We start from the raw sequence: 219,763 nt of genomic DNA on the forward strand, positions 1-219,763 counted from the left end.
CGACTTCAGCCAGGTCACGATCTCGCGGTCCGTGAGTTCGAGCCCCGCGTCAGGCTCTGGGCTGATGGCTCAGAGCCTGGAGCCTGTTTCCGATTCTGTGTCTCCCTCTCTCTCTGCCCCTCCCCCGTTCATGCTCTGTCTCTCTCTGTCCCAAAAATAAATAAACGTTGAAAAAAAAATTAAAAAAAAAATTTTAGCTCAAATGAAAAAAAATTGTAAACAAATATCAAACCGAATTGAGTATCGGTAATGATCTGCACGCTGAAGTGTCTGAGAGTAAAGGGCAGCGATGTTTGTGACTTACTTTGAAATGCCTAGAAAATAAGATGGATGGATAGATGAGCAGAGGGATGGATACGTGGAAAGGTATTTAATAAAGGAAATATAATGTTAATTGTAGAATCTTAAGTGACAGATCTATGGGCGTTCAGTATAAAACTCTTCCAATTTTTCTGTACTTTCAATTTCTTTTCATAATGTTGGGATAAAAGAAAATAATGAGATATTACTGTCAATATTTTGGAAGAAAATTATAAACCTAGAATTTTACGTACAGCTGCCAATCAAGCTATTGATAAAGCTATTTTCAGTTTTGCAAGGGATAATGTGATTTTTTGCCTACTTAGAATCTCTTAGGACACCATCCCTTCCTCATCCCTGGGGTAGGGTCATCCGACCTCCCAACATTCAGGGCGGGCATGCGACTCAAATTTGGCCAAATAAGCGTACTTCATGCCCTGGGCCACAGTGATTGTTCAGAGATGAGCCAAGCAAAGTCCTTCAGAGGTATTTGACTGGAACCATCAGTAAAGTAGTTTTCATTTTTGCTAGGATCACAATCTGTGAAGAAGACTTGAGCCTGGAGAGATGTTGGAAACTACTTTGTCAGCACATGAGGTAAGCTTGCAGGAGAATGAAGCTGACACAGAAGGAAACAAAGGCAGAGCACAGAGAGAAAGAAACAAGGCAGTGATGACAATGTTTGAGTTCCTGGATTCATTTTGGACCATAACTTCCTCTCACCGTAGATCGTGGTGGAGAAAATACATATATATATATTTTTTGATAGGCTCCATGCCCAGCATGGAGCCCAACATGGAGCTTGAACTCATGACCCCTGAGATCAAGATCTGACCTGAGATCAAGAGTCCAACATTTAACTGACTGAGTCACCAGGTGCCCCACAGTAGAGAAAATATTAATAATATAGTGAGAAAATCATGTTTTCCCCTTGTACTGTGTTGAATAGTAGCCCCCTAAAATTCATGCCCACATGGAATCTCAAAATGTAACATTATTTGGGCATGGGGTCTTTGCAGACATAATTAGTGAAGGTTCTGGAGATGAAAGCAGCCTGCATTTAGCGGGGCCCTTATAGGAAGAGGAGAGGACACACACAGAGTCACAGGGAAGGAGAGAGAGGCAGCGATTGGAGTATTGAGGCTGCAAGGCAAGAAATGCCAGGATTACTGGAGCCACCAGAAGCTAGAAAGAAGGAAGGCTCTTCCCTAGGGCCCAGAGAGAGCATGATCCGGCCGACGTGGACTTCCAGCCTCCAGAATGGTAGGACAGCAGCCCTAGGAAACTAACATACTTCTCAATAAGGAAAAAATAAATTACAAACTCTAAGAGCAAAATGTCCAAATGTGCAGGAAACTAAAATGTGGCAAGATTTTTGAGCAACAGGTAGAATGAAAGAAAAGAGGATGTATTTGTACAGATGTTCAGAGCATATTATTTTGAACAGTCCAGGGATGGTTAACAATGGATGTTACAGGCAAAATTTCCTCTGGCACAATATTTACATAGTCATAATAACGTAAGCCCTGTGTATTGACATCACACTTTTAGAATAAACCTATACGCATATAGCTCTTGGATACTGTCATGCACAGATTATAAATGCAATCACCCTTAACAATGTGAGATTAAAGATCTACCTGACAGAAGCCGTTGGTAGAGCGTGCGACTCTTGATCTCGGGGTTGTGAGTTCGAGCCCCACAATGGGTTTAGAGTTTACATACAAAATAACAATAAAAGTAATAATAGAATTATCCTCAATAAAAAAATTCTTAAAAAAGAAGTTGAAAAGTGAAAAGAGAGGGAGAAATGGAAGAGCAAGGGCACTAGTAACCTCATTTTACTTTGTGAGGAATTAAGAAATACTCTCAAATGTTGACGGCAAGAAAAAAGTTCAGGACCAAAAATAATTTATAACTATCAAAAATTGGGCGGTGGGATGAGGCAAGGTGGTATGGGGTAGTGCCTCTGAGCCTAATTCTTATCCTTCATAAACAGTAGCATGTCTAGGGGCACCTGGACAGTTCAGTCAGTTGAGCATCTGACTTTGGCTCAGGTCATGATCTCACAGTTGATGGGTTCGAGCCCCGCATCAGGCTCTGTGCTGACAGCTCGGAGCCCGGAGCCTGCTTTGGATTGTGTGTCTCCTCTCTCTACCCCTCCTCCACTCACACTCTGTTTTTCTCAAAAATTAATAAAAACGTAGAAAACATTGTTTAAAAAAGGTAGAATGTCTAAACTGGTAGATACAATTCAATATTGCACAGTATTATTATTGCATAATATTAAATAATATTGTATAATATTATTATTTAGGATTATGGAATACCAGCATGGCAAGAAAAAAGAGATATGGTGGAAAGTAATTTTCTCAAGCATATTCTAGATCAAAGAAACTACATGAAGCCTACATCTGGGCATTGGGCCTGCGTTTAGGGCTGAGGGCTGTTTGTTTGTTTGTTTTTTTTAATATTATCATTTCTATTTTTTTATGTACGATTGGCTTTGGTAAAAATGCCAACAGATGAGGTGGATCAGATTATAGAGGGCCTTATAAAGATGAGGCAGGAAAATTTTTTACTAGATTAAGGCCTGACAACGGCACTTGGGAATGGTGGTAAAGAGATCGATTTAGTATTTAATAGGAAAAGTCCAGAAGACTAAATGTCTGGGTAGAAGATAGAAGTCAGTCAAGAAGACAGTAAAGTTTTTGGCCTGGGTGACAGTAACGGATTGAATTACCCTCCTCCCCATTTTTATGTGAAAGCCCTAACTCCAGTACTTCAGAAGGTGTCTGCGTTTGGAGATCAGGCCCTCAGAGGCACAACTGAGGTTAAATGAGGTCATTGGGGTGGGCTCTAATCCAGTATGACTGGTGTCCCTCTAAGAGGAGAGAGAGGACATCAGGGATGCATGTGGACAGAAAAGGCCATGTGAGGGAGGACACAGCAAGAAGGTGGCCATCTGCAAGCCAACTGGAGGCCTCAGGAGAAACCGGACCTGCCAGCACCTTAATCTTGGACTTCTAGTTTCTTCCAGAACTGTAAGAAAGTAAATTTCTGTTGTTTAAGACACCTTAAATGTCGTTTCTGTGGGTTCTTTTTTTTTTTTATTGTTGCTGTTGTTGTTGTGGTTATGACAGTCCTACTAAGGAGGTTTAGGGGTCATGGTGGGGTTCATGGGGTTCAGAGCTGATGGCCAAGAAAGAATTGTTGAAGACGTCTTTGGTACAAAAAGGTGATTTTATTGAAGCATGGGGACAGGACCCATGGGCAGGAAGAGCTGCACTGTAAATGTGGGGGTGACCAGTTTATGGAATTGGAGGAGACAAAGTCAAGAAAGAGTTTCCAAAGACACGTTGACATTCTAAAGACTTACTGGAGGCCCAGCTATGGTCAAGCTAAGGTTGTTTTTTCCTCTAGCAAAGCATTAACATAAGACAGTAGGGAATTCAGGCTGTTGATGGGATCACCTTTTTCTAGTAAACTGGTGGAGACACTTATCAGTTTAACCATTTGTTTTTTTTTGTGCTTTCCTGTTTTGGGGTAGCTGGGAGTGTCCAAGGAGTAACATACATGTCCCACCTTGGTGGGGGGGGGGTGCCGTGAGCTTGCACTTTGCCCTCAGCTAGTCCCACGCTCCTTCATCGCTATCAAACTAACACAGGGACAAAATGACCATGCCATGACCAAAGGCAGGGCAATGGGGAGGAGGAGCCAGTTTGGGAAAGGAGATAGGTCCAAATTACAGTAGCAGTGAAATACCAAGAGTAGATGAACAGTGAACACTGAGGGGCTAACGTGTAAGTGAGAAAGCAGCACAGGCCTTTCTGGCACCGATGGAATAGCTGTAGGAAAGATGCTGTGTGTTAGAGTGAAAGAGGAAAGACCGCCTAGAGTGCCAAGGGTTGAAAAAGGGAGTACCCAGTAAAGGGGTGGCAAGAGGGATAGAAGTAATAAAGACAGGAGGAATTGCTAGCAAACAGAATGGAAGCCAAGGAAGAGAGAGAGCATTTGAGGTAGGAGAAATCATTCGTGTGTGTGTATGTGTGCGTGTACGTGTGTGTGTGTGTTTAATGTACCAGAGAGGTCAAGAGATTGAGAAACCAGAAAAGAATAATGGATTTAGCTAAAAAGAGGTCATTGTTGACCTTATGAGAGAACAGCGTCAGTGTAGCTGTGGGGAAGGAAACCGACTGCCAAATATGCAGCAGGAGAGACTATGGACGGAGGGAGGCTCAGGAGATGCGGGAAGAAACAGCACTGTGGGGGGTGGGTGTGTGGGGTGACTACCCAGAGCCCCGCTGCAGTAAACAGGGAAGAAAGTGGTGAGGTGGCTCCCAGAAGAGCTGGGAGCACGAAGAATGAATCTGTTTTAGAAAGGAGGGACAGAGAGCCAGTCGGGAAGAGGCCCTGGAGATCTTTGGAACCAGGAGTTAAGACAGTCGTAGAAGCTTGAGCCTGATTAGGAAGTCAATGAATGCGAGGGAAAGCGAGGGAGGAGGGGCCTCGGGGGAAGGGAAGAAAGTCTACTGGAGAGATTGTGGGTTTGACAGAAGTCACTAAAAAAATCAGCAAGAGGTGGGGGTGCCTGGGTGGCTCAGTCAGTTAAGCGGCCGGCTTCGGCTCAGGTCACGATCTCAGGGTTCATGGGTTCAAGCCCCGCATCGGGCTCTGTGCTGACAGCGTGGAGCCTGGAGGCCTGTTCGGATTCTGTGTCTCCCTCTCTCTCTCTGCCCCTCCCCCACTCGCGCTCGCTCTCAAAAATAAATAAATAAGTATTAAAAAAAAAAAAAAAAGAAATCATTGAGAGATACCAAGCGGGAGGAACACTCAATGTGTTCCTATAGGAGCTTAAAGCATTCATACAAGCAAGGAATTAAGGGCTGTCTGGAGCAGTTTACACCCTCAGTGTGACCTCAAGAAGCTCCTCCCTGAACCACCTTCTGTTACTGCACGGCTATTTCCAGTGTTCCGGGATTCCATCCCACAAGCCCAAGGCCATTTATATATACTCCAGGGCCAGGAAGATTCTCTGCTGGGAAGATTTTTTAGTACAAAATCAACTATTCTCTGCTCCAAGTGAAATACCTAAGCGGTCTACGAAGACAACTGGCCAAAAGCTTCTAAGGAATGTTTTGCTAAGCAAGATGAACTGAGACCTCTTTCCATGCTAGGCCTGAAGAAATGAACGATGGAGGTAAAGATAGGAATCACTCTGCAACTTTGGTGGTTGGCGTTCGTTCAACAGCTCAGTAGTGCCCTCAGTTCACAGGCTCCCTCCTTCTGCCGGGACACTCCTTGTTCTTGTCGACTCAGGAACTCAAACTGGCTCCTGCGGTTCCCAACCTCTCAGGTGCATTCAAAGGCAGAAGAGAGGGTCAAAGCCTTTGTCTTTTTCAACGTTTATTTATTTTTGGGACAGAGAGAGACAGAGCATGAACGGGGGAGGGGCAGAGAGAGAGGGAGACACAGAATCGGAAACAGGCTCCAGGCTCCGAGCCGTCAGCTCAGAGCCCGACGCGGGGCTCGAACTCACGGACCGCGAGATCGTGACCTGGCTGAAGTCGGACGCTTAACCGACTGCGCCACCCAGGCGCCCCATTCTGGGGCTACTCTTAACAGGGGAAAAGATTTATTTTCCAGTAGCCCTACAGATGTCCCCTCAAATCTCATTGGCCACGCAAACGGATCACATGCCTGGCTACTCTTAGGTGTCAGGGAGGCTGACAGGAGGCCTGACCGATAGTGAGTCATGCCAAGGGGCTGGGTATATCTCCCAAACAACAGCAAGGGGAGAGCTGTAGGGTAGGCAACAGTGCCTGTCACAGCGAATCCAACCCACATATGTAAACATTTGGTCTTAAATATGCATCACGTTGTGTATAATGTTTTCTGGGTTTTTGTTTTGTTTTTCTAACATTTTAAATCTTTCACTACATGGACTATTTTCTTGTATGGATGTGACTATAGTGTCTCTGGGTGTTTTTCCTAATAAGTTACAAGAAAATATCTATTTGTATTTTAACTTTATAAATATAAGTTTCTATATTACACCTTAATCCTGTTTCTTTAGGTAAGACTGACTGCTTACTCTGAGTACTTGTGAAACTAGTATATTCACACTTCCTCCCTCTTTCTGCTCTATTTAGTATTTATTTTTATATCTTAAAATATACTTCTTCTATACTTGATTTATTAGTTGTGGTTTTTTTGAACTTTTTTTAAATGCTTATTTATCTGTGAAAGAGACAGAGTATGAGTGGGGGAGGAGCAGAGAGAGAGGAAGACACAGAATCCAAAGCAGGCTCCAGGCTCTGAGCTGTCAGCACAGAGCCTGACGTGGGATTCAAATTCATGAACCATGAGATCATGACCTGAGCTGAAGTCTGACGTTTAACTAACTGAGTGACCCAAGTGCCTCTATCAGTTGTGGTTTCTTTTTTATTAAAAAAAAAAAAATTATTTTTAGAGAGCAAGAGTGAGCAGGGTAGAGAGACAGAGAGACAGAGACAGAGAGAGAGACAGAGGGGGCTGGTGGGAGAATCTCAAGCAGGTGCCATGTTCAGCACAGAGCCCAACATGGGGCTCGATCCCACAACCCTGGGATCATGACCTGAGCTGATGTCGAGCTGGACACTCAGACAACCGAGCCACCCAGGTGCCCGGATTTACCAGTTTTAAGGAATCTATTTTTATCACTGACTATTAAGAATGACTGAATGAGCACAACTTAAATGACTTCCCTCTTTCTGTCACTTTTCTTCTGCCAACTGTTGTTCACTATGGACTTTGTCCAAATGGGAATTGAGATATAGGCACTTGAGACTTCCAGTGATGTACAAGGAGATTTTCTTGCTGGGGAGATTGGTAAGAAGATGGCTTTTCACTGTGATATGGAACCAGATATAGGGCCCCGTCACGAAGGAGGGACCAGCTTCCGGGCCAAGGTTATCCTGCTGAGATATACAAGTAATAATGGCATCTTGTAATCAAGATGTGTGTAGAACTAGACATTAAGGAAAGTCTAGTAGCAGAGTCATTAGCTTTTCTTCGGCAACCTTCAGAGGCGTTAATCTGTGAGAATGTGCAGTTCCCCTCAGGTCTGCATTTTTATTTAAAACAAATTTTTTTTTTTAACATTTATTTAGTTTTTAGAGGCAGAGACAAAGCACAAGTGGAGGAGGGGCAGAGAGAGAGGGAGACAGAATCTGAAGCAGGCTTCAGACTCTGGGCTGTCAGCACAGAGCCTGACGCAGGGCTCTAACTCATGAACCGTGAGATCATGACCTGAGCCGAAGTCGGATGCTTAACTGAGCCACCCAGGCGCCTCAGGTCTGTGTTTTTAAACTTGGACTTTCTTCCGGACGGCGCTGGTAGTTTTGGACCTAAGGCTATCCAACCGAGAGAGCAGTGTTAAAATGGGGCAATCCCCTTCGCCCCAAGATTAGATCTTGGGTTGGGTATCACCTTGTTTTTCATGCAGCCCCTGCTGCAAACTTTGACCTTCTAGACTCTGCCTAGACCACTCGTACCTCAAGTCTCCCGTTCCTCAGCTGACTTCTTAAGATGCGACCTCCTTTCTGTTAGATCACCAGGACCTGCCTGGCCTCTTCAGCCATATATTAGCTCCTCTGGTACTTGACATCTTACCTTCCTGAGTGTTAGTGTTTGCCAGATCTCTCCTGGTTAGCTACGCTTTTAGTCCTTTCCTCGTGACACCAGCCCTGCCCACGGCTGCTTAAATCCCACAGCGGCACTTGGTCGGAAAGCCAAGAAACGAGAACACTGTTCTGAAAACAAACAGGGAGTGTGTGTATGGGGGAAGTTGTCTACAACAGATCGACAAACTTTTTCTCGAAAGGCTCAGATAGTAAACATTTTTAGACTTTGCAAGCCATACAGTCTCTGTCACAACTACTCAGCTCTGCCTTTGTAGGAGGAAAGCAGCCACAATTTTATGGTGTATTCCAGTAAGACTTTAATTACAGATGCTGAAGTCTGAATTTAATTTCACGTGCCACAAAAGATTCTCCTTTTGGTATTTTTTACTTCAATTATTTAAAAATGTATGGGGCGCCTGGGTGGTGCAGTCGGTTAAGCGTCCGACTTCAGCCAGGTCACCATCTCGCGGTCCGTGAGTTCGAGCCCCGCGTCGGGCTCTGGGCTGATGGCTCAGAGCCTGGAGCCTGTTTCCGATTCTGTGTCTCCCTCTCTCTCTGCCCCTCCCCCGTTCATGCTCTGTCTCTCTCTGTCCCAAAAATAAATAAAAACGTGGGAAAAAAAATTTAAAATGTAAAAACCGGGGCGCGTGGGTGGCGCAGTTGGTTAAGCGTCCAACTCTTGATTTCGGCTCAGGTCACGATCTCACGGTTCGTGAGCTGGAGCCCTGCGTTGGGCTCTGCGCTGATAGCTATGAGCCTGCTTGGTATTCTCTCTCTCTCCTCACTCTGCTCCTCCTATGCTCTCTCTCAAAATAAATAAATAAACTTAAAATAAAATTGAAAAACCATTCTTAATTCATGGGCTATTAAAAAAACAAAAAAGACAACAGGCCAAATGTGGCCCATGAACTACTGTTTGCACTTGTCTGGTCTATAAGACTGAATGTCAAACACTGAGGTGGGACCGACGAGAAGCCTAATGGACACAGGGTCTTTCTTTCTGTTTATTTAATGAGAAGGCATGTGATATCCTTAATGAAGTCTGCACAATTATTTATTGAAAGAACGCTATACCTCAGTGGGATCTTACCATTGCTGTAACTTCAGGAATATACAAATACCAGAAAACGGAGAAAGAAGGAACACATAGACATCTGATCCCCGCAGTTCTTTGTTTTTCTTTCCAAATGAACCAGAAATGCAGGAGAAACTGGCAGATAACAGCTTTCTTTTGTTCAAATGGCCTCATCTAATTTATTTTAGCCTCAAGAAAGAGTATTTCTAGGTGTCCTAAGTACCCAACACATTAAAGAACTGTTCTTAGTCTGATTGTGCTTTATTGATTGTTAATTTAGAATTGGTAACCTGAGCTGAATATTTTCACATGGAACTTTCTTGAAAAATGTCACATTTTTAATTTACAAGATTTATTCATGTGTAATTTTCATGATATAGTCGTCATTGGGGTAATACTGAGCAGATCGTTATCCATACATCCATTGCTATACTCAACATCGTATGTTAGGCTTTGTTTTTTCTTCATAAACTTATTTTAGAATACTTTTATATTTACAAAATGTAACAAAGATAATACAGAGAGTTCCCACATAATTGTCATCCAGGTTCCCCAGCATTAACATCGCACATTACTGTGGTATGGCTGCCAAACTAAGGAACCGACGTTGGTACGATACATCAGCTAAACTCTAGGCTTCTTTCAGACTGCGCCCGTGCTAGACTTTTGATAATGAAATCAGAGTAAATTATTACAACTCCGCTACCATTTTATAATAAGAGATTAATAATTAGTCTTTTGTTAAAATAAAAGTATGTTATATAATCACAGGATATATATCTTTTTAACTATTCTTTCCTCTTAATCATTTTAATTCATAAGAAGCCCCGTCAATACTATTTTCTTATTAAAGAGTTCCACATGGGATCCTTTAGCTAGATATTTGACACTGTTCAATATGTAACATGGAATAGAAAATAAAAAGGGCAACCGTTTTGTTTTAAAAAGCCAACCAAGACCAAAACCAATCTGTGACTTCTATTAACATCAGCTGTTTTACTTCTATTAAATCAGTAGCCGCCACAGGGCAACCATATTTGGGAAATAACAAAATTAAAAAGGAAACTATCTTGCTTTAAGCTAGTTCCTTTTCTTTAAACTTACCTTTTCCAATAATAAACACATACTGCTTATTAAGGATCCTCTTATATGCTAGTTAATTTTTTGCATTGTGTTGATTTAAGCAATAAAAAAGCCCCACCACGCACTCAAGGACTCCGGGAGCTTCCTTCCCTGTTCCTTATCCGACCCGTCAGCACCAGATACTGCTCTTTTTCTCTCCCAGTCTCAAGGTCCACTTCACCTCAGCTCCGGCTTCCTTCTCAGCATAACTGAGACTGTACCTCAACAGCAAGGAACTTCTGAAGGCAACACTCACCTCTCATTCAAGCAATACAGGCAGTTAGAGTTAGTTGAACAAACTTTTCCCTTTGCCCTTTCGACACGAAAAGGGTTAGATGCAGTCTTTTCCAGGCTCTGTGAAGACTTGAGACCAGAAATCAATGTGTACTGTGTGTATTTAACCTGTTAATGGGGTGTGTAATCGTCAACTTTTAAATTATCTGTGGGGATGGGGGAGGGGGGGATAGTGACATCCCACAATTTTATAACTGAGAAAGATGACATATTTTTTAAATGTTTATTTATTTTTGAGAGATAAGAGCGCAAGCAGGGGAGGGGCAGAGAGAGGGGAACAGAGGATCCGAACCTGGCTCAGCGCTGTCAGCGCAAAGCCCAATGAGGGGCTTGAACTCGCTATCTGAGCCAAAGCCGGATGGTCAGCCGACTGAGCCACCCAGGCGCCCCAGAAAGACGATCTTTAGTCTGCGTTAATCTCCACCAAATCTGTCCCCTGCATGCCTTCCTGGGAATAGCTTCAGGGTATAGTTTACAGTAAACATGCAAAGGCCAGAAGATCTGCAACTGGGAAGATCAAAAGGAAGGAGCAGGAAGTAGTTCAGGAAGCAGACATTCTCATGGGCTCTCCTACACCAAGCAATTTCTCTCCATCTTCTGATGACTGACAGGCCTTTAACGAGGGACACAACGTTCTAGTTCTTAATTCAAGATAAAGGACAGAGCTGGAGCCGTTTTAGAACAACCACATTCAAGGGCCAAGCAGAAAGGGGAGCTGTTGGGGGGTTCTGAGCAGGGACACTGAAAAACTCAGGAGGAGGAGGGAGCAACAGAAGGAGCAAAAGGGTCATGAATACTTTCAACTTGTTGAATCTAGATAGTGGGCACACAGACTTTCATAGTATTGTTCTGTCGATCTGCACAGATATCCGAAATTTTTCAAAATAAAAAGGATGTGAGAAATCTGCATATATGTTTGAAGTTTTTCTTTTAAAAATATTGGGGGTGGGGCGCCTGGGTGGCTCAGTGGATTAAGCTTCCGACTTCGGCTCAGGTCATGATCTTGCGGTTTGTGAGTTCGAGCCCCACGTCGGGCTCTGTGCTGACAACTTGGAGCCTGGATCCTGCTTCAGATTCTGTGTCTCCCTCTCTCTCTCTGCCCCTCCCCTGCTTGTGCTCTGTCTCTGAAAAATGAATAAATGTAAAAAAAAATATATATATCGGGGGATATCCAAATATGATGTGAACATAAAATCACAATGGAAAAGTTATGGTTAAGAGCACCTGCCTGGCTCAGTGAGTGTGCGACTCTTGATCTTGGGGTCGTGAGTTCAAGCCCTACATTGGGTGCAGAGCCTACTTAAATAAATAAATGAAATTGAAAAGTTATGCTTAAATGTTCGTTGTCATACCTAAGGGAATGTAGATCATAGAGAGGTACGGCCCAACTGAAACTGTTCCACTTGAATTTTTTTTCCCCCCAGTTACTTTGGTGCTTATTTAAGCCAAGAGAAAAAGGTCATACTGTTTTCATGCAACATATACTTGGTTCTTTAAATAACAACCATGACAAACAGTAGAAGGAATTAGAGAATGCTGCGCTTGTAATCCATTCAAAACACCAACATTTGGGTTGTACGTAATTAAAGAATATGTAAGATGTTTTTTGAATACCGTAGCAGCCGGTATGTAGAGACAGGCCTTCAGCGACGCAGGAATGCAGATTAGGAAAGACAAAAAAATCACGCAGGAACTTGTCAATGTTATACAACTTCTAGACAGTACTTTGACTTAAATCCAAGACTCTCCCCTATTTGTGGTGAGCAACTGCATGTAACATTAAATGCCGTTTCCCCCTGGATTTTACCCGGGAAGAGCCCAATTTTTTTTTTTAGCCTTGCGAATCATTTACCGAAAAGAAGGCAGCTTTGCCACTTTTACGTGTATGCTACCAATGTCAGTATTTCTTGGGATTGCAGGAAGATTCACGTTCTTTACAGCTGATACAGTACAGGTTGGAGCTCCAGCGAAGCCCGCCTCGTCAGGGTTGTCTTCGGGTGTTTTTGTGCATCAACGAAGGGAACAATCTCATTCATGTTGGTCTCCAATACCGTTCCCCGCATCCCTGTTTCTGCAAGCATACCATCGACCTTGTTTACAGGGAGAATGAAATCCGGTTCAGACACTTTCAAAAATACTTGTCTAATGTCTCCAAGAATACCAAATTACATTTCAAATGCCAACTTCACTCTCCGAAGAATCCACATGGAAGACAAAACAGAAGGCTGTGTGTCACGTCCATACGTCAGTTTGTAATGATCCTCCTTCTAGGAAACTGCAAACATTTTCATCTTCCTTGCGTGGCAACCGGAAAATCTCCCTGATGGTTTGCTGTTGTGGGTCTTCACGGCAGGGCAGGCCGAGCGTGCACAGCCACTGCTTCCTGTGCTTGAGGACGAGGAGCGCCTGCTCGTGGCTGGGCTGGGCAGGAGTGACCTGGCGGGTGCTGGGGGCCAGGCTGGGGCAGGCGAGAGGGCCTCGCCGGTGCATCTTGCTAGTCACCCTCTCCCTACTTGTATTTTTTAGTTGTCTTTTTGTTCGTTGTTGCCATTGTTTTTTTTGTTTTGTTTTTTTTTATCTTGAACTTTTCAAGTAAACACAACAGTGGAGGTAATGAACGGGCACAGAAAAGAATATGTGTGTGGTGAAATACCACCTACTCATCATCCACTTTCAACAATTACCAACATCTCCCAGGCTTGTTCCATGTATTCCCCTCACTCTGTTTTTTCTTCTTCTGAAGTATTTCATTTTATTTTATGTTTATTTTTTATTTTTGAGAGAGAGAGCCCGCACGCACACACAAGTGGGTAAGGGCAGACAGAGAAGGAGACAGAGGATCCGAAGCAGGCTCTGTGCTGATAGGAGAGAACATTCTTCCGGAACATTTTAAAGTAAATCTAGAGAGACATTTTTGTAACGTGCCAACAGTCATCATCACACCTAACAAAATTTATGGTGGTTCCTTAATAGCCTGTATTTTGGAGTATGAAGTTTCCAATAATTCTTAATATAATTTTGGTTGAATTTTCTTATTTTATTTATTTTAGAGGGAAAATGCACATGCTCGTGGGGGAGGGGCAGTGAGAGAGAGAGTCCCAAGCGGGCTTATGTGGGGCTTGATCCCATAAACCGTGAGATCATGACCTGAGCCAAAATTAAGAGTTGGATGCTTGGGGCGCCTGGGTGGCTCAGTCAGTTAAGCTTCTGACTTTGGCTCAGGTCATGATCTCACAGCTCATGGGCTAGAGCCCCATGTCGGGCTCTGTGCTGACAGCTCAGAGCCTGGAGCCTGCTTTGGATTCTGTCTCCCTCTCTCTCTGCCACTCCACTGCTTGCTCACTCTCTCTCTCTCTCAAATATAAATAAACGTTAAAAAAAAATTTTTTTTAACGTTTAATTTTTGAGACAGAGAGAGACAGAGCATGAACGGGGGAGGGTCAGAGAGAGAGGGAGACACAGAATCTGAAACAGGCTCCAGGCTCTGAGCTGTCAGCACAGAGCCTGACGTGGGGCTCAAACTCACGGACCGCGAGATCATGACCTAAGCCGAAGTTGGACGCTTAACCAACTGAGCCACCCAGGCGCCCCAACATTAAAAAAAATTTTATTAAAAAAAAAAAAGAGTCGGATGCTTCACCGACTGAGCCATCCAGGTGCCCCTAAATTTTTTTTTAATTTTTTAACATTTATTCATTTTTGAGAGTGAGAGAGACAGAGCATGAGCAAGGGAGGGGCAGAGAGAGAGGGAGACACAGAATTGGAAACAGGCTCCAGGCTCTGAGCTGTCTGCACAGAGCCGGACTCGGGGCTCAAACTCCTGGAGTGTGAGATCATGACCTGAGCCGAAGTCGGACGCTCAATCGACTGAGCCACCTAGGCGCCCCTCCCCTAAATTTTTTTATACTCTTAATTGGCCTTGTAAAGATTGAACTAATACAATACTGAAGAAATAAATATCTACATTTGCTATGGACTGAATGTTTGCATCCTGCCCCCCCCCATTCATATGTTGACACATACCCCCAAAGTGATGTTATGTGGAGGTGAGACCTTTGGGAGGTGACTAGGTTATGAGGTAGAGCCCTTATGAATGGCATTAGCGCCCTTATAAAAAAAAGGACCCCAGACAACCTGGCTGGCTCAGCTGGTAGAGCATGTGACTCTCAGGGTCATGAGTTGGAGCCCTGCATTGGGCGTAGAACTTACTTTTGAAAAATATATGTGTACTTTTTTTGGTAAAGTTTATTTAAGTAATCTCTACACCCAACATGGGACCTGAACTCATGACCCTGAGATCAAGAGTCACATGATCTTCTGACTGAGCCAACCAGGCACCCCAGCTTATTGAAAAACAAAACAAAACAAAAAGCCACAGGTGGTTCAGTCCGTCAAGCATCAGACTCTTGATCTCGGCTCAGGTCATCTTGAGGTTTGTGAGTTCAAGCCCCACACTGGGCTCTGTGTGCTGACAGTGTGGAGCCTGCTTGGGATTCTCTCTCCCTTCTCTCTCTCTCTCTCTCTCTCTCTCTCTCTCTCTCTGCCTCTATCCCACTCGTGCTGTCAAAATAAGTGAATAAACTTGAAAAAAAAAAAAAGCCACAAAGGGCCCCAGAGAGCTCCCTTGCCCCTTCCAATCATGAGAGGACGCGCATGAATTAAGAAGCAGATTCTCACCAGAGGCCGACTCTGCCTGCCCCTCGATCTTGGGCTTCCCACACAGCAGTCTCTGAGAAATCCATTTCTACTCTTTATAAGCTCCCCACCCTATTTTGCTACAGCAGTCTGAAGTATAGTAAGACAACACTTATGCAAAGGCCTTTAAGAAATTGAAATTCAGGGGTGCCTGGCTGGCTCGGTTGGTGGAGCGTGTGACTCCTGATCTCAGGTCCTGAGTTCAAGCCCCACGTTGGGTGTAGACATTACTTAAAAAAATAAAATCTTAAAAAAAAAAAAAAAAAAAAAAAACAAAGAAAGAAAAGAAAAGAAAGAAGGGCACTTGCGTGGCTCCGTCAGTTAAGCATCTGACTTTGGCTCAGGTCATGATCTCAGGGTTCATGAGTTCAAGCCCTGTGTCGGGCTCTGTGCTGACAGCTCAGAGCCTGGAGCCTGCTTTGGATTCTGTGTCTCCCTCTCTCTCTCTCTGCCCCTCCCCTGCTCATGCTCTGTCTCTGTCTCTCAAAAATGAATAAATGATAAAAAAATTTTTAAAAAAAGAAAGAAATTGAAGTTCAACAGTAAACATTGTCTGTAATAAAAGATGAATGACAGCACTGGTGCTCAGAAAAAATAAACAAGTTAGGGGACAATTTTAGGGAAAATCCCAAAAAATATTTGACACGAGAGTATTGCCAAAACAAGTATTGTCAAACAAGTATTCTCCTAGCTTATCGGCAGGCATGTAAATTGGTTGGTGTGCCAGCCAGATGGCATGCTAACAGGGTTTACTGAAGGAAGTCTGATAAGAGGATTATTTATAGACGTGCCCAGGGCTGAGGAGGCCTACAAGGGTTGGTGAAGCGTCCAGGGACAAGCCGCCACAGGAAGTGGCAACCACCAGGCACAGCCAGCAGGGGGAGGGGGCTCTCACTGAACCGTGGAGGGAGTGGATACGGAGGAGGGTGGAGCCACCCAAGTGGCTTCTGGAAAAGGGGTGTAGCCACAGCCACCCAGAGGCCCAGGGCTCCTACCTCCCACCCCGTCTTGCTGCCTGTATTTCTCACAGGGAAGCTGACTGGGAGTTGGTGGGTAGAGATGTGATCTGATACGGTTTTACAGAGGCCAGCCCCCAAGGGCACAAGGGTGCAGGAAGGTAGTGTCTGGTCACCCAGGGGGCAAACATGACTACCCGATGCGGAGACAAGTTAACACTGGCTACCCGCTTTAGATGTACACCTTAGGATCTTGCAATCTGACCCCTAAGAATTCACCCTACAGAAAAACTCAAATGTAAATAAAGTTGGAAAATAAAAAATAGGAGTATTTTGTATTTGTTGAGAGCTTACTTGTTAGGTATGAGGGACCAAGCAAGGCATTTTACATTTAATCCTCACAAGAACCCCTCTGAGTTCTGCACGATTAGTACTGACATTTTACACTTTAGGAAATTAAAGCGGAGTAATGCTAAGCCGGGACCACAGAGTTAGCAAGTGACAATACTGGGGCCCAAACACAGTCACTTTGACTCCAGTGTTGGAGTTCTAAGGAAATCCATGGCAGCATCGTCCGTAAAAACAAAAGACCGAATACAACCTAAATGACAGACAAGGCAAATACATTATGGTACGTCTAGACAATGAAATACTACACAGCTTAAAAAAGAATGGAGTAGGGCGCCTGGGTGGCTCAGTGGGGTAAGCGTCCGACTTCAGCTCAGGTCATGATCTTATGGTTTGTGAGTTCGAGCCCCCACATCGGGCTCTGCACTGACAGTGCAGAGCCTGCTTGGGATTCTCTAATTGCCTCTCTCTCTCTGTCCCTCCCCCAAACCAGTCAAAAATAAATAAATATTTTTTAAAAATGTGTTTCTTTACTAAAAAAAATTTTTTTAAATGTTTTTATTATTTATTTTTGAGACAGAGAGAGACAGAGCATGAGCAGGGAAGGGGCAGAGTGAGAGGGAGACACAGAATCTGAAGCAGGCTCCAGGCTCTGAGCTGTCAGCACAGAGCCCGACGCGGGGCTTGAACTCACGGACTGTGAGATCATGACCTGACCTGAAGTTGCACGCTTAACCAACTGAGCCACCCAGGTGCCCCAAAAAATGTGTTTCTTTAAAAAAAAAAAAAAAAAAAGAATGGAGTAGATCTACATGTGCTTATATGGAAAGATCTCCAAGATACACAGTCTGTGGCGGGGAAAAAACCAAAGTACAGAACATTGTGCCCATTTGTACAGAAAAATGAAAGGTCCTGTTTTAATATTTTAATACATGTATACTTTTCAATAAACATATGTGATAAAAAGTCATACATATACATATGCCAACATACACAAAATGCCCAGAACTGAACAAGAACAGGTAACATTTATAGAGCACTGATCTAAATGTTTTATAAGTACGATCTCTGGATGTTCAAAAGAACTCTATTAAGTGAGTAGTACTAACACTCTCATTTTTTAATATAATTCTTTTTTAAGATCTTATTTTTAAGTAATCTTTGGATCCAATGTGGAACTTGAAATCACAATCCTGAGCTCAAGAGTTGCGTGCACCACTGACTCAGCCAGCCAAGCGCCCCAACAAAAATCCTTTTTTTTTTTTTTAACTTATTGAGAGAGAGCATGTGAGCATGGGGGGGGGGGGGGCGGGCGGTGCAGAGGGAGAGAGAGGGACAGAATCCCAAGCAGGCTCCATGCTCAGTACCGAACCCGACGGGGGGCTTGATCTTGTGACCCGGGATCACGACCTAAGCCAAAATCAAGGCTAATGCTTAACCAACTGAGCCACCCAGGCGCCCCCAAAAATCTTGGGTTTTTTTTTGTTTTTTTTTAAAGCTAAAAATTCTCTTCACGTGTATTCTAGTTAAAAATGTCAACCTGCCGGTTTGGAATTGAGATTCCAGCCTACATAGACATGAACCTGTAGCGAAGGCACTATGTCTCCCTTCTAGTTTTCGGATAATCTTTAAACCTGGTAAGTACACCTTCTGTGCCAACATGTAGGTTACTGACAAAGCTCCTCAACGGGGCAGCGACGGACAGACCCTATGAGACACCCCCTGGACAAGCGGACTCTGACACATTAATTCATCCGCACGGCATGTACGGTTTAGGCTGTGGATTCACCTGTCACCATTTCTTCCTCTTGTCCCCAAGGACAACACGCTAGGTCTTGTTCATCATCTTGCTGGAATTACTGCTTTTATTCCATTGATTTACTGTTATAACTGTACTCCCATCCCCACCCCCTTTTGTTAAGAGAGTCTGGATTGAAAGGACTTGTTTATTAAAAAAAAAAAAAATTTTTTTTTTTTTTAATTTTTTTTTTCAACGTTTATTTATTTTTGGGACAGAGAGAGAGACAGAGCATGAACGGGGGAGGGCCAGAGAGAGAGGGAGACACAGAATGGGAAACAGGCTCCAGGCTCTGAGCCATCAGCCCAGAGCCCGACGCGGGGCTCGAACTCACGGACCGCGAGATCGTGACCTGGCTGAAGTCGGACGCTTAACCGACTGCGCCACCCAGGCGCCCCAAAAAAAATTTTTTTTAACATTTATTTATTTTTGAGACAGAGACAGAGCATGAACGGGGGAGGGCCAGAGAGAGAGGGAAACACCGAATCCGAAGCAGGCTCCAGGCTCCGAGCTGTCAGCACAGAGCCCGATGCGGGGCTCGAACTCACCGACCACAAGATCACGACCTGAGCCGAAGTTGGACGCTTAACCGACTGAGCCACCCAGGCGCCCCTGAAAGGACTTGTTTAGACAACACGTGTGGGCTTCTATTGCTATCTCATTCTTACACTCGACTCTCTAGTGCTGTTTGCTCACAATTTTACCAACAATTTAAATTTCAAATTTACTAGTCCCGATTTTGAGGATTAAACTTTCTTTTTATTTTTTCCCCCCAAAATTTGATTTTTTTTTCTTTGCCCAGTTGTTTGGTTTCTCCTGTGTCCTATGATTACTCAAAGACTAATTACAAAGACTCAGAGCACATGTGCAATTTCCTACATTATCCTATTTTGTACATTTCTAGACACTTGGATTCATTTTAAACACCTGCATTATTACCTGACTCTCTCAGACACTCTTCTTCCCTTTGTTAAAACTTCTCGGATGACCATAACCATCGCTTTACGAAGGAGGTGAAGAAAAATAATCGGCTGTTTTCCTTGCTTTTTGGGATCTCTTGGCATTTATGCCATCAAATTCCATCAAAGCAGCAGAGAATACTGCTCTCCTGTTTCTTTTTAAATCCAAATATACTTTTAAAAGCCCCTTTCCTCTCATCGGTGAGGGGTGCCGGGGGAGCTGGAGAAAGTCTGCCTTTAGTCCCCTCCATCCAGTTGCCTTCTTAGAAGAACATCTGGGACAGGGACTGGGGTGTCTGCTTGTGGGAGAGGTCACTACAGGGCACTCTTCTACTTCTCCTGGCTTATCTGCTGCCCTCTAGGCAGGCCAGACATTTGCTGTTTTTCTCTTCTCCATTCACACTTTAAACCCTCCGGCATTCTCAGTTCCTGCTTGGCAGAAAGATCTGGGTGCTGGGCCTCAGTTGTGTCCTACAGCCCAGTGCACCAGACAGCCACAAAGGAACCCACCGCAAAATGAAGGGGAACCTGCTAGCGCGTCCCATACACTGTATTTGACGTCTCCCTTTGAGAACCTTAAAGGAAGCAGGTTAGACAGGGAGGGTTCAACAGTCCTGCGTCCTCCGGCAAGAACTGTCTCATGAGTGTGCACCTACCTGAATGGTTTGCTCAGAGCAGCCCTGAGCTTGGTTTTTATCCTGCTCTTAGCATCTTGAAATTATTAGCAACTTTTGTCGTTATTGTTGTTTTTAGCACCGAGACTCTCACATTTCATCCTGCACTGGAGCCCCCAAGTTACGCAGCCAGTGCTGACCCAGCCCTGATAGTTGAGTGCACCCAATCCCAGCGCCTCTTCTCACCAAGCCTTCGGCTTCTAAGGGGGAGGATGTAACTCTGCTTGTTCTAGGTTTCCGAACACCGTGTGTCGGTTTTGGCTGATATTGCGTTCGTTCCGAGGGAGGTACTCCCCCTTTTATCTTTTGTATCTACCTTTTAAAGTCCTGAGCTCCTGAGAATGTCCCCTTCCCTTTCCCACTATCACAGATATGGACAGTTTTGTCTGGAGCTGGGTTTTCCCGTTTTCTTACACACTTTGGAGACTTACATCCAAAATAAACATAGCTGGGGATAGACTGTGCTTCTTTTCATTGAAGTCCTTTTTCAGTCCATTTCCCACAAATCTATTTCACATCTACCCCATAAATCCCCCACATGGAAAAAAGTTGCATTAGCAAATCTGTAACTCGGGGGAGACCCTGTAACTTCCCCTACTTCTGCTTTCTGCTGAGGGCAGTGGCCACCCATCAGTCGTACCCTAGCTCTCTCACCACAACACTCTTCTCTTTTCACTCCAGTAGGAACAAAGTGACTCTTACATGCACCCAGTTCCAAATTATTTATCAAGTCTTTTGCAAGAAAGTCTCCTTTCTTGGGATGGTAGAGTCACTTCGCTCTCTCTCTGATAGACTGGCTCCCTGTGATTTCTCTTCAGTTTAAGAATGGGTCAACTATCTAGAGTAAAGTCAGCAAAACATGGTCTTCAGGCCAAATCCGGCCCATGGCCAGTTTTTCTCCTGCTTGAGAACTGAGAATGGTTTGCATTGTTTGTTTATTTATTTTTTAATGTTTTTATTTTTGAGACCATGTGAGAGACACAGTGCAAGCAGCGGAGGGGCAGACAGAGGGAGAAACAGAGTCTGAAGCGGGTTCCAGGCTCTGAGCTGTCAGCCCAGAGTCTGACGTGGGGCTTGAACTCACAAACCGTGAGATCATGACCTGAGCCGAAGTTGGATGCTTAACCAGCTGAGCCACTCAGGCGCCCCATGGTTTGCATTGTTTTAAGAGGGGGGTAAAAACAGTATGCAGTAAAGAAAGACTAAAATACTTATTACCTGGCCCCTTCCAGAAGAAAGTTTCCCAGCCCTGGATATAGACAACAGTTAACAATCTGCCTTCCTGCCCCCACTGAAGTCAACAGAAGTTACTCTAAGCTTCGGTCAAAGTGGTCTCCAGCCACCAGTGGGTCCTGAGTCCTCTGTTTCCTTTCTGTTCTTTCCGCACAGCAGCTGTTTCTTCTGTTTCTACTGAGCCTAAGAGCATTCCACTGGGCGATTAGATCTTGGCCCACAGGACCTTCTGAGGAGAGTAATCCCCAATAGAAGCTTTCTATGTAAAACATTTGGGGTTTGTGCTATCTGCCAGACACCAACCCTGCTACCTGGGGAATGGCTGCAAGGCGGCCAGGGCAGGGGAGAGCCTCCCCTCAAAGAGGAGGGTACGGTGGCTCTCTTCCCAGTGGGGATGCCTGTTCTGGGGAAGACAGGCAGACCCACCCATCAGGCACTGTCTTCCAGTGCCTGCAAATGCTTGGGTGTGCTCAGAAGAACCTCAAAAACTCAGGTTGTTGGGGACGCCTGGCTGTTTCAGTCAGTGGGACATGTGACTCTTGATCTCAGGGTTGTGAGTTCGAGCCCCACGTTGGCGGGTAGAGAGAACTTAAAATAAAAACTCACGTTCTCCACTCAGTTCTCAGAGGCCTGTGGCCTATTAATACATTACTTGCCTCCTTTTTTGCACCAGAGTGACTGGTCAGCCGCAGGGGGGCGGGGGGGGGGGCTCCTACACCATTCCCGGGCCCCGCACCTCCCTGCAATGTAATTCCATGTGTGTCTTTCTTGCAACGTATGGGAGCCTTAATAAATGCACCGCCCACCACAGCTGCGGCCCTGCCTCGGTTTGCCTATCTCTAAGGGGGTCTTGCCCCTACCATCCCTGCCTCAGCAGCAAACCTGCCCTTGCTAAGCTTCATTTTGGCCTTTCCTTCTGCCACCGGGAAGCACATCTTTGCGGCTGACCTAGGGGGACACGGTGGGGCAGTCAACCCAGGCACAGGCACCAGGGCTGTGTGCGTAGTGATTTAAAAACAAACTGTGTAGGCGCACCTGGGTGGATCAGTTGGGTGAGCCTCTGACTCTAGATTTCAACTCAGGTTGTGACTGCAGGGTGGTGACATTGAGATCTGGCTCTGTGCTGGGCGTGGAGACTACTCGGGATGCTTTCTCTCTCTCTCTCTCTCACCCCTCTTCCCTGCTCTCTCTCTCTCTAAAATAAAAAACAGTAATAACAAACAAAAAATAAATGAAAACAAACTGCATTGCTGCTCTTCTAACCATCACCATGGGCTGAAAATTCCAAACAATGTCAGATAAAATACACCTTCCTGAAAACAATCTTTTGCTGGCCAGTTCTAAACAACTTAGCAGTTATCGTTGGGCTCTCTTAACATATGTGTAAACTTGAAATGCGCACTTTGTATTGTTCCTTTAATAAACATTGTGCTCTACATGCAGGTGGTTCACAGACCTCCCAGGTGTAGGGCTGGCATCCAGCAAACACAGCCTCAGCCACACACAGTGGCTTGGAGAGTACGGATCCCATGGAATCACTATAGTTCATTTTGGATACGACTCCTGTCTCCAGTTCCTGGGGGTACTATATCTTTGCTTTTAAACACTAGATTGAGGGGTGCCTGCGTGGCTTAGTTGGTTGGTTGAACATCCAACTTCAGCTCAGGTCACGATCTCCCGCTTCTTGAGTTACAGCCCCGCGTTCGGCTCTGTGCTGACAACTCAGAGCCTGGAGCCTGCTTCAGATCCTGTGTGTGTGTGTCTCTCTCTCTCTGCCCCTCCCCTACTCGTTCTCTCTCTCTCTCTCAAAATAAACAAACATTAAAACTAGATTGAAAAAAAAATGACAGCACAGTGATTATAGATGGAGAAATAGAACTCGAGTTACTTCCATTCTGTCATTATATTTTGTGACCCTGGACCCATTATATTTTGTGACCTCATCCCTGGAATGTTTATGTGTTTAAAGTTCAAAACTGTCAAACACAGCAAATGGAGAAGTGGGATATGTTTGTGGAACAAACCTCAGTCAGTTAAGCATCAGCTCTTGATTTCGGCTCAGGTCATGATCTCACCCCTCTGGGTGTTTAATGAGCTCAGAACACCCCTGGGTACCCCTCCTCCAGATCACTGCGTTAGTCCCCAGGCTCTCCAGCCTTCCCAGCAGCCACACTGGCTTCGAAGGCTGTTTTTCCCGAGCCCCCTCCTGGCTCCTTCTAGCAGCATTTAAATGTGCTCAAGCACTTTCCCACCTTGTCTTCCATCCCCTGCCAGATCCCTTTAGTTTCCTGTACTTGCTGGTTTGACGGGTTCACCTGCTAGACTCTATCATCAACCCACAGCGGTGTGACCACTGCACCCACCTGGTCACAGAACCTTCTCTTACCCAGTCTAAAAGCAACTTATCAATCAATTAATGCTCACTTTTGAGTATTTATTATTTAAAAAAAATTTTGTTTGAATTATTTTTGAGAGACAGAGCATGAGTGGGGGAGGGGCAGACAGAGGGAGATAGAGAATCTGAAGCAGACTCCAGGCCCTGAGCTGTCAGCACAGAGCCCGACGTGGGGCTCGAACTCATGAACCGTGAGATCATGACCTGAGCCGAAGTCGGACACTTATCCGACTGAGCCACCAGGCGCCCCTCTTATTATTTTTTAAATATTTTATTTCACTTATTTTTTTTAAGTAGTATCTACACCCAAAGTGGGCCTCGAACCCACAACCCTGAGATCAAGAGTTGCACACTCCACAGACTGAGCCAGCCAGGTGCCCCAGCTGTTTCTTAAATCACTTGACTTTTGACAATTAATCAATGCTTAGCTCTTAAACTGCTCGCCTCCAAGATGCCACGCTCGCCTGGTCCCTTCTGCCGCTTGGGCTGCTGCTTCCCAGCCTTCCTTGCTAACTCTCTTTTCTCTGCCTGTCTCTTTCCTATCAGAGGTCCTCAGCCTTAGATCCTGAGCCCTCTTATCTCCAGCTCCACAGTGTCCCCGAGTGATCTCACTCACCGTCAGAGTGAGGACACCTAGATCAAAGAAGTGGAGAAGTCTAAGGTCACACTGTGTGACAGCATTTAGAGTGAGGGTGGTGTTTAATCTAAGTCGACTATGAGCTAGACACTGTGTTGGGGACACAGGTGAGAATAAGATGCTATTTCTCCCCCTCCAACTTTTGAACCTACATAGTCTTTCCCTTCTCCCTGCCCTGCCTGTCTAGCTTCAACTCATCTTTAGGTCTTAGTTTAAAATGCCACTTCACCTGGGACGTCTTCCCTGACTACTCTTTTTTTTTTTTTTTTAATTTTTTTTTATGTTTATTTATTTTTGGGACAGAGAGAGACAGAGCATGAACGGGGGAGGGGCAGAGAGAGAGGGAGACACAGAATCGGAAGCAGGCTCCGGGCTCCGAGCCGTCAGCCCAGAGCCCGACGCGGGGCTCGAACTCACGGACCGCGAGATCGTGACCTGGGCTGAAGTCGGACGCTCGACCGCCTGAGCCACCCAGGCGCCCCATTCCCTGACTACTCTTAAGACTGGCTGGGCTCGTGCTGTCCTGTGTGCCTCACAGCACCCTCCACCTACTCCTAACGATTACTTGTCTATTCTTCGTCACTGGTGCCTCCCTTTCTTTCGGTTGTAAGATCTTTCCTCTGCTTGAGCTGCGAAGAGCAGAACCAGGAGCCTGCCAACTCTCCCATCTTGCCAGGGAAATAGACACTAAGCTCATCGAGAGCAGCGGGGCTGTGCCTGCATGCACCGTCACATCCACAACACCCAGTGCAATGCCTGGTGGATGGTAATTGCCCAGAAACTGTTTGCTCTTCCAAGAATGAATGGAAAAATGAATGAATGAACCACTTGACTTTATGCTAATCGTTGGAACAGAACTTTGAGAAATGTCCTATTTCTTGGGCAGAGGAAAGATGATAGAGTAGGAGGGCTATTCTGGAGGTCCCTACCAATCCAGTGATTCTGAATTTGGAAATAGGATCTATTTTTCTTTGTCACTAAAATTCTGAAGAACACTACTTCGCAGAGATATTACTGAAAGTACAGTTTGCTCAAAAGGTGAGAAAACCAATATAGTATACAGCTTGTCAGATGCAGGAGTCTTTCAAATTCAAGTTCTGCTTTTAGTTAGAATAGTATTGCCACCTAGTGGATAATAAAACATTCTTCCTGGAACTGTATGCCATGAATACTTGGTAAATTATTGTGAATAACGTTATTAACATTCTGAAACTGAATCTAAACAGGCTATTTGAGGAAGAATTCTGTTGGCCTGGTATTTATTGTAACCTAGGGGATTTGACTGACTGCTTATCATGAAGTTAATGGAAATTTCTAATAAGGAAAGGTTTTCAAGATTTCTTTGAAGCTTTTTGTCCTTAAAATACCTTCCACTAAGAGTGTACAAGATACTCTGTTCAAAATGTATTTGACTTAGTTCTTTTCTCTGTGTGGTTACATTACCAACTTAATACACAGGATTGCTTTAGGGTTTGCTTTTGTTCATGTATTTTCATTTAATTTTTTCCAACGTTATCATAAAATTTTCAAACAGTTAAGGCTGAAAAAGTTTTACAGTGAACATCTATACACCCACTACCTGGATTCTACCATTAGCCTTTTACTATATTTGCTTTACCACATCCATCTAAATATCCCCATATCCATGCATGTATTTTGTTTTTGAAGCATTTCAGAATAAACTCTAAATACTTCAAAATCTGTATCATTAATACAGTTTTTCTTTACTGCATTTGTGAAACATTCACAGTTCAAAAGTAAAAAAGTATTCACTCAAAAGCCTCACTCCTATCCCATTCCCCACTCCCATGAAGTAACCATTTTCCATTTTCAGTACTTTCTGTTTCAGCCTGTTTCTTTTTTATGAAAATATAGGTACAGACATAGATTCTCATTGCTTTCTTCACTAAAGACAGAATGCTATATATACTCTCTCATTCTACTCTTTGAATTTAATGATATATCCTGGGAATTCTCTATTTCAAATCTTCTTTTTTTTAAAGTTTTTAAATTTGTTTTGAGAGAGAGAGAGAGAGAGAGAGAGAACACAAGCAGGGGAGGGCAGTGAGAGGGACGGGAGAGACAAGAATCCTAAGTAGGCTCTACGCTGTCAGCACAGAGCCTGATGTGGGGCTCGAACTCATTAACTGTGACATCATGACCTGAGCCGAAACCAAGAGTTGGATGCTTAACTGATTGAGCCATCCAGGCACCCAGGCACCCTGGAATTCTCCATTTCAGAGATCTCCCTAATTCTTTCTGGGCTTCATAGTACTACACTGTATATAGATAAACCATAATTTATTCTACCTACCTCCTATGGATATGCAATTTAGCTTGTTTCTGACACCTTGGCATTATAAATAATGATGTAGTAAAAAAGGGCTAAACACAAGCTATTTTTTTTTTTTAATTTTTTTTTTCAATGTTTATTTATTTTTGGGACAGAGAGAGACAGAGCATGAACGGGGGAGGGGCAGAGAGAGAGGGAGACACAGCATCGGAAACAGGCTCCAGGCTCTGAGCCATCAGCCCAGAGCCCGACGCGGGGCTCGAACTCACGGACCGCGAGATCGTGACCTGGCTGAAGTCGGACGCTTAACCGACTGCGCCACCCAGGCGCCCCAAACACAAGCTATTTTAAATTTATAGTGGCATACCTTCAGAGTAAATCCCCAAAAGTAGAATTACTAGGTCCAAAGTCAGCATGCATATAGACACTGTAGAAATGCACCAGCACGTAGAGCCAACTTCCACAGGGCTTTGACCTTCTGCACTCGCATTAGCCATGTATGAGAGAGCTTGTTTCTTCCAGTCTCACCTAGAATGTTCTATTAGTATTGTGTCGTCATGCTCGTAATAGCTTAAGATCAAACACATTCATCGTCTCATAGTTTCTGTGTGTCAGCAGTCTGCGAGCTGGGCCCTGTGCCCAGGGTCTGTTTACAAGGCTGTAAATGAGGTGTTGGTCAGGCTGTGCTCTCATCTGGAGGCTCCACTGGGGAAGACTCTTACTATGAGCCCATTCAGGTTGTTGGCAGAATTCACTTCTCTGGGGCTGTAAAACTCATGGTGGCTCACTTCTTCAAGGCCAGGAGGAGAAGGTCTCTGCTGTCAGGAAGGTCTAAGTCCTCTGTTGAAGGGCACCCTACTGGTAAGTCAGGGCCACCAGGATAATATCCCCTTTGATTAATTTAAAACCAACTCACTGGGACCTTAATTACATTCATAAAATCCAACTGCCTTTTTTTCATTTACTATAACTTATTCCAGGGAATAACTCCAGAGATCAGATATTAGTGGGGGGAGTGTTTTAGAATTCTGCTTACCAGAAGTACACTTGTCAAGCTTTTGGATATTTGCTAATCTGCAAGGTAAGAACAGTTTCTCAGTGCTCTAATTTGCGTATCTCTGATTATAAGTGAAGTTGAGTGTTGTTTCATACATAGAAGAACCATTTGTATATCTTCTTCCTTGAGCTCTCTGTTCCTGTCTTTTGCCCATTTTCCCATTGAGCTGGTGGCTTTTTCCCCTTCAATGTTTTTACAGCTCTTTATAAAATAGGGAAATGAGGCCTTTATCTGTGAAATACACTGCATACATTTTCTCTTAGCTTGTCATTTGTCCTCTGTCTCTGCTTATGGAAATCATCTGATTTTTAAGATGTTGACAATAAATTCAGTTTTTTAAGACAATGTGTAGACCACTACTATGTAGGCTAAACAAAACATGCCTAAAGGCCCCCATACAGCCCACAGGCCACCATCCATATCATCCTCTGTCTTTTGATTCTGCACCAAGAGTGGACCTAGGCAGCTAACTATATAGAAGCATATATATTATACTTATAATTTTTGGCTCAGAGCCTGGAGCCTGTTTCCGATTCTGTGTCTCCCTCTCTCTCTGCCCCTCCCCCATTCATGCTCTGTCTCTCTCTGTCCCAAAAATAAATAAACATTGAAAAAAAAAAATTAAAAAAAAAAAATGGGGCGCCTGGGTGGCGCAGTCGGTTAAGCGTCCGACTTCAGCCAGGTCACGATCTCGCGGTCCGGGAGTTCGAGCCCCGCGTCAGGCTCTGGGCTGATGGCTCAGAGCCTGGAGCCTGTTTCCGATTCTGTGTCTCCCTCTCTCTCTGCCCCTCCCCCATTCATGCTCTGTCTCTCTCTGTCCCAAAAATAAATAAACATTGAAAAAAAAAAATTTAATTTTTAACATCACTGGAGTAATAAATTGTGGACCTCCATTGGTAATATATTTCACTAGCTCACATCTCTTAGCTGTGCTTACACTTTTACTACATAGAATGGTTTGTCAAAAAATGGTGTAAAAGTTCGTGGTTGCCAAGGTTTTTATGGCCAAATATTTTCCAATATTTCCACCTCCTCACTCCTCATTTAATCACTTTTAAGTTACTATTTTTAAAAAATTTATTATTTAAAGTTTCAAACACATATAAAAACGGAGGGGACTAGGGCTCCTAGGCGGTTCAGTCAGTTAAGCATCTGACTTCAGCTCAGGTCATGATCTTGCAGCTCATGAGTTCAAGCTCCACACTGGGCTCTGTGCTAACAAGCTCAGAGCCTGGAGCCTGCTTCGGATTCTGTGTCTCCCTCTCTCCGCCTCTTCCCCACTCACACTGTCTCTGTCTCTCAAAATATGAATAAATTAAAAAAAAAAAAAACAGAGGTGACAGAAGAATAAATTCTCATGTATTCATATATGCTAACCTTGGCAGTTACCAACACAAGGCCAATATTGTTTTATTTATACCAATGGCTCTCAACTATGGGTGATTTTCCCCAGAGGGATATTTGTCAATGTCTGCATTTTTTTTGTAAGATTTTTTAAGTAATCTCTGCACCCATTGTGGGGCTTGAACTCACAACCGCAAGACTAAGAGTCACATGCTCCACCCACCGAGCCAGCGAGGTGCCCCTCAATGTCTGCACTTTTGTTCCTCACAACTGAGGAGAGCTCCTGGCGGCTAGAGGGTAGAGACCAGAGATGCTACACAGGACAGCCCCCACGACAAAGAGTTATCTGGCCCCAAATGTCAGTAGCATCCATGTGAAGAAAGCCTGATTTAAGGGGCACCTGGGTTGCTCAGCAGGTTAAGCGTGTGACTTCGGCTCAGCTCGTGGTCTTGCAGTTCTTGCATTTGAGCCCCGCATGGGGCTCTGTGCTGACAGCTCAGAGCCTGGAGCCTGCTTAGGGTTCTCTGTCTCCTTTGCTCCACCCTTCCCCTGCTCGTGCTCTGTCTCTCTCTCTCAGAAATAAATGTAAAAAAAAAAAAAAAAGCCTGATTTATATCTTTACCTCTCCTTCCTACATTGATTATGTCAAAGCAAATATCAGACATACCATTAATCTATAAATACCATTTACAAATAAAAACCATTATGATAAAAACCACAATACTATTATACCTAATATCTTAACATTAGGTATATCTTATATATATTAAGGTATACCTTAATATCTTAACATCGTAAAATATATAGTGTTCAGATTTCTTAGTTCTTAAAAAAAGTTTTTTTAAGTTTATTTATTTATATGAGGGAGAGAGAGAGTGAGCACACACACACACAAGCTGGGGAGGAACAGACAGAAGGAGAGACAGAATCCCAAGCAGGCTCCACACCATCAGCGCAGGGCTAGAACTCATAAACTGTGAGACCATGACCTGAGCTGAGATCAAGAGTTGGACACTTAACCGACAGCCCCCCAGGAGCCCCAGGATAAGGACCTCTAACTTCCTGGCAGCCTCTGAGCAATTGGTCTCTTGGGTATGAAAATACTGTGATAAACTCCACTCTAGGGACACTGGAAGCACAATCTGATTTAAAACAAGTTATTCGGGGGCACCTGGGCAGCTCAGTTGGTTGAGCATCCGGCTTCAGCTCAGGTCATGATCTCGAAGTTCTTGCGTTTGAGCCCCACATCGGGCTGAAGTGAAGACACAACGTTTTATAAAATATTTTATAGACACAAATATTAAGATAGGATTAAAATTATATGCCTTTTTTTAAAAAATTTTTTTTTTCAACGTTTATTTATTTTTGGGACAGAGAGAGACAGAGCATGAACGGGGGAGGGGCAGAGAGAGAGGGAGACACAGAATCGGAAACAGGCTCCAGGCTCCGAGCCATCAGCCCAGAGCCTGACGCGGGGCTCGAACTCACGGACCGTGAGATCGTGACCTGGCTGAAGTCGGACGCTTAACCGACTGCGCCACCCAGGCGCCCCAAAATTATATGCCTTTAAAAATAACATAAGAAAATAAAATAAAATAAAATAAAATAAAATAAAATAAAATAAAATAAAATAAAATAAAATAGCTTTAAGGATGCCTTTCATTCGCTTCAAGAGCTCTGATGCTATCTTTGTTGACTTTTCTCAGGCTCTGGGCCACCTGAGGTTTTCCTTAGCTAAGCTCTGTTTCCTCTGGTTTGTCACTTGCTGTAGCACAGACATAGGGTGGCTAACAAGGGGCTCTAACCTTCTAGGAAGGAGGGGGTTCTATCTGTAATCTCAGCACCCCGGCGGTCTCTCCTGGGGTCCTGCCTGTATTACCTTAGTTTTTTTTTTTTCTAGCTTTATTGCAATATAATTTACATTCAGAATTCACCTATTTTAAGTGTACAGTTTATGAGTTTTGGTTAATTATATACAGTCTTGTAACCACCACCACAGTCAAGAACATTTTCTTGACCCTTGAAAAGCCTCCTTGGCCTCAACTACTCTTTAGAGCTTGCGTTTTCCAATACTCTGGAATCACTCAATACTCTGTCTCATTTTCTGTGCTGGTCACCTAGTCTCATTTTCCTGAGAAGCATCTCTGTTTTCATCCTACTTCGCAGACAAGAAGTAACGGACAGGCTTAGTGCTCAGTGACTAAAGAACATTTCCCTGGCTCAATTAGAAGGTCCATTCTAAGCTCTTTTGTGGCCATTTCACCTCCAACCTTTAAGTGTGGTGATCTTTAGTGATCTTGTTATATTTGTGAATACCGGAAGGAGCCCTCACAGGGACACAGAGACAGTCACTGAAGCTGCATCACATGAACAGCAGGATCCTGGAGAGACAGTCTCCCCAGAGTTGTCCCCATGGTTTCTTCCCTTCCCATCCCAGGGACATCCCCCTTTTTCCTAAGCTAACCACTTTTATGAGATATATAACCTGAGATATTCTGCTAAACTGAAACTTATAATAAGAGATATAATTTCTCCCAAGAGGTGGATTAGAATTGTTCTCTTACTGGCTGCTGGAAACCTATTCCCAAGACTACTGAGACCGGAAAATGTAACATGGTTAATTGACCAAGCTTCCTCCTGGACTGGGAAGCCATGTACACAGAAGGCCTCCTTCCCTTTCCTGAACCCAAGTCTGACCACTTTCCTTTCAGCTAATCTTTTTTATTTTTTAATTAATTAATTAATTAATTAATTAATTTTTAGAGAGAGGAGAGAGCACACGCATGTAGCTGAGAGAGAGTGGGAGAAAGAGAACCCAGGATCCACGCCCAGCACAGAGCCAACGCGGGGGGTGATCCCACAATCCTGGGATCATGACCTGAGCAGAATCAGAAGTCAGACACTCAACCAACTGAGCTACCCAGGCACCCCCCTTTCAGCTAGTCTTAAACTTTTCCTCTATCTCAAGATTTTTATTGTTTTTTTTATATATGCTAATATTTTCATTCATCTTTCATGATCCTCCCGCTGTTTCCTAATGTCCACGAATACAATCCTGTATCTCCTGTATTATTTCTACATTTACCAAAAATTTTCTAACGAATTTGTTACTGGAACACATGTTGTGTGTTCATAAACATATTACCATAGAGGACAGAACTTCCTGAGATTGGTGATGTATAATATCAAAATCTTAAATTCTGGGCTTCATATATCAGAAATCACTCAAAAATTATTCTTTTTGGGGCCCCTGACTGGCTCAGTTGGAAGGGCATGGGACTTGTGATCTCAGGATCATGAGTTTGAGCTCCACATTGGGTACAGAGATCGTTAAAAAATAAACTTAAGGGGCACCTGGGTGGCGCAGTCGGTTGGGCGTCCGACTTCAGCCAGGTCACGATCTCGCGGTCCGTGAGTTCGAGCCCCGCGTCGGGCTCTGGGCTGATGGCTCAGAGCCTGGAGCCTGTTTCCGATTCTGTGTCTCCCTCTCTCTCTGCCCCTCCCCCGTTCATGCTCTGTCTCTCTCTGTCCCGAAAATGAATAAACGTTGAAAAAAAAAATTAAAAAAAAAAAAAAAACAAAACTTAAAAATGTATTATTTTCATTAGGAACAAGATGAACAGATTTTCTTTTTTTTTTCTTTTTTTTTAAGATGAACAGATTTCCAAAGAAAAGGTTTTTTCCTGGGAATGCAAGCTTGTGCAGCCACTCTGGAAAGCAGCATGGAGGTTCCTCAAAAAACTAAAAACAGAACTACTCTACAACCCAGCAATTGCACTACTAGGCATTTATTCAAGGGATACAGGTGTGCTGTTTGGAAGGGACACATGCACCCCCATGTTTATAGCAGCACTAGCAACAATAGCCAAAATATGGAAAGAGCCCAAATGTCCATCGATGGATGAATGGATAAAGATGTGGTATATATACATATACGTGTATATGTATATATACGTATATGTATATATACGTGTATATATATGTATATATACGTATATGTATATATACGTGTATATATATGTATATATACGTATATATATGTATATATATATATATACACACACACGTATATGTATATATACAATGGAGTCTTACTCGGCAATCAAAAAGAATGAAATCTTGCCATTTGCAACTAGGTGGATGGAACTGGAGGGTATTATGCTAAGTGAAATTAGAGAAAGACAAAAAATCATATGACTTCACTCATATGAGGACTTTAAGAAACAAAACAGATGAACATAAGGGAAGGGAAACAAAAATAATATAAAAACTGGGAGGGGGACAAAACAGAAGAGACTCATAAATATGGAGAATAAACTGAGGGTTACTGGAGGGGTTTTGGGAGGGGGGATGGGCTAAATGGGTCAGGGGCACTAAGGAATCTACTCCTGAAATCATTGTTGCACTATAAACTAACGAATTTGGATGTAAATTAAAAAAAAATTAAAAATAAAACAAGTTAAAAAAGAAAAAAATAAAGTAGGAAAAAAAAAAGGTTTTTCTCCTTGAGTGCCCTTTTAAACTTTTTTTTTTTTTTTTAAGTAATTCTATTCCCAACATGGGGCTCAAACTCAGGATCCTGAGATCAAGAGTCACACGGGGGCCCTTTTAAAATGCAGGAACTGCCTAGCTCTGCTCTTAATACAAAAAAGTTGAAAGGCAAGGTCACACAAATGGCAGGATGGCTTAGGTACCTGTCTGATCAGCCCAGGAGTGTGTGCCAGCTGCTCCCACTCTGAGCTGAGGTGCAAGCAGCTGAGGGGGACAGAACGGGAAAGCCGAAAAGCTTTGAGTTATGCTTTGAATTGTGTCCCCTTCCTTCCTCCCCAAATCCACAGGCTGAAGTCCTAACTCCCCGTACCTCACAATGTGACCTTATTTAAAGACAGGGTCTTTACAGAGGTAATCAAGTTAAAATGAGAGGGTGGGGGCACCTGGGTGGCTCAGTGGGTTGGGTGTCCAGCTTCGGCTCAGGTCATGATCTCGTGGTCTGTGGGTTCAAGACGCACGTCAGGCTCTGTGCTGACAGCTCGGAGCCTGGAGCCTGCTTTGGATTCTGTGTCTCCCTCTCTCTCTGCCCCTCCCCTGCTCACACTCTGTCTGTCTGTCTCTCTCAAATAAATAAACATTAAAAAAAAATTGTAAACATTTCTTTAAAATACAAATACACTGGGGCGCCTGGCTGGCTCAGTAGGAACAGATTCAACCCTTGATCTCAGGGTCTGTGTTTGAGCCTCGCACTGGGTGCGGCGATTACTGAAATAAAATGAACTTTATAAAATACACTTTAAGAAAAATAAAAAAGTAAAAATAAATAAAATACAAATACAATGAAAACAAAAAATTACATATAATGGCTTAACTACAAGGTTTATGGATTGTATTCACTATGTGTTTTATTTTTCATTTACTTGGTACCTTCTAACCACCTGTTTACTGCCTTTTACCTTAAAGCTGATGTATCATCATTAACATTAGTATATGTCTCATATCATCGATTATTAAAATGTTACCTTAAAAATAAAAACCCCAGGGCGCATGGCTGGCTCAGTTGGTAGAACGTGCTACTCTTGATGTCAAGGTCAGGAATTCAAGCCCCACACTGGGCGTAGAGCCTATTTAGAAAAATAAAAAATAATAAAACCCCTAATTCTGATACATTGTTTGAATCTGGACTTTTTTCCTGCTTTGTTTTTCACCTTTGTGCATGTCTCAGGTAACCTAAAATGTAAATTCAACTACTATTTGAATATGATTCAGCGCTTTTTGAAGAGAATGCAATGAATTGCTATTTGTTACCCCAGGGCAGTTTTCAGAAAAATAAAAATTATCATATAGTAGACAACGTCTGAACTCTGGCTAAAAACCTTGGGTGCCCGGGTGGCTTAGTCCGTAAAGCATGTGACTCTTGGTTTCCGCTAGAGTTGTGATCTCACTTGTCGTGAGTTCCAGCCCGGCATCAGGCTCTGCGGGCTCTACAGGTTCTGGGCTGGCAGCATGGAGCCTGCTTGGGATGCTGTGTCTCTCCTCTCTCTCTCTCTGCCCCTCCACCACTTGTGCTATCTCTGTCCCTCTCAAAACAAAAGTAAACGTTAAAAAAACAACTTGGGAATTTAGCTTAGCCTTAATAAATGATAAACTGTAAAAAGGTACATGCCATCTCAGTTGGTCCTCTTGATTTTCATTAGCATTTTAATCTGTCATTATTCCCTGTTAAATGACTTGGTTTTGTTTTTCTATTACAGTACATTACTGTGTTTCTTTCTTCTCTTTTCACAATCTGATTATAAATGTTCTTGGGCAAGATACAAACAAACAGCTCTATAATGCACAGCAATGGAGTTTGTGCTTAGCTAGAAGTGGCTAAGAGAAAGACCACAGAAAAATATCTATGATTTTGTTTAAAGTTGTATAATGTAACACTGCAATAAACTGAAGGATTTTACAGGAGCCATTATTACTGCATAAAATTAATCCTATCAATACCCAAGGTTTCCTTGCTGCAGATAAAACTACAGTATATTTGGATGCCTATAGAAAAATTCTGATTAAACTGCAACCACTTGTAACTTTTTTCCAGATCTCTACAAATTCGTCTTCTCTGAGTGCGTCCTCAGAAACAGTACGAAAGCATACATTTTGAAGACATTCTCAGTAGCTTAGGGGCTGGAGGATCTTCTGTCTCTGGAGAGAGGAGTATTTTCAGAACCTTTCTTTCTACATGTGGACTTTCAGTCAGAAGGTCTGAAGTCTCAGTCTGTCACTGCCTACAGGTCTGAGAGGTTGGCATGTAACTTAGCCTCTCCGTCTTGTGAAGAAGGGAGTGGAAAGCATCTATGTGACAGGGCTACTAAGAGGATTCAGCGGGATGGCATATGTTATTTTAGAGCAGCCACATCTCACTGAAATATAACGTGAGCCACATCCGTAATTACATCGTTTTCAGGTAGCCATATTCTAATAAGTGAAAAAGGGGGGTGCCAGGAGGCTCAGTCGATTCAGTGTCCGACTTCGGCTCAGGTCATGATCTCACGGTTCATGAGTTCGAGCCCCACACTGGGCTCTCTGCTGTCAGTGCAGAGCCCGCTCTGGATCCTCTGTTCCCACCCCACCCCCACCCCTCCTCTGCATATGGGCATGCTCTTTTTTTTCTCTTCCTTTCTCAAGAAGAAACATTTTTTTTAAATTTAAAAAGTAAAAAAGAAACCAGTGAAATGAATTTTAACAATATATGCATTTAACTTAATATGTCCAAAGTATCATTTCCACAGGTAATCAATACAAAAAAATATGGAAATGGCTTACATTCTTTAGTACTAAATCTTTGGCATCCAGCATATATTTTATATTATAACATTTCGATGAAGACTAGATAAATTTCAAATGCATGACTAGTGGCCACCCAACTGGATAGCACAGGTACAGATGTGAGTTAGTCACATAAACTAGTTTTCATTTAGCAGGCAAAGCAGAAAGGATCTAATCTAAGCTGGTAAAATGGTTGCTTCAGATTCTGGGAACTTCACGATTTTTTCCTAAAATAGGCATCATCTCCTTTGGTATGTTGAATTAAAAAAAAGCAATACTGAACGTATACAGTAAAAGTCTCCCTACACCATTTCAAAACTAAACAATACTATTAGCAACTACAGATTACATTTGGGGAAATGAGCTTCATGATACTATTGGAAAATCACCAATTCTCTTACTGCTCCCTAGGTTTTTAACTTTGGTGACCTCTAGATTCTGCCTCTCTGGTTTGCTTACCATTTTCATGTGGAAGAGATTTCTTTTCCAGCTTTTTAAGTCTGTTAAGGAACAGCACGAACTTTGCTTTACACCCTACGTAATACAGGCTACCTGAACATTACTTTTTATATACTTTTGAATATATACTTACCCATTTTGGGTCTTTCCAGTGACCCCTTTTCATCACGTGGCTGAGTCAAGAAACTGGTAGCCAGAACTACTATTTTGACTGGCTGGTGTTTCAGTCAAATGATGCCATGCTGGGTCGCCTGGGTGGCTCAGTCGGTTGAGCATCTATCTGCCTCTTGATTTCAGCTCAGGTCATAGTTTCATGGTTTGTGGGTTCGAGTCCTGCATCAGGCTCTGGAAGCCTGGTTGGGATTCTCTTTCTCTCTACATAAATAAACAAAAAAATGACACCATGCTTGTACTTGGTACTGGTCATCAGAATTCTCACTTTGGAAACCCAGTCTGTTTTCCAATCAATGGACCGTTTCCTTTATGAATTTAGCCTTATTTCTAACCAACAAAGCCAGGACCACATAACTGCTTTGTACCTTGTGAGCTCGGTCAAAAAGACATTGGTGAGATAGGCAGGGGGGCACGTGGGCACGCAGGTGAGAAAGCGCTTCCCGAAGGCGGCGCTGTGTGTGGCTGGTGATATTCCCTGAGGATGCTAATCCCCTGGAAAATTAAATGGGAAAACAGACTCGTAGTACCGTAGACGTAAACAAAAGACAGAACTTGGCGAACCCAAATGTGTCCACAAGCAGGCTGAGAGTTTTGCAGAGTAATGAGAAAACAAAGCTAGAGGTGTTGCTAAGGTGTCCCTGCCCCTTAAAACTGCAGTGACGTGTTCCCCCGCCTGGACCGACCCCGGGAGGGTGAGGGGCTGCAGGTCCGCGGCCCCCACCGCACCACAACACGGGAGCCCTCCACACCATTAGGAGTGCAGGAACCAGGGCTGTGCCGACAGGTGAGTCGTGCACTACCTATAGGAGAGCTTGTTCTCCCGGTGTTTTCCGTCTACCGGGGAGAGCTTCTTCCTCCCGCGCACAGGGCACAAAGAAGACCGCATTCCACGCCGAGCGGAGGTCGGAAGGCAGCCACCTCGCGGGAGCAAAGACCTCCGAGCGTCCCCACCCCACGCCGCGCTACTCCCACCGCGCAGGCGCGGGAAGGGGTGGGGCCACCCGGGCGGAGGCGGGAGGCGATTCGCTGGATTCGTCCCGCGTCAACGGGTCACGTGACCATCGCGCCAGCCGAGCGGAGTTCGCAAGCTTTGCCGGGGGCGGGCGCTAGCCACTCCAGCGGCTGGGAGCTCTGTGCGAGGTGTTCCTGCCACGGCCTCCCGCGTCCGCCACGGGGATTGGGCGCTCCCATCCGGTAAGTGTGAGGGAAGTGGGTACGCGGGGGCCGCTCCCCGACGGCTGCCGGGCGGCGGCTGGGGGTCAGGGTGGCTGCGACCGGGGCGTTGCGGGGGCCTTGGCGGGGGAGGTAGGGCCGGCGGGCGAGGGGCTGCCCCATTGGCTGGGTCGGTTTTGGCGCGCTCCGCCGTCCGCGCTCCCTATTGGTTGGCGGGCGCGTCCCGGACGCGTGCGCCGCGGCGGGAGCTCCGGGTCAGGCCGCCGAGTTGCGGGTCCCCGGCTTCCAGTAGGGCTCCTGGTTGCGGCGCCGTTGGGCAGCCGGTGCCGTAAGAGATCCGACTTGCGCGTGCCCGGCTGTCGGGACAGGCGGAACCCCCACCCTCTGCGGCTTCCTGGCCGGGATCCGAGGGGTCCGCAGCCTGGGCTCCCGGGGGGAGGCCTCTGGAGCCTGCGATCCCGGTTTGGTAACCCTGGTGTCGGGTCGGTCAGCGTTTCCCACGCCGGAGAGGTAAGGGTGCAGGGTGCTGACCACAGTTTGATAAACACGCGAAAGATTGCACTTGGTCAGTGACCCTCACCTGTTTTAACCCTGACTCTTACTGAAGCACATTTTACATCGCAGTTTAGGAGCCAAACAAGGACACTAGACGTTTCACGAGGCAGTACTTAGGACCTTACACGCTGTGCACTCTGATACCTTCTCGTCTCTTCTGTCCTGTTCTAAACAATGTTCATGACCTAGTGAATGATTCAGGGATCCCAGGCTGCGACCCGCACTTTGAAAATAAACATTGCTCAGGGTAGTGGGTCCCCTCCCGCATTGGCTCAACCTGAAATAGGATAGAAAATAGCATCATACAGTTGGGGACTGTGTGTGTGCTGGGGCACAGGTGGTGTGTCATAGTCAAAGTTTGAAAGCCACTGCACTGAGTAAAGGCATACAGCACAGAAGTCAGGGAGATCTATTTGGCTGGTATAGACATGTATCGGGGAGATTTGGCAGGTATAGACCTATCCAGGACCTTCGAAGGTTGGATTTGGAGTGAGTTCTGGCCCTGTGGTCTGGTTAACCACATTGCGTAATCCCTTTATCTTCTCCGTCTTTCTTCCCTCAATGTCTCACTCAGTTCACGGTGGTGGTTAAACATTCCCTACAGATGTAATTATATAATCTCATTTGATTGGATATTAAATCACTACTAACTGCTGGTTACCAGAGCCAATTTTATTACAGCTTAAAGCTGCCTTTGAAACAGCAAAGTTAGAATGCTATTCTTTTTTTTTTTTTTTAAAGTTTATTTCTTTTGAGAGAGACCCGAGACAGAGCGAGTTATGGGAGGGGGAGAGAGAGAATCCCAAACAGGCTCTGCGGTGGTGGCACAAAACCATAAGATCCTGACCTGAGCCAAAACCAAGAGTTTGGATGCTTAACCCACTGAGCCACCCGGGGGCCCCTAGAATGCTCTTCTTAAGGATGGACCTGAGCATACCCAAGTACCTGGTGACCGTATTTGCTTCTCTTGGTGACCATTTCTCAGATCTTTTCTGTATTTAATCCAGGACAGAATAGTGTTTTGTAAAACTGTTTAGAATACATAATTTTCCTTTTGTAACAAGATGTTTCCAACCAGAATTATTTGTGTGTATAATACAGATACTAAGAGTCACTAACTTTAGACACTTTTGTCATCGATAGGGCTGAGTTTGGGTACCGTGAGATGAGATAGTTCCACCATACAGTGGTAGGATTTCTATGGTCGTTAAGTATTTTCAACAACAACAAAAATCTGCACTCCACCTTCAGGTGCAAACCATTTTCTGCTTATGAATTACTAATCTTTTTTGCTTCACCAGGTGTATCATGAATCCCAATATGAAGCAGAAACATGAAGAAATCAAAGAGAACATAAAGGTATGTGATAGGATCACTTTTGTTGTAGAAAGCATGTGGTTAGAAGTAGTTTGACATAAGTTTAAAAAAATTTTTTTAAGTTTGTTTATCTTGAGAGAGACAGAGAGCACCAGCAGGGGAAGGGCAGAGACAGAGAGAGAGAATCCCAAGCACAGTCAGTGCAGAGCCTGACATGTGACTCGGACTCAAAAACCATGAGATCATGACCGAGCCGAAATCAAAAGTTGGGGACGCTTAACAGGCACCACCCAGGCACTCCTAGTTTGACATAATTTAACAAAATTTAACCTGGCTCTAATTTCTATAAACTTTGAAGTATCGAACTTTTAGCCAGAGGGCAGGTAACAACAGAGAACCTTGAAAAAATTAATTATGGTGAAAAGTAAGTTTTATGATCCATGAATGTGCTATGTTTTTTCCATTTATTGAGGTTATCTTTAAATTTCTTTCAATACTGTTTTGTAATTTTCAGAGTATTGAGTTTTATGCTCCTTTTGTTTAATTTTTTGCCTAAGTATTTTATTAATGCTATTGTAGATAGAATTGTTTCTTGCATTAAATTTTCTGTGTGCTCATTGTTAGTGTACAGAAAACAGGTGATTTTTATATTTTGAATTTGATGTGTCCTGCAGCCTTGCTGAAATTGTTTATTAGATTTAATAGTTTTTTAGTAGCTTCTTTAGGATTTTCCGTAAGATTGTGTTGCTTTCTTTCCACTCCTACGTTTTCTGAAATGATTTTTATTAAAATCCTTTGTATCTTTGGAATTCGTGTCTTTGAGCACAGAGACACATCTTGCATTATATCGTACGTGTTTTCAGAGTACATTATACTCCTTACCATCTAACCTGCTTGTTTTGCTACACTTTTTGAATCCCCATATAATAGTGTCACTGGAAATCTTATCCCAAATATTTATTCTTACAACAATAAGAACAGAGTTTAATTTTGAATTTGTAATTTTGACGGACTTTGCTTTTAAGGTTCGAAATGAATTTACAACTTCACTAGGTTCTGCTGCACAACTTAGCTGCTGAGGATTCCTGAGAATGAGACATCTTCGGGAAATCTATCAGTTTGCAGATTCAAATTAAATAGAGTAAATAAAAGCGTTTCATAAGGGATAGCAGATGCTTGCTAATAGGTGGTTGACTTTGCCTTAGTGTCCTTACATTATTTTTCTTAATACCGTGCATTGATAATTTGTATAAAGATTTTTAAATACTCAGAGTCAATAGTATAATACTCTCAATTAACAGTTACCAGGATATTGCCAGTCTTGTTTCATCTACATCCTCATTCACTCCTTGAGTCACCTAATTATTTTGAGGCAAATCCCAGATTTCAGCAGATCCTTTTATTTAAAGAGGAATCTAATGTTTACTAGCTAGAGTAAAACTATCTCGGATATAAAAGGATTAGAGTTCTGGTTGGTTCTGATTCAGCCTCCAAAACTGTGACCTTGGGTGAATTATTATTTTTATTTATTTATTTAGTTTTTTAATGTTTATTTTTGAGACAGTGCGAGAGACAGAGTGCAAGTGGCCGAGGGGCAGACAGAGGGAGACGCAATCTGAAACGGGCTCCAGGCTCTGAGCTGTCAGCACAGAGCTCGACTTGGGGCTTGAACTCATGAACCATGAGATCATGACCTGAGCGGAAGTCGTTTGCTTAACCGACTGAGCCACTCAGGCACCCCTTGGGTAAATTATTTAGCATTGCAGCCTCTGTTTACATCTATGTAAAACAAGAAAATTGGACTAAAACTAGATCTGTAAGGGGCACCAGGGTGGCTCAGTGGTTGAGCGTCCGACTTTGGCTTAGGTCATGACCTCATGAGTTTGGGGTTTGAGCCCCTCATGACCTCATGAGTTTGGGGTTCATGGGTTTGAGCCCCACATCTGGCTCTGTGCTGAAAGCTCAGAGCCTGGAGCCTGCTTTGGATTCTGTGTCTCCCTCTCTCTCTGTTCCTCCTCTGCTCACGCTCTGTCCCTGTCTCTTAAAAAAAATAAAATGTTAAAAAAAATTTTTTTTAAATAAAAATAGATCTGTAAGAGTGAATTATGGTTGCTCATGGCTTTCTTACCAATTGTATGCAAAATTCCCTGTGAGTAGTGCTTTTGTGTGTGTGTTTTTTTCTTTTTGAGGGAGAGAGAGAGAAGGGTTCACAGAGTCTTAAATTGTTTTATAAAAACATTATGGCCCATTAATGTAGAAGAACATTTTGGCTCTAAAGAATCTGTTATTCCAGTGTATAATCTGTATAACGAAAATGACAATAGCAATATTACATCTTTGGGGCTGGATGCTTAAAGCTTACATGTATAAAAGTTAATCTTGAAAACTCGTTTTTTTTCTGACAGTGATTTATCTGGCTTCTTTGGCCATTATAAGTAGCAAGCATTTAAATAAATTAACACCTCCCATTCTTAAGGATCCCAAGTTAGGTTTTCTTCTGTTTGTCTGGGGGCTGGTGACTAATCTATAAAATGACATCTGCAATGTTGGTGTAATATTTGTTCTCAGAGTGGTTGGCATTTGTTCTTCGGTTAAACAGTGAGATAATGATCAGCGGTAGAAAGTTTACCGTGGGAAAGGCGAGCTCTTGCCATGTGAACTGCAGTATGGAATCGGTAACTTTCTCACGCTGCTTTGGTGTCATGTTCTTGCAGCCCTTGTTCGAGTGTGCACCTTTGTTTGCTAACCCATGGTGGCAGTATAACTAATGATTTTTTGCAAAAACAGGGCTTTCAGGTCAGGAAATCTATGGGAATCTGTTTCCATATTTTAAGGAAGGGTATATTTTTTTCAAAACTGGAGCATGGGCGTTTTACAGTACCCTGGCGCCTCCAGCACTGCCATTTTGGCCGTCTCCGGATGAACAGGCTTGAAGCAAAACTGCTTCTGCAGTCAGGTCCTCTTACGGGTGTATTTGGTTTTGTGTAAAGTACGTTCTTGAAAATTATATTCCTGGCGTGCGTGGGTGGCTCAGTCGGTTGAGCCTCTGACTTTGGCTCAGGTCGTGATCTCATGGTGCGGGAGTTTCAGTTTCAGCCCGCTCCCCATCCTGTGTCTCCCTCGCTCTCTGCCCCTCCCCCCCCCCACTCTTTCAAAAAAATGAACATTTAAAAAAAAATTAAATTCCTTTGGTAAATACATACAAGTGTGTTAGGAAATGTTCACTATTTAACGGAAGTCTGAGATGAATCCTTTTGTTTAGGGAAAGAAGTATTTTGCGGTGTAAATAATTAATCTTTTTCCTCAATTTCCCTCTTCTGTGGGTTTCTACCATAAATGCTAAGACGTCTGTGTGGCAGATGTTTTTAAGAGGGAATACAAGTACTCCTGTTCTGGAATTCATCACATATGGTTTGAAGTATTAGAGCTTAGAAATTTTGTTACATTTTTGTTCTAACTAGATGTGATTAGTTGACAAAATGACTGTAATAACAGCATATATCGAAATGGAAGGAGGAAGGCTACTCATGTAGCAAACTCCTCGTGTAGCAAACTCGTGTTTGGGTAATATGAGCCATTCTTAGGATTTTTTCAAACTTTATTATAATTTTCGGGAGATAACACGTTTGCTAGTTGAATAAACCAATGTGTTGCTCATATGCAACATTATAAAATTATATAGAAGAACAGGGGTGCCTGGGTGACTCAGTCGGTTAAGCATCTGACTTCACTTCAGCTCGGTCATGATCTCACTGTTGGTGAGTTCGAGCCCCACGTCGGGCTCTGTGCTGACAGCTCAGAGCCTGGAGCCTACTTTGGGTTCTGTGTCTCTGCCCCCTCCCCCTGCTCACACTCTGTCTTTCTCTCAAAAATAAATAAGCATTAGAAAGAAAAAACAGTAAAATTATATAGCAGAACAAATACTAGTGTTCTTAGTGTTTCTTTTTTCCTGAATCATAGCAGGAATAAAAGAGCAACAACCCATATAGCAACTCAGTAACCAGATAATAAATTATGTTGACTTCTAGAATAGTCCTGTCCCAAGAAGGACTCTGAAGATGATTCAGCCTTCTGCAGCTGGAGCTCTCGTTGGAAGAGAAAATGAGGTATGTGTTACTGGGCTGGAATGGGGTTCTGATGAGGCTGCCTTTACAGAGATGTCTAAATCATTGAAACCAGAGTAACAATTGCATGTTTCTCACAGCAGTGGTTTGTGTAGTGATGGTTGAGTTTAGGAAGTTCAGAATTGGTATGAATAATTAGTAGGACTGGGATGGTGTAGTAAGTTCTGAGTAGCCAACAGGAGTAATGTTTGATGTTTTGGGAATAAAATGTTAGATTTTATCTATCAGGATAGAATCACTGATGAGGGCTTCTAGACTTTTGCAAGGTTGAAAATAACCTTTCTGTGGCACTCCGTTATTTAAACAATAAACATGATTTCAGCTAAGCCTTAGACCCAAGCCTAATCTAGTTGCTGCAAATAAGGTTTCTAAAATAACTATACATTTTCGTAGAGTTTTAAAATGTGATTTTTTAAAAGATCCAAAGATATAAAAAAGACAGACGAGCACTCTATTTTTAATACATACTGACAAAACCGCCCAACTTTCATTCATTAAATTAAAATAAATGAGATTGATGTATGTATTTTCATTATAGTTGGTTAAAGACTTGTCCAAAAGGAAACATCGGAACGACCAGTTAACATCTAAGAATTCCAGCGCTGGAGTTGTCATTGTCCCAGAACATAGTGAAAATAAAGATTTTAGTGGAGTTACTCAGGAAGCATTTGATCTTATGATTGCAGGTATGAAAATATGTATAACTTTTATCTTAAATTTCTTAATAAAGGTAAATATTTGTTGTACAGTTATGAATTCTGCACACAACCTCTTAACCTGGAGACACAATTAGATATTTTACTCAAATGCTTTGGTAATTTAAAATTTCTTATGGTTGTAAATACACATACACTGTAAGTTTGGGCCGGCCTTACTGTTTGGTAAGATCCAGATGGGGATGGTAGTGATTAATTAAGGGTTATAAAACTTGGAAATCGTCTTTTCAGAAGAAAAGTGTGTAGAGAATGGATTTGAAGAAAGGGATTTGAGTATGTCAGAAAATGAGGGGAGCCAGCAGAAACACGGCGAAGAGAAGGAGCCGGTTGGATCTACTAATTGTTGAATGGCAGTGGAGATCAAAAGGAACCGAGCGATGCTTTATAAATCTTGTGGAAGGATTTGTTTAGTAGAAAAAAGTAGTGTTTTTTTTTGTAGCAGCATGTAACCTTGTCTTCAAGGTCTATATGTAAAACATTCATTTATTTTAGAAAACCCATCCTCTCAATATTGGAAAGAAGTGGCAGAGAAACGGAGGAAGGCTCTCTATGAAGCACTTAAGGAAAATGAGAAAGTATGTACCAAATAGAATTTGTGGCAGTTTTTAACATTCCAGGAGGATTTTCCTTCTATTGCTTCAAATGTTTGGTTAGAGCGATATAAATTAGCTTTGATGTTGGCCTAAGAAAGGTTTAATTAGAAAGGATTTATGCGTCAGAATTGTGATACAAAAGCAGCTTCCTGTACCGAGAGCTGAAGGCGGTGGTGGTGTTAGCAGCCTTCATGCTGCATGTGTCTATCGGCTATATACTTGGAGGCGTATGGTCTGGGTTTGTAGCATGGCAGATGTATGGAATACTGAACTCTACTTATATCGTATAGCTTCATAAAGAGATTGAAGAGAAGGACAATGAAATTGCCCGCCTGAAAAAGGAAAATAAAGAATTGGCGGAAGTAGCAGAACACGTGCAGTATATGGCAGAGGTAATAGAGGTAGGTATTTCAATGTTCTCCTGATGCAGAATCATCTGTTACAGTGGGAGGCAGTAGTGTAATCAGTAAGGGTTTGGGCTCTGGAACCCGATTTCCTGGATGTGAGTCTTAGCTCCCTGCCTCGCACAATAAAGTTTGTTAAATCAGGTAAGTTATTTATCTTGTCAGGCCTTCATTTTCCTCATTTGTAAAATGGGACAATAGTGGGTGCTATATGCTTGGTATGAAAATCATGAGTTAACAATGATGAAAGTTCAGAGAAGTCCTTGCCCGTAATAAGAGCCCAGTGATTGCAGATAATTCTCATGAAGCAACAGAACGGCTATTTTCTTGTAGAAATATAAAGAGATTTATTTACATGTGAAAAGTTTATGGAAAATTTTTCTATTTTACAGTTCAAAGTTTTAAACTGGTTTTAATTTAACTTTAATGCCAGTGTGACATTACAGTCACATATAAAACTGTTAGTTGGTGCACTAAATGAGTTTGGTGGTCGTATCTGACTTTTCAATTTGGAAGAAACTAATGTGTTTATAAGAATTAGCCTGCAGGGCACCTGGCTGGCTGTCGGTAGAGCATACATGACTCTTGATCTTGGGGTCATGAGTTCAAGCCCTACATTGGGTGTAGAGGTTACTTAAAAAAAAAAAAAAAAAAAAAAAAGACTTAGGTTGATAATTGTTATTTTACAGTCTTAAGCTAAAAAAAGGTCTTGGGGAGCCTGGGTGGCTCAGTCGGTTAAGCATTCGACTTTGCCTCAGGTCACGATCTCACGGCTTGTGGGCTGACGCCGCGCGTCAGGCTCTGTGCTGACAGCTCAGAGCCAGAGCCGGGAGCCTGTTTCTGATTCTGTGTCTCCCTCTCTCTGCCCCTCCCCTGCTCATGCTCGCTCGTGCTCCCTCGCTTGCTCTAGCGCTCTCTCTCTCTCTCTCTCTCTCTCAAAAATAAACATTAAAAAAAAAATAGGTCTCAAACTTGTGTTTGCAAAAAATCATCTTGCTGGTAGGAAGAAAGTTTTTGAAATAAAAGCTTTTCTTGTACCGAATTGCTTACATTTTAAAGCCATGACAGAATTAATGTTTTAAGTTTTCATTTGGAAGTACTGAAATAGCTCACTCTTTTTTTGTAATAGCTTTCTTAACTGCCATTGGTTCACAGCAGACTGGAAATTTAAAAACCTGGTCCTTCACCATAAGTAGCTTGAGAAGTGATTGGAGTTACACTGTGAAAGCATGCCAGTGCTTTAAAAAAAAAAAAAAAATGGGCCAATTCGGGGCACCTGGGGTGGCTCAGTCAAACATCTGACTTGATTTTGGCTCAGGTCATGATCTTCTGGTTTGTGAATTTGAACCCCTTGTTGGGCTCTGTGCTGACAGTGTGGAGCCTGCTTGGGATTCTCTCTCCCTGTCTCTCTGCCTCTACTTGCTCGCTCACTCAGGCTCTCTCTCTCTCTCTCTCTCTCAAAAAAAATAAACTTGAAAAAAAATGAGCAAATGTTAAGTGCTGCGACTTTACTGAAATATGGTTTAGCATAGTAGAGGTTTTGATACAACATTCGATTGATTGTAGGGGACTTTAATGGGGAAGCATTATGAAAAGGACCTCATTAGAACATTGAGGGTAAATTATATCAGCATACTGCTAGTGGACTTGGGCTTTTAAGTATTTACAATAAATTGTTCGTTTATCCTTTTAAAAGAGACTGCATGATGGACCTCTGGATAACTTCGAATCACCAAATAGTCAGGAATTTGATTCTGAAGAGGAAACTGGTGAGGACTCTGAAGTGGAAGATTCAGAAATCGGTACATGTGCTGAAGAAGTTGTATCTTCCTCTACAGATGCAAAACCACATGTGTGAAATTCTCTAATATTTGACTCTCGAGAAATATACTGCCAAAGTTTGCCTCCACTATAGTTCTTTGTAGCAGAACCGACAAATGTATAATGCAAAGTTGGAATCAAAGTTCCTTGTTTGAATCCTGGGACCCTGTTGTATTAAAATACAAATACTATGTATTTTTAATCTATGATGTTTTATGTAAATAGCATTTTCTCAGATGTCAGACACCACTTGTGTATATGATAAATAAACTTCAGTCTCGTGTTGAGTGTCGTGTGTACCTTGGAAGAATGAAGTATAAGCCGTCTGTATAGAAAATGTGTCCATTTCTGTGGTTTTTATGTTTTCTGTTCCTCTGCTATCTTGGAGGAAACAAGGAGAAAATGAATTTGTCCCTCTTAATACTGAGATAGTTGAAGTTTTTACTCCCAAATTTGGTTGTACCTCAAGCTCATTGTAGGGACTATTGGTTTCCAGATATTCTTACTGGGTACTTTAGATCATTGAGTAGGAGACTTTAGTATCAAAAGCTCCCCACATAGATCAGGTCAGCCAGGTAAAGGCTCAACTGCCTGGTATAATCAGACTCTTCTCAGAAGCTTAAAATGGTGATGATCGTGACCATCTTTTGGGGGTTGGAAGGCAGGTGAAATTGCACTTAAGAGATGCAGGGGGACAAAAGGTAAAAGTTCTGAAACTTTCTCTTCACACATTTCACATATGGGATAGTATGGAGTATATATTGAGGAATAAAGTAAGAGATTAAGTTAGAAATTTCCCATAGGTGTTTTGAATGAAGAAAAGGACAAAGGAAATTGTTTATAAAGTATATAGCACTGGGATAGAATGTGTTCTGTGAGAAGCATACACATACCTTCGTGTAGACTGGCAATAAAGAGCACGGTCAAGCCTTAAAGGACTATTTGCGGTAAGTTATTTATCCATATAAAACGATTTTTTTTTTTTAATTTTTAATGTTTATTTTTGAGAGAGAAACAGCATGAGCAGGGGAGGGGCAGAGAGAGAGGGAGACACAGAATCTGAAGCAGGTTCCAGGCTCTGAGCCGTCAGCACAGGGCCTGATGCGGGGCTCGAGCTCACAAACTGACATCACCACCTGAGCCAAAGTTGGACGCTCAACTGACAGCCACCCAGGCTCACCTAATGTTCTTATCTCTATGTTGAGATAAGCCTGCCTCAGTGTTATTTGAGGATTAAAACCTTTACTACAGTGTCTGAACTAAATGCTTTAAGAATGGAAGTGATTATTGGGGCTCCTGGGTGGCTCAGTTGGTTCAGCATCCGACTTTGGCTCAGGTTATTATCTCCCGGTTTGTGAGTTTGAGCCCCGCATCTGGCTCTGTGCTGTCAACTCAGAGCCTGGAGCCCGCTTCGGATTCTATGCCTCTCTCTCTCTCTGCCCCTTCCCTGTTTGCACCCTATTTTTGAGAGTGATAAACTTAAAAAAAAAAAAAGTGATTAATCTACAGCAACACTGTCCAGGAAACTTTCTGAGATGCTAGAAATATCTTTGCTGTCCAGTGTGATGACCAGTTAGCCATCTGTGGCTGTTGGGGACTTGAGATGGGGCTAGTGGGAGTGAGGAACTGCATTTGTTTTTAAATGGCTGCATGAGGCCGATGGCTACTGTGTTAGTGCAGCTCTGTTTTAGGGATGGGCCACTAGCCCAAAGGTGGAATTAAAGGCTAGAGGGGTGCCTGGGTGGTTCACTCAGTTAAGCATCCGACTCTTGATTTTCAGCGCAGGTCATGATCTCAGTTTGTGGATTTGAGCCCCACATAGGGCTTCACGCTGACAGTGTGGAGCCTGCTTGGGATTCTCCTCTCTGCCCCTCCCCAACTCATGCAATCATGCTTTGTCTCAAAACAAAAAGTCACAGTAGGCATAAACAACATGGACAGATCTCCATGACGTCGAGTGAAAGGAACAAGGTAAGAGTACCTGCTGTATGCTTCCATTTAAATACAACCAGAATCTTGATAGAAAGCAAATCAGTTGCCTAAGGACCTTGAGGTGCTTTTGAGGATGGATTTCAAGAGGAAACTTGGGGTGATAGATTTTTAAGCCTAGCAGTTGGGAACTAGTTGACAGAGAATTTGGAAGAATTACCTTTAGATGATGAGTCTGATTTTCCTTTTCTTTTTTTCTTTTTTTTTTTTTTTTTTAATTTTTTTTTTTCAACGTTTATTTATTTTTGGGACAGAGAGAGACAGAGCATGAACGGGGGAGGGGCAGAGAGAGAGGGAGACACAGAATCGGAAACAGGCTCCAGGCTCCGAGCCATCCGCCCAGAGCCTGACGCGGGGCTCGAACTCACGGACCGCGAGATCGTGACCTGGCTGAAGTCGGACGCTTAACCGACTGCGCCACCCAGGCGCCCCCCTTTTCTTTTTTTCTTAATGTTTATTTTTGAGAGCGAGAGAGAGTGTGAGTGGGGGAGGGACAGAGAGAGAGAGGGAGACACAGGATCTGAAGCAGGCTCCAGGCTGTCAGCACAGCACGGGGCTTGAACTCACAAACTGAGATCGATCTGAGCTGAAGTTGGACACTTAACTGAGCCACTCAGGCGCCCCAGGTCTGATTTTCGATTAGGTATCTAAAGTCAGAACACCTCAGTGAAATGGCTTGAAGATAGAGTCAGAGGTCCATCACATCTGGCAAGTTAGAGTAACTTCTTTGACGTTGGCTAAAAAAATTCAGGAGAGCTTCTATAAGGATATCAATAGGTTAAGAATCTGTTGGAAAACCGTTAACGTGGGAAGCCTGGATTAGACTGAACTAATTTGTCAATATATTCTATACAGTTAGTATTACATACGAAAACTAACCAGGATGGCCCATAAAGGGTTGGGGGGGGGAATACAGATGGAAAAATCCTAAATAAAATGGTAAAGCTAATCCAGTTGTATCCTGGAAGATAAAACACGATGACCAACTTGGGGTTTATCCCAGGAATGCAAGACTGTTCTAGTTTTAGTGCACGCTTGAAATTCTGAACATTGAAGGGGGGGGGAAAGCCCATAATCCTAATAAATAACAGCATGGATACGATTAAGCTTGGGAAAGAAGAAATTGCAACTTGATAAAACTATCTTCCTATGCCTAGCATCACGTGAATGGTTAAAGGCAAAGCTTTAGAAACTTAAAAGGTCATGAACCAGAGAAGAATGGACCACAATTATTACAAATTCTTTTCGCGGTCTCAGTCTGGTGCAATCAAACCAAATAAAGCTAATTATGGGAAGGAAAAAGAACTCATTTACATAGGAAAATCCCAAGAGCAACCAGAAACAAATTAAGTGGCCAGGGATATTTTAAAATATCCCTACATTAATTGCTTTTCTATACACTGCTACAAGTTTAAAAACTGGGTATGGTCGCGGGGGTGGCGTGGTGAGAAGGTCTGTGAAGAAAGTGAAATGTTACTAAGATGTATGTAGAAAAACTATTCTAAAAAAGTTCTTGAACGCGTCTCTTCTTGCCTTTCTTAGAGTTCTTTGTAAAACAGAGAAACTAATCGTGTCTGCCATGAACAAAAATGGGATTCATCAGGAGACTACAATGGTCCTGAGGAAGCAGAAGTGAGAGCGGCACTGGGGACCCCGCAGCAGGTGCTAATCGACGTTGTCTTGTTGCTGTTTGATTTTCTCCCCTTTCCTGAGATGGCAAGATTGGCATAGCCCGGCCTATGTCACTGCTCCTCGGAAGGGCAAGATGGCTGGGTTGGCAGTCTCTTAAGACTACACCGTGGACGAGATATCCCCTCAAAAGAAATTGAAATGTCATCAGAAGAAAAATTGATTCTAATGAGCCAGAGCACCACACATGTCACTACGCAGCCTTAGGGCCCTTGAGACTTTGTTTAGAAAAACCACCCTGTACCCACCCTGCCTCTTCCAAGATACCTCAGTCGAATTTTAGGTTTTAGCTAATGAGGTCATTATCTTTCGCCCAAGAAGGATAGGAGATGGTGTGTCTGAGCTCCTGGGGCCTCTGGGCAGGATAACTGAGGTGTGTGCTGTGTATTTACTAGAGCAGTCCCTCAGTAGGATCACAAGTTCCCTTTTACCCAGATAGTAACTTCTTGATAACACACCTTCTATCGGCTTTCTCCCCCACCCTGTTCTTAGTTCCTGAGGTCAATCTTGCAAATACGGTCCCTGTATTCAAATTCTTAACTGGAGTTCGCTTCTAGGAGAACTCAAATGTTGGGGAGAGATGCAGTTGTAAGGAGCAACCAAGGAAAGTAAAGTAACTGAGTGTTAACACTTTGGTAAACCAGTTTTAAATTCCAAGCTTAGCATACGAATGTCTCAAGGCCCACTTCAGCCTTTTATTTTACCACCTTCAACTTCCACGTGTGCTAGAGTCCAAAGAGGAATCTGAATACAACAACGGAGCTAGGCTGCCTCATAAGCTACATTTCCATAGATAAAATGTTAACCAAAAGTTCTTTAAGCATTGTCAGAAGAGGGGCCTTAGCAGTTTCCGGTTAAGCATGTGAGTCAAACCCAGCCATTTAGCTACTCTGTCTCCCTAGACCCCATTAAAAATGACAGTAATCTAGGGGCGCCTGGGTGGCGCAGTCGGTTAAGCGTCCGACTTCAGCCAGGTCACGATCTCACGGTCTGTGAGTTCGAGCCCCGCGTCGGGCTCTGGGCGGATGGCTTGGAGCCTGGAGCCTGTTTCCAATTCTGTGTCTCCCTCTCTCTCTGCCCCTCCCCCGTTCATGCTCTGTCTCTCTCTGTCCCAAAAATAAATAAAAACGTTGAAAAAAAAATTTTTTTTAAATGACAGTAATCTATAAAAGACATAATCTCACACTGATGAGTCAGTTAATAGCCAGGGAGGATGAAGGAAAAGTGACAAAACAGGGCACAGAAGGAAACTTAAACAAAAATATGAGTATTGCTAAGCAATCCCATTTCTAGAAATCTATTCCACAGATATGTTCCCACACGTGTGAAATGATCTATATTTAAGATCATTTAATGATCTCTTTATCTATTCTATTTATTCTATTTGTTCTATCTTATCTATTTAATAGATCTACTGAATGATCTATTCTTTAAGGTATAGAACCTAGACCAAGATAAAGTATTGGTAGATACAACACCATCTTTCACAGAACTAGAACTAATCCTAAAATTTGTATGGAAGCACAAAAGACCACATATCGCCAAAACTATCTTGAGAAAGAAGAACAAAACTGGAAGTATCACCATCCCAGATTACAAGATACACAACAAAGGTGTAGTAATCAAGACAGTATGCTACTGGCACAAAGATGGACATGTAGGTGAGTAGAACAGGATAGAGAGCTCAGAAATAAACCCACGCTTTTATGGTCAATTTATGATGAAGCAAGAACGTACAAGGGGAAAATACCATCTCTTCTATAAATGGTGCTGGGAAAAGTGGACAGCAGCATGGAAAAGAATGAAACGGGACCACTTTCTTCCACCATACACAAAAATAAACTCAAAATGGATTATAGACTTAAATGTGAGACCTGAAGCCATAAAACTTGTCAAAGAAATTGCTGGCTATGTGTTCTTCTACATCAGCCATAAAAACACTTCTCTAGATAGGTCTCCTGAGGTAAAGGAAACAAAAACAAAATTACTTTGTTGGGACTAAACCAAACTAAAAAGCTTCTGCACAGTGAGGGAAACCAGCAAAACAAAAAGGCAACCTACTGAATGGGAGAAGATGTTTGCAAACGACATATCCAATAAAGGGTTAATATTTAAAATATATAAAGAACTTCTATAACTCAACACACACACACATAATCCAACTAAAAAATGGGCAGGGGACCTGAATAGACATTTATCCAAAGAAGACCTACAAATGACCAACAGACACATGAAAAGATGCTCAACATCAATCATCACCAGAGAAATGCAAATTAAAACCACAATGAGACATCACTTTACACTTGTCAGAATGACTTAAATAAAAAAACACAATAACAAGTGTTGGCAAGGATGTGGAGAAAAAGGAACCTTTGTGCACTGTCGGTAGAAATGTATATTGGTACAGATACCATGGGAAACCAGTATGGAGGCTCCTCAAAAAGTTAAAAATTGAAATTAACCCTATGATGCAGTAATTCCATGGCTAGATAATTACCCAAAGGAAATGAAAACACTAAGTTGAAAAGATAAATACACCCTCTCTTTATTGCAGCATTATTTACAATAGCCAAGATACGGAAGCAGCCCAAGTGTCCATAGATAGATGAATGGATAAAGAAAGTGTGGGACAGATGTATATAGATTATAGATAAACAGAATAGATGGGTGGATAAAGACGTGAGATATAGATGATATAGGTATATAGACAATGGAATATTACTCAGCCATACAAAAGCAGGAACTCTTGACATGGGCAACAAACAGCACGGATGGACCTAGAGGGTATTACGCTAAGTGAAATAAGTCAGAGAAGGACAAATACCAGATGATTTCACTCATGTGGAATTCAGGAAACAAAAAAAAGAGACAAACTCAAAACAGACTCTGAAATACAGAGAACAAGCTGGTGGTTGCCAGAGGAAAGATGGCGTGTGGGGGGTGATAAGTGAAATAGATAAAGGGGATTAAGAGTACACTTATCATGGGACACCGGGGTGGCTCAGTTGGTTAAGTGTCTGACTCCTGATTTCAGCTCAGGTCATGATCTCATGGTTAGTGATTTGAGCCCCGCATCAGGCTCTGTGCTGACAGTGTGGAGCCTGCTTGGGATTCTTTCTTTCCCTCTCTCTCTGCCCCTCCCCCGCTCATGCTCATTCACACTCTGTCTCAAAATAAACAACAAAAAAAATACACTTGTCGCGATGAGCACTGAGTAATGTATAGGATTGTTGAATCATTACATTGTACACCTGAAGTTAATATAATATTGTATGTTAATTATACTTCAATTTTTAAAAAGGTGAATACCAGAAAAAAATTGCTGCAAATAAAATGCTACTATATGTTAAAACAAGACTAAGAAAAGGGACGTATGTACATTTCCTTGTATACAGATAGAATACCTCTGGAAAGTATTCTTTCCAGCAGGGAACCTGCTACTTTTCTAAATCTGGTGTTTTCGGGGCGCCCGCGTGGCTCAGTCAGTCAAACGTCCAACTTCAGCTCAGGGCCTGATTTTGTGGTTTGTGAGTTTGAGCCCCGCGTTGGTCTCTGTGCTGATAGCTCAGAGCCTGGAGCCTGCTTCAGATTCTGTGTCTCCCTCTCTCTCTGCCCCTCCCCTGCTTGTACTCGGTCTCTCAAAAAATGAATAAACATTAAAAAGAAAATCTAAATCTGAGGTTTTCTTCCAGGAGTGGGAAACTCCAGTCCTGTAACAGTCCTGGTTTCAGCAGAGGTGAGTGACCTCACTGACTGTAGGCTTTGGGAAAAACAGAGCCTGGCTCTTCTCTTCTGAGGAGTGAGGACTTTGACGTCCTCTGCTGCTCCTCCAGGGTCAGAGGCTGGCTGAAGTCAGATGATCCCTCCAGAAAAATAAACGTATCGTCGGAAATGGCAGATCTCCAAAAACTAACCTCCTCTTCATTCTTTCTGAGGAAACTAGTGGAAAACTCGCTCCAAATTCAGATGTGGGAGTGAACCAGAAAAAGGAAAGCAAAAGTATGTGGGATCCCTCAATAGTATGTGGGATCCCCCAACATGGGAGGGATAGAGGGGATCCCTGGTGGTGAAGGGAAATCCTAAAATCTTTGCTAGCCAGGTGGGAGGCCCAAATGGGAACAATAGCACCGTGGCATCCAGGATGGGGGTGGGGGTCTGTCTTCAAGAGGAAACAATTACTCAGCGTGTAAGTATTGGGTGACTGAACAGTTATGGAGAATGGAAATCCATGAATGAAACTAAGCAACACAACAAAGGAACCAGACTCCAGGCAAAACAGAGTTGTATGAGGAAGGAAATGATACTACACATACTACTTAGCCATGAAAAACGCTGAAGTACTCCTCTTGTTTTAATGGACAATTGTGGCACAATTATATTGAGAGACGAAGGGGAAACCCCAGCAAGGAACAGGGTTAGAACCTTAAGACCTTGTCAGTCATAGTAAGAAGTAAAAAGAAAATTACCTAAAATTGGGGGGAAAAAAAGAATTAGCAATGTATGTGAACTACTTATTTTTTAATGTTTATTTATTTTTGAGACAGAGAGAGACAGAGCATGAACAGGGGAGGGTCAGAGAGAGAGGGAGACACAGAATCTGAAACAGGCTCCAGGCTCTGAGCTGTCAGCACAGAGCCCGATGCGGGGCTTGAACCCACGGACCGCGAGATCATGACCTGGGCCGAAGTTGGACGCTCAACCGACTAAGCCACCCAGGTGCCCTTATGTGAACTATTTAGAACTAGGATAGTCATAATAATAAAACAATAATAATAAAAAAAACCAGAAGAAACAGCCAAAAAGCCTCAAATGGTCGTCTCTGGGAGTGCGAATCAGGAAGGGGTTAAGGGAATGCTATTTCTCAGTCTGAGTCATTGTATTATTTGACTTAAATTTTTTTTTAAATGTTTATATTTGAGAGAGAGCGCACAAGCTGAGGAGGGGCAGAGAGAGAGGGAGACACAGAATCCTAAGCAAACTCCAGGCTCTTAGCTGTCAGCACAGAGCCGGATGCAGGGCTCGAACTCATGAACCGTGAGATCATGACCTGAGCCAAAGTCAGGCACTCAACTGAGTGAGCCACCCAGGCACCCCGCATTATTTGACTTTTTAAATTATGTTTGTGTATTACTTGGACATTACTATTAAAATTTAATTTAAAGAGCATTAGGGGCACCTGGGTGGCTCAGTCAGTTAAGCGTCTGACTTCAGCTCAGGTCACGATCTCACAGTTTGGGAGTTTGAGCCCCGTGCTGTCAGCACAGAGCCCACTTCGGATCCTCTGTCTCCCTTTTTGCCCCTTCCCTGCTGGTTCTCTTTCTCGCTCTCTCTCTTAAAATAAACTTCAAAAAAATAATAAAATAAAATAAAAAGCATTAACAAAAAGTAATTTCTGACCATGACCCAGTCTCTAAATGGGACTTCCAATTTTCAACCCTTAATCTACCACCATAAATGGGATTCTGGTTTGAGAAAGTCTGCATTCACAAAATTCACAGAGGATGAGAATACACAGTTGCTCAGCAGAACACAGCTTTCTCTGGTTTAACCCCTGAGAACACTTGTGCCAAGATCCCTATGAATCCGCGTGATGTGACCAGCCCTCCTATAAGAAATACAAGCAGGGATCACAGAACTGCATTACCATTTTACCGTCACATTGAAGCACAGCTCAGTCAAAGCCAGTTTGTGAAAAAGGTGAAAAATTCAACATCCACTGGCTGCAACTTAAGGCAACTGTCAGTGTGCCTTTAGGCACTTGCGATAAATACTACTTTTTGCACTAAAGCTTTTAATGAGACTGGGTAGCACAGAAGTCAGGTGCAGGCTTTCTGCTACTTATTCTCTAACCGATAATACAGGGATTGTGCACATCGTTGTAGGAAAACCCAAGAGCCTACCTTCAGGCTGCCTCTAGACGTCTGAACACGCGGCACCCCGTCTCCATCCAGAGCTCTACCGGTGGAGTTGAGTTGAGGTTTTATTGAGTGTTAATTGCCCTGAACTTTCAGCTGGCCTCACGCGCGAAGGGATCATGCTTTGGTGGCCAGAAAACCCTCTCAGATAAAGTCATGGCAGCTGGATGATGAGAAGATCAGCACTGAGATAGGGCTAAAAGGGCGCAGGTGGGGTGGTGTCCATTACAAGAGGTGGCTGTGGCCGAGGTTAGGGTTTGGCATTTCTAGGTGCCTTGGCTTAATGTCATCTGATGACCCCCCCCCCCCCGCAAACACACCATTGCTCTTAACAGTTGTATAGGTGATGCACCGTTCGCTGAATCCCCATTTTATGAACCTACATTTTATGAGGTCATTTTATTTTTATTTTATTTAATTTTTTTAAGTTTATTTATTTTGAGAGAGACAGAGATAGCACAAGTGGGGGAGGGACAGAGAGACAGGGAGAGAGAGAGAATCCCAAGCAGGCTCTGTGCTGTCAGCTTAGAGCTCGATGTGCGGCTCAAACTCACGAAATGTGAGATGGTGACCTGAGCTGAAACCAAGAGTGGGACACTCAACTGACTGAGCCAACCAGGTGTCCCTTTATGAGGTCATTTTAAACAGCGGTGCTTTTCATACGTTTGATTATTTCGGTCACCGTGATGGTTGATAGAGAATTTTTCAACTGCCTAAAAGAAAACACTTTAGAGTACTATCTCGACTTGTTATTGTTTATTTCAGTTTTCCGGGTTAATGCAACAGTAGCTGCCCTTAGAGAAATTAATTCCTGTGGAAACCGATGAGGAAATATAGCACCTCTGCAAAATTCTCAGGCCACCCAGACCAATTCTCAGCCGCCAGTATTTGCAAATGATATTTCAGATTACCTAAGTCTCTAAGCTCCTTTATGCAGGACACATTATTGCAGGTCATGACAGAGAGAACGTAGCAAGCCCAAAATTTAACAAGGAGGTGTTTGTTGATTTCAGTTTTGATGACAGAATCGACTCTGTAGTCAAAAATCCTCACGAGGATAGGGATAAACTTGAAATTCTTGGCTTTCCTCTGGCTGGTAGGATTTAAGTAACACCAGCAGGCTATACTTTGGAGCAGCAGAATCTTTACTTTTGGCGCCAGCTGGTGATTTTGTAACAAACTGGCCACTTCTTTTATGTGCTCAGTGGCGTATTTCCCAGCGGTGGGTCCTCCTGGAAAATAAGTATTTGCATTTCAGAAGTATTTGGTGTATCTAGGAGCTGGTGACATTTGAGTGCTGATGTGTCCATATTCCTTTTGCTGTATACTGACACTTTGGATGCTCTGAATTTTCCTTTTCCTTCCCCCCCACCCCCTCCTGGTGTGCTGCTGTGAACAGGAAAAAGTATGTTGATAAGCACAAAACACGAAAGGGACTGGAAGTTCCCTGCCTGTCAAAGTCTCCTCCCTGGCTCCTTTATTCAAGCACCTACTTGAGTAGGTGTCAGGAGTCAGTACTTCAAGATGAACAGAGCAAACAAAATGGAAAACCAAAACACTGCCCTGCAAAGCCAGGGTGTAATTCGTAAGAGAGGTTTTTCATGAGCCGTCCCTTGCTGTCCTGTTCTCTCTGATGTCTCATTTCTCAGCCCGACTCTCGCAGATCTGGAACCAACGTGACCTTATAAGATTGCTCTTGCTTGGGAACCCAACCTGGCTCCCAGACTGACCCCACCTGAACCCAGGCTCTACTTTCCTCGTATACTGGAACCCTAGATTGCCCGAGTTCAAATCTCAAACCCTAAGAAGGTACTGGCCAAGAAAACACTGGACGAAGACTACTCAGGCGGTGAGGAGTAGCTGGCATACTTGGCCAGATTCTAGCCACTGGGGTTTTGACCTGGCTTGGATTTCTCTTAGTGGCACTACCACAGTCCCGTGGACCCAAGGATGTTCTAGCCAATGTTAAAGCTTTAGCTGAAGCCTGGGCACAGGCTCTTTCCCTGCCTTCTAGAAGTATAACTAAGACTGAGGTTACATACCATCAAGTTAAAGAATTCTGACTCTTTTATAACCAGCCAGCTCTTCCCCCAAATGGTGAACAGAGCTCTACAGGGAACTTTCTCAAGTGGTGGGCGCCATTTACCCTTCCTTCACATGGGAATCCTCCAGCTTCTTTCTAGCTCTGTGCCACTGGTTCTCACCCATCCTGGCACCTAGGACCCCTTGGTTCTTGAAAACGGTAAATGTTTTCTCTCACGGACGCCATTCTTTGAAAAATTTAGTCTATCAAATTACATCTAGGCAACCCATTAAAAAAGAGATCAGTCATCTATGATACTTATAGCTACCAGAGCTTCTAATCAAGAGACGTGTTGTTGAAGATTATGTATAAAATTTCACTGCATATCCTGAAATTTATTGGAACAAAAAAAGTGGAGTGAGTTTAAACCTGATAATCATTAGAGTGGTGTGTGTTTGAGCAGTTTACCATGTAATTTTCTGGCCAAATATACATTCACGGTTGCTTTTCACTGATGCCCCAAGTGCCTTCCTGACAGGTGTTTTAACAACCTTATTAGGCTTTTAATGATTTTTCTAAGGTAGTTTCTGTGTAATGCATTTTTGCAAGATAAAAAATAGGGGCGCCTGGGTGGCTCAGTCGGTTAAGCGTCCGACTTCGGCTCAGGTCGTGATCTCACAGTTTGTGGGTTCGAGCCCTATGTCAGCTCTGTGCTGACAGCTCAGAGCCTGGAGCCTGCTTCGGATTCTGTGTCTCCGCCCCCCCCACCCCCCAACCTCTCTCCTGCTTTCTCTCTCTAATACAAATAAACATTAATAAAATAAAAATAAAATATCAACTGGTATTACTCTGTGTTGGAATTATATCACTAAGTTGGAATTATACCAAGTCGGTTTAGATATTTTATTTTTTAAATCATAATGAGAACTTTGGTAGGGAATTTCAGTACAGTTGTTTTTAGTAAAAGCGGGAAAGTTCTTACTGAGTAATTTATTTGATGGACATTCTTTTCTAAATTAAAATTAAAATTAATTACTTTTTAAATTTACATCTAAGTTAGCATATAGTGCAATAATGATTTCAGGAGTAGAATCTAGTGGATGGACACACTATTTTAAAACATGAGATCCTTGAGGAGAAAATGATTAGTAAGTATCTTTGGTGGTACAAAGACAAAAAACTAAAAATTTAGGCAAAGGGAATGTTATTGGAATTTTAAGATCAGAGCTATGAAAATCCCTAACTTATAGCATTATAACAAGCAGAAGATTTTGAAAGACCTACATTAGCACAGCTGGTTAAATCAGTACCAGCATGGGGCTCCTGGGTGGCTCAGTGCCTCAGGTCATGATCTCGAGGCTCGTGAGTTCGAGCCCCTTGTGCTGACGGCTCAGAGCCTGGAGCCTGCTTCAGATTCTGTGTCTCCCTCTCTCTCTGCCCCTCCCCTGCTCACGCTCTGTCTCTCTCTCAAAAATGAATACACATTAAAAATAAGTAAAATAAATAAAAATTAAGTCCGTACCTGTGAAGGCCAACAGTCCGATTCTATATGCAGCCTGAGCCCTCTTCTCAATGGCTAGAGATTGATTGTTCAATACACGGCCAAGCACCACGAATTTTTCTTTGTGAAAAATACTCTCAACCGAAGGGATACCTTCTTCCTTCTTCTTAACGAAAAAGCGCCTAACAGTGACATTCCAGAACTTCTGGAGGCGCTGATACAGCCCCACAAAATACTGGTAGATCTGAGCTGAAAATTGCACATAATAAGTATGTGCCTTAGACATCGTATGAAAAAGGCCAGTGGTGCTTCAGTTACCCGTGTGCTGTGGCAGCTGAAGTCAACAGTCTAGAACTCTGGAATGCATCTCTTAGCGACACTGGAGAATGAAATACACACATCAGGGGCAAGCAATGGAGGCCTAAATTCTTCAGGCCGCCATCGAAGGCCTTCTACAATTTCAGTCAAATCAAGTTCACTTACACGCCTCTGGTGCACGGAATCTCAGCGTCGACCACACTGGCTTCTCCTCACATACGCCAGGAGTGTTCCCGCCCTTGTCCCTTTGCTGGCACAGGATCTACGGGAACTTGCCTGTTCTACTTGGCTTATTCCAACACATCCTGAATTTCCTTTCATAGCATTGTGGCTATTCTGCTTATTTGTCATGGAATCAGAGTTTTCCTCCACATCATGGATTTCCTATGTTGGTCCTATTTTGCTGAGAAAATAGAAGCAGTCAGTGGAAGGCATGGTTGCCTTCATTGCGTCCACCTATCTCCATCTGTGCACATATACTCCAACTGTCCTGTCGTTATGGACCCCTCTCCATTCCTGCAGTACATTTCGTGACTTGTTCCACTCAAGGAGATTGCCCTACAGTTCTTCTCTTGCCTTAACTAAGTTTTCCATGTTGACTGGATCCTTTTCACATCAACAAGCAGGCTGTACTTGTTCTCATTAAAAAAATAAAACACTCTCTTGACCTCATAGAACCCCTCCACCAAGTTATTGCTCTGTTCCTGTTTATACAAAAACTTTTCTTTTTTAAATGTTTATTTTTGAGAGAGAGACAGAGCGTGACCAGGGGAGGGACAGAGAGAGAGAGGGAGACACAGAATCTGAAGCAGGCTCCAGGCTCTGAGCCATCAGCACAGGGCCTGACACAGGGCTCGAACCCATGAACTGTGAGATCATGACCTGAGCTGAAGTCAGATGCTCAACCGACTGAGCCACCCAGGCGCCAAAAACTTTTCAAAGAGTTGCCATTCTTAGTGTTTCAAATATTCTTCCACTGTCTCTTGGATGTACTCCAAAGGTGGATTTCAAACCCATGAATCTTCAGGCTCACTGATGACCTCCATTCTGCTGAGTCCAAGTCTCAGTCCTCAGCATTGGATACTCCTTTTTCCTTGAAACACTCAATTCACCTAGCGAATAGCTTCTAAGATGTCACACTTGATTTTTCTCTTGCTTGCCACCCTCCATTTTCCTTTGCTGTTCCTCTTCTCTCTATGACCTCCAAATACTGGGGTGTTCCAAGACTGTTCCGTCACACACACACACAAATATATTTTAATATTTTATTTAAAAAATTTTTATTTATTTATTTTGAGAGAGAGAGAGAGAGAGAGAAAGAGAGAGAGAATGAATAGGGTAGGGGCAGTGAGAGAGGGAGAGTGAATTCCAAGCAGGCTCAAATTCATGAACATTAGATCATGACCTAAGCCGAGATCGAGAGTCAGATGCTCAACCGACTGAGTCACCCAGGCGTCTCATATTTAACATTTTATTTTTTGAGTAATCTCTACACCCAACATGGGGCTTGAACTCACAGCCCTGAGATTAAGAGTCACACGCTCCCACCAACTGAGGCAGCCAGGTGCCCCCCTCCCCAGTTTTGTATTCTTAACTAGATTTCTCACCTGGACTCCAAACACATTCAGTCACCAACTTGACAGCCATCCATTTGGATGTCTACGTGGCTTCTCAAATATAACATGTCCAAATCAGAATTCGTGCATTTCCTCTCTAAGCCAGCTGCTGCTCAGGTTCTCTGTCTCGGAAGAGGGCACCCCGATCCTTCCAGCAGTTCAGGTTGAAATTTTTGGATTTATCCTTGGCTTTTATTGGTCTCGCATCTCATTTCCAACTTATCGACAACGCTCTACTGTCAACGTAGAAATTTGGACGGCGGGTCCCTCTCCATTCCTACAGTACATTTCATGACTTGTCCCACTCAAGGAGACTGCCCTACAGTTCTTCTCTTGCCTTCTACAAAGTGTACCTGCCTGTACTCTTCAAACATGTCAAGATACGGAAGCTCAAGGAAAGGGGGAGTGGCTACTGTTGTAAGTGAGAAGAGCCTTAAAGAGACATGACAACTAAACATGTAATCCATGGTTGGAACCCTGTATCCATACGCGTGTGCATGCGTGTATGTGAGCACCTGTGCATGTGGGTATGCGAGCACGTGCATATGCATGTGAAGGCTATAAAGGATTATTAGCGGGACAACTGGGAATCACGGACATGTGTTGGCCAGCACGGCAGCCACATGTAGCTTTGGAGCACGTGAATGTGACTAATCTGAATTGAGCTGTGCCGTAAGTATAAACTACATACTGGATTTCGAAGACTTAGTATGAGAGAAAAAAAAAAAAAAGAATGAAGGTGCCTGGGTGGCTCAGTCAGTTAAGTGTCCAACTCTTGATTTTGGCTCAGGTCATGATGTCATAGGGGAAGGGGCAGAGAGAAAGGGAGAGAGAGAGAGAATCTCAAGCAGACTGCATCATCGGTGTGGAGCCCAGTGCAGGGGCTCAAACTCACCAACCGTAAGATCCTGACCTGAGCCGAAATCAAGAGTTGGTTGCTTAACCGACGGAGTCACCTAGACGCCCCCCAAAATGTATTATTAAAGTTAACTTCCCCTATTATTTTTACTTTTTAAAATCTATTAGAAAAAAAATTAAAAATAAACTGTGCCTGCTAGTAAAATCTAAAACCCCAAGCATGGCTCCTCTTCAAGGCCATTGTACTTATTGTTACCTCTTCTTCCCGGGGATATTCACGTGGTTCACCCCTCAGTTCCTCAGGTCGTTGCTCAAATGTAATTTTCTTTTTTTTTTTTTTTTAAATTTTTTTTTTCAACGTTTATTTATTTTTGGGACAGAGAGAGACAGAGCATGAACGGGCGAGGGGCAGAGAGAGAGGGAGACACAGAATCGGAAACAGGCTCCAGGCTCTGAGCCATCAGCCCAGAGCCCGACGCGGGGCTCGAACTCACGGACCGCGAGATCGTGACCTGGCTGAAGTCGGACGCTTAACCGACTGCGCCACCCAGGCGCCCCTCAAATGTAATTTTCTATTAGGCCTTCCTCGAACACCCTCTTCAAACTTGTGACCTTTGCCATGTCACTTCTCCCTTCCCCAACCTTGTGCAATTATGATCGCCTTCCCTGTCTTTCCCTCACCAGAATATGAGCCCTGTGAGGGCAGAGATTTTTGTTGTTTTCTCTTCACTGCTGTATCTGCAGTGTCAAGAACAGTCCCCAGGGGGCGCCTGGGTGGCTCAGTCGGTTAAAGGGCTGAGTTCGGCTCAGGTCATGGTCTCACCATTCACGGGTTCAAGCCCCGCGTTGGGCTCTGTGCTGACAGGTCAGAGCCTGGACCCTGATTCAAATTCTGTGTCTCCCTCTCTCTCTACCCCTCCCCGACTCGTGCTCTGTCTCTCTCTCTCTCTCTTGCTCAAAAATAAACATTAAAACAATTAAAAAAAAAAAAGAACAGTCCCCAGTATATACCTTATTCATAGTAAGTATGCAAATAAACAAACAAAACTTGTTGAATAAATGAGAAGTTAGAGATCAGGTTTGTAGCAAACAATTTTTTTCTCACACAAAGCATACTTAGAATTTCTCAAAATCAAGAGAATATTAAGAGATATTATCTCCAGGAAAATTTCAGGGATAAAAATATTTCTCTTTCTATTTGACTAATTTGCTTTTCGAATACAGTAAGAAGGGCTGGTGTTTTCTGCCGAGTTGGGGTTTACGGTTTTCCTTTACCATCTTGTAAAGTTAAGGAAGACAATTCAGTTAAACAGTATAGCAATAAACCTTCCTTGTAGGAGAAAATTTTTCCTGCTGACTCGGTTAAAGGAATCACTGGTATTTAATAGCGTCAGTGGGTGAATACTCTCCCAGCTGAATGCCGGGGGCTCCTCCGTGATGACACGGGTGGGGTGTGGGCTGGGAACACACAAATGAAGGCTCTTAGCATCCTCAAGGGGCTCGTGGTCTCTGCTCACGGATACCACAATTCTGAAACACAGCTCTTTTCCTCCAATTAGCTTTACAACAAATTGAGAGGTAAACATTATTATCTTCATTTGCAAGTGAAGGAATTTCAAGATGAGAAATTCAAGTTGCGAAATGAGGCACCCTGTGCTGTAGAAACGCCGGCTTAAGAAGGGCATGTGAAAAACAGAGCAGACTCTGTGCATAAGAGTAATAATTCAAAAATAATTTTTATTTTAACTTACATGATTGAAAGAGTGATGGATACAAATGCCACGAGACTAAAGGCACCCCCTCTGAGTGAAAATAAAATGCAGAAATGAATACAAAAGTACATAGTTAATTACTCATGCAATATTCAAAAAATTAGAAAATGAAAACAAAACTAACAAAAAACTCTGTAACATTTGTGATTTGACTTTCTACAAAAAGAATCAACCATCTAACAGAGACCATAGGCTACAGACTATACATGCTAACCTACAGACTGTACAATGTACCTTTAAAATGAAGGATATATGCATATATATAATATTTATAAATATACAAATATATATACACATTATAACTTCACAGTTGAAAGAACTATTCACCAGGAAGTCTGGCAAACAATTCTTACTTTAAAATGGATTAAGAGTTGTTCTTAAAGGTCTTGCTAAAATGTAAATATTTAAAACGACACCTAAATATTTGATACGAACACATCCAGAATACAGTTGATATTCCACGGTTGAAATCACACTCACACATTTTGTTTTGATATCTTGGCATATCCCACCGTGTATACTCTTAAGAGGAAGGAAAGTTAGTACGAGCTATCTAGTGGTCTTGTACTTTATTTAGTGGAATTGCTCCCCTGATACAGAAACAGTGAGGGGAGCTGTTGTTTTAACTATTTGGCCAAGAGATCCCACCCAGTGACGAGTGATTTCTCTGGGGCAGTAACTGTCCCTCGTCCCTTGTCCCTCGGGACATTCTTCCTCCTAATCTCATGGTAATTCCTGTAGAAGCAAGGACCACTTGTGAATCTCCTTCTGCTCCCGCCCCATTAAGATTCCTCCAAGTGCCCAGTTCTACGACCCCAAAGAGCATCACAGCTTTCTGATTCCATGAGTTTTTGTTTTGATTTGTCTTAGCAGCAAAATACCTCTGTTGTAAAAGTATCATAAAAAAAAAATGGCTCGTGTTCAAAAAAGCTTCAACTTCGAATGTCTTTTTTTAAGGAGTATGGGTATCATCTTAGACATCAACCTGTCTTTTATCCATCATGGAAACATGCTTTGGGAATGGTCAGGATGGAGAAAAGAAACAAAAGAAGTAATGGAGGCTTGAAAAAAATGAAGTTAAAAAAAATTTTAAACTCTTACAATGTGTCATTTTACCGAGTTCCGCGGGCAAACTGTTATTCGAAGAAATTCTTTTTTGTGCTTTGCATTTAAGGTAAAATTAGGTAGCTGGTGGGGCCCCTCAACCCTCAGGACACGACGGGGAGACACCGCAAGGCATGTGATAGTCATCAAAGTATCATGTGACGATTTTAGGCTTAGAGAAGAACTTCCAAAAAAGTACAAAGATGGCTGTTTTAAAATTCCATACATACGAGATAAGATGGACGCTTCTACCAAGTATCGTCAGACGCAATCGACACCGTCATCTACGGAGTCATATTGGCCCTATTCTATCGGCCAAAGGAAAAGTAGATAGGTACTATGATGCTCGACTCTGACTTCTATCTATGACGTGTTAAATTTCCAGACAACCTCAGCAGAACTCTTCCAGGTTTAAACACGCCCGCTAAATCCCAGCACAATCTTGATGAACAGGGCCATTTATTAAGATGGCTGTTGGGCAGAGCTCATTAAAAGGCCGTGGCAACTTCAGCCCCATGACGCCCTCCGGCGTTAACACGGTCTCGAGGAAATTTGTCCAGCTGTTCGTACGCCAGCCGCCCATCTTCTCCTGCGCGCAGAACATCAAAAATAAACACCAGTTTAACCTTCTTATTCATCACTCAGGATAACGAATTGAAACCAGTTGTTTGGGAATGGATTGCTATATCTGCTAATGTTAACTTTAGTAAGGAAAGTCATCTTCTGTAATTCTTAATTATGTTGTTTCCTGGTACTGTTTAGAAGAGCCAAGAACTTTTTTTTTATACTCAAAAAAAAAAAAAAAATTCCAGGGGCGCCTGGGTGGCTCAGTGGGTCGGGCGTCCCACTTCGGCTCAGGTCATGTTCGTGGGTTCGAGCCCCACGTCGGGCTCTGTGCTGACAGCTCGGAGCCTGGAGCCTGCTTCGGATTCTGTGTCTCCCTCTCTCTGCCCCTTCCCCGCTCGTGCTGTCTCTCTCTCAAAAATAAATAAAGATTAAAGAAAAGAATTCCAGTGTAGTGAACATACAGTGTTATATGTTTCAGTTTCGGGTGTACAATACAATGATCCAACAATTCTATACATTACCCAGTGCTCATCAAGAAAAGTGTACTCTTAATCTCCCTCACCTATTTCACCCATCCCCCATCCACCTCCCCTCTGGTAACCATCAGTGTGTTCTCTGTAGTTAAGAGTTGGCTTTTTGGTTTGTCTCTTTTTTCCTTTGTAGAACAACCAAGTACTTTTGAGTTAATGCCAGAGACTAAAATAACGTCAGGGTGTGGAACAGTTGAACTCCTAGGGGCATTTAATGGCAATAATTTCACACATAGATTTCTTCCTGAGAAACCATATGGATTATAAGCGTGTTAGAGATTTCAGAATGACTTCAAGGCATTGAACTTTGATATAGCTTTTACTTTTTTACATTATATATTGACATATCTAAAGGGTCTTTTATAAAAGTCAAATTTAGCTACACTTTAGCTAATACAAGAGAGACAAAGCTGGGAATAATGAGTTGTGCTCAATCAGAAGTTCATTAAGAGGGACACCTGGGTGGCTCAGTCGGTTAAGCTTCCCACTTGGGCTCAGGTCATGATCTCACAGTTCATGGGTTCGAGCCCCGTGTCGGGCTCTGTGCTGACAGCTCAGAGCCTGGAGCCTGCTTTAGATTCTGTGTCTCCCTCTCTCTGCCCCTCCCCAGCTCACATTCTGTCTCTCTCTCAAAAATAATAAACATTAAAAATAAAAAAGAAGTTCATTAACAAAACAAGTAAAAAAAGATTCATGAAACGCTAGAAATACATTGATGTCAGTGAGTTTTTGAAAAGCAGTGTAATGGTGGATTTTATAATATATCGTAGTCTCTGGAAACAGAAGCCTCTCAATCAACTAAAGTTTGTCTTTTAGAGGGGTATATTTAATTTTTTCGGTAATACATTACATATCAAAGGAGGGAGTCACCTGCACTTATAAGAACTTAGCGAACTCCTCTAGACAAAGGCCCCCAAATTTTAGAGATTTCTGTAGATTGTTTTGTCATGCCTTGTTGACTTTTCTGAGGCAAATGCTATTTTTTTCCCCTAATTCAGTAATTTTTGCCTTTTTATTGCTTTGGAGTGGAATCCTTTTTTGAGACAAAATATTTGCACAAAACCCTGACATATAAAACATTAAACACAGCACCTTTCCAGGTGATGACAGCGGGGCGGGGTGGGGGGGCGGTTAGAGAGAGACAGAGTTAGGCACATTCATACCATGGCACACCTAAATGGCTTGGGTAACTAACGCTATTTAGAACCCAGTGAATACCCAGCCCGTTCCTAGCGTGTGCATGGCTATATCCCAATTTAGAGGTGTGCAGTCCTTCCCCAGAGTCCTGCAGAGTGTAGGTGGGTCAGGATTCCATTGCGGTGCCCTACCGGGTCTGGGTGCCCATAAGTGAGTTATGCCTCAATGGGCCCTTCTGCAAAATGGGACTAACTGCCCTTCACCCTCGTGCAGTCCTTCGGAAGATTAAATGCGCTAACTCATGCAGGTCCCTCAAAACAGTGCCCGGCACAGAGCGAATCCTCTACAGGTGTAACCCCGCATCACTGCAGAGACACAACCAGAGCTGGGATGCCAGGGCCTCTTACTCTAATGTTGTTTTCCGTGGGCGTTGATCTGCGTTGGCCCCTCCTCTGGTCTGTCAACAGCCCTGGGAAGCAGGCAGGTGTTGGAGGAGAAAGGGCCTGAGCTTTGGCACTTGGGGCAGTGTGCTTTCAACCGGTCTGAGGCCCAGCCGGACGGGTAGGTGGCCACAGCTACGCAGACGGCAGTGGGGCAGTGGCCTCAGGTGGCGATTTACATGTGAACGGTAACGACTCAAAATTAAATACAGTTAACCTTCAGTTCCTCACTTACAGAAGCCACTAATTCCACAGCAGCTGTCTAGGACAAAGAGACCGGCCCCCAAATCACAGGGGGACCTACCAGACACAATTACCAACTCGGTCATCTGGGTGAGTTAAAAACACACCAGTGTTTGTGTATTGAGGTCAAAGGAGATTCATAACATCGGGTTCAAGCATCGGTTACATCTTAGAATCACCTGGGGGCTTTGAACCGTCCCAGCACCCAGGCACACCCCAGCCCACTGAAATCAGAACCTTCGGGAGTAGAACCCCGGGCATGAGTGTATTTGAGAGCCTCCTTAGTGATTCCAATGTGCAACTAGTGTTGGGAACGTGAGCTGGTGGTGTGAGGGGGGCATGGGGGCCGGGGGGAGCCCCGCAGGTGAAGCGGGTGTGACCATCGCTCCTGGAGATGCTGTTTGTGCTGCTGAAGTGACTCCTGGGGCACATCTGGCGGGGACAGGCTTCTCTGGGTCACACTGGATAAGGAAGCGTCGCTGAGCTGTGCAAACACTTGGCTTGCCTCAGTGTTAGCCCAGAACACGATGGGATAAAAGAGGCTCAACTAATAATACCCTGGGCATGTGTTTAGGGAATTAAAGTTGTATGCCTAAAGCAGCCGTAAGGAATCACTGTTTTTTTAAATTTTTTTTATGTTTTTAATTTTATTTTTGAGAGAGAGAAAAGGGGAGGGGAGGGGCAGAGAGAGAGAGGGAGACACAGACTCCGAAGCAGGCTCCAGGCTCCGAGCTGTCAGCACAGAGCCCCACGTGGGGCTCGAACTCAAGAACCTGAGATCATGACCTGAGCTGAAGTGGGATGCTTAACTGACTGAGCCACCCAGGTGACTCAAGGAATAACTGTTTTATCCTTTAAACAAACATGTGCTGGCTTGGATTTCTGTGGATCAAATGATGTATTCATTAGCAGAAGGAAGTGTCATTAAACCAGTGACTGTAAGAAAGAACACCTACAACAACGAATGTGATTTGCACGGTGATTATAAATGCCACGAGGTTCTGCCTTACGTTATTAAGCGACTATAGCCAAACCAGGGTGGCCTCTTTCCAACTAGTATTATTAGCCGGATTATATTTGAGGACTTTTAGAAGCATAGTTTTTGCACATTAAGAGCGGTGGCAGTAGTAAAATACCAACTGTCTCTATCTTTTTTTTAATTTTTTTTTTAATTTTTTTTTCAACGTTTATTTATTTTTGGGACAGAGAGAGACAGAGCATGAGCGGGGGAGGGGCAGAGAGAGAGGGAGACACAGAATCGGAAACAGGCTCCAGGCTCTGAGCCATCAGCCCAGAGCCTGACGCGGGGCTCGAACTCCCGGACCGCGAGATCGTGACCTGGCTGAAGTCGGACGCTTAACCGACTGCGCCACCCAGGCGCCCCTTAATTTTTTTTTTAACATCTATTTATTTTTGAGACAGAGAGAGACAGAGCATGAATGGTGGAGGGTCAGAGAGAGAGGGAGACACAGAATCCGAAACAGGCTCCAGGCTCTGAGCCGGCAGCACAGAGCCCGATGCGGGGCTCGAACTCACAGACCGTGAGATCGTGACCTGAGCTGAAGTCGGACGCCCAACCGACTGAGCCACCCAGGCGCCCCTGTCTCTATCTTTTATGCAGGTCAGAACAGCCTCTCTCTGCCCCCTGCACTCCCCCGAAAGAACAAAGGCGTGAAACCTGGTAGGCAGGTGCCTTTACAGGGTGAAGTGGGGAGGAGGGTTTATCTGGCTATTCCAGCATTCAAGAACCACACTTCTTTTCTCCGGTGTCAGGACTCAGCTGGGCACGGGTCAGCGGGGCGACCAGAGGCTAACCTGCGCGGCAGGGTGAGGAGGGGACTAGCGTGCCCGCCGTGCCTGCCGCCTCAGCCAACCGCGGCCCCCGGAGTCCCAGCCCAAGCTCGCCAGCCCCCCTGGATCCCTGACCACTGCCTCTGCTTTAGGTTCGAGTCTGCGTCCTGGCCTCCAAACAGCGCAGGCTGATCGGCCTGGCGGGGCTCCCGAGAGCGGCCCTCCCCCAGCTCCAGGCGGTGAGACCCGGGCCTTGGAGGGAGATGGGAAGCCACCAGTTCCTCATAGTGTGTGTGTGTGATTGTGACCTACCTTGTGTGTGTGTGACGTCCCCTGTGCGAGTGTGATGTCCCATGTGTGTGACATCCCATGTGTGAGCAGCGCCCCCGGGGGGAAGGTGCTCCCGCGGCGCCCACGAGCCGTCTGGGCCCAGCTCCCTTGGAGAGCACCAGAAGGAGACAACCGTGTAAGCGAAACTCACCGAGAGACAAGAGGGTCTCCGAGGCCACGTTTCTGATTTCCTCGGTGTCGCACTGACACAAAGTCACCAGCATCTTAATGCTCTCGGTGGCCTGCGAGGAGAGAGCCGTTAGTGCCGCGACACCCACGGCGGGGCCACAGGGGACACCCACGGCGGGGCCACAGGGGCGGTACTGTCTTGCGCAGGGTTCCCCGGGCCCGCTGAGCGTCCGGCTCCTGAGGGGCTCTTTTAAAGGAACACATTCCGCGCGGTCCCTCCAAGATGCACCCGATTCGTCTCCCGGGATGGCGCCTGGGCCGCGCACCTGCAGGAGCTCCAACAACGCGCGTTTGGAAGCGGAGTGGCCAGCCTCTCCTTCCAGAACAGGATCCCCTTCTCCGAGCTCTTTCCCACGCGCCTCACTGGTTCCAACCCAGTGCTCAGCTAAGGACTCTGTGTTTGGCTTGTGTGCCCAACGGGAGGACAGCCAGAGCAGGTGGTCGGAACCCTCGTGTCTGTCCATCCCACACGTATCAGCGCCCCAGGGACCGGGCAGTCGGCCAGGCAGCGAGCGGGGCTCGGTCCTGACCCCCCAGGGTTTCCGGTCCAGTGGAAAGACAGACGGTGGGACAATGACAGGCGGGGACACGGTGCTCGGGCAGAACAGAGCTGGGAAACGTCATCTGGTCTGACCTGGAGAGTCTTCACAGAGGAAGCGGTGTCTTAGGGCAATTAGCCACATTCGGGCAAGTGGTAGGTGTGTGTGTGCGTGTGTGTGTGTGTGTGTGCACGTGTGCATGTGTTGGGCGGTGTGGGGCAGGAAATACATTCCAGGCGAGGGGAGCACCTCCTACCAGGACCCCAATCAAGGAGGGGCCTTACCAGCCACATTAAGTGCTTTGAACTTCATCCTTAGCATCGTGGAGAGCCACATAAGAGCTTTAGAAGCGGGATTTGTGGGGTGTTTTGTTTTGCTTTTATTTATTGATTTTGAGAGAGCTAGAGAGCGAGCAGGGGAGGGGCAGAGAGAGAGGGAGAGAGCGAGAATCCCAAGCGGGCTCCGCGCCGTCAGCGCGGAGCCCCATGTGGGGCTTGAACTCACGAACCGTGAGATCACGACCGGAGCTGAGATCGCGAGTCTCACCCTTGACCCACGGAGCTACCCGGGGCCCGGGACTCGTGCTGTAGTGAGAGCAGCCTCACCGCAGCAGAAAGCGCGCACGGAAGGCGTGGACTCCGCGGGGGCAGAGGCCGGCGGGAAGGCGGCTCCAATCGGGGTGGGCAGAGCGGGCTGCCGGGCGGTGGGGTCCGCGGGGCGGGGCCGTCGGGGGTGAGGATGAGGTGGGGGAGGGGCACGGACGAGCTGCACCCCCCACTGAGGTGGGCGAGCTGGGTGCCGGTCGGTCGGAGGTGACTTCCCAGCAGGGACGCCCCGCAGCCAGCGGGGCACGCGCCAGCGAGGGAGGACCCGGCCTGGAAACCGGGGCGGGGGGCGTCATTGGCCTGGGGAGGATGACAGACACCCCCGGGAGAGGACGCGTGCAGGCAGAGGAGGGCCTAGCACCGCGTTTCCACGGACACCACCGCGTGGGGCACGCCTGCGGCCAGACCCAAATGCTTCCGCTGAGGTTCTGACGAGCTGAGGGACCAGATTGCGAGATGGCGATTCTCCTTCTGGAAGGAAGCCGGGCGCAGGGAGCCCTGGTGCCGGTGACAGAGGTGTCAATGGCAGTGAGCAGCACGGGCAGACCACAGGCTCTTAGCCCAGAGAAACAGATGAGGGGCCCGAACTTCGAGGGCCTCTTGGTTTGAGGATCTCGATCTCTCATTTGGGTCCAGTTTGGTAACAGAAAAATGTGGCTGTCTGCTTGCTAGCATTAACCAAGTACTACTAATAATAGTAACGATAAAAATAAAATAATGATAATAATGATGATGATGATGATGATGATGTTTTCCCTGACAGGTTAGCTAGAGTTGATTGGTTTGGGTGGATGAAACCCCCGTGTCTACACTGTTTTTCACACCATGCTGCCCAGAGCCCCTTTCAGGAGCTGGGAGGCTGGGGATGGTTTAAAAAGAGGTGTTTTGTCCAGCACCAAGGATCGTATTTTCTGGAAGAAAAGAGAACAGCGGAGGCATCGGGGCTCTCAGACTTGAGATCTGCTAGAGTTAAAACTGTTGCTTTTACTGTCATGTTCACACTGTGCAAATCCACAGACGCGGACACAGTTCACTGTACCCTGGTGACTTTGTTTCCATTAGCTCCGTGTCACAGCCATCGTCTCTGAGATGTCATGGGCACCAGGAGGCCACTCAAATAAACAGCATTCACTGTGGGCTCTCTTGGCCACACAAGGTATTTTTCAGCACGTGACAAGGAAGGCTATATTTCCCAGAGCTGTTTTTCTGCACAGGTCATGAGATCTTCTTTTGAGAGTATTAACCCCTCTCTTCATGCCCATCCGGCTATAGGTCCCGCCCCTTGTCCCATGCGGCCATCCAAGATTTTAGCAAGTTTGAAGGTGTGACTTTATCTTTTTCTCAAAAGTGATTGGTCTTATTTTTGATGATTTAAGGTAGGTTGAACATTAAATCTTTCCTACTGAAAGGCAAACTTTCTTTCCTTTCTTTCTTTCTTTCTTCCTCTCTTCCCCTTTCCTTCTCTTTCCTCCTTCCTTCCTTCCTTCTTCCTTCCTTCCTTCCTTCCTTCCTTCCTTCCTTCCTTCCTTCCTTCCTTCCTTCCTTCCTTCTAATTTCCTTAAGTAATCTCTACGGTCAACCTGGGGCTCAAACTCACGACTCCAAGTTGCACACCCTGCTGACTGAGCCAGCTGGGCACCCTGAAAGGCAAAGTCTCTAATGTTGGGAATTCTCAGCCTTTGTTTCATTTACATTTTAGCCCTGTCACTGCTCGGTGACATGTCCCCCTGACACACTTCAGATGGGTGAGCTGCTGGGGTGCCTGGGTGGCTCAGTCAGTTGGATGTCCAACTTCAGCTTGGGTTGTGGTCTTGGGGTTTGTGGGTTCGAGATCCCCATTGGGCTCTCCACTCTTAACGAGGAGCCTGCTTCAGATCCTCTGTGTCTCTCTCTGCCCCTCCCCCATTTGCTCTCTGTCTCTCAAAAATGAATAAACATTTAAAAAATTAAAAAAAAAAGGAAGGGTGAGCTGCTTGTTAAAGCAGATCATGGGGAAGCATCTGGGAATTTATCGGCACATTGAATTTCAGTATTTCCTTACAAATTTTATTTGTCCCTGTTCTTTCTTGTACACAAGAAAAATTGGTGAAATCATCCTATCAACTCTTTTTTTGGGATAAGCTATCCATTTCTGGGCTGCGGGCTGCTGAAACACATAATTGTTTCATTTGGAAAATTATCAACTCTAACGAAACAAAGTCACATTTAGCTACTATTTAAAGAAAAGACCCCAGAGCGCTTGGGTGGCTCAGTCGATTAAGCATCTGACCTTGGCTCAGGTCATGATCTCGTGGTTGGTTCAGTTCGTAGGTTCGAGCCCCGCATCAGGCTCTGTGGTGACAGCTCAGAGCCTGGAGCCTGCTTCGGATTCTGTCTCTCCCTCTCTCTCTCTCTCTGCCCCTCCCCCACTTACTGTTTCTTTCTCAGAAATAAATAAACATTAAAATAAAGTTTTAGGGGCGCTTGGGTGGCTCAGTTGGTTAAGCGGCCGACTTCGGCTCAGGTCATGATCTCGCGGTCCGTGAGTTCAAGCCCCGCGTCGGGCTCTGTGCTGACAGCTCAGAGCCTGGAGCCTGTTTCAGATTCTGTGTCTCCCTCTCTCTGACCCTCCCCCGTTCATGCTCTCTCTCTGTCTCAAAAATAAATAAACGTTAAAAAAAATATAAAAAAATAAAATAAAATAAAATAAAGTTTTAAGAAAAGACCCCCAAATGAATACACAGTTCCCACCGTGAAAGAGGTAAGACAGGTGTCCCCAAGTAGGGGAAGAAAGCTGTTGGGTGCACTTGGCCTAGACTTGCTCAGAGCTGAACTGCTGGGGCCTCGGAGACTGGATCTTACCTGCAAGCTTTTCAGGGCCAGGCAGGCTGCCCTCTGGAGCTGGGGGTTTGCCTTTGTCAGTGCCTCACAGTAATACAGCAAGGCCTGGAAGAGAGGGAGGGACCCCATGAGGACATTTTGATGTGTTTGCAGTTTTAGAGGCATCACTTTTACTCCCGGACCTAAACTATAGATAAAACGAGACATTTCACATGACCTTCAGAGCACAAAAAAAAAGAAAAAAAATCCATAACAATTCATGTTTACTAAAAGAACTGTCTCTGAATTCAATCCATTACTCTATCAGGTCACGGACTCTGTGGACTATGAAGCTGGAAGGTCCAAAGTTACGTTTCCAGCATTCAAGAGCCCCTGGGGTCTAGCGCAAGTGCTAAGATTGCAGAAGGGTCTGTAGGGAAGGAATGTGTCTCCACAGAAGCTGCGAGACGCTAAGTGAATCGCGTGGAAGAAAGCCACCTTCCAAAGTGCCAGGACACGGTGCACGAAAATGATACTCGACCTGGACCGGGAAGGACGGGTTAGATTTCAGCCAAAATTAGGAGTTGGACGCTTATCAGACTGAGCCACCCAGGCGCTGCCCCCCCCGCCCAATTATCTTTTAAGCTGGTTTAAGACCCAGGCCCTGTGTCACCAACCACTATGTGACCGGCTCTCTACTGTCTTTCTGATTTCCTATGACTCACGTTGACCTAATTATCATTACGTATGTACACATATGTACGCCTGTGTTTATATCTATTTCTACTCTCTCAACTTGCTCACGCGTGCTTCTGGCATTTTACTTAACTTCCTGTGCCTTAGTCTGTCAATCTGCAAAGTGAGTAGAATCAAAAGGCACTCACAGGCCTTTCTGATTCTTCCACATGGTGACACATGTCAAGGACTGAAATCCGGTCTTAGCACGAAGTAAGGCCTCGATAAATAGAGCTGTAGTGTTACTGTTATTCTCATATACATCTGCGTATTCATGTATTTGTTTATAGGAGATACAACAGTGACTCCATGTCTGTTGAAGCTCCCTAAAAGATGAAGATCTTGGATTTTTTGTTTTTTAATCTTATTTGGTTCCTTACAGCACCTAGAATGATACCCTGCGCTTAGTGAGCACCCATCAACTCTGGTGCCACCATCGTGCCTGGATGAAAGAGCTTGAAAGTGTAACCAAACACCTGCTGGTGTGTTTGCTCATGGGATGGCACCTAGCACTGTGGTGGTCCCTCCCAGTTGTGATGAGACACAGCCTAGTTTCTCAGTGCTGGACAACAGCCCCACCCTTAAATTCTTTTTAACGTTTATTTATTTTTGAGACAGAGAGAGACAGAGCATGAACAGGGGAGGGTCAGAGAGAGAGAGGGAGACACAGAATCTGAAACAGGCTCCAGGCTCTGAGCTGTCAGCACAGAGCCCGATGCGGGGCTTGAACTCACGGACCGCGAGATCACGACCTGAGCCGAAGTCGGACGCTTAACCGACTGAGTCACCCAGGCACCCCAAGAACAGCCCCACCCTTAAAAAAATATGGAGATATAATTCACATACCATAATATTCACCCTTGAAAGTGTATGGCCCAGTGGTTTTTCATACACTCACAAAACATCACCACTACCTAATTCCAGATCATTTCCTTTTTCCTTTTTTTTTTTTTAGTAATAAAGTTTATTTTTAGTTGGTACTAAGAGAAAGGGACCAGATCATTTCCATGACTCTAAAAAGAAATCCTGTACCCTTGGGCAGTCATTCCCCTGGTCTCCTCCCTCTAGTTCCTGGCAACCACTGATCCCTCTCTCTCTCTGCATTTCCCTAGTCTGGACATTTTGCGGGAACAGAATCACATAACATGTGGCCTTTTACGTCTTGCACTTTCACTAGCCAGATGTGTTCAAGGTTCCTCCAGCACGAGTCAGAATTCCTTGTGTGTTGCATCATATTCCTCTGTAGGGACAGATCACATTTTGCGCACTCGTCAGCTGATGGACATTTGGACTGTTTCCACTTTTTGGCTGTTGTGAGTAATAATCATATTAAATGTCCCATTTCACTTGGGCTTTTGCATAGTTATCATCAATTGGTTTTTGACCTCCAGGGCCAGCCCTTGTGAAAATTGTAAGGTGGATGAACTTTAGCACATGATGCTTCTCCATTTTCCCCGTCCATTTCCCTCCTGTACCCCTCCTAAGAGCTTCCAAGCTTTAACCACCTAACCAAAGTTTAACCCGTTGTGCAAAGCATACATTCCAAGGCTTAACTGGCCAAAAACAACTTAAATGGTTCTTCCTCTCAGGCATGTTTGCATGACACTGATTCAAGAGGGATGAAGTGCTGCATATGGGCCCGGTCAGTCCACCGCTGGTAATGGGATCTTTGTTTTGTTTTGTTTTAAATTTTTTTTCAATGTTTACTTGTTTTTGAGAGAGTGAGAGAGTGAGAGAGAGAGAGAGAGAGAGAGCACAAGCCACGAGCAGAGGAAGGGCAGAGAGGGAGACACAGAATCTGAAGCAGGCTCCAGGCTCTGAGCTGTCAGCACAGAGCCTGACGCGGGGCTTGAACCCACAAACCGTGAGATCATGACCTGAGCGCAAGCCAAGAGTCGAATGCTTAACCAGCTGAGCCACCCAGGTGCCCCAGGAACAGGATCTGTAGATGGGACTTCTGGACCACACTGTCCCTGTGAGCATGAAGCCCGTAACTCTGCTGGCTTGAGTGGGAACTGGGCGCTGTTCCCTGGCCTGAGAAAGCATGTGGCACTTCTCTGTGCCTTGCAGAGATATACCATCTCACAGGACACGTAAGCAGCATCTTGCTCACTTGGGTTTGAGCAGTGGCCCAAGAAGAGGTGGCTGCTGTGACATTTGGATCGATAAGAGTTACTTTTTTTAATGTTTATTTATTCTTGAGAGAGAGAGAGAGAAAGAGAGAGAAAGAGCACAAGCAGGGGAGGGGCAGAGAGAAAGGGAGACACCGAATCCAAAGCAGGCTCGAGGCTCCGAGCTGTCAGCGCAGAGCCCGACGTGGGGCTCAAACCCACAAACCGTGAGATCGTGACCAGAACTGAAGTCGGACGTTTAACCGACTGAGCCACCCAGGTGCCCCACAATTGGTAGGAGTTCTAAGAAGCCAAGAGAAGGTGTGCTGTTAAGCAAGAAGTCCCTGACACTGAACAGGACAGCGAGCATCTCCTCTGGCAAGTTCCAGATGATTGGAGAAACAACATCCCAACACAACGGTACAACTGGAAAGGATGGACATCTTCTACTTGTTTGGGGTGGGGGAGCAAAAGTGAACCAACCTACAACTTTTAGTTTCAGTAGCTACGGGTTTTCAAAGGTTCAAGATTTATAGAAACACCAGCTCTCACCTAGGTATTTTTATATTTGCTTTAGCCCTTCACATGTGAGTACAGAATTAATGTGCCAACGTTTGCTATTTCATACAAGAAAAAATGGAAAGAACTCAAGGTTTGGGCACGGTGGGTCCAACATTTCTAGGTGGTACCTAAGTTTCTAGCTTCTTAACTAGTGTGTCGTCTAAGCCATCTACAAGGGGACACTCTTTCGTGGAAAACGAATCCAAGGGCATGACAATGAGAGCTGAACTGGAATAAAGACAGAGCATGTGGCCAGTGGCATGTGCCCTAAAAGTAGAAGGCGCATACAGAAGAGCCAAAGAAGGGCTGTGTTGTAACTGCTGTGGTTGCTACTGTTTTCTGTGTTGTTTTTTAATTTTTGATGTTTATCTATTTATTGTAAAACTGAGAGAGCGAGTGGGGGAGGGGCAGAGAGAGGAGGAGAGAATCCCACACAGGGTCCACGCCGTTAGCACAGAGTCTGATGGGGGGCTCCATCCTATGGACCGTGAGATCATGACCTGAGCCGAAATCAAGAGTTGGATGCCCAACCGACTGAGACGCCCAGGTGCCCCAGGCTGCCTTCATCTAAGAAGACGCTAGACCATGGGTCCTTGTCATGACCAAAGGGCACTTGTCATGACCAAAGGGCACCATGATCCCACTCACAGAAGACTGTGTCTGTACAGGCTGCTACCAGCAGCGGTCACACGCCTTTAATTTTCCTCCTCTCTCTTCAGTAGAGTGAGGATGATTGGCCCATAGAACAGCCTGTTGAGCAAATCCCAGTAAAAGACTGGAGCTTTGTAGGAAAGAAGAACATGAAGTCCCTGCTCTTGGGCCCAGATGACCTTAGAATGGAAGGTCTTGTGGAGACACAAACATCCCACCATTCCCCAGCTTAGCTGACACCTCAGAGAAGTTAAGCTCTTCTCAGCTGTCAACATTTGACCTTTCCAAGGACAAGAAGGGGCCAACTTTGATTTTACTGAGCTGATCTGAGGGTGGGCATGAGCTGATTTTTAGAACAACTGTTCAGATTATAAAGGGGACCGAGCCGCTGTCTGTACGGGGCCCCTGCGTGCTTGAATTGCCAATGCCTGTTACACCCGGCTGGTACTGAATTAAAGCCACGGAGGGGTCAACCTCCTCTCCCCTGGCAAAAAGGAGTGATGGCTTTCGCAATTAAAAATATTCTTGTTCTTTGACTCAATGGTTTGATGACCGATGCCAAGTCACAAACGGTGTGTGCCTGTATGCTCATCATGATATTTTTCAGAGTTGGGATCTCCACAAAGGCCCATCAGTATGGAACAAGAAAATAAATTATAGAGTATCCATACCCTGAGATGCACATTAACCCCTCAAATAGAATGAAGTAGATCAACATGTTCTAACAAGGAAAATAACCATGATCTATTACATTTAAAAACTCAGTTATGCAACAGAACAGTGTGATCTCATTTAAGAAAAAAAAATAATTATAGGGGCGCCTGGGTGGCTCAGTCGGTTAAGCGTCCCACTTCGGCTGAGGTCATGATCTTGCACTCCGTGAGTTCGAGCCCCGTGTTGGGCTCTGTGCTGACAGCTCGGAGCCTGGAGCCTGCTTCGGATTCTGTGTCTCCCTCTCTCTCTGCCCCTCCCCTGCTCGCACTCTGTCTCTCTCTCAAAAATAAATAAATGTTAACAAAAAAGAAAAAAATAATTATAGACGTTAGCATATGCATAGAAGAACATTAGAAGGAATGTACACCAAATCCCTAACAGTTTTCTCTGGGGGCTGGACTTACGGGCACTAAAATATTTACAGTATATTTTGTAGTTTAAATTGTGTTACAGGGTATGTATTATTAATAGGCAGAAGAAAATTATTTTTTTATAAGAAACATTTGGCAAAATATTAATAGTAAATGATAGAAAATTAAAGAAGCTTCTGGCTTGATGTCCGTGGTTTGGGGCTTTACCTTTTCCCTGAAGTGCTCGTTTCTGGAGGCTGCGGTCAAGTACAGCATCACAGCCTCACGGGCTTCCTGGTCATCGCCAGTCAGCAGCACAGCCAGGGTCCCGAGTACTTCCTGCTGGGCCGAGAGGCTGCCCGGTGCAAGGTCACTCATGGCCTGGAGCAGTTTCTCGTCTCTCAGCGACTGCAGGGTCTGAATCAAGGAAACTAGCGAGTGAAAAGAAAGCAGAGTTCACTTTCTGATCGTAAGGTAACACACTCACTAAAAATATACGACTCAAGTATACATGTAATAACAGACGCAAGTACGCAAAGTCAGCATACGACGAAGGTGATGTTTTCAGTTAGTGAGAAAAGGGCATGATTCTAGTAACTCTATTATGGCAAATGGCAAACCTTAATAGGGAGTAGCAAAGGCAGATCTCCATCTTGTACGGCCGCTAAAATAACTTCTAGATGAATTAAATAGTCAAATGTAAAAATATACAGCGAAGGAACTACAAGTAAACTTGTAGTTTACTACAAGTAAAATCTTCCCGATGAGAGCCAACTCTGTTGCCGATCTTTTAGCCATACCCGTCTGGCAATCCCCTCGCCCTGAGTGACCCCAGCTTGATGTTCTGTCTGCACTCGGGCACCTGGGCCCGGATGGAGAAATCCAGCTGGTTGGCTGGAATATGGAGATGATATGATAAAAAATAAAATTCTGAGTCCCACTGGGACAAACTGACGATGTTCCATGACCAAGGACTATATTCTGATCCCTCATAAAGTACCCGGTGCAGGCATCTATTAGTCACCGAAACATTAGCATAAGAGTGTATCTGGTCAGTACAGATGGGAAACGATAACCTAAAATTCACGATCCATCAGTAGACAGCATCCACTATTCAATGGGCACGTTAGTGAATTTTTGAGATTTTTTTTTTTGGCTTTAATTTCCTATTTCTGCTGCTGGGGATGTTGTGGTCATTTCACTGCTTTTTAAATAAATGCCACAGCATAAGGTCTCGAGACAGTATTATGTATAAAAATGGAACAAACAAATCATGGAAAACAACCTAACTGTTCAACAATAATCAACTGTATTCGCATGCACCCAAATGTAGGGATACTACAAAACTAAAAAAACTTTCAAAGGATAACATGGGATATAGTATCAAATAAAAGCTAGGACTGAATGCTTTATAATAGGTCATCACAGCTTTGAAATGTCAAATCCATGCATATCCAACTAAAAATACATTAAATTTTAAAAGTAAGATAGTAGGTGATTTGAATATTTTTAGGTGTACTTTTTTTGTTTTCTAGTCTTTTTTTTTTTTTTAAATAATGAGGGCCTTTTTCTTATTTAAAGGAAGAAGAAAACAAAAAAGACATGTACAGGGTTAGGGTTTCTCCACGGTCCTTCTCCACTCCTACTGGTAAGTAGGTACGCCTTCCCCGGGACCGTCGGGGGGAGGCTCAGGGATGTCAGCTGCTACTGATGTCATTTGAACAGTAGAGAAATTTACTCAGAAAACTGCTTTAGAGACAGTGACAAACTTAGAGAAGATAGGAAGACTATCCTCAAGTGAGATCCTGTGGTCTCCCGCCTCAGTTCTCCTTCTAGAACTCTGGACCAGCATTTACTCATCATGAGGGCTACACAGACTCTCCTGTGTTCGGGCTGGCTTAGGCACCGGGTCGGGGGGAGAAAGCGCGTCTTCTCACTGGGATGTGAGCTCTGTGACGGACCTGTCAGTGCAGGGTTCAGCGCTCTGGAGGGAAGGGCTAAGTCTGGTGCTGAGCCAACCCGTCTACTCCTAAAGAACACACTGCAATCCCACCCCCTTTCACCGGCAGTGGTGAAGTCTGGGTGGATTTACAGAGCACAGACTGGGGAGCCAGAACCCAGCCCCTCGCTGCCTGGCTCTGCCCCCAAAGAGGTTTCCTCTCATTGCAGCTGCTTATTTTATTTTCAGCATGTGACACCGCGCGAGAAGCAAGGCAATCATGAACTTCAGGCCCCCCCGCGGTGCTGGTGCCCGTTCTGCAACCTCCCCGGAGACACAGCCCGAGACGTGGTTTTCCATCTCCTTTCCTGACCGACATGTCGCCCCATCTGCCTTCTCGTGAATCCCATTGCGGACTGTTATGAAAGTGCCTCCAAAAAGGGCAACGTAACACGGTACTGCCTGTAGGCTCGATCCCACAAGCGGCAAATACATTCGTGCAGAAATATCATCATTAAATCAGCTTCCGGTCAATGTCGTATCCTTGCTGGGTGATCAGTATGCTCTCGGTACACCCCTGGTTCATTGACAAGAGGCTCACTACTGTCAGGGGTCCAGAAGTCGTTGAAAAGGCTGATCTCATCCCAGCTGTTGACTTGGGGGAAGAAATGGTTACCAGCCCTAAAACCTATGACTGAAAAGACCAGAGCTCACTCCAAATGGAGCCACCACACGGTGCAACGAAAGAACACGTCCCACCTTGCTTGGCCAGCTGGTTCAAGTAGCTCTCTAGGTCGCTCACACCGTGGCTGGTGAAGTAACCGTAATATTGGAAAACGGTGATGACCTCCGAAGAGAGGCTGGAGGGGAGCAGAGGCTCAGCCTGGTCCAGGATTTGGGACACCAGGGTTCGAAACACTGTTTGGAAGGAGAAACACAAAGAGGCTTTGAAGTGCCACGAGCACTCATTCGTTCACCTGTCTGTCTTTGTACCGTGGGGTACGGCAGAGCACAGTACGTGAGACGAGCTAGTCCTCAGTGAATAGCCGGATGATTTCTGGACGTACGTATACATACCTGTGTAACTGCGTTGGGTCAAGAACAGAACACTGCTGGCACCCCACCTGGTTGACTCATGCCCCCATCTCAGTCCCCCCCTCAGATCCCCCCCACCCCCACCACAGGTAATTAATAATCTGACTTCTGTCACTAGGACTCAGCTTTACCTGTCGTTGAACATCATATAAATGGGATTATACAGTATATACTGTTTGTATTTGGTTCCTTTTACTCAATAAAATATTTGTGGGATTCACCTACATTGTTGCTTACGGTTTATTCTTCTTAAAAATTGCTGTGTAATAGCCTATTGTAGGACTGATGCTATAAATACACAATATATACATATATACAATATTATATACACACGCATTATACACACACGCATACACAACACATTTATTTTCTTGTTGGTGGGCATTTGAGTTGTTTCTGATTTTCAGTTCTTGTGAAGAAAGTGCTATGAACCTTTTTTGAGAGTCTAAGCATCTATCTCCCTTGACATATTTAGGAGCGGAATGGCTGGATCATAGGGTAGGTGTATTTAGCTTTAGTAGAAATTGCCCAACTGTTTCCCAAGTGGTTCCACCATGGGACACGCTCCTGTGGGTAACATTTTAAGGAAAAACATATACCGCCACCTAAACAGCAACACGGACGCACAGTGCCTTTAAGTCACCGCTGAGATTCTGAGTTGGAACGCGTTCGTGCTCTTTCTTTTCTTAGAGTAGATGATGGACAGACGACGTCTTCTCCGGAGAGTCAGCCTTTTCTCCAGGGCTAGCTGCTGGGGAAGTGGTGAGGGGCAGCCCGCCAGTGCTCGCTCTCAAGCCAAACGGCGGACCCCTTCCTCCCCGCCCCTGCCCTGTACCTGGGTCTGCGAGTCCTGGATATTCTCTGTTGACGGTTCTGGCAAAGCTGGCTTCCAGCTGCTTCATCACTCTGTCGGCCGAGCTGTGGTAGACGCCCACCGGGCTGCAGCACCTCGTCCAGAAGGACAGCAAAGACAGCTTTTTGTGAAATTCTGGGATGGCTGGAAAAGAAGAGCAGCCCCGACCCCCAACACACGGTGGGAACGAAGCAGATGAAGAGAATGCGCCTGTGTGGGGGTGGGGCAGGCATCACTGGCCCCTCCCCCCTTTTAAAGACGGTGGTTTTTAAAAGTTTTTTTAATTTTTTTTTTTTTTTAATTTGAGAGAAAGAGAGAGAGAGCGGCGGAGGGGCAGAGAGAGAGGTGGGGACAGAGGATCCCAAGCAGGCTCTGCAATGTCAGCACAGAGCCTGACGCGGGGCTCGAACCCATGAACTGTGAGATCATGACCTGAGCCGAAGTCAGATGCTTAACCAACTGAGCCACCCAGGCGCCCCAAGACTATGGTTTTTACATAAAAAAATATTTACTGGGGGCGCCTGGGTGGCGCAGTCGGTTAAGCGTCCGACTTCAGCCAGGTCACGATCTCGCGGTCCGTGAGTTCGAGCCCCGCGTCAGGCTCTGGGCTGATGGCTCGGAGCCTGGAGCCTGTTTCCGATTCTGTGTCTCCCTCTCTCTCTGCCCCTCGCCCGTTCATGCTCTGTCTCTCTCTGTCCCAAAAATAAATAAAAAATTAAAAAAAAAAATATTTACTGATTTTGAGAGACAGTGGGGGGGGAGGGGCAGAGAGAGAGAGGATCCCAAGCGGGCTCTGCACTGTCAGCACAGAGCCTGACATGGGGCTCAGTCCCATGAACTGTGAGATCAAGAGTTGGATGGTTAACGGACTGAGCCACCCAGGCGCCTCTAAATTTTTTTTTAAGTAGGTTCCACACCCAACGTGGGGCTTGAACTCATGACCCGGAGAACCACAGTCTCCTTGTTCTACCGAACGAGCCAGCCAGGCATCCCCTAAAGACTGTGGTTTAAAATTATTTTTTTAATGTTTATTTATTTTTGAGAAAGAGAGAGAGACAGAGCATGAGTGGGGGAGGGTCAGAGAGAGAGAGGGAGACACAGAATCCGAAGCAGGCTCCAGGCTCCGAGCTGTCAGCCCGGAGACCGACGCGGGGCTCGAACCCACGAACTGTGAGATCGTGACTTGAGCTGAAGTCGGCTGCTCGAGTAACTGCGCCACCCAGGCGCCCCTAAAGACTGTTTTTTAACTGGAACTACGAGATTCCTCTGTAGTTGGCAGATTTTCTAAAGGGCAAGGAACTTATGACCGGGAGCTCATCTAGCCCGGGCGGCAAAGAAAACACAGCAAAGGCAAAGCTGTTTGCTTTCGGTGAGAGAAAACCCAGGAGCCCTCCTCTCGGAAGATGCTCTCACCATCTCCCCCCCGCTGTAACTTTCCTGCAAACCCGGCTACAGGATCAGATAATCACCCCTCAGGAGATGTTTCTGAAGGGGCCGTAACACATCAGGAGGTGGGCTGGGGGAGTGTGACACCTGCCTGGGGGGGCCTCTCTGGCTGAAATGGCGAAGAGCACCGTGTAGGCAGCACACGGTCAGTGACCGTGAGGTCGTGACCTCATGTGGTTGGGACCATGAGGAGGTGCCTGGGAGCCGGGAGGACGCGAGTCACTGGCGTCCTCGGCTTCCTGTCCCCTTTTACGCCTCTCAGACACCTGCCGAGGTCACCGGTTCCCAGGAGGACTGGATGCGGGAGGCACAAATCTAAAACGGGAACCCACAGGGAGGTCTCTTCTAGGCTGGATCTGAGCGACCCAGAGAAGAGTCTGGCGCCCCGCTACCTCCACGGGATGTGTGCTGTGAACAAAGACGAAAACTCCCGTCTTTATAAAGAGCTCCGTGGCCAGACCACGCGAGTTCAAAGGCAGCTTCCCCACGTCAAGTTCTCCACCTAACCCGCTTGGAACCGGGGACTTTCCTGAGAGCCTGCCAGCGTATTTCTACCTTTTCCAAGGCCAGCTGGGGAGTGTCCTGCCTTTGCCAGTCAGCTGCTGTGGGAGCTGTGTCTTCACCAGCAACACGGCACAAGCACAGTCCCGGTCGCCTGCCCCCCCAATGGAACCGCGCTGGCAGAAAAAGTCCGTGAGACCGCCTGCGAGGCGCACGCTGGTTCTGCTTAGACACGGGTGTCTGACTTCTGGAGGTGGGGGGCTGGCCCCATGGACAAAACCGTGTTCTGCTGGTTTGACTCCGAAGGCTGAGGCGCAGTGTCAACGAGATGGCACCAGTCCACGCTGCCGGGCACTGGCCACTGGCCGTTCCTCCACTGTCATGCCTTCCTGCCGGCCCCACGGAGCAAGGGAGAGGCTGGGGGTGCGGCACACACGTGCTTACCTTCAATGACAGAACTGATGTTCCCTATGTTCTCATCGCTGACGGCTGACAGCTTCTCCATCACCTGGACTTGCCGAGAAAGCTTCTCCAAGAGGTTGCTCGCCACAAACGGGGTTTTGCTTGAGAAAACAATTTGCTGACAAAACAAACGAAGCCGCCGTGTCAATCACGCCCACTGTCGTCAGCGGAGGTTTCCCGACCCAACCCCGTCCTTCCTCCCACGGCCGTCACGCTAAATACGCCTGCACGGTGTTCTGTTCCGGCGGGAGAACGTTCCTCGTTCTGTGCCAGTTACAACACCCGACGAAATCACACGTGTTTTTGTTGCCTCTCAACTTTTTCCGTGCCTGTATGGATTCTGGGATTTTTTCACTAATAGAGCCACAAGGTTATTATCAAGTTGAGGCTCTGTAAATCCTCTTTGAAACTTCGAAGGCATATTCAGGCTGCTTATCTGTGTGCTAACACAGATTAAAAAAAGATTGCCTTCCCAAGTAGTCATTTTTCCCAGCACGGATTTCTTCCTTGTTTTCAAGCTGGAAATGAAGAATGTGTGGTATAATAATCATGATTATAATCAAGGCTTTCTCATTCTAATTAACGAGTGCTGATTATGTACCAGGCACTGGTCTGAGCCCATGTATTAGCTCATGCCATTGCTCACCACCACCCTAGGAGGTGGGTACTGTTGATGTTCCATTTTACTGCTGGGGAAACTGAGGCACAGAGCGGTCCAGTAGCATGCCCAAGGCCACATAAATAGTAACTGATTTCATTTGAGTGCAGGTCACAAGAGTAAAGGGCATGAGAGAGGACAGAAGTCACTTGTTGCCTGAAGGTTCTAGACCTTTCTGTGTGCCTCAGAGACCTGTCCAGTAACCTGGTGGGTATGGATACAGGGAGCTGACCTGTACTGCCATCCTCCCCTGTCTAAACCATGTAGATTCTATGCACATATGATTTCCAATCTCCGAGCCTAGTGTAGCAATTATGTGCTGATGCCTTTCACATATGTAGATACAGCAGAAGTGAACTGACTTCAGGCATAACATATGGTCCACATGGAATGCCTGTTTTTTTCTCTTTGCAATTACATTCCGAATGAAGATATAAACTCACCGATGCGGCACTGGGTATGAGTTAGAAATTACGTTTCTAATCCTTAATCCTTTACATCTCTGTACGTGTGCCTCTTCTGTTTTTTTGATGCTGATTTTCCCCACAGTGGGGCTGACTTGTTATGACCATGGTCTGGTCTGAGTATCGGGAAGAACACTGCACTGAATATTTAAAATTTTTTTTTAGTTTATTTATTTTTTGAGAGACAGTGCACAGGGGAGGGACAGAGAGAGAGAGAGAGAGAGAGAGAGAGAGAGAGAATCCCAAACAGGATCCGTGCACTGTCAGCACAGAGCCTGATGTAGGGCTCGAACTCACGAACTGCACTGCACTGAATATTGCTTGTCAATTAGTCTTTGAGAGAAAACATTCATTCCTTCATGGAGGAGAATTCTCTTATGTCTCACAAGATAATGACTTTACCTCTACAGTGCCAACAGGTAGTGTGCTCAGCACAGAATCAGGCTCAGCAAGGACGAAGAGTTGTGAAAATCATCTTATTCAAGTGGTTGGATAGAGAATAGTTATAAGCAAACAACAACCCTTTCCCATTTTGGTCAGAAAAAAACCACTGCGCCTTCTGCCAGATTGGTTGTCAGTAAATGGCTGGCAAATTCAACAGTCAACAGAAGAGATCAACTGGGATGTTGGCCAACCTAGCGGTAAGAGTCGTAATTGCCAACCAGTTTCCCACAGTGTCTGAGGTGACTCTGGGGTTGTTTGTTCACGGAGGAAAAGTATATTCTCCATATCATCACAAGTGCATTATGGAAAAAGCACACTAACCCACTTCTGGCCTCTCTGGGACCCCCCTCCTCCTTACCCTGCCTCTTGTCTGCCACTTGGTCCCATGCTCTTAGAAGCATGATTGATTGATTGACTATTTATTTATTTATTTATTTATTTAAGTTTTGCACCCTTCCTGTCTGTCCAATCCCCCTGAAGACCATTACCCATTTGCTTTCACATTCTCATCCTGTTCCCCACACATGCAAACAGGCTGGAGAAGACAAGCAACCAGGCGAGGAGTAAGTATTTAAGGAGATGCTTGGGGCAGGAGGTGGGGAGCACTTTGTTCAAGGGAGCTAACGCACTTCCTGCAACCAAAGAATTTCAAAATATCCGCTTCACTGTTGCAAAATCTTAACAGGTAAGTAGCCTGAAATGAGAAGACAAACAAGTCCCATGGCGTCCCAGAATGAGGGCCTACCTGGCCAGATAATGGCCTCTGGAACTATTCTTTCTCGCTGCTAATATGTACTTATTCAAGATCTGGGAAACCGTGCTTATATCCTGCACCATTTCGCCTTTAGCCGTCCAGGTGGAGTGACAATATTCACACTACCGTGTGCCCTGTAACACTGGCTTTCGAAGTCCACCCGTTTGTAGATGGCACAATGCAATTTTTTTTCCCTTAGTCACGTTACTCTTCTCTTTTGGCAAATGATTTGAAATCAAGAGCTAACCTACTGCATGTTCGAGTGCGGAGAGCTAGGTTTAAAGATAGAAAACCCAGGGTTCAGGGAGGATGGCCAGGGCCATCAGAACTTTTGAGTCGGCCCAAAGCGAAGCAGGCTTGTTCTCATATTCCTGAATGTTCATTTCTCTGGCAAAACTGAAAAAAGGCAGCACACATTCTTGGTGCATAAAGAGCCTGGGGTCTAAAACAAACACAGTCGCCGAGCCCACCTGAACGAGTTGGGTGCAATACTGAAGGTGCCTGACAATGGTGATGTCCAGGCTCTCATTTCCTGTGGTCAGGGGGAGGGGGCTTCCGGCCACACTGGTCCCGACTCCTGTGTCTTCTGTCAGCGCCTCGCTCAGGTGCCCCCTGGCCTCTGGGTGTACCGACCTGTAAGGGCTGAAGCAGGAAGGTGAGCGCAACGTTAGCGGTTTCTTTCAGCGGGGAAACCCCAGGTCAACCCTACGAACCTCCCAGAAGGCCCCAAGTAGCACCTACCGCAAAGAGGCTGTCTCTAGCCTACCTTGGAAAACCGAGAGACCTTTCAAAAGCTACTTCTTGATTCAGCCCAGTCACCAATGTGCCGTATTAAAAGATCACACAAACAAACTGCTTCCAGAATTTGCTTCTCAAGCACGGTGAATCAGTGTTTAAAAAATTTTAATGTGTATTTATTTTTGAGAGAGAGAGAGCGAGAGTGAGAGTGAGAGAGAGCACAAGTGGGGAAGGGCCAGAGAGAGAGGGAGACACAGAATCCGAAGCAGGCTCCAGGCTCCGAGCTGTCAGCACAGAGCCTGACGTGGGTCTTGAACCCATGAACTGTGAGATCATGACCTGTGCTGAAGTCGGACGCTTAACAGACTGAGCCACCCAGCTGCCCCCAGCAGTGAACCATTTGTAAAGCAGGCTCACCAAGGAATCTGCTCTCATGGTGCACCTGTTACACTTTCTTGCTCTGGGGATGGGGCGCTTTGCCAAATATCCTGGGATTAAATTGTCCTCTATAGTTGTGGTTTCCCAAGAGCAATTCCATTAAGAAATAATGTCAAGGTTTTTGTTTTTGTTTTTGTTTTTGGCCTCAGATCAATTGCTACTAGAAGAGAAGGAAAAAGGAAAACTGCCAACAGGAGGCATGATGTTCTACCCCAGACAAAGGCTAAAAGGCGTTTATTGGACTCTTCCCAGGCAGAGCTTGGTTCTGCCTCTCACACCTTGTTTACTCCCCGCTGGTGAACTGTCTAAACCTGGGATCGTGACGGGCACTTACGTTTACAAATAAATATGTTGCCTCTACGATCCAATTTTGTTCTTAAAATTAATCTGTGTGGGAAAGAGGGAAGAGCTGTCTCATTTCACACTGGGAGGACTGACGGGCAGAGGGGTTCCCCGTGGGGTCCTGTTCACACGGCTAGACAGCGACAGGGCAGCTGCTGGCTTCTGGGCTCTTGGCCTCCAGCCTCCATGATTTAAAGAGATCGTGAACCTGAGCTAAGAGGCACTGAATGCTTTACTCCACTGCACACCTGCCTCCAGGGGAAAGCACTGTGCCTGCATCCTGGCCATCAACACATATTTAATACTCACACATGGGGGTGCCTGGGGGGCTCAGTTGGTTAAGCGTCCGACTCTTGGTTTTGGCTCAGGTCATGATCTCAGTTTCGTGAGTTCAAGCCCCGCATGGGGCTCTGTGCTGGCAACATGGAACCTGCTTGGGATTCTCTCTCTCTCTCTCTCTCTCTCTCTCTCTCTGCCCTTCCCCAACTTGTGCTATCTCTGTCTCTCTCAAAATAAATAAACTCAAAAAAATAACATAAAAAAACACAATTTTCACAATTTTCCCTAATACCACTGAGGACATATACTAAAGTTGATCGATTCAGTCAATTTAATATCAATGTTCTATAAAACGTACAAAATCTACGAGGTTTTTGTTGTTAAAATGCTTCTGAGAGCCAGAAGAACGAAGCTTAGACTGATGTCTGACTCTGACATATTATGTAATGAGGAGACAGATTTTTGGTTTTGCAGCATTTCACAAATTCGATCAAGTTGGAGAAATCTCAGCATAGAATGCAGGGGCATCGCTTAAACATTGCATTCGTTTAGTAACTTTTGTTTGCCGTGTCCTCAGTTTGCTCAAAGCATAAATTCTAGTTCTCACTTTTCCTCTTCCTGGTTTTGGAAGAAGAAAGCCTCCAGGAACAAGAAAACCCCAAAACACTGACACAACATCACCCACAGAGAGGTTCGTGACGGCGTAACTTGAAAACCTGTTTACATAACACGGCAAAAGTAAAGAAGGTGGAAATCTGCCCTTTCCTTTGGGAAAGTGTGTGAGTGTGTGTGTGTAGTGAAGGTGAGCAAATTCCACCGTGCTTGGTTTGCTTCGTTCAAGTTACAAAACGGACCCCAGACGCTAGTGCCAAAGACAAGGTGTGGCCGCACACGGGAGGCTGATGGAGAAGGTGACGGCAATCCCCCTTCCCCTTCCCTTCCCTTCGCTCCCCAGAGAAGGCCTCGTTCTCCACCTGCTGGGCTGCAGAAGCAGAAGAAATCGTTACCAGTCGCTGGTCATCCCTGTTACATTCTGGGGCAATTACGTGCCCTGGACTTAAACCTGGCATTGACGCGTGCACGGATGAGGTTAACGTATAGCAACTTTGCCAAAGGGAGCAAGAGATACAGGGGTGGAAAAGGCAGAGCGCAACAAAATGAAGAGACGAGAAATAAGACACGCAAAGAGAGGAGAACCAGGTGCAGGTGGATACGGTAAGAGGTCTCCAGACACACAGCACGCTTCGTTAACTTGGAATTCATCGCACCGGGGGCAAGTTGTCGACCCCCCGGAGCCTCCAAGATATCGGTGTGCACAAAACACAGGCCCATGCAAAAGTTTCCCCTTTATTTACAGCGAAGAAAGGTGATTCATTTTCCCTCCGACAACACAAGAGAGGTGAACAACATTTAAAAATGGCCCTTGCCAATAAGAGGGAATCGAAAGCCAGTTGGTCATTCGTGCAGGGAGTTTTCTCTTCCTGGAGATGTGCACGGGTCCCGTCTGAGAGTAACAAAGAACCACTGTTCAGAAGAGAGGTAAGCGGACGCTGACTTCACACTTACCTATTTTTCTCCGTCTCAGTGTCTGAAAATACCGAGTCCGTGCCTCCTCCAACAGTACAAACCTCATCACCATCCTCCTCCTCGTCAAAATCAGAGGTGTTCAGGAAATCAAAGCTTTCTAAAGCACTTTCGACTGTAAGACTTAAACTGGAAGACCGGCTGCGGTTTCCGGCTGGCTTACACTGCAAAGGCAGAAGGCATCGGGGAGAAGGTCAACACATCCAGAAGCAGAAACAGAACAGGCAACACTCGATCTGAGATGCGACACTTTCTTTTTTTCCAAGCTTTTATTTTTTGTTGTTGTTGGCATTTAAAAAAAAATGCATTTAAAATCTTCGCATTAAAAAAAAAAAAACAAACTACAACGATGGATTAAATGACACAGGATCTGGGATTCGTTCCAAAATGATCTGGAGGGAAATAAGCGGGGAGGAGAACAGACGGAACAAGACTGGCCGTGAGCTGACATCGTGGAAGCTGGGGGATGGGCGCACTGGGAGCCGTTACAGGATTCTCTCTACTTCTGCTTGAAAGTTTTTTAAAAAGTTTTTTATTTAAAATTTTTTTTAATGTTTTTATTTATTTTTGAGACAGAGAGAGACAGAGCATGAGCAGGGAAGGGGCAGAGAGAGAGGGAGACCCAGAATCTGAAGCAGGCTCCAGGCTCTGAGCCGTCAGCACAGAGCCCGACGCGGGGCTCGAACTCACAGACTGCGAGATCATGACCTGAGCTGAAGTCGGACGCTCAACCGACTGAGCCACCCAGGCACCCCTACTTCTGCTTGAAAGTTTAGAATAAAAAGTTGAGAAAACATTACAGCCCGGAAAGCCTTGGGAAACGGAACTGCCATACCCCTCTGCCTAGAGCTCAACTCCAAAGAAAATACAACCAGCAGACAAATCTAGAGAGTCACGGAGTCCGTGCCAAATAGTAACCAATCTGTAACGTGTGCAGTGTCCCGAGACAGGAGCTGACTGCCCAAGGAACCTGTTCTAAAGGATTAAAAAAAAAAACCAACCCCAGGAAGAGAAAACTACTCAAACTCAGACTTAACTCATACTCCCTAGGCAAGTGGACTTCAATATTAATTTTACATTCACGGCATATCATTTTCTTTGAGCGCTGAGGAGAAAAGGAAGGGTACAGGCCCAGCAAGAAGGGTCCCTGCTTCCTCTCCGGAACAAATCCCGTCACTTCCGTGACTGGGCCCTGGGATACTGTGGGGAAACCCATCCTAGGGCCTGGGGAATTGCTAGACACAGACAGAAGCAAGACAAACAGTGTAACGCCAGTTGCTACGGGCACAGAGATGGAAAGAAGTCCTTCCAAATATTCAAGAGGAGGACGCTGGGGCGGACTGAACGGGACAAGTCTTGTGAGTCAGAAGAACTACATGTCCACCCTCTCAGGCTCTCCTCGCTGACTTCGCAACACAAGGCAGGCAGCGCCTCGCAGAGAGCTGTCTCTGATACTCAAGATGGCACAAAAGCACGGGGGGAACCGTCTTTCGGTCTTTTAAATCAGAGTTGTTTCCTTCACCCTCAGTGATCTCCGTCCCAGGGGCAGCATCATTTAGTTTCTGATCCTCAAGAGGCTTTAGCATCCTAGGAATGTGAAGGGGGGGGGGGGGGGAGAAAAGAGAAAGCTTTGTCCAGCTGATGCTTTAATTCTGGCTGGATCTAAAGCCATTTGCCCCAGCCCTCAACTCGAATGCTGTTTTCAGTCTCAGACAGATAGAAGCAGCCGGTCCAGGCTCAACCCACCTCTAGGGTCTTCGTTCTTAAGTAGCTATCTGCTGAACTTGACCTGGCACGGTATGGATGCGTTTACATATCGATCATAACGAAGGGAGGGACAGTAAAGGATTTTAGAGGCAGGACCGTTCTGGAACAACAGCAGGTTGAAATAACACTCTGGAAAGAAATCTGTGACCCCCAGGTTTTTATAAGACTAACAGATGGGGTGCTTAGTGTTTCCTGGTGGGCCGAGATACTTCTCAGCAATCCAGATGTCCGGAAATGGGAACTGGTATCTCCACTTGCTTTCTCGAAGGCATCTGCGAGAGGTGGGGTCAGTTGTCTTTAAATTGAACACCTTTCGCCCACTAAGCAAAGCTGGTCACCTATGCAGATGAGAGCTTGTTGGGGGCTTAGAAGATGTTTTCACTGGAGTACTAGGGCAAGCAGCATGAACACACGGGTCCTGAACTGGCACTTTTATGTTTTACAGAAGGCAGATTCAGAGTGTCCTCTCCGAGGCTATGCCAACAACTGAATTAGTCCGTCATGGGCACTAGAGGATCTGCGGAGTTGGGATTGAAGTCTCATCTGCCCTGGGGACAAATCCCCCTCCAAGCTAGGGGAGCATGACCGAGAAGGCTAAGAGAGTCAGAGAAGCCTTGGAAATGTGTGGAAATGTATTTCCCACGGGCCACTGAGAAGACCACGTCTGAAAAACAGTCATTCCAAGGGACACAACAGCCTTCTGTGGGTGGGATCTCGGCCTGCCACCGGCACCTCATTTTCAAGCCTATTTTATAGCACAGGTCACCAAAGAATTGCTGTTTCCTGGAAAAGGACCCGAGTTCTTTCCTGTGTGGCAACCTTAGAGTAGCAAAGGACACAGAAGTGGCGTGGGATTCGGGACAAAATCAGGTCCTGTCTTCTTGTGCCGTGTTTTCAAAAGTTTAATCTGTATGCCTGGTAGAAACATACATTCCGGTGTAGCAACAATGATCCCATCGTTGGGAACCCCCGCCTGTGCGGAGATCATCCCTCTTGCTCTCTGCTCCCACCACGTCCACACTGAGCTGTCTGGTCAGGAACAGGGTGGAGAAGGACATCTCTGGTGGACTTGGGGGTCCCTGGCTTCTAGAACACAGCAGATGACGATTGGTGCTGGATCTATCTCAGATTCCGACTCGCTGGTTGGGACAAGTCTGGAGAAGGGACTCTTTGGAGGCAGTGCCCGGGGCTGGCGGGGAGGCCTGTGGGGGGGGGGGTGCGGAGGGGAGAGACCCATGGCTCCACCCATGCCTAAGTCTTGATCAGTCAGGAAGGGATCCTATCCAGTAGCATCTCAGTGACATTATGATCATCAAAATGCCTCCGTTTCACATCACATCACATCACATCACATGGGTTTACAGTGACTAACTCTGGCACCGAAGGGGCTCAGCCACTCCTCAGAGCTGTTTAGTTTAACTCCTGATCGTCTGAGGCACGTCGATCTGTTGTGAGGAAAAACGAAACTTAACACGTGCTACCGGGGTGGAAAAGTCAGCGCCCGAGGATGGTTATCGGTCAGGGAAAGATAGATACGCAACTTTGCACAGAAGCGGGCCTCAGACGCCTCTCTCCAAACCTAGTCTGGTTTCCCTGAAACGGTACTTACTTTTAGAATATCATCCAAATGCTTGACCTCTTGGTTCAGATCCTGAAACTCCTTATACTGCTCCTTGTGGGGCTCCAGCGCAAGGAAAAGCCCGCTGAAGGCGTCCTCCAAGCTTCCGTCCAGGAAGGATCGACAGCCTTCGGATTCTCCGCTGACCGAGCCCTCGGAGAGCAGCCTGTCCGCGGCCGCGGGCGCCTCGGCCGAGGTCAGCCTCTTCACCAGCTGCTTCGTGAGGTTTCCTTCAAAAGTGTCCAGTTCGACCGGCTTGAGCTCGGACGCCTCGTCGGACTCCCGCAGGAGCGCCTCGGCCACCTCCTTCTCCAGGAACAGGCGCTCCGGCCCGGCACCTGCCGCCGCTCGGCGCTCCGGGGGGCTCCTGGGCCCGGCTGGGGGCTCCTCCGGGGGCGGCTTGGCCTCCTGGCCCTCTCGCGAGGAGTTTCTGGAAGATGCCGAGCCGGAGCCTTCCGTGTCCTTGTTGTGGGAGGACGGGCTGCTGGGGCTCAGCTCTGCGGGGGTGATGGTGATTTCGGGGTTTGCCGCACCTGCGCTGGAGAGAGAGCCCGCTGGGTCTGGGGTGAGGGCGCAGTCCTCGTTGGGCAGGTCACCGAAGCTGAGAGACAGTGGTGTTTTCTCCTCAGCGGCCTTGCCATTTTCAAAGACGTCATCGGGTAGATTAGACTGTGGATAAAAGGCGTCTCGTTATTATTTTAAAAATTTTTAATGTTTATTTATTTTTGAGAGGAAGAGTCAGGGAGTGAGCAGGGGAGGGGCAGAGAGAGAGGGAGACAGAATCCGAAGCAGGCTCCAGGCTCTGAGCTGTCGGCACAGAGCCCGACGCGGGGCTTGAACTCGTGAACCGTGTGTGAGATCATGACCTGAGCCGAAGTCAGACGCTGAACCGACTGAGCCACCCGGGAGCCCTGACACCATTATTTTTAAATACAAATTATATGCTTGGTGTGGTTTGTGTGCAGACAAGATACGAGATCATTAAAATAAACAACCGGCACTTTCATGATATTAACGTTTCATTTGTTGATTGTGTGTATGTGTGTGTGTGGTTATGTGTGTGGTTGTGTGTGGTTGTGCGTGTGTGTGTGGTTGTGTGTGTGGTAGTATGTGTGTATGTTTGTGGTTTGTGTTGTGTGTGGTTATGTGTGGTTGTATGTGTATGTGAATGTGTGTATGGTTGTGTGTATGTGTGTGGTTGTATATGTGTGGTTGTGTATTTGTGTGTGGTTGTGTGTGTGTGTGTGTGGTTTGTGTGTGCGGCTGTGTGTGTGTGGCTGTGTATTTGTGTATGGTTGTATGTGTGTGGTTGTATGTGTGTGGTTGTAGCGTGTGTGGTTGTGTGTATGTGTGACGTGTGTGGTTGTATGTGTGTGTGGTTGTGTGTGTGGTTGTGCGTGTGTGTGGTTGTGTGTGTGGTAGTATGTGTGTATGTTTGTGGTTTGTGTGTGTGTGGTTATGTGTGGTTGTATGTGTATGTGTGTGTGTGTGGTAGTGTGTGTATGTGTGTGTGGTTGTGTGTATGTGTGTGGTTGTGTGTGCATGTGATTGTATATGTGTGGTTGTGTGTGTGTGGTTGTGTATGTGTGTGTGGTTGTATGTGTGTGTGGTTGTGTGGTTTGTGTGTGTGTGGTTGTGTATTTGTATGTGTGTGTGGTTGTATGTGTGATTTGTGTGTAGTTGTGTGTGTGTGTGGTTGTGTGTATGTGTGACTTGCGTGTGGTTGTATGTGTGTGTGGTTGTGTGTATGTGTGACTTGTGTGTGGTCGTATGTGTGTGTGTTTGTGTATGTGTGGTTGTGTGTGTGTGTGTGGTTGTGTGTGGTTGTGTGTGTGTGTGTGGTTGTGTTGTGTGGCAAGAGAAAACAAAGCTCTTAGAAAGCACTTGCGGTGTTGAATCTAGGTGAAAGTTCATTAGACTATTCTTGGGTTTAACATTTTCAAAAGAAAAGGGTGGGGGAGGGGAGGCAAGTGAGCCTGTTTCCTAAAACGCAGGATCTCACAATATTTGGCAGCTGTATTTATGAATAATGCTACCAATTTTGGGGGGGAGGCATTTATCTTAAAAGACTTTACAACATTCATGCTATTTCACTCAAAAGACGGATGCTTTGTTCTGCTTCAATTCTCATAGATTACTTTAAAAGAATCTCTACCCACAAATCCAAGCCCTTGAAAATGTTCTATTAATTTGGTAACCATGCCACAAATAACTGAGGCCAGAAATACACTGGCATAACTTCTGTAAAAACGGGAGACTAATAAACTTGAACATCTCCCGCGATTGCACAGCCAGAGCTGTGTCTAGAAACAGCGAGTCCTCTTGTCGAGCCCACCCGGGCTGGGTCAAGTACACTCTGTGATCCATGAAGCAGAGCTCAGAAGGGGGAGAGGTTCCAAATATCCAGGTAACCAAGATAATTACTTTATGCGGGCATTAAAATGATTTCTAAGTCAGTTGCGGTCCGTGCAGGGTCTCGGTACCAAATGCTGCTCCGTGGAAAAAGTTTTCTGGGTATTTGAGACCGGCTCTTTCAAAATGGATAATTTCTCCTGGGTTCTGGATTTGATATTCTAGGTAAATGGTAAGTACCACGCTCATGCCTAATTACATATAAAGCAAGGAATTACCATCACAGTTCTGGGAAACAAAACGTTCCAGCCAGTGAAATGGGAGCGGACGGAAAGGGAGCCCCTGTCCTCCCCAGCCGTGTCTCTGGTCCCCTCGCTGCTGGGCTGGGGCCGCCAGATCCCAGCACGTGCAGTCAGTTCAACCCAAACTTTCTATTCTCATCTGGTTAACCACAGGGTGAGCTGTGTCACGGGGGCACTCCAGGAACCTCTGCAACTCAGTTTTGCCTCTAAAGAACGTTTTCTTCCGTGAATGGTCCCCGAGCGTGCTGCTCAGGGTCCTGGGGGTGCAGGGGCGGGAGTGGGTGGAGTTCTGGGAACCCCCCCAGGAGCCGCGAAGCAGCAGGTGGGCCCCGTGGGCTCTGGGGCTTGTCTCCTTCGGTGTCCTCTGCCCTCTGTCTGCCCCCCTGCACCTTACCCCTCTACGAGAGACAAAGGGGGAGCTTCTGGTAGGACTGGAAAAGGGCTACCCCCTGGACTTCCTCCGAGGGGATCCCTCAGGCATCTCACAGAACCCCCGGGGCCCTGGCCGCACTGGGGGACGAGGGAGGCACTGGCTGAGGCAGGGGGTTGCTCCATCAGGATTCTTGCGGAAATTCCGAAGTCCTCACCAGCCGTTTCTCTCGGGCCTCATGTTCCCAAACCCAACGCGCACCTACACGAGTGGCCAAGGTTGAGTTAGACGAAGCCGAGGTGCTCTGCTCAAGGGGACTCCCGGTGTGCCAAGGGGAGCCTATAAACGGGCACACGACAGTACGAGCGCGTGTGCGATAACTGAGGCGTGACACAACAAGGCAGGACCCCCGCACGGGGATGGCTGCCGCCTGGGGAACAGGGGGTCCCAGAGCTCAGCCCTGCAGGATGGGGAGGCGGAGGCGAGGAGGAGGGAGTGCATTCGAGAAGGGACGTTGTGTGAGCAAAGATGGCAGCTCGCGGAGGGTGTGGTGGGGTTGGAGAGCGGTGGGGAGGTCAAGGGGCTCAGGCAGAGGACGAAGAGTGGTCAATGGCAGGCGTGGAAAGCCGGGCCGAGGAAGAGCCGCTCTGAGGCGTCTGCCTTTATCCAAAAGGCTATAAGAAGCCATCAAACTCTTGTTTAAATTATGCTGTTAAGATCTCTACCAACTCCCTCCACAACTTAAAGCAGGCGAACATGGATATACACGCGATATCCGTGGTTAGGTATACAATTGTATCCGCTATATCGTTTTTGGGTCCATGTGTTCAGGCACATTTTCCTCACACGATCTTTCCGTTTCCCTCGGAAACTCCACTACTTTAGTCTGGTCTTTGTCACCTGGGATTTGTAATTCAACGAATTAGATGCAATTATTATGATCATTAACCAGAAAACTTTTTAGTCCTTTCCTTTCTGGACATTCAAAGATGACTCCCCCCCGCTCCCAAAGATGACTTCTATATGTTCGTAAAGAACAGAATATTCCACGTACACACGTACGTGTGTGTGTACGTGTGTCCTCTCTTGTGACCTAACGTCATACAATGTAGGTCACCTGTTGCATTCCTGGCTACAAATGAAAGAGTTTCTTTTGCTAAGGCAGCAAAAATTAACAAACACTACGATAAACTAAGGCTAAGAACCTCTTTATATAAAAACGGCTCTCGTAAAATTGGTGTGCATCCTTTTGACCTCCTCGAATGACCCTTTTTGAGGTTACTCAAATGCTAAGTGCATCTGAATGCCGAAAGGCCTAAAGACTGTTACCGGTGCTAAACTAGTTGGACTCGGGAAGGAACATCTTTGACCGCAAGTGTAATTGTATTTTTAAAAGATGAAGATCTTGTTACCATGGATATCTTTGCCCCAGCGGAGAAAAACCACAGCACAAAAGCGGGGCTCGCCCAAGACAGGGACAACCACCTGGCGGACAGAGGCGCATGCGTGACCCAATTTCCCGCCCCAGGGACAGGACGGCTGTAACCGTCGCCCCGTGAGCACGGCAGAGAAGCGGGAAAAACGGACAGACCACAGCACACGTGCCACCAGCCCCCACGGCAAGCACTTCCCAGCGGGCAGGCCACCCGCACTCACATAAAACTCTAGCCCGGCCTTGGGTCTCAGCCGGAGGGAGGGCAGGTCACTGAGGGAGCGGCTGCAGTGCAGCTTGGCCAAGAAAGTGTCCTGCAAGGCACTCAAGACAGACAGCCGCCGCGGCTTGTCTGCCGGAGGGCGCAGCCACCGCTTGGGAAGTCAAAGCAAGACGCGCAGTTAGCGGAAAGCATTGGTTACCGTGTCTCGTTAGCTTTCGAGCCCGCGTTTCTGATTAGAACTAGGAGGCCCCTGTGGACCCCCTCACTCTAAAGGGCTGAGCTCAGAGAGTCTTCAGAAAAGTCTGCGTGCTATCAGTGCGATCAGTAAAGGGGGGTGAGGGGAGAGGAAAGACGGCAGGGGGCGGTCTACCACCGCCCTGTGCAGATGGCCAAGGGCATCTTGGAGCATTATCAGGAGTTACCTAGAACCCCTAATGCCGTGTCAAGCGTTTCAAATACTGGGTGCCAGCCCCACCTCGGGTTCAATGCGCCTCCTCCCCAGATCACCGTGAACTTACGAAAAAGGAGTGGTCCTTCAGGGTGGGCGTCTCCGGGGTCCCCTGGCTGTACATGGACATTCTCCTCTGCAGGGCTGCGGCCTTGCTCCCGGCGCCCGAGGACGGGGCCATGTCCTCCACATCAAAGGGGCTGCAACACAACAGGTCCCCGTGAACGCACGTTTGTTAGGTCGCCTCTAACCCCTGGACCGCAGGCCGAGAAGACACCTCATTATACTAAAGTAAACTCAAAAAAGTGGGAACTGGGCTGGCCGGGCGGGCGATAAACCAAGATAAAACAAAGTGGAGAAGAAGACTGAGTCCAGACCCCCCCAGGGGCCAAGGTTATCATCATGGCATTAAGTGCAATTCACCTATATACCCAGCCATTAGATAAATCTGTTTCTTGGTTAATGTTAGACATGGAAACATATTAATGCTTGTCCAGTACAAGATGTCAGTCTGTAAAGATTCTTTGAGCTTTATGTTGGCAATACAGGAGAGTAACGTGATTGTTCTAAAGAAAATGAACGTAGACTCCTGTTCGTTTCTGTCAACACAGAGCCTGTTGCGTGCGGGACAGTCTGTCCACCGTCACCCTGTTTATCATCATGCCATCTGGTTCGTCCGGCAAGACAAACGGTCTTGCCTTTGCCACACCGATGACTACAGCTGACGTGGAGGGAGGCCGGGCAAAAGGTGTCCACAGGGGTTCATGGACAAGACAACGGGGTCCTTGCTGCTTCCATACCTCACCCTCTATGTCGGAAAGAGGACCCTGAATATCGGTGCCCCGCACGTCACGCGTGCATGGAAATATACCAGGGGCACAGTGTCAAACGTCGTGGGCAACCAGTGTTTAATGGCTTACGACCTTTCTCATGAGGTGACTTCAGAAAACCACCTTTAAGTTCACTGCTCTGACGAAAGGTATCTCTTCCTCTCTGGCAATTTTCTATTTCAGTAGAGTGTGAAAGATACCGAGAAGTTTCCCAGAGCAGCATAGGGCACACGAGATAAAGAGGGACAGGCAATGAAGACATTATAGAGAGAATCGGGATTTTTTCCAAGGGTGAAATATCTCCTCTGGACAGTTATTTTTCTTCCAAATTAGCTTAAGAGCTGTATTTGTTTTTTTTTTCTAATTTTTTAATGTTTACTTATTTTTGAGAGACAGAGAGAGGCAGAGCACGAGTGGGAGAGGGGCAGAGAGAGAGAGAGGGAGACACAGAATCCCAAAGCAGGCTCCAGGCTCCGAGCTGTCAGTACAGAGCCCGACGCGGGGCTTGAACGCATGAACCGCGAAATCATGACCTGAGCCACCCAGGCACCCCAGAGCTATGTTTCTTTATATACACTGAAAGGTTGAGAAGGAGGGAAGGCAGCACAATAAACAATTTTCAAGCAGGAAGTAGGAGAGGGGCAGACTGGTAAGACAGAGGCTTCTCCAGCTTATGGAGCTGACAATGTGCAAACGTCACCCGCTGAGCCGGCCGAGCAGAGCCTCGGGCCCTCGAGGTTCTGACACAGGTCTCGGTGGGACCCGAGAGTCTCCTTCTGTGACAAGCCCCCCTGGGGATGCCGATGGTCCCCGTGCCACCCCCTGAACAGCACTGGTCTGCAGCACGTATTTGTAACGTGGCAAAACTGAAAAGGGCCACTTACTACCAGGTGATCTCCAGGCTCAGTTTGATGGTGCCAAGGTCATTGATGTCAACCGCCACCACCTGAGGTCGGGCGGCAAACAGCTCTTTGGTCTCGCAGGTCACACTGCCGACCAGGAGGTGAGTGGCGAGCCCTTTGAGTTCCGTGACCTGGTGAGAGAGGGACAGGGACGGCCTTACGTCGGGGGGGGGGGTGCCGGACAAAGCCTAGGGACACTTTCCCCTGTTCTGCTTGGCCCGCTCTGGGCGAGAGCCGTGGTCTTCATGGCGGATTCGGGGTGCAGAGGGGAGTCTGCAAGGTGGAGGGGCCACGGGCGGAAGTCACGAACAAAGGTCCCCACCGACGGGGTCACCCATCCGTGCACCAGGATATGACAATGACGATACTGAACCTTGATGGAAATGAATCCGACGATCAGGGGCAGGAACACGACCTCCTCTCCGTCCCAGCTCTGCTTGCCGTTGGCTTCTATTCTGCCTTTCAGTTTCCACCTCTGTCGGCCGTACTTCATGAAAATCTGGGGAGAAGACACCAAACCTCGGGTTCCAGGGGCCTCGCCCGACTTGCCACCCACACTCCGAGATACGCGGCATGGGAATAAATCAGCTGCTGCTCCCCCCTCTTCCGTCCTCCTCGCCCACCCCCTTCTTGTGGGTCTTTCCAATTCCCTGGGGTCTGGGCGGAGGGGCAGATGGTGAGTGGGGAAGAGGCTTTTAAGAGGGAGCAAGGTCCGCTCCGCCAGGCAGAGGGGGTGGGGGGCCCTCTTTGTAAAAGGTCAACCCGTGTCTCCTTGTTACCACAGTCACGGTGACCAGATCCTTCTCCTGGGAGAATACAATGCTTCAGTACATTAGCCGTTGGACCCCCCAGCTCCGTGAGCGGGAGGAGAAACCATCAGCTAAGATCTACTCAGCAGCCAGAAGCACGAGAAAAGACCTCCTCCTCCTCCTGGATGAGGGAGGCAGAACTGGACAAAGATTTTGAAATCCGACAGACCCCAGGGAGAGGGTCTCCCCTCTCTTTGCTCAGACAGCTTTACCGTTTAGGGGAAGATACCCTTCCCCCACACCCGCCCCAAGGATGATCATAGAGGGTTTTGGAGAAGACAGATGATTCAATTAGGGAAGTTCTCTTTTAAAGAGGGGAAAAGAGAAAAGCCTTTTTTACTTTCTGGAGTGTATCTTTATAAAGAAAGGTCTAGATACTAGTGTTCTTTAGTCCGTGATATTTACGAGCACTCATGATCCCGGACTGGCTCTTGCATCAGGAGAAAAGGCTGCTTTCAAGTACAACATTGGGACTGGGGAAAATACGAATATGGACCGTATGGCAAATGCCCATGTTAAGTTAGCTGCGTTGAGAGTTGCACGATCCTGATAGGAAAGCATGTTCTTCCATTTTGGGGAAAATAATTATGGGGCAAAAGGTCACTATGCCTGTGCTTTGGTCTAAAATGGTTCAGCAAAATAACGATCATAGTAGTAATAATAAGGCAAATGTGACATTATGTTAAAAATTGGTGTCTGCAAAAATAGACCTACCCTATGACCCAGCAATAGCACTGCTAGGAATTTACCCAAGGGATACAGGAGTGCTGATGCATAGGGGCGCTTGTACCCCAATGTTTATAGCAGCACTCTCAACAATAGCCAAATTATGGAAAGAGCCTAAATGTCCATCAACTGAAGAATGGATAAAGAAGTTGTGGTTTATATACACAATACAATACTACTTGGCAATGAGAAAGAATGAAATACGGCCTTTTGTAGCAACGTGGATGGAACTGGAGAGTGTGATGCTAAGTGAAATAAGCCATACAGAGAAAGACAGATACCATATGTTTTCACTCTTAGGTGGATCCTGAGAAACTTAACGGAAACCCATGGGGGAGGGGAAGGGAAAAAAAAAGTCAGAGAGGGAGGGAGCCAAACCGTAAGAGACTCTTAAAAACTGAGAACAAACTGAGGGTTGATGGGGGTGGGAGGGAGGGGAGGGTGGGTGAGGGGTATGGAGGAGGGCACCTGTTGGGATGAGCACTGGGGGTTGTACGGAAACCAATTTGACAATAAATTTCATATTAAAAAAAATTGGTGTCTGGATGAAGAGTGTGTGGGGGTCTTCACCTCCAAACGTTCTCACTGGGGCTTCATTTTTCCCCGAAATAAACAAATGTAAAAGGAAAAAAAAAGGGCAATGTAAGAAACCAAATAATGGCAGCTGACTCCTGTCCCTCAAATCCCCAATTCCAGCAGGCAGATGGACACGATACTTACTTCATACTGATCTCCAGGACAGAGGCGAGCAAAACCAGCCAGACCTGTAAGCATGCAACGGAGACATGAGGTGCGGCATAGATTCCCCTTCACAAACCCACACTGGAATGTTAATAAACCAGAAGCGTCAGACCTTTGTGAAAGCTCATGGAATAGTTTTGAGGGACCACCGAGGGGATGAGGGGACAGCTGAGAATCCCATCTATCACCGCTGCAGAGAACATTCCTGGCCGGGTTAACCAAAGATGGTGCTTTCTGGGGCAAAGAAGGCTGCTCGACAGGGACTAGAACCCTATGAACCTTTGGCCAATTAGAAGTCCACCCAGCTTCCAGGACCGGAGAATTAGGGTCAGAAAGACACATTCATTTATTTACCCAAAATATTCCCATGAAAATAAACTGCTGTCTTGTTTTTCCTTCTGTCCCAAAGATTGGTGATTTCTGATAAGTGCCTCTCACTTGGGTGAAGATTCCATGGGCTTAGTCTGTCCCCCTTGCCTCTCCCCAGTTCACTCATTCCTGTGCTTTCCTATTCCTATCTACCCAGCATAATGATAATAGAGAGATAATTACGATAAGGACAACTAGACGGCATAATGCACCATCTAGTGTGTTATGAGATCACTTAAAACGGATTATCATCTATACAAAGGCAGTAATTAAGAAAACAAAAACGAGGGGCGCCTGGGTGGCGCAGTCGGTTGAGCGTCCGACTTCAGCCAGGTCACGATCTCGCGGTCCGTGAGTTCGAGCCCCGCGTCGGGCTCTGGGCTGATGGCTCGGAGCCTGGAGCCTGTTTCCGGTTCTGTGTCTCCCTCTCTCTCTGCCCCTCCCCCGTTCATGCTCTGTCTCTCTCTGTCCCAAAAATAAATAAACGTTGAAAAAAAAAAAATTTAAAAAAAAAAAAAAAAAAAGAAAACAAAAACGACCAACCAGATGACAACAACCCACACTCCCCATGTGGAGAGGGGGCTTCCCTTGGATCATGCCATCAGCACGTCCTCCCCCGGCTGGATCTGGTCAACCTCAGATCCAGCCCCGTCTCTGATGTAGCAGCAAGGGCAGATCATGTCAGGCCACTGTCGTGGGACATCTCAGGGACCCCGAATTTAATCAGTCTCTTTCTTTCTGTAGATATTCATGGAGACTCTGTGTGGGGGGATCTGTGCATTGGGGTAATGATCTGGAAATTAAGAGAGAGGTCACCGATACCCAGAAAATAGAATAAAATGTGATTAAAGTCCACAGGGATGAAACAGACAAGGACCCGAGGCAGTAAGAGGGGTTAAAGCAGAAGGTGACTTCTGTTTTATTCACCAGGGAGCCTACTCTAGGTATCAACTCCAATTTCATCACCTCTAAAAGGGCGGGGAGGTCACAATCTCCACCTCAGAGAGCTATTTGTAAAGACAATCGATGGCCTCTGGTCCATAGTACGTGCCTAATGCATAGTAATGATTATATATTCAGGAATGGGGTCATACTATTCATTCATTCATTCATTCATTCACTTATTTATTTATAGTTTATTTATTTATTTTGAGAGAGAGAGAGAGAGAGAGAGCATGAGTGCACAAGCAGGGGAGGGGCAGGCAGAGAGGAGAGACAGAATCCCAAGTAGGCTTTGTGCCATCAGTGCAGAGTCTGATGTGGGGCTTGAACTCCTACAAATTGTGAGATCATGACCTGAGCCAAAACCAGGAGTTGGAAGGTCACCCGACTGAGCCACCCGGGCGCCCCAGGTCATACTATCTATCGAGCATGTGCCATACATGGTTCATTTAAAAGATGTTATCTATATGAAAAGGTAGCAAATCGATGCACATCAGACAGGGGGACAGCAATGGAGAGACAGTAAAAGGAGATGTTTTTCTATATTTTGAATTTTTTTAAGAATGTGTTACTTAGGTGTAATTCAACAAGAAACTCTATCTCATTTAATGCAGGCTAGTTTCTCGGAGGAAGGTAGTATTTGAACAACAGAATTTCACCACAGGCAAATGAGGCCATGGGTAAGCGGGCGCTTCTGGGCAAAGGGAGTGGCCTGTATTCACACATCAATATTTCCGGAACGCCTACTGCGTGTCAGGCACAAATATAGTCGTGGGGAGGGAGAGACGCACATCACACGTGTACAATAAATGTAGGGACTAAGCTCATCAATAGGGGCTTATCAGTAATCCTGGCTCTGCTTCCATGCCAACCACAAAGCAAAGTCTCTTACCCTAATAGGGACCCGAAGACACAGTTTTAAGGAAGGAATGAAACAAATTTAATAAGAACGGGCAATTTCATTTTCTCATCTGCTAATGAAAAGCACCAATATAATTTTATGAAAAAACCCCTCCAGTTCAGAATTCACTACAAATGCTTACACACAATGGAATACTAGAGAGCCATAAAAAAGGACGAGATCTTGCCATTTGTGACAACATGGATGGACCTGGAGGGCATGAGGCTAAGTGAAATCGGTCAGGCTGAGGGAGACAAATACCGTATGATTCCATTTATATGTGGAATCTAAAAACAAAACCAACAAAATAAACGAGAAGCAGAAGCAGACCCATGACTACAGAGAACAAACTGATGGGTTCCAGAGGGGAGGCAGGTGGGGGGATGGGCCAAGTGGGTGAAGGGGAGAGTGGGAGGTACAGGCTTCCAGTTATGGAATAAGTCATGGGGATAGAAAGCACAGCGTAGGGAATATAGTCAATGGTATTGTAACAGTGTTGAGTAGGGAAGAACGGTACCTACAGTCACGGTGGACACAGCAGAACATATAAACCTGTGGAATCACTACGTTGTGCACCTGAAACTAATATAATATTGAGTGTCAACTATACTTCGATTAAAAAAAATTCAGTATAGGGGTGCCTGGGTGGCTCAGTCGGTTAAGCGTCGACTTCGGCTCAGGTCACGATCTCACGGTCCGTGAGTTCGAGCCCCGCGTCAGGCTCTGGGCTGACAGCTCGGAGCCTGGAGCCTGTTTCCGATTCTGTGTCTCCCTCTCTCTGCCCTTCCCCTGTTCGTGCTCTGTCTCTCTGTGTCTCAAAAATAAATAAACGTTAAAAAAAAAATTAAAAAAATAAATAAAATAAAAAAAATTCAGTACAAATGTTTAGCTATCTTTAACAAGCTATTATTAATTATTATGTATGAATTATGTTACGATAATTAACATAAATATTAAAAATAATGGTCTCTGGTCAGGTGGGATTAAGAGGAAAATTAAACGTTTGGCATTCAATAGTGATTTTTATTGGATTTTTTTTTCAAATATCATGTGTTTATAAGAAAAAAGACATAAAAAAGATCACGTATGTTGGTTGGCGGGCAGCATATATACGGAGAACAGGCTGTTTGGATATTCATGACAATTTTTACAAAGTTTAGCACTGGATAGAGCGATGACATTATGACTTAAAAATTTTGGGTATATTTGCCAATGTTAAAAAAAAATTAGAAGCTACCATTAAAAAAATTTAAAACTGATTCGAGAAGAACAATCCTGCTCTTCTCGTAGAGGCAGCCGGAGAGGAGATAATTTTGAACGGCTGGTATGAGAGCGGCCCTGGGACTCTCAGCTGCCTTCGCACACAGGGCGTCCATACGGCCAACGGACCCCTTGGTGGCCCAGTCTCCTCCAGCTGCTGTTTACGACCTTTGAGTTCCTAATTGTTTTTATGTGAGGGTATGTATGGTTTTACCCGTGTAAATTTGACCGCGATGGTATCACACAGTGGATCTTGCCTTCTTTGAACAGCCCCGTTAAGCTGTGAGACTGGAATGAATGACCGCCTGTCCCCGGTCCAAGAGGCACGGCCACAGTTAAGAGGATAGGGAAGGTCCATTTAGGCTTAAAAAAGGCACCCGCTGTTACCACTGTCTGTCAGTAGATGGCAGCAACTCACCACCTCCTTCTGCCTCCTTCCCCACCGAGCCAGGCCACTTAGGACTTTGCCAATAACTAGAACATAACAAGCCACTTTAAAAGATTTACTGAAATAAGAGCAGAATTTAAAAAGTCAATTTTCCCTAGTCATTTTCTGGAGGATTAGTCTTTTTTTTTTTTTTTTAATACTTCGGGGGAAAAAAGCACAATTGACTGGTTTTTACAAATCAGGATAGGGCAGATGTGCTGATTCTAAGAAAATCCAAAGTGCCCTTTAAAACCTGTGCAAATTAGTGCAGGTTTCATCCGCTGCAGGCTTACCTGTGCAAATACAACAGAAGCCTGGTTAAAAAACAAAAAACCCAAAACTGACAAGGTATGTAAAGGGAAAAATCCTTTGAAGGTTTTTTTTCCCCCCTTTCAAAATTACCGGGAATTTCATATCTGAGGAACTTATCTAATGGGAGAAAGGTACTTGGTAGGGATGTTTTTGCGCTTATGAGCCCATGTTATTAAAGCAAAATTTCTTGAAATCGCTTGTAGTGCTATCACACTGAGACCCTGATTACAACCATAATGTAGCCAATTGGCAACAGGCAGGCAAAAAACAGGTCCCGCCCTCTGCTCCTGTAAGCCAATCACCGTACTGGCTGCAGAATTAAAACCAACAGCAGGCCAATTGTAGTTACAGCCTGAGGTCTCTGAGGCCCGGCTGGAGCCTTGCTGGGATTTTCACAGTTGGGGAAATCTTTATGCTTTCTCAGTGGTTTTGTGATTACCGTTACACAGTCTAGAAAGCTTTCATTTCGGCCCCTCTGAGGACCACTGGGGGCTAGCATCCAGGGATGGGTGGGGGTAGGGGACTTTTATTTCTATGGCTACCTTTGGCTGTTTTACTGTAAAACCTACTACTGACTGAACGGTCTTCTGCACCCCATTTGGAAGGCCCAGACACTAGACTAGGCAGCCGCTCACCTTTCCTTCCTTTGCTCAGAGACTTATCTGCCGGAACAATGCTCCCCACGTTTTCTAGTTCCATGATGATCTTCCGCTCCAGAGATAAAAAAGATCACACATGTTGACCGCATATACACAGGGAAAAGGGTGGCCGGGTATTCATGACACTGTGAACAAAGTTTAGCACCTGGTGGAGTAGTTACGAAGCTAAGGAAGTCACACTTTCTACTCCAAGGCAAAGAGCCAAGCAGCTGGCCAGCCAGGAGCTCTGCTACAGGCCTTCCTGATTTATTGACCAGGTATAAATAATGCAGATTTACTAGCTCACAGGGAGTTCTCCCCTCTGCTGAGGCCTGACCCGCCCTGCAAGCTAGACGGGCAGGTGTAGGCGTGGGGACACACACCGCCTGGAGGGTCACTGGAACAATCGCTGTGGGAGCTACTGTTCCCCGAGAGCCCACGTCTTTTCGTCACCGTCCTGGTTAACAAGACGCTCCCTCTTTAACCTGACATTCAAGGTGCTTTAAGATCCAGTGCCAACGCACGTCCGTAACTCTTCTTCCAGGAAGCGGCTCAGCCCTGCCAGCCCGCCTGCCATTTTCCACATGCTTTTCCCTCTTTGGTGAATGCCATTGCCTTGCTGTTCATGTGCCCAGAACAGTCCCTCTCATTCGTGTTCAGAGATGACACTGGGGAGCCTTCCTCCTTCCTCCCTGCTTCCGTCCCCCAAGACAGGTGAGTGGCACCCTTCTCCCCCCGCCCCCCCAGGCTTCTGAGATAATCCAGCCTCCCCACTGGTCCAGCAGGTGATTCGTTCCACTGAATGAGAACACGATGGCTCATACCTCCATCTTCTCCAGTGGATGGGTGGAACTCAGACCTGGGGCCACGCATCGGGAGGCAGTGTAGGGCGTGGCCAAGAGCAGGGGTTCCCTAAGTGTTTGATCAGTTGTTTTCATCATCAATCCAGCCACACCCCCACTGCCCCCCCCCCACACCCAAAATGGTTGTTTTCTTCACGTTGGGTGGGGCAAAAAGGGAAGTGTGGAAGGGTGTGGCAGGAGGAAGTCGGGTTACCAGGTCTGAAAATATTATGAAATATCCTCAGTTTATGTCAATATGTTTGTTGGGGTAGTTATGTTTTACCAGAAGGAATAACAGATAAGAAAGTAGCTGATGGTAAAGACATAAGACTTCTCGGCAGTGTGAGGACGCTTCCCTTTATCAAAAGAAAGGAAGATTTCCGTGCCGGTGTTACCCTTGAAAGGCTTCCTAGTTGTAGTTTCTGAGTTTTCATGTCAGATTAGGGAAGTGAAAGGCCATGCTCTGAGCCACAGTTTATAGCGTCTGCTTTGCTCTCTTAAACTTCAGTCCTCCTCATATGGGACTGAGCGTGGGACTGGGAGAGGCCTGGAATTCAGTGTCAAGTTTGACTCCAACTTAGTGAGTACTAGGACAAGTCACTGAACGCCCACTTCCTGCCAATAAAATGGGGGGAGTTATCACGTCACCAATGATGGGTGCCCTGGAGAGCCGTGAGCACCAGAAATAGGGAAAATCTGGGACCCCCAGTAGGAACAGCGGGAAGATGTGCTGCCCGAGTTTCTCTCAGCGAGAGACAGACTAGTCTGCACGGATGGTGACCGAGCATCGGGGGAAAGGAGAGGGAAGTGCTTGCTGCTAAACACTGATTCAGGGCAACTGTCTTCCAGAATCAGGCTGCTGCTGAAACCATCCTGAGAGTCTTAAACAATCTTGCCAACTCCCCCCCCCCCCACCCCCGACTTGCTGGGTCTGGGGCAGGGCCTGAGCGGTTTTGGAACCTCTGACTCTCGTGAGGACCCAACATGAAGACAAGAGATGGAAAACTGAAAGGGCACGGATGCCCCACCTCGGTGGTACCGCCGGTGTTGAGATTTAACACCGAATCACAAACCAGTTCACTCTCAGGCCTGCCCAAGAGAAGAATGCAGCCATTGCAGACACTGAAGGTCAAGGTCACTGTTACTCCAGCAATAAACATGCAGAGTGGCTCTCGTGCTGTCACGGAGGGCCTGGTGTTGGACACAAACAGTGCCCCGCAGACTTAAATGACAGATTCGAAAACGAAAGTCTCCTGTTGAACACTTGAAAAAGTACCCCTTCTCTACTCCCTTAACTGCAAAAAGTAGGCAAGAGGGTGATTAAGTTCCCATTAGCAACAAGCCAGGCATCAGGCTGCCGACGAAACCCGAGGACCGGAACCGCCTGCGCCCAGCCCTCGCCGCTGCAGTCAATGGGCGCAAACTCAAAACTCGACGGATTTGCCGTTGCTGATCTGAGAGCCCTGCCCGCGAGGCCCGGCAGATGCTCCGTCTGCTACAGCGAGCACGCCTTGTTTGTTCTGAAGATGCCGCGCTACAAATATAACCCCATCATGCTTCTAGGTTGGAACTTGCCAGAGCAAACACCACAGACGCACTGGGAAAAAGAGGAAAACGCAGAGACCTTTGTGGGTTTAACACTAGAGATGAATAAAAGGAAGTAACTGGTGGGTAGTTTACAGAAAACACGAGTGCAAAGGAGTAACTGAAGTGACACCACAGAGAAGCCAGAAGACAAATCTAGGTGTGGGATACTCTATACAACGGTTTCTATGCCAAGTCGACGGTAGGAAGAAAATGGGAAGGGTCTGTGTTAGGTGATCGCAAGCCTAAGAGAGACACCGAATGACCACTTATGATGCCTGGACCTCATGTGGATCCCGATGTCAACATACCAACCATACAAAGCATTTTTGAGACAACTGGGAAACTTGGATCAGGGAACAGATTAATAACAAAGGCATGTTCGTTTCATTAGACATGATAATACTGGGCATTGTGGTTATGGGAGAAGATGTCCCTATTCTTTTTTTTTTTATTTTTTTTTACATTTTTATTTATTTTTGAGAGACGGAGAGAGACAGAGCATGAATGGGGGAGGAGCAGAGAGAGGGAGACACAGAATCAGAAGCAGGCTCCGGGCTCTGAGCTGTCAGCACAGAGCCCAACATGGGGCTTGAACTCACGGACCATGAGATCATGACTTGAGCTCAAGTCGGACGCTTAACCGACCGAGCCACCAAGGCACCCCAAGATGTCCCTATTCTTTAAGGGATGCATATTGAAATATATACAGGCAGACTCATATCTGGGCTATACATCATCAAAGGAAAAAACCAAATGAAGCAAATGTGGCAAAATCTTGCTAATTATTAAATCTAGGTGATATGGGGCTCGCTGTAAATTCTCTTCACTTCTGTGTATGTCTGAGATTCTGCCATTATAAAGATTCAAGGATGCAGGCAAGTCTTAGGACCAGAAGGTTCTGGAACATCAATACATTAACATAAATGGGGAGGGGTAAAGGTGGCGGCACAGTGCCTTTGCAAGAAAAATAAAAATAGTGTGAGCTCTGTCTGTGGAGATGGCTCCTGACTCTCTGTGGGGGAAAAATACCTTTCATCTTTTTTTTTTAGTTTATTTATTTATTTTGAGAGAGAGACAGACAGACAGACAGAGCGTGACCAGGGGAGGGGCAGAGAGAGAGGGAGACGCGGAATCCCACGCAATCTCTGCTATCAGCACTGAGCCTGACACGGGACTCGAACCCATGAACCGTGAGATCATGACCTGAGTTGAGATCAAGAGTCAGACGCGTAACTGACTGAGCCCCCCCGGGCGCCCCGAGTACCTTTCATCTTGATGGAGAACTCCCCCAGCAGGTTCTCCAGCTCTGCTTCAATGGCACACATGTTCTGTGGAGAGGACAAAAGAGTGGCATCAGACCTAGGCTCTTCTCCCACAACAGCTCAAGGCGCACGACGTTCTCTCGGCTGCAAACAAGTAACTAGTGCTTGAATTCCAGGAGGCTCCTGGAGTCTCCAGCACTGCCGGAGAAGCCTTCTTGACAAAATGCTGCACAGGAAATTCAGAGCCTAGAACAAGTTCAATTATTTCCATGCGCAACAACGAGGACTGGGATGCTAGAGAAGCGGGAAAGCGGTCTTCTCCTAAATGGAGAAGATCAAGGCTGTTGCGTTGCTGACTCCGGGACCTACTGCAACAGAAGCCTTGCTGGGTTGCCTTCAGATGGTGCATCAGTTATGTCATCAAATTGTGCCATGGACAGACGAATCCAAAACATGACATGCTGGAAGAACTGGCCCGGATTCTACGGAAGGTCAATGTTGGGGGGCGGGGCGGGGGGAAGAAGTTCTCGACAGAAGAGGCTAAAGAGACATAACAACCAGATGCGACCTGTTGACTTTCACTGCATCCTGATTTGAAGGACAACAAACTAAGACAGAAAAGACATTACTGGACCAAATAGGGGACGTCTGGAAATGCACAGGCTCTTTGATAACTCTGTTGAGTGGATTAATTTTCTTACTTGTGACAATGCTGTGTGTTTGTGCAAGGGATACACAGATTACACGGGTTGCCATTATGGGATCGGCGCTGAAATACTTACTGTGAAGTGTCATAATGTCTACTAGTGACTGTCAAATGACTCAACAAGAAAAAAAAAGAAAAGAAAAAGAAAAAATTGGGCCTATGTGAGAGAAGGAAAGCAAATGGGGCAAACTGTTACCAACTGGTCAACCTCCGTAAAGGTAGATGGTGTTTATTACGCTAGTCTTGACTGTTCTGTCGATTGGAAATTTTTCTTAATAAAAACGGGGGGGGGGGGCGGCAAAAATAGCACTGTGCTCTATGAGTGACGCGGGGCTCCTGAGGTGCCCGGAAGTGATTCCTGGGTGTGACGAGAGTCCTCTGCTGACTCTGGAGTTGAGGGGACACTGAAGGCAGAAGAAGGGACACTATCTCAGTGTGTGGTTAGACTCGTCATTGCCCTCACCCTGCCTCCTCAGTATCTGATGACCCAAACAGAGCCACTGGAGATCAGAAAAGGAAAAGCACCCTGGCGGGGGGGGGGGGCTCTCCCCACGGGGCCCCTCTGCAGGTCGACCAGCTTAAGCTCCGGAGACCACCTCGGCTGCAGGAAGCATCGGTGCCCATGCCCGCCCCCTCCCCCAGGCGGGGCACCTGCAGGCTTCCCCCTCAGCAGTCAGCCTCCATGATGGGAGTGAGGGTGGGGTGGGGTGGGGCCAGCCCAGGGTGCTGACAGGGATGGCTCCCTTTACATTTTGTTTGCTGAGAACTTCAGGACTGATCTGTAAGGCTACTGCTTCTCCTACTCGTTCCTTTGTTCTGCCCCAAAAGATCACTCTTCTGAACTGGTGCCTGAATGGGACGCAAAGAGAATGGCATTGTCTTTCCCCTTGTAAGCTCTCAGTGCCTGAAACAGCTTCGCAAACCTGGGGGAAACTTCCCGAAGTCTGAGCTCTGTGTTGCTCGAAAGCTTTGAAAGCAAACCCTCGGTATTATAAACCTCTTTTCTTAGAGCATCGTGTGTTTCTGTGAAAGAACACGTTACACTCTCCGAAAAGGCCAGTGATATTATCATGCAAGCCAGGATTGGCACCAGTGTCTTCAAAAAAACCTTGGGGCCAGCTAGTTTAGCGGCTGAGGACCTCTGTGGACAGGATTTGCTTCCATCTCGCCCGTGCAGCGACCGATGAACATGGCTGCACCTGCGGAAGCATCCAGAGCCTTCTTGCCCTAAACATTCTTTGCTATCAAATCCTGGCTTTGCAGTTCTGGGAAGACACAAACCCACCTGATGTCAAGTGAGGTAGGGCCCTGCAGAAATCCGACACTTTCTTCTCTAAGGCAGAAGTCCCCCTTGCTGAAATTGTAATCTACATCTTTGAATTTGCGAGCAGACTGTGATGCCATGTTTTGGCACTTGACCAAGGGCAGGTGTTTCCAAAACGGCTAGCAAATGTTCCAGGACAGGAAGCTCCTGCCGGTCCGTTATCTGCTCGTGGACTCTGAACGACCTCTATAACTGCTCTTTTTATTTCATGAATATGGAGAAAGGTGGTCTCATGAACCAGCCTGGGCTACTTCTAAGCCAGAGATCCTCAACCCCTGGGTTCACCAACTTGGGCGAGGAAAAGAAACGTCTGCTGTTTCCCAACCTCTAATTGAAACTTATCCCATGTTGAAGTGTCACAAATGTAGAAAGGAAGCCCCAGCAGTATGACCAGTACCTGTGACTCTGACACGGACAGAAATCACAGGCATGTTCCTGGTCACATCATTTGTTCTAGGTACCTTGAAAAATAACTTATACTTTTTGCTGCTTTAAAATCTTATAACTTCAAACAAGTAGAGGCACTGCTAGATCTTATAACTTAACGTTGATGTGCTAATAAAGCGGCAGAACTAAAGCATAGCATGATAATCAAAATATTTTGCTTTTTAAGGTATTTTGACAACTGGACGGCTAATATTGAAATATCTGTTTCAGGATAATTGGTTTCTTTTGAATTCCTGGATTCTTTGTATTTTATTTCATGCATTTAAAAAGCGTTGTTCTGAAAGGGGAACATAGGTAAAGAAGCCCATTTCAGACCACGGAAAGGGACTAACGGTTCCGACCAGAGGCGCAGCTTGAATGACCATACAAAGTGACCCGTGAGGTCCCTCCCGCCGCAGGGCCGTGACAGACGCTCCGCTCTGGGAACTGTCCAGCAGACCCTCATGGGGCTGATGACTTCATTCATGGAATTCGATCGGTGAGCAGACTCACGGGCTAGTGAGACAAGCTGCTTTAATAATTCAGCTTTCATCAAAGACACTTGGTATCAGGTGACCCCAGGAGGACTGAAGATCTCCCTGTGTCATATGTTTGGGCCTCAGAGACAGAAGCCAGGAGAGCACACTTCTGCTCAGGGTTCTTTATCTTGCCTCCTTTAAGATAGAAGGGAACTTCCTTACAATAAAATAATCCTGGGCAGGAGGCTTAGCGATACCCGACATCCAGGGAAGCCATCTTACCCCCCGGGTCTGTTCGACTTCCAGGAATAAAGCCAGATTCGACCACACGCTAGAAAATTTGGAAGCGCACTTAAACGTCAAAAACCAGGGCATCGCGGCTGACTCGCGCATTCACTGAAATTTCCGACAAGCGTTTGCAGCCTACGTGTGCAAAGAGTACAAGGCAGCACGAGCACACAAGAGCGAATGGCTTCGTAGAATCTAGTCTTAGGGTTTTACAAGCTTGTGAGCGAGCATGTTCCAAGGCACTAGGAAACGGGTTTCTGACAGGCGACGTTCGGGGACTGAGAAAAGCCAATAAAGGCTGCGGGGTCTAACGAAGACTCTGAACAAAAATACAACCGACCAAACTACCCAGCAGTCATCTTAAATAATTCCACGGACAGCCTCAAACCAACAGGAGAGAGGCCAACAGTAAAACACCTCCCTGAAGACTAGCATGGGGCCGGAGGCTGCCGCTCCCCTTGTTGCTGGCGGTGACCAGCGATTCTGACAATCCCGGGGTGGGGGGCCTGGGGGGGCTTAAGCTGCTGAGCAGACCTGCGCGTACCTCCGTGTACTCCCTGTAGCTGCGACTGATCTCGGACAGACTCTCCCGGGCAGCTCTGCTGGCCGGGGAGGCTGCGAAGGCTTGCTTCATTTTGCTGGCACCGTCTTGGAGGCGTCTTTGGATACAGTAAGCTTCGTAGAGTTCGTCCACCTGTCAGAATCACAAGAGGGCACACAAGGGATGTAAACATTTCATCTCACTTGGAAGAAGTTACATAGGCCATGGCTACGTGCTTAAGGTATTTACGTTTCCGACCTCAACAAGGGACTCTTGGCAGAAGCGTCATCCTTTCAGACAGAGACCAATCGTTTTTGTTTTAGCTACTGGGATCCATTTTCCATTTTGAAGCAGATTTTAATCTGAGCTGTCTTTTCAAGTGGCACAAAATGGAAATGAGCTGAACACCGGTGGCTGCGTGAGATGCGTACTAGATAACGAAGGCAGGGGTCTTCTTCATAAGCAAAAAAACGCTGGAAGTGTTGATACGAGGCTATTATCACTTTATTTTAAGAGGACTGTCACAAGGTGATATCCACACATGTAAATTTATCAATTAAAAAAAAAGAAATTGAGGGGTGCCTGGGTGGCTCAGTCGCTTAAGCGTCCGACTTCGGCTCAGGTCATGATCTCGCGGTCCGTGGGTTCGAGCCCCGCGTCGCGCTCTGTGCTGACAGCTCAGAGCCTGGAGCCTTCTTCCGATTCTGCGTCTCCCTCTCTCTCTGACCCTCCCCCACTCATGCTCTATCTCTCTCTGTCTCTCAAAAATAAATGAACATTAAAAAACATTTTAAAAAATTGAGCCAAGATTTTACAAAAATCATTTTCAATAAAGAGCCTCACAATAGACGTGAACATTTTCCTCCTACACCTCTACACCTATGCCTCCAGATGATAATAAACCTTCCGCAAATGACTATCAACCATACTCATTCTATAAGCCTGATAATCACTTAATGCCTCTAAGGCAGGGATGTTCAATCAACCCAAGGCTGTTTTGACACCCAGGGGACTTTTGGCAAAAGCGGGGGCCGTTTTGTTTCCCGTGGCACAGGGAGAGGTGCTGCTGCTATCTGGTAGGTATAGAGGCCACGGCTACTCAACATCCCGAGCAGGAGAGGGCAGCCCCACAGCACAGGCCATCTCCAAATGTGCCTACACCGAGAGAACCTCGTTACTCCCGGTCACGTGTGGGTGCACAGGCTTGGACCGTCCTCCATTATCCACACGCGACCCAGTTAACTACAGCAGCTTGCAGGCAGATTAAAAGGACACTAGCACCGGGCGTGAGCAGAAGCAAAGGGAATCCATGAGACCAGGAAGCCTGCCTCGGGCTACTTGTTTTCCTTTCCGTACGCACTCCACTGCCTCCAAAAGCTACAGAGCCAGAAGACGGTCGAGGTAAATGTCATGGGTTTTGGAGCCGAAGATTCCTCTTTGGTTCTGAAGGCGAGTTTTGGGGCGCTCGCTAAAAAGCATCAGTAGGACCCGCCAGTGGTGTGGTTTTCCCCAGTTGCGGTCTCTACATTAGACGTCATCACACTCAGCTTAGAAGATGAACGTTAAGAGACTGCAAATTATTCTCTGGTTACAGGATTCTCTGTCGCTCTTCAACAGTTCACTGCGCTCTGCTGAGAGCAATTGCCAGACTCCGGGAAGCAGCCTTTCATCTTTGGGGCCGATGGATTCGTGCCTGATTAAGGGGGAGACCTAAGACTCAGGGGTGGTGATGTGCCGATAAAATCGTTGGGCTGATGACCGGCACAGAAGGTGGTTCCCATACTTAAAAGTTAAACTCAGCCTTACTTGGTGAGCTCATTACCACGCTGATGGCCAGGCCCCACTCTGAGATGCTGATTCAGGAGGTTAGGGCTGGGCTGGGCATCTGAAGTTTTAAATAAACGCTGCAGATCCTTCTGACGCGGGAGGTCCCCACGAAACTCTTAGAAGCGCAAGAGCTGATACCTCTTCCAGCGCAGGTCAGGCGGTTGTACCCAGGTAATCCCCTGGAAGCCTGTGCCTTCAACCTTTCCCCCCTGTGGCCGGGTTTGCCAAGAACTCCGAGTCTGTAATCCCGTCTACAAGGAAGCTGCTGGCGGGGTGCTGGTTTAGCCCTGATGATGTAGTCTACTACTTTGCATTTAAAGATAGGTTAATTCTTCGTTTTCATTTCAATATCAACCTATCCTAGCCAAATGAAGTTCACCTTTAGGATAAAGGGTTACCAAGTACTCACCTGAGCAGAAACGGGCCCGTCTGTAGGCAAGCATCTGTCTCGACTCTAAGTCAGCAGTGGCTCTCAGCAAATAAACGGACTGACTCACTCGGTTGACTATAATTTGTGAGGCATGCTGTATATAGGTGTTGCAAACAGACCGCTACCAACCTTTAACAGCCGCCGGGATTGTTGTGTTTAACAACGATGGATACAAGATGGGTAAATTCACTCCTACCTAATGCAGGGTTGTGCCTTCTTGCTGGGTTTCAATCTGCCAACACTTGCCGGCCACACGGATACCTTCTGATGGATGTCATTGTTTTATTTATTAACAGAAATTGGAGCGGTTTCAGATTTGCGGAGGGAAAAGGGATTTGTCAGAGTGGGAACACACAAAGGCAGTTATAGATACATGTGCTTACGTGCGCATAAATCATCACAGAATTTTAAAATGAAGGAACTCTTGGGGTCATTTAGACTGAACACGTGCACCTCCCAGCCCCATTTCACAGAGTGGAACACTCAGGTCCACGTAGGTGATAGAGGCCAGAGAGTACACGCCTGGAATCCAGGGCTTCTGACTCCTAGCACAGAGATCGGCTGAAGTGTCCAGTCTCCGTACTTGGAAGAGAGGCTGCCGCACGGGGATGCAGACAGGAATAGCCACTGGTGTGACTTAGTGGCTCCCAAAGGGAAATATTTCCAGGCTGTCCCGGTAACTCTCTTAAGTGTTCAGAACAAGGGGTGACAAAGTCCCACCCCACACAAGGCTGGCTGGACCATCAGTGAACTATCTGTAGGGTTCAGGGCTGGGTGTCAGGGAGCCTGGCAAAATGGCCCCCATCTATGCGGGCGACAAAGATGAAGAGGTCATGCGAGGAAGGGCAGAAGGAACTGAGCGCTCGACAGGGTTAGAGAGGTACATGGCAGCATCCGTAAGTACTTATACGGCCTTCACGAAGAAGTTTCCGGGGTACCGAGTTGTATGCGTGCCCGGAGGTCAAGTTACGCAAGCGTGAAGTTTCTCCTAGGTCCGTTTGGTTCAGTCTTTACCAAGACTACGTGGAGACTAAAAGCCCAGCAGGAGGCACTGTGGGTGCCTCACGGGAAGCACTTAATGTCTGTTGAACTGAGTAGGGTCGGTACAATGCCGGACTGTCAGGCTCCTAAGTCTTGTTTGTCTCCATTTTTACTGCCTGTTGGAAGACTTAACTGCTAGGAGTCAATTAGGTAAGAAATTGTCCACGGACTAGATGCCACGCTTAGGCCCAAGGCGTAGTGATTAGTGACTGAGAACGGAAACACAGAAGCAAGACAACAGGAACTTCCATTACCTTACTGATGTGAAACTCCAGGCGTCTCATGTATCTTTCGATCGTTTTAATTTGCTGGAAATAAAAAAAGAAGTTTGAAAAAAAATGCAGCCATTTACAGTTTAACCCATCTAGACTGGCAGGAATATCCTCTCCCCGCTCTCCTACTCAGAAGTACCAGAAAATGCGAACCATCCCCCCTTTCTTCCAATCTTGGCTATTTCAGAGACTCTCTATGAACGATTCAGGAAGTATTTTCTGAAACATGGAATAAATATTCCGACAGATGAACTCGAGCTGGTTATTGGAATCGTTGTGTGGAACATCGAGGGAAGCCAATCAAATGGAACTCACTGGGTCTCTGGCAGGACGGTATCATGTTGGGCTAGACCTCAATCCCTCCATTCTATCACCTCTAAGATGAACTCACCCCCCTACCTTTTAGTGTCTCTGAAACAGGGGTGCATTTTACAATCCCTACTGCCGGTGCACACTCACAGATAATCACAGTGGTTCTATGTGTCATCCCTTCGTTTGAGTTATAAATACTGTTATTACACGCATTCAATTTAATTACCCTTTAAAATGTCTTCAAAAAAACCATCATACCATGATTCAGCATTAAAACTTTCTCTGCATCTACAGAAAGGCATGGGAAGGGGACAGCAGCATATTGAAAGAAACAAAAACAAAATCTACAACGAAAAGAAAGCTCGAAGGGCTTTGTCCTGAGGCATACAATACAAATTTTAAATGAAAAGAAAAAAAAATGGTGCCAGGATTTAACTGGAATCACTTTTTTCCCTCTTAGGCGCATATAAAATACCAGTGTATTTTCCAATCAAGGACATCTTTGGCTTGATGAAACAGTACAGTCCATATTTAGAAGGGGCACAGGTAAGGTGCTTAAATACCTGGGAAGTCCTGAAACTCATCAGCACACTGAGAACCCTCCAACCAGGTGGCACTTTTATGGAAGTGACCTTAAAGACGTCATTGGAGCTACATGATGGTACCCCCTCATTAGAGAAAAGCATGACTTTTCCTAGGCTTAGAAAAATCCTCAGTTCTCTGAGGTCTTGTTATGCCTAAGAGGACATCACTGACCTCTATTCAAAGATTCAGTACTTATTTTCCAGCAACTCTCGGCACAGAATGATAACTTACCTTGTCTAGGTCATACAGGACACCCTAAAATAAAAAAAAAAAGAGTGTTGGGATTAAAACTTATTCTCCTCAAAATTGTTACTGATATGAACAGAGGGGTTTAGTCTGCATTTCTGCATTACCAGTGAAATGATGATCAAACTCGCCAAGTTCTACTGGGTTATTTCAAATAGCGGTAAGAGTACTTTTAAGAGCCAATATTTATTTATACTCCGTGTCTCTAGAATTCCACCCCAATCTCTCTACATGCTGGGAGCTTTAAGGGTTTCACTTGCTTTTAGCTCTCCTCTCTTACATATTGAGGAACACATAAATTCATGTTAACTTTTAATTTTTTTAATGTTTATTTTTTTGATAGAGACAGAGCATGAGCAGGGGAGGGGCAGAGAGAGCAAGAGAGAGCGAGAGAGAGTGAGAGAGAGGGAGACACAGAATTTGAAACAGGCTCCAGGCTCTGAGCTGTCAGCACAGAGCCTGACTGGGGCTCAAACCCATGAACTGTGAGACCATGACCTGAGCCGAGGTCGGATGCTTAACTGACTGAGCCACCCAAGTGCCCCCATGTTAACTTTTAAATAAAGAAGGGGTGCCTGGGTGGCTCAGTCGGTTGGGCGTCTGACTTCAGCTCAGGTCACAATCTCGCGGTCCGTGAGTTCGAGCCCCGCGTCAGGCTCTGGGCTGATGGCTCAGAGCCTGGAGCCTGCTTCCAATTCTGTGTCTCCCTCTCTCTCTGCCCCTCGCCCGTTCATGCTCTGTCTCTCTCTGTCTCAAAAATAAATAAAAAACGTTAAAAATAAAAAAAAATAAAAAGAATAAAAAAAAATAAAAAAATTAAAAAAATTAAAAAAATAAAGAAAGAAAGAAAAAAAGTTAACATAAAATGCGGCAGTGATATATGTGTTAAAAGAATACTTGCCTTCCTGTTTAAACAGATAAAACTGGTGTTTAAGAAGTGTTCTGGAGGGCGGTGATATGCTTTTCACAAAATGTTTTTTTAAGCAAGTTCATTTCCTGTGTGCTCATAATATCACAGCGTAATCAGTACACCATTCCCACAGCCCCTTCGGGAGGGGTTTTATGGGACACTAGGTCCTGGCAGAAGCCCCTCCATCCATTCACCACTGTTCTCCAAGGAGACACATTTGTTGCCATTGGGGATGGCCAAGGGCATAGAAGCCCATTCCATGAGGAGCCACTCCCCACAGAGATGGGGCAGTTCATACTCTAACATCACCAGGGTATAAAATCCTTAGCTTCGACAAAGCTTTTAACCTCTAAGCCTTCAAGAAAGGACACCACTACACTTTTTCGCAAATTTCCTAAAACAGAAGAAGACAGCGGCTGTGAACGCACAGCTGGACCCTCTAGTATATGGAGACTTTTCCTGGGCTTTCCGAAGCCTCGAAACATTCTGGTGTAAGACCATTTAGAACGGAACTAAATCGTTTTTTAAAGTTTATTTCATTTATTTTGAGAGAGAGAGACAGAGAGAGACAGCGCGAGCAGGGGAGGGGCAGAGAGAGAGGGACAGAGAGAGAATCCCAAGCAGGCTCCGCACTGTCAGAGTGGAGCCTGATGCGGGGCTCGAACTCACGAACCCAAGATCGTGACCTGAGCCAAAACCAAAAGTCAGATCTTAACCCACTGAGCCACCCAGGTGCCCCTGAACAAAATCATTTAAAATAGTGTATACAGGGGTGCCTGGGTGGCTCAGTTGGTTAAAGCATCCAACTTTGGCTCAGGTCACGATCTCACGGTTTGTGAGTTTGAAGTCAGCTTCGGGCCGTGTGCTGACAGCTCGGAGCCTGGAGCCCGCTTCGGATTCTGTGTCTCCCTCTCTCTCTGACCCTCCCCCGCTCACGCTCTGTCTCTTTCTTTCTCAAAAATAAATAAACATTAAAAATAAAATAAAATAGTGTATAGATTAGAGGCCTCTCTGCAAGCAGACAAGTCTTTACAGATTCATCGGACTAGAGGACATCTACAAACATCTTGAGCAGGAGGACGTGTAACTCAAGTGGATCGGGGCCCCTCCAGCTTCTCATAACAGGCACCACTGGAGCCTCCTCCTTTCCCTCGTTGACGTCACTGAACTGTACTATTTTCTTAGTGGTTCTGGGTTCCAAACTCTGCACTAACAATATGCTAGGACAACCCCAATTTTGCATTTTCCTTATATTACTGGGAGGAGGGGCAGGGGGGTTGTGGCTGTTGTTTAGTATCTTTTCTCTTTTTTTAAAATATCTTTTAAATGTTTATTTATTTTGGAGAGAGAGTATGAGCAGGCGAGGGCAGAGAGAGAGGGAGAGAGAATCCCAAGCAGGTGCTGAGCTGTTAGCACCGAGTCCCCCGTGGGGCTCGAACTCACGAACAGTGAGATCATGACCTGAGCTGAAGTCGGATGCTTAACCGGCTGAGCCACCCACGTGCCCCAGTATTTTTTCTTGATTATAAAGTCTACCTGCATAAACATGTTTGGAAAATACTGAAAAGTATCAAGAATAAAGCATTAAGAAGAAATATAACCTCCTTCACAAATATGTATCAGGAAGCGGATAGTAAGTACTTTGCCCCTTGGATCTGATTTTCTTTTTTTTAAAGATATTTCTATTTTTATTTTTTATAATGTTTTATTTATATATTTTGAGGGAGAGAAAGAGCAAGGGAGGGGCAGAGAAGGAGGGAGAGAGAGGAATTCCAAGCAGGCTCTGCACTGTCAGCACAGAGCTCAATGTGGGGCTCAAACCCACAAACTGAGATCGTGATCTGAGCCGAGACCAAGAGTCGGACACTCAAGCAACTGAGCCACCCAGGCGCCCCATGACCTGCTTTTCTTAAAGGTTCTTCCTTGTCCTCGTACCCTTCTCCATCTCCCCATTTCCATCCAGGACAAAGAGAAAAGGACACTTAGCCATAAAAAGGAATACTGTGTTAACATCCTACTGCTTGAACGACACCTACCAGGCGAGAGTTCCTTCTCATATCTTTTAACTGAGCCGTCAACTTGTCCAACTCCGTCTGGTGAACCTCCAGATACTCGCTGCAAAAAACAACAGGAAACACCACTGTGAACTCTGTGCCTGGCAAGTGACATCTGGTGCCGGTGCTGACCCTGTCCTCCTGAAGGGGATTAAGAATCTGGTTCCTGCTCTGCAGAGGGCAAAGTCGGTGGGAGAGAGGCTGTGTGTTTCCCAATCTCTCAACTTTTGGAAAGCTCCAGCAGTTGCTTCTGGTACTCTCCAGATGGTTAAAGAGGAGAACCCTGTGAGGCTGAAAGTCCAAAAAGAAAAACCAATGGGGAGAGAAGGGGCAAAACACCTATGGAGTCTGTCCTGGGTCCAGGTTCCCAGAATTCTATCTAGTTAAATACAACACTGACTCTATACGGCACCCTGCACTCTAGGGAAATTTTATTCTGGGAAAATAATAATAATAATAATAATAATAATAATAATAATAATTATATATATATATAATATATACAACACAATATGACATAATACAACAACTTGGGAAGGTTTCGGAACTCTTCCTCAGCAATCACTAAAATGGAGAAGTCTGTCCACCATTGTTTAATTAAGTGGACTCCAATTCGAGGCCGAGTTAAACACATCACTAGTTCAGATCTCCTTCAATGTCATGGATATGATGTGGAAACCCCAAATATTTCACATGTTTGGGACTCATTTAAGGCTTCTTCGGTTGCGGTGCAAGAATGAAATATCACTTGGGGCGCCTGGGTGGCGCAGTCGGTTAAGCGTCCGACTTCAGCCAGGTCACGATCTCACGGTCCGTGAGTTCGAGCCCCGCGTCAGGCTCTGGGCTGATGGCCCAGAGCCCGGAGCCTGTTTCCGATTCTGTGTCTCCCTCTCTCTCTGCCCCTCGCCCGTTCATGCTCTGTCTCTCTCTGTCCCAAAAATAAATAAACGTTGAAAAAAAAATTTAAAAAAAGAATGAAATATCACTACAGAAATAGACATTTTAAAATGATCTCCTAAGACTTTGCTGTGTGCCCCCACCTCCCCACCTCCCCCGGGACTTTAGAAAGGAGAAACGTTCTAGGGTATTGTTGGTTCAATGTTCTTACTCAAGTCCATTTTTCAAGGCTCTGACGACCTCTTCTACCCTCTTAGGCTGAGGCTCTTTGGGAGGGTTATTGTTTTTGTGTCCTAAATTGTGCATTTTCTTCAGTTTGGCCTGAGGCTTCTTGAGAGCGGAGGGATTTTCGATAAAGGAGTTACATCTACGCAGAGAAAAAAGAAATTGTGAGTCTCGGTGTCCAAAAGGACTTGAGCAAAGACATGCCTTTTTCATCATCTTGTGTTTGTATTCGTGTCTTTCGGGGAAGGTATCGGTCCCTTATATATGCACAACCTGAGCCATCCTGTGTTTAGTTTATCAGCAGATGTACTATCAGATTTATTGCCCTGAACTGGACAGGCTACCTGGCTAGCCCGTCAGGTACCGTGCTCTGCGTGGAAACATGCCACACCACTGACACCTTATGGAAAGCCAAGGACAAACACTTCCGAGGAAGTGAGGAAGCAGAAGGATATAATCCAATGGAAAAACACGTGCGCTACGTAACCTTGGGCACGAGAGTCTACTAAATTCGTCTAGGATGTGGATGAACAGTTTTGGTTTTTAGATGTTTGTTGAGAGAGAGAGAGAGTAAGTGTGCAAGAGGGGCAGAGAGAGAGAGAGACAGAGAATCCCAAGCAGGTTCCATGCTGTCAGTGCAGAGCCCAAATCGAGGCTCGATCCCATGAACCATGAGATCATGACCTGAGCCAAGATCAAGAGTCTGCTCAACAGCCTGAGCCCCCCGGGTGCTCCTGAACAGTTTTTAGATAAAGGTAAAAGCACGACATGTGGCTAACTCCAGACAGCAGTAAAGAAAAGTCCAGGGGCGCGTGGGCATCTGACTTCGGCTCAGGTCATGATCTCACAGTTCGTGGGTTTGAGCCCTGCAGCGGGCTCTGTGCTGACAGCTCGGAGCCTGGAGCCTGCTTCGGATTCTGTGTCTCCCTCTCTCTCTCTCTGTCCTTTCCCGGCTTGCACTCTGTCTCTCTCTCTCTCTCTCAAAAATAAATAAACATTAAAAAAATTAAAAAAAAAAGAAAAGTCCATGTAGCTGGGCCAATAGCTTGTTTTCAGCTTGATTTTGATGGAGCAAATTATCTTTAGGTAGAACATAAAACTTAGCGTCACATTAGTGGCAGGGAGTGCGGTGGGAAGGTGGACACCTGATAGCTTAGACCCAAACTACTGATCCGATTAGGAGACCAAGAGGCCAGAACCTCACTGACCCCACCGTCAACGGGAAAGCCGTGACCTCCGAGTGTGGCAGGTGCCTGCCCTGTGCCCCTCCCAGGTTACTTGTCCTTTTCCTCTGCCGCAACCGTGCGCACCAAAGGGGATGTGACAGGTCAGAGCACAAGGGCCCGAGGGCCTGTAAGACCTCTGCTGTGTCAGAAAAACCGACGACAGACCTACTCCATGTTACATATTTCGTTACCCGTGTGTTCCCCCAAGTCCTGGCGTAGATGAAGGGAGATTCCAGAGAAAGCGGAAGACTAACTTCCCGAGCCCGTATCCGAATGACATCTGCTTCCCAGAGTTGATGTGCAGATGCTGTCTTTACCGGCTGCGTAACCTTGTACCCAACGCAGTCTCCCAAATCTGGATGCCGTGGGGAATGTGCTGCATGGGGCGTGGGGTGGGAGGGTGGGGAAAGCTATGCACAGATACCGCTGGCTTGTCCAAGATTCTCAGCCATCTGCTTTGCAGCAGGAATTTGAAATGACAGAAAAGAAAACCACGGTGCTTAATTTTTGGTGCATTACGTCTGTTTCACGAAAGAGATTCAAAGAGCACGTGTGTGTGTGTTTTGACAAGGCTGCGTGCTCACAGAGCCTCTCCAGGGCGTGAGCTCACGTCCTTCTCGCGCTGCGTCCCGGAAGAGACCCACACACCACTTGCCTGGATCGCCTCTCCTGAAGGCCGCTGAACCCCGCAAAGGACTGGCTTCTGATGATCCCATTGGGTCCCCCGGGTGAGAAGGACTGGGACCCTACCAACATGATTTCTGGGAGCCTGGCTGGTAGTCCTGTAAGACAGTGGAAAGATTATGGCAAATTACAGGCAGGTCCGGGCAGAGAAAACACTAAGCTTGTCAACAACGACAAAGGTGAGGTGAGGTGAGTCATGAGACCATTAGATGTTTGTAAGTCTTCTTTCCTAGGGCTCGTTCCTTTCCAGCCAAAGGATTCAGCTCGCGGGTGAAGAAGAAAAAGATACCCACCTACTGAGACAGAAATAAATGAAAATTGCACGCAATTATCAGTCATTTTAGGTTTCTTTTCTGGGATTTTTTTTTTTTTTTTTAGACAGGCTCAGATACACGAAAACTTCGGAACGTTTACCTCCATTCAACAGCAGAAACACACAAACAGGCCAAGTCAACGTTTCGGCCAGGCCCCGCATCCCATTCAAAACACAGTCAGGTCTCAGGGTAGGAGTCTACATTTAGAAGTCAGATGGCTGAAAACACGAGGTTTCTTTAGACATGAATTCACTTAAGCTCTCCTTTCTACCCTTAAGTATATTTTGAAAGATACGATCTCGCCACTGTTGCGGCCTTGCGAAACAAGACGGGTAAAGAGAGCATTCACAAAAGTGGGGATAATGTAGGTTATTAAATGAGAATGCAGGAGGAGCGGGAGGAAAGGGAGGGGGAAATACAGCAGAAAGCACGCCCCCTATTTCAGTCTCTTGCTCGGCTTTTGTCGAGACTCACCACGCCAATGACTAAGAGGCATTGTCAAAACACAACTCTGGCGGACACAAGCCTGAGGTTAGTTCCCCCAAAGGACTGGCCTGAGCTGTTAGGTAATTCTACCCACCTAGGTCAGGCAGAGTGGAAGCAGATACCATTGTCTTAGCAGGGAACCTCACTCTGGAGAGGAACAGGCTCCAGGAGAATGGGGAGGCAGCCTCTGGGAGGACTGAGGGCTTCCAGAGTGAGCAGACACCGGCCTGGCCTGTTTGAACAGCACCAGTAACTGTCCTTTAAAGACCCAGCAAGCAGGCAAGAAAAGCTAAAAGGCACAGCAGCGGAACTTTCCAGATGGGATGGAAGAGTCACTTCGCCAGGGCGTACTCGGACTGGCCCCTCCCCATGCCTTGGCTGGTTTCTAAATCCCCTCATTCGGTCCCTACCCCCTCCCTCCCTCTCTAGAAGAAAGCAGCTCTGGGGTGTACAGGGATTCTTGCAGAGCCCGGGTGTTGACTCACCTGGCAACAGGCCTTGCAACAGGCACCAGGCTTGCTGGATGGGACCACAGCCCCACCAGTTCCATGCCGGCTATGGGGGGGGGGGGAGGTTAAGTTTTGCTGGCGTTCTTTAGCATTTTAAAAGTGACGATGGAGAGGTGCCTGGGTGGCGTAGTTGCTTGAGCATCCGACTTCGGCTCAGGTCATGATCTCACGGTTCACGGGTTCGAGCCCCGCGTCGGGCTCGGTGCAGCTCGGGGCCTGGAGCCCGCTTCGGACTCTGTGTCTCCCTCTCTCTCTGCCCCTCCCCTTCCGATGCTCTGTCTCTCTTTCTCTCTCTCTCAAAAATAAACATTAAAAAAATAAAAGAAGTGATGATGTGTGTGTGCACGCGTGTGTGTGCAGTGAAGGTAATACCTCATGCATCGATGGCAGGGAGAAATGCAAGACTCAACGAGGTCCTTCTAGGGGCTCTCTGCTGCTTACTAAGGGGTCGTCTGCGTCTCAGGCTCATACGGCACGCCTGTGTCATCTTTGTGTCTACATCAAACCTGTCCTGAGTATCAAGAAGACACTATCGTCGCGGCGCCTGGGTGGCTCGGTCGGTTAAGTGTCCGACTCCGGCTCAGGTCCGGACCTCAAGGTTCGCGAGATGGAACCCCGGTCAGGCTCACTGCTGTCGGTGCAGAGCCCGCTTCGGGGGCTCTGCCCCTCTCTCTCCGCCCCTCCCCTGCTCGCTCTCTCAAAAAATAAATGAATACTTAAAAAAAAAGGAAGAAGACACTTTAGTTTGCGTTATTTCTATACTCGACAGTTTTATAATCACCTTAAGGTCTACATTTGGGGAATTTTATTAGTACCGTATCTCACTTTATAAATTATTGCTCAGTAGATCTGTTGTTGCAATTACGGGATTCTTCGATCACGGGGGAAGAAGTAAAGCATTTGAAATATTTTAATGGCATGATCATTTTTTTAAGCCACAAAGATTTGTTTTCTCTTATCCATTCGATCGGTAGTTTCCACTAAGGGCATCTGGATCCTACGGCCAGGCGTTCAATTTAATTAATGCGGAAGGCCACGTGGGTACTGGGGTTTTGCAAAGGTCCTCAACTGATTCTTAGCTCAGCAAAGACAAGAAAAAAAAAAGGATGCCAAGTTGGCTGAAATTTTAAAACTTCAGTTAGAATAATCTTCTCAACTCCAACTTTTAACGTATACCGTTCGGTCTTAAATAGGCTTCTCTTTGCAAAGTTTAAATGTCTGGTTAAATGAATTAAACCCATGAACCGGATGGTAGAATAATTCACCTTTTCCCTCCGTTCAGCAACAGATAAGGGTCTTGAGAATAAGACACACGCCTGTCCAGGATTCTAGGACTGTAAAGTGCTTTGGGATGGGTAAAACCCTCGGAAGCTACATGTTGAATGGACGATCAGTAGGAATGTGCTCGCTGGTCTGAGGAATGATCATTATCAGGCAAGAATTTGGCCGAGAGCTGGTTTAGGCCGAGATCTCTATCCTGCGGGTCAGCTGTCCCGAAGGCTGACAAGCCGCCCAAGGGGAGTCGTAGAGCACAAGTGCACAGCCCCCCACACAAAGTCCGGCTGTTGGAGAAAGGGGTAGGTTGGGACCGGGGAGACAGAGGAGGAGGCATTCGGGCCACGTGACCACCCCGTCCCGCAACTCAGAAGGAGGCAAGTTCTTTGCCACCAGCCTTCCGGCTGCCTCAGTTTCTCCGCACTGGCACATTTACCTGAAAGGCTCTGTTGCCTCCTTTTTGATGACCCCACTCCCGCCTCTGTGCTCTCAAAGTCTGCAGGCTCCTCCCTGGCTCGCTAAGAAGTCCCATGGATGCAGTCTTCCCAGCTTCCAGCAAAACCACCCCCCAAACTGCACCGGTCCCTTTCAGGGCTCTAAGGACTTAAAACCAGTCATCCCCACCTGAGTCATTTACATTTTCCTTTTACATGCTCCTTTGGCCTGAACGCTTGAACTTAAAAAAAGAAAAAGAAGGCCACAGTAGAACTGGAGTATCGATGCTGGGATGCTGGTAGGGGTAGGGGGTTAAAGCTGGGTTTATCCTCCAAAGTTTGGAGGACAATTTGGAAGATCTGTTTAAAAAGTCAAACATTTGGGGCGCCTGGGTGGCTCAGTCAGTTGAGCGTCTGGCTCTTGATTTCGGGTCGGTCATGGTCTCAGGGTCGTGGGATCGAGCCCCACATTGGGCTCCGTGCTGAGCACGAATCCTGCTTAAGATTCTCTCCCACCCTCTGCCCCTCCCCTCTGCTCACCCTCACATGCGTGCACTCTCTCTCTCCCTCAAATAAATAAATACATAAATAAAATAAAAGGTTAAACATTGGTATCCTTTAACATGTCCTGTCTACTCTTCAGTATGTCCTGTAGAGAAAGACTCAAGTTCACAAAGGGGCATTTACAGGGATGTTGATGACAGGCAGTGGAACAGGGGAAAAACGGAAACAAATGTCAGTTTTTACAGCAACAGTCGATAATACATCACGGCAAAACCCTGGGATAGAATACTATGTGGCAGTTAGAAAACAATAGGCCCGGGGGGCATCTGGGTGGCTCAGTCGGTTGAGCATCTGACCTCAGCTCAGGTCATGATCTCACGGTTCATGGGTTTGAGCCCCATGTCTGGTTCTCTGCCGTCAGCTCGGAGCCTGCTTCACATCCTCTGTCTGCCCCTCCCCTGCTCGTGCTCTGTCTCTCTCTCAAAAACAAATACACATAAAAAAAGGACAAAAAAGGAACATATATGATACGTGCTGGGCAACATATATACTTATACTGTTGTGTAGAAGTCTTGCAAAGGAGAAATCTGACTTCTAAGAAGTGATGTGTCAGGTTTCACAAATTCTCATTACACCAGAACAGTTCAGATTCCCCCGGTGACATCCTTACGAGTCCTGAGCTTTGTGCCAAAGTCTTTATTTCATCTGCAAAACTTGTGTGCGGTGGGGGGGGGGGGGTACTCAGCACGTGCGGCACCCAGCACGTGAGGCCAACGCTCTTCAGATACCATGTCTAGTAAGCAAGAAACTCCTCGGAAAACAACCAACTCTTCTTTGGGTGCTGCTACTTAAAACTGCTGGGGCTCCAAAAAACGTTTGGACTCGTCGCCCAGTCTTCTGAAAGATGCCAACACCAGAGTTCCTCTGTACCCGACCAATCCCAGGCCAGTTTCCATTCTGAGGCAAACGGTCAAGTGCGGGTCTGGTCCTCACTCTGCTTTGTCCCAGGACACCAGCTGCTGTTCCAGGCAGCTGTCCCTGCCCTTCCACCCCTCACTCCACGGGAAGCATGGGATGCCTCTGGAAAGAATCCCAAGCACCTTGCCTCGAGCGGGCCCTGCCGTTCTGAGCTGAGCCTCTTGGAAAAGCAGCCAGAAAGCCGCAGCTGCTTCTCTTCTCGACTCTTTGAAACATGCAGCTTCCTTCTCTGTGGCACAGTGACAGGATCCGACCAAACACAGACCGGGGGCTTTTGCAATTAAAGCGAGTATCGGATTTTACACGTCATAACACGGGGATACAGGTACACTGGGCCTCGGTGGGGGCTGTGAGCCACCGCCCCCGGTGGAAAGTCCTGGGCTTGGTTTAGATTAGAAGGCAGCTGATCAAATCGGCAGGCAGGTCTTGGAGAAGAGCACAGAGCCTGGAGGTGGCAGGGTCTGGGGTGGGGGCGGAGGCAGATCAAAAGAAACCAGGGGATGAAGAGGTCCCCCCTCACGCCGCCGGGTCTCCTGCCCTGTTTCGACCACAATATGAGTGTAATTCAGAGGGGGAAATAGCCGGCTAGCTGAAGAACGAAGCGATAAGCTGACTCTTAAGAATACATGAATGAGTGATATAAAAATCAACCCTGGACAGTTGCTTGCGGGGTGGGCAATACGAGCTTTTATCACACGGCAGGCCCGCGCGCAGCAGGGTCTACACTGCGGCGTGTGGTAGCTGCACCAGCAGAAGTGGTAAAAGGGGAAGAAAAACTTTGGAAAAGTTCGGTCCTGGCGATGGGTCTGTCTCCCATTGTATCTTTATTACCCTGTATTCTGGCTTATACTTTCTTGTGACTTTGATGAGCCCGAGTTGCAAGCCTCTCCTCCCAAATCTGAACCGTTCCTCTAGGGGACCCGTGAGGTCGAGTGCGCTAAGGTAAGGATCTGGAGAGCCCAGCTGCAGGCTGACCTCCTTGCGACACCTGCCCGGCCAGAGTCTCCACACCGACCGGGTCAGGGAGGGGGGCCCGAGGCATGGAGCAACCTGTAAAGTAACCGGACAAACTGTCCAGTCAGCTAGAAGGAATGTGAATCAGACTGTTAGAGCTAAATCTACCGAGATTCGTTCAAGGAAATGGGAATTATTGGGGTGCCCGGGGGGTTCAGTGGGTTGAGCTTCTGACTCTCCACTTCAGCTTGGGTCATGATCTCATGGTTTGTGAGTTCGAGTCCCGCTGACAGTGTGGAGCCTGCTTGGGATTCTCTCTCTCTTCTCTCTGCCCCCTCCCAACCCCCCCAAGGAAATAAACTTAAGAAAAAACACAATGATTCTGAACATAATGCATGCTAATTTTTGCAACCTGCTTATTTTTATCAGGTTCTTTTTATAGGGCTCTGTCGAAAGGGTTATAAATCAGCTTTCTTCATAAACTATCTTCAAAAAGGGTACTTAAGGGGCATCTGGGTGGCTCAGACAGTTAAGCGTCTGACTTTGGCTCAGTCATGATCTTGTGGTTCGTGAGTTCAAGCCCCACGTCGGGCTCTGTGCTGACAGCTCAGAGCCTGGATCCTGCTTTGGATTCTGTGTCTCCCTCTCTCTCTGCCCTTCCCCTGCTCACACTTTGTCTCTCTCTGTCTCAAAAATAAATAAACATTAAAAAAATAAATAACAATAAAAAGGGTACTTAAGTCTGCCCCGTATTCCATATGTTCCTTTGGATAATCAGTGGAAATAGAACCAGTCTGTGTGATATATGCTTTTTATTTCTGATTTTAAGATGTGGCCAAAGGCAAAGCAAACCCCTCTGATGGTGACCCCAGGGTTCTCTTGGGGAAATGGGGGACTAATTAGCATTAGTCCACGCTTGGCTTGTAGGACCCAAACATCATGAAATTAAAACATGACAAAATGGCTGGACATCATCGCCCTAACCCTTGAAGAGAAAGCTAGTTTTTTTTTTAAATGTGTATTTATTCTTGAGAGGCAGACAGTACACAAGTGTGCAAGGGGCAGAGAGAGAGAGAGAGAGAGAGAGAGAGAGAGAGAGACAGAGGATCCAAAGTGAGCTCTGTGCTGACAGCAGGGAGCCCGATGTGGGGGCTCGAACTCAACAATGAGATCGTGACCTGAACCGAAGTGGGACGCTTAAACCAACCGACTGAGCCACCCAGGCGCCCCTGAAGAGAAGGGTTTTTACGGCGTTTTCCTCTTTTTATGTAACCAAATCTAATTAAGAACACATACAGGTAAATCCGGAAGACTCCCACTGCTGATAGAAAATATAAGACATCTGTGATTTCTGAGTGACCATGGTAAGGATATTTCGGCTCTCACTGAAGCATTTCTCACGAGGGGAGAGTGTCTACTTAAAAGCCAACTGTGGCCACAGTTTCAAAGCTATGTCCTCTCCGAAGTTAGGCGAGACCAATCCTTTGGGACAGGATGATGACCATAGCAGGTCTGGAGGCAGGTTGCTGGGTGATGTGCCGGCAAAAGTAACAAATGCTAGAATCAATTCAAGTGTTTGCCTGGTGCCAGGACGGCAGCAGCCACAGGGGCAGGAGAGACCTCTGGGGGGCCCTGGGAGCGCGCCAACACTGTGCTGTGGTCACGGTCGGACAACCGCACACATCTCCTAAGGCCCACGCTGTACACTCGGGTGAGCAAATGCTACGGTATGTGAGTTCTACGTCAATAAAGCTCTTAAAAAAATCACTGTCAAGTTTTAGAAAAAGTCCCCACTCCTTCTGCAAGAGGAAGTGCCAGGGAATCAGGACTTGAAAGGGAAAAGCGGAATCGACGAACAACCGGCTGAGAGTTGACGATTTTGTGATCCGATCCCGAGGCCATGTAAGATGCCGCACGCAGCTCCCCCGCCCCTGCACTTTCTGAGTCACTTCTGCAAGGCTGATTGGTGTTCCTTTCCTCTGCTTCTTAACATTGCCATCCTGTTTATGCTCCCCCCACCATCTTGGTCAAGAGCAGAAGTATAATTCAGTTGTCTGAAAGAGGCATGTGGGCCAGATGTAAATAGCCTGCTATGCTAAATGATGATTTAAGATGAATCCTAAAAATAGGCGTCTGCTTATTATATGGTTGCAAGGTGCCTATTACAGAAGTTGACTAATCTTTAAAAAAAAAGTAGATATATTTAAGTCATTGGCTATTTTTTTTATGCAGTGCTTTAAAATAAATCAAGTCAATGCTAATATTTACTTCTTAGTTGTCAACATTAACCGAATAATAAATGCACGCATGACACAGGACACTAAGACAAGTGACCCGGATGGATTAAAAATAATCTAGCGAACAACGCGCCATGGACTCACTCGTCAGCAAGAGATGGCAGAACCAACATGGCGTCTTGGGCAAGTGCCGAACCTGCTGGGTCTCCATTCTGGTGTCTGTGGAACGAGAGTGGTATTTCCTTCCCATAGTAACAGTTGAGCATTATAAGGTTCAACTGAGATCAATGCATCATTCAATCTTACCATTACAAGGCTACTTGGACATTTTTTTCTAAGTTCTACTTTTTCAAAGTTTTTATTTAAGTAATCTCTACACCCAACAGGGCTCAAAACTCATGACCCCAAGATCAAGAGTCACATGCTCTTCCAACAGCCAGCCAGGTGCCCTCTGGGAGACCTTCTAACCTGACTTCTCATCATCCCTGCAGATGGCAGGACATCAGCCTAAAAACATACATAAGATAAAGGAGGGCTTTCTACAAGACCAGTGCGCTAACCCCTGAGGTATGGGGTCTTGGTAGCAGAGTGCTTTCTAAAAGGTGAAATGCTACAGAAACACAGAGATTGCGATAATAAAGACTTAGGTTAAATTAACTTGGGAGAAAAAGAAAGAAATTCATCTTCAGAATCGCTGTGAACCAATATTGATGGTTTTCTTTCCATGGTTCCTAAGACTCCATCCATCGGCGCATAATTAAGTATATGTGATACGCTCAACACTGGCAGGATTCTGCATGTGGTCCAAGATCCAAAGAGAACCGGACCAGGTCTCTGATTTAAACAGCTTCAGTAATTTAATTGGAGAAGAGAATATGACTGTACATAAGCAGATGGGAGACAATCTGTGATGTAAGAAACACCAAGGGCAGCACCTGCTTCTCAGGGCTCCAGAAAAGTGCCGAGCAGAGATGCCAGGGGTCTGGGCTCGGTTTGCGTGGTTCAGCTTACAGCCATTTGAACTGCTGCAAGTTACTTCTCTGAATCCCAGTCTCCTCATTTATATAAAGGATAAACACTTGGAGGATCTTTGTGAGGGGCAAATGAGAGAGCATATATAATGCCTGGGATGTAGCAGGTGCTAAACAAGACTAGCTTTTGATAATAACGTCAAACATAGAGCATCATGGGTGGGAACTCACGGATGCAGGAACCCACTTGTATTATAACTGTTCTCCTGAATATCTCGTCTCTTCAACCAAGCTACAAACTTCTCCCAATAGAGAAGATCAATGAGACAGGGGCCACCAGGAAGTTTCATAAAGAAGATAAAACCGGCTACTTCGAGAATGGGAGTGAGCCAGATAGGCAAAAGTGAGCAAAGCTGGAAAATCACATTTTTCTGAAGATAGCAAGTTTTAGATCATTAAAAGCCACACTACTTTAAATACTGATAAGGACTAAACACATGAGTGCTTTCGAAGCCTAGTTCAAAAGTCAACTAAAAACAATACACATGTGATTCTGAAATAACTTAAAGCTGGGGCGCCTGGTGGCTCAGTCGGCTAAGCGTCCGACTTTGGCTCAGGTCATGATCTCACAGTTTGTGAGTTTGAGCCCCGCATTGGGCTCTGTGCTGACAGCTCAGAGCCTGGAGCCTGCTTCAAATTCTATGTCTCCCTCTCTCTCTGTTCCTCCCCTGCTCACACTCGGTCTCTCTCTCCTTCAAAAATAAATAAAAACATTAAAAAAAATTAAAAAATGAAATAATTTAAAGCTTACAGAAGAGTTGTAAGAAAAGCACAGAAAGCTCTCCTATATCCTTTACCCAGATTCACTATTTAAAAAAAAAATTTGTTAATGTTTTTTATTTTGAGACAGAGAGAGACAGAGCATGAGCAGGGGAGGGGCAGAGAGAGAGGGAGACACAGAATCCGAAGCAGCCTCCAGGCTCTGAACTGTCAGCACAGAGCCTGACGTGGGGCTTGAACCCACAAACCGTGAGATCATGACCTGAGCTGAAGTCGGACGCTTAACCAACTGAGCCACCCAGGCGCCCCCAGATTCACTATTTTTTGACGTCTGCCACATTTTATGTCCTCCTCCCCCTATACACACACACACACACACACACACACACACACACACACATTATTTCCTAAATCATTTTGGGGAAATTTGCATATACATATTTATGCATATATTTGCTCCACCCCATTGAGCAATCGGCCAGTATGATGCAAATTTACTTTGAAATAGGTCAATGTGTATTTCCTGAGAACACAGACATTCACTGACAGAACAGTGTAGTGATCAATATCAGGAAATTAAACATGTACACAATACTATTATCTAATGTGCAGATCTCATTCAAATTCCACCAACTGTCCCCATAATGTACTGCCTAGCACCCCTACCCTCATGCCAGGAGCCGGTCCAGGACCATGCCCTGTCTCTCTTGTCATGTGTCTTTAGCCTCCTTTAATCTGGGAGGGTTCCTTGCTTGACCTTTGTCTTTCATGACATTGGCATTTTCAGAGAGTACAGACCAGCTGTGTCCCAGAATGTTCCTTCGTTTGGGTTTGTCCGACATTTTCTCATAATTAGGTTCAGGCTCTGCATTTCGGGCAGTGACATCACATAAGTGGTACTGTTGTCCTTCCTAAGGCATTGCATCAGACGGCACAAGGACTCTCTTGGTCCCGTTACTGGTGATGTTAACATTGATCACTCGGTTGAGGTGTTGTTGGGCAGTTTCTCCCCTGGAAAGTTACTATTTTTGCCTTTGTAATTGATAAGTGGTTGGTAAGGAGGTACTTGGAGGCTATGCCAATATCTTGTTACTCTGACCCAGGAGTTTTAGCATCCATTGATGGCTCTTGCCCAAATCAATTATTACTATGATGGCGGCAAAATGGTCCTCTTTGGGGGCGCCTGGGTGGCGCAGTCGGTTAGGCGTCCGACTTCAGCCAGGTCACGATCTCGCGGTCCATGAGTTCGAGCCCCGCGTCGGGCTCTGGGCTGATGGCTCAGAGCCTGGAGCCTGTTTCCGATTCTGTGTCTCCCTCTCTCTCTGCCCCTCCCCCGTTCATGCTCTGTCTCTCTCTGTCCCCCCCAAAAAAATAAATAAACATTGAAAAAAAAATTAAAAAAAAAATGGTCCTCTTTGAACTTAATAACTTTTTTTTTCTACTGTAAGAAAGAGCTTTCCTTAATCTTTTTATTTGTTTGTTTGCTTATTCCATGATTGTCAGGATAGTCAGGAGGGACTCATGGATTCTTATTTAAGGGATTTAATCCATTAATTCCTTAAAATTTTTTTTAATGTTTATTTTTGACAGAGAGAGAGAGAGAGAGAGAGAGAGCGCCAGTATCAGTGGGGGAGGGGCAGGGAGAGAGGGAGACACAGAATCCAAAGCAGGCTCCAGGCTCTGAGCCGTCAGCACAGAGCCCGACGAGGGGCTCGAACTCAAGAACCGCGAGATCAGGACCTGAGCCGAAGTCGGCCGCTTAACCGGCTGAGCCCCCCCGGGCGCCCACATTGAACCCATTCCTTTCATTGACACCAAAGCCAACTGTCCTTCACAGCATTTTCTGAGCAGTTCACCGAGAGGCTCTTCCCTCTGCACCAAAACTCTGCATCACTGGCGGGAACTCACAGACTCGACCCAACTTGTATGATGACTATTTTCTCGAACATCTCATCTCTGCAACCGAGCTACAAACTTCCGAGGCGAGGCTCCGTCTATCTGCACCAGCTTTGTTGACTCTTGGCACAGGGTAGGCGAGAAAAGCAGAGCCCTGGTGCCAGGCTGATCCAGGTTTCACCCAAGTCCACTGGTCCTCTCTACGCTCTAATTTTTCTCAATACGATGAAGACAGTAATAGCTAAGTCACTTAGGCTGTTGCAGGGAGGAAGTGAGATAATGTATGTAAAAGGCTGGTGTGGACTAATGGTCTACCTGTCAACCAGAGCCTGCGCTTTGAAGATGCCTCTGACTTTTACCAATCAAGTGGAATGTATTATTTATAAAGCCATACGCGTTTTACAAGGGAAGAGACATATAGGAATGAAGTAATTTGACACGACTGCTTCCTTCTTTTTCTCTCTTTTATCACCCCTCAAAGCAATCACAGCAGAGCATGGGAAAGCTATTTTAAGGGTCTGGCTGACTCATCTGAAGAGTAGAGAAAAAATGTTAATCGCATGTCTGTCTATTCACCGGGACAGTCAGTTGCAGTAGCTCTCAGGTGACTGACACCGGTTCCGCCTGAGGAAAGCGAAAACTCTGTTTCTTCCTCTATTCTGGCAGATGAAATAAAATGCAGGGGGTGGCAGCTGGCCTTATGATAATTGGAGGAGAAATGACTCAGGACGTAAGACTAGCTTAAATCTCAAGAGGGGTTGGGTGGATGTTAACTAATGTTCTCATAACTCATCGTAAAATGCGAAGTCTAGAATAGTCCTAGACCTTCCTTTGGTGCACACGACATGGCAGAACAGGACCAACGGTGTCCTGATTGGAAGGAAGGAGCATTTTGTATTTCAGTGAAGGTTGAAGCTATTAGCAATCACAGTACAGTTATACATATATTTAAAACCCATGCACATCAAAAGGGAACAATCTCTTGGGAAAGCCGTCCCCAGAGACAGCTTGGCTGATCCTGCTGAGAGAAACATACACCCACCGCAAACCCTCACTTTCTGATCGCCAGATTCAAAAACAACGCTCGCACATAGAAGGAAACGGTCCCGTGCCTAGCAGCACAATCACCTCCTCCAGGCTTTCTCCCATGTGGCCTGTGTATCCCAAGAGCTTGGCAACTCATTTCCAGCTAATGGTGAGTGTTGTTTCTTTACTTCGAAAACGCATCAAAGTGATACTGACATCTTCTGATGCTATTTGACTCTCCTAAAATTACCATTTTTGTAAGCTCGTATTTTTTATTGGTTCACTAGAACCGAGCTACATCTTTGGAAATCCTAAACTGAGAAAACAACAACGACATTAAGTTCTAGGAGAGGGTCCCAGTAGTGTGCTGGGAAGCATAGTTTTGCACAATGTGCTTGTTCTCTTGCCCAGCGCGTGTGGAGAACACTGGTCTTTACGAACGAGCATGAGACTCAGAAGAAGGAATAGTGCCTTATAATCAAGCTACGTGATACGTTTCATCCCAGAAAAAGGATAAATTATCTTTTTTTTCTTTTTGAGCAATCTCAACACCCAACGTGGGGCTCGAACTTACAACCCTGAGTTCAAGAGTCGCACGCTCCGCCAACTGAGCCAGCCAGGGGCCCCGAAGGGCCGCATTACCTTAAAGCTTTTCAGAGACATAAGCAAACTAATAAGACAATGTTTCATCTGGTCAAGTCATCTTTTTTTTTTTTTTTTTTTTTTTGGCCATCCACACAAGTAAACTGAATTGACTGACGGTTAAGTGACGGCAAATACAGCTAAAACCACGGACTCCATTATGGTCATATCACATGATCACGGCCTTCATCCGCGCCAGGAGGTTACAGCGAAGCCCTCGCAATGCTAAGGGAACACAATGGACTTAAAGTAAGGCAGTTCTTTCAAACTCAGTCACATTCGTCATTTTATTCCTGTTGTTATGACAACACTTTTAAAAGCAGCACTTCAAATGCTTCGCATTCAGGCATCTCATTATAGACGTGAAAAACACCTGAGGGTACGCAGCGCTGCTCCTGGGGGCTTTAAGAGGCACGGAGAGATGCGGTTAGAACACCTGGACTCCTTCTCAGCGTTGGCCCCCGGGGTCCCTAACTTGGCTTTTTTCTACCATAACAAGTAATGCGGGCTCATCCAGAGACGGGAAGCATAAAGAATTTATGTGGGCAGATACGCATTATTATTTACAGTCTCTGTTCGTCGTTGCAGCCACAAACAAGACATTCTTTCGCGACCTTGCATATTTCAGGCTCTTGGCGTCACGCAGCTGTTCCAAGTCTAAATGATGATGAGTTCTGATCAACCTACAGTTGCTTGCTGTTAGCTCTTGGAGCGGTTCGTTTATGCAACTGTAAGTTTCCAGAAGGACTTCTCATAGCATGGATTTGCTATGAAAATTAACAATTGATCAAGGGACACTGGTATTGGAGTGAACCTGTTACACGCATCAGTGACCTGCTGGGTTCACACTACAGTCTGGGGAAAGCATAGACGCGTTTGTTAGACTTTGTAATTTTTTTTTTTTTTTTTAAGCAGCCTACAAATAGAAAAATGTTTTGGCTAAGGAAATGAGCTAGCTGGATACTGACATTTTCCAGTCATTATGTTTTAATAGGGAGAAACTGATCTGTCATGTTGAATTCTCCCTGCCCTGACGTACAGTTCTCTGATCATTTCACCTTGGTCTCCCTGAATCAGTGGTGTTTTTCATGAAGGCACGTGAATTATTACTAAGCAAAGTACAGAGGAAGTGAACGACACCAATGGATCCGTGTTGGAAGAACTCAGTGTCAAAAAGTTACTCTGGGATTCTAGCAGAAAAAGGCTGGTATGAACGAGCTATCTTCTGCCAGCAGCTTCAAAGTCGAGGGGCTTTTCAGAGGCCCGGACACATGTTCTCTGCATGGTAATTTTGGCAAATTAAACAGCTATAATAAGGATAGTCGTTTCATTACTGGTCCTCACTGCTGCATACCAAGAAGGTGGCCATGTGGATAACATCTGCTGAGTTATTTTTGGTTGCCAAAAAAAAAAATGGTTTGTAATCAGAATGCAAAGCAGTTAGGTATAGCTAGATTATCAACAAAGCAGAAGAATTACATTCCTTTTTATGATACACCAAGAGTGGTCTATACTTTCTTACTATCCCTTGCTTTGTCCAAAGGATCTGAAGCTGTAAAAACGGCAATAAAGCAAAAAGCCCATCTAATCCTTAGCTTAAAGTACAATTTCGTGCAAAGACAGAACAAATGTTTATGGCTTCTTTCTCCCAAGGGACGACCCACACCGAAGAACTGGATCTTTCAACACATGGTAAGTTTCTAACACCAAGGACAAAAGAATACATGAAGGCTTATTTGTACACGTGTGAAGTGCCATATGACTTGGATTCTGAGCCCAAAAGGCACCACCAGGATGCTTCCCCTCTCGGGTAGCCCACATAACGCGTGCAACCACACTGGGCTCTCTTAGTAAGGTAACTTCCACTCTTGGCTGTCAATGATCCCTTTTGCCCATTCATTGTCCTGAGTCAGTTTACCTAGAGGGGGTCAGATCCATTTTTTTTTTAAGTTTATTTATTTATTTTGAGAGAGAGAGAGTGTGTGTGCAAGTAGGGGAGGGGCAGAGAGAAAGAGAGAGATAATCCCAAGCAGGCTCCACACTGTTAGCACAGAGCCCGACACGGGGCTTGATCTCATGAACCATGAGATCACGACCTGAGCCAAAATCAAGAGTCAGATGCCTGACCGACTGAGCCACCCAGGTGCCCCCAGATCCACTTTTACAGCAGGAAAAGGAGGGGTAGGAAGACTTTTCCCAACATCACCCGTCTCCCCTAATGCATCTCTCCACCGTCTCACTCTCACCAGCCTAAAACCCTGTTCTCTGCTAGACCTTCCCTATGATGGCTCACACATTTCCCTCCATTCTCTGGGTCACACCAGAACTGCGTGAAGAACTACTTTTATTTTTCTGGACTCAGGTCTCACTCTGAAATGCTTGGCCTTCCTTTGGCCCTTTAAATTTTTTTCTATGGTTCACTGGTGAGAAAGTGGTTGTCATTCATTTTCTTGGGTCCTTACCCACTGTCTCCCTCCGCCCCACCCGTCAGCTTGGGCAAGGTCATAAACAGAGTGAGAGCTGATGATTCTTCGGACAGACTGGGAGAAATTAAACAGGGAACAGATTTCCCTGGGACCACTTCACAGGACCTCAGACTCCTTACCGATCAAATCATTTCTTCAAGGGAAAAAAGAGAGGGGGAAGGACAGCAAGAGACTCAAGAGACATACCAACCAGATGCAATGTGTGGATCCTATTTTGACCATGATGACAAACCAACTGGGAAAAGGTCATTTTTGAGACACTCGGCACATTTTAATAGGAAGTAGATGTTAATAAGAAATATTGCTAATTATTTTGGTGTGAAATGGAATTAGGATTATGTGAGGAAATGTCCATACTTTTGAGATGCACACCAAAGGGTGGAGGAGTGAAATGACCTCGGGTCTAGATTTGCTTTAAAATGCTTCAACCACAATAACAAAAGGGAGAGAGGAAGTAGGTGTGGAAAATTCCTTTTTTGAATTTAATTTTATTTTAGAGAGGCAGAAAGAGAGATGGCGCACGAGCAGAGAGAGGAGAGGGACAGAGGGAGAGAGAGAGAATCTTAGGCAGCCTCCACACTGAGCCATGGGGCTGGATCCCATGGGGCTGGACCTTGGGATTACGGCCTGATCTGAAATCAAGAATGGGACGCTCAGCAGACTGAGCCACCCAGGTGCCCCAGTAGCAGATGTGGAAAATTCTTAATAATTGTTGCAACTGGTGATGGGTATTCAGGAATTTGTTATACCATTTGCTCTATTAAGTCTATTTATTGAATATTTTAATAATTTATTGGGTGTCTACTAGCCCAGTGCTGAAAAAAATGAGTCAATCCCAAGTAGCATGTGGGTATCAGGGCTCTCATCTCGCATAAAGCAGGCAAAGATGACTTCAGAGACAGTGATTCTTAACCTTTGCCCCCTTCCTGGAGCACTCTAGGACACAGTGCGTGAAAGAACGATGAGCGCGAGGTGGCTGCAGCGTGGGATAACCCCTGTGTTCTTCAGATCCGGGTGCAGATCAAGGTGAGGTCATTGAGAAGGGAGATGTGTCTGTTTTCTCTAGAAAGAAAAGGAGATTTTGTTTGGCCTGTTAATTTCATGGGTCTACTGTATTCTACTTCAAAGCAAACAAGAAGTCTATAATTTGGCCACAATGAAGGTGAAATCAACTGGCTTCAGGTTCCAAATCCACCTAATTTTCCACTCCACTCAGGCCAACCTCTGGGTAGACACGAGAACTCCAAACTGGGACCATGTCTCTCAGGCAAGGAACAGGCTCGCAGAAAGGGGAGTTGTGTGGTCAGGGAGCCCCAGATTTTGCCTCTGTCCTCTGGCTCACGGGGAGAAGCTTGTGGGAGCACTCCGGGGCTTTCCCCTTAGAGCAGGCGGCAGAACGGGCAGAAACGAATGCGTGCTTCAAGCAAACCGGAGCATGGGACTGGGTAAGAAGAGCCACGCCAAAACAAAAACATGAAATAATCTCCGTGCGGGGAAGGCAGGCCGTCAAGCCAATCGACAGGGAGTTTCTCCAGCATGTGGGGCTTCTTTCCAAAGAACTGAGTGGCAGGTGCTAAACTGAGAAGACCTTAGAAAAAGTGAGCCTTTGGAAATAAAAACAGAACGGTCCCTCTTCTGGTGGCTCCGCAGCTGTGTGTGTCCCCAGTATCGCCAAAGGGCCTCGGAGGGGAGATGGACGATTACATTTTATGTTTGCAGATTCCTCTTTTCCAAATGCTCTGACACCTCCTCCGTATCCTGATAGCGACCCTATCAGGCATGACAGTTATCAAGATCCCAGTCGTCCAGGTAAGGAAACCAACCTGTATGCAACTGTTCCATTCTGGAACTAGGATCTGACTTTCTCCCTCCCCGATGTGTCTTGTGTCTACCCATCTCCATTTTCCTTCAGCGGAGAAGGCAGAATTCCTCCTCTAGTTTTCTTTGGCTGTTTCTCTTTTTTTAAATGTTTATTTATTTTGAGGGAGAGGGAGAGGGAGAGGGAGAGAGAGAACAAGTGTGCTTGTGCAGGGGAGGGGCAGAAAGAGAGCGAGAGAGAATATATCAAGCAGGATCCACACTGTCAACACAGAGCCTGATGCAGGGCTCGATCCCACAAACCGCGAGATTAGGACCCGAGCCGAAATCAAGAGTCAGATGCTTAATCAACTGAGCCACCCAGGCGCCCTCTTTGCGTGCTTCTTAATGTGACTTTCCATCGCCCTGGAGCGGAGGGTCATCAGTGTTCAGAAGGCCCCACAGTACTAATCAAGTACTCAGATGGCTCAGGAAGAATGGCTAATACTTGTCTATGACCCCCTTGCCTTGTATTTTCTTATTCTATAGCCAACCATTCCTACAATGAGGTGCTCATTATGGGTTGACAACACAGTACAATGATACTGACAGCATGTTAGACTCAACAAAAATAAATGAGCAATCTTTGCTACTCAAGGGAGATGCCCTCCCTGGATCTTATACTCTTGTGGTTAAGTCCAGGAAATCACGACCACTCTTAGGAACTCAGTCATTGTGTTTATTTGAAAACATCTGCTACGCTGAAATAAATATTTAACCTCCCTCCCAGCTCCTGTAACTTCCTATCAACATAACTATCAATAACCTCTAGAAAAAGCCTAATATACTGTAACATCTAATCTAGAAGTTCCCAAACTTGGCTGCAATTAGAGTCACCTGGAGAACTTTTATTTTCTTCTTCTTCTTCTTCTTTTTTTTTTGTTTTTTACCTGGAAAGCTTTTTAAAACTGTTATTCTCTCCAGAGATTTCGATTTAGTTTATCTGGGGTGGGGCCTGGGGATAGTTATCTTAAAAAAAAATCTTCCCAGGGTTTAAATTTTCTCTGCACACAGTATGCAGCAATCACTGATCACATCTCCTTTCCATTCTTTTTTTAAAAAGATTTTTTTAATGTTTATTTTATTTTTGAGAGAGAGAGACAGAGGGGGAGGGGGGGGAGGGAGGGAGGGAGGGAGAGAGAGAGAGAGAGAGAGAGATGGCATGAGCCGGGGAGGGGCAAAGAGAGAGGGAGACACAGAATCGGAAGCAGGCTCCAGGCTCCGAGCTATCAGCACAGAGCCCGACGCGAGGCTCGAACTCATGAACTATGAGATTGTGACCTGAGCCGAAGTCAGATGCTTAACCGACTGAGCCACCCAGGCGTCCCTTTCCATTCTTTTAATATCCAAAAAAGTAAGTCATGCATGGGTCTCCAGTCATCTAATTCCAATTCTACTACACAAAATATTTGAAAAAGGCACTGTAAGTCTTCACTGGAAAAACAGCACAATTGTATCTTTATTTAATGGCAAAAAAAAAAAAAAGAAAGAAAGAAAAAAGAAGAAAGAAAGGGAGAATGGTTCTGTGAATCGTAGGACTTAGAAAAACTTTGCCATTGTCGTGAAGACTTAAAAGTAAAGCCTTCTACCTCTGGGCTGTTGGGACTAAAGGACTCAGCCGGCCTGGGTTTGTGACCAGCAGCACCGCTTTGTGAGTACAGCTTTGACAGGTTGCTTGACCTCAGTGACCTCATCTGTAAAAAGGGGATGAAGAAAGGACAGAGCTCATAGGTTGCTGTGAATATTAAAGAGGTTTATGAATGTCAAATGCTTAGAACAGTGAATAAGCATTTGCTATTTTTATCGTTACAGTGATGAGAATGTATTATCAAGTCATTTTTAGTTTAATAAGGTCTAGGTTGAGACTCCCTTGTGCACCTCCCAGAGGAGAAGAGCTTCTCAGGAGTTGATTTCATGAGTTTCATAATTTACCTAGGCACTCGTTTGTAAGTCCTGTGCATTCTCTAGTCTCTTGAAAGTTGAATTAGTAAACTGAGCTAGTGAGAGACTATGGAATATATGCAGAGGGGGACAAAAAATTGATTTTCCTATTTAAAACATGTAGTTGGTGAGGGTGGGGGGTGATGAGCGCCTGGCCGGCTCGGTTGACAAAGCATGGGACTCCTGATCTCGGGGTTGTAAGTTTGCGCCCTACGTTGGGGAGGGAGACCAGTTAAAAATAAGATCTTTTAAAAAATACATTTGGTATTAAATATGGTGCAGGACCCTCGGATATTTTACCCCCGAGCAGGCAGTTTTAAAAGTTAAATTTCCGGGGACGCCTGGGTGGCGCAGTCGGTTGAGCGTCCGACTTCAGCCAGGTCACGATCTCGCGGTCCGTGAGTTCGAGCCCCGCGTCGGGCTCTGGGCTGATGGCTCAGAGCCTGGAGCCTGCTTCCGATTCTGTGTCTCCCTCTCTCTCTGCCCCTCCCCCGTTCATGCTCTGTCTCTCTCTGTCCCAAAAATAAATAAACGTTGAAAAAAAAATTTAAAAAAATAAAAGTTAAATTTCCGTGGTATGATTTGCTGGCGTTTTAGTCAACGCCATCCAGACAATCAGCCACTCTGAACATTTTCTTTTTCGAAGGATGTCATCCGCACTGTATGTTTCTCAAACCTCTTCGCAGACTTTGGAATCGAAAGTACAGAGAACACTGAGTGTGGGTGTTGAGTACAATTGAAGGGGATGAGCACAATTCAGAATGTGAACTAAGTGACGTCTTGCAAAAATGACACAAATTCACATACGAATGCATTTTGATCCCATGGAGGGATAGAATTTTTCTGTGCACCAAAAACACATCATTCGGCAGGATGGCTCTATTGTTTTTGTTAGCAATGCGGGCGTTCCAGCCCACGAGCAGACGCCCTCCAACTGTTCAGCCTGGGGTATTTGGGGTGAAGAGGAGAGAGGACAACAGTGTGGTCAGGTGGCTAGACCCAGCCAGTCACCACATCCCAGCCCGCTGCCACCGTCCAGAGCTGGATTCCGGATTACGCTGTGTGCCATAATTAATATTCGCAGCAAGAGAGCACGGTATTAAATTTACAGTTACGTTTCCGTTAGTACTTCTGGAGTCAAGGAAAACAGTTTACACGAGAGCATTTGTCCCAGCAAAGCAGCAGACACGTAAATGCTGTGGTTGCAAGTATCCTGCATTTCCAGAGAGTGGACTCAAGCAATTTCATGCCATCGAAGTTCAAGCTTGACAGAGGGTCTCAAGTCTTACAGGACCTTAGGGAAGGCCATAGCCGTTGTCTTTGTGAGGGGTAGAGAGAAGCGGCAAGTAAGAACAAGGAAGTGGCAGGATCCAGAGGCTTGAACACACACACGGGCACACAAGGACACATCAAGTTGTGTGGTATGTGGTTCCAGAACCAGTCTATAGTCACACAACTGGTGTGCATCTCCTCCTTGGGACAATGACCTCTGTTTGGTTTCCTCTTCTGTAAAATGGGGATCATTACACCTATCTCTTAAAGTCCTCGTGAGGATTAAGGGACGTCAGACCTGGAAAGCAAAATGCCAGGCACGATGTGTGTACTCAGGTGAAACTGACGGCCATCACGATCATCACCATCATTGCCATCCTCATCAAAGTCAAGAATAAAGACACCAGCTGCCTTACCTAAACAATGAAAGTTTTATGTCCTCATGCTCTGATTTATTTTGAGAATCAGCTTGGTCTTGCTAGAGCCCCAAATCTCAAGTGGGAAATTCTGATACAGTAACAAGATTATTACGGACTTGCGACTCGGTTGTCCCCCGTGAGGGGTGCAGGGCCAAGCGGTGAGTCGTGCTCAACTGCCCCTGAAGACAAGATCTGATTAGGGCACGTGACTTTGCCCTAGAAAAGCAGGGTCACTGTTTTCCAAACAATACCAGCTGAAGGCCAAGTATACATGTTCCTTTTCTCTTCATGAAGCGTCCTTAGGTTGCTCCTTGGCATCTTTAGTGGAACGCAGTGGAGGAATGAGAAAACAGTAGAGAAAACACACGAGGTGTCGCCTTTTGAATTTCACCGCAAGGCGTTGGTTCGTTGGTTTACCTAGCTCAGTTTAACCTCCTCTACCTATATCGGTTCCCACAAGGGAGTCCGCCCTCTGGGGAACCGCTGTGTTTTGTATGTCCGTTGTTCTGATAGCAGTAACTTCAGTGATCATCTACCGCGGACCGCCTTTTGCCTGGCGTCAAGGAATTCGGAGCAAAGCCTGCGGCTCAGTTGGACGTGAACATTCACTTACAATACTGACGTTTGGCTCCTCCTTTTGGTACTTCTTCAGTTTTTAAGCTGCACGTTATTGTAGCCTGTCTCAAATTTTTGCAAAAGTCATAGAGTATAATTTTTCAAGCAGACGTTTATCAAGTCCTGTTCTTCTCTGAACGATTCTATACGAGTTTAAGCCGTCTATCGCTCGACAAAAGTCATGAGGATATTTCCATCCATGTCTACTCAATGCCTCACAATTTGTCCAGATGCTTTGTTTTAGTTTTTGGAAGCCACCGGATCCCAGGGGTTCAGAGGCAGTGTGGAAGCTAGTGATCCTGGCTATAAATCCCCCATCAGTGCTGACAAAGGAAATCATCATCATTCCCCCTGAATTATTCCCATAAAAGAAATTATACTCAGGGCCCGTCAAGATAACTTCCGTTGCACTGATTCGAAAAATGGGCGCTTCTGGAAAAGATGAACTGGGAGTTAAGTCAGTAAATTAAAGCTATTGTTCTGGGAATCATTCAAATCCAGTCAGTCCAAATCTGAGGACTCTATTTGGGATGCAAATCGAAGGGAAAAAAAAAATATCCCCCGTTTAACAAAGCAACGCAAGTTGGCATATCACACACTGTGGTTACTGCTTTAAATCTTTTCTCCTAGAGAGAGAGAGAGAGAGAGAGAGAGAGAGAGGCAAATCGTGTAAGGATTAAGCAGACCTGACACGATTCATTTTTCTTCGACTGCAGGTAATTACCCCATATAATTCTCGTCCGCATAAATTAAAACTGCATGAATTAACAATAATGCTGTTTTCCTACATTCAGTAACTAAGACAAAAGTGATCGGGGACGCTTTACCCGTGGGTATGGATTAGACAATAGTCTTTATGAAAGGGGACGAATGATTCCTTTTTTCTCTGCTTTTTCTCTTTCCCTCCCCCTCAGAGCGGTTCAGATCTCTGAGGCATCGCGAGGGTCGGTCTTGCGCCCTGAGAAAGGAGGCTCGTCACTGACAACGGTGTAATCTACCAAGATGTACTGATCACTCAGAATGGTGTCTGTTTCATTTCTCCAGCAGAGCATCTATGCAGACTCACCGCTTACCTCGCTGGAATCGTGAACGCCACGGCTGCCTAATGTGAAACAGCTTCTCGGCGAATACAGCCGAATGGCGAGGAGTCTCATCAGTGCCTGGATGTCAGCTGAGAACCTTGGCCTGCAAACCGCCTGGACAGACTCTGAGTTACTGAGTTGCTGCTCTAAGCGATCGGGTAACCGGAGTGCAGTTCAGCCGGCTTCCCGAGGCTGCTGCTAACCGGCGGTTAATTTCTGTGGGAACTCTGAACTTGGGGTCTTTGTGTATTTACATCCACAGCCACAGCCCAGACTCGGAAGCCAGACGGCCCAGGTTGAAAACAGTGCTCTGCTCATACTAGTCTTGCTGGGCCTTATTTCTCTCATCTATACACCGGAGATGATAAGGGGAATGACCTCAGTTTATTATGAGGACTCAGGGAATTAATCCATGTGCCGGGCACACTGAAAATGCTACTAGGTGGTAGCTATTCTTATTAAGATGACTCTTATATAAAATGTTTTTCTTTAGATTGTTTCACAGCCTAAGGGGGGCTTTCTGTCAACACGCAATATCACATACATGTACACGCATCTGTAAGTCAAGATTTGCATTTATTTAAAAAAATCGTGGGGCACCTGGGTGGCTCAATTGGTTGAGCGGCCAACTTCAGCTTAGGTCATGATCTCACGGTTCTCATGTTTGAGCCCCGCGTCGGGCTCTCTGCTGTCTTCTGATCCTCTGTCCTCCTCTCTCTCTGCCTCTCCCCTGCTTGTGTGTGCTCTCTCTCTCTCTCTCTCTCTCTCTCTCTCAAAAATAACAAACATTAAAAAAAAATTGCCATGACTTCAGACACTCCTGTGCCCAGGAAGGCCTGGCCTCTGTACCACATTCAGGATCACGTGATTTACCTACAGGGAGATGATGGAGGGAAGGTCCTTTTTGCCACGTGTAGAATCTACGTGCACAAAGTCTACCTGGGTCTATTTTCCCCCCCATTGGATTGTAAAGGATGAAACTAGTTCCTTAAGTGAAAAACTACACATTTTCAGTACCTCTAGGTCAATAACCATATATTCGCACATATGGAAGCATCTTGAGTTGATGCAGACCCTTCGTCTCTTGCTTTGGCTATTTTCTTCCATCAGGGGAAAGAGCCATTTTGCAGTGATCAGAGCCAAAAAAAAAAAAAAAAAAAATTGCATCTGGAAAATATCTTATTGTGAAGAAACACACACTGAGGATCTTTTGAAAAAAGAAAACAAACAAAATAACAAACCCTTGAAAAAGAAACAGCACATGTCATTTCTATCCTATTTTAGGCCAAAGACCATTATGACAAAATTCAAAGGTCAAACTTTTTTCGAAATGTCATGGGAGCCTGAAACGAGAGCAGTTCCTGACCTTTCTGATGTCATTACAGGGGGCAGGTTTCCACTTGCAAAATAAAGTATCAAACTGAGAGCACTGGCCAGGTAACGAGAGACAATAATCAGACTTCGGGCTCCCAGTGAATTTGGTTTCAAATAGGCCACCTTTCGGTGACTGAAGGCGGCGGGCAGGCAGAACAAATCACCTCTTCCTCTCTCCAGCTTAACACCGATTTTGCTACAGAGGCTAGTTGAGCGGACATCCTGGGGCGGACAGACCCCCATGAGGGCGTGGGAACACTCAGTGCTGACCCAGCCCCTTCTGCACATGCACACTGTCATCTTGGACAAGCTGTTTCATCCTGAAGTTTTGTGTCCCAGTGTGGGGGGCCAGGAGCATTACTGGGAGTCCCGCTACATCACAGGGGGCTGGGGTTTAAGAGGGACACGATGATGAAAGCTGCGGAAAATTGCAAACATCCACAGAACATATGACGGTACCACTCAGATGAACGTATTACCATATTCTAGCATCAAGGGGGTCTTGAACTTGGACTTCAGGAACGGTAAACTTTAGGTATCAGGGAAGGAGGCGTGTGCAGAAAAGAAGTGGTAGGAAGCAAGAAAAAGAGAAAAAGAGAAGGCAGCCTGTGAGGAGCAGGGCCTCCAGCGTGGCGGACCGTACCTTGGGGACCAGGTCCCCGGGGCCCGCCGGCTACTGTTCCAGGTCTTGTCCACCTCCTCAGAGGTCGTTCCCCAATTTGAGGACGCTCCCCCCAGCACCTCTACTGGCCACATCGAGGCAGCTCTGCTTTAAAAAGAACTTATCTGGGGGCGCCTAGGTGGCTCAGTCGACTGAGCGTCTGACTTCGGCTCAGGTCATGATCTCGTGGTTCGTGGGTTCGAGCCCCGCGTCGGGCTCTGTGCTGACAGCTCGGAACCTGGCACCTGCTTCAGATTCTGTGCCTCCCTCTCTCCCTGCCCCTCCCCCACTCGCGCTCTGTCTCCCTCTGTCTCAAACATAAACAAACATCAGAAAAAAAATTTAAAAAGAACTTATTTGGATTCTTGCTCATTTACCTGCTGGCTTCGGCAGTTTGAAAACCCTCAGGGCTACCAGTCCCGTGCAAACAAACCAAAACGTTTGGCTAAAATGTGTATTCATTTTAAGAATGAGTTTCTTAGGCTGATCTCCTACAGGAGAAGGCGGCTTTAGATTTAGATATGCTTCTACCGACAACTCTCGTGTTATCTCCTCCGATTGAAGAAATGTGACAGGAATAACACGAGACGGCTTTCATTTTCTGCATCTGACTGTTTGGACCAACGTAGGAAGGGCGTGTTGGGTGGAGATACTGTTGAAGACCCTTTGGAACGTATAATGTGCCCTACAGAATGACCGTATACGGTTAAGAGTTAAGCTACAGAACATCGATATTTACCCCTAACACTGAGACACTTATGCACAATCTCTCCTTAATGCCACCCTGCCAACGATACATGACAAATCAGATAGTAACTTCTAGTATGGCGAACGGGCAACTATTCTGGTGCCTTTTCCTCCCCTCCCCCTCATGCTTTAATGGCTTAATAACATTTGTCAAGCTTCCTGAAAATCTCAGGCATCCACTTCTGTTCTGCCTCATGCCACAGTCCCTCAGAGCAGGACGGTAAGGAGTGCTGTGCCCCCGCCCCCCCCCCCCGGGCTCCCCGTGACTTCCCACAGCAGCTGCACTGAATATACATGACTGGCACTCGACATCACTCCAGCCTTTGAGTCAGATGCCTCCCGACTGAAGCTGGGAAGCACAAAGGCGCATTTCCCAGAACCCCCTGCAACTCGGCTCCCACACGTGATGCAAGGGGGCTTCCCCCGGGTGCACTTGCACGAGATTTGGAGGCAGTAGTGATGGGGACGCTGCAGGTATGTTTCCTGTGGCTGATGTAACAAATCACTACACATTTAGTGGCTTAAGATGACACACATTTATTCTTTTATAGTTTCAGAGGTCAGAAGTCTGACATGGGTCCTGCTGGCTAAGATCAAGGTTTCAGCGCACGGTGTGCCCTTCGGGAGGCGCCAGGGGATTATCCATTTCCTTGCGTCTTCTGGCTTCTAGAGACCACCTACACTCCTTCTCCGTGGCCCCCGGCTTCATCTCTCTCATTGCCATGTTGAATCTCATCGCCATGTTGAATCTCATCGCCATGTTGAAACTCATCGCCATGTTGAATCTCATCGCCATGTTGAATCTCATCGCCATGTTGAATCTCATCGCCATGTTGAATCTCATCGCCATGTTGAATCTCATCGCCATGTTGAATCTCATCGCCATGTTGAATCTCTCTCATCCTACCTCCATAGTCATGTGGCCACAGCTCCTCTTTTAGGGACCCATGTAATGGGACTGGGCCCACCTGGAGAATCCAGGGTAATCTCAAGGTGCTGGACTCAATTACAGCTGCAAAGTGCCTTTTGCCACGTGAAGTAACACATTCACAGGTTCTGGGGAGCAGGATGTGGGTATCTTCGGGGCGGGGAGCTTATTTGGCCGACTGTGCTGTACTTCTCCTCCTCTATGGTAACTACCGGTGACCACCCTCCTGGACCGTCTGGCTTTGCCGTGCTGCCTTCCCAACTGGCTGTTTTCTGGACCATGGCTGTGGCAGCCTCATTCGGGAGCTGGTGGCTTCTCAAGTGGGCGGGCAGCTTCTTGATGATGGATCAGGCAGGGGCTCCATTAGCGACCCAACGTTACCAGGTGGCTCGGCGTGTGACCCGGCAGCTCCGTAAGCCATGTTATTTTATATCCTTTCTGCCGAGTGGATCCTGTCGTCTGCACCTGAACCCAGACGCGTGGTCTCAGTGCTAGAACCTTGTGTGCGTCGCCCTCTCTCTTTTCTGAGCTCTGCTTATTTCTGAGGATGAAGCATCACCAAGACAACACGAAATCGGCTTAGCACTTGGGAAGGTAGGAATCATCCCAAAGTGGCTTCAAATGCTACCAGTAACCTTCTAAACGAAAGGTAAGGCATTGCCGCTCAAGGGTTAGCAGCTGGCAGTTGGCCTGGAGCCTTCGTGTACAGGAGTTAACCTTGAGCCTCCGCATACAGCAGGGCACCTACCGTGTGTCACGTTAATCAGAAGGTAACCGGCGCAGTTAAGGCCAAGGCCACGTCACTCCAGGCCTTCGTATGTAGCAAAAAGTGGGGAACTCACAAGCTCCACTGGGAATAACCTCTTAGGAGTTGCACTAGCTCCACGAAACTGTCACTTCGAATTTATCCCTCCAGTTCGGAGAAGGGAAAAAGCATGTGCCCCTGGTGTTCGTCTGTGCTGTTGTTGTGTTTCTAAGGTGCCCTCCCCACCCCGCAGCAGGCTCCTGCCCTTGCCTCCCTTCCGAAACTCCTCCTAGAGGACAAGGACAGAAGGAAAGAAGCTCGAGGAGAATGGGGTCATTGTTCCTTCAGTTCCTTCCTGGACAATTTGCTTGAGAAGGAAGAGATCACCTCCAGGCTAGAGGTGAAGGCCAATGGCATTCGATTCAAAAGAGAAACGGCAGAAACGAGAAGGAGTGACACCACGCTGGCTTTCTGCGCGCAGGCTGCTTTTTGGAATGCTCAGCGCCGGCTTTGTTTCAGCATTTCTCGGCCTTATTAATAGCCCTGTTTCATAATTATTCCCATCTGACCTTCTCTGCCAGGCATGCCTCCGCACCGTCCCGAGCTCTCTTACTACCTTCAGTGTGGCTCTTCAATCTGGGTCACGGGCAGTTGGTTAGTATTTGATGCCTGCCATTTGCTCCCCACGCATGCAAAGCCCCGAGGGCACAGGAACAAGGGAAACAGAGCCCCTGGGTCCTCAGGGAGCTCACAGTCTTTCCTTTTCCATCCCACTTGTCTGTATGCCTACACCAGGCTCGGGAACGAAATCTCCACCCGCTGCTCCCATCACAGCCTTCTTCTCCTCCCCTGACCTCATAGCCCTTATTTCTAGGATGACCGTGTAACTTATTGTCCAAACTGGAACACTTCTGAGCGAAAGAGGGTGCTATTAATAATTATGCTGCTGCGTCACAAGATGCGGACAGGGCAAACCAAGACGTGTGGACGGCACACTGCTCAACATGACTGGGTTCTTCCTACTTCTCTTCCAGACTGTGCACCCCCTGGAACCCACCTACAATCAATATCTTACACTTTTATACTGAATGCAAACTCTAGCTTCGGCCAGAGCCCAGAACAGTTGCTCAGTAAACAGGTGCTTAAATCGAAAAAAATTTAGCACTCCCCTACATTATGACGTAACACTGCGGACTTGGACTTCAGATCCACTCAGGAAATGAACATGACTGTTAATCACTCTATTATATTTTAGAATGCTGAACAGTGTGAAAAATATTCCTTTGTCTAAGACTCCCCCCTCCTTGCTCTAGCAGAGAGCGTGTTTTGATCTCGCGGAACACAACACAGACACGTTGCCCCTCATCTGCTTTCACTGTTAAAAAAAAGCTAATTTCCTTTTTGATTAGTGTAACGAACATGTGAAAATATTCAGTGTCACATAAACAATGCACAATAAAATAAATTGCCGTGGCTTCTTTTCCTGATGGTGTCCAGCGTTTCCAATGAGGGAGGGCAACCCAGCGTCGGGCCATGCGTCAAACGACCTTTTCTAGAGAGCCTGCGAAACTCTGAGGAAAACACCTATGATTTTTAGGGAACATTTCCAACAGAAGTGATGAGTGTACCGTGACCAAAGAAAACAGCAACAACAACAACTCCTGGCCATTCACGCCATTAACCCAGAGAGGAACCTGGTGGCCTCGGAGAGGAGATCCAGAGAGGGAAGCGGGCGTGCGGGTGTTTCCATATGAATTCACCGAAGATAAACGTGTCGAGTGATTCCGCTTAGCGGGAACTCGAAGGCTTCCGTGTACACAATGGTGAGGTTTTCATTTTCAGGGGGAGAAAGCTGTCTCAAGAAACGATAAGGATATGATTTCACAAGCGGGGAGAAATGAAAAGCCAGAGGCGGGTTCCCTCCAGGGGACAGGGAAAGGCACACCATCGTTTTCCTTTCTGAACAGATCTTTCCAATAATCACACTGTGGGGTGTTTACGTGACAACTGCTTTATGACACCATTCTGCATCCAGATTTGCCTTTGGGGAGCCAATTATGTGTGGCTGGTCTCTCCGTACCTCCTCTCCCCACCCCCACCCCCGATTCCCTTGTTTCATTGTCTGTTTTCAGCTGGTATTCTTTTCTGGTTGAATGGCCACAAACACAAGCTGTCCATCTCCTCCAGCTCCTGGAGTTCGGCTTGGCAGATGAAAATAACCTTGGTAAAGAAGCCGTTCAGAAGCACGAGGCCCTGCACAGGCCACCAGTGCAGAGGAAGCTCAAATGGAAAGTCAAATCTGTTGCCCCAAGGAGCACCCATCGTATTAAATCACACGGACTTTCACTTCTACACCGCTTCCTCCCAAGAAAAGAAACTGGTTTTAGACTTCTTACTTCTTTCCAGAATGAAAACAAAACAGCTTTTTTATTCCCCCCGCCCCCCCTCCAACCCGCTGAATGCAGTGAACAGTAAAAGACAGCACTGGTTTGCAAACCCTTCGGCCCAAGGGACCATTGTTTGCTTCCTGCAACCACTTACTATAAATCGTGCGGGCGGTTCCGCTCACTGGGCAGAACTGCCTTTGTCTGTGTTCTAGTCTCTTGACACTGAGGGATGAGCCAATAATCCGTGAATTAAACCAAAATATAACAGAGAGGTGACTTGGGTGCATTTGGAAGTCGGCGAGTGGTTGGTATCACAGCTGGGCAGGGGTTTTGCCATAGTAGGGATGTTTCCACTTAGTGACCTCAGATTCAGGGCAAGACACCGGCAGTCATGGGCGGGACCCCAAGCCAACGGACTTCAATGCTAAAGAGTGGGATTTTTATGTGAGTTTAGCTACCCCCATGTATAGATATAAATAAATAGCTCCCTCCAGGCCCCCTTGGCTTCTCTAGGTCACTTGTGAAAGGGGATAGGTCCCTTTTCTGCCGGAAATAATTTTACTTCGCAGCCCACAAAAGCAAGGAGAGCCATTTCTGGAATCTGTGTCTGGGTACTCAGAGTGCCATGCGAGTCCTCAGTGCATGCTTTCGGTTTTTCCCTGCCCGAGCTTAGTATTTCTTTATATTTATCCTAACGGTGAAATATTCAGAGCAAAATGTCATGTTGGAGTGTCAGAGACAGAAGCAATACTGATTGGGGGTCTTTTTGGAAAAGCCACATACACAGCTTGTGTTTACTAAACACATTCTCCAACGTTCAGGTTTTCAGATGTTCGGACAGACACGTGTTTTACCTCCTGGGGGAAGAGCCCTAGCTTGGCAGGATCTGAAGTGAAGGGCAGGCCAGGCACCGGAGGCTTGACCCTGAGGGCTGGGCTGGGAGGTAGTGGTGAAGAGGGGGGAGGCCCTTTTCCCTAGCTGCTGTTACCCTGGCTGGACCCACCCCTGCAATTTGCTCCTACAGAAGGGGAATGGTTACTGGCTGCTTCCTAAGTAACCACTGGAGAATCGCCTGGCCATGCTGGTTCTTAGAGTTCACAGTGACGCCACCTGCTTGTGACAGCCGCTGAAACAGATAGATGGAAACAATGGGGGAAGCCGGTGGTTGGTAGCCGGGGAGCTCAAGAGTCTGGTCCAACCAGACTAGAGGAGCAAGAGGAAGCAGGCAGATAAGCCAATACTGGGGTGGGGGTGGAAAGGAGAGGAGGAACATTCTCAGAGCCAGAGAAACCTGACAGAAAACAAAAAGGAAGAAATGACCGTGTGTCAATCAGGTGACACAGGGGCAAATGCTGGCAGAAGCAGCCCGGCCCCAGCCCCGCAGAGAGGGCCAAGTGCAGTGTCTTTGGGAATGGGGGCAAGGGTCAGTCGCAGTCCTCGAACTTCAACCAAGGACACGGATCTGAGCGTGTAAGAGGTGGCGGCAGGAGGAAAGGCAGCCCCACGTGATTTCTCACACTGTCCTGACGGTCCCCCGCCCCCAATCAAAAGCTTCGACGTGGGGCGCCTGGGTGGCGCAGTCGGTTAAGCGTCCGACTTCAGCCAGGTCGCGATCTCGCGGTCCGTGAGTTCGAGCCCCGCGTCAGGCTCTGGGCTGATGGCTCGGAGCCTGGAGCCTGTTTCCGATTCTGTGTCTCCCTCTCTCTCTGCCCCTCCCCCGTTCATGCTCTGTCTCTCTCTGTCCCAAAAATAAATAAAAAAACATTGAAAAAAAAAAGCTTCGACGTTTCCGCTCGGTCACTCGAGCAACACGTGGGTACCTCTGGGACAAGAGCCTTCGAGGCCGCCAATGCCTTCTCTGAGACCCTCCCCCCGTCTCCCTCGCCCGGCTCTCTGGGTTTTCCACCTGCTCTCCGCCCCCCGGGGAGCTGCCCCTTCGCACTGGGGACTCGCAGCGCGCGCTTCTGGCCTCGTAACATCTGGGTGGCTTCCGCCTGCGCAATTTCAGGCAGCGCCCGCTCCCTTACACGTGAGCTCTTCTCTCTCTGCTCCCTACCCCCCTGGGGAGGGGACAGGAGGCTACAGTGTCGCCGGTAACAGAGTCGCACTTGCTCTTCTCCTGACCCCTCCCAGGCCACGGGCACTTGCAGGGCGCTCCCGGTCCTCAGGTGCACCGCCCTTCCCCCCATCTTTGCAGACACAGGTCGGCCGCCGCGCTCGCCTCTTCTCCCGTTTGTCACCTCGCCCACCCGCGCCCTCCCCACCCGGGCAAGGGGATTTCAGACACGCGGGGAGGAGGCTGGGTCATAGCCGGGCTCAACCCCGGCAGCCTCGGGACAAGTTCAGGCGCTGGACACCGAGATCCCAGCCCCGAGCGGGAAGTCGCTGGGTGACAGCGGGCCGCGGGACCCGCCCGAGGGCGTCCGCGCCCGCACCCCCGGGAGCCTCTCCCCCGCCCCCCCGCTCGTCCGGCCGTGCGCCCCCCCCCCCCACCCCGCTCCAGGAACGCCCCGGGACCCGGGGCACTGCCGCGGGCTCCTCACCGTCCCCGCGGCCAGTCCTCCGCTCCCCCCGGGCGCCCCTCGGCTCCGCCCGCAGGGGTGCGCGTGCCCCTGTTCGCTCGGCAACTTCGCGCCCCTCCCCTGCGGGCAGCCGACACGCGGACCCTCCCGGGCGCACGGACCTCAGCCGGGCTGCAGGCAGACCCAGCAGCCGGAAAGAACCCGCGAGAGGTGCACATACCTAAAGACGGAGGCTCCTTGTCATGACCGGGGGACCCGGGGCTCTCGGGCGTGTGTAAGAGCCTCCGGCCGACGCGACGCCCCGAGCCGCGCTCGCCCCGCGGGGGTGCGGGGACAAAGGGCCGCGGGGAGCAGCGGGGACCCTGCGCGCAGACCCCAGCCGCCCTCCCGCGTCCGCTCCCGGCAGCTGCGGCGAGGGGTGCGCGACGCTGGCGGAGCCGAGCGCGCGGGCGGAGGGGAGGGGGGGGCGGGGAGCCGGCGCAGGGGAGGCGCGGCCGCGGGCCCGGCGGCGTCGGCGGAGCGGGGAGGGGGCCGGGGGAGACAGCTGCTCGACAGTCGCTCGGGCCGGCTCCGCCAGGCTGCGCTTTGCTACCCGCCTGCGGCCGATGGCGGGCGCGCGGGGGAGCCAGCCGGCTGCAGAGTGCACGGGGGCGAGAGGGCAGGGGAGGCCGAGGCGAGCGAAGACCCCTCCAGCTCACCTTTGGGGATTTGGGAGAGAGGTTGTGCCTGGAAAACGCGGGGGGGGGGCGGCAGCGGCGGTGTGTGTGTGTGTGTGTGTGTGCGCGCGTGTGTGTGGTGGGGGGTGGGGGTGGGGTGAAGTTGGTTGCTCAAGGTGAGAGTTGTGTTGGAAAGCCCCCCAGGGGAGGTCGGCCTTGGGTGGGCACTGCCCTAGGCTTGTTTGGGTAGACAGATCCTGTAATGGTGGGGAGAAACGGTTTTTATTTTGTTTTGCTGGATTTGACCTTTGGGAAACACACTCCCATTTTGGAGTGGGAACTCTAGGAGACTGGGAGTCTCTAAGGCCCCAGAGATGAGGTCTCTGCCACCTGCTTAAACAGGGAACGTCTGCTGTGCTTCAGTTTCCTCTTCCGTAAAGCCACCACCGTCCTGTACAAACTGTGGCTTTAGGATACGTGAAATAGAACAGCACCGCCAGCCCCAGCTTGGGATTCGGTAACTTTGTGAGGGAGCTAGTGAGAATGGATGAGCTTTGTGGCGCCTGGGTGGCTCAGTTGGTCAAGCTTCCCACTTCGGCTCAGGTCATGATCTCTGGGTCTGTGGGTTCAAGCCCCGCCTGGGGCTCTGGGCTGACCGCTCAGAGCCTGGAGCCTGCTTCGGATTCTGTGTCTCTCTCTCTCCCCCTGCATGTTCTTGCTCAGTCTGTCGCTCAAAAACAAAGAAACATTAAAAAATTAAAAAAAAAAAAAAAGGAATCCATGAGCTTAGACAATGAGCAAAAGAGAACATTCCAGAAGACTGTGTCAACACCAGAACACCTATATCCAGTTGTGGTAAGGAGACTGCATATTCCCAGGCCCGGAATAGGAACAGCCAAAAACACAGCCTGATCAGCTAATCACAACCCACTGAAGGATACGATAGAAGCAGAGGGTGCTGGATGCCTAGAAAGGCCACCAAGGGCAAGCACTGGTCGCCGTGTCTCTGCTTTAGACCGGGAAGGGCAGTGAGTGCCTTGACGTCTGAGCCTTTGGTTTTTCAAGACACCACCTCTCTTTGCCCTTCTTTTGACTTAACAAAATACTTTCTGACAGCACTCAGTCTTCCCACACGGGCGCTCCTTCAGAGGAGAAAACGTGTGCACCACATGACAGGAACGTTCCAGTCTGCATGGCCAGCTAGTCTTTGTATGTTTTCAATAGTGGTATTCTTTTCTTTTTAAATTTTTTATTAAAAATCTTTTAAAAAAACGTTTATTTAATTTTGAGACAATGCGAGAGACAGAGCGCGAGCAGGGGAGGGGCAGACAGAGGGAGACACGGACTCTGAAGCAGGCTCCAGGCTCCGAGCTGTCAGCACAGAGCCCGATGCAGGGCTCGAACTCACGAACCGTGAGATCATGACCTGAGCTGAAGTCAGACACTCAACTGACTGAGCCACTCAGGCGCCCCCCCCCTTTTTTTTTAAGTTTATTTATTTATCTTCAGAGAAAGAGAGGCAGGGCGGGGCACAGAGAGAAGGAGAGAGAATCCCAAGGAGATTGTATGCTGTCAGCACAGAGCCCGACACAGGGCTTGAACTCATGAACCGTTAGATCGTGACCTGAGCTGAAACCCAAAGTTGGATACTTATCTGGCTGAGCCCCCCGGGCGCCCCTTAATATTGGTATTCTGGTCAATAGGAAAGTCCTTCGTGAAGTTGGTTGACTTGAGCCAGTCCTTACTATGCTGAACACTCCAGTTCATTGACGGGCTTCTTCTATCCTTGGCTTCGGAATGGGTACTTCACAGTATCATTTATTCCTGACTATAATTCTGCAGTAGGCATTATTACTCTCACTTCATGGATGGGAGAACCAAGATTCAAGAGCATTAATGTGACTTGTCCAGGGTGGTGTTTTAAACAGCGATGTTTGTGACAATTTGTTATACGGCAGCAGATGACCAACACAGAAAGAGCAGTCTATTAAAATATGAATATGTTGTGGTCACTCTCCTGCTTAAAACCCTGTATTCCCCATTTCGTAGGGTAAATCCCAACTGCATACAAATGCTCCCAAGTCCTTGCAGCCTGGGGTCCCCCCCCCCTTACTAAGCTCCAGCCACAAGGGCTTTCTTTCAGTTCAGTAAACAAGCCCGAGCCACTGCTCAGAGAGGTCTTCCTTGCCCGCCCACGTCTCTAAGTATATCCTTCCCTCCACTTATTCTTTTTTCAAAATCCTCTTTTTTTTTTTAGCACTAATTATAAATTGTAATGGTCTGATTTGCCTTTTTGCTCGTTTCTTGTCTCTCTTTCCCCGGCCTGTGAGATCATATGGACGGAGAGCATTTCTGTCTTAGGTGCCGTATCCCCAGCACAGGGCAAGAGCTCGGTACCTTCCTCCCATTCTGGAGCACTCCTTCTTCTTGGTGGGTCCTTCTATTTCCCTTGTGAACCCCGCCCTCCCCGGCAGCCTCTATCCATCTTTGTAATCTTTGCCCCTGTCCCCATATGGGAAACTCATCAAGATTCAGTTTAAACAGTCCACTCTGTTTCTGCTTTTCCCGGGTCCCTTGTCCCCCTTTCCTGCTGTCCTCACCACAGAACTGTCACAACACCTTAGATCTTAGCATCCCTGGACATGCAGTGCCCCTTGTACCTTGGGTTGTAGCTATTTGTGTAGAGTCTGATGCTTCCAGACATTTCTGCATTTACCTCACTCTGGACAAGAACACCTGGAGAGGAGCACAGAGGTGCAGTAGGAATTTGGGGAGAAAGGGGTAAAGAGCTATTGCAAGTTAGCCTCGGTGCTGATAGGGCTATGCGGTGGGGGGCGAATACCCACCCTTGGGGATGGTAGACTTCTCATCTCCCCCCCATACTCGTCCGCTCCTGCTGCCGTAACAAAATCCCACGGACCGGGGGGCTTAAAGGACAGACATTTATTTCCCCACAGCGCTGGGGGCTGGAAGTCCAAGGTCAAGGTTCTGGCTGATGTGGTTTCTGGGGAGGACTCCCTTCCCCACTTGCTGAAGGCCATCTTCTCCCTCCGTCTCTCCTCAGTGCGTGTGCAGAGACAGCAGTGAGCTGTCTGGTGTCTCCTGCACGAGGACACTCGTCCTCGTGCATCGGGCTCCACCCTCACGACCTTATTTCCCTTCAACTACTTCCTTACTCCAAATACAGCCAGACTGGGAGCGAGGGCTTCAACATGGGAATCTGGGGGAACACAAATGTCCAGTCCACGACACCCCCTTCCCAACTCCCTGCCTTCCTGATGAGGCACGGGGCGGTTGTAGACGTCATACAAATTTTATGGGGGTGGGGGGGAGCGGGCGGAGGATGAAAAGAAGGATCGGCATTGTCTCACTTGAGCCGACAACAATTCCTTTTTCTATTACTGTCCCCATTTGAAAGATAAGAACGCTGATGCTCTGACAGGCTGAGAAAGTAACATGGTGGCGGTCACAAAGGTGGGGCTGCTACTCACAGTCAGAGGTGATACACACTTGGCGCTCTGCGTGCTCTAGGACATTCTACTCCCCACCCCGGTTTCCCCCTTTGGGTTTGGGTATGTTGCTGGGGCTTGGGTGTGCGGGTGGGGGCAGGGCTGGGCACATTCAGAGCTAGAGGCCAGGGGGACTGGGAGAGGCACGGAGGGACTGGGCAGCACAGGTCTACACAAGCAGGACACAATCCTTAGTGGAGTACCTAGTGCGAATCCCAGAGCCCAAGGGCACATAACCAGATCGAGTCCGCACCAGGACCAAGGTCTCCCGGTGCGTAGTCCAGCCACCTTCACACTCCCTCTCCAATCACTGCCCCTGCTGTGGTCACTCCAGGGTTCATTCCTGGGTGGTTATTTCCCCTGTCTCCCCACTCTCTCTGTTAGAACACCACCTCCTTCTTCCTGGGATCCCTATGATAGCCTAACCAGGATGCTTCTATCTCAAGACGTCACTGATGCAAGCATTCAGAGACTCCTTGGTTGAGCCCTTGTAAGTTCGTCCAGGGACACAGCGACTCCCAGAGCTGGTCCGGCACTGGGGGTGGGGATATTAGAGAAAACTCTGCTAGTTGTGGGACTTTACATCACTCTTTCCTGCCAGTGGAGAGACATGGTTCTCCTAGGGGAGAAAGAGTTTGACACAGACACCCCCCTCCCCTCCACTGATGTCAGTCCTAACTGAAAACACCCCAAGGTACCAGAGAGAGCTGTTGTTTCAACTAAGGGCAGGAGACACGGAGGGGGACACGAAGGTAGCCCATCTTGTGGAGCGGGGCATGAGGACACTGTAAATAACTGGGGTGGGTGTTATGAGAGAGGAAGGAGTACGGATGCTATGGGAACAGCGATTATTTCTGGTTCCATAAAACAGGGCGTTTGAACTTCAGCAGTACTGACAGGGGTCTCTTTCAATCACTGAATTTTATCCCGCTTTTCCTTCATGGGCATTGGTTCAAGCCAGGCTTGGGTTGGGGAATGGCATTGGCCCAGCCAGCCTGGGGGTTCTTTCTGCCATCAGTCCATCCTCGTAAACACACAGTTCCTTAGGGAAAGCAGAGGAGCATCTAAAAGGCAACCAACTTATTTTCCGGACTTAACGATTCAGATATTTAATACAGAACTTGGAGCACACCCGGAGACCCGCTGGGGCCACGAAGCGACACTGATGGAAGGTGTCGGAGATTCCGTGACGTCTAGTGACCCCTCTCCATTTACACTCCTCTATATTCCTTCTGCCCATGATGCTAGTGCATTTTGGCTTCTCCTCTTGGTCCAGGGGGTAGCCAGATACACGTGAGATCTAAACTCTCTTCATAAATGTGGTGCTTAGTATCCATGTGGACGGCAGATCTAACATCCTGATTTCGGAATTCCTTCTCTACTCTTCTGACCTTCCTCCATAGGCATCCGACCACCCAAGTGCATGGCCAGATCATGGCTTGGAAGGCTGCCAGCCCTAAGATTCTTGAACCCCTTCCTTATACTGTAACTCTCTTACCCCCTGCCTTGCTCACATCTGCTGAATTCTTCATTTGCTGCTCTGATCAATCTTTCTGTATTCCTTTTTGTTTTTCATTTGCTAACTTAGGAAGTGCATGAGAAGCACTGTGGGGAGGAGTTTAAAGTGCAGATTTTCGAGTTACCCTCTCTCCCGTTCCAATTTAGTCATTAAAAAAAATTTTTTTAACGTTTATTTATTTTTGAGAGACTGAGAGAAAGAGCAGGCGTGGGGGAGGGGCAGAGAGAGAGAGAGAGAGAGAGAGAGACAGAATTTGAAGCAGGCTCTAAGCTCTGTGGGGCTCAAACTCATGAGCCGTGAGATCACGCATGACCTGAGCCAAAGTCAGATATTTAACCGACTGAACCACCCAGGAGCCCCTCCAATTTAGTCATTTTAACAGGCGCACGGACAACTCTGGTGCCGTTGTCTCAGAAGGCACTGTTCTGGATAAGACCCAAGCAGGTGCCCGGTGCACTTGGCACTATAGTGTGGTTCTAGAAGCTTCTTCAATATGCCCCACCACCCTTAGGGCACTGCTGGCCCTGAGTTTGGCTCTTCCAGCTATGCTCTGTGTCCAAGGAACAGCCCTGTAGAGAGTCTCGGACTTGGTGACGCTTAGGTTCTATTTTGGTTCTGCCAACAGAAAGCTCAGGGCAGATCTTGACCTTTGAAATCTCAGTGTCCTCACCTGTCGAATGAAGGGATTGCCAAGTGTCCTTTCGGCTCTGACATTTGACATTTTCTGCTGCCACAGTTTTTGCTCGAATTTCCCACTGCCTGGAAATTCTCTGCTGAGAATCACCCATCGCTTTTTCTCTGATCTTTGATGTTTGTCTCTAGAAATCCTGCCTCCCCTACGAAGCTCCGTTCACACACCGCCTCCTTCGTGGAGCCTTCCCTGGCCCGCCATGCTGTCCCTGCATTCTCCTGGAAGTACGGTGGCCCGTGAGCACAGACCCAGGCACATAATTTCTTTCCATTACAGATCTTTGGTCCGCTTCTCCTCATTAGTGCCTATGTCCCTTGATGTCGGGAACCGTGCTGCTTTCAGTAGTGGAAGCTTTGTATTAACGGGTGTAGAGGACAGTCAGTAAACACCGACTGCGGAATGACAGCATAGCATGGGCCCTGCTGGCTTTCGTCACCGTTTCCCCCGGAAAAGAGCATAATATGCCCGCATCGATTGATGCCAGAACTATACCTACAGAAGCACGCTTCAGCTCGACAGATGACAGCCGGGTCCTGCTGACTGCTTTCTGAACTGCGGAGAGCAAGACCTCATTTTCCTTTGCCCGTGTCTGGTACTGATGATAAGGTTCTCAAGGGAGCAGACGTCTCAGGCTGTGGTTTCCTCACCATTGTCACACGTATCTGCTTGCACAATGGGAAACGTGTTTGGCCAACGTCCTTAGCGTTTGAGTGCGTCCCAGGAATGAATGTCTCAGGGGTGCTGAAATCAGGCCTATGCACTTGGGCATCTGATCGCGACCCTCCACCCACCTCCACCCCTGCCTCTAGCTTCCACACCAGGTGACCTGGAAGGCGATGTGGGTAGGAGGTAGTGAGCAGAATGTTTCCCGGCAAGAAACAAAATGTGCCCTAAATGTAGCCAACAATCCCCTTCTATCCAGAAATTTGAGATTAGATGCTCAGACATTATGTTACAGCGGGACGTAATTCTCTGCTGTAATATCATTTGGATTAAAAATTTTTTAAAAATATTTATTTCATTTTTGAGAGGGACACAGAGACAGAGCATGAGTGGGGGAGGGGTGGAGAGAGAGACAGAGAACTGAAGCAGGCTCCAGGCTGTCAGCACACAGCAGGATGTGGGGCTCGAACCCATGAACATGAGATCATGAACGGAGCCAAAGTCAGACGCTTAACTGACTGAGCCACCCAGACGCCCCCGTTATAATACCATTTGGACCAGCAGTTACCAATTTTTTGGTCTCAGGACCTATTACACAATAACATAATCTAGACTAGTCATTTTATACTTTACATAATATGTATGTATATGTGAGCTATATACATATATGTATATGTATGTATACACACACACACACACACGTGTGTGTGTGTGTGCACATAACATAATCTAGGCCAAATCCCTTTACGTTTAACAAAATTATTGAGAGTGGTGCCTGGCTGGCTCAGTAGGTAAAGCATCTGACTCTTGATCTCTCAGGGACATGAGTTCAAGCCCCACGTTGGGTGTGGAGCCTACTTAAAAAAAAATTACGGAGGACCTTAGGGAGCTTATGAAAGAGTGTTGGGAAACATTAGGGGTCCTCAGACCGCATATTGAGAAGCTCTGATCTACCCTGACCAACATTTTGGCAGAATGTTAACTTTGCAAATTCCTAGAGCCACAAATACTTTAACACTGAAGGTAAACAGTATACATTTAATTCACTAAATGTTATTGCACAAAGATGTTAAACTATAAAATAATTTTAAAATGGCTGCAGAAGTGATTGGAAACCATCAGCACATATGTGTAGACATAATGCTAGGCGTTTGATATGGGAGCTTTCTTGAGGGTTCTAAATGGACTCACTTTATAGTAAATCTGCCCCCTTTTCCTCATTAGCAGGGGAGCCATAAAAGAAGAGGTTTGTCCTTAAGGTTCTCCAAGGTGATTTACTTATTTACCTATTGTAAATAGGTAAATACCTATCCCAAGCAGGCTCTGCATTGACAGAGACGGGGCTGGAACCCACAAACCATGAGGTGATGACCTAAGCCCAAAACAGGAGTCAGCCGCTTAACCAACTGACCCACCCAGGCACCCCTCAAATTCTTCCTTCTGCAGATCACTCGTTTAGTTGTTTTCATGTCCCTTTCCATTTTAGGCCACTGTTGCACAAGACCCTGTTCAATCCCTTTCCTTCTTACCGCCCCAGTTATGCAAAACACCTTCCCAGACGTCAGTCCCTCCCTGATTTGAAGAGCGAGACTGTTGACGTCAGGAGGGGACTTCAGGAGGCAGCACAGGCCGGGAAGCCACGTTACTGAACGCTCTGTAAAGCCTCACCATTATCACGGACATTACCTGGGAGTCCAGTTCGGTCTGAACCAGGTCCCTGTGAGCTGAAGCGAGCGGTCACCACTCCTGGAGCGCTGGTAGAGCGAGCTGCAGCGTGTGGGACAGCGGGGGACGCAGGAGAAAACCCCGAGGACCAGGCAGGTGCTCTAGACCCCGCTCGTGGGTTCCCAGCTGCCGGGCGGGAAGGCCTGTGTTCCTTCCTCCAGGCCTGGAAACCATTCGCCACCCTTGCTAGCTTCCGGGTCCACGCCTCTGTCCTTCCTACGTCACCGTTTCACAGACTACACCCCCCACCCCAACGCACATTTTACCCAAAATCAGGATCATCCTCCACCCCCCACCCGGTTTCATCTTGCAGAGGTGAGAGTGGAAATCCGACTCCCCAGGCACAGCTGGCCAACCCATAGAACCTTCTTTGGCAGCAGGAATCCGGCCTGGCCCCGTGTCCCCGCTTCCCTTCTTTGCTCACACTCAATCCACGGCTCCAGCGGCTGTGGATGGGGGCTGTGACGCCAGGACAGAGCGCTGTCCCCCTCCATAATTAGCCAGGCAGCAAGGCTGCTGCAATGTCCCTCCGTTGACAGTGCTCTTGAACCGAATAAATTATTCACGCCGCCAAAGTGTAATTGGCTGCCACGTTCAAAATAGGTCATTCACACTCAGGCTGCTGGAGGCGAAGATTTCGCGGCGATGGCAGCAAATCCGAGCGCTTAGGTTTAAGCAAATCTCCAGAGAAAGTGGCTTCTCCAAGCAACCCCCCCCCCCCCCCGTTACATATCTTTCATCAAATCCTGGTGACGTTCATTAGCGGCAGCGCGAAGAGGCTGAAACAGCTATCTGCAGGCAGGCTGGGGTGCCCGGGGTGCGGGGTGGGGGTGGAAGGCTTTGTTCAGCCTCTTCCTGCGCCGACACTTTCTCCGTGAGCCTCAAGGGGCTCCTTGGGGAAAAGCAATGTGAACACGGGCTCGTGTTTGTTCTTTGCGCCCAAGACGGTGGCCAAGTCAGAAGGAGGACGTAACCGCTGGGCACCAGCAGGTTTTAGAAGCGTGAATGTACGTGCACAGGCCTGTCTGAGGAGTGCCTCTCGGCCCCGGGTGGGAATTCAAGGTCAACAGCTGTGGCTGCGTGCCCCTGCGTTTCAGGTCCGAATTCACAGACATTTGGGCCTCTTTGCTGCTCAGAATACACTTGCCCTCTTGTTGGCATAGATGTGTCATTCTGCTCAAGTGCCTGCTGGAGTCCAAATATTTGACCGGGTATTTGAGTGTTTGGAGAGTTGCTCATGTGTTGATGCGTTCCTTTCATGGTTTTTGAGGATACCACAGAATATGTTACAGGAGGAAGAACATTTCCCCCCAGGATTAGAACAAAGAGAAGCGGTTGAACATGTAGCTTGGGGGATTTGACTGCAAATAAAAGCGATTGCGCTGGTTGCTAGCTCTTGACTGAGAAATGGATGTGTCACTGAGAAAAGCTGATAAATCTCCTTGGGGAAGGGAAAGAAGAGAGGAGTTTAGCAGTGGGATTGACCCCTCGTCTGCCTTCTGTTAGGAAGATAGACTGGAAATCTCTTCAGGTCTCCTCCGGCAGAGATTCTATGCATGTGTAGCCTCGGAGCAAGACGGAGAGAAATGCAAGCGTTTCACTTGGTAAGCGTAGCACCCAATGTCAGGGGCCACGTTTGGACGCGCCTCCACGACTGTCAGCTTCGCAAGGGCATCAAGCTCTCGCCTTCAAATACGCACCTGCAAGAAGTCTGCCCTGACCACCCAGCCCTTCCCCTCTGATCTGCCTTTTAATCTCCCTTTCGTGTTTGTAAACACCTCGTATTGCGTTCTTGAACTCCTGGTTTTATGGAACAGCCTGTATAGGGTCCTCTTAAACTAGAGATGTGTCTGTGAGTAACTGTCAGTTATGCATATGCCGCTCTATCGTCAACGGTGCCACAGATGTTTCCTGAGTGCCCACTATCCTGGGGCCTTGGAGTGGGACTTCGTCAAGTCAGCCACCATGAACGTCACTGTCCCGAACTGGGCTCCCGAACCCCGGCCATGGCCTGCTCTTCCGCACCTCCAAGCCCCCTCCTCCGGCAGCCTTCCTCCTCTGAGTAAAGAGCCCGGTGATCCTTCCAGATGCTTGGGCCAAAGCCTTGGAGTTATCCTCGGCAACTCCCCCCCCCCCCCCCCCCCCGCCCCTCACCTCCAGAATTAGTGTCAGGCCTGGGAAGGGCCCCGTCAGCTCTCTTCTGGAATATCTCAAGTCTCCCAAGTGGCCTCCCTGCCTTTGCCCTCCAAGCCCTCACCTTTATTTTCAAGACAACAGTCAGAATGATCCTTTTGAAACGCAAATCAGATTATGGCACTTTGCTCAACACCCTCTAAAGCCTTCCATCCCCACCCTTACAAGGGCCTGGAGGACTTTACAAGGGCCGGAACCCCCCCCCTCCACCCCCCACCGGCCACCCCTGGATCTCATCTTCCGCTGCTCTCTGCTCCTGCACGTTTTGCTGCAGCCACGCCGCCCCCGGCTCCTCCTAGAACACTCTGCCCCAGAAGTGCGGGACAGACCTACAGTTCATGAAGCCTCTGGGTCTTTGTCAGCAAAGGCCTCCCTGACCACCATGTTCTATCCTTCTCAGCCGGCACTCAATTTTTCTTCATAACGCTTCTCTCCTCTGACACATCCTATCTTTCCTTGCTTGTCTAGCGTCTGGCCGCCTTTCACTACAATACAACTTCATGAGGGCTGGGCTTTGTTATGTTTCACTGCTGGCCCGGGAGCCGACGAGAACTGAACCTAGCACATGGGAGACATTCAATACATTTTCTCTAAACAGCCAAAAAAGTAAATCTTATACGCCTCCATGGTTCATAACCTCCTGAGGGGGGCTGCCTCTTCTGATGATTGCGACTCCTTTCAAGAGCTTCCTCAGGAAGTGCTCATCTCAAAATATATTTACGCAGAGATTCTAAAAACTGATTCCCAACCAGGCAGAAATTGGTGGAAAGAATTCCCATACCTGACTCTTACACATTTGTTTCGAAGAACACAGTCTTTCTAGGATTGTATCAGGTACGCCCAGCCGTGGTCAGAATCCGCTCCCCAGAACCACTTCTGTCTCTCATGGCACTTCCGTCCCTACGTTAAATTTATGTGATTCAAGAAAAGGCAACTGTTCTGCAGACTTTCAGGAACCACCTGGTACTTCGCTGTCTTGTTTGTTTGTTTTAGTGTAGCTATTCCTAACTCTTTTCTAAAACGACGTGGAGATATATACATGTGGTAAAATACACAGAAGACTAACCATCTTAATAATGAAGGGTACAGCTCAGTAATATGGAATACGTTCGCGCTTTCTGCCACCCTTCTCCAGAGCTCTCTTCATCCTGCAAAACTGAAACTCTACCCTTAAACAACCCCCGATCCCCCCTTCCCTGCCCTTGGCTACCACCCTTGCATTTTCTGTTTCCAGAAATTTGACTATTTTAGATCATATAAGTGGACTCATACAGTGTTTGGTGGGGTGTTATTTTATTTTTGTAACTGGCTTCTTTCACCTAGCTAATGACCTCAGGGTCATCTATGTTACAGCCTATTTCAGAATCTCCTCCTTTTTTATGACTGAATAATATTCCAGTGCATATAGACCACATTTTGTTTGCCCATTCAGCCGTCAATGGACATTTGGGTGGCTTGCACCTTTTGACTATCGTGAATAATGCTGCTATGAACTTGAGTGTGCAAATATCTCTTCACAACCCTGCTTTTCAACTCTTTTGGAGGTGTACCCAGAAGTGGAATTTCTGGATCATCTGATAATTGTCATTTTTTGAGGAGCCGCCATACTGTGTTCCATAGCGGCTGCACCATTTTACGTTCTCACCAACAGCGGACAATGGCTCCTTGACTGTTTTTAACAACAAGATATTTTCCCTTCCAGCAAGTTAGAACTACTCAACGCTGCCCAGTAGAGCTAAATATTCCTGCTGCTTCTCATGCTTAGCAACCAGGAGCCGAGTGGTCCCACTAAATGTGCATAAGTGTGTGGGGTGGTGCTTTTCCCTCACTCCTTCATGCCCGTTTTGAAAAGGCTTCCTTGTCCTCCAATTAACATGTAGCCTAAGTGGACACACACTGGTCTGCATTACAGACAAAAGGCCGTGGACAAGAGCCAGCACTGTTTTGGGATGATCAAAGCTCTGCTAATCCCATGTAATCTTCTCATGCCAAGGTAATGTATTTCCACTAGTGATTTCTTTGAGTGATTCCGCCCATGATGAACTGGGAGACTTGGGGTGATGTGGGGGGAAGAGCTGAGAATAGGACTGGAGTCATGCTCACACATCAGTTGTTCCTTACCAGGAGTTCCCAAGGGTTCCAGACCTTGGACACATGTGAACCCAAAGAGTCAAATGGGGAGAAAAGTCCCTTGAAGTGATGCAGAGGTATATAGGTGGAAAGGACCCGGGGTGCCTGGGTGGCTCAGTCCGTTAAGCATCTGACTTTTGCTCAGGTCACGATCTCATGGTTGGTGAGTTTGAGCCCCGTGTAGGGCTCTGTGCTGACGGTTCGGAGCCCAGAGCCTGCTTCAGATTTTGTATCTCCCTCTCTCTGCCCCTCCCCCACTCGCACTCTGTCCCTCTCTCAAAAGTAAATAAACATTAAAAAAAATAAGTGGAAAGGACCCTGGACACCCCCTGTGTGCTACTTTCTTTCACCTCATTCAACAATGGGCTGGGAGAACATGTCCCTAGTCCCACTGTGTCTCCTGCTTGAGTGGTATTGCCTTCTCTGGCCTCCCCAACCAGGGCACCCTGTCTGTGACTGCCTTGGACCACAGATTTTTAATCATCCTTCCAGTTGGTGTTACAGAGCAGTGTCATATGCTGACATATATTCTCTTAAAAGGAATATTTAAAGCAATAAAAGGGGAATAGAGCTCCTCTTAAATGGGGGTTTAAAAATGCTAAGACCTTCCCAGTACATGTGAAAAGGGAAGAGCTGGTGGGAGACACAGTTAAGAAATCAATGACCTCAAGAGGCAACATGATTTGGAATTTTGGTAACATTGGCTTTTTCTATGAAGAGCCATACAGCAAATATTTTAGGCTTTGTGAGTCAAGAGGTAAAAACAAGGAAATTATGTAGATACCTCCACCATATAATGAGAGAAAACAAAATTATCACATATTTTTATCGACAAAATTTAAAATGTAATAATTGAGTACTTTTTTTTTGTTTTGCAATACTGGTCTGCTTAGGAGAAGAATGGAATTCTTCCTCTTTGGGTTAACATTTCACCTAATTGGAGTTCAGTGTTTAGTGCTCCCCATCATCAACTCAATTGCAAATGTTCTTCTGTAAAAACCATTCTTTTCTTGGAGGCTGTGCGCAGAAACAGGCAGCGGGCTGGGAGTAGCCTGCAGGCTGTAGTTTGGTTGACTTGACTTCTGAGTAGGTCAAGATGGGGTGGAGAGCCACTGACTCACTGCGTGCGGTTCTCAGCGTTGCCTAGTAGGTTGTAAAGGCGTAAGCACCTGTCTTTCTGAAGTATCATGAGTGTTAGGAAGATGCATGGGGCTTTGTCCTCTCCTCTTTGCTGTAGCCTGTGTTGTAAATAACAGAATGTGTTTCCTTTCTCATGCAGATGACGATGCTCTTGACCCACCATCATCTGTCTCTCCAGGAGTGGGGAGGATCTGAGTTGACCCATCACTAGTCTACCCTGCCACAGCGGGTACAGTTTCTGCCCTCAAGGATCAGTTATGTGCACTGGTCATAACTTTCAGTGAGTGGTGCTCAATCAACATTTGTTGATGAGTTCACAGCAGGTTGATCGTATTAATTGTTCTCTAACCCATGTAGAATGATTATTGAGCAACCGAGCTAACATTTGTTCTCCTGTGCATGTGTGTGCACATTCACATATTTATGAAAAAAAATATACACAAAGAGATCACCACAGTTTCTTCCAGGAGGTTTTATCATTGAAAATATTTTAGGGGCGCCTAGGTGGCTCAGTCAGTTAAGTGTCTGACGCTTGGTTTCGGCTCTGGTCACGATCTCTTGGTTTTGTAGTTTCGAGCCCCACATCGGGCTCTGTGCTGACAACATAGAGCCTGCTTAGGATTCTCTATCTCTGTCCCTCCCCTTCTTGGGTGTATACACACACACACATACACACACACACACTCTCTCTCTCAAAAAAAAAAAAAGAACGAAAGAAACTATTTTAAAAAGCAATGGAAATAAGAACCAAACAAAACGCCACTAGAAGGGATGTTGTAGAAGCTTCATTTAATTGCTATCCTGAAATATTGTAACATGTATGTAATTCAAATTCCAATGGATGTTATCCTTAAATTAGAAATGTTTTAACAAATAAAGAGAGCCTAGCCTTTCTAAGATTACTGAGATGGGGGAGACAGTGTGCTATGTTTACTGCAAGTAAATATTTATCCGGGAAATAGAGACTGTATATTATAATAAATACTGGTAGAGACATGATTTCTGATGTCCAGAATTCCTGGCCAAGGCAAGGGGACTCTCTCCACAAGAAAACTGCCGTAGCGTATACTACTCTTTAATACTTAAAGAATTTTCAGAGGGAGACCAGACTGGCTAACAATAAACAAAATGGGTAGGAAGTCACATACTTATTCTGTGCCAAATGATGGGGTTATTCTGAGTTCTGCCTTGGTTACACGGTGGAGATCAGAAAGCAGCCAGGCTTGTTAATTCATGAGCCAGACGCACCTTTGTATTCCCAGGGAAGCATTTGAAATGCACTGTCTAAATAACTCTGCTCTCATCAGCTTGTGTCTTTGTTGATCACAGGCAGTAGGAGAAGAAGGGAATTGCATAGACCTGGGAGGCTGGGGCATCAGTTCGATAATAACTGACATTTACATAGTAAGCCCTTAATGGTTTCCATTACCTCATACATTATCTCCTTTAACTTCACAGCAATTTTCCCTGGAGGTGACCATTACCATCATCATCATCACCAAGACCACCACCGTGGCTGCCACGGTCATCACCACCACCATCATCATCACCATCATGATGACCATCATCATCACCATGACCATCACTATCACCATCACCATCATCACCCCAACATCATCCTTATCACCATTATTATCATCATCCCCGTGTGGAAGAAGGTAAATGAAGCTTCCGAACGGTTAGGTAACTTTCCTAAAGTCAAACTACTAGTAAATGGAAATAGATCTCTTGAGTCCAAAAATTTTGCTCTTTCTACTATGCTACCTGCCCTCAGTTTTGAAGTCTGAATAGTAATAACCAAAGATTTAAAAATAATGGTGGCTTCAAATTCTAAGCAAAGTACTTAATATAGCAATATGGCCAGAAAAGGGGTTTGGCCCCCTGCTAGAAGCTGTTTGCAGGGCAAGCATACAGTTTTACACACGGAGTTTAGATCCTTCAAAATAGCCATGTTTTCTGAAAAAGATTTTTCATCGTGCTTTTCAAGACTTAGAATTTGAACTTAAGTTTCAGTTTTTAGGGATACCAATGGAGATTAAAAGGGAGCTGAACGTGTCCCACTCCAAAGACATCCTTGGTACCCCTCACTATATCCACCAGAAGCTGAAGGAGAAGGGTGTGTTTTTCCTAATATTTCAGTCATATAATTTATCTGAAAGTGGTTAAAAGTGCCTTCCACAAATCACGTCTGCATATTTGATTCTTGGACATACTTTTCTTCAAATACCATCTATCAGTTCATTGTGCTGTTACAGATAGGAAGAAAAATCCCACCACGGAAAATATTTTCATATTTTCTCTTTCTCAGAGTTTCCTGAATGCCAATTTACAGAGAAAAAAATTAAATTCAACTGCTCAGCCAGCTGACTCAAACTGTGATCTAAAAGTCAAGTTACTTTCTTCCTGTTTCTTAGCTCATTACATCTTAATACTGAATGGATGGTTTAGAATGAAGTCAAGAGGGAGAAGGGCCCGGCTGGTTTTCCCCTGTTGCTGTTTGAGTTGTAAAGTATATATATTTAAACTTTTAACCCCAGTGATACAAAGACTAAGAAGGAAAACACTGCAATGAGAAGATGGCACCATAATCTCATCGCTTTTGAGAAGACGGCATCTTGTTCTTTCTTCTATTTAGAAATGTTCATTTCCTAGGATTACAACTCCTAATACAGCAGAAGATAAAACACCCTCAAGATGTCTTCTCTGTCTGCTAGGTTATCTATTACTGAAAATCTTTACAAAGTTGACAGCGTTCTTTTTTTTTTTTTCCTCCCTCAATTGGGAAAACAGACATCTCATGCCTCCGAAAGTTTACATTTTTCTCACTTTTATATTTCAAGGCCCGCGATTCTTACTTTGAATCCATCACTGACCTTTAAGTGTCTTCTGCCTGAAGCGTTTGCTCAGCGAGGTAAAGCATGAAAAAGTGTAAGATGTGGAAAGTCCACGTGTGAGAGATACTGACAGAAGTTATTAATTTGCCCTCCATAGTAAAACTGGCCTTTATTCCCGCCCTTTGCTGTCCCGGCATGGGTCAAAATCTTTCTCTTAAAAATATCTAAACTTGATCAAGTAGATTGTTCTTTTTCCTAGAAGGGAAGTTCTAGACGCTGGATGAGATATGTTCTGTCTACACAGCACAAAGGGGTTTTTTCAGCTTAAATAACCTGGTGTATCTGCCAACAAGGATCGAACACTTCAGATTCTCATCAGATGCCTCCTTCACTCCAGGTTGGACACATGCTGTCGAATCATCACCCTCACACTCAGTCAGGTACACCCACGTTTCAGCCTCCCCAGAAACCAGCCCCCAGTACAGCCTGGAACGTACTGAATAGGCCAACATCCCACCGGCACCTGCGCGTTTGGTTTCATTTTCTTTTCTCCATTTTCTTGCTTGCTGAGACCGGTCACTATTTTTTTTTCCCCCTTCCTCTCTAACTCTTCTCTGTCCTGGTAGCTGAGATAGTCATTGCAATTTGACTCAGCGAATACCTCTTCCTTCTGTAAAACCTCTTCTGAAATCCACTGAATCATAAACATCTTTGTTCAACATCACAGCTGCCTGCAAACAATCAATAGGCAAAATGTAGCCGTCCAAAAATAAATGAGAAGTTGAATGAGCGGACACTCGCTGAGCACAATAAAACACGTGAGGAATACTTAACTGGAGAAACCACATCTCTAGTGAACATGTTGACTTGAGTAAGTCAAGTGACTTCTATCAAGGAGGGAGGGCAATACTACCAATTTATTTCACTGTTTTGGCCATAATAACTACACATTCCTTTGCTTCAAAGCATTTTTTTTTTTTTTTTTGGCTACACAGACAACGGGTATGCTCATAACGTTTCGCTCTCATGTCCTATAAAAGATATACGTGAGCATATCTTATACCATTCCTAAAAAGACTTGGCTGGCTGCCTCATAAAGATATTAGATAAGCATTTAAAATGCTTTATTTGTGCCATTGGGCCCCTTTGGCTTTGGCCTGATCTAAATAGGTCACTCTGAGGTCACTCGAGACCATAAATCAAGGGTGGGGGGGGGTGGACATGTGGTTAAAACAGCCTGCATAGCTTTCGTGCGAGGTGCTATTTTCGTTTGTCCCTGAAATGACACCATCCATTTGGCACCAAAGAAAGCTTCCTAGACATCTATGGGAAGGGAATGTTTTGCAATAATCCAAGACATAGGTCACAGAGGCATGAGTTACCACGGGGAGGTCTGTGTCGGCTCCGGAGCTGGTGGTGACAACGTAGGAAAAACGACTTCCCAAGCGAAGCATTTATCCAGGACCGTGAGGAGGGGGACCTGACCCAAGCCGACTTGGCAAATCACGACAGCCAAGAGTGACCGGCTGTTTTCGACTCTGGAGACTAGGGCAACCTCTTCCTGGTCGCTTTCTAATCCCACATGAGAACCCCAGGTACGGACTCTCGGAGGAAGGTCCAACATAGCTGATTAGCGATTATATTTATACAACGTAAAATGTGGCATAACCAGACAAAAAGCTCTGCCTCCTCCTGGCCGAGACGCATATCTTTACGTTCTATCTTTATGTTCGTATTTTTATGTTCCATCTCTTAAGACTTTTTCCACAGAGGGCATGACTTCACCAGACTGAACTTTTAGGGTTTATTGCTTTTGTACGTATTGGGAATTGAATCTCTTCTTCCTTTCTTCTTTCTCTTAATCTTAGAAAGGGCACATGTGATTCAGTAAACAACATCCAAATATGCCAGATTAGAATAGACTGCGTTGTTGTCGACCTATTAAAAAGTATCTACCTTGGCTTCGTAAGCAGTAAAGACAGAGAGTCAGCATCCGCTCTGCTTTCGGTTCTTGTTTTCTTTTTCTTCGATAAATCTTTTGTTTTCTTGCTCTCTCTAAAGCTGCAATGCCTTTTGAAAGGGAAAATGTGCTAATTGACTTGGCTTGGGGAAACGAGAGAGGTTTGGTTCAAAGTGAGTGGTACTGCTTCTTAAATATCTGCTGGTCTGCTTAAGAGCAACAGACAGCTAGGGGTGCCTGGGTGACTCAGTCAGTCGAGTGACTGACTTTGGCTCAGGTCGTGATCTCCGGGTTCATGAGTTCGAGCCCCGCATCGGGCTCTGTGCTGACCATGCACAGCCTGCTTCGGATCCTCTGTCCTCCTCTCTCTCTGCCCCTCCCTGCCCCTCCCCTGCTCATGCTCTCTAGAAGAAATTTTAAAAAAATGAGTGCTCTCTCTTCTGTCAGCTCATCTGCATCTGGGAGGGGTCCCCTCCTTTGGGAAGGTTGAGAGCTTTCTTAGACACAGTGATCCAGGATGGGAAATTTTCTCATGCTATGCTGCCTTGTTCCAGCTCCGAAGAACATTTGAAGGTCTGGCAAAAGCTTTGCCGTTCCCTGCGGTTTTTCTAGAAGCAAGATCTTATGAGGCATGTGAGTGTCCTGGGAAAAAGGAGCCTGAGAAATATTTTGCACGCGTAACTGAGACCCCGTGGTGTGTCATTATTCTATCCATTGCACTTGACGGCAGATTATTGAGCAGGGCTGAAAACAGGGCAGTGACTTGTGGTTCTGAGGAAAACGGCAGCTACAGCTTTAACTTGGGCCAAGGAATAATTTCGGCTGCTGAACCAGCCACTGACCACCACCTGGGGAACTGTTTCCTCCCACACGCGAATTCCGTTCTGTTCCTGAAAGCTGGCCAAGGGCCTCCATTGTGCACGAGGCTTTTTTCTTTTTTCTGTTATTACTATTATCACCACCATAATTGCTAGAGTTATCATGACTATTATCCATCCAGCTAGGTTCTACTAACATACACCAGCCTAACTGTCAAGAAGGCACAGTGACAAAACAGATGAAGCCCTTTAATTTGATAAGTTTGAAATAATGACGGGAAAAGAGCATGTGATTCCACTGACTGATTTTTTCAATACCTTGGTAATCAAATCAATCATTTCCCCCCAAGAAAGAACAAAGTCTACCTGGTAGTAACCATTTTCTAAAAGGCAGGATGGTGTTGGGGTTATTCGGAAAACCAACCTGAGGCATTGTGTGTGTGTGTGTGTGTGTGAGAGAGAGAGAGAGAGAGGAGTAAATATAGAAATATTGTAGAAATATTGGGGTTTCTGGAGGGTAGGTAGATTACTGCTTCTCTCTCTCGCTAACCATTTGCAACTCTCCCCTAGAACAGAACAGAATTATACACCAATGCTTCTCACTTCTGTGAACCTTAACATCTTCTTTAACCACAGAAAACAATAGCTGAAGCAAACAGGATTTCAGAAAGGCAGTTAAAAAAATATTGTGAGCATGACTCATTTTTTTTTTTTTTTTTGCCCAGGTCCATAAATCTAAATGGATTTATATATACTTTTAAGCAAGTGGACCTAAATTCTAAATTTGTGTCCCTTTAGGGGGAAAGGGTTCTTTAAACATGTGTCCATTGCAAGGAAATATGGTTGCCTTAGTAACGAGCTCCTGGGCATTTTCCTTCCGTTATGTTAGAGAAAACTCATTGTACCGAAAGCTTTCTGCTTTCGTAGGCAGGCTAAATGAGCCAAAAGCTTGGGTGAAACAGACCAAACATGAATTCTTCTAGGTAGATGTATGCCGCTGTGCAGAGAAGATTGAGCGATAGAATGCTGGGATTTTTAAAACCGAAATCTTACAGGATGTGTCATCGGCCCTCTTGTTTCAGATGAAAGGTAAGACTCAAAGAGATGAAATGATGTCCAGGACCCCACACGCCTGTGACGGCAGGGGCAGAGCTCCAGGCGAGCTCCTAGCAACCTGCCTGATGTGTTTTCACCATATCATAACCTCTGACAAGTTGCTTATAGGCTGAAGTTCTTTTTTTTTAAATTAAATCCAAGTTAGTTAACACGTACTGTAATACTGATTTCAGGAGGAGAATTTAGTGAGCCATCACTTCCATACAGCACCCAGTGCTCATCCCAACAAGTGCCCTACTCAATACCCGTCACCCTTCTAGCCCATCCCCCCACCTCCCACCAGAAACCCTCAGTTTGTTCTCTGTATGTAAGAGTCTCTTATGGTTTGTCTCCCTGTTTTTATCTTACTTTTCCTTCCCTTTCCCTATGTTCATCTGTTTTGTTTCTTAAATTCCACATGTGAGTGAAATCATATGATATTTGTCTTTCTCTGACTGATGTATTTTGCTTAGCATAATACATTCTAGTTCCACCCACATTGTTGCAAATGGCAGGATTTCGTCCTTTTTGATGGCCAAGTAGTATTCCACTATAGATGGCTACCACATCTTCTTTATCTGTCCATCAGTTGATGGACATCTGGGCTCTCTCCCTACTTTGTATAAACTGAGTTCTATAAATAAGTCTTAGGCTGACCCAACGTGTACAAAAACTGTTCTACATCACCTTGTAGCCTCTCTATAAACCCATTTTTGTGACTACATAGTAGGAACGAGTATTTACTGAGTACTTACTATGTTGTGGGCGCTATTCCAAGCACTTCCCTGTAACTGGCTGTGAGGTTTGTACTCCACTAAAAAATTTTTTTATGTTTATTTTTTGAGAGAGCGAGACAGAGACAGACAGACAGAGTATGAGCGGGGGAGAGGCAGAGAGAGAGGGAAACACAGAATTCGAAGCAGGCTCCAGGCTCCGAGCTGTCAGCACAGAGCCTGACGTGGAGCTCAAACCCACGAACCGTTGAGATCATGACCTGAGCTGAAGTCGGACGCTTAACTGACTCAGCCACCCAGGTGCCCCTGTATTCCATTTTATCAGTGAGTAAACTGAGGCACAGAGCGATGAAGTAACCTGCTCAAAGTCACAGAGTGATTCAAGTGGCAGAAGCCAGGCGGTTTAACTAAACAGCTGGGCCCCCTGTTGACTGTCACTCCCAACAGAACTTGCTTAAATGAGTCACCCGCCAGACAAACGCTCGCATAAACTGGCCAACATGAGCCATAGCTTGGAGTACTGAATAAAAATAACACCGGACGTTGGAGTTAGAAGCATTCTTTCTCTCATCTTTGGAGATGAAGTTAGGTGAGAAATTGAGCCCAGAAAGTATAAAGCATATCACAGGTGAAGTGCAATGCAAACATTATGAACCTATTTTGAAGATGGTCTACAACCCAGTAGCTAGTACTGTGCCATTTTACCACTGAGGAAACTGAGGTTCGGTGTAGCAAGTTAAAGGACTTGTGTAAACCACAAAAGTAGTTCATGGCAAATGAGAATTTCAATCTGAATCCTGACTCCCAACCTGACTCTTCACCATGCTTGTTGAGGCTGAAGAACTCACCTTAATAACCCTGCATATTTGTGGGAGAGCTCCTACAGGTCACCAAGCCCTGCTGTACTGACATCTCAGCCCTCCCTGGGGGGGGGGGGGGGGGGGGGCACACATAAACTGTAGTGCAGCGCATTGGACTATAGATGGCGCTCATTAGCACCACAGTTACCCGCAAAAGCCTCCCTTTCCGGGAAGGAAATGTGGCCTGGGCGTTTTGGGGGCTGGGTGAAAAATGACCAGATTGTCCAGTCTAGGTTTATTTTCCTAGTTGTGAGCCTTTTTATAAGTCCTGATGGGAGTAAATATCTGAGGCCAAAGTTCAAGTGGCTCTAAATAGCTGTCATCAAAGTAAAGCAACGGACTGAGTTTGGCAAGCACCAACGAAGCTTGAGCTGGTATTCTTAAACCCGATTTCAGTTATGATGCAATTCCCATCAGGATTTTAAATATTTCTGAGGCCAGAGAAAAATAACAGAAAGATACACTGAAGCACTCAGAGTGTCCCCGAGTCCACATTACCATTTATTTCGACTATTTCAAATTCTAGAAAAGCTCTCACCTGTGGCCCATATCATTGGTAGCATTTGAACAAGACACCTGTAGGTTACTAGATTGGCTAACGAAAATCACAACCCTTACAGCCAAACCCCCACCCTACAGGTCTGCTCGTGGAAGAGCCATGAAGTAAGAGGGGAGACCCATATGGTACCAGTGGGTATTAGAAGCTAGCATCCCAGCCTGGAAGAAGAGGAAGAGGGCATCGACACCTGGGGTGCCAAATGTGTCTGAGGAAGAGAAAATGATCCAAGGGGAAAGGGAGAAGGGGGAGAGGCAGCGAGTGCAGATCAAAGCAATATGGTAGCATGGACAACCATCCCTGGTCCACTTGTCCAGCTGCTACCTTAGCAGCTCTGCTGGGTGCAAAGCACCATGACAGCTGTCCCTTAAGGTGTTAGCACAGAAGAGGGACAAGAGACATAATCTAATACTACCTTCTTCCCTAAACTAAACCTTTATTTAGTCATGACTTCCAAAAACAAGACATCTGGAGGAACCATTCAACTCCCTCATCTCCTGCTTTGCCTGGTATTCACTGGTGCCCAGATGATATCCACAACCACCAGGATGCTTTCAAAGTACCCAAGCTGGGCAAAAGTTCCAAAGCGAAGCAAAGTAGACCGGAATGGTTCCTGCCAGAAAGACGTTTACCTTCACCAAAAATGTCATCCTCTTCCTCGCCCGGGAGCTCCTCGGGGTCCAGATACTGCATCTTGGAGAGGGCGGCAGTCAGCGGGTGACGGCAGGTGTGCAGCCAGGACCGTTCCCGCCACCACAGTGCGCAGGGGCAAGTTCCTCTCTGAGGGTTGCAGAAGCCCTCAGGGAAGGCAGCTTCCGCATCTGCCCTCCGAAAGCAGCTTCATTCATATGAATAGGCTCCCTGAGCCTTTCCAAGCCTGCATGCCAGGTGGGGTAATTCTCACCCCCCCCCAGCCCCCCTAGAAGAAAGAACTTCTTTTGGAAGGGGGCTGCAGATCCGGTTGGGTCTGAACACAGATAGAACTTAAAGGCTGAGCGCAATGGATTCCTTCAGAGCGACAACTTTCATATTTTCTTAAGGAGGAAGGTGAGCTTTCAGCTTTCGTACTTATGAATTTGAACACAATGGGTCGTGTTGAAAGAGACGGGGTTCACGTTTCTCATATCTTGGTTTTGCTTCAGTGACAATTTATCTGAAAGCAAAAGCCGCTGCGCTGCACCAAAGAGGCACCTGCAGGGACCAGCCTCGGTTTCACTCCGAAGAAGTTGCCTTTTTCCTTTTTGCAAACCTCTTGCCTTTGGGGCTGAGAAACTCTGTTCCAGCCCAGCTCAGCACACATCTGGGCTCTTAGCGGCTCAATTCAATCTATGGTCAAGCAACAGAGAACTAGTTTGGTTCGAATGACTTTCATTTCACCCTATTTACCCAGCCTGGGTCTTCAGACTTTATCGCTAAAGAAGAAAGAAGAAAATGTGACTCAAAAGGGCAGCTCCTCCCAGAGGCAGGAGTAACCAGTGTGCTTTCACAAGAGTGTGGGGGCGGGGGCTGGCATCGCCATATGGAACCCCCCAAAGTGTGCTACGTTCTCCACGGCTATTCAAACACCAACCTGAGTGATGCTGCGATTTCATGGTGGGGGGGGGGGTTCCCAGAGCTCTCCATCGTGTTGCAAGACCTCACAGATGGTCAGAAGCCCAGAAAATGCAAACAGAGATAATGGTGAGGAGTTGGTAGCCCCCAGTGTTTACTTCCGGCAACTTTATTTCCCGAGTAGGGTTTTAAAACAAATAAATAAATAAATAAAATTCTAAAGTTTATTTATTTTGAGAGGGAGGCAGAGAGCGCGAGTGGGGGAGGGGCAGAGAGCGAGCGAGGGAGAGAATCCCAAGCAGGCCCAGCACTGTCAGCGCACAGCCCAACCCGGGGCTCGATCCCATGAACCGTGAGATCGTGACCTGAGCCGAAACCAAGAGTCAGTCGCCCAACTGACCGAACCACCCAGGCGCCCCAAGAATATATTTCTGATAGACTTTATTTTTTTAGAGCAGCTTTAGTTTCACAGCAAAATCGAGAGGCAGTAACGGTTTTCCCATATGCACCCTGCCCCCCCCACATCCACACCCTCCCCCACTGCCACCCCCCACCGTCATCCCCAGCATCCCCCGTCAGAGAGGCACATTTGTTACGACTGGTGCATCTACACGGACACGTCATGATCACTCAGAGTTCGGAGTTTACCTTCGGGTTCACTCCTGGTATTGTACACTCTGTGGATTTTGACAAATGTTTAACGACGTGTATCCACCATTACAGTATCATCCAAAGTAGTTTCGCTGCCCCCCAAATCCTCTGTGCTCTGCCTGTTCAGGCTTCCCTCCCACCTACCTCCTGGCAACCACTAATCTTAAAATACTGTCTCCCAAGCTCTGCCTTTTCCAGAATGTCATATAGTTGGACTTACACAGAATAGAGACTTTTCAGACTGCTGTCTTTCGCTTAGTGATATGCATTTAAATTCCTTCTATGTCTTTTCATGGCTTGGTAGGTCATTTCTTTTTCTTTTAAATTGTATTTTTTATTTTTAAAAATTTACATCCAAATTAGTTAGCATCTCGTGCAACAATGATTTCAGGAGTAGATTCCTTAATGATCCATTACCCATTTAGCCCAGCCCCCCTCCCACAACCCCTCCAGCAACCCTCGGTTTGTTCTCCATATTTATGAGTCTCGTCTGTTTTGTCCTCCTCCCTGTTTTTATATTATTTTTGTTTCCCTTCCCTTGTGTTCATCTGTTTTGTCTCTTAAAGTCCTCATATGAGTGAAGTCCTATGACTTTTGTCTTTCTTTGCCTAATTTCACTTAGCATAATACCCTCCAGTTCCATCCACGTAGTTGCAAATGGCAAGATTTCATTCTTTTTGATTGCCGAGTAATACTCCATTGTGTGTGTGTGTGTATATATATATATATATATACATACACACACCACATCTTCTTTATCCATTCATCCATCGATGGACATTTGGGCTCTTTCCATACTTTGGCTATTGTCAGTAGTGCTGCTATAAACATGGGGGTGCATGTGTCCCTTTGAAACAGCACACCTGTATCCGTGGATAAATGCCTAGTAGTGCAATTGCTGGGTCGTAGGGTAGTTCTGTTTTTAGTTTTTTGAGGAACCTCCAGACTGTTTTCCAGAGCGGCTGCACCAGTTTGCATTCCCACCAACAATGCAGAAGAGATCCTCTTTCTCCGCATCCTCATCAACATCTGTTGTTGCCTGAGTTGTTAATGTTAGCCATTCTGAGAGGTGCGAGGTGGTCTCTTATGGTGGTTTTGATTTGTATTTCCCTGATGATGAGTGACGTTGAGCATTTTTTCATGTGTCGGTTGGCCATCTGGATGTCTTGCTAATAGGTCATTTCTTTTTAACACCGAATAACATTCCACGGTCTGTACGTACCACAGTTTCTCCACCCATTCACTCACTGAAGGACACTTCTGTTGCTTCCGGTTTGGGCAATTACAAATAAAACTGCTATGAACACCCCCGTGCAGGCATTTGCCTGGACACAAGTTTTCAACTCCACTGAGTAAAGACCCAGAAACGCAGTTGCTGGGCTGGGGGGTAAGAATATGTTAAGTTTTGCAGGGAGCCTCCAGACTGTCTTCCCAAGGGGCTCTGCCATTTTATCCTCCCACCGGCGATAAAGGAATGTCCTGTGGTTTCACATCCTCATCAGCATTTGGTATTGACAGTGGTCTAGGTTTTGGCCACGCTCGTAGATGCGTGCTGGTTTTTCACTGAGTTACTGAGTGCTTTTGAAGAGACTGCTGGTGCCCACTGCAAGCTAAGAACCTGTCTCCTCCTCTATTCACTGCCCCTTTGAAAGGACACCAGCTTCTCCCAGCAGAGAGCGTGTGAATTGGGGCTGGAAGAGTCCAGCCACGAGGAAGTGTAACCAAACTCAAGGGGTTTGCCAATTGGGGTGCATTAAATCGAACACAACCCGAGGAAACGTTGAAAGCAAAGAACTTTCTATTCCTTGTTACAAGTGAGGAGAGAGAGGGGTAGCTCTCAAAACCCTGACTCCCCCTGGGGTGAGTGGGGGGACGCTTCCTCAGTGGGGGCTGGGGCGGGAGCCGGCACGTGTGTTAAGGAACTTAGGCATATTCGATTACCTAGGTGCTAGGGCTCAGTTGTACAAGCCTAATGTGTCAACATGCTGGTGCACACTTGGCATGCTGAAAAAGTGGCAGAAAACCCCGCCCACAGAAGGAGATCTTCACGTTACAATGAGCTAAAGGTAAGTTCAGGACAACGCAGGGGGGCTTGGGCACAAGTCCTCAGCTCCAAAGGCGCTCACACTGGCTCACATGAGGGACTATCAGGTGTCTCACTGGAGGGAAATGCAGGTTCGGCCAAACACAGCTCATTCCTTCCCAGCTTTTGTCCCTGCCCCCTCCCTCCCTCCGCTGGTGGCTTCCAGCTCCCCATCCGAGTACCTCTGCGTTGCATCCCAGCTCACGGAGGGTCAGTGAGGAAGGGCTACTGACGCCCCTGCGGCCGTCTGGTTGCTGAGGGGTTCCCAGAGAGAGCACACAGCTCGGGGGCTGCTGGAACCTTCCATCACCCTCAACCAGGGCTGGGGCCGTCCCAAGGGGGAGGTTCTGGAACTATGTGAATGTTTGGGGGTGCACGATGACTGCGGGTCTTACTGGTATTTAGTGCCTTGGTACTCTTCCTGCAACGCGTGGGACGGTGGCTCCAGAGGAGGAACTTCCAGCCCCAGTGCCAAGAGTGCCCCTTCCCCACATGAGAGACACGGAGGGGAGGGGCGCCTTGTGGGGGGTGGGGCTCAGTCAATCCTCTGCCTGCCTTCCGCTCAGGTCATGATCTCATGGTTTGTGGGTTCAAGCCCCGGGTCGGGCTCTGTGCTGACAGCTCAGAGCCTGGAGCCTGCTTCGGATTCTGTGTCTCCCTCTCTCTCTGCCCCTCCCCTGCCCATGCTCTGTCTCTCAAAAATAAACATACATTAAAAAATAAAAAAAAAATAGGGGCGCCTGGGTGGCTCAGTCGGTTAAGCCTCCGACTTCAGCACGGGTCACGATCTCACGGTCCATGAGTTCGAGCCCCGCGTCGGGCTCTGGGCGGATGGCTCAGAGCCTGGAGCCTGCTTCCGATTCTGTGTCTCCCTCTCTCTCTGCCCCTCCCCCGTTCGTGCTCTGTCTCTCTCTGTCTCAAAAATAAATAAACATTAAAAAAAAAATTTAAAAAAAGAAAAAAAGAAAAAAAAGAAAGAAATCCCGAAGGGCAGACAGCCGGAGCTGATGCCTTCTCTGTCTCTCCTTCATTTCCCTCCTTCCTGGCCCTTCTGCCATCATCCCCCACCCAGATTCCCACTCAAATGACTTTTCTGGTCAAGGGTGGTGCTGAATTAACCTAAATTAAATGAATAAAAAACGGACCTGAATTGTAAGATGCTGCAGCCACTATGGGACACAGTATGGAGATTCTTCAAATGATTAAAAACGGAACTACCATATGACCCATCAATCCCAATTCTGGGTATATGCCCAGAAGAATCGAAAACAGGATCTTGAACGGATCCTTGCTCTGCCATGTCGGCCACAGCATTATTGACGATCGTCAAGATGTGGAAGCGAGCGAAACGCTCACTGACAGACGAATGAATAGAGGAAGTGACATATGTATATATATTCATATATATGTATCACATATCTTCGTGTATCTCACATATATGAATATTACTCAGCCTAACAAAAAAAAGAAGTCCTGTCACATGCGACCACATTGTATGAATCTCGAGGACATGATGCTACGTGAAAAAAGCCAATCACAAAAAGACAGATACTGCGTGATTCCCCAAGTAGTCAAATTCATAGAAATGGAAAGAAGGGTGGTTGCCAAGGCCCGGGGCAGGAGGAAACGGGAGGTTTGATGGGTATAGAGTTCAGTTCCGCAAAATGGAGAAGTTCCAGATCTGCTGCACAACAACGCGTTTACAGTCAACGGTGCTGTAACACACACTTCGGCTTATTAGGAGGGTGAATTTAGGGTACTTGTTTTTTTCCCACACACAGGCAAAATGGGCCCAATTGCAGGAGATCTGGGTTCAGACTAGCTGGGAGGAAGGGCGGGCTATCAGTTTTGAACGTTACTACGTTTCTTACCCATCGTCTCCATGCCCTTTATCCTTCACAGCCCTGTGAGGGGGATGCCGTTAGTTCATTTTACAGATGAAGCCATGGGACTCTGAGAGCTTAAGTAACTTTCTGAAGAGCACGTAGCGGGTGAGGGGCAGATGTGACCAGCTCCAGAGCTCACTCCGTTACCTCTGGTCTAAACAGCTTTGAGGATGATCTGGGTCACCACAGCCTCCCATTAGCTCTTGGGGTTACCACACTAGGGACCCCCAGTCATTCCACATCAGCATGATCTCTCTAGGCCTATTTGCTCATGTATAAATGGGGAAAATAACATCTTCTGGTGATGGGCTTAATTGTGTTCCCCGGACCCTCTGGAAATTCATATGTTGAAGCCCTAACCCCAGGACCTCAGAATGTGACCTTGTTTGGAACTAGGGTCATTGCAGATGTAATTGGTTAAGGGGAGGTCATACTTCAATAGGGTGGGGCCTTAATTCCAATATGAATCGTCCTTATAAAAAAGGGGGATTTGCACAGAAACAGGCACACAGAGAGGACACGTGAAGACGAAGGCAGGGATTTAAAAGCCAAGGAATACCAAAGATGGCCAGCAAACCACCAGAAGCTATGGAAGAGCATGGGACAGATTCCCCTCGCCCCCCTCAGAAGGAACCGGCCCTGCGGACACCTTGACCTTAGACTTCTAGCCTCTAGAACCGTGAGACAACAAATTCTAGTTATTTAAGGCACCCAGTTTGGGGTCCTTTGTAATGGCAGCCTTAACAACCTAATACACTTCCTCATTTGGCTTGTTCTGAGGATTAAATAGGATAATTCATGTAAAGGAGCTGACACAGTACGTGGCCCACCATTCACACCCAATCATAATTATCCAGCTTAGATCTCTCACGGGGCAGTTTGGAGCCATTTCTCTGGCCGAAGCCTCAGTGGGGGTAGAGAATGAATGGTCACCGTGCTCGTTATGAAATCTCAACAGCCCTTGGTAAGTTCTGCCGAAGCCTCAGTGGGGGTAGAGAATGAATGGTCACCGTGCTCGGTATGAAATCTCAACAGCCCTTGGTAAGTTCCCCTCAGTTTTGTCTTCTCCAATTTAGATACTCTAAAAACAGCTACTAGTCTCAAAGAACAAACCACAGATGCCACCAAGAACACCTTGAAACCAAGGAGTATAGAAAACATGGTCCTTGCTCTTAGAGAGATAATGTACACACGTGTGATGTATTAGCTCAGCTGGAAAACTAATGAACTACAGGGGCAAACATCAATATGGATACATTTCAAAAACACAATGTTGACGGGAAAACCCCATAAGAACATAAATAGTATGATTCTATTTACGTAAATGCCAAAAAATGGGCAAAAGGAAAAACCACGTAACAGCTAACACTGCTCTGGTGACAGCCACAGTTCTAAGTCCATTGATTCACTGAATTCTCGCACCAACTCTGTGAAATTGGTATTATCTTCATTTTACCGTAAGGCCCCAGAAGTAAAGCAACCCACCCAAGGTCATGCATCCTGTGGTGGAGCTGAGTTCTAACCCAAGCCCTCGTCTCACCCTCACTCGCCATGTGACATAGTCTCTCATCTGTGTAAAACATAAGGGACGGCTGAGCCACCCACAGCTCCCCAACGGTAGACGCTCCAGACCTTCCCTTATGTGGCTCCCCTCCTCCTGTTTGCCCTCCCAACTTGGGACACATCCATTCACCTTTCAGAGCTTGATCTAAGGGCTACCACCTCCATGAAGCCTTCCCTGATATCTCCAGGTGGAAATGCTTGTCCTGATCCCTTGGTCCACCCATTTATTTATGTGCCTATGTCACCCCTGCCCTTCCCTCCTCCAGACAAAGCCTATGTCTTCGTAAACTTTGTATCTCCAGTCTCCTAGGGTATTACCAGGAAGAAAGTCATTGATCGATAAGCATTTTTAAAATGAGTAATAATGATGAAGTGAAAGGCAGAAAGCTCTAATGTGAACTGAATACAAGAGGGCAAAAATTCTTACTTGGGAAGTCACCCTAGAATCTACAGGGGAGGAAAAAAAAAACCCTTTCCCCTATCCTTTTAGGTCTTTAACTGGGACCTGTGAATTAAACTGACGAAAGACAGATTAGCAGGAGAAAGAGCGTACAAATTTTATTAACATTTCTATGTGCACAGGGGCTTCATGGAAAAGAAGTGAAAATCCCAGAGAAGTGGTAACACTTGGTCTATATATCATTTTAACAAGGAGCAGTAAGTTGTGGGTCAGTGACGAGACAAAGGAAAAAGGGAAGGTTTGGGCTCCTAGGGGTGGTAAGTTGGGGGAGGGTGACCAGGAAATGTGTGATCGATAAGGGTTGTTTAATAACATTTGTCATGCACACTCTTCATTGTTTCCGGCGATAAAAGTGGTCTTCAGTGATGAAGAGTCCTTCTCTCTCTTATGGAAGAGACCAGACCTTTGCAAAGAGGGATGTGTGCCCTGTATTTAGGCAGGAAGGGAGAGGGCAGAGAGTTCTCCTGTGTCTGCTGTTTCTCAACTGCCATCAGCTAAAAATAATCCTAATGCCAACGTGGCATATTTTTGGGTGGCCTATTCTGAGCCTCTTCAAATCCGTACTAGAATAGAAAGACTAAGGCTAGAGAATCTCAGTGCTCACAGCTAGGCAGTCAGGGAGGGAGAGTTTACAGGGTGTAGGTTGCGGGGAGTCATTTGACTAGATAGTAAGAGGTGAGTCTGGAACAATAACCAAAGGACCTTGCTTTCAGTGTCAGAGGCAAACAGCTCTGATCAATGCATTTGGGGTAGAGAACAAAAGTAAGCATGAGCCGGTACGAAGCAACTATTTCGTGCAAAGACTGTTTGTGACAATCTGGGTTATGTGTAACAATGGAACCTCGTCAAGGTCAAAAGTGCAGGAACTTGGCAAAGCTTTTTTTTTTTTACGACTCTAAACAGTCGCCCCCTTTGTGCTATACGAGGTGTTCGAAGTTCAAAGACATGCAAGTCCTTGTCCTTGCTTTGAGGAACTTTACTCACCTGTGGTCATCCATCCATCCTTCCCTTCACTGAGTCATTCATCCACCCATCCATTTGAAAAATAGTCACGAATGCCTACTCTCTGTCTGGCACGGTGGGAAACATTTAAGTAAATGTATAAGTGACTGTGCATGTGTTATGCTGAACATGTGGAAACCAACACAATACAGTAAAACCTTGGATTGCGAGTAACTTATTCTGCGAGTGTTCCACAAGATAAGCAAACATTTCTGATAAATTTTTTACTTGATAAATGAGCAATGTCTTGCAATACGAGATGTACATAATGCAAGGCTTCATATGATCACAACTGACCCAATGGTTCTTGAAATTTGCTTGGATATACAAGTGCTTTAGATCACAAGTGTGTTTCTGGAATGAATTACACTTGCAAACCAAGGTTGTACTGTATTATTCTTTTGTGGCATGAGAATTTGGTTTATATAATGATCAGCTATTTACTTATTAAACAATTTTTTTTAATGTTTATTTGAGACAGAGAGAGAGCACATGTGCATGCACATGAGCAGGGGAGGAAAAGGGAGAGAGGGAGAGAGGGAGAGAGGGAGAGAGGGAGAGAGAGAGAAATTCCAAGCAAGCTCCAGGCTCTGAACCGTCAGCACAGAGCTTGATGATGGGGCTCAAATTCACAAACCGCGAGATCATGACCTGAGCTGAAGTCGGACACTTAACCAACTGAGCCACCCAGGCGCCTCTATTTATTAATTTTAAACATTTTTTCAGGGCTTGCTCTTGTGAAAAAGACACTTCCACCTGTGAAGAAGCGCTTTAAGGCAGAAGCCATACTGGTGGGAAAATGTCACCATCCAACGCGAGCTTTCCTTCCAATAGAGAATGAGTATCACAGTCTTTTCTCTGTACCTACTTCTGGAGAGTTTCCCAGTCTCTCTAGAACATGTTTTTGATATTCAGATACAAAAACTGCAGAGCAGGGAAAAGAATCTGAAATAATTAGGGGTAAAATGTTCTCCTTTCAGAAACAGAAAGGAGAACAAAGTAGGAGAGAGGAATTGAAACTGCGGAAGGGCTGGAATCAAGAAAGAAAAAGGTGAAGAAAACCACAGAGCCAGAAATCATCTTATCTTTGGGTACCCCTGCCTGTAAAAATGCACATGAAATGTGTCTAACCGCACAGGGCCGTGACCAAGGAGCTGAGACTAAAGGAACACAGTTTCTAACGATACTCATGTTTTCATGTTGCCAAGAGGAGGTGCCCACCTCGTGCGATGACAGCCCAGACGCTCTGGAGCCTTCCGGCATGCACTCCCCGGTTTTGGGTGTATCTCTCGGCCGAAGGAGCACACTCGGGGTCACTTGTGGGGGGTGCTGGGGAAGCCTCCAGAACAGGCTGACCAAAGCCTGGATGGTCCTCTTTCGTAGGACTGAAGACAGTGAGGATAACTGCCCGGTGAAGGCATCTGCTCACTCCGCTCTGGAAGGAGGGAGGAGAGCCCAGCAAAAGCACTCTCTGTGGCCAGACTCACACAGACTACGGCTTGTGCGTGTATAGCCTTGGGCTTTGGGTATGATTCCCGGGAGTGGTTAGTCTGCGGCTAGTGACTTTTAAATTTTTTTTTAACGTTTATTCACTTTTGAGACAGAGAGAGACAGAGCATGAACGGGGGAGGGGCAGAGAGAGAGGGAGACACAGAATCGGAAACAGGCTCCAGGCTCTGAGCCATCAGCCCAGAGCCCGACACGGGGCTCGAACTCACGGACCGCGAGATCGTGACCTGAGCTGAAGTCGGACGCTTAACCGACTGCGCCACACAGGCGCCCCTGCTAGTGACTTTTAAAAATGGCATGAAGGGCACTGGGTCTGGGATCTGACAGAACTGAGTTTCAATCCTGGCTTTGCTACTACTACCAGCCCTCTGACTGAAGTATTGAATCCGACTCTGTGAAATGGAACAGTAATCTGGAGTTCAGCCCTCTCTCCTCAAGCTGCCCCCAGTGAAAACACAATCCTCATCAATACTTTGTGCTAACTATATAAACACGACTGTAAGACTCGGTCCTTGGCCTGTACCCTCTGGTTCAACCAGAATATAATCCTGAGGGCTCTCCAGCATAGAAAACTTTTGACTCCACGGGATAATAACATTTACCTCCCAGGGTTGTGGTGACACGAATTGAGATGGGAATCCCTCTCTGGGGCTCTGCCACCCGCTTTAGAAGAGTAACCAGAGATCACTGTGCAGTGTGCCCTCCTCCCCCTTTCTAACTTCAGGACCACTTTCTTGGTATGGGAGCCGTGGAAAGCTACACAAGTGGTCAGGAAAAGAAACTCTGAGAGGGCGGAGAGAACCAGTCCTTTGCGTCTGTTGGAAATTGAGGGGGGCTTTTAAGGGAGGTTGTAATACTCCCTCCCAGACTGTGACTCCAGACCCAGAAGGGCATTTCTGTCCACAGAAGGGAGGCCAGATGAGGAAGCATGACTTTCCGAACTTTGAAAGCAAGGTACACCTCTCACCATCCTAAATTTTATGACGAGAGGTTGCCCTGTGGTGCATAAATCACCGGGTGCCAACTCCAGGGAGAATATGAAATATTGTTGTTGAAAACATGAATGACACTAAATGATGGGTACTCAGTCCTTTGGCAGGTCACAGTTTTTCCAGCTATTTCCAGAAAATTTAAAGAGGATCTCGTTGAGTTGTTACAGGTAGATTAATAAGCACGACTTTTGATGGTAAGTCACTATGAGATTTTTGGTACATGATTAAGAAAGGTCTGAGAGAAAAATGTGGTGGGGTAAGGACCTTCAGAATTCATAAAAACCCTCTCTTCACTGAAAGCAAAAAGGAACACCAGAAAAATTGCTGATTGTCAGCTATTTCAGGACTCTGGAACATTTATTCAAGAAAAACAATGAAATTTTCATAAGAACAATGAGTTTTGTGGCATTTTAACGTGTGCTATTCCCACCTCATCCCCAGCTCTGTGGTAGCCTTGAAAACCAAGAGTCTGCAATCACAGTGAAAACAGACTGGCAGTCATTGGAGTGGTTGGAGAATGGGGCTGGAGTTTCTTCAAGGGCCCAATCCCAGAAATGTCATGATTTGACCTGTCTTGACCCCATCGACAAAGCTGTCTTTATTTAACCTGACTCAGAGTTGCCCAGTGTGAACACCTTTCTACTAGCTAGACCTGCTTGTCGAAAACAATCAGAGGCCACTGCTAAGCAACGAAGCTGCCTGATGTGGTGGTAAGAAGAGCAGGGGGTAATCAGTAGACCAAAATCTTAAATAGGAAAAGCTGGGGGGCACCTGAGTGGCTCAGTCGGAAAAGCGTCTGACTCTTGATCTCAGCTCAGGTCATGATCTCACAGTTCGTGAGATGGAGCCCCACATTGGGCTCTGTGCTGACATCGTGGAACCTGCTTTGGATTCTCTCTCACCCTCTCTCTCTGCCCCTCCTTTGCTCATGGTCTCTCTCTCTCTCTCAAAATAAATAAATAAACTTAAAAAAAAAAAAAGGGGAAAAGCCAGGGGAAAAATGATCTTAGGGGGCTTTGGAAAGTTGACATATTTCTGAGAAGCTAGAAGGCCAAACATGTTTGTGGCTGTGTGCATGCCCCGGGCTGTGCACATGCTTACAGAAGACGCCTGGTTGGGCTATGAATTCTCACCACTGCCTAATCTTGAGGCTCTGTGGAAGCAGGAAGTAAAGGATGAGGCAGGGTTGTAAAGTACCTAGCTAAATGTGGAAGGTATGTCCCAGCTTATACATGGAGCCCCTTGGCAAAAACTAAGACTTAGTTCCAAGCATTTAAGATATCTCTGTCCAACATCAGCTGACCACTGTGCAACTAAGCAGAGATCTCAGGGGCTGCACGTGACAGAGATTGTAGGCTTTACAGAGCAAGTCCAGAAAAATCACTAAACAGCAACAACAAAAGCCCTAGGGAGGTGGGAGAATCTGATTTCCACACTTCCCACATGTATTATTTCAACTGTCCAGTTTTCAGCAAACAGGTTTGAGATGTGTGAAGAAGAAATTATGGCCCACACACAGAAAACAAGATAAAAAACAACCAGTCAATAAAAACTGCCCCTGAAGAAGCCTAGATGTTGGTCTTACTGGGACAAAGACTTTATCTAGTTAGAATATGTTCAAAGAATGAAAGGAAACTAAATGTAAGAACAATGTCTCAACAATGTAGAACATCAACAAGAAGGTAAAAACTACCAGAAGAAATCAAAAATACTAACTTGAAAAGATATATAAACCCCCACGTTCATTGTAGCATTATTCACAATAGCCGAGATATGGAAACAAAGTGTTCATCAGTGGATTAATAGATAAAGAAATTGTAGGAAATCTTTGTGTCTGTCTACCTATCTACCTACCTACCTATCATGTAATATTAGTCATGAAAAAGAATGAAATATTGCCATTTGTGACAACATAGATGGACCTTGAGGGCATCATGCTAAGTGAAATAAGTCAGACTGAGAAAGATGAAAATCACATGATCTCTCTTATATGTGGAATCTAAACAAACAAACAAACAAACAAACAAACAAAGATCATAGATACAGAGAACATACTGGTTACCAGAGTGGAGGGTGAGGGCTATTAGAAATGGGTTTAAGGGGCACCTGGGTGGCTCAGTCGGTTAAGCATCTGATTTCAACTAAGGTCTTGATCCCAAGTTCGTGGGCTTGAGCCCCGCATGGGGCTCTCTGCTATCAATAGAGAGCCCGCTTTGGATCTTCTGTCCCCCCCTCTCTCTGCCCCTTCCCTGCTCACATGCACACACACACTCTCTCTCTGTAAAATAAACACTTAAAAAAATAGATGGGTTTAAAAAGAAAGTCAGAAATTACAAAATAAAGAACCAAATAGAAATCCTGGAGATGAAACGTATAGTGTGACCGAAATGAAAAATTCACTGGAGATGCTCAACATCAGATTTGACCAGGTAGAAAAAATAATCAGCAAACTTGAAGGAGATCAACAGAATAACAGAAAGGAAAAAAAAATGTAAGGAAAAATGATCAGAGCCTCATAGAACTTGGGATACCACCACGCATACCAATGTATATATAACAGGGCCCTCCAAAGAAGAGAGAAAAAGAAGAAGAAAGAATATTTGAAAAAGTACTGGCCAAAAAGTTCCCAGATGTGATGCGAAGTATTAATCTATACCTTGAAAAAACTCCGCAAACTCCACATACATAAGGTTAAAGATATCACACTTAAACACATCATCAAACTGTCAAAAGCCAGAATCAAGGGACAGTCTGAAAGCAGAAAGACATGACTCACCACATACAAGGGAGCCTCTATAAGGCCAACAGGTGAGTTTCTCATTAGAAACCACAGAGGGCAGAAAACAGATAAAATATTTAAAGTTCTGAAACAACAACAAAATATCAACCAAGAATTCTATATCTGGAAAAACTATCCTTCAAGGATGAAGGAGAAATGGATATGTTTCCAGATATACAAAAGCTAAGGAATTTCACTTATACAAGAAACATAGTATAGACCTGCCTCATAAGACCTGCTAAAGGGAATCTTTCAGGTTGAAATGAATGGACATGAGGCAGCCACTTGAAGCGTTACCATCAAGAATGTATGTATGCGTGTATATATACATGTATACGTGTATATATACACATATATACATATATATACACACATATATATACACACACACATATGTGTGTGTGTATATGTATATGTGTATACACACACACACACACACACATATATATATATATAGTTATGATCAATTTGTACTAATGAATGCAATAATTCTACCCAGACAAAAATTTTAATGCTGAAAACCACTTAGTCACAGGAAAATGATACATACATATGCATATTTTCTTCTAACAGAGAATTGTGATAGAATAACAGAACAAGACTTCCGAGTATAAAAATACATTACAAGAAAGGCAATTGTCCCTCACTTGGGCTGAAGTAAAACCTTGTGGTGTGGTGGGATCAGCATCACCTTCTGGGATGCATCTAGCATTTCTAATAAAATACGTCATCAATTTTCTGATAGATTTTAAAGAAATAAGAGTCCATCTGAAATACTGATTGATCCTATTTGTCTAACTTACAGTCTTAGAGTGAACCTAATGACCTTACACTAGAAATTGTTAAAAAGCAGAGTCTAATATATTAATGACCAGCTGAATATCTTTTGTTTCTTCTTTTAAATGTCTTATAGTTACAGAATAGTTATGGTAGCTCTCTCAGGAATGTTTCTCTTGTGACAAGTATCAAATGCAACTTTGACAATGTATCTGAGAAGTTGCCTTCACGATTAGGATAAAATTCTCTTGAGGTGGAGGAATGGAATAAAAATACGAATCCAGGAGGAAAAGGAAAAATGTAAAACATTTCCAAACCTCAAAGAATTTGATCATTTAGTTTTTTTATGTGGATGATGGAGATATACATATTTGTATTATATATTATACTCTTTGTAACTTGTAAAACTTATGATAATAATTTTAGATATGCAAGGGTACATAATTTTCCAAAATTTATGTGGGTTTTCAAAAACCTAGACAGTTAAAGACCACTGGTACAAACTCCACATTAAATGACACAGGACCTCAGCAAGCCCTGTAGGCCAGGCATCAGGATCAGTGACCCTGGAAAAGCATATGGCGGCCGGGGGCCCATGGTGGCTGGGCATTACAGAGGGAAAGCCTGGTAGATCCGTCCCTTTCCATGGACTAACTCTGGGTTGTGACCCCCTTTACCTCCTGACCTGTTTCTTCTTAGCCTCAAAATGTCTTCTTTGTAGAGACAGCAACAGAAACAAGGGTCTGAAATTGGGATTTGTTATGTTCCGATTTTGACCAAATGTTTTTGAAAACTCTTCCCACCGTGGCTTCTCTTTAATATATACATCTCAGTGGCTTCTGATTTCAGAGAGGACAGAAAAATAATTTGGGTAAAGAGATCTTTCAATGACTACATTCCAGAAAAAAAAAAAAGAGGAAGGACGGAAGGAAAAAAAGAAGGAGGACATGTTACCAATCCATCTATCATAGCCACTAACTCAGGTAACGAGCAGGTGAGCCTTGGTGCCCTGCCCTGGCCAACAGCTCCCTCCCCGGGAATCCCCACGAGTCCTGGACCAATCAAAAGAACAGCTCCTGGCTGGGTTTGCTAACACTGTTGCAGAACAAACTCAGATAAACTTGTTGGCAAGAGAAGCCAATCATTCAAGAGACGAGGACCAGGAAAGGAGAATGGGAGAGATTTCAGGTGGCAGCAGCCAAGGGAGATGACAGGCTCAAGCCTTCATAACCAACCTCTCTGCTTACAAGATGGACACCTAGAGTTTTATAGGGCGAGGTTGTGTGCGTATGTGTGTGGGGCCGGGGGTACGTGCCCGAGAGCAGGCACAGAGCACGGAGTCATGGGTGGGGGTCCGTATGTGTTCAGCGTACGATCATGGGCAGGGAAGGGGACACGTGGGGTGTGGTCTTCTAGGCATTCTGTTGCTATCAGGGCTTTTCTGGTCTGGCCCGGGCGGTTGTCCTGGTCATTGCGAAATATCTTCAGCAATGCCTCGAGAAGGTGTGATAAGAAATAAACACGATGGGTTTTAGTTGGAGTATGAGTTAAGAGTCTTGTCTCTGGTTTTAACCGGTGGGGTCTATAGTTGAGCACAAGGGCTCGCTAACAGAAGGAGACAAGAAAAGAAAGCATGGGGGGTGGGCAGAATATTTCTTTTTTGGAAGGAAAATACGTCCAGATTGCATCTGGGTTTTTTGAGGGGGGGAGGGTTGCTGTTTGTTTTGTTTTTGTTTTAAAGTTCCATGGGAGAATATGCAGAGATACTCTTGGATTTGAAATTTCAGCCTTCGCGGGGCACCTGGACGGCTGAGTCGGTTAAGCATCCAAACTTCTGCTCAGGTCACGATCTCACGGTTCATGAGTTCGAACTCCACGTCCGGCTTTGTGCTGACAGCTCGGAGCCCGGAGCCTGGTTCGGATTCTGTGTCTCCTTCTCTCTCTGCCCCTCCCCCACTCACACTCTGTCTCTGTCTCTCTCTCTCAAAAATAAATAAACATTAAAAAACACTTAAATGCAACGCCCGCGGGTGCATGTAGCCTGGAGGAGGGCTCAGCCTCCTCCTCTCTCCGGCAATTGTGCCTGGGAGCTTGTAGTTATTAGTCAGTTTGCAACTTCCAAAAACAATTTCCGCCCTCAGGTGTGAGCTCAGGTTGCCCGCGGAGAAGCTTTGTTATCACCCCTGGGTCTTGACCTGCAGGCCGGGGTTCCCCTTCGCTGTCACGCTCCGTCTGGTCCCTGTCATCTGATTTCTGTCAGCTGAGAGTGTGAAAAAACAATCTACGGTTTGTTTCACCTCCACACCCGTGTCAGGCCATCCTACAAACATCCTCCTCAAAGCAAGACCTTTCTTTCCCTTTCCTCGAACTCAATCTGCTGTGCGAGCGGGCTGCTCAGTTCCACCCATCCTCTCAGAGACCGCAAACAGAGCTGAACCAGAGAACTGAGACTTATAAACAAGGGTGTAGGCCGGAGAGTGTGGTGGGGTCAGGGGAGGAGGGAAACAAGCCAGAAAAACAAAGCCCTGCAGCTTGAGGTGGAGGTGAGCAGAAAGCAGCCAGGCCTCCAAAAAAATAAGTGTCAAAAACCAAAACTCAGGGGCACCTAGGGCGGCTCAGTTGGTTAAAGCCTCTGACTTCGGCTCAGGTCATGATCTCGTGGCTCATGGGTTCGAGCCTCACCTCGGGCTCTGTGCTGACAGCTGGGAGCCAGGGGCCTGCTTGGGATTCTGTGTCTCCTCTCCCTCCCCCTCCCCCCCTCGCACTCTGTGTCTGTCTCTCAAAAACAAACATTAAAAAAATTAAAAAAAAAACACAACAAAACTCAAACCTCATGTAACCGTCATGAGGTTGAAGGCTTTAAAAGTTGTTTCTGCTGATTTTGGAGGCTTGTTCTCTTAGCCAGAGGCACCCGAGTGTTGTAAACCCGAATCCTTACAAGTGCAGTGTTAAGGTGTAGGGGGCAAGGGAGGCACAAGCCTGTTTCTCTGCCTTGAAGGGTCTGGGTGCTTCTGAGGACACCTCGAGGGTCACGTCTTGTGGGATGGGTGGCTCAGGCCAGCTGTCTGGGGGGCTCTCATCTCTGCCAGTGAATAAACAAGCCAATGTGGAGAACACGGGCCAGGGGTAAATGAAGGCAGAAGGCAGGTGCAACCTAAAAGGTCAACTTCCTGTCTTCTCCTATCATGGAAACCTGAGGTGGGGACGGGGCGGGGGTTTTGCTAACCACCCCGAGGGGAAAGAGAGGCCCCCAGACACCAGACGCTGGGTAGCAAGAATTCAGGGGGGCAGGATTTTTGCCTCTTCCCTCAGGGAAAGCCCTGGGGTACCCCGGCCCACCCCGCAGAAGGGGTAGCTGTGGGAGAGGTGTTGGAATGACAGGTGAATTATTTTCTTGCAAAATTTCATGAAGAGTTGTATTAGCAAAGCACACAAAAGGGGAGGCGGCAAATGCAGTGTGTGGATCAGATGGAAGGAGGCGGGAGGGGCAGGGGCGGGTAGGCTCTGTCCTCACTCCTTAGCCTAAGTGTGGCTTCATGTAAAACCCACTCAGTCAGCTGCCGGCCACACCCGGTGGTTTGGCTGTTATTTGTAGAAGAGGAGAAATGTCCCCGGTGCTGGTGGGGAACGGGGTGCCGAGCAGAGCGCCAGGCACGCCTGGAACAGCACTTCTCTCACTGGACACTTCCTAAACAAAAAGCTTTTGCAAACGTAGTAACTATGATGATTCTAGATATTACCCGATCATAATAATTCTGTACCAGTTCCTGTCTCACCCAGATAACTCCGCGAGGGGAGGGGGTTGGCGATACATGTCTGAAAAGCAAGATTCTTTCTCTTCTCTTCCTCCCTCCCTCCCTCCCTCCCTCCTCAGCCCCAGGAAAATCGGGGCCCTGTGTTAGCCATTGCTCACGTCTAGGATCTCCTGGTTTACTTTACGATGATAACGTTCAGCCCAGCAAGGGCACATTTCTCCTAAGAAATTTGGGAATGGATGTCACCTGGTCTTCTGAGTTCCTTCCGAGGTAAGGAAGGAAGGTCAGGGTGACCGTCCTCACTTTCTCGATTAGGGAGGAAGAGGGGGTGGGACATTTGTGATGCGGCTGAGTGGCTGCAACAAGCCGAACGCTCCCCAAGAGCAGGCCAGTCCAGATCGCCAGGCAAGTGCTCCTACGGACCACCGCAGGGCTCCGTATAAATGAAAAGAAAATGTATTCGTGTAAAAACAAAAACAAAACGCCGCGGTGCAGATATCCAATGGGCACAGGGGACAGGGCTGGGCCAGGAGGGTTCGCAGCGCTGGGCCTGATTTCTCGGGTCTCTCATTCTCTGTGAGCTCGGCAGTCGCCCCGAACACGGTCCAGCCGTACAACTCGAAGCCATAGGATCTAGGCCACGTTTTCTCAGTCTTCAGTCAGCCGGTCCTACTCAACACGGAGCTCCCAGAAGGCAAAGGTCAAGTATCATCTTCGCATGTTTGTTTCAGGCCTGATGGGAACCAGCGCTCCAGAGACATTTTCTAAATGAATGAGTGACTGAGCCCCGGCCGTGACCTCTCATCTGTTCGGGGAGTAGAGGCTGTAGGAGATTCCTATCAGCACAGAAATGGGGGAGTGGAACCCGGGAGAGCTGGGCGGTCGCCAGGTCCTGGGGTGGTAGGAGGTTGGGAACACCCACCCCTTTGCTCCACTGTGACCTTTATCCCAGCTCTGGTTCCTTGCGGGGGGGGGGGGGGGGAGGAACCGTTATCACACAGGACCTCAGAGTGCTTTTCATGTCTGGAAGGACTTGTGTCGTCTTCCAAGTAGGTGACCCCAGGCCCTGGAGCGAGAGGGACAAATAGATGTTTTCTCATGTAAAGCAATCAGCTAGTTTGTGGGTTTCACAGTTGAATAGGTGTCTCTACCGTCATGTTATCTGAAGACTACTGGAGGGCTTCTGATTTATTGACATAGATAATGCTTCCTTCAAAGGATCCCCTTGAAAGCTGTTCAGTGAGGGATTCCAAAGCAAGGTGTTTATAACAATAATAAATGTTTCTCCACCACTTTGTCCCAGGTTTGTCTGCTCCTAGTTCTTTTTCCTGATTTCTCTCCTTTTCTAAATTTATTTTTATTATTTGTTAAGTTTATTTATTTATTTTTTGAGATGGGGGCGGGGAAAGAGAATCCCAAGCAGGCTCCGTGCTGTCAGCACAGAGCCTGATGCAGGGCTCAAACTCAAGAATGGTGAGATCATGACCTGAGCCAAAATCAAGAGTCGGAGGCTTATCCAACTGAGCCACCCAGGTACCCCTTGCCTCCACTTTTTAATGCACTAAAAGAAAGCTATATAAGAGACCCTTAAGAGAGACATTTAAAACCGGTATAAGGGAAATTTCACAGTAAGGGATATTATGAAGATTGGGTGAGAAAAAGTTCAGACCTTGCTTCTTGGATGATTTTCACTGAGCCCTAGTCCACAGAACCCAGGCAGCTTTAGTAGTAATTTTTAGTTCCCCTTTCTTTATGCTTACTGGGATAAGATGGTATCTGGGAACGGAACTTGTGGTAAAGAAAACCTTGCTACAGAAGGACCCCACCCTTGCTTACCTTCCTCTGGAGTCAGTGGCAGTATGTAGTGAATGGTAACTGGGGGGCTTCCTGTATTCTGCAGTGGGCATTGCTACACCACTGTCTCCAGTGGAATGAACCAGAATACAAAATGTATGCCTCTTTTGAAATGTGATGAAGCAATACACAATTCAGAAATAGGGTGACCACATTTTCTGTACTATGTTGCACTCTTTTGCACAATGTGTAAGAACACAACGTGAGAAACCTACAAAAGAAGGAAATAGAACAAGTGAGGTTGTTGGCTGGGTAGGTTCTGTAAGGTAAAGGCAGAATACTAAACCCTCCGCCTAGCCAACATCCTCTTGGCCATTATTCCTGTTTCCAAACCTCTACCACTCTCCCCTCCTCCATTATTTCCCATCATCCATCCATCCACCCATCCATCCTTCCATCCATCCTTCCATCCATTCATCCATCCTTCCATCCATTTGCCATTTATTGGGCACCTTGTCATTCTAGCTGCTGAGAATATAGATATCAGTGTCAAGCCAGTAAAGGTTAAACCACCAGTGTTTGCTGACTTTCATAGTGCAAATACCCGTACCCCGGCTGATCAAGCCACCAACATCATGTCATTGAACACAAAGTGGGGAAGAGATCATCAGAAGCACTCAATTATATGGTGTTTCCAACATACAGCTAAAATGGATGCCAAGAACCTCAAGTACACAGATAATGGTTAAATTGGTCATTAGGAAGTGATGAGTTTTGAGTAGTATTAAGTTTGCTGTCAATATAATTTACTTAATTATACATTTATGTAATTTAACTTCAAATAATGGCTGTCTTAACAGTCAGCTCACGACCTTTATGAAAATTTAACAGTTGGCTCTTATGAGCAGAAATGACTTGGCTCTAGCATACCACTGGATGGCGAGAAATAACGTATGGTATCTGCTTTATGAAAATGTTTTATCTAGAAAGTGAGAACATATACGTATGAAAGTGAGTAGTAGTCCTTCAGTTGGGGAAAATGCTGGGCATAGAATTAGTGGGGACGTACCGTGAGATCCCCTGAAATAAAACCACCTTTAGGAGAGGGTAGTTACTTGGACTCTATGCCAGCAACCAAAGAACACAGAGCAAAGTTGGTTTGAGCGCAGCAGGTGGCTCTTTCCAGGTCAATAATAGTTTCTCTCTCAGTCACCGTCCTTAGACTCAAACATCCTGGGACAACTGTCATCTTTGGCAGGGTGTTGACTGCCGAAGGGAAAACTGCAACTTAGGAGCTTAACCCTGGACACCCCAGCAGGGCAGGGGAGGGCTGGGGGGAACAGGGACCCCTCAGTGCACAGAGTGACACCTGTGGAACTGTGCATGTCTGGGCTTCAACATTGACCTCTCGTGGCAACGAGATGAACGGCATACATTGGATTAATGACATTTTCCAAGTTCCACGATTCCTGGAATCAATAGCAAAACGTATGCCCTTTGGCATGAGAAAACCCCTGAGATATTTAGATAGTTTGGTGGCTGGCAAGAATTTAAGGGAGGTCCTCCGACTGTGGCATATGCGGACTTGAGCAAATAGCAAAAATAAAAGAATTAAGAGTTATGGCCATTTGTATTCGGATTTGCAGAGCAGGTCACAGGGGATAGAATCTGCCGTGTACATATGTGTGTGCTTAGAGAAAAAGATGTTAGCCAAAATCTTAACAAGTGTTTATTGCCAGATGGTAATGTGTTTGCTTTTTTGCTTTTGTTTTTGATGCCGACACCTGAGATCTGAGGTAGACGATAAATGTGGAAGGAGGATTAACTTTTATAGATTTGCTTGCATGGTTTAATAATTTCAACTATTTTTTGTCAAAAAATTAACCAATAAATCATATCTTCCAATTGTAAAAAAAAAGCAAGTAAGTTTAAAGAAGGAAACAGAAAAATCCAGCTGTAATTCCAACAGCGAGAAATGCCTACTGTTAATATTTTGGTGTTTAACCTCTAGACCTTCTGCTACGCGTGATGTATTTCCTTTGCACCTTCTCATCAGCCTTGGGTTAATCTGCCTCCTGACCTATGCTTCTGAGCATGGGGTGGGGGCAGAAGGCTCATAGCTCATAATGTTAAATTAGGTTTTTCAACAAAGTAGCCCCTCAGGCAGGCTCAGGCATTTGTTTTTAACCTTTCTCAGCCACTTTTCATTCCCTAAAACTATTTCACTAACTTAAACCATCCTCTCTGCTGCTTATCTCCCACTTCAGAGAAAATACAGACCATCATATATGATTTTTTACTTCTGTAGGGGCCAAAGGCAGGCTAACCCAAGATGGGCCACTTTGACATGAACATCATTTTGAGTTAAAAGTAATCCAAACCCAGAAGATTCAGGAAAAACTCTTTATCTCCCCTCAACTGCCTGCTTGTACCAGGACAAGAGCTATTAACAAAGACTCCTCTTTGCCTAAGAAACTTCTCTACGTAACAGGGCACCTGTGTTTTCCAAACACTTCCCTTCACCTTCCTCCTAATGGTCTTTCTCCCCTTGGTATCCTCAGACCCCTACCCCTCTCTTCAGTTCATCTAAGCCTCATATTGCCTGACTGCCTTTGGAATTTCATTGTCTGTGTGGATTCCCCACATGTACATACACTATTGAATTTGACTTCTTCCTATTAATCTGTCTCATGTCAATTTGATTCTTACTCCAGCTAGAGGGACCCCACAGGGCAGAGGAAATTCATCCTGCCCAACACTTCCTTCCCTTCTACCTCTAAATCTGTACCTAACTTTTCTTCCCTCTGTTTTAAATGAAAATCTACCTTTTACCCTGACCAAGTGAATGCTGTTTCTTAAAAAAAAAAGAAAAGAAAAAAAGACGAAATCACAGTTTTTTTTTCTGTCTTCACAAGTAATCACATCCATATTGAAAAATTCAGAAATATAAGACAGTACATGAGGGAGAAAATAAAAGTCACATGCAATTGAAAAAAGACACTCAGTGCTACCATTATAAATTCCTGGTTTTTTTCCATGCATGATTGTATGTATTTGTACATTAAGTATTCTTTACACAAAGAAATTATTCTGTATATGCTATTTCATGAGTCTCCTTTTCCTCTGATAATAGATCATGAATATTTTTTGCATGACGGCAAATATTCTTCTACAATGAGACTTTAAAATAATTTTTGAAAGTTAAAAATCTGGGGCACCTGGGTAGCTCAGTCGGTTAAGCATCTGACTTTGGCTCAGGTCATGATCTCGTAGTTTGTGAGTTCGAGCCCCATGTCAAGCTCTGTGCTGTCAGCTAGGATCCTGGAGCCTACACTGGATTCTGTGTCTCCCTCTCTCTCTGTTCCTCCCTGGCTTGTGTTCTGTATCTCTCTCTCTCTCAAAAATAGAGATTAAAAAAAATCACTTCTGTGGGTTTCTTATTTTAAAAGCAGTGTGCAATAATTAGAAGATTTGTACAATAATTTGTACAATAATTAGAAGATTCAATTAAAAGGAAGAAAAACCTAGATATCTGTAATCCCATCTCTGAGATATGACCAGCTAACAAATTTTATTTAAAATTTTTTTTTATTTTTTACATTTTTACATTTATTTATTTTAAATAGAGAGAGACAGAGCACAAATGGGGGAGGGGCAGAGAGAGAAGGAGACAGAATCGGAAGCAGGCTCCAGGCTCCGAGCTGTCAGCACAGGGCCCAACGCCGGGCTCAAACTCACAAACCGTGAGATCATGACCTGAGCCGAAGTTGGACACTTAACCGACTGAGCCACCCAGGTGCCCCACATAACTTTACTTAAATCTATCTTATAAAAATAGGTTCATAACCAGCTGACATAATTTTATATAAAAACTGCCTTATAAAAACAGGGTCACCCAGATATCATTCTATGTCATTTTTGATATACAAATATTACCTCATTTAATCCTCATAACACCTTATGTGGTTGCTATTACGAAGATAACCTCCATTTTCCAGATGAGGAGACTGAGGCCCAGAGAAGCTAAGAAACGTGCCCAAAGTTGCATAATAGTGAACAGCAGAACTGGGATATGGACGAAGGCAGTCTGCCTCCAGAGGTTGGTTGCTGACACCTATTGAGCTCTCAACTTATAGAGAACATCTTTCCATGTTGATAAATACCACTCTCTGTGCCATGCTTATAATGATCTACCACACCTCAAATATTGGGGTTTGCTTTCTTGTGGTTCTTTTAAGATTTTCTTTTCCAGTTAATAGTTGCATATGGAATTATTTTTGTGCTGTGAATGGATTCTCACTTCAGCTTTTTCCATATGGTTAACCAATGATCCAAGTTTTACTTATTGAATTACCTATCCTTTCTTCACTAATTTAAAAGGGTGCCTTTGTTTTTGCTTCTCTCTTTTCTTGCCTTCTTTGGAAACCTGCTTCATTTATTATCCACTATCTCCCCTGGATCTTGAAAATATGAGCTAGCTCTGAGCTAATTATACATTTTCTGGGTTAATTGATGTACTTGTTCACTTAGGAAATTTATAGGGGTTGCAACAGTGCATAAAATTTTAAAAACTCTCTCCTGGAGCTTACAGCGTGTAGCTAGATATGACACTTTTACAAAACGCTTGAATGTCACACTTATAATGTGCTGGGCACTGTTTTTAGTGACTTACAAATATTATCTCATTTAATCCTTGTAGCAAGTCTTTCAGGTAGGTATTATTGTTATCTCCATGTTTCATGTGAGAAAATGAAGCATAGAGACATTAAGTAACTTGCCCAAAGTCTCTTAGTGGATAAATGGGGAGCTGGGGAAAACTAGTAGGCAATTCCCATTTAATGCAATAGATGTTGTATATCGTGGGGGAACAACAGGGTTTTTGATGGGGCCATGAGGCTCAGGAAAGACTTTTGCCAGGAGTGGCGTCCAAATGATTCCTGAAGAATGAGAAGGAGTAGGCTGGTGAAAGGAATTGGGGGTAAGAATATTTAAGCTGGAGAGGGCAGTGGTACAAAGTCCTAGAAAAGAGAGAAAGAATGTTATTTCCTAGGAGCTGAAAGAAAGGGAGAAGTGTCACTGGGAAGGAGGGTGGGGTAGGGTGGCTGGGAGGTGAGACCCCCTAGACTTGGAAGGGTCGGTAGGAGCCCATTGTCTTGTGAGTCTCTTGAAGGAATTTTGACTGTAGTTTAAATGTTGGAGGAGACTCTGAAGGGATTTAAACAGGAGAGATATTACTCTGTCTGCCACATGGGAGATGGGTATCAAAGGGACAAGGGTGTGGGTGGGGCAAAGTGTTGGAGGGGCGGTTCCAACAATCTGGGTGAGAAATGATGTTGCCTTCAGAGCAGTAGCAAGGGGATGGTGAGAAACAAGTGGCCTCAGGTGCTCCCTTGAAGGAATTTGGTTGGATGGGTCAAAAGGAGGGGAGTCAGTGATTATAACCTGGCTCTTGCCTCAACCAGTATGTTTCCCTGTTACCAACTATGGCTGCGATGAAAATCAGGGTAATAAATAGTCTAGACTTAATATGCAGAGAAGAAAAGATAACTTGCCTATGGTCTAATGATTACATTCCCATGACGTCCCCCTTTAGCACTCACCAAACCCTCACTGAAGGAGGGCTGCAAAGTTTGTAAATATGGCGGGTGTTAAGAGTATCATTTCTGGTGGTAGGATAAGGCATGATTAAATAAAAATTTTTTTGAAGCTTTACTGAGGTATATTTCCTATACCATAATATTCACCCACTTGAAGTGTTTAGTTCAGTGGTTTTTAGTATATTCAGCATTGTATAGTCATTACCACAATCTAATTTTAGAACATATTACCCGTTATGAAAGAAAGAAACTCTGTACCCATTAGTAGTCACTCCCTATTCCAGGTTCCCATCCTCACCTCAGCCCAGGCAGTCATTCATCTGCTTTCTGTCTCTCGGACTTGCCTATTCTGGACATATGACATAAAGGACGTTATAACATACAGTCTTTTGTGGTTTGCTTTTCCCTTAGCATAATGTTTTCAAGGTCCACCCTTGTTAAAGCTTGCAACAGAACTTCATTCCTTTCAGTGGGTGAATAACATTCCATTGTATGGATACACCACATTTTGTTTATATATTCATCAGTTAATGATCATTTGGGTTGCTTCCGCTCTTTGGCTATTAAGCATATGCGTCCATGAACACTCATGTACAAACTTTTACACGGGCACGTGTTTTCCAAAGCCACCACACCATGTTACCTTCCCATCAGTGATGTGTGAGGGTTTTAATGTTTCCACATTCTCTTTAACACTTGTTACTGTCTGTCTGTTTTACTTTAGCCATCCTAGTGGGCGTGATGTGGTATCTTCGGGTAGTCTTGGTTTGCATTTCTCTAAGCACTAATGATGTTGAACAATTTTTCATGTGTTTTTTGGCCATTTGTAGATCTTCTGTGGGTAAATGTCTCTGCAAATCCTTTGCTCATTTTTTAATTGGGTTATTTATCTTTGTAAGGGTTCTTTATATATTGTGGATACAAGCCCCTCGACTATATTGATTTGCAAATATTTTCTCCCCTTCCATGGGCTGTGCTTTCTTAATGATGTCTTATGATACACAATATTTAAAATTGATAAAATTCAATTTGTTTCCTTGTTATTTTTTGTTACTTATGCTTTATAAGAAACCATTGCCTAACCTAAAGTTAGGATTTGCTCCTCTGTTTTCTGCTAGAAATTTTATAGTTTCAGGTCTTACATTTAGGCTATAATCCATTTTGAGTTAATTTTTGCATATGGTGTAAAGAAGAGTTTCAGATTCATTCTTTTGATATGGATAACCAGTTGTCCCAGAACCATCTGTTGGAAAATTTCCCCACTGAATTGTCGTAGCATGCATAAGTTAAAATTTGCTCCTTATACCTTCCTTTTCCCCAAAATTACCCCCCCCCCAAAAAAAAAGAAAACTAAGAAAGAAACAAAGGAAGAAAAAAGAAGAAAACTAAATCCATGATCTCTTTCTTTCTTTTTTTTAATGGAAGGTGCAGTAAGTTTTGCTTGAGTTGAATTTAGCTGGGGATCTTTTCTGACACCAGATTATACCATCCCTTTTTCTTTGGCTCATTGTTGAAACAGCCAGTCTCCTCTCGAGTCCCACTGATTTAGAGTTTGTGACAGCACAACTATCTGGTGAATTTTAGCTGTATAAGTAAAGTGAAAGGCCCATAAAAATAGTTAACAATTTTCCCAAGCACTCAGATATGTGGGAGAAGTTACTCTTCCCCTGAGGCAGGAAACAAATGTAGTTTAGTTGCATGAGTTATTTGGTTATAATGCCAAATTAATTTTTTTTAATTTTAAGTAATCTCTATGCCCAAGGTGGGGCTTGAACTCATGACCTCGAGATCAAGAGTCACATGCTGTACTGACTGAGCCAGGCAGGCACCCCTATAATGCCAATTTTAAAAATGTTTTCAAGGCTTATGAAGAAACATGTGATGTTTGGTATTATACATCTGCCAAATGAGACTTTAAAAATATTCAAATCATGGGGCGCCTGGGTGGCGCAGTCGGTTAAGCGTCCGACTTCAGCCAGGTCACGATCTCGCGGTCCGTGAGTTCGAGCCCCGCGTCGGGCTCTGGGCTGATGGCTCAGAGCCTGGAGCCTGTTTCCGATTCTGTGTCTCCCTCTCTCTCTGCCCCTCCCCCGTTCATGCTCTGTCTCTGTCTATCCCAAAAATAAATAAATGTTGAAAAAAAAAATTAAAAAAAAAATAATCATAAAAAAAAAAAACTTAAGTCCTTCTGATAACATTGTGGTATGGCCAAATGCCTGAGTCTTTTTTTTTTTTTTTTTAAGTAGGCTCCACACCCAGCACAGAGCCCAACACAGGGTTTGAACTCACAACCTGAGATGAAGACCTGAGCTGAGATCAAGAGTCAGACGCTGAACCAACTGGGCCACCCAGGAGTCCCAACCTCCTAAGTCTAAGAGAGGCATGATGATACGAAACATACTGTTAACATTTCCACTCAGTAACATCTTTCGGAAAATAACCGAAGGAAATATTCTAAGGAAAAACTACAAAGATGTATTACTTATCATAGGCAAAGGTGGAAAACTATTTCAATGCCCGAAAAGCCAGAGGATAGATAAGCAAACTATGTTCTATGGGAAAAAGCTAAAGAGCTCAAAGAACCGTGGTTGTTAAGGGTGGTGTGCTAACACGTGTTGAAGTGAGCAAAACAGAATTTGCATATATACCTTGACCGAAAAGGGCGTAAGGGTGGATGGGTGCTGACAAAGTTGAAAATTAATTTAGCACAATATCGACACCCGTTAGATTTATTTCCACAGCACGCATGAAGGTCTCCCTAAATGGAAAATGGAAGCTGAAACCAACTTTTCTGAGAGCCAACTCACACACCTCTGTCTTTCTGCCACGTATCTTTTTCTTAATGATTTTCCTAATTCATTGAATTCTTCTTTTTAATACCTAGGGGGGGAGGGAAGCATAAGCACTTGGGAAGAAGAAATTCAGGATTTCTCAGAAATTAGCTATTGAAATGATTATTCCCGTGGAGGGGAACCAATGTCTTAACGAAGCATTTTTCTCTGAGGCTTGATGAGACACACTGAGAATGCATCTGCCCATAATGTGGGTTGAGGAAGAGCGAACTTTCGGTCTTGGGCATTGGGTGGGGTACTCATTTCCTGGGGCTGCCGTGAACAGAGGACCACAACTGGTGGCTTTAAACAACAGAATCTTATTTTCTCATGGTGTTAGGGGTTGGAAGCTTAAAACTGAGGGGTTAGCAGTGTTGCTTCCCGCCGAGGACTCTGAGGGAGAATCTGTTCCTTGTCACTTGCTCGCTTGTGGTGACTGCTGTCATCTTTGGTGTGCCTCGTCCTGTAGACACATCACTCTGGTCTCTGCCTGTCTGGGTCCTCTTACAAGGGTGCCAGCCATATTGCATTATACGCCCACCCTACTCTTTTATGGCCTCATTTTAAATTTGCTAGTCATGACAATAAATTTCATATATTAAAAAAAATAAAAAAATAAAAAAATAAATTTGCTAGTCATATTTATGATAACCTTATTTCCAAATACGGTCACAATCTGAGGTACTTTGTGTTAGGACTTCAACATATCTTTTTGCTTTTTAATGTTCATTTATTTATTTTGAGAGAGAGCGTGTACATGCACACGTGCATGAGTGGGGCAGGGCACAGAGAGGAGAGAAAGAATCCCAAGCAGGCTCTGTGCTGTCAGCACAGGGCCTGACGTGGGGCTTGATCTCACGAATTGTGAGATCATGGCCCGAGCTGAAATCAAGAGTCAGATGCTTAACCGACAGAGCCACCCAGGTGCCCCTCGACATACCTTTTTAAGGGGACAAAATTCAACCCATCACAGGTGGCCTTGCGTTAACTTAATAAATGTACTGTTCTGATTAATTCCAGAGCAAAACGTAGGCTTCCCATGACAGGTCCTAGGAGGATCCACTCAGGAACAGTGGTTGGTAATGGAGAGAATGGTGTCATGATAGTGGGATACATTGCTCTCATAGACTGTTGACCTTTCTCCCTGAGAGGGAGGCCTTACTCCTGGTCGACCATGAATGTAATGGCCAAACCCAACTGATGAAGACAGAGGCTGTCGTGTGGGGGAATCTCTTGATTGTATGTTTCCACACATTAGAGAAATTCTCCCTTCCTCATCACTCTCTCCCTCAGCCTCCTCAGTGGATGAAGAGCGACTCAACGGATGGGTATACCAGAAAGATGGTTCTGAGCATGCTCCAACCAGCCCCTCCCTCTCTCTGGGGCCAGCTACCTGCATGTTCTGTGTTCTTTCACACGCTAAGTTGAGCTAAGTGTGCCACGGGGAGGTCAGCGGTTGCCCCCGTGCTGCTTTTGACTGGGTGGGTGAGTCTGCCTACTTCTGAAGGGTCAAGATTAGCTTGACTAACAGATGCAAGACCCATATCCACCCTGGCCTGTACCTATATTGGAAGCGTGTCTGCGTTTCCTGTAATATAGGTGATATTTTGGTTTTCTTCAGCCCAGCCCTGAGTCTAGGTCACAATTGGTTCCAGGTTCGGGGGGGGGGGGGGAAGAGATGCCCATCTAGGTTTCTTTGAGTTTCCAGTTGTTTCCAGATGCCCGACACCCCCCCCCCCCCCCGCACTGTAAGAAACAGGTGTGGAACAAGGGAAGATATGGCAGGTGCGTGAAACGAGCTCATCACCTCTTCCTCTGCACAGTCGTGAGCGAGGGCAGGGTGTGCTAAAGCCCGCAAACGGGGCAGCGGCGAGAATAAGGGGACACTCTGTCCATTTCTAGCTGCTTTTGTGCCCGTTTATCAATCAACGCGCATTTAAGGGGCCTCTGCTCTGGGCGAGGCGCCATCCCGGTCCCCGCCAGGGACACAAAGAACCGTAAGGCCAACAGGGCCCATCCTCAGCGGATTTACAGTCTTGCTGGAGAAACAGGCGCATTAAAAAAGACAAGTGACAATACAAGACAGGATGTGGTCAGTGCCAGTGAGTTTTATGGGCAATTAAAGTGCCATAAAAATTCAGAAGAGGAAAAGAACATTTTGGGACACTTTGAACTGATAAGAAACGGGGGGGGGGCGGTACTTGTTGGAGAGGAGAATTTTCCAGGCCAGGGGTACAGTGTGTGAAAAGGGCCCGGATTTAGAGTGGTTATGATATTTTAGTGAACAATCTGAGCAACATTTGAGTCCCTGTTGTGTGAAGAGCCAGGGACATGGTGGACAGGCTCAGACGCCAGCCACGCAGACTGGACTTCCAGCTCAGACTCTCGTGATTGGTGTGCTCTGGGGCCAGTCACTTAACCTCTGCCTGCCTCAGTTTCCCTATCTGTATGAGGGGTGTTGCCATAGACACTGAGGATACAGTGGTAGGGCAAGTCCAGTTTATAGCATGCTCACTGTAGGGCATAGGCTGTGTTCTAAGCCCTCTTTAAAACATTTTTTTAAATATTTATTTTTGAGAGAGATAGAGTGCGAGCGGGGGAGGGGCAGAGAGAAAGGGAGACACAGAATCCGAAGCAGGCTCCAGGCTCCGAGCTGTCAGCACAGAGCCCGAGGCGGGGCTCGAACTCATGTCTCTGAAGTCATATGCTTAACCAACTGAGCCACCCAGGCACCCCTATATTTTTTTTTTAAACTTTTCAATCTTAATTATTTTGAGAAATAGAGAGAGAGAGAGAATGTGAGCAGGGTAGGGACAGAGAGAGAGAATCCCAGGCAGGCTCCATGCTGTCAGCACGGAGCCTGACATGGGGCTCGAGCCCACAAAACGTGAGATCACGACCTGAGCTGAAGTTGAAGTCAGACGTGCTTAACTGCTTAACCGACTGAGCTACTCAGGTATCCCTAAGCCCTTAAAAAAAATTTTTTTTTTAAATATTTACTTATTTTTGAGAGACAGCGTGCGAGCGGGGGAGGGGCAGAGAGAGAGGGAGACACAGAATCCAAAGCAGGCTCCAGGCTCTGAGCTGTCGGCACAGAGCCCGACGCGGGGCTCGAACTCATGAACCACGAGTCCGTGACCTGAGCCGAAGTGGGACACTCAACCCACTGAGCCACCCAGGTGCCCCACCCTAAGCCCTTTTTAAATATGGATGCATTGAATCCACAGAGGAACCCCGTGAGGCAGGTACTTTTCTTGCAAAGTGTGTTCCAGAGAGGCTAAGCACCTTGGACTAGAGGTCTCGGCAAGAAGTAGAGGCAGGATGTGCACTCTCGCGGGTCTGGCACCAGAAGCCGTGCTTCGGACCACTGTGCGCACTTGCCTTCGAAAGGAGGGTTTGGTGCAGGGTGTGGGGGGGTGGGGGAGACATGCGCTGGGTAGCTCTGGTGATGACCTTCTGCGCTAGAGCGAGGAAAATAAGAAGATCTCGCAACTGGAATTCTTTTCGTTTACTACTACTTGCTTGAACAAGCTGTTTGGATTTAAAATTATAGGTTCCATGTGGCCATTGAAAGCCTTGCAGGAGAGACAAATTAAAAAAAAAGAACCGATTTTTTTTTCCTTATGACATAAATTGTGGGTAGAGGAGGAGGAGACAGCTTAGAGGTGGGGCGGGGGGACGCATCTCATCAGAAGGGGATGATAAGCCCGGATCGAGGGCAGAACTGACAGACGATCCTAACGGACGAACACTCGGCTCAGTAACGACGTTGAACACACTAGTCTAGCCCAGGATTAATACCAGCGCCGTGGTTCTTAAAGGACTCGACAATCACTAACTAATTAATCCGTCCCACTGGGAGGTACACTTGTCATTAAAGGGAGGCAGCTGATTTCAAAGCTTCGTGCCCTCCTTTCATGGTCCAGCTTTATATTTGTTTTCCAGAGGACTATGTGTTGCCTGGAGAGCTGGGAGAAAAGAAACCTCATGCTTGTTTTCTGCAGTTGGTGTTGAGCCTGCAGCTGCTTATTCTTTCAGAAAAAGGACACCTTAACTTGTTGGGATGAGCACTGGGTGTGGTACGTAAGCGACGAATCACGGGAATCTACCCCCCAAAACCAAGAGCACCCTGTGCACTGTATGTTAGCCGATTTGACAATAAATTAAATTAAAAAAAAAAAAGGAAAACAAAAGAAAAAGGGCACTTTATAGCTACAACAGGAGATCGAGGATTGGCTTACGGAAAAAGGTGATCGAAATCTGGCCACGTTAGCTCTCTGAAAAGCTCTCGATGTAAAGAATGATGTAGATGTGCCCATCTTCAAGAGAGAGACTAGAAAGTCACGAGCTGTATCTGCTTGAGGATTCAAGTGCGATTCAGTGATCTGGAAATGCAAGAAGGACTCAAAATATTTTCGTTCTGATTGAGACCAGGTGGGAGAGAATTTGAGCTCTAAACCCCGCTGGGGCAGGACTGTCTAATCCTCTTTTGTTTGGTTGGTATGGAGACTTCAGCAGAGATGGCTCAGGGGTCTTCACCTCACTGTCCAAACCTACCACACGGTCAATAATTAGCACATGTGCTACGCTCAGCAACGTGAGGAAAAGACATTGCTCATTCTTTTCATAAAAATTTCAGTATCGTCTCAGATCTCAAGAATCCCAAGAACAAATGTAAAACAAGACAGGATACTAGGTAGCCATTTATGAGACGCAGCAATGTGTACGTGCTCATGTGTGAGGCATTTTGCTGGGAAGACAAAGGATAAAAACGACTCTGATGGAATTTGCATCAGAAGGAAAAGAAGCCAGCTGCGGAAGGGTTTTGTACAGCACGGTCCCATTTTCTGTTTTCAAAAAGGTGTATGTGTGTGTGTTTGTGAATGCACGGGGATGTCTCTGTGTACTCAACTTCCTTGGGATTCATTTACCTTCTTGGGTAAAATACCCATCTGTTGTGGAAAATTCTCACACCTTATGTTTTCTTCTTCTCAATTTTTATTTGGAAATGATTATAGATTCCCAGGGAGTTGCAGAAAACAGTACAGAGATGTCCTATGTACCCTTCTCTCAATTTCCCCCAATGCTTACACTTCGCGTTGACGATAGCACAGTAGCCCCGTCAGGAAATCGACATTGGTGCGCTACGTGTATAATTCTACGTAGTTTCATCGGATGCGTAGATTCCTGTCCCGACTGCTACACTCAAACCACCACACTGTTGCATCCCCACAAAGGTGTCTTTGCCTCGTTATAGCCACACAGACCTCCCTCACCTGCCTGTCGCTATTCCTAATCCCCGGCAGCCACTAATGTGGCATAAAATGTTTTACAACAGTTGAGAATGTTATCTCAATAGACCCACAGTATGCGTCCTTTTGTGATTGTTTTTTTTCCACTGAACACGTTGCCTTGAGATCCGTCAAGTCCTATATGCATCAATACTTCCTTCGTTAAAAAAATTTTTTTTTACATTTATTTATTTTTGAGAGAGCGAGACAGAGCATGAGTGGGGAAGGGGAAGAGAGAGGAGACACAGAATCTGAAGCAGGCTCCAGGCTCTGAGCAAGTGTTCAGCACAGAGCCCCATGTGGGGCTCAAACCCATGAACTGTGAGATCATGACCTGAGCCAAAGTCAAACACTTAACCGACTGAGCCACCCAAGGAGCCCCAATACTTCCTTCATTTTTATTGCCAACTAGTAGTCCACGGTTGGATGAGCCATGGTTTAACCATTCACCTAGGAGAGACATCAGTAGGTTGTTTCCAGCTCTTGGCTACTACAAATCAGCTGTTATGAATATTTGTCTCCAGGTTTTGTGTGGACGTAAATTTTAATTTCCACGGAGTAAATGCTGAGGAGTGGGTCTTATGGCAAGTATGTGTTTAAGGAAATGTCAAAATAATTTCCAGAGTGGCCGTACAATTTTATATTGCCACTGGAAATATGTGAAATATCCAGTTTCTCTATATCTTTTTTTTTATTAAAAAAATTTTTTTTCAACGTTTTTTATTTATTTTTGGGACAGAGAGAGACAGAGCATGAACGGGGGAGGGGCAGAGAGAGAGGGAGACACAGAATCGGAAGCAGGCTCCAGGCTCCGAGCCATCAGCCCAGAGCCCGACGCGGGGCTCGAACTCACGGACCGCGAGATCGTGACCTGGCTGAAGTCGGACGCTTAACCGACTGCGCCACCCAGGCGCCACCAGTTTCTCTATATCTTCACCAACATTTGCCATCGTCAGTTTTTATTTTAGCTGTTCTAATACATGTGTAGTGACAATTTATCTTAGTCTTGTGTTTTTCCTAAGGACAAGTGATGTTGAACAACTTTTTATGTGTTTGTTTGCCAAATGTAACTCTTCTTTGGTGACGTTTCTGTTCAAATGTTTGCTAATTTTTAATGTTTTTATTTTATTATTTTTAAGGGTTGAGAGTTTTTGCCCTATTGTTCTCTTGCTTGAGCTACCAGTTTTTCTTGGGATTTTATTTATGGAGCTTCCTTGAGGCTCTGGAAAAAGGTGGGTTCCCTTCAGAACATTGTTTCTGCCAGTAGCCACAATCAGCTTGGACTCTTCTAAATGAAATTCTTGGCTTGAGGTATTTCAGTACCTCCAGGTGCTATGAATTTTTCCTGCCAACCCTTAGTACGACCAGCTTCTGGTTCTAAATTCTCATTTCTTTCTTTCCTCCCATAGGTTCCAAGGTTTGACATGATTCCTGGTCTTCCCAGAAGGGGTGGGTGTGGGTGTGGCGATAGGGTGAGGGAGCTGGTTTTTTTCCAATTCACTTTTATACTGAGAGTGAATCCTTTGGGATACCAGCTTTGTACGGGGTGGAGTTGGGTGTGTGTGTGTGTGTGTGTGTGTGTGTGTGTGTGTGTGTATGTGTGTGTGCATGGGGGTGGGGTGGGGAGATCTGTTAAATCTTGGGAAGGTCCTGGGTTTTGTCTGCTGCGTGAAAATATTTTTACCTTAGATGCTTTTTTCAATCATGAGATTATGGAAAATGAGATTTAACTTTCCTTTTATGTGTCAATTTTTTTAATTAATTAAAAAAATAGGGGCACCTGGGTGGCTCAGTCAGTTAAGCATCTGACTCCAGATTTCGGCTCGGGTCATGATCTCATGGGTTTGTGAGATGGAGCCTCGCATCGGGTTCTGAGCTGCTTGGGATTCTCTCTCTCCCTCTGTTTCTGCCCCTCCCCCACTCATGGGTCCTCTCTCAAAATAAGTAAATAAACTTAAATTCTTTAAAACCAATAAAAATATTAAAATGAAACAAAAGGTGAAAATGAACAAAACAACCCTA

At 46.1% G+C, this 219,763-nt stretch overlaps 3 protein-coding genes, 1 long non-coding RNA gene and 1 pseudogene across 16 annotated transcripts; 2 read left to right on the forward strand and 3 right to left on the reverse strand.

The window, feature by feature from the left end:
• Positions 1-12,112: 12,112 nt before the first annotated feature.
• LOC124529010 (AP-3 complex subunit sigma-1-like) lies at positions 12,113-13,214 on the reverse strand (annotated as a pseudogene).
• Positions 13,215-37,899: 24,685 nt separating this feature from the next.
• On the forward strand, positions 37,900-47,775 carry GMNN (geminin DNA replication inhibitor). 2 transcript variants are annotated; one of them, XM_047102884.1, is made up of 7 exons: positions 37,900-37,979; positions 39,815-39,872; positions 43,859-43,936; positions 44,493-44,640; positions 45,163-45,245; positions 45,554-45,664; positions 47,364-47,775. In XM_047102884.1, the coding sequence occupies exons 2-7, from the start codon at positions 39,822-39,824 to the stop codon at positions 47,523-47,525; spliced, it is 633 nt and encodes a 210-aa protein (XP_046958840.1). In that variant the 5' UTR covers positions 37,900-37,979; positions 39,815-39,821; the 3' UTR covers positions 47,526-47,775. The 2 variants fall into 2 exon arrangements, with proteins under 2 accessions (XP_046958840.1, XP_046958841.1); XM_047102885.1 differs by lacking the exon at positions 37,900-37,979 and adding an exon at positions 38,371-38,468.
• A 9,854-nt stretch (positions 47,776-57,629) lies between these two features.
• On the reverse strand, positions 57,630-61,676 carry ARMH2 (armadillo like helical domain containing 2). The gene is made up of 3 exons (XM_047103105.1): positions 61,089-61,676; positions 60,627-60,984; positions 57,630-58,313 (listed from the first exon to the last, which is right to left on the reverse strand). The coding sequence occupies exons 2-3, from the start codon at positions 60,889-60,891 to the stop codon at positions 57,886-57,888; spliced, it is 693 nt and encodes a 230-aa protein (XP_046959061.1). The 5' UTR covers positions 60,892-60,984; positions 61,089-61,676; the 3' UTR covers positions 57,630-57,885.
• Positions 61,677-65,114: 3,438 nt separating this feature from the next.
• On the reverse strand, positions 65,115-184,015 carry RIPOR2 (RHO family interacting cell polarization regulator 2). 12 transcript variants are annotated; one of them, XM_047103106.1, is made up of 21 exons: positions 128,067-128,193; positions 126,172-126,327; positions 125,046-125,124; positions 122,085-122,108; positions 120,939-120,992; positions 117,390-117,539; positions 113,625-113,688; positions 105,062-105,105; positions 103,180-103,305; positions 102,789-102,937; positions 101,145-101,274; positions 95,939-96,616; positions 92,545-92,726; positions 89,652-89,823; positions 86,844-86,979; positions 84,435-84,596; positions 83,264-83,422; positions 80,794-80,996; positions 75,486-75,569; positions 71,463-71,553; positions 65,115-66,862 (listed from the first exon to the last, which is right to left on the reverse strand). In XM_047103106.1, the coding sequence occupies exons 1-21, from the start codon at positions 128,165-128,167 to the stop codon at positions 66,762-66,764; spliced, it is 3,045 nt and encodes a 1,014-aa protein (XP_046959062.1). In that variant the 5' UTR covers positions 128,168-128,193; the 3' UTR covers positions 65,115-66,761. The 12 variants fall into 12 exon arrangements, with proteins under 12 accessions (XP_046959062.1, XP_046959066.1, XP_046959064.1 ...); XM_047103111.1 differs by lacking the exons at positions 65,115-66,862; positions 71,463-71,553 and adding exons at positions 167,009-167,174; positions 183,853-183,942 and having other exon boundaries at positions 75,268-75,569; XM_047103110.1 differs by lacking the exon at positions 75,486-75,569.
• On the forward strand, positions 90,343-110,375 carry LOC124529280 (uncharacterized). The gene is made up of 3 exons (XR_006966302.1): positions 90,343-90,901; positions 108,902-108,906; positions 110,365-110,375. It is a non-coding gene; the product is annotated as an uncharacterized LOC124529280 (long non-coding RNA).
• Positions 184,016-219,763: the final 35,748 nt, after the last annotated feature.

This window comes from Lynx rufus, unplaced genomic scaffold (genome assembly GCF_022079265.1).
Source record: "Lynx rufus isolate CCGP_SWC_20201006 ecotype Redwood Valley unplaced genomic scaffold, mLynRuf1.p SCAF_6, whole genome shotgun sequence".
Lineage (NCBI taxonomy): Eukaryota > Metazoa > Chordata > Mammalia > Carnivora > Felidae > Lynx > Lynx rufus.

What these genes read in the sequence shown, in the direction of transcription:
- GMNN (XM_047102884.1), top strand. Translation starts at nt 39,822, where the DNA reads ATGAATCCCAATATGAAGCAGAAACATGAAGAAATCAAAGAGAACATA. An exon ending in AAATCAAAGAGAACATAAAG is followed by an intron (nt 39,873 to 43,858) that starts GTATGTGATAGG and finishes GTTGACTTCTAG; the next exon opens with AATAGTCCTGTCCCAAGAAG. An exon ending in CACTTAAGGAAAATGAGAAA is followed by an intron (nt 45,246 to 45,553) that starts GTATGTACCAAA and finishes TATATCGTATAG; the next exon opens with CTTCATAAAGAGATTGAAGA.
- ARMH2 (XM_047103105.1), bottom strand. Translation starts at nt 60,891, where the DNA reads ATGTCTAAGGCACATACTTATTATGTGCAATTTTCAGCTCAGATCTAC. An exon ending in CGGACTGTTGGCCTTCACAG is followed by an intron (nt 58,314 to 60,626) that starts GTACGGACTTAA and finishes CTTATTTTCCAG; the next exon opens with GAGGACCCACCGCTGGGAAA.
- RIPOR2 (XM_047103107.1), bottom strand. Translation starts at nt 183,913, where the DNA reads ATGCAGTATCTGGACCCCGAGGAGCTCCCGGGCGAGGAAGAGGATGAC. An exon ending in TCCTGTATGACCTAGACAAG is followed by an intron (nt 120,993 to 122,084) that starts GTAAGTTATCAT and finishes TTTTATTTCCAG; the next exon opens with CAAATTAAAACGATCGAAAG. An exon ending in GCTACAGGGAGTACACGGAG is followed by an intron (nt 113,689 to 117,389) that starts GTACGCGCAGGT and finishes TCCTCTCCACAG; the next exon opens with AACATGTGTGCCATTGAAGC.